This window comes from Stegodyphus dumicola, chromosome 4 (genome assembly GCF_044657685.1).
Source record: "Stegodyphus dumicola isolate Sdum_Otavi_A_Nest chromosome 4, ASM4465768v1".
Taxonomy (NCBI): Eukaryota; Metazoa; Arthropoda; class Arachnida; order Araneae; family Eresidae; genus Stegodyphus; species Stegodyphus dumicola.
This window is the reverse complement of record NC_140771.1, coordinates 218,555,884-218,844,241: the sequence shown is the minus strand read 5'-3', so window position 1 is coordinate 218,844,241 and position 288,358 is coordinate 218,555,884. Positions and strand designations below refer to the sequence as shown.

At 32.5% G+C, this 288,358-nt stretch overlaps 3 protein-coding genes across 11 annotated transcripts in view; all 3 read right to left on the bottom strand.

The window, feature by feature from the left end:
- LOC118181643 (cathepsin L-like) overlaps positions 1 to 427 on the bottom strand; it is a 28,858-nt gene extending 28,431 nt beyond the window's left edge. The window contains exon 1 of one of the 2 annotated variants that reach the window (XR_015040885.1): positions 183 to 427. Coding sequence is in view for 1 of the 2 variants with exons in the window: in XM_035350808.2 (XP_035206699.1) it covers positions 183 to 368 (186 nt within the window). In the remaining variant the exon portion in view is untranslated. The remainder of the gene's footprint in view (positions 1 to 182) is intronic. The other variant, XM_035350808.2, reaches the window with a different exon arrangement.
- Positions 428 to 55,895: 55,468 nt separating this feature from the next.
- LOC118181641 (zinc finger FYVE domain-containing protein 21-like) lies at positions 55,896 to 111,545 on the bottom strand. 2 transcript variants are annotated; one of them, XM_085816000.1, is made up of 7 exons: positions 110,882 to 111,147; positions 98,954 to 99,004; positions 87,844 to 88,012; positions 86,079 to 86,157; positions 85,876 to 85,973; positions 78,988 to 79,118; positions 55,896 to 58,592 (listed from the first exon to the last, which is right to left on the bottom strand). In XM_085816000.1, exons 1-7 carry the CDS (start codon positions 111,014 to 111,016, stop codon positions 58,554 to 58,556), a joined length of 702 nt encoding a protein of 233 aa, XP_085672126.1. In that variant the 5' UTR covers positions 111,017 to 111,147; the 3' UTR covers positions 55,896 to 58,553. The 2 variants fall into 2 exon arrangements, with proteins under 2 accessions (XP_085672126.1, XP_085672127.1); XM_085816001.1 differs by lacking the exon at positions 98,954 to 99,004 and having other exon boundaries at positions 110,882 to 111,545.
- Positions 111,546 to 125,637: 14,092 nt separating this feature from the next.
- Positions 125,638 to 287,932, bottom strand: LOC118196087 (ral GTPase-activating protein subunit beta). Of its 7 annotated transcripts, none has more exons than XM_085815994.1 (30): positions 287,863 to 287,932; positions 279,125 to 279,210; positions 271,918 to 272,122; positions 250,703 to 250,901; positions 249,106 to 249,270; positions 225,927 to 226,160; positions 221,595 to 221,855; positions 215,358 to 215,495; positions 211,687 to 211,965; positions 200,549 to 200,793; positions 200,086 to 200,222; positions 194,472 to 194,575; positions 193,612 to 193,728; positions 191,989 to 192,105; positions 190,859 to 190,975; positions 187,089 to 187,229; positions 179,815 to 180,041; positions 175,569 to 175,679; positions 167,416 to 167,614; positions 163,223 to 163,311; positions 154,497 to 154,621; positions 150,163 to 150,333; positions 150,010 to 150,082; positions 149,742 to 149,912; positions 148,838 to 148,970; positions 148,430 to 148,609; positions 140,604 to 140,843; positions 137,714 to 137,855; positions 134,909 to 135,025; positions 125,638 to 125,922 (listed from the first exon to the last, which is right to left on the bottom strand). In XM_085815994.1, exons 3-30 carry the CDS (start codon positions 272,119 to 272,121, stop codon positions 125,802 to 125,804), a joined length of 4,557 nt encoding a protein of 1,518 aa, XP_085672120.1. In that variant the 5' UTR covers position 272,122; positions 279,125 to 279,210; positions 287,863 to 287,932; the 3' UTR covers positions 125,638 to 125,801. The 7 variants fall into 7 exon arrangements, with proteins under 7 accessions (XP_085672120.1, XP_085672122.1, XP_035223370.2 ...); XM_085815996.1 differs by having other exon boundaries at positions 149,745 to 149,912; positions 287,728 to 287,915; XM_035367479.2 differs by having other exon boundaries at positions 287,728 to 287,914.
- Between the last annotated feature and the right edge of the window lie 426 nt (positions 287,933 to 288,358).

Genomic DNA, 288,358 nt, shown 5'->3' with positions numbered 1-288,358 from the left:
GTTTCTTACACAAAAACTATGGTAATGTATAACAATGAATAACTTTTATATGCAGTCTCACTTTTTAATGCTGCATTTATGCAATGAATTACATAGATAGAGCATTAAAAAGTGAGGTTACATATAAATGCCGTATATTTATGTAATATTTTATGCTGAATATTTTATATTTTAATGCTTACCTGCCTCTCCACTTTATGAACATGAACTAATTTGGAATGATAGGGTGAATTGGTACGCATTGAAATTGATTTAGCTGCGAAGTTTGCTGCGTTAATTGCCCCAACATCGTTCTTTGAGATTTCTTGCCACTGGCCAGAAGCATAAACACATGCTACAAGAGCAAATAAACATATTACGAACTTCATATTGAAAGCGTATTCAACTCGACTTGTCCGGTAAAGAAAACTAATCTCAACCTTTGTTTATATACATTGCTGACAGTTTTCATTACATGTACAGCGCCCTCTAGTGTGGTATTATGAAATGAATATCAACTGATAGAGGCAATGATAAAAGTCTTTGTGCATAGATAGATAGAATAATGAAATAAATTTCATAAATCGCATTTATTTTGTAATCACAGTACAATTTTTAAAACAGTTCACACAATCAGTATTTCAAATACAATTAAAGATCCAAAGGTTAAATGTTTGATCTGAATTATAAACGGAGAAAGAGATAAAGGTTTAGCTTGTGTAATAGCTGTATCTTAAAGATTACATTGGTGATAAGTCAGTTTCGATAAGAAACATTCATCTTGAGTCCAGCTCTCCATCATGTGAGTGAAATGGATCCCGATCAGGGCTTAATTTCTAAAATTAGAAGTGCCGGAGCCCTATAGAAGACCGTCAAGAAAAGGGAACAAGACTAAATAAATAAATAAATAAAATCACTAATCAAATCATTAATAATTAAATAATTAATTATTAAAACAATTAAATAATCAATGATTAAAGCAATTAAAATTAAAATTTAACAAAATGTAAAGAGATAAATTAAAACTTAACAAATGATTTTTTTTATAATTTTGTTACTAAAAATAAAATTTTTCAGATCAAATATCTAACCAAAAGTTTGTTCAGTTACATAAAAGAAGTGCCAGAACCTTCTTATTTTGGGCTCCGGTGCTCTCCAGCTAGAATTAGGATTTATCCCTAAAACTAATAAGAAGTACCGGAACCAGGCTCCGGTGGGCTCCGGATCCCGATGAACAGTATAAACATTTGTCAAAATAAACATTGTAGATCAAGTCGTTTTGAGAAGCTGACGAAATAGACAAGAGTTTTCAGGTCTGCATTTTTCGAAAGAAGTTCAGTGATTAAGTAGAAAACCCTAAAAATTTATCAACAATCCAAAAATCGAAAAAAAATTAATGCTTTTTTAAACCAGCTTACTTTACTAAAGTGATAAACAAGAAAGTGGAGGTATAATTTTTCAAGAAACTGAAATAAATTCTAAGCCGCGCGATTCATAACAACTGGTTTTTATTCCAACAAGATTTTATATGAAATAAAAGCAAAAGCAGTTAAAAACAAAAAATAAACAATTTATTTAAAAAGTAGCTTTATATATTAGATCTCGGTTAGCAGTTTACGAAGAAATATGAAACTCTAAACAGAGAGGTCAGTATTAGATGAACAGTTCGAGTATATTTTGTTAGTTTTACAAGCCTAATAATTGTATTTATTGCACATATTTTAGTAAGAGCTTACTGCACGAGAAAATTTGAACCGTTTGTGACGAAATATGAATATATTATAAAACAAAAATTCATTCTCTTCAGGAAGAGGAATTTTATGAGTTGTAGGCAGTCAGTACCGATCCTAGACCATCGGCTGCCCACGTGCAAATTAAAATTGGCCTCCTTTTTTTTTACAGAAATGTAATATGTTTGATAATCATTTCGCCGCCCTGAAATTTGGCCGTCCTAGTGCTGTGTATTGTCCTGCGCCCGCTAGGATCGGATGTGCCCAGTTATGAGCTGGAGGCTCGTGGGACCTGTGGGAGTCTTTTGTTAATTTGTTTTTCGTTTGGTGAAAGAAAGCAAATGGCTAACCAGCCATAGAAGAGTGCCGCCCTGTTAAGTATAGTGGTTAGCGATGTTGGCTGCTGTATCGTTGGGTTGAGTTCAAATCTTTGAAAAGGCAAGGATATTTGTAAGTATATACTGTCTGTGCAGCACGGGGACATGTAAAATAAGGGCAAGCAGAAAATCCTATCCAGTGCTTTGGAGATAAGGGGAGAAGGGAAGAATTTCGAGGGGCGTTATCCTTCAAAATTCGGGCGGAGCTGTACAGTTAGTGAAGTGAGACTATATGTGTACAAGCCTAAGTGAAATTCTAGTGTGTCGTCCACTTTTTTCCTGTTCTGGCTTGTACAGAATGAACGATGAATACAGTGGCGTATCGAGGGGGGCAAGGGGGAGCATGATTCCCCGGGCGCTGCTCGTAGAGGGGCGCCAAATGGTCTCCAAACAAGATTTTTCGGAAAATTTCAGTTTTTATTTTGATCGATTTCTGGCAAATATATTTAAAATTAATAAGTATTGTAATATAATTAATTATTTATTTTCTTGATTTGCCTGATAAAATGTGTAATAAAATGTTTGCAGTACATCAACCAAAACGTTCTTTCTGACCACTTTATTTCTCCAAAGTAGAGATATATTTGTATTTTTTTAACGAAATGCACGTATATATCCCTTTTTTTATTTTAAAACGATAACACGACCTTGTTCCGAATTTCTCAAACATATCCACTTTCCAAAATCCGATTCCATAATCTGGAAGACATTTTGGGAAAATCCTAACACTTCCGCTACTCTTCTGTAAACGACTTTGACGCCGCGTTTGACTCTTCTGTAAACGACTGATGGCCTTCCTGGCTACCGATTCAACTAAGTCATCTTGCTGAGACATCGTATATTCACTGCTACGAAGCATTCAACGCATGTCAGTTGTTTTTAATCTCTTATTACAAAAGAAATACTGCAGGTCGCTCCTTACTCCTTATCTAAAACGCATAGTTTTCAACGTCACAGACTAAATTTGCATATTCCCAACTTTGTAAACGTTATAATTTTTCTTTTTAATCTCTTCTATTTCCTTTTGTTCAAAAAGGTTATCGATTATATGGTTATTTCATACCGAACCCACAATATCCCCTAATTGTTTTGAGCAGTGAGTGTGACTGCATGGCGTCACTCCGCAGTAGAAAAGAAACGGAACCTAAAACTTCGCTACAGATCTATAGAGAAAATGTTTTTCCAAACCTAAGAGTCGCACTTCAAATACTACTTACTATTTCATTATCCCGTGTAGCCGCAACATTTTTCTGTAGCTAGGGGGGACTTCGCTTCCAGCGGGGCTCTTTTCTCTAGGAATCCTCTCATTTAAACCAGTGGTACCAGAATCTCGCTTTTCAGAAAAGTCCCGTCTAGCAGGGGCTGTAGCCATCGGCGATCGCTGTATAAAATTAAGTTTCGTCGGCAGTAATGTGATTCAACTGCGCATCCAATTGAATGAACCATAACGATGGGTCTCGGCGACAAAAAGGCAGTGGCTTAGCTGCCACTCGCGCCAATTGCGAAGCAGCATCGTTGTCAACCACTTTAGATCAATCAAATATGCACAATAATAATATATATAGAAAAATAATCAATATTTATATAGTGACACAGTTTCTTGGTACTTGAAATCAGAGAAATTAGCGGCTCAAATGCAGCAGACGATACATATATCCGCTGAAATTATGACAGAAATATGTTGACTCACCGGAATGCGGCACAATGCTTGAAATGATAGATGAGATGTTTTACTTGCATCTCATCACACCGGATAACTTACTGCTGCTCAGAATTTTGACATATAAACTCCAATATTCGTGCAACATTGAAGGTTGCTATTCGTAATAAATACGGGTCACCAATTATGGTAGTACAATGTTCTGAGACAGATCCTTAAATAATTATAACAATTGAATAATAAATATTATTTTGTTTTTGGTTGCTATGGGTTACCAGACTGGCAGAGTTGAGTTGTAGTAGGCAAGTTGCCACATATCTATTTTCTATAATGTATATTAAACTTTCAATTGTTTAAAAACTGTACTTTTTAAAAACACTTATATAAATATGTAAAATAAATAACACATTTTTAACTAATTCTAGATCATCGTATGTCTGATTTTTCCGTCGACACAGATGCATTTCCGAATCCAAGGCTAGTGTAGTTAGGTAGTCACTATTCTTAAGTTATCCGACCTCGTACAAAAGACGATTTTCGGACAAAATTTCGATTTTTACTTGATTACATTATCTTAAAGAATACATCTTTAGCTATCAAATACAAGTTTTTGCTTGTTGATATATTAATTAGAACTGAAGTTATAAGCATTTTTCTGTAACGGAATAAACCGGAAGTTCCAATATTCTGGACCGGAAGTGAGCGTTTAAATAGACATACTTATTTAGAAACTTTATTTATCATCAAGATTTTGTAAATTATGAACCATCGTACTAAGTTTAGATATTTTGTAATACATTTTAAGAATCTGGCGGTAGTTTTTTCCCGTAATTTCGTATTTAGGTTTGGCGCAGAAAGTATTCGACGTTGAATGGATGTGTTACTGCTTTGTCGATTAGCGTTGACAGTCTTGATTTGAAAGCTATGTCACATTTTTGCATCATTTGCAACAAACTAAACAAAATGGAATGCAATCTTCAGCACGACATATAGTTCATAATATATATAGCGTAACATAATTATTCTGCAAATTATAAAGAAGCAGCTTCGGGTATGGAAGCAGTTGGTGTTTATTCGCTTTTTGAATGATCTTTTAAATTACGAAAGCTGAAGAACACGGAGTATTATGAGGATGGAGATTCTAAGGGGTTTTTAATTGTGAAAAATATATATGGTAAAGATTCGGTCAAGAAACTGGAATGCATTGGACATGTACAGAAAAGAGTTAGTAGTGCACTACGAAAAATAAAAAACTCCACTCCTGGATTGAAAGAGAAAGGTAAACTGATTGGTTCTTTCATTGATAAACTACAGAATAAGGGATTGCAATTAGAAGTAATGTTGGAAACTTAATTGAGATGCAGCAGGTTGTACTAGCTGCTTGTTCCATTGTAGCTCTTCTTCGAAGCCAATGCCCTCCTCAATCAACAAGTTGGTGCAACTATCAATGTGCGATTGCAGAAAAGAAAAAAATCAGCCCAAAACCTCTGGTATATCAACATATATTTTGAATTTAATTAAACCTACATATATGGAGTTGACTACATAAACCAGAGTTATTAAAAAAGTGCATACATGGCAAAACTCAAAATATCAAAGAACGTTTTAATGGCATTTTATTGCAAATTGTTCCTCGCGAACATTAATGATGGATTTATAGGTTTGCTTGAAGCATTTTCAAGGTTAGCTGTGTGTTCTGAATTTTACACTGAGCAGGGAATTCTAAAACTTGATAAAGTGCAAAATCATGACTCTTGGCGCCATTCCGCAAGTTTTACAAAAGCCCAAAGAAAAAAATTACGCTTTGTTCGAAAGAAAAAGCACAATGTTTCTGAAAATACAAACAAGGTGTCAATTAAAAAGGAAGGGGATTTTAATTATCAGGGATGCATTTTTCACTAAGAAATTGTTTTCTGAAAACTTTAAACTTGTTTTCTGAAAAATCTGTTTTTCAGTAAATATTGCCAATGGTAACAGCCATAACTCACAATTTTATGAATAAAACTAAATGATACTTTCTATGCATGTTTCATATAATCTGATGCATGCTCTGAAGCAGAAGATTTTAGAAATATTAATTAGAAGTTGAATTGTTACTTTTTATTCTTAGATTTTGGATGCAATAATAGGAAAATATGCAGTTAATACTATATATTTTGACATATCTCAAGAACATATGAATATTTCTTAATTATTTTGCTTCATTGCATACAAAATAAGTGTAAACATAAATACAAATTTAAAAAACTGTATATTTATGTATACATTGTTCACCGTGGTTGTTGCCGTAATGACAAAATTTAAGCAAAAATTATCCTCTTTTTCATTATTTTTCAAAATTAATATTACTTAGCATTAATTTTTAAGCTGTTTTCACTCATTAGTGTGTGCTTATCTTCAAATTAATACGTTTATGGTTAAAATAAAAACCATTTATTAAAAAATGGTACCCGAAAGAGGTCGGATACCTTAATATATTTTTGAGTATTTTATTGCAGATTCAGCATTTTATTATTATTTGCATTATTTTCTTATTACGAATATAGTCTATACATTATATTACTGAAAGTTTTTTTGTGGGGAAGGGGGCACCAAAAATGTATTTTGCCCCGGGCGCCAGTTATGCTTGCTACGCCACTGGATGAATAGTTAGAGTCCACTTAAGAGCTACATACCACAAATGCACACTTAATACTCCAGGTAGAAATACCTAAATGAAAAAAAGCCCAAAAAGAAAAACTAGAAAGTCCGAAATTTTACAAATAATTAATAAAATGATTAAATGGGAAGGATCAAATCAGGGTATCCTACTATTTTCGTTAAAACGAAACTTCACTTTTACTTCTTATAGCGCATCAAATTAAGTATACACAAAATTTCTAGCAGTATTAAATAATTTGCAATATAATATTAGTTATTCTCTGGCATGTCTATCTTGGAATCGGAATGCACATACCTATTCACCTTCTTAATCGCAGAAAAATCAACTGTTTTACCATAAACTTGCATGTTTTCTTGGAAAATGAAGAGACACAGTAACACGTTTTTTAGAAATCAAGTGATTCATGTTCGTGCAATATTTTAATACATTTAGAAACTTTCCATATATGTTATAACCTAGAAGAATTTTATCTAGAAGCTTCGAGAGCTTTGTATTAATTATACAAGAGCTATGAAAGTTATACAATGAATTTTTTCCAGAAACTATGGGAGCTATACTTCTAATAACTGGTGAAGTGTTTTTAGAAGTTTACTATAAATCCAAAATTCTAAATTTTTTTATATGGATCTCTTTGCATTTTTTGCATACATATGTTTTGTCAGAGCAGTGCCGAGAATGAGCAAAATAGACACTTACTTAATTAAGAAATAAGAGGAGGAGAAAAATTAAAATACAAGAAATTAACAATTAATGAGAAAAATTATAAACCGAAATATATAGGAGACGCAGTTCTCAGATTTGCGTTTGTTAATCAAGGAAGTTAATTTACGGAGTGCGCTAGGCTAGGCCTTTATCCACATCATCAGAGGTAAAAATAATTACATCAAATGAGGGGTTCATCTAATAAGGGAAAATTTTGAAGCCTAAATTATAAAAAATAAAAGCTTTTCAGATAATGCCTTCCACCTGAGAAAAAGGTAAAAACTCATAGAAGGTCTTTTTAATTCAATTTCGTGTCTAAAAAGGTGCCCCTTCGTTTAGCCACAAATGTTTTTTAAATTTTGGCGATGAAACCTAATTTCTGGTTACCATGATAGCTTTAACTTCCTGGCACCGATCTTGGCGTCAATAAAGAATCGTCAAAAAACAAGGGGCACCCAATTGTAAACTTTTACCAACAATTTTGATAGGGCAGTCCTCATTCATAAAATTTTGAAAAGAATAAAAAAAAGGTGCAATACATTTCCTTGATTCTTGATATCAACAGTAAAATAAAATCCTTAGAACAAGCAGTCCAGATGAAAGGAGAATTCGCAACCACTCGGGGGAGGGGCCCGTCAGGCAGGTTCTAAGAGAAGATCAGAATATACAGCTGATGGATGAGGAGAAATTTTGGAAAAAGTGAGACGTTTAAAAGCCAATCGAGCATTTAATTGATGCTGTGTGCAGTTTCAGCGGCATCATTGTTTTGTTGTATTATTATATTTTATGCATCTGGCATCACTATTATTTTCGTCATTCTAAAAGTTTTATGTAAACAATAAGACGCACGTAAGTTCTCTTTACCTTTTTTTTTTTTTTTTTTTTTGTTAATAAAGTCCAAAACTTCAATTAGCCATCACTTTGCTTGTTAATTTTATAACAGCGTTAAATTGAAATCTGTAATAATGGTTTAAAATATCTGATGTGACGCCATATGACTTCCTTCTGGGGCTTGTAGAGTTCCTCACTTTTATTCTACTAAATTAAATGTCGAGGAACCTAGTGAACTGTTAAGAGAATTATCACTTACTTCAAAGAACAGACATCGTAAACTCAAGAAGGGTTAATTACCCTTTATTTCACTCAAAATAAGATGAACAGTCGGCAACTTTCTTTGGGCTTATAAAAAAAACTCTAAAATAAGAAATAAGAAATAGCTATATCTAACTAAGAGATTTAGTCGATGCTAACACAATTCTAACGTAATTGGCCAGTAATCTAAACTAGGCGGCGAACTATCAAAAGGCACGTAATATACGGCCGAGCTTAACAGTAGTCAGAGAAACTTATCCCAAAGGCCAACCCGCGCTACTTAGGATTCCTAGCTCTCTCTCTCTCGAAGTAAGTTGAACTTTCCTTTAATACTATTTCTTCCTCATTTGCATTCAACGCGATCCTAAACACTCATTCTGATGGGAAGTTGTAAGTTGAAAAGAGGAGCGACAGGAAAGGTTAACCAAATTAAAGTAACTATTATAAAATTAAAATATACCTTACAGGCTTATTAAGTAATACGCATTTATTGCTGCACCGCATTTAAATTTATTTCCACGAATTATTCTAACTTAAATAACCGATCTCTCAAGGCAAGTTGGAAATGATATCAAAAATTGCAAATGTTGAAATAAAATATTCCGGCCAATTTTTGTGTAAAGGGAGTCAAATTTCTTATAATTTTATTTTTTCATAACGGGTATAAAACGTTACGAAATATAAGTATAGGAACCGGTAACGCCGCATTAAAAGTTCGATTTCATTATTTGTCGAAAATCATTTTTTTAAATTTGACATTGCCAAAATATGAATATTTAGAACACTTCTATAATCGGAAGTATACGCCTACGAGCAAAGACTGCGAAAATAAAGGCCGAGTAAAGAGGTGGATATATATATTTATATATACATTTTGTAATGCCGACTGCAATAAAAAGGGAGGTACACCATTAGATGTTGTAGCAGTCCCATATACAATATTGTAACGTTCTGCGCTAATCGTTTTTGAGTTATGCAAGATATATACGTACAGACGTCACGAAAAAAGTCCATTTTGAATCGATTTTAAATCCATTTTACAATTCGTTTTCTGAAAAAGTGTGCTTTAATCTATTTGTACATACGGACATCACGGGAAAAGAAAATCATCCAAATGGATTCGAGAACCGTCGAAATGGTTATTTCCATTGAAATATGATACTCGAAATTTTTCACAATTACAATACTTCTTAAGTAAAAATAATGTTAAGTTTTCCGTTTCAGTATTAATAATCCAAAATAATTATGCCTATGTATGTTACATTCATGAATAAATAGGAAGCGCGATGAATCACAGAAAATAAAACAAATTCTATGGTTCCTCTACAAAAATTCAAAATACACTTACTCGGTAGTGAACATATGATCTTCCCGTACGTTAATTTTAGCTCTATGCGCTGAATCGTTACACCATAAAAAATAGTATTCTTAATTCTTTAAGAATTCATGTACTTTTTCCGTCTTTTTTTCATATTTGTCTTATTTGTTTGTTAGTCTCTAGCTTTATCAGTTAGCTTTTAACTTGTTAAAATTAAGCAGAGGGACCGTTAGATTGCAGCAACTTTCATATAAAATTCTAAACATAAGTTTCTTTAAAATTACTACCAATCTAGCCCCCCCCCCATTCATTGTATAATTCATACGGCGTGCTTTGTTCTAATCTGTAAAAGGGTAACCTCATGGAAAAACTGACTGTGCGAAAGCGAAGTTCATTATGACTGTTTGGTAGCCTGAGCTCAGACTGAACTGGAGACTGAAACCTCAAATTATGCTCTTGTTAAACTTTGTTGACTTCAGACGATTAAAAAAAAATAAATAAATAAATAAAAAAATAAATAAATAAATAAATAAAAATTTAAAAAAATCTGAAATTTTTCAGATTTTAAATTACGCCCAAAGCGGCGTTTTTTTAACGTTTTGAATGTTACCTTTATTTATTAAATATCATGTTCTTTGCACTTAAACCATAAAATTCAGCTCAAGAGCAATATCGCAAAATAATGTTAAATTAAGCATATCTTTAGAATTTCCGATATACACAGTCTCGCGAGCTGGAGATAAAAGTTTTTTTTTTTTTTTTTTTTTTTTTTCTATATAACGTTGCCATTTCTCGCTTTTAAAGCATTGAGTTTGTAAATCAAAAATTCGTTTAAGTTTTACAAAATATAAAATCTATAATAAAACAAATTCCAAATTTGGGATTTCAGATGCCCATATTCGCAGTAGGATTTCGTCATTCAAAATTCGATGGTTCTATGTACCATTGTTTTATCACAATGCGAGAAATAGACAATCATTTATGCAGATTTTTCATTATTTAATTTCTTCAAATATAATGCAGGACTCTAACATTTTGTGGCAACAGTTTAAAAAGTGAACCGACGTTTATGAGTCCGACGCAAAATGCCAAAACGAAAGCAATAGTCCTTCGGGACTGAAATCCCTTTGGACTTAAAAAAAAAAAAAAAAAAAAAAAAAAAAAAGGAGGGATGGAACACTTTACAATTTTTTCAGTAAACAAAAATGCATATTCCATTTGGAGCCCTATAGTATCTTATATTGTTCAATAATAAATCCTGCCTGACCAAAGCTATCATTATGCGAAAACTCGCCAAGGGAATTTTTGAAATTTCTCCTTTTTCATTCTTTCTTTGCAGTGTAATCAGAGCTTAAATTGGTGCTTCTCAGTTTCTGAGATAAATTGTAATGTTCTCCGGCGCTGACCAGGGTTCTAAATAAAAGGACTTCAACACTTCTTTCGTGTAACTGAACCGCAATTTCAGCAGAAAATTTTCCTGATCTCGAAAATGTAATTTTAATATCAATTCTAACTTCTGCATGCTAACTTGTTTTGCCCCGGGAAATAAACCTTTTGATGCAAGTTGTGACTTTTAAGGAAAGAAAAGCACCTACCCATATGTGAAAGATTTATTATCCAATGAATTTACAACACAGTGTAAATTTTTTATACCCGAATGTACTAGAAATGATCACTCAGCGAACATCCGATGATAACAACTTCCCTTTGAAGGGGGCTCCTGCAGTTTGTTTTGGAAAGATGTAACCAAACATCGGGGAATAAAAACTGTCACCTTGTACAGAACTTTTATATTTTTTCTCAGCTTATAGATCTATCCTCGTCTTTGGGGATTTTTCTTTTCCCTCCTGGCACATTGTGCTTAAGAGCTGGAATTATATCGGCAGGGGACAGTGGTCAAAATGTAGTGGCTTTTTCTCTCTGTTTTCGTCCTGCACATCTCCATTAAAATTTCCCTCCATATTCTCATATTGTTTCTAGATTCTTATTAAGGAGACTTTAGGCGATTTACCTTTTATCATTGGCATGCTGGAAAAATAATTCTTTGTTTCTGTCATTCTTTAAAATAGTACAATATTCAGAGCTTAAATTCAGCCGGGCCGGATTTCTTAGTTTTTGAGTAAAATTGCAATTTCAGTCAGAGCACCAAATGAGACCAGATCGGGTATTTTTTATTATTAAATTATTTATCATAAATTGAATAATTTATGAAAGTTTTATTTATAGATTTACTTTTCATTGAATTTTAGTTATAATTATTTAAATTATTAATTAATTAATTTCACTGACATTTCTGGACTACCTTCCATAGAGCTCTGGCATTTCTAATTTTGGAAATTAAGCGTTGAAAGTAGTGTTGTAAATTATGAGAAAGGTGGAGGCCTTTTTTAAGGAATAGAGACCTAAGAATTCTCAATACCACTGTTCATATTTTACTAAGTAATTTGTAATTACAAATTACTAAAACGACAGAATTCTGTTCTTTAAATTCTTTGGGAAAAAAAAATGTGCTTTATAGTACATTCAGTGTTCAGTTAGACTTGTAGAGTCATTAGGATTATTTTGAAGACGAAGACTTGAAAAATGCGTAACGACCTCGCTGGGACTTGAACCACGGATCTCTCGAGACGAGTGTGCTGGCCATTACACCATGAAGGCATGCTAGGAACGCGGGAGAAATACCTTATATACTCTCCTTTTAAAGGGCGACTCTGGGGTTTAGGGGGCCCAATCGCCAAATCCTGATGGTGAAGAATCATCATCTACCAGCTTTTTTAGTTCGGGGGTCACTGTAGAGACATGAGGTTATTTCGAAGCTGGAGACTTGAAAACTGAACAATGCTCTCGGCCAGGACTTGAACCACGGCCCTCTCGATACGCGCCGAGTGTGCTAGCCATTACACCACTAAGGCGGGAGATATATCTTACTGACTGACCGCAAATTAAGAATGCTGAAGTCATTTTCATAGACAGATTTTGTTAGAGTTTCAGTGTGTATGATAAATCTACGAACACAAGTATTTTTTTAAGAATATTCTTGTCATATATGAACTGGATTCCGGAACTGGATATCAAGCCTATATCATTACTTATGTGGATATATATCGACTGTGAGATTTTAGTTCATACAGTTTCTGTCCACGTAATGTCTTTGTTCAGTGTATCCGTGGCATCAAAGTACGTACGTTTTGTAGAGAGAAATTCTGAGAGATTTTTTGAACAAACTATCAAGATAAATAGCAAATTAAGTAAATTTTTAAAGAACAAGCAAGATGACAGTGGTTACAGTGAGTAAACACTGCAATTAAAATTCCGGTCATCCAGCGATCACTAATGGTTGAAAAATCATTTCATGCAAACCAGTAAAGAAAACACCTCGCAGCTCTTCCGTTAGAAAAAAGAGCACTAAAATTCACAAAATTTCAAACTTTTTTTTTTTTTTTTTTTTCAAAAATTTCTTCCTCTAGTCAATAAAAGCGTGAACGGAACAAGAACATTATTTCGCAATTATTCGTAATTATTTTTTCATATACACAATCCATTATGCTCTTCCATTGGGACTGACCAAGTAATTTCACCCCTGCTTTCCTACCCCAAAATATCTGCTGGAAAAGGCTGTATCTATTTTTGACTCGAGAAACTAAATATTATACTAACAAAAACAAAAACAAAAACAAAAAAAACTAACAACTAACAAAAGTAATACTAACAATATATATATGTGTGTGTGTGTGTGTGTATTTTATCAAACATGTAAATACGTAAAAAAGCAAATTTAAAGTTAAAATAATTAAAAAAAATGTGCAAACATATAAGAGATTTAATTTTCGAACTAATCTACAATATCATTTAAATTCAGATAGCATAAGTAAATCAAGTGCAAAACCAAACAATGAAAATAAATTCACCAATTTAGCAAATTAAAATTAATTTAAAAATTTTTTTAAATATGCGTAAGTGAATGACTGTTGAGCAGGCAGGAGACAGACTTATCAAGGGGAAGTTGCCTGCAAACCTAACTCTTCAATCATTCAATTCGTGTTTCGTCATTCATGCACGCAAGGGTAAAAGTCAAAACCAAAAGTAAATACACTGTGAAGAATGTCCAAAAAGAAATACCAATAAAGTGGTACCCTAAGAAATTTGCAATGAAAAATTAAAGGTCTAAAAGGAAAATGCCAATAATGAAGTATTTTGAGAAATAAGCAATGTAAAGTTTAGTAATAAATTAAATTTTTTTTAAAAAAATTAAATTTTCAGAAAAATTAATTTAGAAACCAATGCATTTTAGAAACCCTTGTCTACAGAAACCTCCCCGACACGAATATGCATATCAATCAAAAAGAAACTAAAAAGGAACAAGACATAATTTATATAAACCAATAAGAAACTAAAAAGAACTAATTCATAATTTATAAAAAACAAATATATACTTAAAAATATAATTACATATCTAGAAAATACTTAAATACTACATAAAAAATACTTAAAAGCAAGTAAATAGTAAGTTTTAATTCTAACTTAAGTACCATATTAGCGTTGGGGTCTGCAAAAGTATTTCCTAAGTGATGTAAGTGGGTTCTGCAAATTATATAGATGGCGCTAATGTAAGTAAAGTTGAGTGCCAATCTGCTTTCTTTGTTTTATTAAAAATTTTGTAAACTTTAATATTAAAATATAAATCTAGAAAAATTAAAGAATATCCTATATATTCTGCAGTTGCCACGCTTTTAACTTCCAGAATTCGCTATTGCGTAACGTAAAATGTTTCATTTTCATTTAGATTTACAAAATCTTTACAGAAAATTAAATTGAATTCATTAGCGCGTAATTAATAATAGTGAAATTTCCTATATAACTGTACAAACATAGAATGGGAAAGTCTCGACCTATTCCTTCTATCGCTTTTCTTTTAATAGCAGTCGCCCACATAATCTTAGTCCATATCTTTATGCTCCAAAACTATAAGCACCGTACTTGCAATGAGTGAATAATTGAAATCATTCGCGGGCCTCATCCATTTGAATTATTTATTTGTTGTCAATATCGTGCTTATAGTTTTTTTCGTGCTTTTATTGTGCTTATAGTGACCCATGGGCTGCAAGTTTATGACCACTTTCCTATTGGATACTACCCTAATGTCTTAAATCCTTTAAGCCTTGGAAGCTTAAATTAAAGCTTTCAAAGCTTTAATTTAAGCTTCCAAGGCTTAATGGGTTTTTCTGCCACGCTGAATTTTTTATATGATTTTTAAAATGCATCTCCAAAAGACGAACGTGTTAAACATTTGTTGGTTAACAACTAAAAGTAACAGTTGGTTCCAAACCAAGAAATTTATTGTGGGACGAACTTTTGAGTATCTTTCGCTAAGAAGATGGTGTCCCGGCATTAAGACTTATTTAGGAGGAGAATGTCTAAGAATTGTGTCCCCCAAAGTACTACTTATAGTACTAACTATACCAGTAAGTGCAGCCAGTGTAGGCTATAGTTCCTGTAAACTTGTAGAGACATTAGGTATTTTGAAAGCAGGAGACATGAAAAATGAGCAATGCCCTTGCCGGGACTCGAACCACAGAACTCTCGAATTCCCATCGAGTGTGCTGACCACTACACTACGAAGGCATGATAAGAAGGCGAGAGAAATACCTTATATACTCCTTCTTTTAAAGGGCGACTGGGGTTTTAGGGGATTCAATCGACAAATCCTGGTCGTGAAGAATCATCATTCACCACCTTTTAGTTCGGAGGCCACTGTAGAGACATTAGGTATTTTGTAAGCAGGAGACATGAAAAATGAGCAATGCCCTCGCCAGGAATTAATAGTAAACGCGTGCTGGAATGGTACAGCAATTCCTCTCTTCGTAAGAGGGGGTGGGGGCACCTTGGATAAATTGAAATTAGTCCGTAAATTACGTCTCCTAGAATTCGCGTCAAGTGCACTGAACACTGCACTACGAAGGCATGCTAAGAAGGCGGGAGAAGTACCTTAAAAACTTAAGTTAATAAAAAATTATTTAGGATCGGCCACACCGCAAGCCAAATTCAGTAGACTAGGGACATTTCCAATAGAAAAGTATTTCACGGTTAGCGTTTTTTTCTGTTTAGAAAAATATTTTTTGAATATAAACACCCAGAATCACATTGAAACGGTACTTTGTATATGAAAGTTTGAAGCAAAACTTTTTTATGGTTTGTCTACGTTTCTTTGACTATTCTTTATTCCTTAAAATTAAAACTAAACAGTCAGTAAACCAGCACTTAATGAAGAAATAAATTAGGGAATAAGAAATTCATTACATATTACTCCCGATGAACAATATTTTGACTCTAATATTTTTGTTTATATTCTTTTCTAACTGCAGCTTCTGAGTAATATTGCACGAGCTTCAAGCAGACGTAATCGTTTTCTTTACTCTATAGGTTTTTTTTTATTCATTATATATTCATATGATTATTATCTATGTTTTGTAACAATTTATGTTTCAGAGAATGGCAACATACTATGATGTTGTTCTTTTTAGAGAGTTAAGTGTAACTTTTGTTTTCATCATTTGAGAGTATGAATAAAAGAACTATCTAATTATTGTAGAGTCTTAAATAACTAAAGAGATATAGATAGTTATTTTCGAATAATAAATAGTTCTTGAGGTAACAAATTGGTGAGAATTTTTTGAACACCCGTTCACAACGGCAGGTTCAACGGTTCTTGATTGAAACTGATTCTTCACTTGTCCCGTTCAGATAGCGAAGTAGCAGCTCGAAACTGATGAACTAAGGCTAAAATTTTCTCGACTTTTTCTACCACCGCAAGGACCAGGATGAATGAGAAATTTTGCTCATTTTGCTTTCCATAAGTCCTCCGCGCTAAATATTGTAACGTGGGATTATTGTAATTATTTAGCCTGTGGGGTGGAAACAGCATCACAAAGGTTGTCTTTTTCGGGTTTTATTACAAAGTTAACAGTTAAAATTCACATTAAACCCTTTAGGAACCTTCATAGTATTTTTACTCACAGAAAAATATACACAGAACGCAAGAAAGCGCCTTTTTATTACCAGCTCTTAAAAAATCGCTCCTCCTTATGTTTCCTACTCTTTACACGTGTGTGTGTGATTATGTCAAAGCCTCAAGAGCTATCTGCCTAAGAGGAGGGATGCCTTCGTGGAGGACTTTCTAAGGGAAACTGGCTCGTATACACGTTACACATGGAGAAAACCACGAAAACGCCCATGCAGCCAGCCCGTTCGCGGGATTCGAACCTCGGACCGAACTACCAGTGTTCAGCGACTTTACCGCTCGGCCGCTACTTTTTACACGAGTAAAAAACAACAGGGAAGGTGAAACCAAAATACCCATTTCGGGATTTTTCTCTTCGGGTCAGGAAGAGCAATAGTAATTAATAGTAAGCGCGTGCTGGAATGGTACAGCAATTCCTCCCTACGTAAGGAGGGACATCTTGGAGAAATCGAGATTAGTCCGTAAATTACGTCTCCTAGAATAACATAAATATCAATTAAATGTTGAACAGAAAAACATACATAATTACAAATAAATCTGGGTTAAGCGCTATGATTAAAATAAAATTTTACGTTGAGGCCAGCGTAACACATAGTTCAAATAACCTAAACTCAAACCAATTAGCAAACTGGTAACCAGAAATATTTCTGTACATTTCAAACACTAGTTATTGGTAGGCTTTAAATAAAATAATAACAATAAAAAAAAAATCTGAAATGTTTCAGATTTTAAATTACGTCCAAAGGGGCGTTTTTTAACATTTTGTGTGTTACCTTCCTTTATTAAATATCATGTTCCTCGCACTTAAACCATAAGATCCAGTGCAACAGCAATATCGCAAAATAGTTTTAAAACGAGCATATCTTTAGAATTTCCGATACAGAGACTCACGCGCTGGAGATAAAAATGTTTTTTCTGCACAACGTTGCCATTGCTCGCTTTGAAATCCTTGAGTTTGTTAATCAAAAATTCGTCAAAGTTTTAAAAAATAGGAAATCGATCATAAAACAAATTTCAAATTTCAAATTTGGTCTTCCACATGCTCATATTCGTTGGAGGATTACGTTATTCAAAATTCGATGACTCTATGTACCGTTGTTTTATCACAATACGAGAATTATACATACATTTATGCAGATTTTTCATTATTTAATTTCTTCAAATATAATGCAGGACTCTAACATTTTGTGGCAACAGTTTGAAAAGTGAACCGACATTTATGAGTCCGACGCAAAATGCCAAAACGAAACTAATAGTCCTTCGGGATTCAAGTCCCTTTGGACTAATAATGTAAATACTAATAACGAACTAAATTACTCACAGTAAACATGCAGTTTTACAACTTATGAATATAATAACTGTACAGTACACATTCATAAAATATAATATTGATTTATACATTCCTCCGGGTTCAATGGGTAAGCCTTGTGAACATTTATCGTCAATATTTAGTCATTTCTGTAGCTAATCTCCTTGTGGCGATTCTTACTACCTTCAATGACACCAGAAAAATTAGAAACATTTGAATTCGCATTAACATAGCAAAACACAGTTAAGGATTTTGTATTTAATTTGCTATTTTTAGTAGAATTATGATTAAAACTGTTTTATTCCTCGTGTAATGCAGCGCGGGACAAGTTTTATTAACAGAAAGCTACGCCGAAAAAGTAACACTACAGGAGCAGGCGCCTTTAATAAATAGATATCTCGTAATTTTACTCTTTTGCTCTCCAGAAACGTCAAGAAAATACCAGAATGTTCTGTTGCATGATTAAAAAGCTTATAAAATCCGAAGGAAAACATCTCAGTTCAGTTGTTTAGTGATTATTAGCGAATTCGTGGTGAGATCGGATTAGCTTTCTCTGTGTTTTGAATTGAGTTCTATTTAACGTTTTAGCAGTTTAAAACTGCTAAAAGCTACTGGGAGATATTGTACGAATATCTCTGAGGAAATTTCAGCATTTAGTTTTATTTCTTGAGATAAGAATAAATTTTATTAAATTTTTATCGACTTGTGCATTCAAGCCATTACGAACCCGTACGAATGTGGTTCGAATCGCACTTCTGACACCAAAACGTGTTGCGTGCATACGGGTTCGTAATGGATAAAGCAAAGCATCATATCTGGTATTAACTCAGAAGTCAAACAACAAAAATCAGCGTTAATTTTCAAAATTTTCACAGGACTAGTTTCGATGTTTTTACCGAACCACCATCCTCATTCATATATTTTTATTTTTTATTTTATTTTTTTTTCCGGTTTTGCAGCTGAGGATGGTGGTTCGGTAAAACCATCGAAACTGGTCCTGTGAAAACTTTGAAAATTAAAGCTGATTTTTGTTGTTTGACTTCTGAATTAATACTTATTCGGCGTGTAATTGTGTCTTCATCATCTCTGGGTTTGTTTTAGATCATCATATTACTAAAGAAAACTACAATAGAAAGTGTTAGAATTCTCGTTGTGCTCAAATGTCAATATTTCTTTCTTCCAAAATTTTCGCAGTTGAACGAAAGCATGAAGTTTAGTGATAGTATTGTAGTTTATGAAAGATTTAATTGGCATTTAAAATATATTGTAGCTTTATATAAATTTTTCGAAAAGAATTATTTAGTGACTCAAAGACAACAACCAGAAAACAAAAAACAAAAAAAATCAAAAACAAAAAATATGCATGAGCCTGCATAAAAATGGAAGCCATAATAAAACGAATTTCATATGCTTCATACGTAAGATACAGACTGTTATTGGAACTATGCAATTTTTTGCTTTCGTCTAATACCTGAAGATAGTAAACAGAATTCAAAGCTGTTCCGCAGTCTTATCTAGTATTTCGGCTAAGTAGCAAGGACAATTCTTCGTTTACAGTTAGACTCACCAACGGTCGAGCGGTAAAATCGCTAAACACTGGTAGTTCCGTTCTGGGCTCCATTCCGAGCGAACGGTTTGCCCGCATGGGTGTTTTCGTGATTTTCCAGATGTGTAACATGTATACGAGCCAGCTCCCATTAGGAAGCTCTCTACGAAGGCATCTCCCCTTAGGCAGATAGCCCTTGCGTGGTTTGTTATTGTTGAAGGTTAATTTAAATTTCTAACAATCATTTTAAGTTTAAATATGCTTTACTGTCTATTCTCGTTTCCCATGTACTATTCCTACCAGAATGAGTTAGAAAGAGTATTTAAAGATGGTTCAGCTTACTTCGAAAGAGACAGCTTAGGAGTCCTTAGTGGCGCGTATTTGCCGTCTGGCTACTTCTTTATTAAATCTACTACGCTCAGCCATATTGTACGTGCCTACTGATAATCGCCGGTTAGGTTAAATCAAGGACCAACTAACCTTACGTACAGAGGTTGGGCAAAAATATGGAAACACCTTTCAAAAAACATGATTCTTTGCTTAATATGGTGTAGGAAACCCGTTGGCATCCAAAACAGCTTGCAGTCTTCTCGGAATGGATAAATACAGTTCCTGTATGTTTGCCAAGGGAATATTATACCATTCTTCCTGCAAAACGGTGGCAAGTTCAGATAACGATGTTGGCGGTGGATAACGAGAACGCACTTTCCGTTCCAATGTAGACCACAAAGGTTCGATAATATTCAGGTCTGGTGACTGTGGTGGCCAGGGGAGATGAGACAACTCATCCTCGTGCTCAGAAAACCAGTCCTGGACAATGTGAGCTGTATGAACAGGGGGCTTTGTCGTCTTGGAAGACACCAGCACCATCGGGGAACAAAGTTTGTACCATGGGATGAACTTGATCGGCCAAAATGTTCACATAAGTCTTAGCAGTCATGTGCCCTGACACAGTTATCATGGGGCTAGCAGAGAACCACGATATGGCTGCCCAAACCATAACAGAACCCCCGCCATGTTTCACTCTTGGCAACAAGCAATCTGTATTATAGGCTTGAGATGGCGTTCTCCAGACGTAAACTCGGACAGAAGTGGGAAACAATGTGAAAGAAGACTCGTCAGACCATATTACTTGCTTCCGCTGCTCTATAGTCCAGGCTTTATGACTTAAACACCACCTTTTCCTGTTACGGGCATTAGCATCACTGATGAATGGCTTTTCAATTGCAGCACGGCGATCAATTCCCTGTTTATGAATCTCCCTTCTAATTGTTTTGGTACTCACAGGGTTCGGTAACACAACATTCATTTCAGCAGTAACTTTTGCAGCTGTGGTCTTCTTATTTTTCGTCACAATTGCTCTTAATGATCGTCTGTCACGATCACTCAGGACACACTTTCGTCCGCGCTGTGATTTAGCAGATGATGTTTTTCCGCTTTTCAAATATGCGGAATAAATCTTCGATACAGTACCTCTTGAAACACTAAACACCTCGGCTACCTTGCTTACGGAAGCACCTACCATACGTGCTCTAACAATTTGCCCACGTTCAAAGTATGTTAACTCTGACATAATGCAATGAAACCTCGCATAACAGTACTCCGACAACAACTGAACTGTTTAGCACATTTACGAAGTTGTATAGGTGGCGTCAGTAGTCAAAAACGCCAGCGCCACCTACATATTTCATTAAAATCAATCTTTCTTTTCAAACATGCATTTCACAAGGTGTTTCCATATTTTTGTCCATCCACTGTATTTGTGTTTTATGTATTGTGTAACCTTACGGCTCGGTTTAGTATTTGATTAGTATCTTATTTTCTTATCTTGATTTAAAGCCAGAGTGAAGGCTTTCCTGTAAGTCTGAGAAGGGGCCATTTGTTATTATTTCTTGTAGTGAATAAAAAAGTATTTTAACCCTTCTCTACATTTTGTCGTATAAGGTATTTCTCCCTCCTTCTTAGCATGCCTTCATAGTGTAGTAAGCACATTCGACGAGTATTCGAGAGGTTCGTGGTTCGAGTCCCGGGGAGCGCATTGCTCATTTTTCACATCTCTTGCTTCCACATAACCTAATGACTCTACAACGGCGCCCGAACTAAAAGGGTGGTGGACGATGATTCTCTACCCCCAGAATTTGGCGATTGGGTCCCCTAATCCCCAGTCGAATTTTAAAATAATTTAAAAGGGGAAGTATATAAAGTATTTCTCCTACCTTCTTAGCATACTTTCGTAGTGTAGTGGTCAGTACGCTCGACGCGTATTCGAGAGGTCCGTGGTTCGAGTCCCGGCGAGGACATTACTCATTTTTCACATCTCTTGCTTCCAGATAATCTAATGACTCTACAGTTGTTATACACGTGAACTCGGCGATAAATCGGTCCCCATTTTATTAGGTTCTTCTACATTCGACATAGATCAAGAAGTGAGGAACATTATTCTATAATTAAATAAATCAAACCTAACATTCAAAAGTAGTAGCATTAATGAAATGCAGTTTAAATTGAAGACTCTTACATATTTAATGAAAAAGCAACATTTATTGAAAAAATAATAACGTATAGTGATAAGTATTTGTAACATTTTATCTCTTTGTTTTCAGCTTGATTTTAAAGCTACCTAAAGCTATTTATAATACGAATAGAAAATAAATTGTGCTATCTCTTTTTTCAAGAAAGATCCCCAGATTTATTAAAAATATTTTCTCCAGTCTAAATATTAAGTCTTACAACAATATTCAATATGACTGTTCTATGGATTACTGTCTCATTACCTACGTACTTGCTGTTACATGTTTCGGCTTTCTTTATCTCTGTTCATGATATTACCTCTAAAAAATCTTATTGTAAGAGTGATATTTCAGTATCTAATAGAATCACTGGGTCAACAAATAGATTTTTTTCTTCTTGATTTTTCACTCCAAAATTTTGCTCAGTAGTGATAAGGGCTATCTCATGATGCTTGAAAGTTCTCACTTTTTCTGACAGAAACTTCAGAATAAGGTTTGACTTTGGAAAGGCGAAAATATTCTGCCCGAAATTTGACTGAAACTAAAAATAATCTAAAATATTACACAAACGCCGGCAATAACCCGCGTAGCAAAATTTAAGAAACAGCAGAGAAAACTGAAGACTGTAGTGAGAAAGATAACCGAAGAAAATTCCTTTTTTTTAAGTACGAAATTTTAATCTGAAATAATAGGTACCCGCCAGAGACCGAGCGATGAAATTGCTGAACACTCATGGCCTAGTTTTGATTCCAGGTGAACAGGCCAGGTGCATTGCATTTTTGTGTTTTTCCCAGGCGTAACGTGGGTACGAGCCGGTCCCTTAGAAAGTACTCGACGAAGGCATCCCTACCCTTAGGCAGGTAGAACTAGCCTGCTTTGCCATAATCATATAAACCAATCTAAATATCAGAAACAGGTCTTCCGCCCATCCCTCCTTCTCTTTTAAAGGGAAAATAAAATAAAAAAATAAAATTAAAAAAAGAAAGCAGTTTCAAACTGACAGTTACTCTAATTACAACATAGTGCATAAGTTTCCAGAAGGTAGTTGTAAGAAAGAATGAATACAGTAACTTTCATCTTCGTATTTGTTTTGTAAACAAGAACGATACAATAGATCTATTTCGAAAGCGTTTTAAAAGCATTTATCAGATAAATATTTTTAAAGTCTCTTCGAACAGCATTACTATAAAAAGTATACTTTTTCAAACTAATATATAGTATTATCTCAGTTTGATTAGCAATGTATACTCGGCAGTTCAAATGTCACTGAAAAAAATGGAAACTCGAGTGCTGTGTTGCATACTAGACTTTCAAGTAAAGGTTATCAGGTTTAATATTTCTGATAGGTGGGCTGAAGACTAGAAGATAATTTAAACAAAAATATGATCACGCGTTGTAATGGTGAAATTTTTCTTCTTATCCAAATAAATATGATTAAACAGTAAGAAAAATATATTATCTAGAGTAAACAATGAGCTCAGCCATTTACTATAGATACGGATTAAAAATCAAAAATAATTTCATGATTCAATTTAGATACAGAATTCTAGTTTTTAGTTAATGCTTTAGAAGTTCTTAAACAGTTCGCATTGATAATGAGCAGAAAAGCTTTTTTTAATCCTCTAATTGTAAGCTAAGATGCTTTTAGAAACTTACATATTGTGTAAACCACTTCAGTTTTTCTTATGCCTTTTCAAGAAATACACGATCTGTCACTTGTAAATACCGTATTACAACTACTGAAATAGTTTTAAATACATCCAGGCATGTAACGTAGATATACAAAAACAAAACTTTAATATGTATAACTTGTTCCCAAAACATTTCTGGCTGCCTATTGTGCTAGACATCGGTTATATCTTTCCTTAATGGAAATCTAAGTACTTTTCCTCATCGCAATAATGTTTTTAAAAATAATTTATACCTAAGGATGCTTTCATACTACGACATAATTACAAAACCCAGATTCTTGACTAGGAAAATGACATGGCGTTAGGCAATGATTTGAGGCTCAAGATTCCTGTTATAGGAGTGCAAAATATTGAAATTCGTGCTTCTTGAGCTAAGATTTGGCATGACTTGAGACGAACCAAGTGATGACGATAAAGAAAATGGCGTCACTGCTGGTGAAAACGCGATTGGAACCATACGGTAGTCTTACATATTAAGAAACTTTTATAAAGCTTCTTTTTAGTAGCCTTAGGCAAGGCTAAAGGCAAATTCTTCTTAGTTGTGTTTAAAGCTAGCATTAGTTTCTAAATAAAATTTTGTAGAACTCTGCATAAAATTATTGCATAAACTGAAAGTTTCATTCGAGAAACCTTCCTTAAATTAGAAGTTTCAATGGTGGATGATGCATCAGGAAAGACAGTAAGATCTCAAGCATGCGGGGCCGAATGCTCGAACTGGAACGTTACGAAATTTTTCATAAAATATAAAAGTTTTTTTCAGAAAGCAAAAGTTTTAACAAAGTTAAAAATTTTAGTTACTAAATATTTATCAAAATTTGCGTAAATAATAATAATGATGATACAAAGGGAAGAATTCTAATTTATATCTATTTTCTCTGTAAAACTTAAATTTTGGTAATTACAAGGAATTTCTGTTAGTTACATTTTTAAATGAAAAATATTGATAGCTAAATATTAAATTTCCAAACCGATATTTATTTCAAATAACACTAATATGTTGATTTAACCGTAAAACAAATTACTTTAACTTAATATACTATATATAAGTAAACAAATTTAAAAGCTTTCAGATTTCTATATTATGCCCAAAGGGGTGTTTTTTATGTGTTACCTTTATTTATTAAATATCATGTTCTTCGCACTTGAACCATAAAACTCAATTCAATAGCAATATCGCAAAATAATTTTAAGAAAGCATATCTTTAGAATTTCCGATACATAGTCTTGCGCGCGAAAGATATTTTTTCCCCCATACAGTGCTGCCATTGCTCGTTTTGAAATTGTTGAGTTTCTTAATCAAAAACTCATAAATGCTTTACAAAATATGAAATAAATAATAAAACAAATTCCAAGTTCAATATTATGATGTCCATATTTGGGTGGAGACGTAAGTTACTCAAAATTCGATGTCTCCGTTGTTTTATCAGAGGTACCGTTGTTTTATCATAATGCGAGAAAAATACATAAGTTTATGCAGATTCTTCATTATTTAATTAGTTTAAATATAATACAGGGTGATAATATTTGGTGGCAACCATCTGAAAAGGGATTCAGACTTTTAAAGATTTCGACGCAAAATGCCAAAATGAAATTAATAGCCTTCCTGGGCTAACGCCCTCTGGGATAAAAAATAGATTACAAAAATTTTAAAATGAGATAAAATTATAGCATAAACAATGACAATTATAATTCTTTAATTTAATTGACTTTTGCCCCACGCATACAGAGAAACAAAGTACAGGATGTCCGTAATTTATTCACAGGATAAAAATATGTCTTAAATAATACAAAATAAGAGATAAAGAAAGAAGACTGGCTGAATATTATATAGCACTATAGAAAATTTTATTTTAATACACTTCAATATGAGCACTTTTAGTTCCTCGGAGAATATAAAGTCTACTTTTGATTTCCCTCTAGAGCACGGGCATGCGGCCCAAATATCTTTTTAAAATGCGGCTCAAACACAATTATGAAAGCATTTAAATTTACACATTTTTATTAAAAAAATAAATGTTTGAATTTGATTCATATATAATCGATTCGTTAAGATAAAAATGTAAATAAAAACATCTGAGTATGTCGTGATGTATTAACTGCAAAGAGACATTCAGCTGAAAGAAAATTATGAAAATGTTTCTTTACTGGAGCTTTATAAAGATTACCTACCCCTCGATAAATATCCTAATTTTCACAATCATACTTTATTAATGACTTCAGCTTTCGGCAGTGACTATATTTGTGAACAATTATTTTCAAAAATGAAGCACACAAATAACAAAAATAAGACAACGATCACTGACAAACATCTTGAAAATGCATTAAGAATTGCAACCTCGTCTATTGAACCCTATATCGACTTGCTTGTTCAACAAAAGCAAATTCATCCATCACATTAATTTGAATTTTTTCCATCTTCATGAAATTCAAACTAAATGAAACGAAACTTTTACAAATTAGTAATAAATATGTACCTATACATATCTAATTTAAATTTTAAAAAAGTTAATAATAAAAAGAATTTAGTTTAATAAAACAACAGAGAGCTAATTTTTATTTTAATTTGTTAAAAAATATTGTATGTGTGGCACCGCAATTTTTTTTCCTATGCAATGCGGCCCTCAAACGGTCATAGTTTAGACACCCATGCTCTAGAGTTATTAAGCATTTGCGGAGTCATACTAACTGTTTCGGTTGTGATTCGATTTTTCAATTCTTCGATGCTGCGAATCTCTGCAGCATAAACTTGGTTCTTAAGTCTGAAAAAAAGTCATGTGGTGTGACGTCCAAAGAAAGGGGTAGCCATGAAATTTGTTCACCTCTGGGTTGACCATGAATTTGATCCAAAGACGGGAAATGTTTCATCAAGGAAATCATGCACACGTATTTCCATATCACAGAACAAGGGTCCCATTCTGTCAGAGAAAAAGGTATTGTATTCCTTCTAATTGACCGTACAACAAACAATCTCAGCATATGAAAGTAAACATCTGAATTAATTTATGACTCCGAGAAAAAAAGGGACCAATCACTTTGTAATGACGTAGTGCGCATCAAATGTTAACTTAAGATCTACCTCGCTCAGCTTCCCTTATAAAATGAGGTTTTTCTGAAACCCAGGTCATGCAGTGATGTCGATTAACCTCTCTTCGAAATATGAAATGGAACTTCATTACTGAATACGAATTTCTGAAGAGACTGATCATCATTACTGCTACGGTCAAGAAAGTCTACAGAAAATTCCTTACTAACGACTCTCATTATATTTGATTTGCTGACAAATCTACCATTTATACGCAGTCAGTTTCAATAGTTCATGAACAACTTTATGAACAGTTGACCTGAAAATGCCTGCTCGCAGGCTAGCCCGGCGGACGGATTTGCACACAAACGCATCTCAATTGGCGAAAACATTTTCATCGCTCACGCTTGGCCTACCTCTACTTTCATTATGCAGAACATGTCGGGTCTCTCGAAAATGTTTTAACCATCTTTTAATTGATTATTCCGTTGGTGGAACGTTTATTAAATTCATGTCGGAAAGTGAAAAAATTTTGTTTATATATTGATGCATTCTCAAGTAAAGCAATTATTCTTGTTGAAAAATTCGTAACTAAAGGCATTATTATTTCGATAAGTACAGGAAATGTTAATCAAATTCGTATTGTTACGAATTTTGTAATTACATAGATAATTTTAGCAGAATTATATGTAAAATTGTTTTATTTTTTTGTGTGATGTAGCGCGACGGAAATTTTAAGAGAAAGCTATGGCAGAAAAGTAAGAAGACAGGAACGCATTTCATATTGAGTAAATGGATATCTCGGTAATTTGGTGAGATATCGCTAAGCTCACAACGGTTTTTGGCTACTTATTTTGTCGAAAAATTTGACGAGAAATAGCCAAACTCACTAAACTGGGCAACATTTTGGTCCAGCCTGTATCACCGTAATCCCCCCCCGGGTGTTAACTCAGGAGAATTCTTGGGAGGTACTGGCTAGGATCTGTACTTAGGCAGTCTCAACCAGGGGGATATATAATTTGTCTTCACAGGACTAGAGCCCGAGCTTATTTTCAGGTTGGTTCAGGCTTGGCAGGGATTGTACTGGTACTGTAGTGTCTGTTCCTCTGGCTGTGGTGCAGTTAGATTGTAGATCTCCGACCTTTTTGACGGGGGTTTGGCCTCCAGAGTTCCAGTGGCGGGGACTGACGAAGTAAGGCCAGGTACCTAGACGATTATTCGATGCCGATGGAGTGGTGCCCGGAGGCAAAGATGACCTAGCGAACATTTGAGGCTTATCTGATGTGCTGTACCAAAAAGACAATGAAAACTTCTTAAAATTAATGGATTTGTTTGCAAAGTTCGATCTGTTTATGGAATTTCCCGTTGAGAGAGAGTATTATGACCTAAAGGTAGCAACAGTTCATTATCTACGCAAAGATAGTCAAAATGAAATGCTGCAAATTATTGGCAATAGCGTAAGAGAAAATCTTACTATCTCTTCCAAAAGCCGAATATTATTCTATAATTTTAGATTGTACTCTCGATATTAGCAAAACTGAACAGACGAATATCGTCATACATTTTTGTCTACTGCAGTGATAGAGTGGTAGAAATCAAGGAGCATTCTTAGGCTTTATTAAAGTTGATAATTCTACAGGTAACAGCCTATGTGATACAGTAATGGAAAATATAGAAAACGTGGAATATTTCCCTTGATGATATGAGAGGATAGGAATATGACAACGGCGCAAATATGAAAGGGAAGAAATAGATCTTTAATATCTTAAAAATAAATCCTCGTGCGTTTTATGTTTCTTATAGCTTAAATTTAATGATTAACGATGCAGCAAAGGTGAGTGCAGATACAGTTAGTTTTTTCCGACAATTTAATTTTTTCTTCTCCTAAGCGATGCGTAGTTCTTTTTTTTTAAAAAAATCTGTTTGATTTTAAAGCCCCTCTCAAACACTTGATGGTAAAGCAAAATTGAAGCCATTCGAGCTTTAAGATATCAACTAGGAGCTTTAAGAAATCTATGACGCTCTTTTTGAAATATCCGAAGGTGAATACTTTTCAAAAGAAGTACAACATGAAGCACGAAGTCTGTGTGCTAAAATCAAGGATTATAAATTTATTTGTTTCTTGATACTTTGTCACGATTTTCTTAAAACACAATTATTCCTGTCAGCAAACAATTGCAAGCAAAGGATTTAAGTGGTACACTAAGATAAAAACATTCATTGAAGAATGCAGAAGTGACATCAATTACAAGAGTATTCTCGGGAAAGCCAAAGAACTTAGTGAAGAAGCGGATGGCGAGCCACAGTTTAAAACTGTTGAAGAAGTCCGACGAAAAAAAAGATAATGTCACTTCGATTACGAACATTCTGACGAATCCGCTTAATCTCCAGAAGAGAAGTTTAGTGCGAATGTCTTTTTTGGAATTTTGGATATTGCTTGGGCATCATTAAATGAAAGCAATGAAAAATCACTGAGGTAATTTTAGTTTCCTGGGCAATTTATCAGAAATCGATAATGCAAATTTGAAAATGGAATGCAGTAAATTAGAAAATTTGTTGCAGTGTGGTGACGATAAAGATATTAACCCAGACCTTTATTACGAAATAGTAGCTTCGAAAGACATTTTTACAGCCAGTATGAATGACCCATTTGATATTCTGAACTTAATTGTATCAAATAATTTGTGCTTCCCGAACTTGAAGATGATATTAAGAATACTACTTAGCATTCCTATTAGTGTTCTTAGTATCAAAAGATCATTCTCCAAATTAAAATTGATCAAGACATGTTTACGGTGAAGTATATCGCAAGAAAGACTCATAAACCTAGATTTGATTGCCACTGAAAATGAAATCTGTCAAGAGATAAGATGCAAAAGAAATTATAAAAAAAATTGCAAATATGAAATGCAGAAAAATAATTTATTCTCGATAAATTGTTAAAAAAATTTCAAAAAATGTTTTCTTCAAAACATCGTTCTCCTATACAAAAATTTAAAAAAAGTCTGGGGGAGAAGCAGGACTTCAGCTATTTTGCAGTTGGGCGCCGGATAACCATGCGCAGACGCTGTCTATCCCTAACCCACTCAAAACTTGCTACCAAATTGCCGTGAGGCAAGAAAATGCATTTTAAAATATTTTGCTAGCATGGCTAAATGATTTTCAATCGTTATAGAAACAGCTTTCATATGCTGTTCTTCGGTTTAACAGATTCATCCTCATTTGCAAACATTTCTAGATTTCTTTTCCTTCAAATTTCTGCTCTACAATTCGGTTTTCTAAAAAAAGCATTAACTTTATCCCTTGTTTCCAACATTATGCGTATCTACTTTTTGGAGATGAAGACTCAAAGTATTAAATTTCTCTAATATGTGGGCCAAATAACTCAATTTCATCACAAATAAACCATCTCGAAACTTTACGGGTTCCGGTCGGTTTTCTTCTTCTAAAAGAATGGTGATTTCATCTCTTCATTCATAAACATATTGCAAAAATTTTACACGTGATAACCAATTCTTCGCAATAAAGTAGAAACTCTGAATGTACTATACCTATGTCTTTACAAAATTCAAAATATACTCTGGATTTTAAGGGTCTCATTTTCGTATAATTTACTACGGTAAACATAGCATTCCATATTTGCAAATATTTGATTCTGGTTTTGTCATTGCAACGGATAGGTGTTGCCAAATATTAAGTCTTAATATATTATTGTTGTTATAAGTCTAAATACATTATTGTTGCATACATTAATAATGTATGAGAGATGTGCGTGATAAAAATTATAAATGAACATTGAGTCGCAAATACTGAAAGGTTGAGAAATACTGAGCTAACTGATAAATCTCACAACTGATTCATTACTGAAATCCCTAGCACACCAAACCGTATTTATAACAGGCATGGGCTCTGGAATGTTCTCTGTACCGCTAGGAAAGGCAGTTTTCCTGCAAACTAAAAAAGCAAATGGCTTAATTTTCCAACTAGCGGAAAAACGTCCAGAAGAAGAACGATCTAAACCTTAAGACAGTAATCAGAGACACGGCATAAGAAACAGAAACAACGGAAGCTTGGAGAAAGTCACAAGCAAGAAAAAAAATAATGCAAATACTCATAGATGTGGCTACATTACCATGCGTAATAACACTGAATAACAATTGCTACAAATTGCAAGTAAAATATATATATCAGAGTAAGGGTCAAATAAACAAAAACTATTTTTGCATGCGGTACGGGTTAGTAATAAACTGAATGCACACGGAAACGATGATGGCTTCATCAAATTAATTTTTGCCAAAGAAAAACTTTACAGTTCTGGAAATTTCCACAAAAAATATTCGTACAGCTTTTCTCAGGATAACCGAGTTTAATCAGTAGTTTCACTTCAAACTACTAAGAATATTAAATACACCGCAATGTAAAGTGCATCTGAAGAGCGAAGTTCGCAGGAAGATCCCAATATCCGAAGTTACTCTGAACCGAAAACCTGAGAGCAGATGCCCTCTCCGGTCTTTTGCAATTTTGCCGAGAAATATCTAGTACCTTCCATTTCTTGAAATTACTGGAAGGCATGCGCGGTTAAAGTTTTATGTAAGTGCCGGGTACGGTTACAGTTACATACAGGGATCAATTAGAGTTATTCAGTTACAGTACCACATACAGTTACAAAAGAACCGGATCAAAATGTCGCCAAGTTTGGATACATTTGGCGATTTCTTGCCAAATTTGGAGACTAAATTAATCTCCATAAACATCTCCAGCTTGGCGATACCTCGCTAATTTAGCGAGATAGTTATTTACCTTAATGTTAAATAAATTTGCTCTTGTAATCTTTTTTTCCGCAGAGCTTCGTATCTTCAGACTTTTCGTGTTACATTATACAAAAGATACCCAAATTTCCCATACAATTTCTCTAAAATTATGTACACGTGTACAAAATTCGTAACACAGTACTCTTTCCAAGGACTGCACGTTCCGGGTGGTAAAATATCTGGTTAGGAAACCATACTTACAACTGAGGCTAAGCAGTGCAGTACTAAAACAATGACTTCAATACATAACATACAAGAAATCAAACACTAAATCAATAATTTAAATGCACGAATTTACAAATTTATATACAAATAGGGCCATGGCCTTAGTTTATTATTTACACTAACTACACTAAGAGGACTACGTACTGTGGCCATAGTAAGGGGCTAGCCGTAAGTCATCAAATTTTAAGCGTAAAATCGTACAATTTTTAGATTTAGAATCTGATGACTTACAGATCCGATCTACCACATTGTTCAGCGTATAAGGAAGCATCTTGGGAAGGTCCTATATAAGAACCTTCACAGGATGATTGTAGTTTAGGTGAAAGTCCTTTCCTTCGATTTGGATTCCATAACCATACCTTGTCATCTTTTTTGAATCGATGTCCTGTAGCTCTCCTGCTGTATCGGATTTTCCATCTTCTCCGTCAACAAGCTGACTCGCTCTTGTGCAAAATTATGTATCTCTTCAAACCATGCCTGAAGATTTTGAATGGATTACTCAGGCTATGAAGACGCATCAGGAGGACGACCAAACAACACATCAGAAGACAGACGAGGGTCCCGACCAAAAAGCATTTGGGATGGAGAACAGCCAATAGTCTTGTGAACAGCTCTTCGATATGCCAGTAAGAACAGAGGTAACTTCTGATCCCAGACCTGTTAGTTTCTGGAATTCATTAGGAAGAGGTTCCAGGATATCAAAGGTGATTCATTCAAAAGGCTCTCTAACATTGTAACATTGCAGCTTCCCTCTGCTGGGCCCTTTCGGACCAGCAGAAGCATTGCATGGTTGCCGCCACTTCAGCCCTTCCACTACTCCAGTAGAAGTGCTCTCAAACTCTATGCAAATTATTCATTATACCGAAATGGCTTCCTATAGGGCTTCTATGTATTTTTTTAAGGATGTCTGGGATCCAAGATCTTGAAAGTATCAGCTGCCATAGGAATACCTTTCAATCATCCGTCTCGAATTTCTGGTACAAGACACCGTTTCGAATATGGAATAAGTCACAGGAAGCCCAATATTGTTTGTCTTAGAATTAAAGATCGGAACGTCCTGCCGAGTAGATTTCCTATATGAAGATTCCGTTAAGTCAGTTACGGGTTTAAAGTCGTCGTCTTCCAAATGGTCCTTACTGACTTTGTCACTCCATGACTCCGGAGGTTGACTCAGGAGAATTCCAGGGAAGTACTGGCTAGGATCTGCACTTAGGCAGTCTCAACCACGGGGGTATATAATCAGGCTGAGGATACGTCAGGATTGTCGCAGATGTAAAAGCATGCTTCAGTTTGTTAAATGCGTCCTCACATTCTTTTGTCTACATGAACTTTTGCTTGCTCTCTGTCAGCTTGTGAAGGGGCTTTGCGATGGAGGATAAGTCCTAACTTCTGACCTGCAGATGTCTTTGAGAACGTGAATCTTGAAATGTGTCTAAGAAATTAAAGCAATATAAATCTAGTTATAAAGTACCAGGGGCCTTTTGGCATTAAAATCAAGAAAACACCTCTTTCTCATGGAAGTTTTTGGAAATTTGGGCTTTCTTAGTAAAAATTCCTTCTCCCCATAGAGTTAATCTTTTATAGCATGCGCATAGCACCAGAAAACTTCTCAGCTGATGGATATTTTCGAGCATCTCCAATCTTTACGTGACAACACTTTTTCTGGATCCGTACACGTGACTTCGGCAAAGATTACATGTCTAGGGAAAGTCACTTCCTATCTGAATAATTTATATTTGTCAAGACATAACTTTATAAGGTATTTCTCCCGCTTTCCTAGCGTGCCTTCGTGGTGTAGTGGTTCTGCACGCTGGGCCGGTATTCCAAAGGTCCGTGGTTCGATTCCCGGCGAAGACGTTTGCTAATTTTTCATATTTCCTGCTTCCGGCTTTGACCTAATGTCTCTACAACTTAACACTTGTTTCTTTCAGTTTCTGAAGCACCTTTCTAAGATTTTCCAAATGTCTTCAAACGTTTTCTGACGATGAAGATGTCATCCAGATGTATCAAACTGGCTTCATAGGAAACAGTTCTTAAAACGGTTCTCAATAGGCGTTTGAATGTTGCCGGCGCATTAGACAATGCAAACGGCATCACGCTGAACTGCCGACAGTTGAAATTTGGCCGAATGTAAATAAATAATGTCTTTTCTCGGTAATCAGGGTTATCTGCCAATATCAGAGGCGTAGCTAAGGTTTTCAGCGCCCGTGGACAACTGGAGATTTTGCGCCCCTTTCTGTTTGCCACGAATGGAAAACACTTTATTCTAAAATTTTGTACTATCAGTTTGGCGCCCCCTGGATGCTGCGCCCGGGGACAGATGTCCCCCCTTGCCCCACCCTAGCTACGCCACTGGCCAATATCCACACTGTAAATAAAGTGTTGAAAATCCCTTGTTTCCAGAAAGGGTGTCCAGAATGTCATCATGTTTTTCTTAATATGTAAGGTGAATACGAGCTAATTTCACTTAGAAAGTTTTCCACAAAGGCATCCCTTCTCTTAGGTACGCAGCCGATGTATGTTTTGCCGTATTCAAATAACCTAACCTAAACTAGAAAATATTTTTCTCTAATTAAATCTCTTAATAGGTGAAATTGGGCTACTTTAACAACACAACTAAATATATTATACGTAAAAGTGTGATATAATTTGCGGAAAGAAATGATGTAATATATTTAATTTTAAAATAATATCAGAAATTTCCATAAAGGAAACATGTAGAAAAGTTCAGTGTTTTAAAGTAATACGCCATTTGTAAAGTTATAATAACTGAAAAAACTTATTCTATATAACTAGAACGTGGTTATGGAAGTATGGCATCATTTGTAATGTGGTGCCAAGTACCACGCGTAGAAGTAAGCAATTATTTTGTGAATAATTTCGAAAAATAGCAGAACACGATAAAAGTACTGCAATAAAATGCATAAAAATTTCTTTTTCAGATTATATTTTAACATTAAAAGACAACAAAAAGTGAATTATATCTGCCAAATAAAAGTGACTCTCTAAATAAAACTTCGAAGCAGTGAGATAAGAAATGAGAGTAAACTTTTGATAGTGCCCTTGCTTCCGCAGTCTTTGTAATACAAATATAAGTTAATCAATTCTCAGTTCATTATTTCCTTTTTTGATAGCATTTAAATTACACTTTTATTATTATATATTAATTATTACTGATATCATTCATATCAATATACAATAAACAGCGCTTATCTGAAAATGTAACATTGACAATGTACTCGGTGAACAGAAGGAACAGAATTAAAATATGGTTGCGAAAATCCGAAGACAAACAAACGCTATGCGAACAACAAACTCTTTGGTTACCCTATCTTGATAACACTAGATACGGTAGAATGTGAATTTATTCACCACAGAATATATTTCAATAATTTCTAAGTATCATATCAATAAAAACACGCTATAAACTGTAAATATTTTAATAAAAAAGAAACGACTAAAATTGCAAGCTATTGGCATAAAAATATTTTATTTAGAAAGGTTTATTGAAACACATAACGATGAATCGGGAAGTCAAGGTCAGCGCGCAAGAATACCTCCCATTAAAGAAGAATTACATGAGCAAGATCAAGAAAGGTCAGTGTGGGGAGACTGAGAAATTTCTTGTGGTCACATTAAACGTTAGCTGTGACATCCGTGCGACATTCACATCCACATCACAAGTGACATTTCGGCGACGTTATACCGTGGTCACAAATGTAATGTGAAGAAAATGGAACATTGAGGTTTCACTGCAACGTCATAGCAACTAAGTGTGCTATATGGGTAGCTGAGTCAGAATTGTCTCCTACTGTAATTATAGATTTCATTAAGTGTGTCAACTTTCCGGGCGATAGCAGCAGAAACTTTGTTGTTGGACAGCGGAAACTCTTTCTTCAGTTTCTGAAACTTCATTTTCAGCCATGTCTACTCTGCCTTCCATAGCCGAGAACTTGTTTTCTATTTATGGCAGTAATTTCACGTTTCGTTGCTTCTGGACTTGCGTCAATCTTTCTTGGCCAGCTTTCTGCTTTACTTGAACTGATTTGATGGCCCCTTCCACCTTTTCTGGTGTGCTTTCATCCCTCTTTAATAAACCTTGGTCCGCTTTCATCTCTTTTTTGCAACAAAAGCTGCCACAAACTGTCTCAGTTGCTGCTCCATCCCTCTTGTCATCGGCATTCAAATCCCCTTCCTGAGAACTGTTGCATGCGTACGGGCTTCTAATAGATTGAATGCACACAGAACCGATGATGGCTTGATGAAATTTATTTTTACCAAAGGACCACATTACGGTTCTGGAACTTTTCCCAAAAAATACTTCTACAGCTTTTCTCGGTGCCACAGAGTACAATCAGTAGTGTTACTTCATACTAGTAAGAACTTAAACATAGCAAAGCGCATCTAAACAGCGAAGCTAGCATGAAGATCTCAAATCTTCGATGTCTACTCTGAACTGAAAAACTGAGAATAAATGCTATCTCCGGTCCTATATAATTTTCCCCGACTCCCGAGAAATCTCTAGTAGCTTTCAATTTTCGAAATTACTGGAAGGCATATACGGTTAATGTTACATCTAAGGGCTGGGTACGGTTATAGTTACATACAAGGATCAATTTCAGTTATTCAATTACAGTACCAGTTTCAGCTATACAAGGATGGACAAAAATATCGCAAATGGTCTCCCAGTTTGATGACTTTCGGGGATTTGTCGCCAAATCTGTCGACCTTGCTGATTTCTCACCAAAATCAAAATTTATTCTTGGCGATATCTCACCAGTTTAGCGAGATAGCCATTTCCTCAAGATTAAATAGATTTGCCCCCTGTAACCTTATTTTTCCGGCAAAGCTTCGTCTCTTCAGATTCCTCATAATTCATTATACAAAAGAGACAACAACTATTTCACATTAATTTCAGTAAAATTATGTACACACATATACAAAATTCATAGCACTATATACAGTACCAACAAACAACAGCAACAAAAAAGAAGCTATACATACAATGCAATATCAATATACATACACGTTCAATATCAGTATTTAATACATATATAGACAGAATGTCCATGATAAGTTCATACTGAAGCTAAACATAATGTTCAGTCATTAGGACTATTTCGCTTTAAGATTACGTAATTTTTTCTCTTCTTGGCGCCTTGCATGGCGCAGATGTTCATTACAGCAACCCTGTAAACGCTCGCTTAGTTTTTTATTGCTGTTGTTGTAAGTCATCGTTTGAAAGATGGCACGAATTTGATTAAAGTTGTCGAATAAAATATTTAGTAAAGTCCACTTCTAGTTAATTTGGAATTGTTGCATAACAATTACGCATCGCATGAACGCATCGCATGAACACATAATATATTACAAATACAAAATGATATAGAACTAAGTAAATGTCATTTGCAGCTACGTGCAGTCACTTTGTGTCAATAACTGATGCTGGATAAGGAATAGTTACAATAATTTTTCTGACAGTTGCTATGCTCCTGTTAGTATTCTCCATCCACGCTCCTGAGTAGCTGGAATATCCAATACGCAGATGAGTAGGTACTGTGTATAGACAGCTAAAAATATGATAATCTGGGTCGCCGGTGTAACGCATCGGCAGAGACCATTCCTTTTCATGCTGAAACGACATAAATAGGAGGGAAACAGATTATGGCCTATCAGGAATGAAGAGATTCTAGAAGCTATGCTACTTTCACTCATTGAAACTTTGGGAATAAGCTTATAAGTTTGTAGCGGCAGCGCCAAACAGGCGATACACACTCAAAACCTCTGGAGAAAAGCGCCAATTGGCGAAACAGTAAACCTGCTTGACAACCCTACGGGCTGACGGGAAGAGAAGAATTTTACACGGCAGTCCTGGGTAACGACTTCAGTCTGTGTGTGTGCGTCTGTGAAACAACTCGTTTTGTGCCTTCTACATGATATGTAACTTTGATCTGTGTTGGGACTGTACGCTTCCTTAAGCCGTTATTATGTATCTATATTACTTCTCCTTATTAAATCTCATTCTTAATGTTAAATGCCTATCTCAATTAAGATTGCTATTTTTCTAGGTAAGGTTATCTATACTTTTGTAGGCACGGGTTACTCGAGCGTACCTCGCTGATGACCCTGTCTCTCGCTCCTTCTATTTCAGATTCCTACTGGCTATCCATCTCAATCTTTCTTATAAATGGCTATCCGTCTCAATCTTTCTTATAAAGCTAAAAATATCCCTTATTTTGATGAGCACGCTCTTTTTTCTGAGTGATAACTGCTCCATCCTTTTTATTTTCCTTAATTTCTTTCTCATTTTATGGTACGGATTACACGTGGTTTATCACACTGTTAAGGAGGATTTACAGGTATGTGGTCAAATTTTTTTCCTTGTCTATGATTGATCTTAATGTGCTCTTGTGATATATTTTGCTCTAAAATTATAGTTTTAATTTAAACTTAATTATTCATTGTTTAAAATTGATCTTTGTGTAATATTGGTGCTCGCAGTTTTATTGAGATATTGAATGACTTCATTATTTTATTCTAAACTGATACGTAAGTCCTAAAGCATAGGGCAAAACATTAAGTTAACGATTTAAGATATATTTATAATTGTTAACCATGCCAGGATCGGAAGGCCAAACCAATGAATCGAATGGGGTGGCACAAGAGCCACAAATCTCACACGTGGCGGTTAAAATTTCCCCTTTATGGAAAAATAATGTTAAACTTTGCTTTATTCAAGTTGAAAGTAACTTTGCTCTAGCAAAGATTAGTAACGATATTACGAAATATTGTAAGGATCCTAAGTTTTACTAACGTTTATTTTATTTTAAATCTTTACTATAACTTCTTATTTTCTACTTCCGGCCAGAATTAAAAGCTTTAACTTATTTATGCAAATTTGTCTTACTAACGCCAAGTACTTAAGTTGTGGCTTTTTGCCAAGCAAGAGAGAGGAAGGAGTTATTAGAAGCAGGCCGCTGGCCATAGTAGTTTTTACTCGTTTGCTGGTTGCCTTCAAGGCCAGAGGTTTAATCCTCTTGATAAGTTCAAACGTATCGTAGTTTTAGCAGCTCTCTGTACTACATACGGATTTTGTTAAATAACAGCCAATCTTAAAGTTAGGCACTTGTATATTAATCCAAAGTTAGTTTTAGTTAGAGTTTAGTTAATATTTTTTTATATTCTTACGTTCAGACCACAAGTGGTTGGTCTCTGTATTCCGAAGTTCGGAAATCTCTGTAAAGATAGAAAAATAAAGGGTTTTGTATACCCTTCCTGTGTGTATTGTCTACTTCACAATTTATTGAACATAGCTTGAGTAAGCTCCCTGTTCCGAGTCAGGACAGTTCATGTTTCCAAAGCAAGTAAAGAGGAATACAAGTCCTGATAGTGGCGCCCAACGAAGAAGAATAACAATGGCCGAGTTTCAAGAAGAACCTGTGGTGCCTGCAGAAGCGGATCAGAATCCAGAGATGCCAGCTGCCACCCTGGAAGGATTTGGTTATATCGTCCAGACCATGCGCGCATCGATGAAACCAGAAGCAACATTCAATGAAAACTCACCGGTAACCAGTTTTTTGGAAAAATTGGATGACTACTTCATGCTGTATCCAGTCCATGAGTTCCAGAAAGTCACCTTAGCTACCAGCGCTTTGAGGGGCCAAGCGCTTAATTGGTTCAAATGTATAGGCAGAAGCCTCTTGGGTCAAGCGGGAAGTCCCACCTATACTAACGAAAATTAGACTGCCTTAGTAAAAGCCTTCCCTGTCGTAAGAAATCGTTCCAAATTAGAAGCGGAACTCTTCAGCATATACCAGAAATGAATTGAAAATCTCTCAAGCTTTATTTTAAGAAAAATTCACGTCTTTAAACTCTTGTATGGAAGCCGTCCGGATCCTGAGATAATCCAAGTGATTTTGCCGAGGTTACTTCCCCAAGTACAAGACTTTATTGAATTAAGGAATCCGACTACACTGGAAAAGTTATTTGAGCTAGCAATCCAGTTTGAAAGTAGAAGAACGGCGGACATTGAAAGAAGACGCCAGTATGAGCAACGAAGCCAATTTGGTGCGCCAAGACCACAGCAAAGGCAAGAACACGGCTACGGAAGCAAATCGAATCAGTGGGCAAGGAAACCTGAGCATCCAAAAACAACCGGCGAACGTTGACAGTTCAATAGTAAGCCAGAAAAAAAGTCTGAAGGCCAGCGGAAAAAGAAGGAAGGCATGGAAAGGAAGAAAGAAAATTTAAGCTAAAACGGATTTCTGCTGACGGGAGGGTGCGAAAATCCGAAGGCCAAGAAAACCCCTCTTCCTTCAAGTTAAATACAGTTATTGTGAAAAATTTGACTCTTCCAAAGATTGAAGTTCTGGTGAACAACATCCCAGCCACCGCACTCCTGGATACAGGCGCGCAGTGTTCCTGTGTGGCAGAAGATTTTTTAGGAAGTATTTCCGTACATACCGCGTATATAATTCGGATAATACGACAGTGTTAGCTGCGCAGGGAGAAAGATGCAAATGCATAGGTAAAATACCATTATATATTCGTATCAAGGACTAGCAAGTAAAGATCATGTTTTTTATCGTAAAAAATTTACAAGCACATGTCATTTTAGGGATAGATTTTCTTTCAGAGGCAGAAGCAACGCAGGATTTTAACAAAGCGTCCCTTAAGCTGACGATGAAACCAGTTCGAGAAGAAAAAAGAGAACCACCGACGTTAAACCTCGACCACCTGCCTAAGGGAGAGCAACAAAAAATTCGACAAGTGGTAAGTGAATTTGCTTTGTTATTTAGTGATATTCCCGGATTTACTCAAGTTACTAACCATAGTATCGACACCGGAGATTCACTGCCAGTTCGCCACAAACCATATCGGTATGATAAGAATAAAGAAAAAATTATAGAGTGGCACATTCGAGATATGTTACGTAAAAAGATCATAATGCCCATCTCAAGTAGTTATGCTAGTCCGGTTGTGTTATGTAAGAAAAATAATGACTATCCGGTAACACATCCGAAACGGTGGCGTTTTGCAATTGACTATCGTAAATTAAACTCCATGACTAAATATCCGGTATATCCGTTACCTATTATTGAAGAAATTCTAAGGAACATAACTTCTACCAAATATATGACTACGTTAGACTTAACGACTGGTTATTTTCAAATAGGGCTTAAACTGGAAGATGTGCCTAAGACTGCTTTTATAACCAAGTCTGGCACTTATGCATTCTTACGTATGCCGTTTGGCCTTTCAGGGGCACCGGCAACATTTCAGCGATGTATGGACATTGTGCTAAGGCCTGTTCTAGGAAAGACCACATTTATCTATTTAGACGATATCATTATTACTAGTGATAATCTGGACCAACATGTACAGGATTTAAGACAGGTGTTTTCATTATTAAATGAGGCCGGTCTAAAAGTTAATGTCGAAAAGTGCAAATTTGCAGCCCCTGAATTAAAATACTTAGGTTACAAAATATCTCAGAAAGGAATCGAGACGGACGAATCAAAAATAATCGCTGTGCAAAAGTATCCGCCGCCAAATACGGCGAAGAAGCTCTCTTCTTTTCTAGGACTTTGTTCATATTATAGGTCCTTTATAAAAGATTTTGCAGCTATTGCTGAACCATTGTTAAAATTAAAAAGGAAAAAGGCAAGATTCTCGTGGACGGCCGAAGCCAATAGTGCTTTCGAAAAATTAAAACAAGCATTAACGCAAGCCCCTGTTTGGAAATTTCCTGAAAACGATGAGAATTTAGAAATTTCAGCGGATGCTTCGGATTATGCGGTAGAAGCGGTACTTTCGCAAAATCAGCAGCCCGTGGCATTTTTTAGTCGAACTTTAAATCAAACACAAAGAAATTATTCCGCGACTGAGAGAGAGGCACTTGCAGTTCTGTTTGCAGAGCAAAAGTTCAGAGTCTATTTTGGAAGGGCGCCAATAACAGTGTATTCTGATCATGCGGCGGTAATTAGATTGTACTCAGGGAAAAACTTATCCCCAAGGTTAATAAGATGGGCACTCAAGCTACAAGAATATAATCTGGTAATCAAGCATACCCCCGGAAAGGAAAATATCGTAGCAGATGCCCTATCAAGAATTAAAATAGATGAACAAGGTAATACTGTAAAGGTGGCAATGCTCACAGCATGTACGATACATTACCGAGAAACTGTAATAACCGAACTGGGTAAGGATCCTGAATTTAAAAGTATTTATGATTATTTAAAGGATCCTGAAAACTTTAGCCACCAAGATATTGTAACGATAAGAAATAGGGCGGCCCATTACGAACTAATAGATGGTCTATTATTTTAAAGAAAAACTACGAATTCCAACAAAGAATTTCGACCTGTTATCCCAGCTAGTCTTAGATTAAATATACTTCAGGAGTTACACGACTTCCCTTTAGCTTCTCATGCTGGTATTCGAAAAACCATCCAACGCGTACGCGAAGCAGTTTATTTTCCTGAGCTGCAAAAATTAACAAGGGCGTATGTCCAGTCCTGCCCAACATGTCAAGCAGTTAATTATATTAATTTCCGCCCGACCGGGTTTCTAAATAGCATTAAATCGGAATTTCCAAATGAAATAATTCGCATCGATTTATTGGGCCCTTTCCCAAAAAGTCAGTTAAATAAAAGTCGGTATCTCCTTGTTATGGTTGATCATTTTAGTAAGTGGACCGAAATTGTTCCCTTAAAACGAGCCTCTGCGAAATTAGTTACTGATTCTATTTTAAATAAATATATTTTAAAATACGGGGCGCCCCTAAAAGTTATATCGGATAATGGTCCTCAATTTGTAAGCAATATATTTGAAGACATGTGCCAAAAACTGGGCATACGTCATTTAAAAATGGTCCCGTATCGGCCGCAATCAAATATAGCGGAACGGGTCAATAGAAATATAGTGAAAATTATCCGTAGTTATGTTAAAAATTTTCATAAAAGCTGGGATAACTATGTCAATGAATTAGCTTTCGCCCTTAGGACCGCAAAACATGATACGACGGGCAAAACTCCTGCTGAGTTATTTTTAGGCAGAAAGATTATAACGCCGTTAGATAACTTATTTTATGTTCAACAAAGAGCCCCAGAATTTAAAATGGGTGATATAGAAAAATTAATTAAAGAAGCAAAAAAAGAACACTGAAGTAGCACAAAGAAAACAGAAGCTCTATTACGATATGAAACGACGGGGAGTAACTTATAAAGTAGGGGATGAAGTGTTAAAATTAAGCACTCACTTTCTTCAGCACCAGAAGATAAAACTGCCAAATTTTATCCACAATTTGAAGGACCATATATCATACAAAAAGTAAATCAGGCTGTAGTGGTGTTAAAAGCCAGGAATGGTGAAACCTGCACCGCAAACGTTGACCAGATAAAACCATTTTATAATCGTAATAAAATGCCAATATTTCAAGATCTTTTGTAGGATCCGGCACGGCAGGCACAAGCTCCAGAGGTGGAACAACGACAATCACAAAGGCAAGCCATGAGTAGACAGGAGCAATTGAAAAGAAAGTTCCCCCGTTGGAAAACTGAAGGTAACAAGAAAAAGAAGCCGTTCCACCGACCAGAAAAGAGAGGGCACGACCACCCCCATAATTAAGAAGGGAGAAGTACGACTAATGCAAAGAGAGCCAGGAGAAATGACAGCAACTATAACCCGGCTCCAAAACGGAAGATCTACCCATCGGATAGGAGTCTACGCAGCAAATGTCGACGAATTGATGAAGGAAGACCAGCTGCAGATGCAAAGAAGCAAGAAAAATTTGAACAGCCAGCAACGAGATCCAAGCAGGAACGAGAGAGAGTTGTCCCGGTTCCGCCAAGACCAGCTGCCATCAAACAGCCGAGACCACAGGCAGAGGCTAAAAAGAAGGTCTTCAAGAGTGACCGAATTGGAAGGAAAAGAAAGCTCATGGAGGAAGGAACCGAAGGGCGAACCCGTACAAGACGGAAGATCAACCAGACTGTAGTCTTCGCCACTTTCCAAGCCTGGGCAGAAAAAAGGATGTCTGAACATCACAAAGGTAAGTAAAACTTTATGTTACTTTGCAACCTTAAGTTAATCTTTCATTCTTACTGCAAGTGGCAGAATTCAAGAAGTTTTACCTCATGTGAGGCCTACCTTCATCGCCAAAAAGGCGAGAAATGAGTTGTTACCTATTTTGATATTGTTTTTCAATTACTCGCGAGTAAAACTAAAATTAATGTATAATAGGAATGTGTAAATACTTGAATATTGTAAAAGCATTGATAATCTTTGAGAAAGGTACCTTGAGAAAATTGTAAAAATTATTGAATAAAATTTTATTTAAAAGATTCTGGCAAGAAAGAAGTTTTAGTCTGAAAGACATTTGAAATGTAGTATTTCAATGTAGAAGAAGAATTGGCACTTGCTTGGAAAAGAATAGAAGTTAACAATGTGTTACTAATGTATGTTTTAAAATGCGTAAAATTAAATAAGATTGGCCGTTATAATCTTAAAGTTAGGCACTTGTATATTAATCCAAAGTTAGTTTTAGTTAGAGTTTAGTTAATATTTTTTTATATTCTTACTTTCAGACCACAAGTGGTTGGTCTCTGTATTCCGAAGTCCGGAAATCTCTGTAAAGATAGAAAAATAAAGGGTTTTGTATACCCTTCCTGTGTGTATTGTCTACTTCACAATTTATCGAACATAGCTTGAGTAAGCTCCCTGTTCCGAGTCAGGACAGTTCATGTTTCCAAAGCAAGTAAAGAGGAATACAAGTCCTGATAATATAACCACGTGATTTCTTCCATAGACCCTGAAACTCTTTCTGCAGTATCAGATATTTTATTTAATCCTCCCGCGACGGAAAAATATAATGCACTAAAAGCTAGGTTAATAGCGGAATTTTCGGATTCGGAAAACGAGCAAATACGCAGACTTATTTCTGAATTGCATTTAGGAATTGACAAACCATCTCACTTATTGAGAAAAATGAGAGAATTGGGTGGAAAATGTATAACTGATGAATTTTTAAAATCATTGTGGCTGCAAATGTTACCTTCCGAGGTGCATACCATTTTATCAATAAGTTCTGAATCCTTAGATAATTTAGCAAAAATGGCTGACAAGATAGCTGAAGTGCGCACGCCAACGAGCTTACTATAAATACCCTACTATCTGACATTACTTCAAAGCAAATGTTATTCACATGCTTTCCCTTAAACAAGAGAAGGCCCTTTTTATTGACATCAAGAAAAGAGAAATCACTTCCAAGAATACTTTTTAATTTTTCACAATAGCTGTAAATTTCTAAGTTAGAAAAATTAATTAATTTTAGTGGTACATCTGCTATAGACTCCATTGTAAACAGCGCACGTGCGGAGATTGTTGTCACTAGATCACGGGACCACTTTTTTCCTCTTCTTCTCTTGCGGAATGTATCTCATAGCGTGTTCGCTGTCCAGGCAGCTTCGGCGAGTTCCCCCAGTGATCCGAACGATTCTTGTGGCCCCCTCGAAGAGCTTAAGGCCTTAAGGAGTGAAATTTCTGCCCTAAGTAAACAGGTCGAGCGACTCTCGAGAGAAAAAAAACGAGGAATAAATTCCCTCGGGATCCACATAACAGACCACGTAGTTCTTCACGTGGGCATTCTCGAGAGCGCGTTAGCAATTATTGTTATTTTCACTCGCGATTTGGTAGTAATGCACGAAAATGTCGAGCACCTTGTTCTTTTTCTCAGAATACTACGGCCCAGGAAAACTAGAAGTAGCGGCTGTCGATTGAAACTCGTCGGCAGTCGCGCATTCATGTCTTTTAAATTTTTGATTGATTCGGGTTCGGATGTCTCATGTGTGCTAGCGACTTCTAAGTTTAAGAAAATGTATCCTGATTCATTACAATTATTTGGCGCGAATAATTTCAGAATTTCTACGTATGGAACAAAATTGTTAAATGTGAATTTAAGACTTAGACGAAACTTTTTTGGAAGTTTTTAGTCGCCGATGTACCAGTGCCTATAATAGGAGCCGATTTTTTAAGACATTTTGATCTTTTAATCGATTTAAAACGAGGTAGGCTTATCGATAATACTACGAAATTAACTCGAATTGGTTTTCTTTCCGATTCTGAAAATTATTTTCCGGTAAAGCTAATATCGGGTGATTCACCATATCACAGAATCTTGAAAGATTTTCCGGATTTACTGAAGTTAAAATCTGATTTGGGCAGAGTAAAGCATAGTACGGTTCATTGCATAGAAACAAAGAAACAAACAGCCCTCCCGTGCATAGTAAACCGCGTAGGTTAAGGCCTAAGTTATACGAAGCAGTAAAAAAAGAATTTCAATTTATGATGGATCAAGGTATTTGTAGGCCATCAAAATCGGCATGGTCATGACCTCTCCATGTAGTTTCTAAAAGTTCGTGCGATTAGGAGACTACCGAAAATTAAACGCGTGCACCGAACCCGATAGATATCCTCTTCAGCATTTGCTTGACTTTAATAATACACTTAGCGGAAAGAAAAAAAATTTCAAAAATTGATATTGTTCAGGCATATCATCATATACCAGTTCATCCAGATCATATACCCAAAACTGCAGTTTGCACTCTATTTGGTCTTTTTGAATTTCCGTTTTTAAATTTCGGACTGTGCGGAGCAGCTCAAACCTTTCAAAGGTTTATGAACGAAATTCTTGGAGATCTAAAATTTTCCTATGTCTACTTAGATGATATTTTAATATTTAGTGATACAGAAGATGATCATAAATCTCACTTACGTACTGTTTTTGAAAGATTAACTACATATGGATTGACAATAAACGCTTCGAAATGTGTTTTTGGCGTTCCTGAAATATTATTCTTAGGGCATTTAATTAATAAATATGGTACCAAACTTCAGACGAACAAAGTTGAACCGATACTTAACTACCCACTTCCTAAAACGGTAAAAGATTTGCAGAGATTTTTAGGATTTTTAAATTTTTACCGTCGATTTTTACCCAACGTAGCCCAGAATCAAATACATTTAACTTCGTATTTAAAAGAGGCTAAGAAAAATGATAAGACAACCCTGAATTTGTCTGAGGAAGCGCGTAATGAATTTCAAAAGTGTAAACAGTTAATCGCGAATGCGGTTCTTTTAGCACACCCGAAGAAAGATGCCCAGTTGGTTTTACAGGTTGATGCTTCAGACTTCGCGATAGGCGGAACGCTATCACAAATAGTTGATGGAAACTTACAGCCTCTCGCATTTTTCTCATGAAAGCTTTCGCAAGCAAAAAGAAACTATAGTGCGTATGATCGGGAGCTATTGGCAGCTTATGCTGCTATTAGGCATTTTAAGCATATGTTGGAAGCACGGAACTTTTCTTTAATCACCGATCAAAAACCGCTTACGTATGCATTCCGACAGCGTTTGGATAAGTGTTCACCTCGCCAGGCTAGGCAGTTAGACTTTATCTCACAATTCACCACTGAAATATACCATATAAAAGGTTCGGATAATATCGCAGCGGACGCACTTTCGTGCATAGAAGCGATAAGCATGCCTAACACTATCGACTATGAGGAAATTGCTAAAATGCAACAAATTGACCCAGAATTACAAACTTTGCTTAAAGATTCAAAAGTTCTACAACTCAAAAAAGTTACCTTACCTAATTGTAGTTTACCAATATATTATGATTTGTCAACAAGTACCTCCCGCCCTTACATTCCCCCGGCATTCCGTGAGAAAGTTTTTGCCACATTGCACAATTTGTCTCACCCCGGCATTCGTGCATCAACAAAGGTTTGTTTGGTCTTCCATCCGTAAAGATTGCGCACAATGGGCACGACAGTGCATTCCATGTCAGAAAGCAAAAGTAAGCAGACATACCAGAACCCCGTTAATGAGGTTTCCAGACCAATCACAGAGATTTGATCACGTCCACCTTGACCTCGTTGGTCCGCTACCTCCTTCTCAAAATAATTATTACTGTTTAACTGTGATAGATAGGTTTACTAAATGGCCCGAAGCAGTACCCATACCAGACATAACTGCATGCACAGTAGCACAAGCTTTCTATGACCACTGGATTACACGATTTGTTTGTCCAGCTGTTATTACTACTGACCAAGGGCGACAGTTTGAAAGCGGCTTATTTCGAGCCCTTTCCCAATTTTTGAGAATCAAGAGAATCAGGACGACTCCGTACCATCCACAGGCGAATGGACTTATCGAGGAATTCCACCGTCCTTTGAAAGCTGCCTTAAAAGCTTATGATACCAGTAACTGGGTGGCGGCTCTTCCAACGCTTCTGATGGGTTTCCGCTGCGCTCTCAAGGAGGACATAGGAGCAACCACTTCTGAACTTGATCGTCCGTAGAAAGACGATTCATCTCCCAGGAGAATTTTTCAATTCGACACCTATGGACGCGTCCCCCAAACAGTTTGTGGAGGATTTAAAATCCCATTTTGCCAGTGTCCGCCCGACTACGACTTTTAGCCACGGTCAGCGAACCAGTTTCGTAAAGACGAGATAAAACGTTTGATCTCGAAATAAAAGGGACTAAGCAAACAATCTCCATAGATAGATTGAAACCCGCTTTTGTAACCATGGACTCTTCACAAGTTGTTCCAAAGAGTGTAAAAAAACCTTCGGACATTGGTATCACCCGTTCTGGATGATTAATCCGACCCCTAAGTCGGTATGTCACATTTCGTTGACACTGCGGAGGGAGTATGTAGCGGCAGCGCCAAACAGGCGATAGATGCTCAAAACCTCTGGAGAAAAGCGCCAACTGGCGAAACAGTAAACCTGCTTGACAACCCTACAGGCTGACGGCAAAGAATATGTATTGTTAAGAAGGAAAGCTTCGCAGCAGCAGGAGTGGCTCCCTCCGAACGAAAAGGGACACAACTGCGCATGCATGAAATATCTGTCGCCAAAAAGCGCCAAAGCAAAGAATATGTATTGTTAAGAAGGAAAGCTTCGCAGCAGCAGGAGTGGCTCCCTCCGAACGAAAAGGGACACAACTGCGTATGCGTGAAATATCTGTCGCCAAAAAGCGCCAAAGCTCGAAGCTCATGTCGAAGTTCGAAGGTCACGTTTATCAAGAGTTTAAATCTGCGTAACTCCATTTCCCCCCCTACATATTGACAAATATAAAATCAGACATCAAACTGCGATATAGATAATACAAGTTCAACTAGTAAAGCGAAAAAGCACGAAAATTCGAGTTTAAATTATCGCGAAAAGTCAAAGAACGATTCATCTTAACCCATCTTCCTCAATTTCCTGTATACGTGGCGAAGGTGGAAAATCTCGGCTAGGTACATAACAAAGGGGGAAATTCTCGCCAACAGGTTCCGTCGCCAAATCCCCTGGCGAATTGTCCCTCTTCTTTCTAGCGGCGTACAAGACAAACTGGTTTACATTACGTCTATAGAGCCTTTGCTTCTTTACATAGACCTTCTTTGCTGATGGGAAGAGAATTTTCCCCGGCAGTCCTGGGTAACGACTTCAGTCTATGTGTGTGCGTCTGTGAAACAACTCGTCTTGTGCCTTCTACGTGATATGTAACTTTGATCTGTGTTGGGACTGTACGCTTCCTTAAGCCATTATTATGTATCTATATTACTTCTCCTTATTAAATCTCATTCTTAATGTTAAATGCCTGTCTCAATTAAGATTGCTATTTTTCTAGGTAAGGTTATCTATACTTTTGTAGGCACGCGTTACTCTCGCGTACCTCAAGTTCTTCGACTAAATCACGACCGAGTTTCATCTTTCCTTCCACTTTCCACCAGTTCATAAAATGTGTGTGTCTTCATTTAGGATGCTGGTAATGTTATGCTGTATGAAACAGAATAGAAGTAAGAACGGAAGAGCTTCGAAAATGTGTTTTCGCATATCTTCCAAAAAGTCAGTAAGGTGGTGAGAAATTCTCAAATATTGCTAACTTGGCGACAAAAGTGGTCGTTAAGTAAAGTGACCACACGTCCCGATTTTTGGAGGACTGTCCCGCGTCCCGCCGATTTTTAAAAATGTTCCGCTTTTTAGAAAACATCTGCATTTCTTATTTTAAATATACTGTAAAAATATATTACCTATTATTTATTAATTATTATAGTGAGTATAAAGAAATAAAAAATACGTAAATAAAAAACACATAAAATGCTTGCAGAGTAAACTAAATTAGGCAATGTAACGAGTTAGATTTACTTGGTGGTCTCGCCAAGGAATATGTATTGTTAACGGAGGAACAGCTAGCATTAGTTGAAGGGCTATTTGCTTTCCACACCATAAATCACAATCAAAGTTTCAGATCAATTGATTGTATGCCACAAATGATCAAAACCAAGTACGACAAAAAATATTCATGTGCAGGGACAAAAACCGAAGCAATTATTTGTAATGCTTTTTCACCATAATCGTTTTCACAATTGCAGGAAGAATTAGATTAAATGCACATTTATATCCACATATTAGGATGCTTCCAACCAATTTAAAAATATTTCCCTCAATTGTTAGACTTTTTTATACAGAGATAGGAATATTAGATTTTGTTTCATTGCATGCGGTGAAACTTCACAAATAATTTTTGATTCAATAAGTACTATTTTAAAAAATAATAATTTGAACAACAAAATTATTGCCTATTGTGAGGATAACACTAACGCAAATTTTGGTGGTAAAGCTAGAAGAGGCATCAATAACGTTTTTATGAAACTTAACGAACATTTGAATGAAAAAATTATCAAAGTAGGTTGTGCAGCGTACATTCTACACAATATTATTCAAACAGCATCTGACTTACTTCCAGTGGGTGTTGAAAATATTATTACAAAAAATTTATTCGTATTTTTATATATACTGTGCGTGTTGAAAATTCGAAGGATTTTTGTGAAAGCGCAGAAATCGAATATTAAAGAATTATTGGTTGCAGCACAACACGATGGCTAGCTCTTTTACAGGTTGTAGAAAATATTTTAAAAATATGCGAACCATTAAAATTATACTTTTCATCACAAGATAAATTCCAAGAATATTGCAGCTCTTTTTTGAAAATGACACATCACAAATTTGGCTTCAGTTCATCCACAACCAAGCTATATTATTTCAATATGCTGTGAAAATTACTGAAAGGGACAAAATTTCAATTACGGAAATGTCAAATGAAATCAATAATTTGAAAACAATATTGCGAGAAAGAATTGATAACGATTACTTTTATTTAGCTATTCGAAAGGACATCACTAGGTTGGAAGAACAAGATGTAATTAAACGACCTCAAAGATATTCGAAAGGACATCACTAGGTTGGAAGAACAAGATGTAATTAAACGACCTTCATATATTGCACCAATGACACCTCATCAAAAAGATCATTTTCGCAAATATTATTTTTTCGGAAAATGGTTACTAATATATTAAAAAGATTTTTCTACATTTTCCCATAAAATCTCCTTTTTTAATGTCAAAAAAATTTAACATTAAAAAAGGTGATTTTATGGGAAAATGTAGAAAAATCTTTTTAATATATTAGTAACCATTTTCCGAAAAAATAATATTTGCGAAAATGATCTTTTTGATGAGGTGTCATTGGTCAAAAGATGCGTTACTGATGAAAAAAATTAAATGTTGGTTGTCTGCAAATGTGGAAACAGACAAAAATGGACGGAGTTACTCCTTCATTTTAAACAGAATAATATTCCTTATGAAAATATTTTGAAAACTGAAGAACATGCGCTCTTCCTTCCAGGAAAAAATACAGCAACAGAACGTGTTTTTTCTAGTGTCAGTAAAATATGGATAATTGAAAAAAACGCAGTTGAACATTAAAATTTTAAAATTTGTATTAAGCGTAAAATACAATTTGACCAATTCATGTGAGAACTTATACGACATTTTAATAAATGATCCGAATGTATTACGATGATTCTATCTATTATTATTTAATAAATGATACGAATCACTCAAATAAAAAATATGACCGTGAAAGAAAATCATATTTCTAATAAAATTTTTAATTAATTAAAAAACTTAATATTCAAATTATTCTTTTTTAAAAATACTTTTATAGTTACCAATAGTTAATAATAAATATATTTTTGTATATTTATAGATAAGTATATGAATGTATACAATAAAATATATTTTTTTGATTTATTGGTCTGCTTTCATAACTAAATTACAATTCTCATTTCATTCCATTTGTCTCAATGAAAATGTGGTCACTTTATCGTTAAGATTCATCAGGAACGAAATTGTTTGTATCTCGCGTTCCATTTGAACTATCTTTATGATTTCAACGTTGCTGCACTTAGAATTAAAACGTCTGATGTAATTCTAAGGAACAAATAAACTCTTAAATATGAGATACATGACCACAAATTAGATTAAACACAAAATAAACCCCAAAATTTTCAAAACAATAAATAAATGAAATAAATATATACAGCAATACAAAATACCACAGCAACACTGAAAAACGAAATTCAGTAAGAAAGAATTAAAATGTTTAACAAATATTTATAACAATATTAAGGGGGGGGGGAGGAACCTTGAATTTGTGTAGATTTTAAAAGAAAGTAGATCGAGTTAGAGAGTGGCTGATATGTCTCCTTCTTCAAAAGCAGAAACGTTTGCAACGGGGTCGGACCAAATATCCAAATAAATGGGATTACTGTCTTCTATCAAACACAAATTTAATCAAAAATGAAAACCAATACTAAAAGGTATTACAGTTTTGAAAGTTCTGGGAAATAATAAATTGTACTTAATGACATTACCTGAAGTAGGAAATTGTTTTTAATGTGAAAATCTAATTCATCAGCTTAAATTCTACTGACAGTTTTAGCACAGCTAAAGTTAAAATTATGATTAAGGCTAAACCTATGACATTACACCAGGTAAAATTTATGCGCATCCTTTCTTAAAATTTTCGGTGCTACTGTAGTAGACGGTTGCACGGATTTTGGCAATTTTTCTTTTTTGGCGAGCGATACGACTTATGGTAAACCCATTGCTGGATAAGTTATTTATGGTAACCGATACTTTGTTGTCATTTTATTTAAAAAATAATGCGTTTCATTATGCATAAATTCCGTGTATTAAATATTATTTATGGTTTCTAAATATTAAAAATCAATTTAATTTTGCATTTTTATTTCAAATAAAAATTTTATTTATTCAGTTCTATCATTTTCTGAACATGAGACTCAATTCTATCATGCAGATTAACTTTTAAGAATTCTCATTCACGAAGTTGTAGTTTCACTAGTTTCATGAGCATTTTGCAAAGACACGGTACAGTTTATCTAACGCGATTAAACCCACGTCTACATGTTCGCTGAAACAATCAGCTGAGTGCAATAATGAAAATTCCACTAATTTTGTTATCCTCCGGAATTCTTCTTTTCCGATTTTTTAGATGTTTTATTACCAGCGAAAGTAAAACTTCTTAGCAGCGAGTACGAACATAATGGAGTTGAAACGACCTATTATTTCTATAGTTGACGTTTGAATGTGTCAACTATTCATTCCGGGTCTACTCCGTTGTTGATTTGCAGTTTTAATAATTACTACCAATGAATCATGCATTGGTAAATTGAACATTTTATACAACATGGACCGCATCCATGGAAGGTTTACGCAGCCTTTGTTTTCGAAACTTGATTGTAGACATACATATTCAATCATCCATACATTACATACTTCTCTGAACCCTGTCCAATAACAGAACAGTAACTTTTTCAAAAATGTTTTAAACGAAACAAATATTCAAGTTTTGGCATTTTATTTTTTCAAATGAGTCTAAACTCAACTAATATAATTGCATTTAACAGGGGGTTGTATAAAAAGTTAAGGTTTCGTAATTTTTAGAAAATTACATTTAGAAAATGGCCACAATATTTTCTCTGTTTTGTAATTAGAAGCATACACAGCCAACGTTTTCGAAAATAAAGTGCCGTTATGGACTTTTCTGCAGATGCTGTATATTACTAGATGAGGGAGAAAACTATTAAAGATGAATTTGACTCCTTATTTTGCCTATTGTCTTCTCGTACCTTCAAGGTCTGCTATGACCAAGTTTCCATTAAACACATCTCGTCGATAACTAGGAAACGAGTTGACCCCACGTACACCACACATGGTTATGCCAGATGAACTCTGGCTGTGGAAACAGCAAAGACTGATTTATACCAAGCACACAATCAAAGACTCTTCTTTCAATACTAGGTGTGCCGCAGAACACCCAAATCTAATTTTTAATCATTTCACCCCTTATACCTTACATAATTTGTCCAATAAATATGTCTTTGATCTCTTATTCTTCGTAGCGTCGCATTTTGGATGCTCAGCAGTACATTACACAGCATTAATCAACTTTCTTTTAAAAATCTTGAATGGAACATCCTGCTGAGCAATACGTTACACATTAATCAACTTTCTTTTAAAAATCATGAATGGAACATCCTGGTGATTGCCCGGACATTTTTGTCATAAAGCACATTATTCAGGCAGACAACACATTCGAGGAGACAATTATAGGCAACATTATTCACCTCTATCTCAGCTTTAAAATATCAATAAGATGTCAATTAGATTGTGTATTTAGATGAGACAGTCACGGTTCACAGGTACTTGAGTGAAAGCTTCATCCTGAGTAGAGCAACACACAATCCTAAACCATATCTTTTTCTATGTCTAGCAATTAGAATTCAAATAAGTATATTTACTTTAAAAAAAAAAAAAAGGACAAAAAAAAATTTTCTCCCTTTTTAAATAAATCTGAAGTAACAAATCAATAATAAATTAAAAAAATAGTTCCTGTTATAAGTTAATAGCTTGTTATTTATTTAAGAGATCAGAAATATGTCTTTTAGGTTAGTTATTTTACGTAAATAAACAACTAAACAAGAATGTACATTTAAAAAACTTTTTATTGACAATATTAGCTTTGAAAATAAGAACAGCATATTTAATTTGAAGGTGGCCTATAGGCAACAATGTTAGCTAAGCCTGTCCAGTTTTTGTCTTTATTCTGATGTCTCTACATATATTTATATGAACTTGAATTCAGATGAATATGAATCATATCAGATATGATCAGTTCCTTCTAAATGGGAGTTATCAAACTGGTGCATATATCCGTCTAAAAAAATTTAGACCAGTTGTTCCCAAACATTTTAGGATTTCGACTCCAAATTCTCAGTAATATCTGTTTTATATGTTTGAACTCCTTCTAAGCAGTTTTTCAATAACCTTGCGACTTCAAAAAAATTTTTCATGACCCCTAGTTTAAAGATATCTGGTTTAGATTATGTTGATATGTAGCAGAAAACATCCAAATTAAGATTTTTTTACTTCAAAAATGAGAGAGGTACTTACTGATAACCTAGAACATAATTTAATCCTAAATGCTCGTAGCAGTGCATAATGTTCAATTTGTTAATTTAGCAAAAGTTATTTTGGAACAAGAACTATAATTTATCTATTATTATTATTTAAGTTTTCAACTATCATGTTCTGAACATTTTCATTCTCACATAACTGAACATCTTTATTTAAAATTAGATTAAAAAAAAAAAAAAAAAGCAACCTTTGTTTGGCTTGAATTTTGGATAAAACACTATGGATTTCAAAGGTACAAGCAACACAGCTGCAAGGCTTCCCCCCTTTCTGCCAAACAAAGTTATATATATATATATATAATTCTCAGTTTCACTTTAGCACACTTTTTTTTTTACCATTTGAAGAATATTTTTGCTTGAAATTTTGAATTGAAACAAATTAAAATTGTAAGTGAAAAATTCTAATAATATATTAGTTTCAAAGGGTAGAAAATAAGTTAATTACACTATCCTTCATGGGGAAGAAAAGATAGACTTGTGTATGAAATCACATAAAAATAGTCCTAAGTAGCTGCAGATAAAAATACAAGAATAAAAAACGCTCTCAATTTATCATTTTTAAACATTTTTCCAAGCATTTAGCAATACTTTAATTATTTAACATTACATAGGAGCTCTAAGAAAAAAGGACAGAAAATTAAGCAAAACTCTTAAAAGAACCTACTTACAATACGTTTTTAAGTTTCAGTGTGGCAATGATGCAGTTTGATTGCTTTTATAATCACTGTAATCAACATATTACAATAAAGTATTAAACAGATTATAATGTACAACTAAATAACTAATATTATGCTTGATATTCAACAAAGCATGTATTTTATACAAACTTAATAAAAAAGACAGCAAATTATTAACAAGACTTTATTTTTATAAAATCATTTAGTTACAAATACAAATATGAACCTACAGAAAAATCAACAAATAGTGATTTACAACCACAAATTTAACTGAAATAAACCTCAAAAGATTTATACATGTATAAACCCAAAATATCCCAGAAAAAATTCTGATGGGAAATGCTGATATAATTCAGCAAATACAGGAATCGTTGTTACTAATATTGGCACTCAATAATAGTTTTAAAATATTAGACAAACCAATTTCAGATCAGACATGTTTTAAATATACTAAAATCATATACCAAGTAGATGCAGATCTCAAAAATCAAACATGATATAAATATATATAAAAAAAAAAGTTTTGAGTACAAATAAAGTTTTTGGTGTAAAAGGAAGTAATAAAATAATTTTTTTAATATATTAGCACCACACAATATTCGTTTAGCGGCCATCAGCCCACTGAAGTTTTGTTCATAACGAGTATATCATTTTATTAGAGTTTATATGTAGTCAATTTATTAGAGTTAATACATTACTCTAATGTTTCATATGATTTACCAAAATACTTTTCAAATTTTTACCAATTGGATTCACCAGTAATAATCTAAGAAAACCCAAAGATGTTGCAGGCAGGAAAATGTTTCTGCAGCAAAACAATGTTGGAGTGCAGATACTTGGAGTCTGACAGTAATAATAAATGTTTACAGTCATTTACAGAATTATTACATTTCACAGAAATTCATTTCTATGACATTACTGCTATATTTTGTTTTTACTCAATATTTGCAATAAAGCATAAATCATTTATAAAATGATAATAGAATTTCCAATAAAGATATAAAATATAAAAATACCAGAACTCCTACTTTATGATATGCAGCATCCTTGCAATCAGCCTGAATGCAACTTAAAAAAATCAGTAAATAACTACGTTTTTCATGTTATAAATATCACAAAGGTCACATTTTATTCTACAACAATTAATTTAATAAAGTAATGAATGAAAGAATTAATTATTTAGTTGTGATACTGAAGGGAAAAAAAGAAAAAGAATGCTGCATTAAAAAATCTTACTTCAATTTGAAAAAAAATTTTGCTGTTTCTACAGCCAATACATATTTCACAGAAAAACATACAAAGTTTTCTCCTTCACTTTCTTTATATAAAAAAAACTTTGAAACAAATAAACACAATGTAATTTGATTACCAACATATATTTTGATCTGATTGTCAAAATGGAAGTCCTTGCATTTGTTTAAGCTACAATAAAAATATACTTTACATTAGACACAAATTCTTCAAACTTTTGAAAGCATATGAAAATAAATTTCAAAAACTGATCATGCACTTGCTTCTGAAAATATTAAATCTGTGATATAAATTCTTAAGAGAATGTCTAAAGAATCTTAGCACTACATATTAATCTCGCAGTCATATTTTATGTAAAAAATGCAGAAAATCTATTTCAGTGTTTACAAATGACATAAAAATTATATATAATACACATTAACATTAAATTTTCTGATACTACTACAAATATGAAATTGTGCAAAACACATATATAATAACATTCTAGCACATCATTATATTATATCAACAAACAAATATTATATTATATCAACAACAAATAAAATATATCAACAAGTCCCAAGAAAAAAATATGTAAAATGAAATACACTAAACTATACTAATACTCTAATACAAATCTTTCTTAGTCTCTTAAGGCTAAGATTTTTAAGGCTAACTTAAAAAGAGGTATTTGCATACAGAAATTTGGAAATACTTTGAATTGTAATTTTTTAACACAATTTCTTATATGACAGTCTTACAGTACAGTGATTATATAAAGTGGGTTTGACATTATAGTATAGTGTCATTATGGCGGGGGGCGGGGGGACATTCTCAATTTGCATTTCGGTAAAAGTGCATAAATTTTATTTCAATTTTCAGAATCAAATTTTGCATAGTACCCTCTGCCTCCTACTCTCCTGTGGTTATAATACATTTTTTATTAATCACAACAGCAATAACTGGAAATTTTAAAATATCTTACAGAAAACTCTGATAACAATAAGTAAAATATGGCTTCAAAAATACATTTTTCTTTGTACTGCAACTTTACATAAAAACACTCATCTCCTCATCCCTAATGCTAGAGAATTTAAAGCCGATAAAAGGCAGTGCATGTATATATATATATATACGTAAATCACAATTCTTTTCACCTTCATATGCTTACATTTTTTTGTAGCCTTCTTAACATAACAAATTATAAAGCAAAATAACTGCAGATAAATATAATACAAAAACATCAGCAGCAGAGGTATAAAAAATGAGAAGATTTATAAGATTATAAGAAAGAATAAGATAATGTATTTACACAATTAAAAAAAAAATAAAGGACTAGGTAGAAGCAGTGGGATTGCAAGTTATTCCCCCTTTTCCAAAAAATCAGAAAAAATTAAAAGAGATTTCATTAACAGGAAAAATAATAAATCACTTTGATCACATACATTTCAACATTTATATACAATTAAAATAGAAAATTACATTTGCAAGCTTTTGGCTTGTATTTTGGTTCTGCATACAAAAAATACTTTTTGTTTGTTTGATTCTGCTGTTCTTTAAATCTTTCTAAAATGTCTCAAAGCTCACAAGTGTCACATTTATGGACTTCCAGGATCTGGAGTAACATATTTCAAAGCCTAAAAATGAAAAAAAGAGTAATATAGAAATAAACTGCAGAAGAATTTAACATAAAAATCTAGACATCAAAATGAATATTATCTATGGCTTTAATTTACAAAATATGAGTCTACAAAACATATATTTTAATTTTATACTTTAAATAAGAAATTTTGCTTAACTATTGTATAGGTTTACACGTTTAACGTACAGAAAAAATTGGAAAGCCTAGTTTTTACAAACGATGATATCGTGGTTAAGGGAGCCAACTGTGATACCCAAGGGTTCGGGTTCACATCGTGGAGAACGCATTGATGTAAAATTGTCTGACCCCTCATAGAAGGTAATGGTAGCTGCCTGTTAGTTGCCTCCATAATAAAATGACCACTACTTCTGGCCTTAGTGGGGGGAAAAGCCTAAAAATGGCTAGTGCTCGTCATTTAAAAAAACTTACAAAGTAAATTTTTAAAAGAACAGTTTTTTAAAATATTTTAGTAAATGTTCCAATATGTTATTTTATAATTATTATACTCGCATCAACTTTCTTCTCTTTCAAAGATATTTTTTGGAGTGATATTCCAAGAAAAAATACCATGAAAAGTTAGTATTTTTATTTTTTATTTATTTTTTCAAGCTTTAAGAACTTTTTTAACAGTGCATATTATACCATTGTAAACATAGAGCATCTGAAATATCAACAGATAAATCTTATGAAAAGATAAATATTTATAAAAAAAAAAAAATCTTCATTTTAAATCAATTTTTACATAAATTCAGAAAGTAAACTAATAAAATTAATTCTTATTTAAGATTATATGTTACAGAATTTTCAATTCTTAAATGGAGAATTCTTCATAGAATAATATTAGCCTAAAACACAGTAACAAAAAAATATACTGAATCCCAAATACCAATGCACTGTCTCCCCAAAACATTCTTCTCACACTAGCACTTGAATATGATGAAAAACCATGAATTTCTCGAAGAAAAAAATTCTTTATTTATTAGCAGTTAATATAAATTAAAACCTTACCATTAATTCACAGTTGAGGAAAGCATAATCCTAATATTATACAGCAGGATGGCTTTGCTAATAAAGTTACAGCATTGAAATTAATTCTGGCATGCAAGGGTATACAAACATAAAAGTAAAAATATGCACCAGGGATTTAGATAGAGAAGCACCATAATGATCAGTGTTATATAGTTTTAAAAGATCAAAACCTTTTTGATGCAGAGACTAAAGAGAAACCAGAAACAGATGGGGATGTAGCAAAGATATGGACAAATGACTGAACTTTGTTCAAATTTAATAACATCCTAACTCTTATAGGAATATAGTTGGCAAAAAAGAATACATTACACTTCACCTACGAGAAAAAAAATGAAATTCTATACAAATTTTATGATTGATTAATTGGAGTGAACATATTTTCAAACAGCTGTTAAGTTGATAATTGTTTGAATTGTCTTTTTTAAGTTAAGTTGATATTGTTTGAAGTGATAATTGTCTGTTGAGAAAAGTTATTTTTTTTTATTCTGGGAAAAGTCAAAATTAATCTAATTTAATTCTTTGAATTATTAATGTATTAATATTCTGTTATCTGAATTTTTACATTTTGGAAAAAACAATGTTTCAATGATATTTTTCTTTTTCAACAGGTTTGGTGAAAGAGGGGGGTCCACTTTGGTTCCTTGCCCTCACTAGCTGTGCTTGTGCTGATAGGCTGTTTTGTAATTTGGGTGAAAAAGTGGAAATTTTTGTCTCTAAGGAAGGGGCAAACTTTGGAATTTGTGGTAGCCTGTTTTTTGTGAGAGTGTAGTAAGATTTTGGAGTATAGGTCACTTTTGTTTTCATCATTGAGTAAGTAAGAAGTTGTTCTTTTGAAGGCTGAGATGTAGTAAGTTTGTTCCTCGGTTGCTGCTAGGATAGTTAGCTATAATCACACTCCACGACCATGAATATTTTTTATATCTGGAGAAACTGGACTAGTTGTAGCTACTTTCGCAAATACATGTGTTAGAAGTATATTAAGGGAATAATCTAAGATACTCCAACTTTGGGCTAAAAACGACTTAAAGGTGAGTTGGTTATTCTTTTATGCTCTTTTGACCCTGTTTAGTACTTGAGGCGACATGAGAATGTTTTTCCTATGAAGGTCTTACTGTTCTTTTTCTGGCGACTGCACTAATTTAATGTTCGCTCATCTATGTAACTTCTGTCAGGAGTTCGCTTTTGACTGAAAGATATTGACAGACATTTTTTCCTCATGAGCCATGCTGGATTTGGTCTTCAATTCTGCCAACTGTGTAAGGGTCGCTGGTAACGGTTATGTGAGGTTTGCAACTACCTACAACGATGGTGCTTCTGTATTATTACGCTGTGTGCCCTGAAAGACTGGATTCCATGGCCTCTTACGGAAGGAAGCTGCTCCAGCACTCTGATGGAAGTCCTGTCTTATCCAGTTGCATCTGAGAAGGAAGAGTGGTTAGTACTTCAGCGATAGTTGAAGTGGATTCTCTGCTTATCAATTTGTAGGATGGTATTTTTATGTCAGTGTTCACAGAAGACTTTGAAATCGAGGACTTTTTTAACTGACGTCTGAAAGTTTTGGATAACGAATTTAGGCTTCCTGAGAGAGAGTTTCCTGCTTCGAACAACCAAACGATAAGTACTTTATTTTTTTTATTCTTTATTCATCAATCCATGCTAGAATATCTTCTGTACACTAACTTGTCACTAGCATAGCATTTAAAGGAATGCAAATTTAAAAATAACCAACCGAATCATGAACTCTGACGGCAGAATTTGTTTATTACTGTATTGCCCTGTGTCTTCTTCAATTTTAATTGCAAATGTGTTTGGCTGAATGCTCTATATTGGTATTAAACCTGTTTTATTCATAACCTATCAAAAATGTGTAACCAGGAGGGAAAAAAAAATTTAATTTAGTTTGACCATGTGGTCATAGTAAAGAAAAATAACTGAATTATAATCAGAAAAATAACTGAACCATATTTAGAAAAAGTGTATTGGAACAGAAACTGAATGATAATTAGAAAATTTTGAAAGTAATTATTAATTAAGAATAACAGCCTTGAACTTTAAATAAGTAATAGTGAGATGGATAGAATTATAGATTGTATAAGAAGGAAGCAATAATTGTTAATTGTACTACATTTTTGGCTTCTAGAGAGGAAATAAATTTGCTTATTAATGGTTAATAAGTGTTATGCTTTTCTTGTATATTGTTATGGTCATTTAACAGATCTTTTCTTGAGCATGGTCTCGGTAGATAAAACACAACGTAAAAAGTACTTCTACTAAATTATGATCACAAGTGCTAAATTGGTTAGCAATTATTTTTATGATTTCTTTAGGCTTTGATTTAGTTGAGTCCTTGATCAACTACGTATAGCTGGAGAAACTACTATATTACCTTTCAGTATTATTCATGTTAGATTTATTTCATTACTTAATTAGTTCAGATTAACCAGATTAGTTCAGATGGTGTGTCTGAAAAGGCATAATATTACGAGGCGTATTCGGAAACTAAGTACCGTTTGGAAAAAAAAAAAAAAAAATAGTAAAACAATTTTTTCGAATCCAATTTTATTTTTACATTTTACATGAAAATATATGTCTTAAACTATTTTTCAACATAGTTTCCGCCAATGATCAAACACTTGTCATAGCGGGTGACGAGTTTTTGTATACCATCATCAAAGAAACTTCCCGCCAGTTTCGACAACCACACTCCACGGCATTTTTCGTGTCATCGTCAGGTTCAAAGCGCTTGCCACCAAGCTCACGCTTCATGTGCAGGAACAAGTGATAGTCGGACGGCGGCAAGTTTGGGCTGTACGGCGGGTGATCGAACTGCTCCCAATGAAACTGTCGAATTAACAATTGAGTGACACCAGCAGTATGGGGCCGAGCATTGTCATGGAGCAACACAATTCCTTTACTGAGCATTCCTCTTCGTTTGTTTTGAATGGCACGCCTTAGTTTTGTTAAAGTCTCACAATATCGTGCCGCATTAATGGTTTCACCTCTGGGAAGAAATTCAGTAAGCAAAATGCCTTTCCCGGATACCAGAACCCCCCTCCTCCATTGCTTTCAAATCCCAGCCTGTCAACAAAGAGTTAACAATAGCAAGCGGAGTATTATTTCATCTGTGATTAAGCTAGAAATAATTAAGCGACAAAAACAGTTACACCATCAATTGTTCCTGTCATTCAGAAAACGACACAAGTTTCTAAATTTCGAGAAATTTGGATAACTAGATCAAAAGTTATAATTCTTATCACCAATTTATTGGACCCACACGGGAAGACTTCAGAAAAAAATCCCTAATGTTGCTATTAAGTCGGATTCAAATTAGCATTTTCAGAGTTTTCAATTAATATCTCAGATGATTAAAGTCATACAAAGATGAGAATAGTATCAATGGATTTCGATGAATTTTTGGAGTCAGCGGATATGTGTCTCGAAATTCAACTAAACGCCGTTCCATAGATATTTGTGAAAATATATATTGGTGTGTAGCCAAATCCCTTTAATAGGGAAAAACAAAACAAAGTAAGTGAAAATGTAGAGAAAAAGTATTTTTTAATTAATATCTCGGCTAACAAAGTCGTGCGAAGACATTTTATAGCCTATAACCTTTTCTAATATATCAAAAATATTTCTTGAAAATTTCATGATGATCGCTTAAACAATTAGGGCATGAAAGCATAACAAACAAACAAACTCACGTTCACATTTATAATATTAGTAAGGATTTCCTGTGACCGAAAAGCCCAGATAATCAGGAGTTTAGTGTAAGTTCTGTGATAGTCAAGAAAATTACTATACTTAGGGCACATGGGCACATTAGTCACACAAAAGATTTATACGAATGCAAACATTAACACCTTCAAATTTTATAAACCACGATGGAAGAAATCAAATACACAAATCTGACTTTCTGAATTATGCAGGGAGAAAAGATACAGTCACTGCTCATAACAGCTTAATATACATTATCAATGAAATGTTTTGAGCTTCACATGGAAGAAATAGTACTAGGCAGTTGAAATTTTGAAACACATTCTTCTCTGTTTTATTCAAGTGGAAAATTGAATATCAGAGAACAAAGATATTAAAGGAGCCATGACTGTACCTTTGTTAGAATGGCCTTAATTGCCACAGACATAGCAATGACAGGACATGATACTCATTTCAGGAAATAAATCCAGATCATTTGAAATAGTTAAACAATGGGTCAGGAGAATTAAAATATGGATATGACACCATTTTGAATGGACCAGCCGCCCAGACAGTATAGTGCATAGGGGAGCCAACTGTGATACCAAAGGGCCTGGTTTTGAATCCCGGAGAAAACATAGATGTAAAATTGTCTATCCCTCATAAGAGGTAACAGTGGCTGCCTATTAGGTGCCCCCACAATAAAATAGCCACCACTTAAGGGATTAGGGGTAACCAATGCTGAAAAGGCAAATGCCCGCCATTTGATTTTTTAAAAAAAAAATTTTTTTTTTTTTGAATGGACCGCAAGGCAGATGTCCAATGATAGCAACTAAATGGGATTACATCAAAGCTTTGCTGGTTATGATGATGGACAATCATCAAATGACTGTGAAAAAAGTATCGGACCATTTTCTGACCATGGCCCGGTGGCAGAAAACTTTAGTTAAAACCCAACACAAATTATCACATTTCCTAAACAAAGTTCTGGGATGCCTACTGTATGCTCATTTCCTTATCCTGAAATACAATGAAAAAAATAACTATGAAAGGGCTTCATTGAAAAACGTAATCCGGAAAAGAATGAAGAAAGTCTGATTTCGATCAATTGTTATAGTGACACTAATTATCTCCAACCCACTCTTCATCCGATTCTCCTTTCACACTACAGGCTTTTACCTATCAAACAGGGATAAAGGGAAGATTTGCAGTTACAGCTCATCAATGAAAGATGTCCTTTTTGCTGTCTTCCTGAACAGCATTTAGAATGAATGAAGGAGGGCTCGCCTACCTGCTGCTGCTGTCGTGAGGCAGGATTACATGGGAATTGCACCGGGAAGATTGTGGGATAGTATTTCTGAAGCAACTTGCGATTTCAAATGAAAATTAATTTTTTTACTGGTGATAGTAACATAGAAATCATCAATCTGTGTGCACAAAATCTGGATACTTCAGAGTACATGTATAATTATGCTCATCCTTCTTTGTGTATTAGTGAAATTGGTCTGGCTAATGGTATTCAACATGCTTCATTAAATATCAGCATATAAAGTGAGTCTGGAATGGTAAAGTTAAGGAATTATTAAAAAGTCTGTGTATTCTGCTACAGATCTCTATCAAGCTGAAGTGATTTTGAATATTCTTCTAGACTTTAAAAAAAAAAAAAAAAAAAAAAAAAAAAAAACTATGTATCTTTCCTCAAGCATGGTGAGAGATGATCCTGATATTTTTACAGTGCATATTGAAGGCAAAGTGCTGATGATTGATGAAACCATACAATGACTTCCGAAAGTACTAGTACACAAGAATTTTTAGAAAAAGTTCTGTAGCCAAGAATTGAATTCGAATATAAAGTCCAATATTTTTCATATAATCTCCATGCAATTTTGAATAAATAAAAACAAACTTTTTTTTAATACTGACTTATTTTCTTTTTCTAAAATTGAAAATGAGAAAATTAATCCTGAAGAAAAAACGAGGAACTTAATCCCAAGAACTTGGTTGGAACATTAAAAGCATGGTGGTGTCCTTGTGTGTGGGGGGGAGGGGATGTCAGCATCAGAATTAGATAATTTAGTATTTATTGATGGCATAATTAGTCATGCTCTTTATTTATATTAAAATATAATTTACAATTATCTGCCCAAAATTTGGGTATAGAAAACAATTTTTTTTTAGAATAATTATAAGCAAAAGGCCCTCAAAGTTCACCTTTGGTGTGTCTATAATTGACCACAAGTTCTGGAAACACCACCTCAGTCACCAGATTTAAACCCAATAGAGCAGAGAGGTTAAAGTATGAAGACATAACATTAAAACGAAAACCAAACTATAATGATGGAAGAATGGAGGAACATTGATGCAGATATTTAAAAAAAAAAATAAACTGGCAAACTCTATGCCCAGACGTTTGAAAGCTGTCAAAAATGCTTCAGGATATCTCACAAAATATTAACTGACAGAAATTCTACAATATTTACTAATATGTACAGATTTCTTTAAAGTGTATGAAGACTTTTGTGAGACAACTTTTCTGTTACTACAGTACAAAGTCCGTAATCCGGACTCGTCAGGACTTCAGCGATTCCGGATTACGGATTTTCCTGAATGATAGATCATCAGTTTAAATCTGGTAAAGTTGGCATGCAGAAATTATAGAATTAAAAATATGAAATAAAGAGTAATTATGATCTAAAGGGTATCAAATTAAAAAAAAAGCTTAATATTTATTTGTTTAGTTTATTAAACATTTCTTTCAACGCGCATGCGTAAAGCAAACATTACGCATAGTCGAAATTAGAAAATTGTAACCAAAAAAAGTATTTGATGTGTATTCGTGATATTTATAATGACGAGGAAATTGATTTAAATAATATCAAAGACGGAGGACATCAAGATGAAATACTGCATTTAGTAAGGAATTATAAGCCGAATAAAATAAAAACATCTGCCCTGAAGATGAGGAGACTGCTGAGAGATCAACTTCCAGTTCATTGCATGCCGTGACGTTTTTCCCCCGCAAAGAGCATGGAATTGATAAACAGATTTTGGAATGATTACAGAAACAAATCATTAAGCCAAGCTGTTCTGATTACGCAAGTAATATCGTGCTAAGTAGGAAAAAATGTGATTCATTTAGACTATGTCTGGACTTGTACGACACTTAAAACTCGGTGAATCCCTTTCCGAATACTTAATTGCCATGCATGAAATAGCCAGTCATGGTTCTGTTAATGATTCATCAATTCTTGATTATGTAATCAATGGGATACCGGATCAGAGTAGTAACAAAACTATTTTATATAGGTGTGAAACTATTTCTAAATTCAAAGGGAAATAAAAAATTTATGAGAAAAATCCGTGTTCCAGATACGATGAATAGGGGTTATTCAAGTACTAACACACAAAATAAAGCATGCGCTATACCTAATAAGAGTAAAGAACCAAGGTGTTATGACTGTGGAAGTATAGGGCACGTAATGTATGCGCATTCTTTACGCGCAAGCGTAAAGCATACCAAAAAAAAAAGTTTGTGGCTTTTTTGGTCCGTATTATAGATCATTCTGGATAATGGACATCCGGATTACAAACTTTGTACTGTATTTTATTACTGAATTTCCCCTAAAAAAATTTTACTTTGTTCAAAATTTAGTAGTTTTGCTTAAGTTTAAAGATATTATTAAAAAATTCTCATTCTCAAATATTAATTTTTATTAATGAAGAATATAAAGAATATTTCACTGAAACTTAAGTGTACGAAAACTTTTGGGAGCCACCGTACAAGCCTTGCAAGGTAAGTGGGATTATTTTAGGCTACTTGTTAGCAAAGATGTCTTATTTGCAGATAATTTTATTCATGGTAATTAAAATACTGAAAATGTTCGTAATAATATTCCTAGTAATAACAGCAGTGTAAATTATGCTAATGTATGTAAAAGTTCTCTAAATAATTTTATTAATAGTATTAATAGTGTAAGTTATGCTAACATATGCAAAAGTGTACTGGTTGATGATATTGACACTAATGATAATAATTCTAATGATGCAACCAATTCCACCCAGGGCAGCCTTAAGAAAAAAGGATCCAACAAGGTGGCAACCCCCTCCCCAAAATATGGCAACAAATGATAGTGAATCTGGCTTTGTTTACCTTCAAAATTCAGTGAGACTGACCAAAATGGTAAAGCTGAGTAATGATTTACCGATTCAAAATAAATTTGTCCAATTAGATAATGTTGAGAATATGTATGCAGAAAGGCAGGACTAACCAACTCAGGCCCTTGCTCCCAAAATCGAGCTAATTATGGTTAAACCTAACTTAATTTTCTCGGAGTTTGTTAAAATCTTGAAAAATGGTACAAAAGTAGATTTTCATGGATGCATTAACAATGAATATTGAAAATGCTCACTGCTGCATTACTGCTCATCTTAAGAAAAAAGAAACGTTATTTCAATGACTAAAGATAAACCAGTAAAAGTTGTCATTAAAGGGGTCCCTTCTAACTGCCAACTTGAGGATATAACTCACATCCTGTGGATTTTGTGTCATCAAAATTGCAAACATGCATTAATTTAAAACCAATGCTCCTATTTCAAATTCTGCTTGCAAAAGCCTCTGTGGAAAAGGTTTATGAGATTATACACTTTTCCTATTTCAGAGTATCTACTCACTCCTAAGCACAATGAGATCTGGCTCAATGCCACACCTGTCTATTTTTTTATCATTCTTCCAAAATAAGTAAATTTAATCTTCATAGTGTTAAATGCTTTGGAGCACATAAAATTGTAAACTGTAAATTTAAGATAGTTGATAAACCTAGGTTTACAACTGTTGGGGTCCCAAAATACAAATTATAGAGGGTGCCTTGCACACCCAGCCAGAAAGGAAAATCTAGAAATGAAAATTCCTGTGCTACCCAAATTATTTTAATGATATTTTGATTGTTGGCTTTTTAAGAAAAATTGCCGATTGTATGCAAGAAGTAGATATTCCTAGTAATTCTACTGATAATTTTTTTCCTCTATACTTGAAGATGTTTTAAGCTTTCTAAATATGAATAATGTGTAATAACTCTTTAAATTCCTTGCATATTGTTACATGCAATGAAAATGGTTTATCACATAAGCTTAATAAGTTTCGTGAGTTAGTAAATGAGTACAGTCCTGACTTACTTTTTTACAAGGAACCAAGCTTAGCCCAGGAAATTATACTAGAGTCTGTAACTACAATATTTATGGGACTCGCAGAGTTGTTGTCAATTGTCAGAAAGGTGCTGGTATCACTCTTCTTGTAAAGCACTCTATCCATCATTATCCAATTATAATACAACAACTTTTAGTTATTGAAGCCACAGCTATTAACATTAAATCAAGTATTTCACTTACATATGCTTTTGTCCCTATCCATATGCCTCCCAGTTCAAGGCCACAACATGTTAATTCTGATTTGGCTGTTTTACTTGCACTCAACTGCTGAGTTATCATAGGTGAGGATTTAAATGCAAGATGCCATGGATGGAACTGCTAAAACTCCAACACCATAGGATGCATCTGGTTTGGCACAAGCCTCCAGAATACGAACAGCAGCTCCATCCATCCCAAAACAATATAATGCTCCACTAGAATTATCGATTTCTCACTGCGGAATACCATTTAAAAGCTGGGTATCTCCATATCAGATGAATTGTTCTCAGACTGCAACCCGATCTGAATCAAGAGAGCCTTTACTACAAACTAGCAAACTTTAGCCAAAGTTCTAAACAGGATTCAGTACATATTCCCATCGATACATTAGGGGATGATATTGATAGCTTGATTAGGAAGTTCACTAATGACATCACAACAGCATATGAAAATTCTTCCACTAGGGTTCCAAAGCAAAAACCTATATGGTCTCAGGACCTCATAAAACTTATTCAGCAAAGGAATGCCACAAGGGAGAAATGGCAATGTACAAGGCTGAAGACAAAAATCCTGTCAATAGACTTCACTATGCAATGAGGTCTTTTTCTAACTCACAGGCATAACAATACTGGACAAATTATATCAATTCTCTAACTGAGGATTATGGCTCCATATGTAATGCAATGGTACATCTTACAAACAGAAAATGCTAGTCTACCCCTTAAAGGTACAATGAGAATCTACTACACCAAAACTGAGAAGGCAGTACTTTTAGCATTGCATATGGAGTCTCAGTTTCACACAAACAACATCCTAAATGACCAGACAGAAGACAAAGTTTCAAACACTATGTATCAATTTATAACAAACCTGCATGCAAACAACATTAGTCCAATATTCCCTTCAGAAGTCTGCAGCTATATCAAGAAAATCAAGAAGAAAAGCTCAGGATTGGACCAGATTATGAACAAGATATTAAGAAGTTCCCCTTGAAGACAGTTTTCCTCCTTATCAAAATCATCAGCCTTATCTTAATATAAGCATTTTCCATCCTTCATGGAAATCAGGGGTATTATACCAGTCTTAAAACAAGCCTCTTGCAAGTTATTGTAAAATAAGTCTGCTATTTACAGTAAGAAGATCATCCAGGCTGCAATCCTAGAAAGAATAAACTCTCTTGTCGAAGAAAATAATCTGATAATTCTCCATTAGTTTGGTTTTTGTCACTGCCTTTCCACTACATATCATCTCTCCAAAGCGGTTGAACACAAAGCCAAGGCCTTGAATAGAAATAGTTTAAAGCAGGGCCCTTCCTGCATACAGCCAAAGCTTTCAATAGGGGTCTTGCTGGATGGCCTCATTCACAAATTACTCACCACAGGCTTCTCAGGGGGCATTACAAACATCATTAAATCCTATCTGACTTTGTCATTCAGATCTCAAACACACACTCCTTCCACCATGGTATCCTAACCAGTGTAATCCTCGGACTCCTGGGACCTACAATTTTCGATTTGTATGTGAATGACATTCCATAAAAAAGGCAACACCACACTAGGACTTTATGCTGATAACAATGCAATTCCTTCAAAAAGTGCTCTTCTTTGTCCAGCTTTACAAAAATTAGAAAACCCCATATAGGCTCCTGAGACCTGGATAATTAGATAGAAAGGGGAAATCAATGTAAAAAAAATCTATAACCATTCTCTTCACACAGAAAATGAAGTCTGATGGAAATATAAAACAGCACGATTCTTCCCTGCCCTGGGCTAGGCATGTCACTTATCTCGCCATAATCCTAAAAAAAATCTCATGTGGTCTTCACACATACAATCTAGTTTAACTCCCCTTCTCCTTAATTGCCCCAAACACCTTTTTATCTCTAAACAACAAGTTACACATGCATAAAACCGTATTGTATCCCATGCTCAGTTATGCCCATCCTGTTTGGGCATACTGTTGCAAAACCAACCAGAAGAAACTTCAGTCTGTGCAGAATTGCATTCTCAGACAAATCGCAAGCTGCCTGTGGTTTGTCAGGAATAATGTAATTCATGAAAAATTGGGCAAAGCACAATTCCATGCCTAGTTTCATCACCTAGCACACAATTTCCAACTGAATCTTAGGAACTCAAAAAATATCATTCCTATCTATTGTGACTGCAATTCTCGTAGCTATGTGAAGTGGCCAATGGCAATCTTATGTATTATAATTTGTAAATAATTCATTATGTTTCTGTATTTTGTTTCCTGCATAATATAAATTTCGTAACAATTCTTATTGCTTCGGCATTAATGCATTATGATGAATATTGCTTAAAATTGTTCCACTTCCTTTGTGACTAAGTGCTTTGATTTGTAATGAAAGAATTCCTAGCAGTAGCCTCACATCATCTTACCAGCCTGTCATATGTTACATGTACGACAACGCCCTTATATTTTGTCTAATTCTCAAGTAACTCCATATCTTCAACGATTAAAGTCCAAGCCCTCCGGTGCTAACACCACTTCTCACAAAAGGGTAAGGATGGATCAGGTCAAGCCCAGCCGATCTCAATCCATCACATGGGGAGGACTCTAGGACCATCTCAATATTTACGACAAAAGGTATACAAATATTCAAACACAGAGAAAAATTGGTCTACAAAGCAACCTGCCTGGGGGATTATGATTAAGAATTCAGTTTATGGATAGTATACCCAGTACAAAGATGCACTCACTGGGTACAAATCTCAGTCACTACAATACACGGGCCTGAGATGAGGAAGCAATTTTTAACTACTCACATCGTTTGAAAGATGTGAAACACATTAGTGAAGTAAATTTGGTGAAAAATAAGATTTGTAAGGTTCTTTCAAGGCCTTGCAAAAAATGCAATTACTTGAAGAATGGCCACTTGAAGCACTTGCATAAAAAGACAATCTGAACGTTTACTAACAACAAAGGCTAATGAAAGTTCAAACATATTCCAATGATGCAGCCTTACTAATGCTCATGTGTGTGTGTGATTATGGCAAAGCCTCGAGGGCTATCTGCCTAAAGGAAGGGATGTCTTTCGTGGAGGACTTTCTAAGGGAAACTTGCTCGTATACACGTTACACATGGGGAAAACCACAAAATACTAATGCTCAATTTAATTGATGATAATATTGTTATGAAATGTCAAGGCACCTTCAGCAATCAAAAATAGAATTTGTAAGGTTCTTTCAAGGCCTTGCAAAAAATGCAATTACTTGAAGAATGACCACAGCACTTGTATAAAAAGACAATCTGAACTTTTACTAACAACAGAGACCAATGAAAATTCAAACATATTCCAATGATGTAGCCTCACTAACGCTCAATTTAATTGATGATAATATTGTTATGAAATGTCAAGGCATGGTAAGATAGCTTCCCTGCAAAGCAGTTTTATGGTTGCCATATTTAGCCCAGAATGTTCTCAACACAAGCTAAAAAGTTATATAAACCCTGCTGGTACGCGGAGAGTGAGTTAGTCCGTGCAGAATCCATCGAGTTGATAGTCAGCGAGTGATGAGGTTACTGATTGCCAAGTTCGTCGTTGAGTGCACCGAAAGAGTCTCTTAGTTAATCGCAGTTAGTGCATCATCAAGTTTTATCTTAGAGTGTTTTGAACTTTGGAAATGAATGAACCGAGGAGTCGGGAGCTGTCCTCTAGTGTATCATTGAGTGCATCGCGAGTTTAGCGTAGAGAGTCTCGAGAGTATCTGAAGTTCCGAGAATGACTGAGCAGAGTTGGGAGCTGTACTCTGGTGCTTTGCCGTGAACCTGTCTTCACCGTTATGGCCTGATTGCTGAAGGCTGTGTCGCTGATTGTTACAGCGTGTCTATAATAGTTCTTCGACAACTTTAAAAGTGGTTATTGGAGTTGTCTAGAATAATACTGGCCAATAAAGTGTACTTCATTCTTCGGTACTTCATCGAGTGCTGTTGTCATTATTCACTTCAAATCCGCACAAAACCGTAATGAATGTACAAAAGAAGGATGAAAAAAACGTAACAATAACATGAAAATTTTTATTTTTTGCCATCCATGTGGAAGGCACAATAGAAACTACACAACACTGAAGGTATCAGGAAGTCATTTTAAATTCTTTTAACCCTTTGTGGTGCACTATACGTTAATGTTGGAATTTCAACAAAAAAAGTTGTATGCAGTCTATTTAGGCCTAAAGGAGTATACAGGTAAAATTTTGTAAAAATTGCATTTACCGTTTTAATTCTGTGGGTGTTCCATGAGGTGGAACACTGCGCCACCAGAGCTTTTAAAAGTGCGACTAAGCGAGCAATACAGTGAAGCACGAAAATGAGCAGAAGCGTTTGTATAAGAATGAAAAAACTCTGTACTATAGCTGTATACATGGTTTCCTGGATATACACAATATTCTTGAATATATACGGATAAATGAGATAAATATCTATATACACAAGTTCTATATACAAAAATATTTACAAATTTTCCTATTTCTTAGCTTCGTGAAATTGTTCAAAGCAAGTCACACCTTTTTGATGGAAGCAAAAACCAACTATGATTAAAATAATTAACTATGATTAATATTAACAATAAAGAAAAATAAGCCTATCATATATACATACACTAAAAATATCTACACAATTATTGAAAATAAACGGGAATGAGACTAAAAAGTGACAGCAAAAAATTCGCGCAGGTCTAAGTAAAGATGAGTCCTACTAATAAAATTCCCACCTAAAAACTACTCCCAAAAAATTCGATATGCCAATATTAAGGCTTTCATAATGCAAAACACACCTCACCCCTCAATATTGCTTTGTTTGAATTCACCCCCCCCAAACAATGGAAACCGAAAACGTAAACAACAAATGTTCTCTCCTAAGCACAGATGTTCTGATTCGTAACAGCATAAGATCGCGCAGTCTTCTCGCTAATGGAACACCTGGTTTTATTCAATGATTCTGCATATGGTTTTTGTATGAAGATTTAAAAAAAATATAGAACAAATAATTTGGAGTGCAGCCAGCAAAATTATGCCTAATTTTTTTTCCAAATAAAATTTTTTATATCATTAAAAAAAATAGAGAAAATTACTTAAAAAAAAAGTGGATTTTAATAACATATAATAAATGAAAATTCTGTGTCTCCTTGTGATATGCTATCTATTGTTTAAAAAGAAAAGTTCAAAGTATATTATAAAGGCTTTTTTATCTATTTACGGTTGAATTTAAAGGTTTCCGAAGCGATTCAATTTGGGTGTTCCATGTAGTGGAACACTGAGCCACAAAGGGTTAACAAAAGGGTTATTAATCTTGAAGACCAGAAGGGCTATTAATCTCGAACCCACATTTTGTGTTGAATCACTGAAAGCGATGAATCACTTTTCAAATTGTTGCCACCAAATATTATTGATTTGTATTACATTTAAAGGAATTAAATAACAAAGAATCAGCATAAACTGTATGTATGATTCTTGCACTGTGAAAAAACAACAGAACCTAGAGCTAACAAATTTTGAATAACGTAGTCCTCACTCGAACCTGGAAGCAAGAATTTTCAATTTCAAATATATTTTATTATCTAATACGTATTCTGTAAAAGTTTAACAAATTTGTAATTAAAAAAACTCAACAATTTCAAAGTGAGCAGTGGCAACTTTGTATGGAATAAAACATTTTTATCTCTAATGTACGAAACTGTCTATTGTAAATTCTAAAGAGATGCTGTTTTTAAATATTTTTAGCCCACAGGGGCATCAGCCCAAATACTCTCGAAACATGTATGGAGTTTTGCGTCGAAAACTTATTTTAAATATCCGTTTCACTTTTCAAATTGTTGCCACCAAATATTATCGCCCTGTGTTATATTTAAAGAAATGAAATAATGAAGAATTTACATAAATGTATGTATGTTTCTCACATTGTGGTAAAATAAAGATACCTAGAGCCATCAAATTTTGAATAACGTACGTCTCCACCTGAATGTGGGCATCTGGAAGCCCAAATTTGGAATTTGTTTTATTATCTATTTTATATTTTGTAAAGCATTTATGAGTTTTTGATTAAGAAACTTAATGATCTCAAAGCAAGAAATGGCAACACTGTACGAAAAAAAAATTTTTTTTATCTCCAATGCACAAGACTGTTTATCGGAAATTCTAAAGAAATGCACTTTTGAAATTATTTTGCGATATAGCTGTTGAATTGAATTTTATGTTTAAGTGCAAAGAACATGTTATTTAATAAATAAAGGTAACACACAAAATGTTAAAAAAACACCCCTTTGGAAATAATATATAATATGAAAGTTTCCAGATTTTTTTTAAAGTAATAATGCCATCTAGCAAGCAACAAACAGGAATAGCTTCGACATTATGCACGCCTTCAGGAGAAAAAGTATTCATATCCATATCTGCAACTGAGGAAAGATTTTGCACACTAGGTAAATACAGTTTTTGCCCACAAAGAGGAAAGAAGTATTTATGTCCAACTTCCTTTATTAAGCTTATTCATGTTTGTCTTGTCTCTTGTATTGACAATCAGTTACTTTCTCATTCAGTTCTTCAGTACTGCATTTGAATATGGAATGTAAAGATTCCAATACAAGCTCTGATTCAGTGGCCTATTTTTCTGTCAAGAAGAAGAAAACATGGAGAATCTGTGATGTTATGAACATTTTAAGAGCAATTGCATGTGAGTTAGGATCTGTCATAAGAGGAAACATTTTTAATATTTTTCTTTCATTTGTGATAGAGAAAAACAATTAATTCTCAAAGTTCTTAATTAACTTGGGTATTATAACACCGAAAATCATTATTTTGCCTGTGATGTACCAATCCTCTCATTTGGTAAATGAAGGATATTGGGAAAGAAAGCATTTGGGAAATGAAGGAATGTATCTTATTTTTATAGAGTATGTTGTTTCCAAGATGGGCAATGTAAAGATGGGAAAGTTTGTATAAATGCCTTTGCTTTACTTCATGGCATAACAAAAAATTCAGTTAAAAAAGAGAGAATTTAGCCATCGTTAAAAAGGCACTGGCAGACTGCAGAGGAAAACAGAAATCAAAATCATGCAATTCCTGACAAAACTAAAAAAGTGGCATAACAGCCCTAGTGGGCCAATGGCTGCAGTGTCCCGAAATCTGCTTTCTTGACCGTGGGCCCCGGGGTGCATATGCACTGAACAAGTAGTCAGCTTGTTGCAGGGCCCCCAGTGTTTAGTCTCCAAGTGAACTTGGTACTCATTTTATCAAACCAAAGGATGGAAATCAAGGGATGAAAGGCAGAGTCAACATCGCCCAGCCCGGGGATCGAACCCCGGACCTGCAGTGCTGCTGCGCGAAGCACTAGGCTGAGGAAACTACTTCTAAATAACTGAATTTATTAGCTTCCTCAAGAGGGGAGCATCTCATTATTTCTTTAAAAAAGTAAGAAAATGTACCTGCCATAAGAGTTAAACATCTTAAAATTACATAACATGTACAAAATAAGCAATTAAGTGTCATATGATAAATTCAGATATAATTTCTAATTCTAAGTTTAATAGTAGATTTGGTTACCTGAGAAAGGACACTTGTAATATTTTTGTGATACATTAACCCTCTGACTGCTCAATTTGTGGACCGAAATCGCTTCAAAAATTGAGTAATTTTTTTTTCATATTTTAAATCTATATATATTGGAGAATTGAAAAATACATTTTTTCTTTCTAGAAAATAGATTTTTATCATGAGAAACTAAGTTGCCAGAGAAACCAATTTCAGATGTTATCACCAAAAAAAAATTTTTTTAAAATAAATTTCAGTCGAATTACAGTTAATTTCTATTTATTGCATAATATAAAAAAGTAAAATATATAAAATTTAAGAAAATATAAAGCACTGAGGGAAAAATATCTTAGAAATGCAGTTTAGTATGATAGAGTTCAAAATAGGGTTCAAGGCAAAGTCCAACTTCACAGTCTTTGCACCAGATTCAATAAATCTAATTATTAATCTAATCAATAAATCTAATTAATAATTTAATAATTTAATAAAATAATCAAGATAATCGCAGAATGTTTTCTAGTAGTCATTTCTGTAAGAAAAAAGTGGAGTTTGAGTGGTAATACCATGTACCTTCAAATGCCGCAATTTAGTGGACAATTAACGATATCCATTGGCCAAAGCGTAAACTAAACGTCTAATACTGTGTTTAATTTATTTCAGTAGTTAAACGGGATGGTCTCCTCAATAAAGGAAGAAAAACACATGCCCGCGGAAATTGCGGAATGAGCAGATTTTGCTACATTTGAGTTGCTTGTGGAAATCGCGGGATGAGCAGCCAGAGGGTTAAAAGCAGAAATTGTATGTTTGCTAAAAAACTTGCTGAAGGACAAGAAAAAGCAATTCAAGACCTGAAAATAAATGATGGGAAAAAAATCCATTTGAGGAACAGCCAATTATAATGGTGAAGAAGATTTTGTGTTCCCAAGATTAACAGATGAAACTGGAGGAAAAAATTCAATCAACCGCAAAAAAATGAAAATTTATTTCTTTCCTATTTGGTGTGCATTTGTGTGTGTATATACGTAAGACCATATATATATATATATATTGAACTAATATATATATATATATATATATATATATATATATATATACACACACACAAAATACACCAAATACGAGAAAAACAAATTTTCATTTTTTAGATGACTAAAATCTTAACAGCAAAATCTGGATTATATATCAATATATATATAATAATATATATATTATTATATATATATTGGGAGTATAAATAAGCCTCCACCTTTGATAGAAAATGGTGAAACCAGTAAATTATAGCTAAAATTATCTGATGTAAAAACATCTTATCATAATGGTGGACAGCTGCTCACAACATAACCTTGAAATAATAGCGATTTTGTAGCAGCAGCATTTTTTTTTTTTTTTTTTTTTTTTTGTGAAAATATAAAAGTTTTGAGCTGAATGAGCAGCAGTTGCGAGAACTTTTGATTTACTCATCTAAATTGAAGAAATTTTCAGCTGAGAGACATGGATTCTTACAGAAGCATAAGGTGAAGCTGCCTTAAGTGAGAGAAGTTGTTGTGAATGGTTGCAAAAGTTTAAGAATGGTGAATTCGGCACTGACGACAAATAATATAGCAGAAGGATGAAAGTACATGAAGACGTGGAATTAGAAGCATTATTGGATGATGATTTGTGCCAAATGCAAGCAGAACTTGCACTTTCAAAGGAGTGACTTAAAAGCAATTTCACATTAAAATTATGGGCAAAGATTCAAAAGCAAGGAAATTGGGTTCCATATGAACTGAAGTCAATTTTTTACAGATGAAATGCTATTTGCCAGGGACAAATGAAAGGTTTTTTGCATCTAGCCACAGGTGATGAAAAATGGATCCACTATGATAACCGAAAGAAGAAAAAATAATGGGGACAGCACTGCTATGCTATATCAACAGCGAAGCCAAATATTCATGGGGAAAAAAAAATCATGTTGCGATATGGTGGGATCAACTTGATGTAATGCATTACAAGTTGCTCAAACCAAACGAAACCATTACTGGGGCTCTTTGCCAAACACAATTGATGAAACTGAGCTGAGCACTTAAAAGAAAAATGTGCCCTCTACTAATCCAGACATGTCAAAAATTATTCGTCTGCACAAAAACACTCACCCACATGTTGCGGTATCAGTCAAAACCTACTCAGAAACACTCAAATGAGAAGTCCCTCCCACTGTATTCACCAGATATTGCTCTTTCTGATTAGTACTTGTTTTGATTGATAATGCATGGCCTATCAAAGCAGCATTTCATATGAAGATACTGGATTGATTTGTGGATAGCCTCAACAGATGAAATGTGCTTCCTACACGGAGTCGGTATGCTGCCAGAAAGATGAAAAAAATAATGACTAGCAATGGAACAATACTCTGATTAAAACATAATGTACCATTCTTTCACAATAAATCCCCAATTTCTTACTTAAAAAAAGAAAAGCAGAGACTTATCTGTATTCCCAATATATAATGCAAAATTTGTTAAATAAAGGTTTGTTAGTTAACCAGATAGATTTTAGGCTTTGGTTGATTTAATTCATATTTCCTTTATCACTGAAGTTATACAAACTATAAATTCTTTTTTTCTCAAAATTTCATATCATTGGACATAAATGGTTCTTCCTCTCTGAGTCTCCATATGTATACTATACTGAAAATTAAAATTATATAAAAAAATTAAGTTTTGCATTGTAATTTACCCTTTGCAGAGCATTAATCCAAGATGCAGACTGCTTCCGATTTGGAACATCTGCAACATGCAAACGTAACTCTTGCTCATCTTTTTTAAAATCTAGATATCTAACGCAAGCTCCAGTTATCATCGTTGTTCCTATAAATATTGAAAAGAAAAAAAAAAAAAAAAAAAAAAAAAGGTTAATATCAGACTCATGTTAAAACATATAACTAATAAAAATATTAGTAAATTTATGCTCATGTCCTATGAATTCCAGTGGAATGATACATAATATCATAACACATGAATACAAAGCAAAAAATTTAAGAGCATTGCATGTGATATAAAAAAAGGAGCAAAAAACAGTAAAAATGGTGATATGTCACAAGGAGAGTTCAGGAGGAAACAAAAACAAAAACAAAAACAAAAAAAAAAAAAGAAGATAGATGAGAGAGAGAGAAACTCGGGGGAAAAAAAAATAAGGCTCTTTATTTAACACACCAAGTGATGCTCCCTGACTTGTACACACATATCAAAATGTATTTTCATGCTGGCAATAACAGTATTAACCACAGTTTGGCGAATTAAGTTCAACTCCTCCAACAATGCAGTCTTCAGAGCATTTATACCTCTAGAAGGAGAGTGTCTCCAAACAACTGTTTTTCCAAGGTCTTCCAAGGTTTTTCCATTAATTCTCTATTGGGTCAGGAGATTTTGCTGGCCACACTATTCGTTTAATGTCTTCACTTTAAGGAATTCATTAATGAAGTTTGCTCTCAAAAGTGGATGAGCATTATCACACATAAATGAATAGTTAGATGCACCTCTGAAAAGTCTTACATAAGGCTCTAAGCCTTTCATCTCATTATCTCTGGCTGATCACAAATCCGCTGTTGAAAACATGTAGGAGCTATGTCCATCGATCATTATTCCTTGCCTTTAACATCGCATCTACATTACCAAAATAGTCCCATTCCATAGTATTCAAAAGATTTTGCAATCCTGAATCTCTCCAGATGTAAACACATTTAGAATCAGATGTTAATCTACACCTCATTAACAAAACAAAAAAAAAAAAAAAAAAAAAAAAGGACTATTAATACTCTTTCTAGTTCTGATGTTCTTTGCACTAATTAAAGTAATCTTTCTTTCGTTGTGAAGACAATGCAACATTTAGCCTTGGTTTTCTGGTATAATGGCCTTTTTCATTAAGCTTTCTGTATACAGTTTGCCGTGATGCAGCAATTCCAATGCATAGTTATTGCCAGATATTGATACTGAGAAGCAGTTGCTATGTATTCATGACCTCGTCCAGTCTTCCTTACAACAGTTCTATAGTTCTGGAACTGAAAATAGTGTAGAGACTATTTTGAAATATCCCCATATTTCACTATATCCATAATTGTATGCAATACTTCTTATCAGATGATACGCCCTTCCACAGATTCTTAAAAAGGATACATCAGAGCCATACTAAATCAGTTTGAATCTTTACACATTGAAATCAAATGTTGTATTCCAGAAATTCACTTGGATATTCACTCTGCACAAAGCACTTGATTCACCTTTAGTTGACACAGCACTTCGATATGGATAACAAAACCATTTGATCAGATAATCTTAATTAGGCTTGCCTTTCACATATTCCTTGCAAAAATGAATTACATCGATTGGATATTTCATACAACAACAATTTATTTTTATTTATTTATTTATTGTGGTATTGGATATCAGGATATTACAACAAAGCCTTCATACAGAAAACAATAAAACATTTTTATTAACCTCTGAACAGATTCCTTTTCAGAATTACTCATAAAAAGCTGTAAATTCACATAATTTATTACCTTGATTTGTACAATAATTTACTTTATTTTTTATATAAATTAACTTCTGATTAAATTAATTTTTATATAAATTTTTGAGTAAATTAAGAAAAAAGGTTTCTAAATTTGCAAATAAAATAGTTAGAGCAAATTATTCTAAAAAAAAAAAAAAAAAAAAAACGATGAATAATCAGAGAAAGCAAAAGTCTTAAGAGTCCACAAAAAATGTATTCTTAAACAAAAGATAGTTGTTACTGTTTAAAAAGGAATGTTTAAAATACTACAGAATATCAATTTTTAGCAACCTAGTTTTTTATTAACACCAGTTTTCTATTTTGACCTCTCCATAACTATAAAATAGCTTTAGTAAACTCTCAAATTTGTACAGTTTTTTATTTTAGTGCTCTAATGAGTGGCAAAACTTGGCACATTTTAAACTTTCTGCATAAAAGAAAACTCAATTTTGTTATGCTTTTAAACCTGCTGTAAAAGTTCCAAGAGAGAAAAACTGCGATGAACTTTGAAAAGCGATTTTCATATGAAGTTAGCATGGCAAAATTGAAAGGTACATAGTTATCAAATTTTGGCCATGAGGAAATAAAAAATCACACATTTTCTTATAAATCAGTTATTTAAATTACATTAATACTTAATAAAGTTAAGTATAAGTAAATAATTTATACGTCTAATTAATTTTGTAGGAAAATAATTTAAATTTTGCATTGGTAAAACTCAAATATTTTTTCAGACAATGATGAAAAAAAAACAGATTCGTTTATCTAAAAATATATTAGTTATGAAATATATTTTATTATTTTTTTATTTCAATGAGTACTTTTATTGGTTAAAAATTATATAAATATGTAAAATCATAGATTTAAAATACCATAGTATATTATCAACTGAAAAAATGCATCCTTATATTTGCTAATTTTGTAGTTATAGGATATATTTATCAACTTGTAAAATGAGTACAACAGAAATCAGAACCACAGCAAATTCAGACATTAAGAACAAATAAATAAATAATTTTTAAAAAAGATGACCTTTTTCTTCATTAACAATTAGCGACTAATTATCTAAAGAAAACTTTAAAAAAAATTGCTATTTAACCTGCCAGCTTAACCTGAAAGATCAGCATTACTTGTATGTTTGCAGCGTGAATTCTACAAATGAATAAACTGAATTGTTTAATAATATGACATACTTATTTATAAATGCATATTTTTACAAGGATTAAGTCAAGAAACAGGATACTTATAACAAGTAAACCAAACAAAAATTGCAACGACACCAAGTTCTATGTATGAAAATTTTTAAAAATACAAATAGTGTAAAATCTTACAAATATTTTAATTCTGTCCTTATATATATATATATATATATATATATATATAAGGAATCCCTAATATTGCCATTTAATAAAATCAAATATTTGTGGTTAAATAAAATTCACTGGAAAACATATTTGAACTTCGAAAGCTCAAGTATTAGTTTCTAAATTCCAGTTTTGAATATAAAATTATTAACTATTAATTAAATTATTAATTAAAAAACTATCATAATATAAAAAACAAAACTTAATCCTTACTGTTAGACATACTTAGACGCAGATGATACTATATAAGATACATTATGTTGAACATTATGAAAATAACCTAAAGTATGCTGTACTTTTCAGACAATGGGGTGAAAAATATAGAAAATGGAATTAAAAGAGATGGGAATAAAAACTTGAAAAATATGCACATGGAGCATATTTTTCAAAAATACTGTTAACTATAATTTCATGTTTCAGGGATATCAAAGACTAGATTTTCATGCAAACAGAGAATTTATTTCCTAAAGGGTGAAATGTAGTGAAAGGGAGTCAAAATTTTCACTTTTAAAAGCACACTTGAAATAAGTAAAACACAACTTTATACTGAATGAGAAAAGTATTATCACCAAAGTTAATTATTTTCATGGTACTAAAATCAGGAAGGGGAGGATTTGATATTGCTATAGGATTCAATTCACCCATTGCACCATAACAACCCATGAGAGCTGTAACAACAATACCCTTTCTGTGCTGAAAATGAGAAAAAGGTATCAAAGATATGGTGCACTTTAGGGCCCAAAGTGAGAATCACTTATTAAAGACATCACACATGTAGCACTGTCGAATATGCCTTAATTTAAAATACAGTCACACACATTGTATTTAGGAGATATATCTTTGTGATTGATGCTTTTTGCAGATTTTTTTTAAATTTTGATAATAAATTCCTTGTTTACTTATTTTTTATTTGCCTTATATCGGAGAAAATTATTTTTATCTTTTAAACATTTATATACTTTATTTCAGATAATTTCTAATACATGCACTTCATAAAATAAATAATGCTCCTTGTAACTAAAAATTAGAATTCTCTTAGATATATTAAAAAAGGAGAGAGAGAAAATGGGGGGAACAAGAAAGAAAGGAAAAGAAAAATCTGTTATACAGTCAAAAGTCTTTAATCCGGACGTCCATAATCCGAAATGATCTATAATCCGGGCCTCAAAGCTACAAACATTCTGCGCATGCAGTGTTTACGCATGCTCGTTTAATGTATAACGGACGGCATAAGCTAAGCTAAAATTATCTAATTATCTATTTCAGTTAATGTTGAAGATTGCGTTGTTCCTTAATCTTCTAATTGAATCCGGCTTATTATTTTTTGCAGACTGTTAGAGCAATTTTATAAATGTAAGCTTGAACTTTCGATTATGTCAAATAGAATTTCCGATTCTGGAGCTGCCAAAGGATCTACAAAGCGAAAGCATGTTTCGATGTCCATCGAACAAAAAGTGAAATTGGTGGAAAAAATGGATAAAGGCTATCCTTTGTTTCTCTAACCATTCCGAAATCTGTTTATCAATTTCACATTGCTCTGCGGGAGGGGGAGGAAACGTCGCGGCGCGCAATGAACTTGAAGTTGATCTGTCAGCACTATCCTCATCTTCAGGGCAGATGTTTTTATTTTAATCGGCTTATAATTCCTTACTAAATGTAGTATTTCATCTCGATGTACTCCGTCTTTGATATGATTTAAATCAAATTCCTCGTCATTATAAATATCACGAATACACATCAAATAGTTTTCTGGTTGCAATTTTCTAATTTCGACTATGCATAATGTATGCTTTACGCATGCGCGCATAGAAAGAAATGTTTAATAAAGTAAACAAATAAATATTAAACTTTTTTTGGTAAATTTTGATACCCTTTATATCATAATTGTTCTTTATTTCATAAATTACAGTTTCATATTTTTAATTTTATAACTTCTGCACGCCCTCTTACCAGATTAAAATTGATGATCTATAATCCGGAAAAACCGATATTTCGCAATCGCCGAAGTCCGGATTAAAGACTTTTGACTGTATATCATTAGCAATAGCTTCACACTACTTTGAAATCAATATCATATTTAAAGTCTCATGTTCGCAATTTTAGGAAAAATTTTGTTAGAAGCATATTCCATGCTAATATGGTACCAAAAAAGCAGATACTGAACATACGCAGTCAAGATATTTGATTAAATTTGAAAAATTTAAGAATGTTTAATATACTCGTATATGTGCATCTAATAGTGTTAAAAGACAATACTTAATAACCATGAGTGAGGTGGATTACAGCATTACAGGTTATTTATTGCTAGTATTAACCATGACAGCATCACAAAATAATCTGCCATTCGTATTTAACCCTTAAACCTCGATCACTTCAAATTTTAATCAATCCATCTACCTATTCCTAAAAACAAAACAAACCTATTTCCTAATTCTAATAGATCATTCCTACCACCTTACTTGTAGCACATGCATATTACAAGTATCTGAAATAAAAACAATTTTAGATTGATACAGTTTGTCAAATAGCAGTTAGCTAATTACATTACAAATTTTGTGAAGCATCTGTGTGGCAAGGCATCAAAGCTAAGTCACAATGACTTCAACAACTAGACTATTTCAATGATGGTTTAATGAAGATGAAAGTGATTAAGTGATATAAGCAAGTGTTTCAAAGAATGAATAATGCATAGAAACTGAACATGATTATGAATTGACATTGTTAGAAATATCAAGGATGGTAAAAATAAAAACTTTTAAAATGACAGAAAATACAGTTGAAAGTAAATACAATACAAAGTCTGAAATCCAGACATCCAATATCTGGGATGATCTGATATCCAAACCTCAAAACCATCAAAAAGTTTTTTTTTTTTTTTTTTTTTGTGTGTGTGTGTGTGTGTGTGTGTGTGTGTTTGTTTTGTTTTAAACTTATAAAGTTTAAGAAATGGAGAATATAATACTCAAGAAAATGCAGGCATGCCATAGAAAATTTTTTTTTTTTTTTGTTTGTTTTTGTTTTCCCCCGACTAGCTAAGATTCCTACATGCCACTTTTAAACACCAACTTATTTCTTAAATATAATTTCAATATATTACCATTATTTTAATCAAAAAATTATCAATGTTATAATGTTTTTTAAAAAAATTGTCGAAAATTCCCAGACCTCCGAATTAAAATTAACTGATCTTAAAATAGCCAAAATGTTGATAAGTCATCAAATTTAGAGCCCTTTAATAAAAGAATTCACATTTCCAATAGCTGAGAGTAGTAATTTCAAAATCCTTGTTTCCCTTCTTGCCCAGAAATTCAAATATCCCACTATTTGTATTAGAAATAGGAACAATTTATAACCCACTCAAAAGATTTAGCAATATTTATCAGTGAATTGTACGTACGCACTTTGAACGTATTCCTCCGAAGTGTTAATTCACACTCAAAATGGCAGTCATAAAAACAGACAGAAATTTCCTATAACTAAAATTAAGGAAATTCTGCCGATTTTGGCCGAAACTAAGGACTTTTAAGAACCAAAAATCAACTTCAAAAAACCAACTTCTAGGACTCTTAACTACTATACAAACTCTGCTAATACAGAAGAATTTTAATTTAGGCATATTAAGATTAGCTTAAAAACTAATGTACTTTAGAAAATTATAATATCAGTTTTTAAGTTATTAGAAAAAATTTAGAAAATCAAATGATTATACCAGGACTTCCACTTGATCCTAGCACACGAACTGATACAATTTGAGTAAGATTTATAGGACTATGTTGCCAAGTACTTCCACCATCAAATAATATTGCCCTATAATGAAATAAAATTTCTTAATTAATAATTTGCAAGGGCACATATTTAAGTCTGATCTTAACACAATTCTATTCCTTCCTAAGGGAAAAAAAAAAAAATTACTGATGATCTTTTGACAAGCAGCACCAAATAGCTATTTGAGATCCTGAACCATTTCCTTCATCCAAAGTAAAATTAGCCCCTAAAAATGAGAGAGAGAATTGATAGTTATTACAGACCTAATAAAAGTGTATCCATATAAAATATTAAAAATATGCAACATACAAACTTACTGAAAAGCAATAAACTATTAGTGATAATTTTCAATTATTTGGAAATTTTGCTTTAAAATTTAGTACACAAACATGCACTTTTCCAGCTACTTATTTTATAGATATGCCCAGGTTTAGAGCTATCAAAAAGACCTATACATTATAGTACAACAATGTACAGCATTTTTCAGTTTATTCAAAGATAGCACTGAACTGATCTAACAATGAAATAACAACTGTTTTCTGACAAAAACAAGAAAGTGTGTCAGAGGTAAATGTATAAAATGCAATAGAAACAAGCCAATTTGAGTAGAGTAGACTTTAAGGTACCCCTTGTATTATGGCGAAGTTGTTGTTTGATTTATCACCAAGTTATTGTTTCATTTATGGTAGCCTGAGTAGTTGAAGGTTATGAAAACCCTATTGTGATGTAATCGGGTGCATGATTCTGGGAAATTTTGAATCATGGGATTTTTTGTGGTGTGTGAAGATTTGATTCTTTAGACTGTAGAATGGCCGAATGTAGTAAGATTAATTTGAAGTTTCTGTACGATTTGGAGCGAAAGGGGAAAAGAGCTTTAATTGACTGGTGTGTAAATGAAGGTTTACTTAGTAGCCATGTAAATGAAGGTTTACTTAGTAGCCAAGTGTCCTGTATGTAGGAAGGATATGCGTCTAGTCGAATGTAAAAACCGTTTAGATGGATTTGAATGGGTTTGTAGGAAGAAAGGTTCAAATGGTCACTACGTGAAGCGTTCGATCAGAAAGAGTACATGGTTTGAAAAAAGTCACTTGAGCATGATTGATATTTTGATTTTTTTGTGGCTCTGGGTGTATGAAGCGAACTCGAAAATCATGGTAAGTGAATATTTGCTTTTGGTAGTGCTTAAATGTATAACATGTTTTTCCTTTTTTATGTTTTATTGTTTGGTTTAAAATGTATTTTATTGAGATTACGTATTTTTTGTTTGCCTATTTTGTAAAATTTGGTGCTCCTTTGACTTTTTAAGTGAAAATATATCGATGTGTACATGGACAAGTAAAAGGAATGTGCAATGCACGTTTGAGCAATTCTAGGATTTTTTTTAAGTGAAAATAGGTCGATGTGTACATGGATAAAGTTAAAAGACTGCGCAATGCCATTTTTGTGCAATTTGAGGATTTTTAAGTGAAAATAGGTCGACCGTGTACATGGATAAAGTCAAAGGAGTGCACAATGCCATTTTTGTGCAATTCGGGGATTTTTTTTTTAAGTGAAAATAAGTCAATGTGTACATGGATACCGAGTTCGTGTAATTGTTTGTCTTGTTATTTTGGCTTTGTGTAGCGGCGTAAAAATCGCCACTTCGCAAGCCAAAATAACGAGTCAAAGAATTGCACAAAATCGGTATCCATGTACCGCCAAAAATCGCCAAGTTTTGCCAAGGGGTACCCTAAACTATACTTTTACCACCAATTTCACATGAACGTTCACAAAACCCACACACTTTAAAAAATCTACCTCTGGGCCAAACTTTAAAACATTTTAAGAGCATATAGTTCATGACTGCAAAATTTATACACTCAGCATAAGAATAAAAATTCTACTGATTTCAAAATATTAAAAAATGCCATACCACTTAACAAGACTTTAAGGTGTTTGTCATAAAAATCATTCTCTTTCTTAGTAAGATCCAAGCATTCAGCACACACTCGGACAGGGTCAACAAAACACATTCGCTGTAGAAGAACTTTTTGTTCACAACAGTGACTGCAGAAAACATTTCCACATCGTCTACAGTGGTGCTAAAGAAAATTTATAAAATGAACATGCTAGAGAATTAAAAAATTTGTTATTAATCTAGTGATAAAAAATTTACAGTAGATTTAATAGGTATCATAAAACTGATAAATAATAGTAAAATGAGTTACTGAAAAGAATGGTAAATAAATAGCAGTCTCAACAGATTTCTCATATAAGATATTAATCTTCATCACACATATAATGAAACCCACATTAGACCAGTAGCAGTTGTTCCCATTGTTTACAGCAAGCCAATCAAAAAGGAAGAAGCAATTATGTATTAGAATACAAGGCAAGTATGAATATGCAGAAATACAGAGGGTGTTTACAGAACTTTGATTTTCTCCATAAACTTAAATATTAATTTTAAAATACAAACATGACAGGCATCAAATTGGAATATGGTTTAATTATTGTTTGCAGCATTAAAAATATTCTTACCTTTAAAATGTCACTTAAAAATAAACAATGGATCGGAGGCTATATTTTTGCACTGTCTGAAGAGAAATATTCTTATTCAATTATTTTTTTAAAAATGTGAAAAGCATGGTTTTAATATTTCTAGCATAAAATAAGCGACATAATTAATATGAAAGGAAAGAATCATGAAAGTTTACAGGAAAAAGGCAAAAAATGCATACCCAACAAATGTATATACAGCTCTTATTAAATCTAGGAATGGATTAATATATTAAATCTAGGAATGGAAAACATCTCATGTTTTAAAGGAAAATCAAACCCCCTAAAGAGCTATTGCAAAATCTTTAAATATCTCTGTAGGAACTGTGGACAAAATTATAAAATCTGATTTAAAGCTAATCAAAACAAAAAAACATGATGTTTATCGCCCAACACCCAAACATGTTTCTCAGAATAAGACTATGTGCAGATTGCTGTATGGAAATTATTCGGTAGGTGAAAACTGGAAATATATATTTACAACTGAGGAGGCTTGGATATACTTATCTGATTACAATAGAAAAAGATCGATTTACTACCGAAAAAGAGGAGAAAAAGACTTAATATGTCGGTTTGGAGAAAACAAGGAAAGTTTTTCTAAAGGTTTTATGGTTATTACTGGATTCTCTTATATCAGAAAACTTAAAACAAGGAAACTAGAAAAAATGTCAAAATTAATTTGGATTACTATAAGAAATATGTTCTAACACAGGGCTTAATTTCTAAAATTAGAAGTGCCACAGCCCTATGGAAGATCATCAGGAAAGAGGAACAAGAATAAATAAATGAATAAAATGACAGTAAAAGTATATTTTAGGGTACCCCTTGGCAATTTTTGGCGGTACATGGATACTGAGTGTGTGCAACGCTTTGACTCGTTATTTTGGCCTGCGTAGCGACGATATTTGGCGCAAAAATTGGCACTATGCAAGCCAAAATAACAAGTCAAAGAATTGCACTAATTCGGTATCCATGTACACATCGACCTATTTTCACTTTTAAAAAAATCCCCCAATTGCACAAAAATGGCATTGTGCACTCCCTTGACTTTATCCATGTATACATCAACCTATTTTCACTTAAAAAAAAATCCTCGAATTGCACAAACTATGCTTTATGAACTCCCTTGAGATTTTCCATGTACACATCGATATATTTTCAAGTCACCAATATTTTAAAAGTCACCCAATTCTACAGTAGAAGCAAACAAAAAATACATAATCTCAATAAACAACATTTTAAACCAAACAATAAAATAACATAAAAAAGGAAAAACCTGTTATGCATTTTAGCACTACACAAAGCAAAAATCCCCTTACCTTATTTAGAAATCTGTTCGTCTTCAGTCTGTAGCACACAAAATTCCTTAATAGCATCCAAAAACTTCCTAAAATTATCTGAACTACAATCTGTATATCGGCGTCACCACAGAAATTCACAAAAATAAAGAGTCAAAAATATACTATGTAGTTTCGGACTATGGCTACCAAGTAAACCTCCATTTACACAATTAATTCCCTCAATTAATGTACTTTTCCCCTTTCATTCCAAATTGTACAGAAACTTCAAATTAATCCTACTACATTCAACCACTGTACCGTCTAAACAATGAAACAAGCAATGTACTTCCTAAGCAACACACACCACAAAAGCCTTTGCAAAATATCCCACGATTCAAAATTTCCTAGAATAATGCAAACGATTATGTCATAATAGGGTTTCCATAACATTCAACTACTCAGGTTACCATAAATTGTACAACAACTTGGCGATAAATGAAACAACAATTTCGGGATAATACAAGGGGTACCTTAAAGGCAACTTTAACTAAAATGATTAATAAAATCATGAAGTGAGTGATAATTAATTATTAAAATAATTAATGATTAGAATAATAATACAATTAAAACTAAAATTTAAAAAAATGTAAAGAGAAATAAAAATTTAATAAATTCTTAAATAAATGGTAAATAATTAAATAATAAAATAAAGTATTGGAACTTGACTTATTTGGGGTTCTGGTTAGAATTACAATTTCACACAAAACTATGAAATTGCTCTATAGGTTTCCAGTTGAATTTAATCTCTGAATGTAATATATTACACTCAAACCTGTTTTTGTGAGGTCTTTTAGTACGATTATGTAGTCCCTATGTACTGCATAAAAACAGGTTTGAGTGTAGTTATAAAAAATAGTTTTCACAACACAATTATACGTATACTTTTTATGCGGTGAAGAATGACCGCATAAAAAAAAAAGGTCACACAAAAAAAGGCCGTACGAAAACAAGTTCTGATGTACTTCAATTGATGAGATTAAAATGGCTAAAGTGTCACTAATGAGACTAAAGAGAATGCTATAAACAGAGTACAGTGAAAATTTTAATGGAGGGTATATAGAAATGAAAACAAAGAGAGAACTGTCTAACATTTTCTGACCATGATCTCCTCTCAATATAATTCTAGCTGTCAAGCAAAACATGACTGGGGAACAAATTTTTCTGAATCGGGGGGGGGGGGGTTAGCTAAGGAAAAAGTGACAATTTTCGTCCCTCGTCTTCGGTTACATAATTACAAGTTTGTAGATGCTCTTTTTCACAGGAAGACACTAGCGTTGGAATGAAAATTTTACGTGCTGTCATAAAGTCGTACTTTATGTAGAATAAGCCTTTGACATGAGGGTGGGGATTTTTCTTTCCTTAAAATTCTCTAATTCTATCCAAGGGTGTTTGTTACCAAAGGGGGCTTAATGGCTCATCAACAGTTGTTAGTAAAAGACTGTCAGTCAAACAAAAGGCTTAGAAACTTTTCACAGCCTCCTTCTGGAAAGTATATGAAACTAACCAGTACTTCTTGGAAAAAGAACAAATAAGCACATCAACGGCAATCATTTTTTGTAAGACGATCCCCTCTATAGGAGCTAAAAAATGCTTGGAACAACAGGTGTAGTCATTTTCAGGATGTTTTAATACATAATTTCTAAGAACAGGAAAAAATAAGAAGATAGAACGTAACAAAATTTAAAGTGTCATTTCTTTTACGATTTGTTACTTTTAAGTAAAATGAACTAATGAATACACTATTTTATTGAGCTAACTACAGTCAACAATTTTAATTGATATTCGTTCTTTAATTAGAAAAAGCTTGTATACTGCACAAAAAAAGGGGGGGACAGTTTTATATCTCCCGTTCTACTGGGCCGATTTACGAAATTCAAGTTGCGTTTTTATATCTCGAAAGCATAGCAAGATATATATTGGATTTATATACAGCATTATTCTAACGTAGGTATTTTGACACAAAATTGGACTTTTCTGAAACGACATGCCAGCTGCTTTTTTTTTTTTTTTTTTTTTTTTTTTTTTTTTTTTTTTCATATTTCTATTCTACAACTGAAGTTATGCCAAACTGCCAAGTTTTGTAAAAATCACAAAAGTAGTTTTAAAAAAACTAGTGCTTGAAATTTTAGCTCCTCAATGTTAATTGAATATGATATATATTCATTAATATATCTTTTTTATTAAACTTACTTGATTCCTTCTTCTAGAGTTCAAAATTTAGGCTTAATCCAAATACAATTTGCACATTTTTTATGGTTTATTTTTTAAATTTGTATTTTTAAATATTTTTTTATAAATTTTTCTAAAAACTTTTTGCATTATAACCTATAAATTTTTAACATCCTCTTAAAGTAAATGTATTTCTAGGCACACCTGCAAAAAATTAAGAGTTTTTTATTCAAAATTTTTTAAGATATACATGAAATTATATATGGGCACATTTTGAAATTTGGCATCTTTTTTTTTTTTTTTTTTTTTTTGAGTGATAATAACGTCAGATGTGATTTATGCACTTTGTTAAAATATTTGAAAGTATGAATGATGACTTTCTCCGCTCATCTGCAATGCAAAAAAGTAAAGGAAAATTAGGTTGCTATAAATTAAGAAGTTCGCCAAGTAAATTATTCCTCGCGCAAACTGAAAAAAATATGGCAAGATAAATATTTGAATTTTTCCGTAAATGTCACACCAAATTTTACAAAATTTAATATTTAGGCATAATTTGAGTTGTAGAATTGAAATATGGAAAAAAATTGGCATGTCATTTCAGAAAAAGTCCAATTTTGTGTGAAAATACCTATGTTAGAATAATGCTATATATAAATCTAATGTATATCCTAAGTCGCACTTTTGAGACATGAAGAATGCATTTTGAATTTCATTAATCAGCCTAGTAGTGTGGGAGATATAGAACTGTCCCCCCTTTTTTCTTTTGCACAGTAACTTCTAGATGACCGTGTGCTCATGAGGCCCCTTCGAAGCTCAAGGCCCCTGGCGACCGACAGATTTGTCAGCCGCTTAACCCACCTCTGATTCCATTAATTAATAGCCCATTAAATTTTAGTAGCCATTAATTCAGCTATAATAGCTTCATTAAATAAAAAATTCAACAACTGTCACATTCAAATGTGCAATAAAATATCAGGAAAAAGAAACAGTAAAACAACCAATTTTAATGCTGCCATCTAAAAAATAACTAACTAAAAGTAATAGATTCCATGCTACATCTTTACCCACAACACTTGGATTTCTTAAAATTCTAATCTGTTCTCATTAATATTTTACCAAGAACCACATAATTAAGATTTCTTAGCTATTTGAATAAGAACATGTAATACTTATGTAGTATCTGGAAGTGCGACAAAACCACCAGAGGGCCTCACCGATGCGCCAACAGCGAGGTGAAAGAGGAGTATGACAGAGACTTTCTTCTGCTATCCCACGCGAAGGTAGTGAGATGTCTGTCTGCACGTGAAGGTGTAGAATAAGGAACTGTAGTTTTCCACGCGAAGGTGGTAAATTGAACTGTTTAATACATCAGCAAGTGCGAGTAGGCACTAATCCGTTATGTGATAAGACTGGTAAAACTATACAGAATCCTGTTTGTATCAAACGGCACTTGTATTTAATCTAATTTGTACCTTTTCTGATTATCTTTATTAAATGTTCTGTGGTGTGGAAAACAACGTTGGAATTGTTATTTAGCATCTTCAACTCCCCCACTACAGAAAATCTGGGGGCTCTGACCGTGATATTTGGATACTTGATATTTGAATACTTCAGAGAAGGTACTGTGAAAACTTTGCTTTATTTCTTTCTTGAAGATAGTGATAATTTTGTTTCGTTTTAAAAATGAGTTTCTTAAATAATTTAAAGAAAAGTGATTTAATAATAATTGTGGAACAAATTGGACAGACTGTTCCAGAAAATGCTAAAAAAGCTGACAGAAAAATTATCGAAAATTCTGATGTTTTCAAAACTAACGTTGAATTTGTTCGTGGCGTCGTCAAGTCGATCACAGACGATCGGACGCCTAAAACAAGTAATGAACACTATCTGTTAGAGATCGAACGTCTTAAATTAGCTCAAATTGAGAAGCAGATTGAATTAGAAAGTTTAAAATCACAATCATTATCGAGTGATAGAAGAAACGTGCAGACTAGTGTTGAAGATATTATTAAAAGTGTCAAAAAACTATAGCTGTACCTCAGAAACTGGAAGCTATGCATTTATTTTTTCAGTCACTTGAGAAAGCTTTTACTACTAAAAGTGTACCAGTGGAGTTAAAATCAGAAGTGTTGATTAATTTATTAGGTGATAAATGTAATAATGTTTTAACGTATGTTTCTGAACAAGAAATCGCGGATTATGATAAATTAAAAACTCTAATCTTGAAAGAATTTCAGCCAACACCGCGTGAATGTTTAAACAATTTTAAAAATGCACAGAGACATTCATCTGAATCACATGTTCAGTTCGCGTCTCGACTCAGTGCAACTTTCAATTATTATTGCAAGTTAAGAGAGGTAGAAATTGTGTGATCTCATTGTATCTGATAAGTTGTATGAAACTCTGGATTCTAAAACAAAGGAACATATTAGTGTTCGGGAGGGTCAAAGTTGGTACCCACCTAATCAATTGGGAAGAGAATGTGATTTATTTTATTCATCCAGGGGTAAATCTTTAGTTGATACCAGTAACACACGAATCGAAACTTCAGAAAATAAAAAGCTTAATTTTTCCAAAAACAATCTTAGAAAAGCTCAGAGCAATTTCAAGGATTCAGGGAAGTTTGTAAATCAGGGTAGTAGTAAACCAGAACGTATTTGCTATGTTTGTGGGAGTAAAGGGGAATTATTTCACTTTGCGAGAAATTGTCCCAAACGGTTAGGAAAGGAGGAAAGTTTGTCTCCAAAAAAGGTATCTGGGTTAGAGATTGAATCAGATAATGCAGCTAGAAATAAGTTAGAATTTATTGAACTGTTGATTGATGGTAAGAAAGTAAAATGTTTAATAGATTCTGGAAGTGAATTGATAGTTGTAAAGAAATCCCTTTTTCCGAATAAATTATCAAGTGGATGTATAGAACTCAAAAGTTCGTTTGGTCACGTGGTTACAGCAGAAACGGCTAAATTTATTTTTTCTTTATGCGAAAGCAAAAAACAAAAAGAGACAGATAGAAGCAGCGATAGTTGATGAATTGATAACAGACTGTATTTTCCCCCCTTCCTGTCTAAAAATGATCTGTTGTGACTGTTGTGCGACTGTGATCTGTTGTGTGGTGATGATTACGCAATATGAAAATGATTCCGTCTCTTCGGAAAGGAATTTTTTGTCTTTTATTTCTGCAGCCATTGAGGCAGACAGTGAAACAGATTTATGGCATATTAAAGATGAAGGATTATGCAATACTGTTTCCACTCTTATTAATGAGTATAAACCATTAGAAAAGCCGCGCAATACAGACTTAAAAATGAAAGTAATATTAAAAAATGATATTCAAGTTTCTCAGCATTCGAGAAGAATTCCTTTTGCTGATCAAAAAATTGTTGATAATCAAATAGATGAATGGTTAAAGGATGGGATTATAAAGCCGTCATGTTCAGAATATGCTTCGCCAATTGTTTTGTGTAGAAAAAAATCGGGGAAGACACGGATTTGTGTTGACTTCAGGCAGTTAAATAAAAAAATAGTTAAGGATTCTTTTCCTATGGCACAAGCAGAAGAGGTTTTAGATCGTTTGGGTGAAGCAAAGGTTTTTTCGACATTAGACTTAAAAAATGGTTTTTTTCATGTTCCAGTGGAGGAAAACTGTACTAAATATTTGGCATTTATTACTCATGCAGGCTTGTACGAATTTCTAAAAGCACCTTTTGGTTTGTGCACATCCCCTAGTGTGTTTCAAAGATTTATTTATAATGTGTTTAGAGATTTAATTCGGGATGACACTGTTGTTACTTACATGGACGATTTTATTATTCCAGCACGAAACGAGAACGAAGGTTTAGAAAAGTTGAAACGCGTTTTAGAAGTAGCCAAAGAATATGGTTTGGAGATTAATTTTAAGAAATACCAATTTTTGAAAAGAAAAATAGAATTTCTCGGGTATGTTATTGAGGATGGTACAATTCGCCCCTCTACTGAAAAAACCAGGGCTGTTCAAAATTTCCCGGAACCCAAAAACCTTAAGCAGATTCAAAGTGTCTTGGGCCTTACTGGGTATTTTAGGAAATTTATTGCCAACTATTCAAAAATAGCGAAACCACTAAGTGATCTTCTTTGTAACGGAGCAGAATTCAAATTTGGGCCTGAGCAAAAAGATGCATTTAATAAACTGAAAGAACTTTTATCGACAAGTCCGGTTCTTCATATTTTTAAACAAGGAGCACCATTAGAATTGAATACAGACACAAGCAGTCATGGTTTCGGCGCTGTATTGCTACAAAAGTCAGATGATGGACAGTTACACCCTATTTACTTCATGAGTAAAAAACTAGTCTCCAACAAGAGAATATAGTTATGAGCTTGAAGTTTTAGCTATAGTAGAAGCTCTAAAGAAATTCAGGAATTACCTTTTAGGATCTAAGGTCAGGATAGTTACGGATTGCGATGCTTTCCAGAAGACCAAGTTTAAGAAAGATCTAACCCCTAAAGTCGCGAGATGGGCGTTACTTCTAAAAGAATTTGACTATGAAATTGTTCACAGATCTGGGCAACAAATGAAGCATGTGGATTCATTAAGTAGAAACACTGTTATGATGGTTACTTGTTCTCAGGGAGAAGTTACAGCCAAAATTGCAGCTGCGCAAAGAAGTGATGAGCGTCTCCAGTTGCTAAAATCCTTAGTCGAGCAAGGACTAAAGAAAGATTTTCTAGTGAAAAATGGAGTATTATACAAGTTCGACAGTGGTCGTGAGCTACTTGTGGTACCCGAAGCATTAGAGTTAGAAATCATACGTAGTATCCACAACAAGGCACATTTTGCAGTGTCTAAAACAGAAGATCTGCTAAAAAACTACTTTTATATTCCTAACCTTAGAAAACGAATTGAGCGAGTTATTTCAAATTGCGTAGAATGTATTTTGTGCGACAGAAAAAGAGGTAAGAGCGAAGGATTGCTGAATCCCATACCAAAAGATAGTATCCCTTTGAGCACTTTTCATATCGATTTTATAGGACCATTACCTTCGACAAATAAGAACTACAATCACATCTTAACCGTGGTTGATACATTCACAAAGTTCGTGTGGCTCTATCCAGTAAAGTCTACATCAGCTCAAGAGGCATTGCAGAAGCTGAAACTGCAACAATCAACTTTCGGTAGTCCTTTGAGAATTGTAAGTGATAAAGGTACGGCATTTACCTCTAAAGATTTTGAAGATTACTGTAATCAAGAGAAGATCCAGCACATATTTACAACTACAGGTGTTCCTAGAGGAAATGGACAAGTGGAAAGAATTCATCTTACTCTGATTCCAGTCCTATCTAAATTATCCATAGATGATACAACCAAGTGGTACAAATATGTTGGAGATGTACAAAGGATCTTAAACAGCATTAAGAGTTCTCCATTTGAGCTTCTCACTGGTGTTAAAATGAGAAATCGAGAGGACTTAAAGATTATGGAAATTCTTGAAGAAGAAGAAAGAAATATTATGATGAAAGATCGAGAAAATATGAGAGAGGAAGCAAGAAAAAACATTCTAAAAATTCAGGAAGAGAATAGAAAAACATACAACAAGAAGAGAAAAGAGGCACAAGTATACAATGTGAACGACCTAGTTGCCATACAAAGAACGCAATATGGAGGTGGACTAAAGTTAAGGCCAAAGATCTTCGGCCCATATCGTGTAACAGCGAGGAAAGGCAAAGATCGTTACCAGGTGGAAAAAGTGGGACACCATGAAGGTCCTGGATGTACCACTACAGCAGCTGATCTCATGAAGCCGTGGACTTCTACTATATAGGACTATGTGTGGTTCTTCCACACTTCTTTCTTTCTTTTTTTTTTTTTTTAAATTTATTTTCAGGTGCTGTCTTGATGTTCCAGTGTTGCTGATCCGTGTTTTCGTGGACGAAAAAATGTCAGGACGGCCGAGTTGTAGTATCTGGAAGTGCGACACAACCACCAGAGGGCCTCACCGATGCGCCAACAGCGAGGTGAAAGAGGAGTATGACAGAGACTTTCTTCTGCTATCCCACGCGAAGGTGGTGAGATGTCTGTCTGCATGTGAAGGTGTAGAATAAGGAACTGTAGTTTTCCATGCGAAGGTGGTAAATTGAACTGTTTAATACATCAGCAAGTGCGAGCAGGCACTAATCCATTATGTGATAAGACTGGAAAAATTATACAGAATCCTGTTTGTATCAAACAGCACTTGTATTTAATCTAATTTGTACCTTTTCTGATTATCTTTATTAAATGTTCTGTGGTGTGGAAAACAACGTTGGAATTGTTATTTAGCATCTTCAACTCCCCCACTACACTTATATACTATTATCACCAATAAATTGCCACAATTTGTTGATTTTTTATAGAAGAAAAGGGATGAGGTACACGATGCATTAGAATTGCAGTGCATAATAATATTTATTGCATGTACACTTATCCTACCTTAACTATGTATTTAACCTGAAAATGCAAGCTTTCTTGCCTCTTTTTTTTCGGGGGGGGGGGGGCATGGATAACTTCGTAATAATCGTTTTACAAACAGATTCAAAGCAATTACTCCTTTTAGTAATTTTGCAACAAAATATTGTATTTCTCCAGAAATTTTACTGCAATTTCGTCTACTGCAAGCAAATCTTACAAGAGTGCATATTTTAAAACTAATTTTATGACAAAAAAATAACACAATCTTCCTTAAAGAACTGTTTGAAGTTGTAATGAAACAAAATGAACTCATAAAAGAATGGCAATATAGTTTATTAAATCTGAAGAATTAATATGCACATGGCTTACAGACATTGGCACATTCTGAAAATTTGATGACTTCTAACAAGTTATGTAAATACATAGGCACAGAACATGCATTATGCTATTTTATCTGTTATTAATGTATTCAGATTGTTTCCAAGATAAAGCAGAAGAATTACTAGAGAAAAAATTATTTTAATATTTTAAAAAAACATAGTGTAACATACCCGTCGTGTGAGAAAATCAAATTTTGCTTGGCATTTGGCACAAGTTGGAGACTGAAAACAGAATAAATATTTTAACTCAAAACTGCTTAAAATCTTAATCTAGAAAGCAAAATATAAAAAATAAATAAATAAATAAAACATAAAATAAAATTCAATTAAATTTATATCAAATGTATAGAAATTTATTTTTAAATTTTAGTAAGTGTAATATCGATGAAAAGTTTTCCTTTTAAACATACTTGACTTGAATTAATTCCACAGTAAAATCTCTGTTTATGACAAGCAACATATTCATTTTTATCAAAAAAGTATTGTGAATAAACTAACTTCAGTAGATAAATTAGAAGAAAAGATCTCTAAAATAGATTGATGACAATTTTCCTTATAAAGCATGTCCCTGTAGAAGATTTACTAATTGCACAACCACAGAAGTGGCTTTGAAAATGGACTGTCCGTTGTTACTGTTAAACAGTGGACTGTAACTCATTAACTAATTACATTCTATCATTTTATTTTCTTATCTGTGGAAGACATTAGCATCCAAACACACACATACACTGCAAGAAGAAGCAAACATTCCTTTTTACAGAAGTGATTTTGAAGGGATTTAACACCCTCCCTCAAACTGAAATTACAAAATTTCTAGAAACTATACGAAAACATTCATTCTTAAAACAAAATTAATATACTTGATTACTATATACAAACAAACAACATGAGTTAATATGGCATTACAATGCTAGAAACAAATATGTTTTTCTTTTACAAATGCAAAAACGGAAGTTCAGTTTTCTATCGGAAAGCACTGCGATCTTTGTAATCACCTTTTTTAATTCCCCTGATTTGCTTGCTTTGATTTTAAAAGTTCTTACTTTGTTATCAGATACATGACAGACTTAAACAAAATGCCCTAAAATCCATTTACAAATTGGTAGGTAGTATTTGTCCTTTTCATTTGAGCTTAATGGATAAATGTTATTGTTCTTCTTCCTATTTCTTACCTAAATACTAATCATTCATTTGGATTTGCTTGGAATGGAGATGAAATGGATCTTCAACCTCAATGTGTTGTTTGCGGTAAACTATTATCCAATTAAAGTATGAAACTGTCGTTTCTTAAAAGACATCTTGAATCTAAGCATGCCAATTTAAAGGATAAATCTGAAGAATAGGTTGATCTTTACATTATGGTAACTTGGCGATTTTTTGGCGAAAATTTGGCAACCAACTCTCCTACAGCAACCCTCTATTTTTTTTTCCCCGCCGCCATTTTGTCTTCACAAAGTAAAGACATGTTTCTTTTCTTTTTATCTACTGAACACTTCTTCCAACAATCTACTAGCCGAATTACACTTATGCTAGAAATTTTATCAAACAAAACTGCTTAATCATGACAAATATTCACTGCCAAATTGGGAAAAAGTGCACAATACCATACTCCTTATGCGTTTTTCAAAATAACACATACACATAAACCATGTACACGCCGATTTATTTTTACTTAAAAAAACATCCCAGAATTGCACAAAAATGGCATTGCGCACTCTCTTCACTATATCCATGTACTCTTTTCTCATAAATTAGAAAAATTTCACGAAAATACATGACAATTTTCTCAATCTTTAAACCCGGTAAAAAGAACATATATGAAATTACCTGATCGCGAAAAAGTATTTACCCTTTACAAACATGAACATTTCCACATATAAAATAAATAAAATATCCAAAAACTTTTACCTCTAAATCATCTATTACATTATACACGTCACCAACGAATTCATACCGCAAGCATTACAAATACTTAGTATCAAATATTTAAATTATTTCCATGTACGTTTATTTCAACTTAAACGTATACCAAATTCATACAAACATAAAATTCACAAAATAACTATCATTTAATTAAAATATCACTAAACCATGTACACGTCGACTTATTTTTACTTAAAAAACATCCCAGAATTGCACAAAAATGGCATTGCGCACACTCTTCACTATATCCATGTACACTGCTTTTTTCTCATAAATTAGAAAAATTTCACGAAAATACATGACAATTTTCTCAATCTTTAAACCCGGTAAAAAGAACGTATATGAAATTACCTGATCGTGAAAAAGTATTTACCCTTTACAAATATGAACATTTCAACATATAAAATAAATAAAATATCCAAAAACTTTTACCTCTAAATCATCTATTACATTATACACGTCACCAACGAATGCATACCGCAAGCATTACAAATACTTAGTATCAAATATTTAAATTATTTCCATGCATGTTTATTTCAGCTTAAACGTATACCAAATTCCTACAAACATAAAATTCACAAAATAACTATCATTTAATTAAAATATCACTAAACCATGTACACGTCGACTTATTTTTACTTAAAAAAACATCCCAGAATTGCACAAAAATGGCATTGCGCACACTCTTCACTATATCCATGTACACTGCTTTTTTCTCATAAATTAGAAAAATTTCATGAAAATACATGACAATTTTCTCAATCTTTAAACCCGGTAAAAAGAACATATATGAAATTACCTGATCGCGAAAAAGTATTTACCCTTTCCAAATATGAACATTTCCACATATAAAATAAATAAAATATCCAAAAACTTTTACCTCTAAATCATCTATTATATTATAAATGTCACCAACGAATTCATACCGCAACCATTACAAATACTTAGTGTCAGATATTTAAATTATTTCCATGCATGTTTATTTCAGCTTAAACGTATACCAAATTCCTACAAACATAAAATTCACAAAATAACTATCATTTAATTAAAATATCACTAAACCATGTACACGTCGACTTATTTTTACTTAAAAAAACATCCCAGAATTGCACAAAAATGGCATTGCGCACACTCTTCACTATATCCATGTACACTGCTTTTTTCTCATAAATTAGAAAAATTTCATGAAAATACATGACAATTTTCTCAATCTTTAAACCCGGTAAAAAGAACATATATGAAATTACCTGATCGCGAAAAAGTATTTACCCTTTCCAAATATGAACATTTCCACATATAAAATAAATAAAATATCCAAAAACTTTTACCTCTAAATCATCTATTATATTATAAATGTCACCAACGAATTCATACCGCAACCATTACAAATACTTAGTGTCAGATATTTAAATTATTTCCATGCATGTTTATTTCAGCTTAAACGTATACCAAATTCCTACAAACATAAAATTCACAAAATAACTATCATTTAATTAAAATATCACTAAACCATGTACACGTCGACTTATTTTTACTTAAAAAAACATCCCAGAATTGCACAAAAATGGCATTGCGCACACTCTTCACTATATCCATGTACACTGCTTTTTTCTCATAAATTAGAAAAATTTCATGAAAATACATGACAATTTTCTCAATCTTTAAACCCGGTAAAAAGAACATATATGAAATTACCTGATCGCGAAAAAGTATTTACCCTTTCCAAATATGAACATTTCCACATATAAAATAAATAAAATATCCAAAAACTTTTACCTCTAAATCATCTATTACATTATACACGTCACCAACGAATTCATACCGCAAGCATTACAAATACTTAGTATCAAATATTTAAATTATTTCCATGCATGTTTATTTCAGCTTAAACGTATACCAAATTCCTACAAACATAAAATTCACAAAATAACTATCATTTAATTAAAATATCACTAAACCATGTACACGTCGACTTATTTTTACTTAAAAAAACATCCCAGAATTGCACAAAAATGGCATTGCGCACACTCTTCACTATATCCATGTACACTGCTTTTTTCTCATAAATTAGAAAAATTTCATGAAAATACATGACAATTTTCTCAATCTTTAAACCCGGTAAAAAGAACATATATGAAATTACCTGATCGCGAAAAAGTATTTACCCTTTACAAACATGAACATTTCCACATATAAAATAAATAAAATATCCAAAAACTTTTACCTCTAAATCATCTATTACATTATACACGTCACCAACGAATTCATACCGCAAGCATTACAAATACTTAGTATCAAATATTTAAATTATTTCCATGTACGTTTATTTCAACTTAAACGTATACCAAATTCATACAAACATAAAATTCACAAAATAACTATCATTTAATTAAAATATCACTAAACCATGTACACGTCGACTTATTTTTACTTAAAAAACATCCCAGAATTGCACAAAAATGGCATTGCGCACACTCTTCACTATATCCATGTACACTGCTTTTTTCTCATAAATTAGAAAAATTTCACGAAAATACATGACAATTTTCTCAATCTTTAAACCCGGTAAAAAGAACGTATATGAAATTACCTGATCGTGAAAAAGTATTTACCCTTTACAAATATGAACATTTCAACATATAAAATAAATAAAATATCCAAAAACTTTTACCTCTAAATCATCTATTACATTATACACGTCACCAACGAATTCATACCGCAAGCATTACAAATACTTAGTATCAAATATTTAAATTATTTCCATGCATGTTTATTTCAGCTTAAACGTATACCAAATTCCTACAAACATAAAATTCACAAAATAACTATCATTTAATTAAAATATCACTAAACCATGTACACGTCGACTTATTTTTACTTAAAAAAACATCCCAGAATTGCACAAAAATGGCATTGCGCACACTCTTCACTATATCCATGTACACTGCTTTTTTCTCATAAATTAGAAAAATTTCATGAAAATACATGACAATTTTCTCAATCTTTAAACCCGGTAAAAAGAACATATATGAAATTACCTGATCGCGAAAAAGTATTTACCCTTTCCAAATATGAACATTTCCACATATAAAATAAATAAAATATCCAAAAACTTTTACCTCTAAATCATCTATTATATTATAAATGTCACCAACGAATTCATACCGCAACCATTACAAATACTTAGTGTTAGATATTTAAATTATTTCCATGCATGTTTACTTCAACTAAAACGTATACCAAATTCCTACAAACATAAAATTCACAAAATAACTATCATTTCATTAAAATATAATTAAATTCAAAAACACTACTTAAAATATAAATGAGCACATACATTAAATTAATAAAAATTACCTTACAATCCTAATTACTTTAAACTAAATCATTGCTAATAACAATTTTCCCAATAATACCAAATTCCTTTCCACCTTACATTTAGAACAATGCATAAAAATAATAGGTACTTTTCCGTTTCGCCGGCGCAAATCTCGCCAAGCAGACTTTATTGGCGACAACATACAGTATACACGTAAAAAATATTTAAAAAATGTTAGTTCTAAGAATTCTTTTTAAAAAAGAAGGCATAAAAATTTTAATGTCGCTTAAAATTTTATAAAAAGCCAATAAATAAAGACAACAAATTTGTAAAAAGACATTAAGAATTTACTATGCTTTCATGGTTCAACATCCTGATTCGCCGGTTCATATCACGTGACCCCAAGCGATCTCATCTCACGTAAACTACTCTACAAAAATCTAATGCTCTTAGTAATTATCGACATTAATTTCAAGTTAAATCTTAATTTGGAACACAAGTTTAAATGCAAGAAATATTTCAATTCGTACGAATAGCTTACTCAGAAATTATGTAAAACTGCAGTGCTTTACTTCGCTAATGCATTCTCATTAGAATTGATGAATTTAACCCTTGACTTTACCTTTTCTATATTTTTTGGCTTCGGGTAAGTGCTGTGATTGCATCCTAATTAACTTAATTACCGAAAATTGCCTTAAACATAAAACTGAACTATCTGATAAAAATTATATGTAATGATATGCCATTATTGAAAGAAACAATCAATCTGATAAGAAAAAGCTGTGACTTGTTTTGAAAATGAGGCGTAAAAGGTTACCAGCGAGAATATTTCGTTTGGCATGGGTTGTACCATTATTGGCGACTTTATCGCTTGCGCCGGCAAAATGGAAAAGTACCAAATAATATCCTCAAATAATTAAAAATACTAACTTACCTAATCTTCTTCAGAATCTTGATTACGTGGCGGATACACTTTTCTAATTCATTCAATAAAATTATTGAAAGATTTTTTGTGCGAATTTTTCCTCCATACTTCCTCCGCTAAATAAAAAGCAAACTTCTCTTTATCACAATGCCTAAATACCCATTTCGAATTCACTTTAGTTAGGGCCATGGGATCCAAAAATTAAACAACACTGTTTCACACAACACAGAATAAAGCTAAATACAAAATTTCCACATTTTTTCCCGATTTCCCCCCTTTTCCGATTAAAGAACCGTAATTCGTCCATTAATATCACATGACATATCCCATGATCTCTCATTTCCCTCACACAAAATAACGCGTAATGGGAACTGAGTACTGCTCACATTATTACCAAAGTCCCAGGTAGTAACCTTTATCGCCTCCAAAATGTCACCAAACTACCAGTTACCATATTGTAAAGATCAACCGAAGAATATTTTCAGAGGAAACTATCAGAGTTCGAAACTAGTAGACAAGTAATGAAAGGTTTGAAAAGCAAAAAAGCTTTGGAAGCTAGTTACCTGGTAAGCCTAAGAATTGCTAAGACTGGGCAGGCTTACACTACTGGAGAAAAACCTTATAGTATTACCAGAGCTAAAGATATCATTTTAACATTATTCAATGACAAAATGGCTAATGAACTTAATAATATTCCGTTATCAAATGATCGATAAGTCGACAAATTCATGAAATTGAAGATTCCATAAAAGAGACACTTCTTCAAAAAATAAAACACAGTGGGTATTTTGCATTGCAATTGGAATAAAAGTAATATAAAGAACTTAGTTCAATTTAATAATTGAACTAAGTTCTTTATATTACTTTTATTATACATTTCAAACATTTCATACATTTCAAAGAAGATAAACGAATTGCTGACAAGTATTTATTTTGTGAATCTCTTCATGATAGAGCAACTGCATGTAAAATTTTCAAAGTAATTGACAATTTTATGTCTGAGAATGATATTCCTTGGAATAATTGCATTGCCGTATGCAGTGACGGAGCTCGGGCTTTAACAGCAAAACATCCCAGAGTTGATTTCTCAAGTAATGAAAGTCACACCTGAAACTAAATTTACTCACTGTTCCATACATCATGAAGCTTTAGTAGCCAAAACCGGAAAATCGCTTTAAATCAAGATGTGAAAATTATTAATTTTATTAAAAGCTAAGCTTTAAATTCAAGAATACTTAGGATTTTAGACCAAGAGATGGGCAGTGAGCATAAAATGCTTTTGTTACATTCCAAAGTAATTATTCCAGATGCAAACTTTTAAATCCTCTTTCTGAACTTCAATCAGAAATTCAAATTTTCCTCTGTGATTCGAATAATGTTTATTTAGTGAGTTATGGTTGGCACATTTAGCATATTTAACTGATATTTTTGGAGAGTTAAATAAACTAAATTTAAAAAAATTACTAAGCAATGAATCTTTATTCATTAATTACCTAATTACATTTTATGATTTTATTCTATATTTGTGGCATCCATGCATACCTAGCTTCTCAAAAAGTGATTTCACCCACCCAGTAGCAACAACAGCACCATCTCATTTCAAAGGATTTAACAATGGACTTCAAATGTTAATTTTTTTATGTCATGCTTCATAAAAAGGGAAAACAAGAATTTGTCTTCTGAAGTTCAGTGGAGTATTTAACATGTATTCATGTTTTTGAATGTCAATTAATCAGACACCAAAATCTTCAAATACATCATTGTAATTTTAATTATTTCACAAACAAAAATCAAGCAAAAAAAAAATGTCCTTGTTAATTATTAATCTGTGGGAAAATTTTTGCAAAACAAGAGAATTTGACAGTTGACTTTCAGAAACACCTAGTGCAAATCCATTGGTCTAATACAAGAAACATAGTTGTGATAACAATGTGTAGTTACGAAATTCGCATTCCTGTACAAGACAATTTGAGAGCATATCAGTAACTCATTGTATGATTTAAAAAAAAAAAAAAAAAAAACTACCTTTCTCTGCATGGAAACATCTTAGAAAGAATATCTTCACAGAAACTTTTTAAAACAATCCTTCCCCATGAATTTACAGTTCACAAACAAAAACAAAAAATATAAAGCAGTTATACAGTTTCGTCACTGAAAACTTAAGGTATAACATAAAATGCATGCATGTAATGATATTATTCACTTCACATGAAATTCAGTTTGAGTTCATATTTTTAAAAAAGACGGTACTTTTCCGTTTTGCTGGCACAGGCAATAAAGTCGCCAGTAATGGTACAATTGATGCCAAACAGAATATCCTCGCTGGTACCTTTTACGCCTCACTTCAAAATAAGTCACAGCCATTTCTTATCAGACTCATTGTTTCTTTCAATACAGGCATACAATTACACAGAATTTTTACAAGATAGTTAAATTTTATGGCTTAAGACCATTCGTGGTAATTAAGTGAATTAGAATGCAATCACACCGCTCACCCGAAAATATAGAAAAGGCAAAATCAAAGGTTAAATTTATCAATTCTAATGAGAATGCACTAGCAAAGTAAAGCACTGCGGTTTTACATAATTTCTAAGTAAGCCATTCGTACGAATTCAAATACTTCTTGCATTTAAACTTATATTCCAAATTAAGATTTAACTTGAAATTCATGTAGCTAATTACTGAGAGAATTAGATTTTTGTAGCGTAGTTTACGTGAGATGAGATCACTTGGGGTAACGTGATATGAACCGGCAAATTAGGACGATGAACCATGAGAGCATAGTTAATGTCTTTTTACAAATTTATGGTCTTTATTTATTGGCATTTTACAAAATTTTAAACCATATTAAAATATTTATGCCTTCAAAATAAAAAATCCTTAGAACTAACATTTTTTACGTGTATACTGTATGTCGTCGTCAACAAAGTCTGCTTGGTGAGATTCGCGGCGGCAAAACGGAAAAGTACCAAAAAGACAGTACTATTCCGTTTTGAGGAACGTAAAAAAATTGCAGCAAAAATGTATGTGCAAAAGCGCCCACTTAGTGCGCCAAAGTGCAGAATCACCCACTGCTTGACGTGTTTCTAAGAATTGCACATACGCGGTATCCATGTAAACATCAACCTATTGTCACTTAAAAAAAATTCCAGAATTGCAAAAAAATGGCTCTGTGCACACCCTTGACTTTATCTATGTACACATCGACCCATTTTCACTTAAAAAGTAAAAGAAAATTGACAAAAATCCAATTGTTTTTACCCTTGTAAAAAGCGGCAGACAAATAAGTGAGCGATTCTGCACCTTACCAAGAATTTTTTTCAAAAAAAGTCATCATTCATTATAGAAAATTATGTAACAACCAACGAGATAAAATTATGCTTTAGCGATATAGCCATGCAGGCATCCATTCAGTTATGTTTAGCAATTTTTATATAAATTATAATAATGATCTGAAATAGTTATTTACTCTTATGCTTCCATTCAATCATGTTTAGCCTTTTTTTATATAAATTATAATAATAAAAAAAGTATTATATGAAATTAACTTTTCATCTAAATTAAAACATCAATCTTGGATAGTTATTTACTATTATACAGTCAAAAGTCGTTAATTCGGACACCCATAATCCGGAATGATCTATAATCCGGACCTCAAAGCTACAAACTTTCTGCTCATGCGTTGGGTTGACACATGCGCATAGATGTTTACACGTGCGCGTAAGACCTTTACGGCTACAAATATGCATGTGCACACGCACATAATACATTTACGCATGGGTATTATTATTAGGTAAGCTAAAATTATCTAATTCAGTTAATGTTGCAGATTGCGTTGTTCCTTAATCTTCGAATTGGATCCGCCTTATTCTTTTTTGCAGACTATTAGAGCAATTTTATAAAAGTAAGCTTGAACTTTCGATTATGTCAAATAGAATTTCTGATATATATTTACTAATATGTAAAAAATCTACAAAGCGAAAGTATGTTTCGAAATCCGAAATCAAATAGAATTTCTGATGTATATTTACTAACATGTAAAGGATCTACGAAGCGAAAGTATGTTTCGAAATCCGAAATCTGTTTATCAATTTCACGCTTCAAGAGAAAATATTGTCACATGAAATGAAGCAACTTAAACAACTTACATTAAAAGAAATGTTTAATAAAGTAAACAAATAAATATTAAGCTTTTTTGTTTTGTAAATTTTGATACCCTTTAGATCATAATTGTTCTTTATTTCATAAATTATGGTTTCATATTTTTAATTTTGTAATTTCTGCATGCCATCTTACCATACTTATACTGATGATCTATAATACGGAATCGCCGAAGTCCCGACGAGTCCGGATTAATGACTTTTGACTGTACTTCCTTTCTTGCATTAGGGTTCTCGCAATTATTTTTGGCAGCACTGGCATCAACAATAGTTTGGCGATTTTCAACGGCCCTCAAAACCGAATAGTACCAAAAAGACTTAGCATAATCCAAACAGAAAAATGATCTTTTTATAATCACTTTTACTGCTGCAATGCTAAAACACTTTAATATAAAAACATATTTAATAATATACAGGATGAGAGTAAAAACTTTTCTTGATTAAAAAAAAATGGGGCACTTGCAGAAAATCCAATCGGCTATAAAAAATGGCAAAAATCCAAAAAATCTCATGGCGACTCAAAATCTAAAATTATATGCAAAATAGAAACAAATATGTTTTTCTTTTTGAAGATGACACCAAATTAATTCAGTCATATAAGAATCTGTACAGTGTCACACTATCTTATGAAGTCTTTTATACTACCATTTGATCAAATCCCACAATCACTCACTATTTTGTGTATGTACTTTAGTGATCAGATCTATGAAGTTATACCTATGATTAACTTTGAAATGTTTGAAATTAGCAGCTCTTATTCTTTCACTTTTATAAGCTTTACATGAACCTAAGTATTTTGTAGAACTTTCTTCATTGTTATCTTTTATCACTGCATTAGCATTGCCAATTTCCCATCTGGAACTTTTACCATAAACCATACAACCCATCTCCATGTCTCCATACAACCATTACTCCAGTTATTCTCCCTGGATGGATATTTGCACTTTGAGAAAACGTTCTAATCAGTTTGTGCAATGAGGTTGGCCCCTCGGATTTTTGTTTTGGAAGGGGCCCTGTTAAAAGACTGTGTGTACAAACTTCTCTTAAATAATTATTCCAGTCAATAACTTGTCACTTAACTCTAATGTCTCTTTTACTCACTGAATACTAATTAATTCACTATGGCAGCTGTAAATAAATCTTAGTGCAGTCGCAAATTAAATGGGCGAACACTCGAACCATCTTTCTTTCTGAATAGATATTCGGTTCTTACAAGTCTTTATTGCAACACCACTGAATCTGTGTTTTTAATAAAGTTCCATATCGTGGCCAATAACGCATTTTTTGGGATGACGGTAAGATTCCATACCTTTCAAAATAATTCTATTACCTCTTGTTCTGTAGTTAGTATATTCGGAATTTTAAATGCTGTTTAGAACGCAGAACTATAACAAGATTTAAAACAGTGACAGCTTTACTGTGAGAGGGAGTAAAAAAAAATTTTAAAGCATGGAAAATTAAAGGAAATAAACGTTATGGCATATTTTGGCACATCAGCTAAATAATAAAACATCATTTAATGTATCAAAAAGTGTGATAAAATCAATTATTTTTCAATTTATAAACAGTTCATTACATATCTCGTTCTATGCAACATATATTTTAGAAGTTAACATAAATTATCAGTTTAAATTTGAATAAATCTATGAACATATCAAATAATATAAGAATCACTCAAACCATATATATCATACAGCACACAAAATGAAATTCAGATGTAAAAAAAGTTTTCAACATTTATGAAAGCTTGTACATTTATCATACTTAATTACCTCTTCATCAGGTACCCAAAATGGTTCTCTCAGTTCGAAAGGACTCGTACGTTCGTCATCTAAACTAACAACTCTTAATCCACTACGGCTTCTAACAAGCCGTTTTTTATTATCTAAGCTCTCAGATATAGACATATTTCATATTTTAATCTATACAACATCCGTAACTCCCACACTATCCGACACTAGATTTACATCCAACACACCCCTCTGTTAGGTAAATAAACAAGCTTCGTGGCCTTGGCGGTTACGGTGCATATCAAACTCTATTAAAATTTGGGAAGAAACGGTATGGGCTACATTTAACATCCGTAAGATTTTGTTCTTATTCTGCTCAATTTAAAAGACGGCATAGACAATTTATGTTGCAAAGGTATTCGAAATATTGACAGAGGAAGCATTTTCGCAACTTGTCTCTCAAACGGGTAAGCACTTATAACTTAATAGAGCAAGATTAATTGGAAATTTACCTAGAAACCAAAAATAAGAAGAAAATTCGGGATCCTGTAAAATTAATTTAGTATGTTTATCAATGAGGAACTAAAATACACGAATATTACTTGGAGCAACGTTTTTTCGCAAATTACTACTCAAAAACATACAGATATTACAAATGTTACATATCTACACACATCTACAAAAATAAAATTTAAAAGGGCAAAGTTGAATAAACGAAGGTGCATATTGAATAAATAGATCATATACTAGCAGAAAATACAGAGACACACTGGTCAAAAAAGTACGATCAAACCAATTTCACAAAAATACACGCATCCGGAGGACGACCAAATAAAAGATCACAAGGTCATAGTCGAAGAACATCCGCGATGGGAAATAGTCGGTAGTCTGGCGGATAGCACTGTGATAGGCTAGTAAGAAGAGTGGTAACTTCTGGTGCCAGTTCTCTTGGCTGCTGGAAACTATCAGGGAGAGGTTACTAAGGGTGGTTCGTGTGTACTTAATTATGGCAAAGCATACTAGGGCTATCTGCCTAAGGGGAGGGATGCCTTCGTGGAGGACTTTCTAAGAAGAACTGACTCGTATACACGTTATAAGGATGGTTCGAATTAACCTTTACCATGCCTTGTGACTGGGGATGTAAAGTGTCGTTTGGGTTTTGTCGATGCCGAGTAGCTGGCAGAGTTCCTTAATTACAGGCGAGGTAAAATTTCTCCTTTCATCAGAATGTAACTGAAGAGCCACTCCACTTCTGGAAATGCAATGCTGTATCATTACGTCCGCTACTGTGACAACTTTTTGATCAAGAATAGTATACACTTCCGGTCACTTGGTGAAGTAAATGATGACAACGATTATATATTTGTTGTCATCAACAGTTCGTGACGGAGGTCCCAGGATCTCAAAGGCGATACGTTCAAAAGGCGCACCCACATTGCAGCTTTTCTCGGCTGCCTTTCTACTAAGTTTTCAGATCCGCAGAATCATCGTAGGATTGGCACAACTTTTGCACGTCATCCCTTGCATTACTCCACTAGAAAGGCTCTCGAACTCTATGCAAAGTTTTCATTATTCCGAAATGGCATCCTGTTGTACTGCTATGTAATTTTTTTAACGACGTCCGAGATCAGGAATCTTGAAAGTATCAGCTGGCATCGGAATGCTTTTCCACCATCCGATTCGAACTTAGGGTTCAAACGTCGTTTCGAATATGCAGTGAGTCTCTCAGAGCCCAATTGTTGCATAATCGAGAAAATATTGTTAAGAATTTTATTATTACTATTTTTTATTATTATTGTCTATTTTTCAAAAGTGTGTTTTTGTTTTATTATTGTGTGAAGTTGTAACTATATGTCTTTTCTTGTGTGGCAACAACGCTTCTGTAATTCTTCAATTTGAACTTTTGGATGTGTGCCAAGTTTGATGGCGTAATGCTCTGGAGAGAGCGTCGATTGATTGTGTAGATGAAACATGTTGTTTCAGAACGTTATTTCTTTAAAATATGTAAAATAAATGTTTTGTTTTCTGAACTCGGATTATGCAAACGTTATTTAGTTTCAACATAAAAGTTTGGCGTCCGTTTGACAGGACGTTTGTGTGATTTCGAGTAGTTTTGATTTAGGCGTTTTGTTAAAATGGAGTTGTTAAAAGCAAAACGTAAAAGTGAACGTACTTCGTTTACGTTAACTACGAAGATTGTGGAAGAAGAATTGCCTACTTGTACGGATCCTGAGAGATTGCAAGTGTTGTTGGGGCAACTAATTGACAAATTTGAACGCTTGGACAGTACTCAAAGCAGTGTTTTAGAACAAACCAAGGAAGCGGATTTCGAGAATGAATTTAATACGGCTGAAGGATACAGAGATTCCTTTATAGCTTTAAAGGTGAAACTTCAGAATAAAATTGGACAATTGAATTCGACGAATGTTACTACAGATATTGCTTCAGTTTCGATTTCGGATCCTAAAGAAAATAAAAACAGGAAGTTCAAACTTCCTAAACTTGAACTGAAAAAATTTTCTGGAGATGCAAGAGAATTTTTAGGCTTTTGGAGCCAATTCTCCAAAATTCATGAAGATGCGGATATTGTGCCGGAAGATAAATTTTTGTACTTAGTGCAAAGTGCAGTACCTGGCTCAAAGGCAGCTCAACTTTTGAACAGTTTTCCTGTTACCGCCGCGAATTATCCTAAAGCTATCGAGCAGCTGAAAGAAAGATTTGGTAGAGAAGACCTTCTGGTGCAGATCTATGTAAGAGATTTGCTTGGGCTTGTTACAAAGAATGCTACAACAGGCAGAACGGCGTCGGACTTAGGAGTACTTTATGATAGTATAGAAAGTAAATTACGAGCACTGGAAAGCTTAGGACGCACCAAGGAAAAGTTTGCTGATTTCTTGGGACCTTTAGTGGAGTCGTGCCTACCTGAGAATATTTTACGTGCCTGGGAGCGGAGTCGAACTTCTGAACAAGGACAGGAAAAGAGTTCTGAAAGAACGCTTGAAAAACTAATGTGTTTTTTAAGGCATGAAGTAGAATCGGAAGAAATGATTAGATTAGCACAATCAGGATTTACTCATTCTGTTAAGCGTCTTAATAAATATGTTATTTCAGGTAATTCAGATTTAGCAACAGCTGCCGCGCTGGTAAGTACAAATGAAACCAGTAAAGGTAAGCAAAATGTTTGTATATTTTGTGGTAAGCCTCATATGAGTGCTAAGTGTTTTAAAGCTGAAAATATGAGCTTAAATGAAAAGAGGCAACTTGTACAAAAGAAGGGTGTTTGTTTTTCATGTTTAAGAATTGGCCATTTAAAAAACCAATGTAAAGCCAATATTAAATGCCCCATTTGCAGTTGTGATCATATAAAATTTATGTGTCCTCAGAATGTTAGATCTGTAAAACAAAATGACTCTAAGTTGGATGTTTCCCTTTCTAATAATAGTAAGAGCGAGAAAGTTTATTTGCAAACTTTATGTGTTCTAATTAAAGTTAAAGATCGAGAGAGAAAAATTAGGATTCTCTTGGATTTGGGATCCCAACGATCATACGTTGGGGAGAAAATTATGAAGGCTGATCCTATTCGACAGGAGAAAGTAATTCATGGTTTGTTTGGGGGGAGGGAAACTGCGCCTGTAACCCATTCTGTTTTTGCTATTGACATAAGCAGTTTAGATAACACTTTTAGGTGTTGTTTTGAAGCTTTTTCTGAAAAAAAGATATGTGGATTTGTTCCAACAATCAAGAATGCTCAGATTATAAAGGAATTGAAAAGCAGGAAAATTGAGGTCAGTGACACATTTTGCGAGGAAAGTGAAATTGATTTATTGATAGGTGCAGATGTCATTGGTAAACTGTTAACTGACGAATACCTAGAATTACCCTCTGGTTTAACTGCAGTCAAAACAAAACTGGGTTGGACGGTTATGGGTAAAGAAAATGATACTGTCAGGGATAATGCCCTAATAAGTCTTTCCTTGCATGTAAATAATGCTTCTTTGAAATCTTTATGGGAGCTTGAAGTTTTGGGTATTTCCGACCCGACGGAAAATAGTAAAACGAAAAATCTTCATTGCGACTACGAGATTGATTTTCAGAATAAATTATCTATTCGGCCCGATGGTAGATATGAATTAGAATTACCCTGGAAATGCGAATCTACCAATTTATCAGATAATAAAAGCATTGCTTTGACACGTCATCAAAAAATGATAAAGAGGGCAAAAGAAAATAATTCTTTGAAGGAATATCAAGAAGTGTTTAGAGAGTGGGAAAATTTAAATATTATAGAAAAGGTTCCGGAAAAGGAATTAAACAATAAATGCCACTTTTTACCACACAGACCGGTTATTAAGATGAATAGTGAAAGCACTAAGGTAAGACCCGTTTTTGATGCTTCATCTTGTGAAAAGGGAAAACCATCTTTGAATCAGTGTTTATTGAAAGGACCTAATTTAATAGAATTAGTCCCTGATATTTTAGACAGAATGAGATTTTTTCCTATTGGTCTGAGTGCAGACATAGAGAAAGCATTCTTGCAGTTAGGAATTTCTCCGAAGGATAGAGATTACTTGCGATTTTTCTATCCAAGTGATGAGGGAGAAATAGTGTATAGGCACTGCAGAGTAGTTTTTGGGGTTTCCTGCAGCCCTTATCTACTAGGTGCGTCTATTAAATATCTCTTGAATAATTGTCCATCTGACTTTTTAGATGTGGCTGACAAATTAAAAAATTCGTTCTATGTAGATAATTGTATTACGGGTGTTTACAATATTGAGGAACAAGAGGATTTAATTCAAAAGGCCAAAAGTCTTATGTCGAGAGGCAGATTTAATTTAAGGGGATGGGAGAGCAATGTTGCTTCCAAATATACTACAAAACATTCTGGGGACACACCTCTTTTAGGAATATTGTGGAATTTAGACAATGATACTTTAAGGTGTAATATAAATGTAAATATGATAACTTGTGATACTAAGGCAACTAAGAGACTGATTCTGTCTATAGTACAATCAATTTTTGATCCAATTGGAATACTTGCACCAATAACTTTGCTTCCAAAAATTTTGTTACAAGAAACATGGAAGTTGAAATTTTCTTGGGACGAGGTATTGCCTCATGATTTTGTAAGTAAATTTTTTGTGTGGTTATCTGATATACTTTTGTTGAAAAATGTGGCAATACCCCGATTCATTGGAACCTTTGCAACAGTTGAATTGCATGTATTTGTCGATGCCTGCAAATATGCTTATGCAGGATGTATTTTCGCGAGAAGTATTGATTCATGCAGTGTAAAAATGACTCTCTTAAGAGCAAAATCTAGAGTAGCTCCTATTAAGAATTTGACGATTCCTAGATTGGAATTAATGTCCTGTTGCATTGGATCCCGATTATTATATTCTGTTTGTAAAGCTCTTAATGATTTTGATATAAATGTAACTTTATGGTGTGATTCCACAGTCGCATTATGGTGGATCAGAAATCCTGGTAATTGGTCGAACTTTGTAAGCAATCGTGTTAAAGAAATTACTAAGTTGACAAAACCTGAATCATGGAGGCATGTGCCTGGTAATATGAACCCAGCAGATGTGTTATCTCGAGGTTGCTCTGCTAAACAAATGATTAACTCGGAGTGGTTTAAGGGACCTCTCTGGCTAAGAGAAAGCCCTGAATTTTGGCCTACCAATATTGTTTGTCAGCCGAGCGAAGCTGACTTGGAAAAGAGGAAGGTAAAACTTATTAATGTTATCTTTTCAGAGGATACTACTCCTTGGTATGCAGAAAGAGTTTCTGATTATGAAAAAATGATTCGTGTAACCGGTTGGGTGTTACGTTTTATTTCTAACTGTAGGAAGAAGTCAAATTTGTGTAAAGAATCTAAACTAACTGTTGCTGAAATCATAAATTCCGAAAAAGTTTTGATTCGGTTGGTTCAAAGCTCAAATTTCCCTGACATCGGAGCTCTTAATCCACTTGATGTATTCATTGATAATGAAAAAATTATAAGAGTTAAAACTAGAATATTGGAACGCAAAGACAATTCTGAATTTTTAACACCAATTTTGTTACCGAGTAAATGTATCTTTACTACATTGTTAATTCAGTCAGTTCATAAGAAACATTGTCATGCTGGAACTCAAATGCTTCAATCTATTTTAAGAGAAAGATTCTGGATACTAAAACAACGTAAAACTGTGCGTAATGTGTTAAAAGGGTGTGTAATATGTCAACGATATAAAGCGAAACCGATGTCTTGCGAAGTGACTCCTCTTCCTGAAGATCGCGTAGGAGATTATAGGGCTTTTGAAATTTTGGGAGTAGATTTAGCTGGCCCATTGTTTTTGAAAAACGGTAAGAAGGTTTGGATGGCACTCTTCACATGCGCTGTGTACAGGGCAATCCATCTAGAACTGGTGACTTCGTTATCAACAGAATCTTTTCTTTTGGCTTTAAGACGATTCATAGCCAGACGTGGCAGACCACGAACTATTTATTCTGACAATGGGACTAACTTCCGAGGAACGTATAACGAAATGTCTAAACTTAACTGGGACATAATAGAGAATGAGGCAAAAATAAAGAGAATAGTATGGAAATTCAATCCACCAACAGCCTCCTGGTGGGGAGGTTGGTGGGAACGGCTAGTTCGCATGGTTAAAGAACTTTTAAGACGTTCTTTGGGAAAATCGGTTTTATCTTATGAAGAACTGGAAACCTTAATTTGCGATTGTGAGTCGGTAATTAATTCTCGACCTTTAACATATATTTCGGAGAACTCTGAAGATGCTATCCCTTTAACTCCGTCAATGTTTTTAATTGAAAATTGTACTTCGAATGTAGCAGATATAGATAAAATTGACTCTCAGCATTTTTTTAGAAGAATTAAATACCGCACAAAACTTCTTAAAGATTTAAGGAACCGTTTCCGTAAAGAATATTTGGGGCAATTAATAATGAAACAACCACAAAATAAAGTAACCCGGTTGCCTAAAATTGGGGAGATAGTCTTAATAGGCGATGATTTCAAAAAACGCTTGTATTGGCCTTTGGGTAAAATTATAGAGAAAATTCCTGGTCGGGATGGCAAAGTTCGAACAGTTAAACTAAAAACTCAGAATGGGATTTTCATAAGGCCCGTTCAGCGTATTTATCCACTAGAGATACAACTAAGTGAAAATTATTTAGTTGAAGAGCCTAACGTTAACGACGATAAGAAAAACGATCAGACTGACGTACAGCATATAAAACAGAAATTTACGTCGTCAGGACGGCTTGTTAAGAAGCCTAATGTACTAGACCTTTTTAATAGGATAACATATGTTTTTGAGTCGTTTGCCACTGACTCAAAAAGGGGGGAGGATGTTGCATAATCGAGAAAATATTGTTAAGAATTTTATTATTACTATTTTTTATTATTATTGACTATTTTTCAAAAGTGTGTTTTTGTTTTATTATTGTGTGAAGTTGTAACTATATGTCTTTTCTTGTGTGGCAACAACGCTTCTGTAATTCTTCAATTTGAACTTTTGGATGTGTGCCAAGTTTGATGGCGTAATGCTCTGGAGAGAGCGTCGATTGATTGTGTAGATGAAACATGTTGTTTCAGAACGTTATTTCTTTAAAATATGTAAAATAAATGTTTTGTTTTCTGAACTCGGATTATGCAAACGTTATTTAGTTTCAACACCAATATTGCTTTGTTGCAGAACTATAGATCGAAATCTCATGCCAGGAAAGTTTCTTATTTGAAGAATTCATTGAGTCAATTATGGGTTTAATGTCACCATCTTTGAGCTGGTCTTTCGTAACTTCTTCGTCACTCCATGAGTCTCTGTCAGCCGATGTTAGATTTGTAACTTGTCATGCGACCGGATTGAGCAGCTGATACTTGGCAGCTTTCTGGGCAGGGTCTTGGAGACAGGGCTTCGGTGCTTTCATGTGATGATTCCTTCCAACGACGGATAATGATGTTTATATTTCTGGATCCATCTGGCTATTTGGACTTCGATATTTCTGAAACTTAAAAGCCAGGTAAACAATGCATGATCCGTGAGAAGCAGAAATTTTTCGCCGTATAGATAACGATGGAAATGTTCTACGCTTTTAACTATAGCGAGTCACTCTCTCCTGGTGATATAGTGACTTCTTTTCAGTTTAGAAAGATACATGTTCAATAGGCCATGGCATATTCTTAACTGCTTATTTCTTGGGACAAAACAGCACCAGCACACTCAATGATCGCACCTGTGCCGGGAATAAATGGTTTGTCTAACTGAATATACAAAATGATCGGAGCAAATGTTACAGCTTTCTTCAGGTTGTTAAATGTATCCTCACATTCTTTTGTTCCACAGGAACCTTTGCTTGCTCTCTGTCAGCTTATGAAGTGGGTCTTGCGATGGAAGAAAAGTCCTCCTCAAATCTCCTACAGTAGATGCAAAGCTCAAGGAAACTTCTCAGTTGATGCTCATTTCTGGTGCATCTCCTGGCTTTAATTGCCGACACTATTTCTGAACCTGCACACACACCTTCACCAGCGATGTTATGTCTGATGTAAGTCACTTCCGGCCTGAATAACTTACATTTGGAGGGAGTCAACCTCAAATTGGCTTCTTTCAGTTTCTGAAGTACCTTTCAAAGATTTTCTAAATGTTCTTCAAAATTTTTCTCGACAATGATGTCATCCACGTGAATCAGACAGGCTTCGCAGGAAAGAATTCGCAGCATGGTCTCCATGAGTTGTTCGAATGTTGCAGACGCATTATATAATCCAAACAGCATCACCTTAAACTGCTAAAATCCTTGTCCAGTAGTAAACAACGTCTTTTCTCGATCATCAGGATTTATATCTATCTTCCAATATCGAGTCTTTAAATAAACCATCGAAATACCAGTTTAGCAATCGGTTGAGGTCTTGGATGTTGCTTACTTGGTGGATAATCCCGTGTATCAATTTTATGTTGCGTCAAACTGGTTCGACCTATGTCAAAAGATCAGCAGAAAAAATTCCCAAAATTTTTGTACGACACGTTCGGCAGCACTACTCTCTTCATCGCAATCTGCAGAACTCTGATATTAAGGTCTCCGAAGATACAGAGATTGGTGAATTATTGAGTCGTTACCACTGTGTACTGCACTAACACAGGTCACTTGTGTTAGTGCAGTACATGCTGCAACCATTTCGCCTTTCCTAATGATTTTCCTGATGAGAGTCCTAGATAAGTCGACACAGAACCGATGATAGCTTGATAAATTTTATTTTACTAAAAGAAACACTTTCACAGTTCTGAAATTCTGTACAAATGTGTTAGTACCGTATCAAAAATCAGGGTTCGTACACATTTCTGCACACGGAAATTAAGTACTTTTAAGGACCATTAATGAAAAAAATTAAGGACCTATGAGCAAATGGAAACTGAATAAATTAAATTAAAAATATTATCTATGCCTGAATTTCACTTTTGTAATACCATTCTAAAAATAAAATAGATCCCTAAGTAGTATGCATCATACTAAACATGAATAATTAACATAATTATTAATAAGTCTGAGAATAAAATAAACTTACGCATTTTATCAAGTAGCATTAAATATTTTACACTTATAATAGTTGGACATATTTGAAAGAAGATAAGTGACATTTACGTTTTACGAACAGTTCTAACAGTTAGCTTTATGTTGATTGTTTTTATGCCTCATTATGTCACATACTTGGTTAGTCTACTTGGTTTCGTAAATAGCAAGTAGATTTTGTCAAACGGCATAAGTTAAAATAAGAAGTAAGATCATAATCAGCATGATTCATAACAAAAGACTGAATGTTGTCAACACTGCTGATAATCTAGAGAGAGACCTGCTGATTCAAACAAACCTGAAAGGCCTGATGTAGGCATGATTGGCAAGTGTTGAAAAGTCAGTCAGGCTCTTTTTGACGCAGTTAGTATCATAGCTTCATGTAGAGTTCCAGGGGTTGTAACCCAGTTAATATACTTTAAGGTTCCAATAAGCCATTAAAGCACGAGAGTTGATAAGTTGTTTTGTATTATTTTAAGTCTCACTAGATGCAAAGAATATGTTTTACTTGAATTTTTACATTTTCTTATTTTATCTTGTGACCACAGTGAATTGGATTGGATTGGCTTATTTATGGCAAAGCACATGAGGGCTATCTGCCTAAAGGGAGGGATGCCTTCATGGAGGACTTTCTAAGGGAAACTTGCTTGTATACACGTTACACATGGAGAGATCCACAAAAATGCCCATGCAGCCAGCCTGTTCACGGGATTCGAACCTCGGACCGAACTACCAGTGTTCGCGTCTTTACCACTCGGCCACTGGTGGGCCTGACCGCAGTGAGTATTAATGAAAGGCAATAACTCGCTTTAATATGTAGAGAAAATTTTTAAGTGTAAATAGTTAGTTATCAATAATTAAATTAGGTAGGTTAATAAACTTATTCATTATGGATTTACATGGCCACTATTAAATTTTATTTTTTAACAATATTTGTTAAAAAAGCCCTATCAAAATCAAAATCTAATAAAATTTCACAGTTTAAAATGCATGTAATTTATGACATTGATTCTTAAACGATATTAAGATAATTACACATTAAAAGCTACAAAACATTTATGTTTTGTAACAACAACACTCAACAAAATATTTATCCGTCATTTTTTTAATTTGAAGCCTTCCCAGACATTTTGGCTAGTTTATATCGATTTCCTTCTCTTTAATCATCTTTTCTAACAATGAGAGATTTGTCTCAAGATGCAGAAACCAATGCTCTTGCTAGTTTCCGCCTGCTTTATCTCCTAACCTGTCAACCTCTCCACAATGTACCTATGAGGGTTTATTTGATCTGGTAAAAGTTAAATAGTCCACACCCCTCGACAAACGTGAAGCATATTATCGCTATGTCTGAAAGTAACTGCAATATCAGACAAAGGTTTAAATAAGCCTCTTATTTAAAAAAAACTTAAAACATAAAGGCATGTTCTGATGCTAACAAAATCAATTACAGCACAATGACGTAATTAAACAGGAACAGTCAAATTCAAACTAAAAATGTGGACTAGTGGTCAAAGATTATACAATTTAGTTTTAATTTAACCCTCTAAATGGCAAGGCCATATATATACGACCTAGAATATTTTTGTCATATCTGTAAGAATGTATATATACGTGCATATTAAAATATGCCAAAGAAATTGAGGCAATATATCAAAAGTACACAAATCCAGGTATGTAATACCAAGAGAATTTTTACATTAAAATCAAAAACATAATTTATTCTCATAGTAGTTTTGGGAAATTTGTGCTTTCTTAGCGAAAACACTGGCCGCTCTGAGGGTTGGCTCAGTAACTTTATCATATGAGGAAATAGAAATAGGAAATTATAGTAAAGTCTGAAATCATAAATAATTGGGTAATTTATGTAATAACTGCACATATCTTTGAAGAATAACTTTCTTTATGTATTTAGTTTCTTTCTTCAATACGTTTCCTTTTCATTTTAGAATTTTTTGATTTAATTAAGGATTTCTGTTATTCTAAAAAACACTAAATGCATCTAGAACGTACAGAAAAAGCGGCTAATTTTATTTCTTTAGTAATATGAATATTCAGAAGAAATATGAAATATATATGGTAAAGCCCAGTTACAGAGCTGATATGGCAGAATTTTTAGAATTCAATGACACATCGAACAACAAAATCTATAAATGGCAAAACTTTTAGAATTTAGAGCTGACATTGGATGCATTTAGAAAGGCATTAGGCAACAGAATTTAGGATCCACAGAGATTGCATCAAGTGGGAAAATGCCTAGTGCCAGCTATGAGTATGATGCATTAAGACATATTAAATTAATCTTTTAAATTGCAAGTTTTCAATTTTTTTATTAATAAAAAATCCCTTTCTATAATGCCTGCCCATGTGATAAGATTAGAAGCATTTTCGATATTTTCCATGCTTGTGTCAAGTGAAAAGTAGAGAAAATAAAGGGAAGATTTAACATTCTAGTATTAGAAGTAAAACATTTGCTTTTGCTAAGAGCTGTTTCGTAAATTGTGCTTTATAGTATTATTTTTCAGATTCAAAATATTGTATAATAAGTTGCCAAAATGAAACTTTATAATATGATAGCGAAAAATAAAAAATTTTTAATGTTATTTTTTAAATATAATTTCAATATATTACAATTATTTTAATGAAATTTATCAATGTTACGATGTTTAAAAAAAAAATCGTCGAAAAATTCTCAGATCTCGGAATTAAAAATTTTCTATAGAAGCTGATCTTAAAATCGCCAAAATGTTGATAAGTTGCCAAATTTAGAACCGTTTAATAAAAGAATTCACATCCCCAAAAGCGAAAAGTTGTTTAAGGGCTCTTTATTAGAAAAAAACGAATTTCGAAATGCTTATGTTTCACTTCTTGCTTAGAACCTCGAGTATCCCATCACTCTTATATTAGAAATAGAAACAAATTATAACCCATGAACCCATTCAAATGATACATCAGTGAATCGCCAAAAATATTCCTTCAAAATGCTAATTCACATTCAAAATGGCAGTCGTAAAAACAGACAGAAATTTCAGATGATTAAAATTAAGGACCTTCTGCTGATTTTGGCCAAAATTAAGGACTTTTTAGGACCAAAAATGGATTCCAAAAAAACTAAGGACTTTTAAGGATTCTTAAGGACCGTACGAAATCTGAAAATTACAATAAGTAATTACACTTCAAAACTACTACGAACATTACACACAACACATCTAAAGAGCAAAGCTACAATATACTCCAATATCTCAATACTCCGAATTCAGCTCTGAACTGAGAGCAAATGCTCTCTCCGGTCTTTTACAGTTTTCACCCGACTATTCAGAAATCTAATAAATTACATTTCTTGAAATTACTGGAAGGCATATACAGTTAAAGTTACATCAAAAGCTGGATATGGTTACAGTTACATATAGTGATCCATTACAGTTACACAGGGACCTGGCCAAAATTTTACCAAATGGTTGCCAAGTTTGGTGACAAAAATTAGTCACAAGAACCAGCTTGGCGATATCTCGACAATTTAGCGAGAAAGCCATTTACTCAGTACTAAACAGACTTGGCCTTGTATTCCTATTTTTCTACCAAACTCTTTAGATTTTCATGTTACATTATAGAGTGGGAACTACTGTTTCACGTATAATTTTAATAGAATTATTTACATATGCACAAATGTTTTAACAATATTTTACAGAAATAATAAATATAAAATAAAATGTAAAATAGAAATAACCCTATATTAATAGAAAATATTATGATGAGCTCATTCAGAAAGTAAATAGCACAGTTTGGGTATTAAAACAGGTTAGTAATTCCTTTTCATTTGTATTTTATTACACAAAAATCTACACACCTTAAACTACTTTTCAACATATTCAACATGCGAACTACGGTATGTGCTATATTTTGAAACTAATTGCAACACACCTGCTTCATAGAATTCAGCTGCCTGCAGTTTGAAATAGTTCTTGACATCATCACTTGCAAAGGGCTGATATTTCTTGTGATGAGATAACAAATGGAAGTTGAAAGGGCCAATGTCCAGACTATAAGGAGAATGACAGAATTGTTTGTAGAGAAATGAATCAAGCAGCATCATTGTTATGCATGCAGTATGCAGTGATGTGTTGTCATGCATGAATACAGTACCAGAAGTCCATGTCTTTTGTTCTGTACCACTTGCCACAACTTTTTTCAGTGAATCACAGTATGCTAGTTGAAATGAGGTACAGCACTGATTGCTGTACCTTGTTCTCTAACAACTAGTTCAACTAGTTCTCTATCAAAATTCCTTGACAATCCCAAAACAAAGGGCACATGAATTTTCTTGAAGAAATAGGTGGCTTTGCTTTCTTGGGTTTCGAGGAACTAGTATACTACTATTCTAGTGACTATCGTTTCGATTTAGGTGTCTCATAACAAACCCATGTTTCATCTCTTGTGGCAATCTTTTTCAAAAAATCATTTCCTCCTTTCGCATAATGCTGAAAAAGCTCCAAGGCTGCTCCCATACATTTCTGAATATGAATTAGTATACCACTGAATCTGTATTAGTGTTTTTGTTTTCAATACCCATTGCAAACATAATTTTTTGTAGTGCAAATGTTCAGGCATAATTTTGTGCAATAAATATTGTGAAATGTTTTATAAATGCATTGGTAAATCAGATATTGTGAATCGCCTATCGGAACAAACCTTTTCATTGATGCAGAGCTTCAACTCTTCACTGATTAGCGATGGGTTCTCACTGTCCTTCTCGTTAAGGACATTTCCCTTTCCTTCATTAAATATCCTAATCAGTTTTCTCACAATAGTTTCCCTCATCACATTCTCTCCCTAAGTTTCACTTATCTGACAATAAATTTCACAAAGTCGAACATTTGTTGTATTCAGAGGCTTGATAACAGATTTTATTTCACACCTGCTGGGTTGATACATTGTTTTAACATGATTACCAACAAACAATGATTACAAATGTTAAACATAAACAAACAAAATGGCTAATTTGTTCTTGAATTGAATGTGCGATGTTGCTTTCATGTTGTTAGATGCACATTAGATATGTGCAAACAGACTTACTTTTTGGATCAGCTTAGTATATGAGAATTATAAGCCATATGCGGAAAAAGAAATCTTTATTTTTAATAAAGATACAAATGAGATAATTATTAAAGATTCCATGCAATTAATGATTGCAAGCTTGAAATGTCTGAATCTGTTAAATTACACATTGAAAAGGTGTTTGATAAACAATTTATTATTCATACAAAAACCTCACACATTTCTTGTAATGGAGCATATATACATCATTATATACACAGAAAATTAATTTCAGTGACTAATTACAAATATTACATTATCAATTCCTTGAAATTTATTCCTTTAAAAATTTAAGGTTTTCTTAATTTGTTGATGATGCATGAAATAAAGATGATAAAAATTCAGGTTCTGATAATTTCCTATTGTATTTACTAATTGCATCCTGTATTTTCAATTTGCGTCTAACATGTGGTGGTTGGCAGCTGCAGAAAAAAAAATATACTTACATATAATATAATTAATAAAACATAATAACTTTTTATTACAAAAATAAAGTTTCAAAAACAGTAGATAAATTATGATAAAAAATATTTATGACCTGCACTTCAAGAGAAAAAGTAGGTATTTTCAAGAATTTTTCTTGTGTTTTAAATGTGTACACTGCACAAAAAAAATAATGAGACAATTCTATATCTCCCGTTCTACTCGGCCGATTGATGAAATTCAAACTGCGTTTTTTATGTCTTGAAAGCGCGGCTTAGGATATATAATCTAAGTTGCACCTTCGAGACATGATAAAAGAAATTTGAACTTCATTAATTGGCCCAGTAGAATGGGAGATATAGAACTGTCCCATTTTTTCCCCTCAGAGTGTACATGGAATTAATGTAATGAAAATTTACTGCAGTTAACATATAGAGGTACTTGATAGTTTTATATAAATTACTACAGTTACATATTTCATCTTAAAATTATTGGATATGCTGAAAAATTAAAAATGCTATTATAAGTTTGAAATGAACATATGTGAGTATATATACTATATACACACACACACACACATATATATATATAGTAGTCAAAAGGTGTCTTTAAAAAAAAAAAAAAAAAAAAAAAAAAACCACGAAAGAAATAAAGCACTAATGAGACATAAAATTAGCACTAAAAGCCGCTAAATTTGATATTTGACATGCATACATATATTATACTTAAACCTACGAAAAAATTATTTCTAGCATCAAAAAACAATAAGGAACTTCAGAAGAATACTAATTCTCAAAGCACTTAAAGATATTGATGGAATAAGAACATTTTAATGGTTTTATATTTATGATTTTAGTACGACCTTCAATTCATTACAATAAATAAATAACCCATGAAAGCCTTTCAATAAATTCAAAATTAGGCCAAAAAAGGGGGGGAAGGCTTAATTGGCACAGATTTTAAATAAAATTCTCTTGATTTCAAAGGGAAACAAACATATATCGTACTTCTTTAGAAGGAAACGTATTAAACAATTTCATGCACTTAATTTTCCCTGAATACTAAAATCATTTAATATACTGAAGGTTTTCTTTCTGAACAAATTTTAATCACATTAAGTTATCTGTTAAGTTAAAAAATAATAATAAAAATATTTTAATTCTAAAATCAATCTATCATTATTATTTTAAAATTTGTTTTCATCTAAATTTCAAGTCTTTGCTATCATGTAACAATAACCACTATTTTTACAGGAGTGTTTATTACCTCCCTCTGTTTTGTATTTTACAGTATCATTTTCTCTTCAAGCATTACAATTACACAGAATTTTTACAAGATAGTTAAATTTTATGGCTTAAGACCATTCGTGGTAATTAAGTGAATTAGAATGCAATCACACCGCTCACCCGAAAATATAGAAAAGGCAAAATCAAAGGTTAAATTTATCAATTCTAATGAGAATGCACTAGCAAAGTAAAGCACTGCGGTTTTACATAATTTCTAAGTAAGCCATTCGTACGAATTCAAATACTTCTTGCATTTAAACTTATATTCCAAATTAAGATTTAACTTGAAATTCATGTAGCTAATTACTGAGAGAATTAGATTTTTGTAGCATAGTTTACGTGAGATGAGATCACTTGGGGTAACGTGATATGAACCGGCAAATTAGGACGATGAACCATGAGAGCATAGTTAATGTCTTTTTACAAATTTATGGTCTTTATTTATTGGCATTTTACAAAATTTTAAACCATATTAAAATATTTATGCCTTCAAAATAAAAAATCCTTAGAACTAACATTTTTTACGTGTATACTGTATGTCGTCGTCAACAAAGTCTGCTTGGTGAGATTCGCGGCGGCAAAACGGAAAAGTACCAAAAAGACAGTACTATTCCGTTTTGAGGAACGTAAAAAAATTGCAGCAAAAATGTATGTGCAAAAGCGCCCACTTAGTGCGCCAAAGTGCAGAATCACCCACTGCTTGACGTGTTTTTAAGAATTGCACATACGCGGTATCCATGTAAACATCAACCTATTGTCACTTAAAAAAAATTCCAGAATTGCAAAAAAAATGGCTCTGTGCACACCCTTGACTTTATCTATGTACACATCGACCCATTTTCACTTAAAAAGTAAAAGAAAATTGACAAAAATCCAATTGTTTTTACCCTTGTAAAAAGCGGCAGACAAATAAGTGAGCGATTCTGCACCTTACCAAGAATTTTTTTCAAAAAAAGTCATCATTCATTATAGAAAATTATGTAACAACCAACGAGATAAAATTATGCTTTAGCGATATAGCCATGCAGGCATCCATTCAGTTATGTTTAGCAATTTTTATATAAATTATAATAATGATCTGAAATAGTTATTTACTCTTATGCTTCCATTCAATCATGTTTAGCCTTTTTTTATATAAATTATAATAATAAAAAAAGTATTATATGAAATTAACTTTTCATCTAAATTAAAACATCAATCTTGGATAGTTATTTACTATTATACAGTCAAAAGTCGTTAATTCGGACACCCATAATCCGGACCTCAAAGCTACAAACTTTCTGCTCATGCGTTGGGTTGACACATGCGCATAGATGTTTACACGTGCGCGTAAGACCTTTACGGCTACAAATATGCATGTGCACACGCACATAATACATTTACGCATGGGTATTATTATTAGGTAAGCTAAAATTATCTAATTCAGTTAATGTTGCAGATTGCGTTGTTCCTTAATCTTCGAATTGGATCCGCCTTATTCTTTTTTGCAGACTATTAGAGCAATTTTATAAAAGTAAGCTTGAACTTTCGATTATGTCAAATAGAATTTCTGATATATATTTACTAATATGTAAAAAATCTACAAAGCGAAAGTATGTTTCGAAATCCGAAATCAAATAGAATTTCTGATGTATATTTACTAACATGTAAAGGATCTACGAAGCGAAAGTATGTTTCGAAATCCGAAATCTGTTTATCAATTTCACGCTTCAAGAGAAAATATTGTCACATGAAATGAAGCAACTTAAACAACTTACATTAAAAGAAATGTTTAATAAAGTAAACAAATAAATATTAAGCTTTTTTGTTTTGTAAATTTTGATACCCTTTAGATCATAATTGTTCTTTATTTCATAAATTATGGTTTCATATTTTTAATTTTGTAATTTCTGCATGCCATCTTACCATACTTATACTGATGATCTATAATACGGAATCGCCGAAGTCCCGACGAGTCCGGATTAATGACTTTTGACTGTACTTCCTTTCTTGCATTAGGGTTCTCGCAATTATTTTTGGCAGCACTGGCATCAACAATAGTTTGGCGATTTTCAACGGCCCTCAAAACCGAATAGTACCAAAAAGACTTAGCATAATCCAAACAGAAAAATGATCTTTTTATAATCACTTTTACTGCTGCAATGCTAAAACACTTGCAGAAACACACTGCAATGGGGCACTTGCAGAAAATCCAATTGGCTATAAAAAATGGCAAAAATCCAAAAAATCTCATGGCGACTCAAAATCTAAAATTATATGCAAAATAGAAACAAATATGTCTTTCTTTTTGAAGATGACACCAAATTAATTCAGTCATATAAGAATCTGTACAGTGTCACACTATCTTATGAAGTCTTTTATACTACCATTTGATCAAATCCCACAATCACTCACTATTTTGTGTATGTACTTTAGTGATCAGATCTATGAAGTTATACCTATGATTAACTTTGAAATGTTTGAAATTAGCAGCTCTTATTCTTTCACTTTTATAAGCTTTACATGAACCTAAGTATTTTGTAGAACTTTCTTCATTGTTATCTTTTATCACTGCATTAGCATTGCCAATTTCCCATCTGGAACTTTTTTTCCCTGAATACTAAAATCATTTAATATACTGAAGGTTTTCTTTCTGAACAAATTTTAATCACATTAAGTTATCTGTGAAGTTAAAAAATAATAATAAAAATATTTTAATTCTAAAATCAATCTATCATTATTATTTTAAAATTTGTTTTCATCTAAATTTCAAGTCTTTGCTATCATGTAACAATAACCACTATTTTTACAGGAGTGTTTATTACCTCCCTCTGTTTTGTATTTTATAGTATCATTTTCTCTTCAAGCATGAATTCAGTCTCTGTCTGATCAATACAAATTCAGTCTGATCAAAAGTCTTTAATACTTCCATCAACCATGTTATTCTCAAGAAATTTACCTCTATGAACAGATTTTAATGTTGCTTGTTCTAGTCCTGGGTACAACTTTTTTTTTTCTTTTTTTTTTCTTTTGGAAATCTTTTCCATAATTTAACTTTGCCTCTGATCATTGAATTCTTTTTCAGTTATTGTCTTCATCAATGATCTGCCTTCAACACAACAGGAAGTTGATTAACAACATCATGGAATATAACTTGCTAAACTCAAAAACTATAAAAGCTGAGAGAAGAGCTCTTTAATTAAAATAACAACAGGACTATGATGACCATGTGGACATTACTAAAAATTAAATTTAGAAAAGAAAAGAAAAAAAAAAAAAAAAAAGAGAGAGGGGAGGAAGTCAAGAAAGAGAACACTCAGTATAACTTGGTCCCACAAATGATAATGCCAACACTAATTTTGATATGAAAGGAACTCAAACTAGCAATAAAAGCTACAACAAAAGAGCAGTTATCTTTCTTAAAAATCAATATGAAGTCAGTGTGACTTCAAATAAATATTCTATACCAGGATGGGAAAATTTCTGTTTAAAGATAATATTTTGACTAATGGTAAAAAACCTTATTGTGATGACACTAAAATTTGCACTTGCTGTTACAGCTGCAAAGACTGCTATAACTTCAATTAATGAAAACATTTATCTTCAGCTAATAATCTTTGTGTTCCATTTGAAACTAATACAGTACAATGCTGCATTAGTTCCAAATGCAAAGTTAACACAGTCTGCAATCTGGATGTCCAAGATCTAGAATGATTTAACATTTAGGTATCTCTCAAAAAGTTTAGGAATGGAGAGTATACCGCTCGCCAAAAAGACAACATATGCTGTAAATGCAATATTTTCCACCTGAGATTCTTGCATATCACTATCAAGCAAATACTGACAACTACAGAAAGACGAATGACAATATGGTGATTGACATAGTAATGATATTGGCTCCAAATGCACTTTTGGTCTTTGAGTGGTTGAATTTTTCTGTTAGACCTAAACAATAAATGAAGTTCCTGTGTTGGCATGTCTATGGACAGCCGAGAACAGAATGGTGAATGAGAAGTATACTCACTCAGACTTCTCTGAATTGCTTATTGAATGCTATTTACCATATGCATATAACTACTTATTGTCATATCACCAATATAGATAGCAACAGTCATATGTTCTTTTAGCACATAAGATCTTTTTATCTACAGCAAGGGTGGACAAATACTTTTAACTGGGGGCCAGAAATGTCTTTTTTATTGCAGCTTGGAGACAGGGTCATGATAATCTATCGCGTTGCCCCTATTATTCTAAGGATGTGATGAGGATTAACACTCCCCACAGTAGAATTTTTTTAAAAAAAATTATAATATCTCTACAAATTTACAAATGTGCTCAAAACAGGAAATTTTCCTACTGACCATCAAATTGTTGACCCAAACCTGCTTTATTCTAAAATAAAAATTTAGGGGTGAAATGTTCTTTCCTTAAGCTCCCTTTATTTAATGTCTTTTTATCTAAAAAATATTCATGTTTGTTTGTTTAATTTCTAAATTCAAGCTGTTAGAAATTGTAAAATTATACTCTTCAACCAACGCATATGCATTTCTAAGTGTGTGTGTGTGTGTGTTAGTATATTTAGTGTTTTCCACCATGTTTATCACTAGTGAAGTCACACATACATGAAGGCATACACACATGGATCATGCTGCTGATCTAAGTAGTTTATATACAAAATCAAGTTGGAAAGAGATGAAAATGCCATTGCATAGGATTTCGTAACAGCCCAGATTAAGCAACTATAAGGGCTGCATTCAGCTTGCAGGCTAGCTTTTGCCCACCCCTAATTACCTCCAGACCTCTATTTCAGGTATTGTCAGAGGTATTTATAGATTTCGTTCATGCGTCCATGGAAAGGATATGCATGAATACAGTTTTTAGTGGGGTATCAGCCGGTAGTTTTCCAGCAACAAGGACTTGGACTCAATGATTCAAAACTTGCTCAGGCAATGAAATTTACTGCAAATAACCCAACTGCAGATACTATTTTTAATGAATAAGTAGCTAAGTTTGCTATTAATGAACAAATGACTCTTGATCAACGAAAAAATTGTGATGCGAGTGCTGACATGCAAATTTACTTGTTGCAAATCAAGGCCTGCCTTGATTTGCCAGACTCATGCCAACCTCACAGAACAAGCGAATCTAGATGCACGGAAAGTCTGAAAAGTAAATACTGTGGCCCAGATTAACAAAGAAGATGGAAAAGTGATCAAAACTAAAGGAGAACTCAGGTAAGAAGCAAAAATTTAACCAGGAAGTTAAGAAATTCTCTAAGAAAAACAAGGTCAAAACAGTTTTAAAAACTAGTTACTAAGGAAACAGTTCAGCCACAGAGGTCAGAAAAATTTGAAGCAGAAAATAATTGATCATGCCAAGAAAGACTCACAAGTGCAGCCTAAGTCTGACTCACAAGCACAGCCTAAGTCTTTGGGAAACAATGTAGAACAAAATAAACATATTTAAGCTTTCAATTGAGAAATGAGCAAACTGTGAGAACCACAGCCAATGAAAATGCTAGCATGAGAAAACCTGATCTGACACATGAAAAAATGTTGAAAGTACCACACACTTTCACTTCTTAGGGAAATGTGGAAAAAAAAACTGAGAGCAGAGCTCAAGCCTTTTTGAAAATAAAAAATATTAGGTGATATAAAAGAAGACTCCTTACATATTATGAAGTGGATGACTACTACAAAGTTAATACATATCTAATCAGCAGAGGTATGCCATATCATTTCAACTTGCTGAATGCAGAAAAACCTAATAAAGCAGTTATAAAAAACTGGTTTCCAACACCAACATGACTGACACTGAGGACAGACTAAAACAACACATCACTAAATATAAGATTGGCAGTGTTGTCCCACTACCAATGTTTTTAGTGCAGGTACCCAAAACTCCTGAAGGAAAGCATATTTACCAGCTCAATACCTTTCGTTCTCCGAAAGTTGTAGTTGAAGCGCACTGATCAAAGCCTGGCCCTGTGCAGTGTCACAGGTGCTAGCAGTACGGGCACTTAAAGAATATACTACAATAAATTCCATTGCATTATATGTGCAAATTTTCCCCCAACAAAGAAATGTGACCTCAAAAAGACCGATGGACAAGGAAGTGTGTCCTATGTGGCTCCGATCACATTTCAGTGCACAAGGGTTGTCCACCATGTCTGAATACTAAATACTGTCTCCAAACAGTAAGCAAATGACAGAATTCAAACATAATGAAAAAGACTTTTCACAATTAATTCTACTGAAACCACAGAAATCGGATAGAAGAAATTTAGAGAAAAACCAAAGCAAAACAAAACAAAACAAAACAAAAAAAATTAAAATAAAAAACACTGACATCTCTCTTACGGATTGATCAACTAACCCCAACAAACCATTCAAAAAATACAGACAAACGAAATCATTCATTAACAAAGTTGAGTTAGAGACTCTAACAATCGAAGCTATAACAGCATTAAAAAATAATCGCACCATCTAAACTGTGAGAACCTATAGTTGTAGAGACTTTAATTTTGCTGCACTGTGTATAGTTATTTTTGTTTTTCTTACTTGCTCTACTTCCAATACTTTATATTTTTCATATACACAGGACTTACTATTTCTCATGACCATGAAAATCAATTGAAGACTTTTCAGGTCATGAAAACCATTCATTGATGGAGGGAATTTCCTATTCATATACCTCTCCACCAGTGGATGCTGCCACTTGTCTGAGAAGTTTCAAAATTTCCTTGTACAGACTCTATTTTACCGCCAGCTACAACAGAATTATTTTTCACTGTTCTTTGATGGCTGGCACATTTTGGACTTGTATTAAACTTACAACCAAAGGCCCAAAGCATTCCCAGTTACAGGTCAAAACCAATATGGTTGCATGCCTGCAACACTGACAAATAATGATAACGGCCATGTGTACACTCATCTCACTGCATTTAAACTGATGATCTAAAATCCAGAATTTTCTGAAACCCGGAACCGCCAAAGTTCCGATGATTCTGGATCTCAGAGTTTGTAGTGTACAACTCTCACTCTCCCCAACTGCAGGAGATCTTATTACTACCAAGTTTTCTATGAAAAAAAAAATATGAAAATATTTCAGCTAAGTTTCAAAGTTAAAAACAGTTTGTGCAGAACTTACTGATTCAATTAAAACATTCTTTCTATAGCTTTTAAAATGTTAAAGGAATGCAGAATGGGTTGATTAGAGCTTGTATAATACATTTTCAATCAGAAACTAAGACACAGACACAATGATAAAAATAATGAAAATGATTAAACACTTCAACCTAAGTTGAGTTTATATAATAAATTAATTCAATCAATATTTTAGTAACAATTCTATTATGTCACTGACAGACGATTTGTTGCCATACACTGTAATTTATGGATGTATGCAGTATTTCATGACCAAAAGGATAGATATAAAACAAGCTTAGTTAGTTAAGAGAAGTCACAAATTATCTTAACAAAAATTTTGTGTGTACTAGCAAACATTTGATAAAACTATTGCAATGATTTCTTATTTGCATAATAATTTTTTGTTATAATAATTAATCCTATGAAATATTTTCAAGAACTGAACTGATAAAACAATTAACAAGATTCTTCATTTACAAAATAAACCCTTAATTATATTAAACAATCTTATAAATACTTTTAAGAAATGAAGTTAGATCATTATTGTTCAAACTAATTGAACAAAATTTTACCTATCTGCATCTAATCTTTTCCTGCGCAACATATTTAATGCAGTTTGCCTAACTAGAGTTCCTAGAGTTCGACGACTCACGACCATACCATCAACCAATGGTAAAGCAATAGACATCCTGGATGGAAAAAAGGTAAAATGAGATTATCTTAGAAAATAATGCAACATAATTTCCTTGCACTAAATCACAATTCTTTTCTTCCTTTCACTTTGACAATAAACAAATGATAATTTCTAATGCACTGAATACATAAATAACTAAATTGATTTTTAAAGCAGTTTTATGCATTCAAATATAAATTATCATATACTGTAACATTACACTTTTCAAAATTAAGCTTGCACCTCAATAGCAAATATACATTTTACATGCTCTAATTATCAGAATAACATTTGTTACTTTGTTGAGTTTGTTATTCTTAAATTCTGTTTCTTCAACACAGTGCAATAACGCAGATGTTAAATGACAATCACAGATATTTGGCTCAATGACTGGGATAAAGTGTTTCACAAAGTAATCAAAGCACTTCTACATCCAGAGATGGAATGTGTGTATCTATTGTATGATTGCCGACATTGAGTGTTATTTATTAGACATTCATTTCATGGGTTTAAATCGTGATGATTGGTATTGTATAGATATATTGTGGTAATAAATGCATCAAAACTTGTCCATTAAATTACCAGAACTATAATCTATTATTTTACAACAGGAACTTTATGGTTACTTTCCACTGTCCGATTAGACTCCCAACCATAGAACCGATAGTTATGGAAAAAAGTTGTCACTTAATTTTTCCCCATTTCATTTCTATTTAGCATGTTTTGCTTCATGAAAAGCACACAAATGAAAGGTGACTTGAACTACAGTTTCAAATTATGAGAGAGAAATAAATGCTGTGAAATGCTGATGATACCAGTTACGACTGTAAATGGGGAGGGGGGTGTAAAAGCCTTGAATTTCCTATTTTAAAGTAGTAGACTACTTTATAATAGACATAGTGACTTGCTGCTTTAAGCCAATGACAAACCTGATATAACACTTAAAACATCAGGAATCTTTGATACTATAGTGTGACACATTTTCCACATTCTATGGACCTTTCACCAATAAATTATTTTTTAAGCACTTGGAATATTTCCCGGAAACATTCCGTAAACAACTTTGCAACAACTCAATACAAAGGAATGTGCTTTAATCTTATAATTTTATTTAAAATTAATTAATTTGTTTGTAAAAATTCCTGACTATAAAACAGGGATCAACAATTTACTCAGACTAGTGGTAAGGATATAAAACAGAAGAAATGGAAAAAGGAAGTTACAGGCATTTTAAGGGGAACCACAAATTTAATTTTTTTGATTCAACAACATAAGCTCATACACAAAATGTTGAAAGATTGTGATGCCTTGCTAAGTGGTAGAATAAAAATCAACAAGCAGGCAGATTTTACCATCATCATCAGCAGCATGCTGTAAAAGTTTTGGGGACAAGAAAATGCTTCTGATGGAATATTAAAAGCAATCATTGAAAATGGCAGCTATAATGTTTCATGAGATGTAAACATGAACTTGTGGTAATCCTGGTGCCAGCATGGCATTCCAAAAATGAGGCACCCCATAATAATAAAGTACTCAAAATTTTTCTGCTATAGCATTATTTTAACATAATGAATTCTCAGATCTAAAAATTTTTCTTGTATTCATGTTGTAAATATATTACATATTACCTATATTTTACATTTTTCTAATATCAGTTTGGATATTTTAAAAGTATTTAATAAAATGCAGCAGTCAAAATATTTCAGGGAAATTTATCTACATAATTTTCTGTAATAAAATAGAAAATAAATTTTATTGTTGTTACAGGCTCAGGAATGTAATACCAGTCTCACATTCTGTTTTGGGTAACAGAAGCTTTAAATGGCATAAAATATTAGGGGTTTCAAACATGATCAGAAACACCAGAGTGACTGAAAAAGTGAAGTAACTGCATCCTAGTAAAGCACATTATTCAAAGTCATCTTCTCATGTCACAATACATCATTTCCAGTGGTCTAGAATTTGTTTCTTCCTCTTTTCACAGATAGTAAGTTGGATGCCTGTCTACTGAACTCCTAAGAATAATGGAGACTAAATCTGAACTATAATGGAGATGTAGCAGCACATTTCAACTGCCGCTTTGTCACATACATTGCTCTTTATATTGTCTGTAAAGCCCAATCAACATGTATTAGCTAGAGTTCCATTCCATAGCTAAAAATATACGATAATCCTTACTTCCATTTCCTACTTAGTCATCAACCACACAGCTACTACATGCAACTAACCAGAATGAACTTCTGCAACACAATAGGCAAGATAAAACAGTCAGAATAACCAAGGTTATTTATTGTCTTACAAGAATCAACTTGCGAAAAATCCAGGAATGCAAGTGATATTTAAATGTCCTGTTATAAATTATATTTGTCAAAAATTATCAATTTGTTAAGTTTTTTAATCTATATTAGAGTGAAAAACTAATCTATATTAGAGTGAAAAACAAATTAATATTTAGAATAAAAAAATCTTCAACAGTTTAGATAGAAAACATGATAAAATGTTTTTTTCAGAAGTCCTGAAAATACAATACAATTTTAAAGTAAACTATTTATGAAATTAATGAGGACTTTTACTGAAACCGATTTATACTGAACATTATACATGAATATTATACTGAACAGAACATTCCTAAATACCTACATAAATATAAAAAAATCAGTTACCTTTTAATAATATAAGTTAACATAATATAAATAAAACTTACTTGCCAGCAGGTCCTTGAAGTTTGATCTGAAATAAACCGCTTTCTAATGGATGTACAAAAATTACAAATAAGTCCTTTTCAGATGTACGAGATATAAAATTTGGTGGTTCTAATCCAGTATTCAGCAACGGCACTACATCAGCTGAAATATATATATAATTACAAACATTTTCAGAAGTTAAAATTATTCAGTTACTTTGCACATTTTATTTACATCTAATAATATTCAATACAAATATTAATTTATTCAGCATATAACTTTATAAAAACTTCAAAAATACACACAGCTAACAACGGAAACATACAGCTAACAATTCCCACTTGATGGTTGTTTACAATAATAACGAGAATTTTAAAATTAATATAGTATTGACTAGATTTCTCTGTGAATAAAAAGTATATAAGTTAAAAGGAAGAAATACCAATTAAACAATTAAAACTGTTCACAACAAAAGCACACTGTTCACAACTAAAGTTTATGATACAAGATACTGATAAGTGTAATCAATTTTTGGATCACAGATAAGGTTGTTCAGCAAGAACCAGAAAAGGATCTCAAATATGATAAAAGGTAAAACTGATTTAGTTATGAATGATATATGAAAAATCACAATGCACAGAGTGAACAAAACTGGAAGAAAGAAAGTTCTCTAACTGTTGTTCTAGTTGGCCTATCAAAAAAATTAAGAATTTGTGCCATAAATGCATGATTTAGACCCACCAAAGGCCAAGTGGTCCTGAACACATCTAGTTTGGTCCGAGATTCGAATCCCACAAACAGGCTGGCTGCATGGGTGTTTTTATGATTTTCTCCATGCATAATGTGTTAATACGAGCCAGTTTCCCTTAGAAAGTCCTCCACAAAGGCACCCATCCCTTCCATGTAGTGACTTAAGGTGAACACACAACTGATAATAAATACATGCCTTAACATCATATACATATCTTTTCAGGCAAGATATTTACTCAAAAACATTTTTGGAGAATGGCCAAATTCATTGGTCATTTAGCCATCTTATCGTAAAGAATCTTTCCCAGGGTTTAATGCAGGAAGGCAATACATGGGAAGAGGGAGACACATATACAACTAAATACTGCATGGAAGTTAAGCTCACACTCACAGTTTCAAGCTAGCAGTCAGTCTTGGCAGCTACACCAATTTATATTAAACTTATTCACAGCATTAACGTACATTTTAGCGGAAAATTTCCCTTTTAAAAAATAACCTGTTAATTATTTCTTTCTATAAATATAGTCTACATATAAATACTACATAATGCTTACATATCAAGTTTTATAAAAATTGAATTCAGGATTTCCTGATTATTCATGATTAACTTGAGGGAATAATTTCTGATTTGTATCAAATGTAATTTCATTAGAATAATTTTAATTTTATATTAATACTTACTATTTTTTCCCTTAGTAATTATGAAATTATCTGTATTTAGTGGATTATCACAATTTTTGATCTCCTTAATAATAGTTAAACTATAATATTTGCAGTTTGAGGCTTACAGTTTCAGCAAGCTATATGTCAGTACTGAAAATGTTTATAAAAGATCAAAAAGAGTTTGTAAATATCACTAGTTGATTATACAGTAAATGTAGTTGATTGATTTCTGCCATTAGAATACAAGAAAGATCACAAGCTATATGCAAGAATATTAGAAATCAATAAGAAAACCATTTAGAAATTTTGTTAAAAATGAATATACATCAGAAAGATAAATAATACAACAGTCAGAAACTGCTATAATCACCATTCATTATAGTGACTATTTTCCTATGACAATTAATGCAAGCAATTGATGAAAGTGTTTTCCCATTTATGCTATGTTTTCCCCTCCCCCTCAAACATCTCATTTAATGACCAGCCATGATAATGCATTTTAATATAATTCAGCTCTCCTTTCAATTTACTTCCAAGATCTGGACATATTCTTAAAACATCAATACAATCTTAGGCTTTGTGTATTACTGATTCTGGTACATTACTAACTGAACCCCCCAAAAAAAATCTTCTGCAAAAAACAAACACAATGGGCTTCTTCTTATGCATGAGAATTTCTTAGAATCCAATTTGCAAAAATGAGATATGATGGGGGCTGTAGGGAGTAAAGAATGGATGCTGAATATCATGTAGTGGGATTCATCTTTATTTTGACAGAATGAGAATGATAATATAACTGGGAATTTATCATCCATTTTAGATTTACTTTAAAGAACAGTTTAAATAGAAGTAATAGCAGTTTAAAATCATTTAGCCAAAGGCTACCTTTTCTATAAATCCATTCCTCTGTCAATAAAATACTACAAGAAAAAACAGCCCAAAGCAAGACTTACACGAGCAAGAAGAGAGGAATTAAGAACTACAGACTTCAAACTGTATAAATAACATTGTATTAAATCTATGAAAAGGATGACAGCATCAAGAATTTGGTTAAAAGAAATTCATTTCTTAAAAAGTTCAGAAAACAAGACAAAATTCAGTTAGTTTCTTTCGCTCATGCAAATGGTTACTTTTAACTATATATTTCCTAAATCTATAAATTATCTATCTTGATTTACAGAACTGCATATTTATATGAATGTTTAAAAATAGAAGCATTATCTTATCTCTTAATGATAAGATGTTAAGCTCTACTCCCCCAAAAAGAAGATGCTAAAAATTAATTGAATTTAACAAAACATGTTCCTGAAAGTTAACTTATTTTGTGCAGGTATCATCTGCATTAAGTTACACAATATTTTATTAATATGCTGTACAATAAAAATACTTTAGGAGCCCAGTAGTGTATTATACCCAAAGAGCCATTTTTTGATAGTAAGGTGCATTCTGGTAATAATATGAAAAAATGCATCAAATGCAATTCATTAATAATCATACCTAAAGGAAATGAAATATAATCATCTAAATTTTCTAGCCATGCTACAACAACTTTCATATCACAAGCAATTGCACAACTATGCTGCCTTCCGAACTTCCGACCAGAGCTACGGCCTTGTCCTTGATATATGTCATCTCCAGCATCTAAATTCAAAGACATTGCTCGAGGTACAGATACATCAGATATTGAACCAGAAGGCATAGTTCTTCTATCAGCTTCTCTTGTAAAATCCCTGGATTCTAAAAATATAAAAAATTACTTTATTTTACTTTAAAGTTAATGGCTCACATAAATACAGTAAAACCTCCATTATCTGAGTTTTGATTAACTGAGCTTCTACAATATCTGATCCCAATACAATAAATAATAATTTAAAAAAGTCATTAAAATTGCCTCATTCAAAAGGTAAATAATCTGTAGATTTCGGTTTTAGCAATAATTCAAACTGTTAAGATATGGGACTTCCTTCTTTATGCTCAGGAGTCTCAATTCTAGGGCATTTTGATAAAAATGAGTTAGCTTTTAGTTTTCAAACTGGAGCCAATGTATGTTCATAGATTACCAGTGACGTATGAAGCAGCAGCATTCTATTGAATGTTTGGCATTTTTAGGAGAGTAAGAAATATGAGAATTATTATATACTTTCCCCAGGCATTGTATATAATACCTAGGCATTCTATAGAATAACAAATGCTATTTAGGCAAAATATGAAGAAAGGTCATGATAAGGCTTTTATTTATAAGACATGCATTTCTCAAAAATACAAATGTTATTTTGAAAAAATTATGAGAGAGTCCCATCAAACAACTTTTATTCCAAATTTGTAAAAAAAAAGAATGAAAGTTGTACAGAGCAAAATTTATGCCTTTCTTATTAAAGAAAATAATGTATAAAATATACATAAATTTATGCAACGAATGTATTAAATATAAGTATATTCAAGATGAATTGCATATATATTTCATACTTTGCTGGTTTGGTTTCATACTTTGCTGGTTGGCATTCTAGAGAACAGTGTTATACAACTGGTTTTGCCTTATGAGCTACTTTTAAATTTCTGCCATAACTTGTGGACACCTGGTATTTTATGTTTGCAAAATGAGAATTTGATAAAAATATGTGTTTACTGGATGATTTTGCATTTACAAATAATAAGGCAAAATAATAGGAATCTAGAAAAAACTGGAGAAAATTCACTAATAAAATGCAAACGCAGTGCAGATATATATATATATATTACTGGCATATACAAAGAGCGTTTTTTAAGTAAGGTCCATTTGAAAATAAAAACCAAACGACAGAAAATTTTCAAAAACTGAATTTATTTTCAGATTCTACATACACAATATTTGTCTACATAGTTGCCAAGTTTGTTTAAACACTTATCATACCTTAGAAATAGATTTTGAATACCCTCTTCATAGAAACTTGCCACTGGCTCTGATAACCAAGAGGTCACAGCTGTTTCCACATCCTAGACTGGACACTTCAGAAAATTCATTTGAAAGAGTCCTTAAGTGTCTGTTCTCAAGAATTTTTGCTTCAATTGAAGCCTCCATATCATCTGTGATCACAGATGGGCAACCAGAGTGGGACTTACTATGGATGCTGTCATGTCTGGCTTTGAAGTCTCTGGCCCACTTACGTACTTTGCCTTCACTTATAGCAGTAGCTCTGTAAATTGCACAAATCTGTCAGTGAATGTCTGCAGTGACAGGTTTCTGGCCGACAAAAAAGTATCACTGTCCATACCTTGAATGGGGTGGGCAATTCAATAATCTCAAACATTTTAAAGACATAGAACAGACTGTACAGGTTACCTACACAACTGCAACTGAGCACAATTATTTGCAAGGAATGCTGGGACATGACACATGCACTCGTTGCCACCCACGCAACACGTATTAGTGTATACAACAAAACAGCCCTTTAAAAACATGCTACATATTTATATTCAAATGCTAACTTACTACTTGATATCAATTAATCAATAATACAAATTTCTCCTGGAAGAATAAAAATATCTTAAAGGTGATTAAACAAGGATACATGATTGTCCACTTTCTTCCAAATCAGTGAATAAATAAAAACAGCATTAAAGAAATCAAATTCAATATATTTTGGAAAACTGAAACTATTGATTCTGCTTTCCATGAAATGATTTAAGGAAATGACTGAGATTTTGATTCATTGCATGCAACTTAAAGACATCTTAAACATAAATATAAAATTTGATTCTAATACATTTCATTACTTTCAAAAAACCACCATTTAGCTACAATTTACATTTTTATTACATAGATTTGTTATCTATGTAATAAAAATGTAAATCATGTTTACAGTCTATATCTTGTTTGTAAGAAGTAATTTCAGTGCTCAGACACTGAAGTACTTGAAACCCAGTTGATAAAGAAATGCAATTTTACTCAATTGCTTAAGTTTCTGATCAAAATAAGATCATAGTTTAATAAATTTTATCAAATTATGAGAAACATGTACAAGAAGCCTTAGATATCCTAACAAGTTTTTTTTTTTAAAAAAAGACACTTGACATGTATGAGAGGATTTCTTTTATAATTTACTTTAAAAAAAAAAAAAAAAAAAAAAAAAGAGGAAAAATTTGCATCATTTAATTCAATTCAAGCCAGCAAAAAAGGAAGAAACGCAACTATATGTTAACATTCTGGTTCTATTGCAACAAGATAAAAAATGCTTTTTTAATAAAGATAACATAACACAGTAGTTAGAATTCTATAAAATCTCATGCTATGCAAAACTGATATATAACCACAAAATACTAAATAATAGTATAAAAAATGGAAGCAGATTTCAAAATTTACCAAAAATGCATCATTTCATTTTTATAATTATGCTCTTTCCCAAAACATAAGTAACATACATTTCATTATAAATAAAAGCAAACCTATTTTATTGTAGGTTTACAAAGTAAGTTTCTGCAAATAAACAAGATCACATACTGAAAAGTATAAAAGCCATATATTTATATGTTATACATTACTTCAATATTTTTAGCCAAGAATCTGTATTTTTAGAAAAATTAATAGTAATAAATAAACAATCAAATATGGTTTTAAGAATGTTCAATGGGAAAATTTATCTAATAATGCATATAATACCTTCCAACTAAAATGCATATTTGATAGTAACAATTTATGCTCTCAAACGTACTTCTGATTGTTTGTTGTAGCAGTAATACTCATACCTGTAGAAACAACAGTCAGAGACTTTAAAGAATACTTGATGGGTAATGTGATCTGCAGTTAATTACCCTCATACGTCCTAAACATGCTCTGAACTTTTTTCCCTAAGAGATTCAAGTCTAATGAGATTGGATGCCATTGCATATATAGAACTATTTTATACTCTGGTTATGGCAAGCTTCATCAAATCATGTTTACAGTCTATAAATACCAAATTAGTACCTATTGCAGCAATAAATTAACAACTCAGTTACAGAACTACCAACAAAAACACGAAGATCAGGATGAGTTTCATTGCCATTCTTATCCGCACTAATGAATTACCTTCTCGTGATAGTCGTTTTGTGATATTTATTGCTTGGTATTTGTTGCCCCGTGTTTTCTCAACATTAAAATCACTGCAGAGGCTAAATCAAGATTTATAAAAATACTTGATTTTGCTCATCTTTGTTTTACCCTAGGAGATTTCACAGATACTCTGACACTGGATAATAAAGGCAGAGAAAACAGTTCTATACCTTCATCAGATGTAGATTTATTGTATTTCAGATATAGTAATAGCAGGAAATCCCAAAATCATAATTTTTTTTTCAATTAATAACAATTTTGAAATTTCCATCTTCACAAATCATTCACTTCATGTCATTCTATCTTCACAAATCCTTTATTTACCCACATGAACCATATAAGATTTACTTTGTTGAGGTATGGTCCTTTTTTAGATTAGCAAAGAGACCCAAAGCCATTGTCATGTTATTAGTACTTAGTGCCAGAGTATAATGTCTTGTACTCTGGCACAAAAAATCTCCATCACAGAATGTTCTAAATGCCAATATAAATTTAATAAACAGTTCAGATTCAAATTCTCTACATACACTTCAGATTAGATTATGCTAGTTGATTAATGCAAAACAACTCAAAGGTTATTCCCTACAGGTCGAGATGCCTTCAAGAAAGAGTCTGAAGTATTCCATTTTAAATAATTTTGCTTTGACTTCAGAATTGCATTTTATCCAAATTTTGAAATTAGTACAGTAAACTTTGCAAAACATATAAAATTGAGGTCTTGTAATAAATAATATATTTGATACAGCTTTTTCTTTCTTTTCCTTCTCTTCTTCATCCTTTTTTGGGGAGAAGGAGGTCACATTTTTTTCTTAGCTTTAGACCTGGCCTGCTGATTTAAGCTGGAGGTCTGTAGCATTATTTCTTATGGAGAACCTGTTCTCTAAATCTTTTCATTGTAATAGCTAACACTCATGCATATGACAATAGTTATTTTACGAAATAACTTAATAATTGATTATTTTTTAATTTAAAGATAAAGAAACTGCATTTTACTTTTCCGCATTTTTATTTATATAATTTCAGTCCATTATAGGTTGCATAAAATAAACACATATTTTAAACCAGGGTCTACCCCCTCTTTCTTTTTCTCAGTTTATAAACCCTTATATTCGTGTGACACCTTGAGCTTCAAATGTGGCAATTATACAGAAGTTAACTCTGAAAGTTAGTTCTAGTTTTTAAACTAAGACTTCAATAATTGATTTCAGTCCTAAATGACAGCTTAAGGCAGTAGGCGAATGTCTGATTTTTTGGGTAAAAAAGGGCATAAAAAGATAAAATAAAGTTTTAGGATTTGTCTCTACTACTAATTTTACATTTTAAAAACCTATAACTAAAAATACATATATTTAAAACTTTACATTTTAAAAACATTACAGAAAGATTTGGAAAACCTCCTTAGAATGCAGACCCAGATCACGTGTGCCATTTTCCCTTGCATAAATCACAAACTGAGATATATATAATTAGATAGCATAAATTCTTTTTTATCCTTTACATTACTAGTGCAAATAACGAAATGAAATAATTTTCCCTCCATAACACAGTATTTATATTTTCAGAAATCATTTTTTTAACATAATTCAAATTTGCATGTTCCTAATGTGGATTAATTTTCTTCTCTAGAAGCTAAATATTTTTTAACTATGGTTCCTTTCACCTGAAGGATCTACACTTAATATGCTCCTATCAAAATTTGAAATGGTTTGTTTAACTTCAGTGCCATGAATTCATGTTGCATGGTATTTCTCTTCTTCTGATCCTGTCAAATCAAAATTAACTGTACTTACAAACAAATTATGCTTATATGAACTCCAATGGAAGATTTGTGCTCTTAGAATACATATTAATTTTTTAATAATTATATAGTATACATTTTTCACTTAAAATATCTTTTTAAGATAACATACTTTTAATGTTATAAGAAGTTTCCTATTTTGACATACATTTCTGTAACTGCAAAAATATTTCAACCATTATCAAATAAATATATTGCTTTTTCCAAATATAAAATTATTGAATCATTTGACAAAACACTTTTTTTTTTTCATTTCCCTAATTTGAATTGAAATGTTGAAAAAAAAAGTACAATAATAATAATAATAATAATAAAAAGTGTGATTAATTTAATAATCTGAAAACTAATTTTGTACCTCAGCCATAACTGAAAAAAAATCAAACAGCTATTTATCAATTATCAATTTTGGCTGAAATCACAACTTATTTTTTCTAATATAATTATGAAGTAAAAAAAAGGAAACAAAGGATTTATTTACAGGCTGAATAATAAATTTCCAAAACATAAAAGCCTCGCTTTTAAAAGATTTTTCAAGCAAAATTTTTGAAAATATGACCAATCTGATTTTAAAGTAAGAGATTTTGCTTCAAACAATAAGCATATTTCATACAAGGTTATGTATATGTTTGTATGTATACATAAAAATGTTAAGCACTAAATACATCTTTCATCTTACTTATTAGATGTTTTTAGCCCAAAGGGCTATTAATTTTATTTTGGCATTTTACCTCAATTCACATTCTGCCTTGATTCACTTTTCAAACTGTTGCCACCAACTATTACAGCCCTATATTATATTTACAGAAATTAAATAATGAAGAATTTACATAAATGTATGTATGTTTCACACATTGTGATAAAACAATGGTATGTAGATCCATCAAATTTTGAATAACACAATCCTCCAGCGAATATGGGCATCTGGAAGCCCTAATTTAGAATTTTTTTTATTATCTATTTCATATTTTGTCAAACATTAAAGAATTTTTGATTAAGAAACTCAACAATTTCAAAGCAAAGAATGGCAACATTATGCAATTAAAAAAAAAAAAAAAAAAAAAAAAAAAAAATCCCTAAAGCATGCGAGTGCATTGGAAATTCTAAAGATATGCTCATTTTAAAATTATTCTGTGATATTGCTGTTGAACTGAATTTTATCGTTTAAGTGTGAAGAACATGATATTTAAAAAATAAAGGAATAACATGATATTTAAAAAACAAAACATTAAGAAAGTTTTCTGCCAAAAAATGGTTTTAATAAAGTTGGGAGGGGGGGAACCATGAATGCAGTACTTTTAGTGCGGGTAGTGATCACTACCAAAATCTATGCTTTTCTGCCAACGTTTTGGTAGTAAAGCCTTCAGCCCAGAAACTTGTTGGCCACGAGTCCAAAGGGTGTGGCAAAAGATCCAATTTGAATCTGCACAGAGTCCACCCAGTGAATGTAGACACATGTGGTCTTGCATTATCTTTATGGAACATTAACTTTTTGTACTGGAATTCAGTTCGATGTTTTTCCTTGATGGCAGTGTCAATACAGACTAGCATCTTGCTGTACACCTTACGACCATACTGTCGAATGCTTAATCTTTTCCCACATTATCTTTGTGGATACCACAGCAATACCACTACACCCAAAGCATGATCTTTTTTGTTAGTCAAATTGCACTTTGCGACATTGCTGATGGGCTCACCCGACAGAGACCAAACCCTTTTCAGCCTGTGTTGTTGAAGTAATTCCACTTTTCTTCAAAAGTGATAATCTGGTCCAGAATTTTGTTCTTGCATTGATAGAGAAGATTAGTACAGGCCCAAGCATATCCGTCCTTATCTGCTTGAGTCAGCTCATGCGGAGCCCAGCTATTGAACTTGCACGTCAAGTTTATGTGATGCATAGCATGACTAATGGACAGCACTAATTTCTAATTCCTTAGCAAGCTCTCGAGTGGTTGCATCCTGATCTTCTTCCACAAGTTCCCACAGGCATGCCTCATCGACATCATTAGGTCAGCCAGAGCAATTTGCTTCTTGAATATCCTTGTTTTTGAACTTTTGGTACCAAACCCTCACAGTGTCATATGATGCAATATTTGTACCTAAAGCTGTATGCATGATTTGGTATGCATGTATGACAGCTGTAGCTGACTTTTTGTAACAGAACTGGAAGTAAGTGATGGTTCTAATCTGGTAGCACGATAGTTCCACTTCAGACACCTTGTACATAATGATAACAATATTTTTCTTACAAATTTCACCGCACAGTGTTCTAAAGCAAGTCTCATTTTTTTCAAATTCTAAAAATCGTTTGACAAAATATGATTAAACACGCCATGCAAACTGTTTGTGCAGACTATATTTGAGGCAGTGGGAAACTTCCACTAAAACCTGATAAAAACAAGATAAGTAAGCAAACTAGGCAATAATTTTGAAAGACAAATATGATTAATAATAACTCACCTTTATTTCGAAGAGTTACATTGTCACCGAAGTCATGTACTTTTGTTTCTTTCCTAAAACTTCTCTCCTGAGAAACAGGGCTTGGAACAACAAAAGCCAGTTCAGAAGAAACATCAGACCAATATAACACTTTATGCTTACCATTATAAACGCTAACTGTCTCTTGTTCAGGGATGGAATCTTATAAAATGAAAAGAAAATGATTAAAGATTTATGAGTTTTTTACAAACACAAATATAGAAAATTATGTCAGTGTTTAAAAATTACACCTAATTTTTTTAATTACTAATATAATTTTTCAGAATAAATTTTTAGTAACTTTAAACAATATTAGCCAATATACAATTCTAAATTGGAAAAGTATCCATGCCAAAAGAAACTGAAACATGAAGTCATCAGAAATCATACCCAAGTCATCATTTGGAAGAATCTTCCATGCAGTAGAAATGTGGCCCGTCCACCCAGCATGTTTTTTTACATCTACAGGCCAACCTAGAGACCTTAAAAATTCCAAGAAATGAGGATGGATATTTTCAGAAGTCTGAAAAATGAAAAATAATTTATTAAATATAGTAGAAAGTAGCTGTCAAAATTTAATATATATATATATATATATATATATATTTAACAATTATAAAATGAAGAAATCAAACAGCGATTTTTACCTATTTAAACTTCTAACAAAGTTTATATGTTAATTTGTTAGCATATCAAAATTAATTACTTTTAGTAAACAGCCCATTTATTTCTTTGCATAAAAATTAGTACATCAAATTAATGATAATGATTGCTTCTCTCGACTGTTTTATAAATTTTTAATTAAGCAGTAGCTCATGATTATAAATCATTAACATAAAAGTTCACATAGATTAACTCTTTAAGTCACTTATAAATAATTTTATGAAATTTTTTTGTTTTCTCTTTGTGTATGACTTAAATATACTCTATTATAACCAAAGGTAAGAGTAGAGCTATGCATGGAATATTAAGTCATCAGTTTTATGTACATACATACATTCATACGATTATTTTATTACATTTAGTTAGAAATGTGATTGGCTTATGTGTCTAATTTTACTTTGACCATTTCTCCTGTAATTACTAAAGGGTTAGGAGTTGCATTTTGATTATCTTTTTTCCAATAGGTGGATCAATTCTGAATATATATTTATTTGCAATTACATTTTTCAAAATCTCATTCAGAAACTATACAGGGAATTAAATTAACAATTTATTAAAAATTACTTTTACATTATACACTACTTTAATAAAAATCATTTTAACAGAAATATTATATATAGAAAATACTAACTACATTTTGCAAAAAGCTATCAACAGAAGTCTGCCCACTTTGAACATAGAGTATGAAAACAGTGTCAGCCGTTCTACTTGGTGTGCTGTCAATTTCTTCCAATTTATTAGGAAAATTGTCTGCAAGTTGATCTAGTACAACCAAAGATGGTAAAGGCTGAGTCAAAGATTCCTATAACAATTAATAAATATTCACTTTCTAAGTATATATGCAAAACACACATTCACAAATGTACTTAAACAGTTATATATGAAAACCAATAACATGCCTTTAATGCTTCTGAATTCAAAAAACCAAGATGGGAAAGAAACAAGCGAGAAGTCTGGAATTCCTGGCAAAGACTTAGAAATACAACAATTATAGCAAATTGCAATAGAAAAAAAAATTATAATCAGATCTATCTAAAAAGTTTTTGTGTTACCTGGGAGCTTTACATTCAGTTTCAGGATTTGGATACTCGTTATATTGAGAATCCTCCGCTTTTTTCACTGAAGCTTCAAAGTTGATCTGGTTTTCAATAAGTTTCACAAGCTTTTCATGCTCTTCAGCACTAACTCGAGAAATATTTTCTAATGAAGGTATGCTTTTATCTCTGCAAACATTTAGGGATTTCACCAAGTATAATTTTTCACGCATCATTTATTTAAAAAGCACTATAAAGTTATTTTAGGTTTCATGCATAAATATTTCTAGATATTTTTAGCAGCTGTACACATACACACAGAATAACAGCATTTAGATTTATTTTCATGCAAATGATTCCTAAATTCTAAATTTGGAAAACAGTAAGATAAAACAACGTTCAATACAGGTATAATAATTTTTTAACTCGTATTATGAAGAGACATATTTTTGATTATCATATTTCCTGGCCCATAAGACATACTGTAAACAAGGAATGCATTGTGATTTATTAGGGTAGAATTTATGAAAAATATTTAGATCAAACAGAAAAGAATCAAAGTACTTATTTTAATGACAACACTTATACACAATAAAAATGGAACTGTTATATTAAAAAGTTAAGAAAGTTAAGGGTTAATCTTTGGATTATGGTAACTTAGCAATTTTTTGGTGAAAATTTGGTGACCAACCCTGTTACAGCAACCTGCTAGTTTTGTTTTGAACACCATTTCGTTTTCATGAAGTAAAGGCATTTTTTTTACACTCAACATTTTTTCCTACAATCTGCTAGCCAAATTACGCTTATACTAGAACTTTTATGGAAAAAAAATGCTTAATCATGATGAAGATTAGGTGTGAAATTGGGAGAAAGTGCAGAATCGCAAACTGCTTGCCGCGTTTTTAAGAATTGCACATACACGGTATCCATGTACACGTCGACCTATTTTCACTTAAAAAAAATATCCCAGAATTGCACAAAAATGGCATTGCGCACAGTCTTGACTTTATCCATGTACACTGCCAAAGTCTTAGCTAGTAACCTTTATCGCCTTACCAAAATGTCGCCAAACTACCTGTTACCATATTCCAAAGATTAGTCAAGTTAAGAACTATATCAGTGTTTATTCATCACAGAATTACAGAAATTCATCATCGCTGGTGGTGATATCATATATGCAATTATTTTCACATTGGTGGTCACTGTTACTGGATTTGTCACTTTCTTTATACACAATATCATCTTCACTTCTATCTAGCACACTGCTAATTCCACATTTTTTAAAGGATTTCATGACAGTCTCACTTTTAATTTTCTGCCAGGACGTTTTCACCCAATCACAAACACTACAAATTGACCAAGGGTTCATTCTTCCCATCAGAGTAACATCATGAGTTGGAGTCTCAATCCACTTTATCCACTTGTCATGTATAAATCTCTTGAAGGTTTATTGATTGAAACAGCCAGAGGCTGTAGGTGAGAAGTCATTCCACCAGGAATCATAGCAAGATGAATCTTCAGTTCAGTAGCAAAGATTTTTGCTGACTCTGTTACATAGGCCTTAAACTAATTGTGCACTAATAAAAATGATTTCTTCAGAAGTGCACCTGGATGGCTGTACCCCATCTTCTATAACAACTACTTCATATCCTCTACACCTCCATTTCATCAGTAGGTTAGACATGAATATAAGTTCTATGTTAGGCAGCATTTTTTCTTTAAAGATTAACAAAGGACAGAGTTTCAAACCATCAACACAACAAGCAAGAACAGCAGTATAGTGTGTCTTCTTGTTGCCAGAAGTTTTCATCATTACTGCCTTAGCACTTTTAATGTCCACTGTTCTATTTTATGGCATGTCAACATCAAGAATACCTCATCTATGTTTCCTATTTGTCCTATCTCAGGTATTTTCCCCCTCAGTTTAATGATATATTTGTAGAATTCTAAAAAGTCTTTTTTTTTTTTTTTTCAGATTCAAGTGGCAGTTTTTGTGCTATTGTAGTTTTGGTAAACATGCACAAACTATTTCCCTTTATGAATATCTCGCATTATGACATGCCCCAGAAATATCAGCAATAGACATATCTATCTATAATTTTCTCACTTCAATAAAAATAATTTTCATTGAAAGAATAATCTTATTCTTCCTGTGATTTACAGTCCAGTTCTTAATACATTTCTCAAGCTTTGGCCATTTAGGAGCACATGAACGTAAAGTTCTTTTATAATTTGCATTTACTAAATCCATTTCTGCTTCCTCCATTCTCCAATCATCTAAACAAAACATAGCATTTCTTTTTACAGCAAAGAGTAGTAATTGAAGGGAATATCTTCATTCATTCCATTTGCCGCATTTTGCAGTTATTGTGTTTTGGAGCAATATCATTTTTTCTATCACATTTGTTCACATCGTGTCTTTTTATGACAATTTTGGTAATTTCCAATCATTGTTATTAGTGTTTAAGTATACTAGAGGAATATTTCATAGATCCCTGTACAAAAAGAACAAGAACAAATAAACTCCAAGACCAGAGCTGTAACTAAGTTTTTTAGCACCCAGGGACAATGGAAGATCTCATGCCCTTCCTGTTTCCCAAGAGTAAAAAACATTTCATTGTGAAAATTCCTAACATCCAACTTGGAACCCACTGGATGCTGCATCCAGGGACAAATGTCCCCCCCTTGACCCCTCTAGCTATGCCCATGTGCAAGACCAATAAGTGGAAATGCCCCATTATTTCTTTTTTTACAAGTGCCAGTACATGAGTTCAATTCTAAAACTGAACACTGCATTCTACAGAAGCTTACAGAAAATATGGTACACACTTGCCTAAAGACAAAAAACCCAGTCATCATGGTTTCCCGGTAGAAAATATTCCTTAGCTTTTTGCTTGTATTTATAGTCAAGGGATCATAATATATAATGATTCATATCTCAATCCTGAAAAGGGATTTAGAATGTCATTATAGCGAATGAAATTTTATGCAAGACTATATTCTTGATAAAGCATGTGGCATGTATAATAATTTTCAAAGCTTTACTCGGAAGGACCTAGAGTACTTTCCTAAAAGTTTTTTACGTGTACAAAAAATTGGTGTTATCAAAGAAAGATATAAATGTCATTTCATGTTTAGGGTGAGGCTGAAATCTATACCCTACAAGTGAATATATAAACATTATAGCTTTCGAAGAAAAAAAAGAGACTACATATTAGTGTTAACATATGTATATTCAGCAAATAGCATATAAAGCATTTTCTAGATTTTTGAACTAATTGTATAATCAGGATATTAACTTGGAGTTGAAAATGACAAAAAGAATGCTGTAGATGTCATGCTAAAACCACCTTTAAATGATAGTGAATTAGGAGCTTTTGCAGATGACCCATCTGCTTCATCAGCTGGAACTCATGATCAATGTCCAGATGTATGATAGATTAAAAAGAGTATCTCTGTTGTAACAGTTTAGGATCTAACTAGTTTTCTAGTGCTTCTCTGATTTTGAGGCTGATTATATGCCAAGATTTGTTGGTGATTATTAACCTGAACTTGTATGAAAGCTATTTATTTACAGCTTTAAAGCATGCATGATTATACTAACAAAAATTATTATGAAGTAAACAGATTAAATAATAGTACTGTGAACAGCTTTAGTATTCTGTCACTAATATTGTACTTATTAAATTGTGAAAAAGTAGTTATAAAATTTTAACTGTTAAAATTTTTAATCTTATGAATTTCTCTCACCCCATAACATTACAATTACATTACTTCTATAAATGCCATAAAATACATAAATTCCAGTTTTTGCAAATATTTTTATCTTTTATTACTATTATACTAAAAATAGTGATTAACCCTGGAAAGAAGCAAACAAATTGTGTGCCTCTGATAAATTAACACTTAGAAAACCTTAATAACAGATAGCTACCCTGAACAAGAAAACAAACAGAAAACTAGATTTTTTGCATGAAACAGTTAAGTTATGAATACAAAGAAAATTTAAAATGCTTTTCAGCAAATAATAATGATTACACAAAAGAGCCATGCTGCATTCCGGTTTAAGAATGCATAATGTAATAATAACTTTTATAAGAACTAGATTAAAAAAATTCTTATTTTATTGCCACATTAAATTTATTGTAGCAGAGAGGAACTAAACCCACAATATCTTGAAACATACCTGTAAATTAAAAAAAAAAATAATTTATTGCACTAAGTTGTCCATAGTATTCAATCACATTTTTTCTCATTTACATATTTTAAAAGAATTTATTTATGCAAACACAATACACAGGGAAATAACTAGCATGAAATTTCAATGCAAAGAACATAAAGATAATACTCACGCTTGACATGCTGGGATCTTATCTACAGCCTCAGGAAAATACCTTTGCTTAATGTTGTGTACAAGTCCAACATCATTCATTGGCAGAGGCCTACCAGGATTCAAAGCATAATATTTGCTGCCAGACTAAAAAAGAACACATAAGCTTTTTTAAGAAATACAGAAAATACACCTAAATATGCCACACACACACACACATATATATATATATAATTAAAAAAAAAAAAAAAAAAAAAAACCCAAACTATGAAAATGTGCTAACAATCATCGAATACTGAATTGTTTAAATTATTATAAGTAATATATTTATTGCGAAAACTTATTCTCATTAGCGATGGATTTTCTTATAAGTATTGGCAATAATAAATCTGTTAACTTACTCAATTATTTGATTTTACACTTTTCCTTAAACACAGATTATTTATTCATTTAGTACTTTATAAGTTTATAAGTTATTATAAGTGTTTGTGTTGAAAATGCTTTTGTTTAAATACAAAATGAACTAGCAATTGTGTCATTATTTATTCAAAAAATTAAACAGAAAAAGAAAAGGAGCAAAATAAATTTTAAGACAAGCTTTTAAAGACTTTTATACTAGATTAACTAAATTTAATAGATAGATGGATTTTATGAAAATATAATTTACAAATAGAAATTTTTTATTTATTTATTTAATTTTACTAAAAATAGAATTTAAAAATGATCAACAATGATTAAATGAGGAAATATTCATTAATGTTTTGATCATCAAGGGCTGAGCAGATAAAAAATGTCAAACACTAGCAATCCACGAAGAATTTTCTCAAAGTGTAACATGAGTATAAACAAATTTATCTGGAAAGATCCTCCATGAAGACATCCCTTCAAAAGCAGATACCTTTACTGTAAAATTACCTACACTAACCTATAATTTTATTTATATTTTTTATTTCTGTGAATTAAAATTAATAATTTTTAACTTGAAAATACAAGACACATTTTTCAATGTTCACTTTCATAAGTGTTCAATGACCAGAATTCTTTCTTTTAAAGTTCTTAACAGTTTGAAGATTACAAACATCACCAATAAAAAGCATTTCTCTCTTCTCAGTCTTTTCCCTCCCTCCTCTTTCTAAGTTCTTAAGAATTCAAATCTAATGTAGAATCCTTAAACACATGCATGAATATTATTAACAGAAGAGCTGGAAGATGAATTTATAGACAATCAGGAATTTTGTAAGCAATGGGAAAAGAAAACATGAAACATATATATTATTGCGATTCTTTTAAAAGAAAAATGCTATTTATAATAGCAAGAAGAAAAGTTTTATCTATAACAAAAGAAGAGAAACACATGTTGATAAAAGTAGATATTAAATTTTTGATCAAAAGCAGATAGCAAAAGGCTAATGTTAATGGCATAAATGTTCATTCGCAGTCTGCTATATCTTGAAACAGAAGTTTCCCTCCTTTTGTAATTAATAATGAGGGAAAAACTTTATGTCATTAACTTTCCTGTTAAAAAACAGTTGCAATATTTCCCTAGAACGTCACACTTTTATTAATTCGCAAAACTGCTGCCTGGATTCTTTCTTAACCCAACTTTGAAGTTATTATTATTTTTTTTCCCTTTCAAGATTTAAGATTCACCTATCTTAAGATATGCATTCTTGGCAATTTATAACAATACTTATCAGTAGGGTTTAATAGATGCTTATAAAACTATTGGGGTTTTGATATTTTGCTCTAGAGAATATGAATTTCATGTCAAAAATGGGAGCATTAAAAAAATCTCCTATAATTAATCAATATTAGTCTATTGATAATTTTTCTTCAACTAAAATTATAATAAATAGCTATTTATTTTATTTACTATGGCATAGCTAATAATAATAATAATAATAATAATAATAATAATAATAATAATAATAATAAAAACAGCCATATATCTTAGGAGAAATTTTAAGAAATAAAGAAGTATATGAATGTAAAATATAAAAAATAGGACATTTTTGGTTTGGTTTATTTAATTATGGCAAAGCACATGAGGGCTATCTGCCTAAAGGGAGGGATGCCTTCATGGAGGACTTTCTAAGGGAAACTGGCTCGTATACACGTTACACATGGAGAAAACCACAAAAGCGCCCATGCAGCCAGCACGTTTGCGGGATTTGAACCTTGGACCAAACTACCAGTGTTCAGCAAATTTACCGCTTAGGCACAGGTGAGCTAAAAAAATAAGACGGCTTTGCTCTATGCGAATCAGCAACCTTTAATTAACTTTCTGCAATTCAGGATCTTTACCTTAGACCAGTACTTCCCAGAGCATTCTAGCTATTATGTAACCGCTAGTATAAATAACAAATGCATGCCCTTTTGTGAACAGAAGCTCACCTCTCCTCCTATGCTATACATCTCGTTGCTGCTTAACCTATCTTTCTCCTTTGTTAGAAATAATGATGATGCAACTTGAAATTCAATCATACTTAGTTTAAACCACTATTGAATATGTAATTTGGAGAATTTCATATGAAGTAAAGCAGTGAAGTAAAGCATGATCTACAGTGGAAATTGAATTAAAGCTATGAAATAAAGATGTGCGCTTAAAAGCTAAATCATCTTGTCTCGTCATTTGGATTTGCCTTACCACTCTGAAAAAGAAATGCCTGAACTTTGATGCCAAGCTTCATCACGACTTCTGGAAATTATTGCATGAATATTTAATGACAGTAAAGTTGAGATTAAAATTCATTTGTTTCTGATGAGAATGCAAAGTAAATATTTAACTGAATATAATATTTTACTATGGTATGAAAAGAGAAATCTCAAAAAATCAATGATACATTTGTTTTTATGCTCACAAGTAACCAGTATAGTGAATGCAGATCTAAACTAATATTATTTAACTAGACTGTGTGGTTTATTTAATATTTAAACCAGCATAATTATTCAGTACAGTATGATAATTAAACTCCTTCCCCTTATTCTGCCACTTTATTTGTTAAAAACCCGATTAGAAGATGCTTCAAAGTTTAAGAGCAAAAATATAAAAAGGGGGTACATTTTTGATTAAATACAGTAATTACTAATATATCCTATCTCATCATTTCAAAAATAGACAATTAACTGATTAAAGCAAAGCATATGCAGTTCATTTGCCTATGAAAAAAATGCCTTCATAGATAGCTTTCTAAGAGAAATGCACTCTAACTTACTTTATTTATGGAATCAAACTACCAATGTTAGCCTTTTTTCTACAATCTAACTGCTAGGTGCAAAATTTATTAAAATCCCAATCCCCCTTTTCAGCTTTGATCCACAGATTGTCCTATACCTGTTTATTTTGTATACACATATGAAATACTGAATAATTCAAATAAATGATACAAAAGGAAATATACCTGTGATTGCTGTAATGAATTTTATGTTACAAATTCAGATATATGAAAATGTAACTTCTTAGTTTTCATTTGGTAAGAATGAAATGCACAGTAAAGGCACTAATATTCAAAATGGCAGCATTAACAAGAGAAAAGGCTCATTGTGTGCTAGAATATGCAAAATCGATATTGTCGACCAGAGTTCAGAGATATTTACAGATTAAATTTATTACAAAAGCACATTTCCACCATAACATCACAAGGTGAGTGAAACAGTTTGTGTAGCTGAGCTCCATATACAAGAGAAAAAGTATAAACAGTGACTCATTAACAATGGAATGGAGGAAAATATTTGTATGACTTGCTTATAAAGCCCAAGTTAATGTATCGTGCTGCAGAAAATATGTTTATGAATTCTAGAATATAACAAATTTTTACTTTAGCTGATGCTACCATTTTGGATATTATCACCTCCCATGAACACTTCAAAAACAAACTTTTTTTATTGCTGTCAAATGAAGATTGGGAAGTTACATTTTCTTCTTATATACACACTTGTGAAATAAATTAATTACTGCAGTCCCAGGTACATTTCCTTTTTGCGCTATTTATTTTGAATTAACCTGTATAGCTGAACCCGGTAGAACATGGCTTTTTTTCATTAATCCAGTCAATTGCCTATAAGGTATCATCTCCATCCTTTCCACATGTCTTCGTGGTGTAATTGGAAGCATACTCAACACTCAACACATATTCAAGAGATACAGGGTTTGAGTCCCAGTGATGGCACTGCAAATTTTTCACATCTCCTGCTTTAAAAAAAAACTCTACAAGTGGAACCCAAACTCAAAGGTGGTGAACGATAACTCATCACTACCAGGATTTGACAATTTCCTAATCCCTAGTTTCCCTTTAAAAGGGGCAGTAAATTAGAACTTTTCTCAATCTTTTCTGCATGCCTTCATAGTGTAATTGGAAGCATACTTGACACATATTCAAGAAGTTCAGGATTCACGTGCCGGTAAGGGCAGTGCATATTTTTCATGTCTCCTGCTTCCCCCCCACAAAAAAAATTAATGCCTCTACAGCCAAATGTGCACTAAAGCAACAAATGCGGTAGCTTAGTTATATCATGTCATGAACACCCATGCAGTGATGGATATATATATATATATATATATATATAATGTTTAATATGCACAATGCTAAATTAATAAAATTCTCTGATTTTTTTAAGTGAAAATAGATTATTGTGCACACAGAGAGAACAACAGTTTTCATTCTTCCCATGTACATAGTGAAGTTTTTGCTTTAAAAAAATCAGAAAATTGTATAAATTCGACATCACACATACACTTATCCTTGCATACATTACACATTATACATAAAATAGTTACTCTTTTCATGAAACTTTGTATATCACTACAGTTGCTGCCATGGAGGTAGATTTAATGCCAACATTATATTTCACTGTTAACAGAAAAGTACCTAAATTAGTTTTTAACAATTGATTAAAACACCTGAATCAGATTGTTTAACACTACATGCAGCATTTCTCTGAAATTATTAATATTGAGAGAATTTTTTCTACACGTAAGATTATTTTATTTGCTGTACATACTGCCTACATTAGGAATATAATAAAAATGCTCAAGACAATTAATTATGATTAAAATCTGTAGTGCAGAGACAGTAAAAACGATCATTATTGTTAGAGAGTGGCTAATATAATCATGTTTTATAACTTGTTTTTCATACTGAGAAATATGACAACTGATTTTGAAGAAACTGCCATTCAAGATATATTTGATTACTTTTATTTAAATAACTGAAGTTAATTATGACCATCATTAAGATCTGCCATCTTATTAAAGTCTGAGTGTGGTAAAAGATCAACTAACCAGACAGCTTAAGTAACTGGATTATTTTAAAATTTTAGATTATTTTTTTATCAAAAATTTAGCAGTTGAGAGGAAAGCCATTATATAGCAAGTACAACACTACAACTCAGAATCCTGCTTATAACATCTCAAATGCGAATACAATTAGATGACTCTCTGATGTTGATTATCTCCCACCGTCACTCTTATATCAATCACAGAATTCATTCTTGGAAGTGTGATGGATATAATAATTCCAAGAATTTATCATAGGAACTGAATACTCTTCTTAGAAAGAGAAGTGAGGAGTTATTATGGCATGGGAACATATGAGAGATTTAAGTGTTCATGCACGGGAACATATGAGAGATGTTCAATTTGCCTATTAAAAGAATTATGCTTAATGCAATGCGGTAAGCTTAACTAGACAGTATGCTGATCATTTCTAACACACAACACACAGATACTGTGATCAGACAGTGTGATTTGGCCCCAGTAATCTATAAAAGTACTGTCACAATACAATAATAAAATCTTTCCTTTGGTTTTATCAAAAACCTAAATAATTTTTGATACGCCAATTTAGTTTTTGTAAGAGAGAATATAAGTTAACTGCTACTTTGTTGTTTTTCCCTCACATTTTGAAAAAATAATTAAAACTTGGGACCTGCTTCAATGGAATGATATGCATTAATGGGTACAATATGTGACCTTAACTGCTAATGGATAAACAATGGCAATGCAACATGAAAATTACTCAAGCATATGATACAAAGTCTGAAATCCAAATGTTCAATATCCAGATCTTCAGACCACCAACCAAAATAAATAAATAAGTAAAATAATAAAAAAGTCCTCTCTTACGAAAACTACAAAAGGATAATAACAAAACAAGGCAGGTGTGCTATAAAAGTGATTTATTTTCTACAGAGTAACTGAGATTCCCGCATGTTACTTTTAAAAACCCACTGGCTAAACAGTCCCACAATGGCCATAACAATGCAACAGTTGATGTCCAGAATCACACATTAGGTCCTTGAGTGGTTGCTATAGAGGGCAGGGCTGGCATTACACATTTGGTGGCCTGGTGCAATTATGGTGAATCCTAATTTTGCTTCTTGATACCTCTCTCTAAAAATTTTCCAGCCGCTACATTCTATTGCTCAGTACCTTTCCTAAATTCAAACAATTCAACCACCCCTGATTGTTGTTGCTTGGTGCTCTTCTAAATTCTAAAATTTTTGCCATCTCTAAATTCTGACACCTTTTTGCATCACACCAGCTGTATCTGCTCTGGCCCTGTATTAAGTAGAATTAGCATTTTTTTATATGACCTAAACAGTAAGTGAAGTCTGAATGTTGATATGTCTACATATCATCTTAGTAGATTTAAACTGATGATCTAAAATCTGGTAATTTCCAAAAATCCAGAATTGCTGTCCCGATGAGTCTGGATCTCAAGCATTACAACGTGTAATTAAATAATGAGCGATTAATTTCTCCAAATTTCTGCTGGAATGATTAGTGAAATTTTGATGGGATTTCTGCTAACTTTCATGATTCAGGGATTTCATAATCAGATAACATGTTTTACTTTCATACCTTTAAAGCTTCTTCAGGATGTTAAGAAAATACATCAGCTTTTATATCTGAAATGACTTCTTTTTAAACTTACATAATGTTAAATGCAGGCTTTTAATATCCAAACTGATAACAAATAAGATGACTGTTTTTATAATTATAGAGCAGAAATTTCTTTTTCCATTCATTTGACTTTTCTCCTATAACCTGCATTTTTTATATGCTAACAATTGGAATTTTGACATACTTGGAATTTCCTATTTCCCAAGCTTTCCAAAGAGTCAAGCTTTTATTGTACTTTTCATTAAAATTCTGAATGCTTACACGTATATAATAATATTACGATATCATATACACATAACATTATATGTATGAAATCAGTATTTCTGAAATTCTAATATGATAAAGACTATGCTACTTATGAGTTACATACTACAGAATTTATAAGAATTTTGCTTGTAATTTTCAATTAAATATTGAAATTACAAAACAGAACTAATCTAAAATAAAAACAGTTAATGGTATTCTCCCAGTACATGAATTACCTTACTTAACTGTGTAGTTACCTTATGGATTGACAGGTGGCACCACTAAAACTATTGTTTTTACACATTTTTTTCTTCCACCATTTTATTCAAATCTGCATGATCAGATTTATTATTTTTTAATATTAATAATTTTTTATGTTTTGCAAAATATTTATTTATATTGCTGTGTTTTATGCTGCATGTAAGAAAACTTTCAGTGTGCAAATAAAAGGATCAAATACTTTTTTAAAAAAAATTAGATTAACTGGTTTAAATATTTCAATGAATTACTTGATATTACTATAACTAAAAGTGAGCTCTTTAAATGTTACGGATATACATTATATCAAGAATTTTGTGCATACAGTGAATGAAACAGATAAGAGGTAAAACAAAATACACCCAATTTTGTACTGCTATAGTTAGCTGTTTGAAAACATACTTACAAACAATTTGCTGTAATATGATTAATTTGAGTATTCAAAACGGGAGATAGTGAATTTAAGAGAGATAAACACTGTTGCCTTCATTTGCTTCTTATTTCAATTCTTAGTAATGTAACCATGAAAAATATAAATTTGTATTTAAGAGTAAATTCATAACAAAGATTCAAAGACGACATTTTAAAAACTCCATGTGAGCTTTGTTCTTTGCAAATTCAACAGAAAAATTGCATGTGTAAGAAATACTAAGCATAAACATTGCTTTTATAAACAAAATAGCCCAAAAAAGATGTGGTGCCATCTAGTATAAAACTGATTAATTAACTAACAAAATCTGGTAGATTGCCAGTTAAGACAATACCCAGTTAATATTGAAAAACTGAGCACCATGTTTTAAAAATGAATTGAACTTTGTTTTCGATAACTTCAAGAAAATAAAACACTTGTAAAGACTACAAATGTGGTATGTCATAGCTGTGATTTTATAATCTTTTTATGGTTTTATTATAACTTCAAAATGAAGTTACATGAGTGGTTTATTATATTATTGCTAAATATTATGCAGATGCTATACAGCTCATCTTTCTTGGATATTTTACTGTGGTCCTACAGATAAATATCAAAAAGAAATTACAAGACAATTAAAACAAAAAAAAAAAATTATGGTTACGTTACTTTCTGGTATCATGAACACTAACAAAATTTTTTAAAAAATGATAATAACAAAGAAATTATAAAAATACAAAGCTGACTGCTATTAATTTGCATTAAAAAAAAGCAGTGCAAGGGCTGTTAATGACACAACAACTTAAAAACAAAAATGAAGCTTTTAAAATAACAAATAAGAAATAAAATTATTTAAATTTATAAAACAAATACAACAGTATTAAAAAATAGCTTTAAACCAGTCTACAAAATGTTCAATACTTAAACTTACTTTATAATGAGGTAAATGGCGAAGTTGAACACACCATGCGTGTCGTCCAAATGGACCTCTGATAAGAGATGTCAAAGTTGGTTGAGGATCTATACACAAAAAAATTGCATCAATTCCAAGCAAAATTAAATAACTTTAGACCATTCACATAAAATACTGTTACGAATTTTATATATATGTAAATAATTTTAGTGAAATGACATGTAAAATTGCAATATCGCTTTTATAATCTAGCATGAAATGCTTTGAGAATGTGGAGCTCCACCAGAAAAATAAGAATACATGTCAAGTCCACTTAACATTAAGGTAAATGTCTATCTTGCGAAATTGGCCTGATAGCAGCAACCTGGCAATGGTTTTGGTGAATAATTTAAGCTCCTAATTGGCAATAAATCACCAAAAGTAGCCAAACAGTGACATTTTGGTCTGATCCCTGTATAATGGTAATTGGTCTTAACTGTAACTGCACCTGGCCCTATATATAACTGTATATCTGCCTTCCAGTAACTTTGAGAAATTGAAAGTACTGGAAATATCTCAGCAGTCAGGGAGAAACTGCATAAGACCAAACAGCATCAGTTGTCAGATTAGTTTTTAGTTCAGAGTACTGAGTGATCTGCATGTGAGCTTTGTTCTTTCAGATATATTTGTAATACTGAATTCTTGTATTTATGATGATGACTTTATTATAGGAAAAGACAGTGTATAGAAGGCTCTAAGCTTATCACACAAAGTTAAACAAATTATGATTGAAGCAAATATGAATTTGCGTAAACGGGTATCTAATGTTCCTGAGCTGATGAAAAGACAGGAAGAAGAAGGGTTTGAAATCCATCCACATAAAAATCAGTGACTCATACGAGACACTTAAGATCTTAGGAATGTTCTGGGATACTAATGAAGACAGTCGGATTATAGACACAACTAGTTTGATAGAATTTCTTAAACATAAGCATAATATGAAAAGTATCATCTTAAAACCTGCAGGGAAGATTTTTGATCCTTTTGGGTTAAAAATTTAATTCATTGTTAGATTAAAATTCTTACTACAAGAATATTGGGTTCAAAAATTAACAAGGGATGATGAATTACCTATGGATATATCTCAAGAGTGGGCAAAGTGGTGGTGTGAGTGTCATTATCTAAGTAAGATTAAAGTTCCTAGATTATGAATCCCAAAGCTGATTCTATAGAGATCCATTGCTTTTAAGATTCCAGTCAGAGGGCATATGGTCCTGTTGTTTACATAAGACTGTGTAAAAAAGAGCAAATTTCTGTGAGTTTTGTTGCTTTAAAATGTCATGTTGCACCTGTAAAAAGAGTTACATTGCCTCTTCTTGAGTAGAGTTACTCGGAGCATTATTACGAGTAGTAGAACCTTTAGGTTCTGAGGTGAAAATGTTGTTTGACCAAGAGAAATCCTCAACAATATTTTATTGGACATACGCCAAAATAGTGCTATGCTGGAATAAAGGTACCAGCACCAAATGGAAATCTTTCATGAACAACAAAGTTAACTAGATAAGAAAGTTACCACAGCTGAGAGACTGGTTCTATAGTACAAGGGAAGACAACTCAGCAAATATTTTGACCCGTGATGTTCAAACTGACTTTCTTGTGAACAGTTCCAAGTGGTGGTCATGCTGTGACTTTCTAACACATCCAGAGATTCCTCATCAGGACTTATAAACTGAGCTTGCTCAAGAAGTGTGTCCAAACGAACTTAAAAAGAATAATGAAGTGCATAGCGAATCTAACTTAGTTTTAATTGCATTTAGTGAACAAAACCTTTTTAATGATATTCTTAATTTGTCTGTTAATTATACTAAATTTGTTCATGTTGTAAGTTTCATTTTCAGGTTTACCAATATTTGTAAGAATCCCAAAGTAAAGAGATATTACTTTACAAGAGATAAAATGTGCTGAGGCATAGATTTTATTAGAAGCAAAAAAAAAAAAAAAAAAAAAGTGAGTTTGTAGGAATAAATCAACTAAGAAGGGGTCAGTGTGTTCATCCCAAAATTAAACTAGCATCCCTGAATATCTTTCTTGATAATATAGGACTAATTAGAGTGAGTGGGCAATTGTCCCATTGATTCTTAACTAATTTAACAGAAATTGAGGGAGTATTGAACTCAAGACCTCTCTCCAATTTCAGCTGATTGCAACAATTTTGAAGCTTTGACCCTAGGTCACTTTTTGGTCAGTAGACCTCTCACAATTCTTGCTAAATTAGATTAACCCAACACAAATGAAAATAGACTTTCTAAATGGCAAAGAATTACTAAGTTCATACAAAAAGTCTGGAAATTATGGAAACATAATTCTCTTAATAACTTATAAGAGCGTCACAAGTGGAAATTTTTAGAAGATATTCTGTTTCGAACCTTTATATTAATAAAAATGAAACTTTACCTTCACCCAAATAGTTAGTGGGGAGAATAGCTGAGGTTTTTCATGGTAGGGATAACAGAGTAATAGTAGTAACTGTAAGATTGCTTAATCCAGTCTTGTTAAAACGAAATGTTTGAGATATTTGTCTACTTTTTGTAGAATGATTTCGTAGATCTCCGTTATAAAAACTTATTTATTCCTAAAGTTTGAATAGCTGTTAACAGGTAACAGCTAAAAACATTTGCTGTAATGATTTAAATGTATATTTTTAGTATTATAATTTGTTATTGTTAGTATTTTATTATAGAACCTTTATATTTACATTCCTTTTGTAATAGCAGTTTTGAAATTGTTAGTTTAAACAGCAGGAGTTTCATGAAATAGCAAAAAAATACTGTTGTTAGTCTATCTCAGACGGGGAAGATCTTTTAGGAACAGCGCATGCATGTCAATTGTAACTAATGCTGATCGTCTTTAAAAATTGTTCTTTTTCTTTGTATTTGCTTTAATTTCTGTTATACTTCATTTTAGTTTTATTATAGTATTTCAGCAGAATACGAGGCAATGATTAGATAATTCAACAGTGATATATTTGAGTATCCATTCTTTTCTTTAATGGGATTGAGATATAACTTTGTTCAGCGAAACTAATGCCCGAGTGTTGTTATAGTAAATAAACATACTAAATTTCAAAAAGTGATTGCATTATTTCTATTATGTATTTATGTATATATCTATCAAAGGAATCAATTCAATCAGGTGTCTTTTACATTGCATTGTGCTTAACAGGTAACAGCTAAAACGTTCTTCATAGTTTGATGTGGTAACTACTGACTGTGTTTTGTCATAACAAGAAGAGCTGTATGAGTACTTTTGTGAGAAGTTCCAGAGATGTAAAGTGTTTCTATAGGGAAAATAACTTTTATAAAGTTATCAGTGGTTCTGTGTGCATTAATTTCATTACAAACCTGTATGCATATAATAATAAAATTAACTGAAATTAATTTGAAATGGAAAAAGCACATTAGATGACTTTAAACATACAATGAAACCTTTTATAGTCATCCACATTCTGAAATTATAACTATTTCTTAAAACATAAGTAAGCATTAAATATTATGTTTCCTAGGTGATAATTTCCACAAAAGATCAAAATAATCTGGTACTGTGAGTGATCATCACAGAAAGTTTCATTCGATTTGTTGTTTATTATTAAACTATAAGCAGTTTAGTGATCTGACATATTAAGACACTTTCAATACAATGGTTCTGAAATGCATACTAAAGGTATTTGCATTCATGACAATTATTTCATTACAGTTTTGGTACTCATGGCAATTTGGGCAATTATTATCCATATGATGAGGCAAACTATATAAAAACAAACTAGAAGTCTGTAATAAATGACTCAGACTATGAAAACATACAAGTCATAGTTAATGGCATTTATATAAATTAGACATCCACATTAATACTGTTATAATTAATTATTAGTGTTCCTTAATTTCTAAAAGTTAATTCTGAAGTTTAATCCAGGATTAACCACTATCTCAATCACTTATTATAAAATATACGTAACACTGATATAAAGTATTTTAAGTGAAAATCATAATTGAAAAATAAGTCTGCATAATTAAAACATAATATGATGCATAATCATTAATTTTAACTTTTCAAAAGATGAGTTTCACATAAGTGCAAAAATATGATTAAACAGTTAACTGCAAATATATTTCTATTTTAAAATAAAACAACATAAGATAGTAAAAAATACAAAGAATATACAATATGATACAAACTTTCACCTTGCTCATTTCCCAAATGCTGTTCAAGAAGAGCCAAAATAATAGAATTGTCCAACGCAAAGTATCGAAAATGCTTTACAACTTCTTCTTTTGTGAGTTCATCATCATTTAAATTTTTACATTGTTGAAGTAATGCTTTCTCATCCAAAAGTGAAGACAAATTTTGTGGACCACATGGAGGAGGAAAATAACCCTAGAGAAAAAAGCAAGAACACATTTTTATTAAAGGAAATTTATTGTTGTTTAAGACAGGTGACTCAAACTGGTTGCCAACAGGCCCCATGTGGCCTCTGAAGCAATTTTATGCAGCTTAACAATACATTTCAGTTATGTATTTCTTTTCATATAGTAGTTGTAGATTTCGATATAGCATATATTCATTGGGCAGTGGATCACAATGTAGTGTTTGTTAAGAAAACAAAAAAGCACTAGCAAACGTTAAAGCAGTCATTGCATTCCAAATGAGTTTCAAGCAGGTGATGGCACAAAGCTTAATGCATATACAGGTATAATAGTCCTTTGACAGACCCAAAAAAGAAGCTAAGGGGAGAAAAAGACATTAATCATCATATCACAGGAAATGAAAATTTAAAATATATCTGGTTGTAATGAAAACTTTCCATCAAAAAACATTTGTAATAAAGTTAGAAAAAAAAACATGAAAACAGTATCTTTAGTGTGGGTAGTAATCAGCACTCAAATCTATGATTTTCTGCCAATATTTTGGTAGTTTCTCAAGGCCTTCAGCCTGGAAACTTGGTGGCTGTGAGTCCAAAAACAGATCAGCCTCATTTTGGACGTCGTATGGAAAATGAAAAATAGCATTGGTGGAAAGGCAACTCCAGATCAATAGCTCTATAGAGATCACAAGTGAATAGTTGTACCCAACTCTTATTTCCATCCCTTAAGTGTAGAGGACCAGCTAAATCCACTCCAGTTACTTAAAAAACTAATGAGTCTCGAACTCTGTCTTCCGGTAGTGGAGTTGGTTCAGTTTCGATTTTCTACAAAGAATACCTTTCACGCCAAAAACATTTTGTGATAACTGTTCCTTACTACCCTAACTCTTTTCGTTCTGCTCAAAACCCCAAAACACTAATGAATGGCAGCTAGAACAACTTGCACTCCTCCATGCCACAGTTTCAGGTGAATATTCATAATTTTTTTTTTTTTACAAAGTCATGATCTAAAGGCAAAACAATAGCAGTTACAAAGACTTCTTCATCTTCTCTTTGAATAATTTTTGTTTTTAACCTAAGCAATCCATCATCATCTAAAGAAACATTACATGTTTCTAATTTGTCACGTATAAACTTTTCATTGAAAGCTTCCTTTTGAAAAATTTTCACATGTATCTTTTCTGAATTTTTCTTGTACAGACAACTCTCCCTTCAGTATATTTTGAAAATTTTTACAGTTATTGTAGAATAGCAATATTCAGGCTATTAGTCACAATATCTGTGAATATTTGGAAAATCGTTTTAAATATCATCGCTTATCCGACATGGAAGTGTTATCTAAAATAGTTACTCCCCTTTTCCGCTATTAGTAAACTTCTTCACTATTGGTTTGAATCAGAGATTTGGGACAGTTGTTTTTGGACTACTTTTAGCCACTCTTATCCCCCCCACCATTTCAATGTAAGAAGAGCAACATTTTGGAGAACAACCTCTGGATGGGAAGTCTGCCAGATTATGACTACCAGGAATATGCTTCCATGTATCCAAAGAAATGATACTTCAAATTTCTTTAACGAAAGTACCCCAATTATCTTCATTCTTAATCCAAAAACAAAGTGGTTGAAGAATTCGTTGAACATATGGTTGGGACTTCTGTCAAATTCATTTTGCTTCTAATGTTATATGTAATTCATATTTCTATACTACAGGCTAATAATTCTAATCTGGGAATCGTTATTTTTATCAAGGAAACAACTCTGCTCTTAACTTGAAGTAAATTAACTTTGACTACATCACTGTTTTCTTTATGAAGAAATACAACTGTGCTGTAAGCAACTTAGCTAGCATCTACAAAGATATGAGACTTAATCCTTCTCGGAAACTGTCAAAATCAACGTAGCTTGGAATTTTAATTCTTGATAATAAATGAAGGGCTTCTGTTCACAGTGAATATCTTTTACAAACATTTTCAGGACATACCTCATCTCAGCCTAATTTGAGAGTCCAGCTTTCTTGTAATTAATATCTTCATGCAGATAGTTACTTTGACAACACTCCGAGGAGGTCAAAAAAACTGTGGACAGCTAAAAGAATATTTCTTCTTTCTACAGGTTCTTTCTTAAGGAAAATATTTTTCTAAGTTACAAAAAAGGACATCTTTATTTTTATTACACAATAATCCAAGAACAGAAGAATTCTTTTCCCTTTTATCTCCTGTTAAAGCGATATATTCCCGTCCATGTAAGTCAAAACATAATGAAGCTACAATTTGTTTAGCCTCATGTGCAAATTGCAGTATTTCCTTTTCATCAGATTCAGATATTACAAAGTTAACTACATAAAAAGCATTTTTTAACTTTCGCACAGTTTCTGGAAAATCAACACTACATTCCTTCAGATGAAAATTAATCACTGCAGCTAAGAGGAATGAATTGCATGTGAGTCCAAAGACTACCCTTTTATGACGATAAATTTTCAATTTTCTTTTCTTAGAATCTTCCCACTTTAAAAATCTCAAATAGTCTTGATCTTCTTCAGAAATAGAAATCTGTAAGTATGCTTTTCATAAATCCAAAATGACGCAACTTTTCCCAAAACCTCAATAAGTGGAAGAATTTTCTCTAAGAGGTCCTTTCTCTAGAACAGCGGTGCCCAACCTTAGGCCTATCGTGAGCACATTTTGGCCTATTACAAGCACATTTAAGAAACATCAACATTTTTGTTAAACTGCTTTATTGACAAAAGAAGTTCTACAAATCGTTTAAGTACTTTTCTCCTGCTGAGCCATCTAACATCGGAATGAAGCAATAAGATTCCATGTTCGCTATCAAGTTCATCAGCCAGCAATCAATTGTTTTATAACGTCTTGCAAGATATCTCTTATGACTATAAATGCTTACCATATTTTAACAATTAAGAAATATGAATGAAAGGTTATTTTAAAAATATTTTTTGTTCATAGTACCTAATCAGGCTGGCGAGCACATACAAAACGATCGGCGAGCACACTTGTGCTCCCGAGCATAAGGTTGGGCACCGCTGCTCTAGAACATCATCGAGTGATGGAGAATGACTGGACCTACAAAAAGCACCGAAAACAAGTTGAATACTAGAGATGGTGTTTTTCTTGAAAACACCTCAATGGGGATAAATAATAGCATGGAGTTTCTATCGAGGTGAGTGCAAAAGTTCTACCCGTTTTTGGATATGCAAATCTGTAATGGAATTAACGTAACACTAACATTGCAATGATGAAAATTGTCAGTCAATCGAACGTGTGGATGCCTCACATATAAATACATCATGTCTTGCATAGTTAACCATCTCAAAAAAATTTCTCAGAAGGTAAAACATGGAAAGCGAGAAGGAGAATATAAGACACTGTTTATTATATGAGTTCGATAAAAAGAGTACGGCAGCCGCAGCATGTTGCATGTTTGTCAAGTTTATGGGGAGGATGCAGTAGGCAAAAGCACATGTCATCGATGGTTTCGTAAATTTAGGGAAGGAGACAGAAGCTGCCAAGATCAGGCTAGGAGTGGATGGCCATCACAATATTGGAGAAGACAATATTGACTAAGCCATAAGGAACAACCCGAACCCAATCGTGCAAGAATTAGTGGAGAACTTCAATGTACACTGGACAATGGTCGAGAGACGGCTGTCTAAGTTTGGTTTTACAAGAAAGTTGGATCGTTAGATTGCACATAACCTGACAACTAGTCAACGGGATGACCAAGGGATGACCAAATCGCAACCCGTGTTTCCTTGCTTTCCCGGTACAGAAACGACCCATTCTTTACATGAATTGTGACAGGAGATGAGAAGTGGGTTATGTACCGTAACATAAAGCATCATAGGACTGTGTGTCGCCCTTCTGACCTGCCTGCATTGACTTCAAAAGTTGAACTTCATCTCAAGAAGGTGTTATTGAGTGCATGGTGAGACATGCAGGGAATAATTCGTTGGGAGGTCCTGCCACTCAACCAAACCACCACTGCTGCCTTCTACTGTCTACAGTTAGACAGACTACATTAAAATTTGGTAGCAAAGCGGCCAGGTATCATCAATCGTCGTGGTGTTATCCTTGATCATGATAACACCAGATCACATGCTGCTATCATCACTTGCCAACAGTTACTCAGCTTCGATTGGGAGGTATTACCCCATCCTCCCTATTCCCTTGACTTGGCACCAACTGATAATCAAATATTTCGCGCATTGAACAATTCCTTCAGTCAGAAAATCTTTGATGATCTTGATGCTGTGAAAACTGCCATCCAAGATTTTTTGATTCGAAACCATCGGAATTTTACTCTCGTGGGATTCATCTCCTACAGAAAGATGGCAAGAGGTCATAGATAACAATAAAGATTATGCACAATAATAGGTACTGTTCATTTTGTGTTTTATGGTAATAAAAATGGGTAAAACTTTTACACTTACCCAATAGTTCTTTCTACCTCTTCAATAATATTCTCTGCTAACCATTCCTAGAAAACTGCATCATAATCTGCATATCCGCCTTCTTTAATAAGTTTCCCCCACAGTTGCCTCACAGCTGCACTTTGCAACCAATCTATTTTCCATCAAAATCTCCTGTTCTTCTAACCAAGGCAGGTTTATGAAGTATCAACATTCTTTATCTCGTTCTTACCATTCGCTGGAACTGCTACATAACTAATTGATCTGTCTCTTCTTGAACTTTCGATTATGTCAAAAAGAGTTTACGATTCTGGAGCTGCCAAAGGATCTACAAAGCGAAAGCATTTTTCGATGTCCATCAAACAAAAAGTGGAATTGCTGCAAAAAATGGATAAAGGCATATCCTTTGTTTCTCTAACCATTCCAAAATCTGTTTATCAATTTCCCGCAGCTCTGCAAGGGGGTCGGAAACATCGCGGAGCACAATGAACTGGAAGTAGATCTGTCAGTACTATCCTCATCTTCAGGACAGATGTTTTTATTTTATTCGGCTTATAATTCCTTACTAAGTGTAGTATTTCATCTCAATGTACTCCGTCTTTGATATGATTTAAATCAAACTCCTCATCATTATAAATATCACGAATACACATCAAATAGTTTTCTGGTTGCAATTTCCTAATTTTGATTATGCGTAATGTATGCTTTACGCATGCACGTTGAAAGAAATGCTTAATAAAGTAAAGAAATAAATATTAAGCTTTTTTTTTTTTTTTTTTTTTTTAAATTTTGATACCCTTTAGATCATAATTGCTCTTTATTCCATAAATTACGGTTTCATATTTTTAATTTTAGAATTTCTGCATGCCATCTTAACAGATTTAAACTGATGATCTATAATCCGGATTCGGCGAAGTCCCGATGAGTCCTGATTAAAGATTTTGTACTGTGCATATATATATAAGTATCTCCTATTCACAAAATAAACAAGCCTATGTTTTGTTTTCGCTTTTCAAGAACTCCAGAAAATAAGTCTACAATAAAAGTAAGAAATAAAGTAAGAAAATGAGTTTTAGTAAAATTGGCTATAACAGATGAGTGTTTTTTTACTAACAATTCCATGTTTAAAAGTTTAGCAATATTTACCTTTAAAAATCCAATGAAATGATGCCTTAGTTACTCATTAATGTTGCGTTGAATCTACCTGAATATTATTTCATTCAGATGTTCTCACCTTTAAATTAATTCTGAATTCATTCAATAATTTGTAATAATAAAATAAAATAACATTTAAAATAAACAATGTATTTTCTCACTATAGAAAAAATCCAAAACCTTTAGTCCATATGCCTTGTTACACTTAACCCTTAAATGAATGTAGTTGCCATTTGACAACATTCATATTTTAGACCACAAAAGCCTCCCTTCCCTTACGCAGATAACCCTCAAGTACTTTGCCATTATGAACAAAAAAACAAAAAACAAAAACAAAAACAAAAAAAAAAAAAAAAAAACCTTTGGTGGTTTTTGCACGAGAATACAGCATTGGTATAGTTTGTTTTGCAACTACCTTATTTTGACACAGATTTTGTATGCTACAGGAAATGAAATTTTCCAATTAATGGAATTGTGAAGAACTTATAATAAATGATGATAATATAACAGAAGTTTTCCACTTTTGCTAATCTTGAAATCTTAAAAAACTGAGAGATTTTTGTGAGAAAACAGGGAAAAACAAGAATCTTTCATGCTGCATAGTTATACTATTTCAAAGGAACTCCAAACTCCCTTTAGTTCACTCTATAATACATGGTACAGGTTATTGAACAATTCGTAATTCAATTCTGATATAAAATATATTAGCATTTAATTGCATATTCTAAATTTTATGTTCTTTGGCTAAATTTATTTTTTAATTTTCTTATCTTTTATAGCGAAAAAATCCCTAGTAGTGAATGAAAACTTACTTATCAAAGTACTTTTAACTTTGGGTAAAATAAACCGAACAGTTCATGTACACACTATTTGTATGGATAAACTTACTAACGTACCATATATTGAAGTAATCAAAATTAAATACAAATATTAACTGATTAAATACTGATTGAATCTTCAAATAAAAGTCAACAAATGTCTACAATAGATGATCAGTAAAATGTAATTAAAGATAAAATTCAGATGAAATAAAATTTGATATAAAAATTACTCAAAAAATCATTAGAGGTAGGGAAAAGGAATTTGCCTAATTTAAGTTTAATTCAATAAATTTCATTCATTGCTGAAAAACATTTTCCTTAGTAAAGGCTAAATACTATTGGTAAAACTGGGAGATGTGATGAAAACCGGGATTATCCCAGTAAAATCAGCAGAGCTGGCAGCTAAGCTATTGCAAAGGCAATGCCCCAATCAAATAGTGGACAGTGAAATCTGTAGTATGGTTTTAAATCCAGTGAAAGGACAAAGAGATTTTTGGGAATGAAAAAATTTTGACTGATAGTTTAGTGGAAATTTTTAACCTAGTAATTACAGGATTTCAACAATGGAACTTTTAACTGAACAAAAGATCGTGTCTATCTATAAAATTAAAGTACCAGTAGAAGAAAAAAGAAAAGAAACAAATGATTTATACAAAAAAAAAAAAAAAAAATGTTTAATAAAACAAACAAATAATTAAATACTGAGCTTTTTTTGTAAATCTGGATTCCCTTAGAGTTCTAAATGCTTCATAATTCTATAAATCACTGTTTAATATTTTTAATTTTATAATTTCTACATTTCATCTTAACAGATTTAAACTAATGTTCTAAAATCCAGAATCACTGAAATCCTAATAAGTCCAGGTTTTGGACTCTGTACTGTATTTGGTCCATTTCATAATGCAAACTATAGCAATGCTTTAAGTACTTTAATTAATTAAACATATTGTAAGGTTTACAATTTCCTACGAGAATATGTTTTTAGAATTGCGTTTAATGCAAATGAGTAAGAGTAGTATTTAAGTGGAAGTTCCACTGACTTCAAGAGAGAGCATCAGAGTTTCTGACTAGTGCGCCTTTGCCTTTTGGCTAAGTCTCTAAGCTGTTACTATGCTTGGCAGTATTACAGGCCCTCGATAGCTTCGCTAGCTTATTTGATATTTAGGGGCCAAGTACTTAGAATTTTGAGAGCTTCGGCTAAATCTCTTTATTTAACCATTAGTTAAGCCTTATCTCTTAGTATTTTGATTTCAAGTCCAAATGGTGGTTTTGCTGTATGCCCTGAAAAAGAAATCATCTGTTTATTCAAATCTTATTTTGAGCAATAAAGGGTATTTAAACCCTTCTACAGTTTACATCTCTGCTTCTGAACTAAAGCGATTATTCACTTAGTTGTTCACTAGGTTCCTTCACATTTAGTTGTTAGATAAAAGGGTGGAACCCCACAATACAGATTTCAGTATTTCTGAAAGCAATTAAATACTGCTCAAGTTAAGAAAAATATTTCATAAAAACTTATTTCTAAACTAGCATTTTTATATAAAACAAGAAATGTAACAGAACTTACAACATGATCCAGCATGCATGCTAATACAGCCTCAGCAGCATCCCTTACGCGCATAGATGCTGGTTTCAAATCTTTATCGCCTTTATACTTAGGTGGATCACTCCTTTTAGGCTACATAAAAAAAAAAAAAAAAAAAAAAAAAAAAAAATGAAATAAATGATAAATTAATAAATAGATTTTTTTTTTTTTTTTTACCTTATGCAATTGCATACTATTTCATGTAAGCAGACAGATGCAAGGCAGGTTTTATCTAAACACTTTAATTATCATAAAAGGAAAACCTTCTGGTAAAATACCATAAATAAGTGCCCATTAAAGCTTACAATTAAAAATTTTTCAGATGAATCACAATCAATATTACTCAGAAATATTCATTTTCATTTTCAAAGATAACTTTAATATCTAAATTTAGTTTATAAAAATTATTAGTTTCTTTTTCTTTTAACTTGTACTGCCTTCAAATAAGAAGTGCGAGTAAAAAAATAATTTACTTTTAATATGCAATGGAATATTATAAATAAATTATTTCCTTTTCCAATTTCAATTTCTACATACATTTAATTAAAAACGATTTAATTTGTTTGAAAATCAAAGAGTATGGCTTTTAATCACAATAAACGTATGCATGCATATAATTAAACAAACTGCACCAATAATTATACACTTTCTAAAATCAAAATGTTACAATTTTTTTTTATTTATCTTTATGCTCTCTCTCTGCCTATGTATGTGAGCACATATATATTTTCATATGCATAATACACTTACATGATGTTTCAATAAGAAATTTGCACAGATACATATCTCTTGAATGGTTGATCATAGATCCCTGTCTCCAGTTTAAGAAATAAATCAAATCAGGCAGGTCTCAGGCCATGATAATTTGGTCGTGTGATACTTTTTAGTAAAAATATAGCAAATTTTAACTTTGTACAGTCAAAAGTCTTTAATCCGGACGTGCATAATCCGGACCTCAAAGCTACAAACTTTCTGCGCATGCATAAAAGCATTATGCATTTATGCATGCGCATATGCGTTTACATGTGCGCATAATACGTTTACGCATGCATGTTTAATGTACAACAGACCTTATAAGCTAAGGTAAAATTATCTAATTATCTATTTCAGTTAATGTTGCAGATTGCATTGTTGCTTAATCTTCTAATTGGATTTGGCTTATTATTTTTTTCAGACTGTTAGAGTAATATTATAAAAGTAAGCTTGAACTTTCGATTATGTCAAAAAAAATTTCTAATTCTGAAGCTCCCAAAGGATCTACAAAGCGAAAGCATGTTTCGATGTCCATGAAACAAAAAGTGAAATTGCTGCAAAAAATGGATAAAGGCATATCCTTTGTTTTTCTAACCATTCAAAAATCTGTTTATCAATTTCACACTGCTGCGGTTTTGCAGCTGAGGATGGTGGTTTGGTAAAACCATTGAAACTAGACCTGTGAAAATTTTGAAAATATAATGCTGATTTTTGTTGTTTGACTTCTGAATTAGTATTTGTTTGGCATGTTATTGTGTCTTAATAAATACTATAGCTTAAAATTTAGCATTCGAAAACCTAACAATTATGTTTACTTAGTCTCAAGCAATATATACAGTCAAAAGTCGTTAATCCGGACTCGTCGGGACTTCGGCGATTCCGGATTATAGATCATCAGTTTAAATCTGTTAAGATGGCATGCAAAAATTACAAAATTAAAAATGTGAAACCGTAATTTATGAAATAAAGAACAATTATGATCTAAAGCGTATCAAAATTTACAAAAAGAAAAAGCTTAATATTTATTTGTTTACTTTATTAAACATTTCCTTCAATGTAAGTTGCTTCGTTTCATGTGATAATACTTTCTCTTTAATTCCATTAAACAGACATAATTTCTTGTTTAGTTACAAAGTTCCGCTGTTCAAGTCCTATAATTGCTGTGTTGAGAATACCCACTAATTTGTCAATCGAAATGTTTTCGTTTTCAATAACCTCTGGGTCACTTTCTTCACTATCGGAAGCGAATTATAATGACAAGGAACTTGATTTAAATCATATCAAAGACGGAGTACATCGAGACGAAATACTAAACTTAGTACGGAATTATAATCCAAATAAAATAAAAACATCTGCTTTGAAGATAAGGATAGTGTTGACAGATCAACTTCCAATCCCTGGCGTGAAATTCATAAACAGATTTCGGATTTCAAAACATACTTTCGCTTTGTAGATACAAATTACATATTAGTAAATGTATATTGGAAATTCTATTTGACATAATCTTTCTAATCTATCATAATCTAATAATGACGTTTCTGCCCCCCCCCTTCTGCCGCAGAGCAGCGTGAAATTGATAAACAGATTTCGGATTTCAAAACATACTTTCGCTTTGTATATATCGGAAATTCTATTTGACATAATCGAAAGTTCAAGCTTAATTTTATAAAATTGCTCTAACAGTCTGCAAAAAATAATAAGCCGGATCCAATTCGAAGATTAAGGAACAACGCCATCTGCAACATTAACTGAATTAGATAACTTTAGCTTAGCGTATAACTCCGTTACACATTAAACGCGCATGCGTACAAACATATTCGCAGCCGTAAGGGTCTTACGCGCTCTCGTAAACGCCTGTGCGCATGCGTGAACGCGAAGCATGCGCAGAAAGTTTGTAGCTTTGAGGTCCGGATTATAGATCATTCCGGATTATGGGTGTCCGAATTAACGACTTTTGACTGTATATTAATTCCCTAAAATTTTCATTAAAGCTATCTTGGCTAATTTTATTCAGATAAGCCTTCCCATACATACACATGCTTTGGCTTTGAGTAGTTTTATTCAGACACCCCCCCTACCCATACATACACATACTTTGGCTATGTACGGATTTGTTCCCTCAAAAACTTAAGTTTTGCATATTTTTACTAAAAGAGGTATTATGTAACTAATACAGTCATACAGTAAAAGAGATCATCTTATTTAATCTTTTTATCAAATTAGAATCATAAATCTGCAACCAATTATTCAAGACAGATTTAATCATACAATCTTTTTTTTAATCTATATTAAAAAAAAACTATATATATATATATATATAATAATTTATTTCCTAAACAGTATTGATTAATTGATTATATTATCTCCTAAGTTTAATTAAAGTAGAATTATTTTAAAAGTGTGCATCCATACTGGTAAGTTATATTTTGAAAGATGTTTTAAAGTAATTTGAAAGCAAAATGTTAATAATGTTTTAACGGGGACTGGAGTTAAATCATCACGAAGAATAATATTACAATTGTAAAAGTAAAAATTAAAACATGTAATTATTGTCATTGATCGGAAATTAGTTGACTTTTCAAGGGGAACAAACCAACTCCCGTTCAATGATCAATAATTGATAGAAATACGTAAATATGAAAGTGTTTCGTCTTTACTCGAGTTATAAATTAAAGCCAAACCGGCAATTCTAGTCAGGCCAAATATTTCCGCGAATAGTTGTTACTCAAAGAACTGATTCTCATGAAGCATTTTAGTCAATTCAATTTGGAGTAAAAATCAATTACTGTAGAGAAATCTTGTAAAACTCGAGTAATCGTCCCCGACACTATCATCTTTATGTATTTGAGTACTATATTATTTGTAGAAATTAAACATTGGAAATTGTCATTATGAAATCGAAATCAAAGTAAAGTTGAAATAAACATAGAAGATTATAAAAAAGATAAATAATGCAAACTTTGCAAAAACAAATCAAAGAGAACATAAAAATAATATAAAAATAAAATAGAAAATAATATAAATAAGATCAGTGAATGTACATGAAGATATAAAGGCCAGAAAGGTATTAAGTAACTTACATTCTTTCTAGTGGGGGAGTTGGCAGTGTGTTCTCTTCGCACTAAATGGATTTAAGTTCATACAACATTATATATATATATGTGTGTGCCAACTCTGCATACAACACTAGAAAATTTTTATTAATATTTTGAAAAGGATATGTTTTTTAAAGAAAATATAAACTACACTTTGCACATTTACATCTGCTTTAATTAATATTAAGGATATACATTAACTATTTGTTTCCAAAAGAAAAATAAGTTAGGGCCTTGAATATTAATATACATATTTTGTCAGCTGATACTCCAAGGTGCACATTGCAATTTCACTGCTTATGTCACAAGGATTTTTGAATACTATTTTACTAATTTCACTAACATTATCTATAATATGAGTAAAAAGGTATTAAACTGACTTGAGATTTAGATCCGGATATTCCGAGTTCAACAACTTCAAGAACAGTGTGAACAGTCTCTTTATCATTCAGAAGATCAGGATGTTCAACAAGCCAAGTTGTAACACATTGATATGCTGCAACAATTGTTGAGTGTAAATCTTTCGAATGTGCAGGAGGTGGTCTTGAACACTGAAAGACTATATAATCACATATCCACTTCACAGCCCTCTTGCCCTCAAGGGAATCTGTTAAAAGGAAATAATTTTGAGTTTCTCAATGAAGCTATCTACACTGAATTCATGTCCTAAAACAATATTTCCCTACCCATGAAGTTTTGATACATTAGTACATCATTAAGCCCCAAAAGATGTATAACAAAATTTTCAAATTTAAATATGTATTCAATACCTTTCAGTAAGACTTAACATAAAATTTTATTAATAGACATTGAATTGTTTTATAATGAAACCAACTGCATCAACTAAGCATGTTTAGTTGACCTCTTCTGCAAACTGATGAAGAAAAAAAAAAACTATCAGAGCAGGAACAATTATCTTTACTTTCATTATTTATAAACAAATACAGCAATTCAGTCTGCTAAAATGACACACACAGAAAGGGTAATTGATCTCACAGAATTTTATTCTTCGTGGAAATTATATGATGAGTAGTTGCCTTCAGTCAGGTTTATACTAATCAGTTTCAATTCAAACTCAGCAAACCATATATTGATTACACATTAATAAAATACATGTATTAATAACTCAAATTCAACTTACTGAGTCGCAAAACTGTTTTCAGTTAAAAGCATCACTAGCTTCCAATGTGGACACCACGACTTCCATGTATGGCGTATTAAATTATACAAATTTTTTGCTACATTTCATTTAAACTTATTTCCTCAAATTTTATTGGGGATATATTTTTCATTCAATTAATTCAGTTCTCACTTTAGCAAAAATGCATAAAAACTCAAAATATCTTCCTTAAAAATTGAAAAATATGAAAAAACATAAAATGGCAAATACAGGTATAAAAAAAAAAAAAAAAAAAAAAAAAAAAAAAAAAAAAACACAATTTTTTTACAAATAAAATGAGAGTTTCTACGTAAAAGCAAGCAATTTGCCCAGCGGGCAAGAATGCAGATTTTATGGTGAACAAAACTGAAAGTTTACTTTTGGTCCCACTCAGAAAAAAGACACCGAAGGTTCAGAAACTGGCTTAATTCACTGTTCTGAAAAGTTTCAACATATATGGCTGCTCCGTTGGGCTTAGCTGCACCTCTGATAAATTTTTAATAATTCTACAACTATTGCAGGCAGAGCAATAGCTTTATGCTAAATTCATAAAAACCTTAACTGGAACATAAGAAAAATATGATTCAATCACTTTAAAGCAAAAAATGCACAATTTAGCAACATATAAGAATTAATAAAAACAAACCTGAGCTCGTCGAGCTGAGTAACAGAACGAATATATATATTTATATACTTTTGGTGCAGCCAATGATAAAAAAAGAGAGGTGCACAGCTACATGTTACAGCAGTCCTATATACAAAATTCAACATTCTGAGGCTACTCAGTTTTGAGTTATACGAGATACATACATACATACGCACATAAGTATTTATGCATGAAAAAATATCTTCTGAATCTATTTTAAATGCATTTTACAATCCGTTTTGGGAAAAAGAGACCTTTATTCTGTCCTTAGATTCAGATGTCACTCAAAAACATTGTTAAATTACATTCAATAGCAATCAAAATGGATATTTTCATTGAAATATGATACCCAAAATTTTTTGTTATTACAATACTTCCTTTACTTCGTACAAGGAAGTAAAAAAGGTTAGAAATAACTGTGATGAATTAATAAATAAACAGATATCTTCATGATATTTACAAATTTATAAACATAAATGCACGTAAGAAAAGGTACTGTTACAATAAACTGTCTTTAACATAACAAGCTTACAGATATATTTGTTAAAGATATAGTCCAAACCTGCTATAGTGAACCTTAAAAAGAACAAACTTTTTGATCCCATCCAGTTTCCTATAAACTTAACTCTCTCAGTGTCATGGATGTAAAAATAATTATAGAATGGTGGTTTTTGTATTCATTGCACATTAAACAAAAGCCTACATGACACAGTTGTAGCACTCAGTTCCTGGAAAACCAGAACACACAATAAACATACCCTATAAGATTCTATTAAGCCTAAGAATCGCTAATCAATAGAGACAAGAAACTTAATTCGATTCTTTGACTCCATTTAAATTCCTCAATTAAGCTATCAGACAGCCTCTAATAAAGCTGAGGTTTATTTATAATTCTGAATGTATATTTTAGATGGAAATGTACAGGTGAAGGGAAGGGTCTGAACCCTGAGTTTTGCTAAGAAATTTTTATGTAACATTATCAATACACTGCGAAACTGAAAATCAATGAAAAAGAAATTTAATAACTGCACATAATAATAACAGTAATTCATTTTTTTAAAATTAAAATTACTACTGATATTTTTTGGAAGATGTGACATTACTAATCACTCTTTAAATGTGATTTATCAATCAATTTTCGCATTATGATATGATCCATTTTTTCTTACTAGATCATTCATAATAAACTACCAGATACAATGAACTAAATTTTCAGTCCCCTGAAGTTTGTTACAATGGAATTCAACTGTAGTTGCAACTATTGGACTGAAGATTGTTGGAAATACATTATATACAATAGTAAATCATGCTTTATCATTTAGTAGCCTGGAGATGAATCTGAGTTTAGTGAACACAAAGGAAAATGTTACCTGTCCTTAACATTGAGCCAGCTGTGATGTTTGCTCAAGAATGCATAACAATATAAGATTATTCTCATATTTTAAGCCTGCTCTCATAATTCTTGAGAACTGATATGTGTGCTTAGAGCTTTTATGTCAATACTTAAAAGTTATGTAGTTGATTTATGACAACAGTTCACACAGGATTCTTGATCAACATAATTAATCCTCTCATTCACGAAATGAAGTGTAAGCAAGACTAGTTTCATGAGATGAGTAATGAAGAACTTGACAGTCCTCACTGAACAAATATATCCTAAATTAGAAACCTGATGTTATGTTAACTTTCTTAAAATTATGACGAGTAACTTATGAAGCAAAAACTCAGAACACTGTAGAAAATCTTCAAGAAGAGTCCAAACTGTTACAGAAGAAATGGATCAAATTCATATTAATACCTATCATAATATTTGGTTATTAAAAAAACAGAAGGCCATATAATATTTTGACCATATAATGCATTATCACATGAGTCAAAAGTCTTTAATCCGGACGTCCATAATCCGGAATGATCTATAATCCGGACTTCAAAGCTACAAACTTTCTGCGCATGCATAAACACATTATGCACTTATGCATATGCATAATACCTTTACGCCGTTCTAGGAAAAAAGCCCACAGGAATAATGCTCACAGGTATAAATGCTCACAGGAAAAAAGCCCACACAAAAATATGCCCACATAGAAAAAAGCTCACATGGAAAAATGCTCACTTAGAAATATACTCACACGGAAAAAAGCTCACACAGAAGTATCCTCACATGGAAATGAGCCCACTGATAAATAATTCACATAGAAAGATCCCTACATTAATGAATCGGTAATTAATCGATTTGAACATCATACACCTACTTGAATTTTCTAAAGAAAAATTATTTAAATTACCAAAACATCTATGGTATATATTTCAAAAACTTTATAACTTATCTGTAGATTCAGTTGCTACATAAGATTAACAAATGGGCCGTTTTGAATTAAAAGGAGAGGAGAAAGGAAGTAAACACGAAACAGAATTATACAGTAAAAATTATTATAATTTTAATTGTTAAAAAAATAAAAAATAATAAATATAAGTTACGCATTTTTTAATATAAACATTTAGAAGAATAATGAATAATGAATGATAATTTAGAATGATTATTTTATTTAAATTACTTAAAATATTTAATTTTATCATCGATTTCATCATAGTTTCTTACATGATTCACAATTACTAAATGTAAGTTTTTCATGTTTTATTTATTTATTTATTTATTTTTTTTACTTCGCAGTACATCCTGTATTTACATTACCTAATAAAAAACGCTGAGAGGCTAAATCTTTTTTCAGTTCGTCAAATAAAAACCACATACTTGGATGGCTACAATTAAATAATGAATTTAGTGCATTATGAGAACTGCAACAATTTGTGGTTTTAGGAGATTTTTCGAAGGCTGCTTCATAATGTTCAACTAAGAGGCATCATCAAAGTGCCTAAAAATGTTAATTTTATTTCTAAAATTTTAAATTTCTGCAGAAATTTTACAACTTTTTTGGCTCAAAACTTGAAGAACTAGAACTTGAAGATAGATACATATCAAAAATATGCAAAAATAGAGCAAAGAAACAAAAATTAATTATTAGCAGTTACAGGAAAAGAATGTCGTACAGGGCAGTGGTATAAAATATTACAGTACATGCAAAATTTTACTACAGTTTTCATGCTTATATTTATCGTCCCTGAAAAGGTTAATGTGAGCATTTGTCCATGTGAACATATTTCATGTGAGCTTTTTTCCGTGTGAGCATTTTTCCATGTGAGCTTTTTTCTATGTGAGCATATCTCCTTGTGGGCTTTTTTCCTGTGAGCTTTTATACCTGTGAGCATTATTCTGTGAGCATTTTTTCTGTGGGCTTTTTTCCTGCGAGCATTTTTCCAGTCACCCCTTTACACGTGCGCATATGCGTTTATGCATGCGTGTTTAATGTATAACAGACGGTATAAGCTAAGCTAAAATTATCTAATTATCTATTTCAGTTAATGTTGCAGATTGTGTTGTTCCTTAATTTTCTAATTGGATCCGGCTTATTACTTTTTGCAGACTGTTAGAGCAATATTATAAAAGTAAGTTTGAACTTTCGATTATGTCAAAAAGAACTTCCGATTCTGGAGCTGCCAAAGGATCTACAAAGTGAAAGCATGTTTTGAGGTCCATCAAACAAAAAGTGGAATTGCTGCAAAAAATGGATAAAGGCATATCCTTTGTTTCTCTAACCATTCTGAAATCTGTTTATCAATTTCACGCTGCTCTGCGGGGGGAGGGGGGATGTTGCAGCACGCAATGAACTGGAAGTTGATCTGTCAGCACTATCCTTATCTTCAGGGCAGATGTTTTTATTTTATTCAGCTTATAATTCCTTACTAAATGTAGTATATCATCTCGATGTATTCCGTCTTTGATATGATTTAAATCAAATTCCCCGTCATTATAAATATCACAAATACACATCAAATAGTTTTTTGATTGCAATTTTCTAATTTCGACTATACGCAATGTATGCTTTACGCATGCGCACATTGAAAGAAATGTTTAATAAAGTAAACAAATAAATATTAAGCTTTTTTTTTTTTGTAAATTTTGATACCCTTTAGATCATAATTGCCCTTTATTTCATAAATTATGGTTTCATAGTTTTAATTTTATAATTTCTGCATGCCATCTTACCAGATTTAAACTGATGATCTATAATCTGGAAAAACCGATAATCTGGAATTGCCAAAGTCCCGACGTGTCCGGATTAAAGACTTTTGACTGTAAATGATACTTTCAAAATATGATTAACTAAGGTTCAATTGAAAACATAACATCTTAACATTAAACTTTTTCAATACTTCATGTACCTAAAAAATGATGGAAATCTGAAAAAAAAAAAAAAAAAAAACTATGATGACTGAAATTTATAACAAAATAAAAACAGTTTTTATAGAAGGTAATGAAAATTTATTAACCTTTGGCAAATAACATGAAATATTAAATTTTACCTCACTGTAACTGAATGACAGATTATTCAAATTATTAAAATAAAATGTATAAATTTATTTTAATACACGTGAAAAATAATACAGTTGCATGCTGCTATGAAAATCAGTAATTCACCTGAAAAAATCAACTCCTACTCTTACTCTTTTTTACAGTTCACAAGCGAAACATACTTCTTTTCCAGTAATAACAGAGTAGCAAACAATGGTCATAAATTTATACTAATTCCATGGGATAATTTCTTCATAAAAAAGCATTTACACCCAGTTTTTCACATTTTAATAGAAAAAACTAACTAGTCTGATTATTTTAAAACAATGAAACTGAAAGATATGTCTACATTATTTTGAGAATGCAGGTACTTTATCTTATGAAAACATTTTAAAATACCTACTAATGACAAATTATTATCCAGTAAAATCAGATGAATATTTATTCTCTAAAATTCTTAATATCACAAAGGGCACTTTTAAGTTGAATTCTGAAATTTAAAAATTCCCCAAAATGTCATATTTGATGTACGAGGCATGAAAATTATAATATTTTCATTTGGAAAATATTTGTCAATTCAAAACATACAATTTTAGATTGTGCTGATGAAAAATAACTTCTTAACTTCATAATATATTATTTAACATTAAATATAAAATCAATAGCAATAAAGTAACTATGCTTATGTTTGTTAATATATATAATAGGCAATATCAAAATCTAATTCAATGCCTAATTGTAAGCAATCACTCAAATCCCTATAAAAACCACTTTGTTTCTGATATTGACCGCAAAAGTCAATGATTTATGGAAATCAAGTAAAATATTTTAAAATAATGTTAATGTTTAAAATCAAAGAATTATTTTCCTGGAGTGAATGCCAAGAGAACAGGAATGCAACTACTACTTTTGAGTGTTTTACTCAGTCTGTTACTGATGGAATAAAAATTAATAAATTAATATTTACAAACCAAAATGCTTTATCAGCTTTTAATCTTGATTTAAATATTGAATTCATCATGTAGCATTAAAAAACTCTGTCGTTTTCACGACAAGATTTGACACTTAAAATCCAGCTTCATGTTTTACAGTAGATTCTATAATGTTATTTAATCTAGAATCAAATCTTTTACTCAGTGGAAGCTGGAACAGTGCTATATCAATACTTAAATGGATTTCTAAATAGTAAATATTTTGGCTGATTAAATAATCAACCTTGGTCAAATCCATGAGTAAGCAAGATTTATGATTTAAATATATTATTATTCAATGTTGGCAAACAGTCCATGGTAAAGAGAAAATATATTTTCATACTTACCAGCAGCAATTTTTACTGTACAGCAGTAATAAAAAAAATATTTTTATATAAGAAATATCATACTGATATGAAAAAATATCATGAATGCTCTAAGAAGCTAAATTATAAAAATGTAAATACCAGCTTGAGGTAGATGTATGCGAGCTAAACCAGACAAAACTTCCAGAGCAGCTAAAGATACATTAAGGTCAGTTTTCCAAGACGATATTAAACGATGGCAAATGAGATATGTAGCTCGCAAGAACAGAGCATGTGTTGAATCTATACCAAGGAAAATAATTAATATAATTAACAGATGATCAAATCAGATCTTCAAGTTAAAATACACTTCAATATCAAATTATTTAACTTCTTTTAAATTCACTACAATGAAAGTTTGTCTTCATTAATTATTAATCTAACATATATTCAATTACTTGTAATATTTGACAATGCACTAAACAGCTGAGCTGGTGTAAATTAAAATAACACAATGCAAGTTTCTTTCATGTATGAGTTTATCCTTTTAATTTGTATTTTAAAACAATTACTGTTATGAAAAACAAAGTATAATATAACTGTAGACTGATTCCTTAAATTTTGGAAATGCTTTTGCAGACTCTTTTCCCATTCATACAACTATGATAATTTACCATACCACTTAAGCTTCTTTATACAATAATAGTGAAAAAAGTTTACAGTTTTATACACTCTCAGTGATGATTTTTGTTCTCACACTGCAGCTAATAAACACAGCATGAGCGATTTTACTTCTCTTTATTAAGCATCACTTTGCATTGTTCATAGCTTCAATACTACAAATAGATTCTGAAATAAAACTTTGCATTCACTTTATTTAAACATAAACAATGCTTATTTTCATTCTGATTCACTATTTCATGTTTCTGTCATACATAGCTTAGAACTGTAACTTAATTACACATACACTATTTAACACAATAGAATATCTTTAGCAGGTTAAGTAAGGAACATATAAGTATTATTTTATGGATAAAGTTTTAAATGCACATATTTTATTCTTTAACCCCTTCGAGCCGGGCAGCGAAAATGTGCGCTTATCGCCGAGGCCAGCAGTGTCTTCCGCGAGCATCTCTCCAGGGCCAGGGGCTTTTTTGCTGCTAAGTCTAAATCCATGAAATTTCCGAAGTATCAATGCATTGTTTAATAATGTTCTATAGAGTATTTAAACGGCTTATGCTTTATAAATATTTTTATATATATACTTTAATTACCTTATTTCTTGTTTAAATGCATATTTTACACATTTTATTTTAATTACTCACATGATTTTATGACTTTCAACATTATACATCTGAAAACTAAATATATTACTTAAAATTCTCTTTTCGTATGAAAAATTTTAAAACAGGGATCTACACACAGTCCTACGTTACATTCCTTGAACTCGTAATAACTCATTTGCCATTTTGGAGGATTTTTCCGGTAATGTGAACAAACGAAGCATCGTCGTCTCATTTTCTTATCAGTCTCTTCTGAACAAAGTTTTGGAAAATGTCTTTCAGTTAATCTTTCAGAATCAATATCAGAATATCAGAATTTCAGAATCAATATCTGAAATATTTTGCATCATTTCTGCTATTTCATGCTCTGTTAACATTTTCGACGCTTCGACATTCAAACGGTAAAAACAGAAAGAATTCACGTCTAACAAGATCTAATTATTTTCTAAAAACTGAGCTGTAAACCAAAATACTCAACGCTTTAGCGCATATAAAACTTCTACTTACAATAAACAACTACCATGTGCGAATAAAGTGCGATTTAAAGAGACGTCATAAATCACGCCATTCGGAAACATTTAGTTCCCCGTTTGTTTATATAATCAAAAACACGTGTATGTGAGTCATGCTTCTCTCATTTCGAGTAGAAGGTCTAATGTACATGTATCTGAAACCATATGGGCATACAGTGCCATCTTGTGGCAGAAATTATAGTTTGAAAAACGTTCCAAGGTACTGGCACAAATACGTGACAGTTGGTAGAAAACGCAACAATGCTCTGGCACGCCTGCGTGTCGGCCAGTAGATAAGTGTGTTCGTTGCTGGCACGTATACGTGACAGTCGGCGCGAAGGGGTTAAGCAAATAATTAAATTTTAGTTTCAAGAAAAAGCTCAATTTTTTCTAGTTTTATGGCCTATTTTTCAAAACTGCTTTAGAGAAAAACTTACATGTGAAAAAAATAAAATACCAATTTTCTGTCAATAAAAAAATTTTAAAACTTTTGCAATCTGCAATAATTTTATTTATATTGTTTATATTTACTAAGCTAAATTATCAAAAGCATTTTCCTGCTTAAATTATTAAATTCTTCCATTTTACAACAATAAATAAATAATTTTCTATATTTTATATTGTAAATACTCTCACAATGAACAAAAGCATCTATTATTTTACTTTTTATCAGTATAATTATCATAATCTATTAAAAAACTGGTCACAAAATCAAGCTTTTTTAATGCATAATAATTTATATTTTTAAAGGACACAAATAAGTAGAAATTCCCTAACTGCAAATTTGTTATAAATATAATTACAGGCTGAATACTTATTGAATTTCTATTAAAATATTCTGGTATCCTAATGTTTTAATAATATATCATAGTTATGTACTAAAATGCAAGAATGTACTCAGCAAATTTATTTACCAGAAAAATGCTGTTTAAATAGAATAAGCATTACTTATGTATGATATATTCAACAACTAGTGTTGTCTGAAACTTGCAATATGATTTAAAAAACTAACAATACTAATGAAGAAAATACATTCTATATAAATTATACAGATTTTGCTGAAAGGTTATATTAAAATATATACAATATTGCCATGACATGTAATTCATTACTGATTCTCAACACTTAGAGAGAGCTATGCATTTGATTTTAAATTGCATACTTATTAGCAGTTATAAAACTATCACCTAGCTTAAACACTGTGAGCATTTAAATAGGTTTTTCCCCCATTTTTCTTAAAGGAAGAAGTCCAATATAATATAATGGAGTGTATAAATGGTTGCAGTTTACTACTAAAAAATATTCAGCATCTGTATCAAAAGAAAAAAAAAAAGTAAAGCACATTAAAAGCAAAATAATCTTTGAAAGTATAATTACAAACATTTTGTACTGAAAGGTTCTACAATAAAATTTTCAAAATACTTGTTATTTGAAGTCCATGACTTAATATCTGATATATTTTAGAATACTTGAAAAACAACCGCTTCAACAAGATTATGCAGAATTTAATAATAGTTAAAATATTTAGCATATCACAAGATAAGGAGATTTAACTAACATACATATATGAGCTTAATGACCTTAAAAAAGGTTTTTTTCAAGCAAATGCTTCTAATGTTTAGTACAATTAAAAAGCTCATTTAATATATTCATAAAACAATTTATATTGCTGCATGATTATATTGCATACCATAACAGATAATTGACTTAATGTTCTTTGATTTTATTCAGTATTTTCATACGATATCAGAATTTAATATATTTCACATATGTATAGAAAGGTAACCTAGTTTTTGTTTTTTTGCATGCCTTATAATTAATAGCAGTGCTTCACATGAAATTGCGCAAATGAAGAATAATACGTGGAAAAGATACAAAACACTATTACTAGATTAATTCACCAAAATACCATAAATTATGAGTTTCTAAAGACTTAACAGAAAAGGGAAAAAATAACTACATCACAAAACTAAAAACAGACACTTTTACAGAAATAAAAAATAACTAAAAAGTGAGAACAGTAACAGCCATCACCAAAGACAGAAACTGGTTAGTAGTGAAGAGAAAATAAAAGGTCCATATATCCAAATTTGGAGAAAAGAGGTTTGTTTTATATTTATAAGTGATCTAATTTTACCATCCACTAGGAGGGGAAAATCTGTCCGAAGAAGATTGTCAAGATCAGGACCCAAACTGCTACATTCAGATGAACTTAAGGAGTCACAACAGCTTTCGGCTACTTCTGGCTGCAGGTCTGAAGAAAGGGGCCCGGTGCATCCAAAATATAATAATATTGTAAGCAAAGCAATGGTAATTTAAAAAGGGCCATGCTTACCTTCATTATTATTAATAAAAGTGTAACAACCAATATTATTAAATAACATAAATATTCTGATTTCCAGAAAAGCACACCAAAATTTTTACAGTAATTAAGAAAATAAGCTTATTATATTTATATATATATGTATATGTTATGAGATATTTTGAATAATTGAAATTGGAAGTAACAGTTGTTCCAAATGTTTGATCATACTTTTCCAAATTATAGCTAGTTTTTAATTTCAACATTCCATTTTATTCTTTTACTGACTTTTTGAGTAATAGATAAATAACAAAAACTTTCAGTTAGCCTTCCAAAAGTTAGCTTATGTGTTTTAAATTTTTTTTTTCTTTTAAAAAAGTTCTGTTTTAAGTAATCTAAATACCAGAAACACAGATTTTACTTAATGCTAAAATAAATTATTCTCCATGATTCACATAGGAAATTGTTTTATATATAAAATCAAATATGCAGTAAAATAACTGAAGGTACAATGTTTCACTTTGTGCTATAAATGTTCAAAATATTTTAAAACTTATTTCCTCTTCTTGTAACATTTCGATTTTTAATAATACTTTCACCTCTGGAAACGTATCTAACTTTTGAAATTACTTTAAAAAATAGTCTGAAAATGCTTCTTAGATGCAAGAATAGAAAATTTTAAAATAAGCAAACAAAAGAAAAACATGTAAAATAAACTTTTTGACTAAAAATAACTACACAAGTTCATAGCTTATTTATGTAACAAAATAATGAAATTCATTTTTATACTAAATAATAAATAATCTTAAATCATGGTAATAATTGGGATGAAGAATAAAAAAAGTATTGAATTATTGAATGAATTATAAAAGAATACTAAAATATTAAGTAATTAACACAGTAATTTACTTTAGTACATCAAAAGTTTTAAATTGACAAAAACTAATATATTTTGATACACATACCAGAACACAACAGACTGGTGACAGATTCAACACTAACAATGTCTGCTGAAGAAGGTTGAGTAATCTGTTCAACTTCCTCACTTGCAGCGGAATCTTGTATATAAAATAAGAGACCACCTGTATAATTAAAAACAGAAATGAAGGATCAAAACATTTAATTTATGTACACACAGTGCATCTACAAAGTTTTTAAGACTATCTTTTAAACAAATCTCAGCAAACCTGACAAATTAAAATTGGCAACATTTATTACTATGTTATCTCAATTTGTTTCTCCAAAAATAGTGTCTGTTTACATACATAATTTTCTATGAAGTTTATGTTTTGTTTCAATAAAGATCTGTTGTTATTGATCCAAAAACTGAGGAAACAAATTGTGCAAAGCAGGAAAAACAAAAATGGTGACATTCAAAATGTTGTGAAAAGCATACTGGGATCATGCATTAAAATGATTCAAAGTTTTTCATTGGTAAAGAAGATTCTGTGATGGATAAAAAGATAGTGATGATGAGTCACTTAACTAAGTTCAACAAATAAGCTGAAAAAACATCACTTGACTCTTTGAATGATAACTAATGAACATCAATAAATGTTATGGAAGATCTTGAAAAAAGAAAAAAATATTTTCATTTTGTCCACATGCACTGAATGCAGAAGAGAAAAATCAAATAGAAGAAAGATCAAATTAATCCTCATTTTATTTCAAACAAATTTTGATAAAAGAAAAAAAACATGGTGCTTGATTATGATCCTGAAATAAAATCGCAATTATCTGTACAAGTTAAATTCCCCAAAGCCACAGAAACCTTTAGTAATCTTGATCTTGATGGTGACTTTTTTTAGTGAAAAGGGATAATTCATACAGAATTTATTCCTGGGGAAAAGACAGAGAAATTAATATTTTATAGACATAATGGATAAATTTTTAAACAGAATTTAACATGTTAAGCCTGAAAAAGTTTAGTTGAAAAAATGGTTTTGATTACATGACCATCCACAGAACTGGAACAGAATTTTAGTCAAGAAAATTGTGACAGTACCAATCTTAATCACTGGTTTTGTTACCTGCAGACTACTCTTCCTAAAGTGAAGTCTTAACTTAAAGGTCACTATTTGAATATTTCTGAAAAGGTTCAGAAAACTGTAACCAGAGCATTCGAACAATAAAATTCAAGACAACTGTATAAGCATGTCAAAAATTGTACCATATGTTAAAGGCTAAGAAGTAAGAATGTTGTTTTTATGATTTTATATTTTGTTTCAAATAAGTCCTAAATTTTTGTAAATGCAATATATACATTCAACAGTTTTCAAATAAAGTACACCTAAATTTAATAAAAAAGAAATCTTTATTGCATATTATTTATAAGTACTTTCAATTTAACATTTTAATTATTTAGAGATGGTTAAGCATATCACAATTATTTCACATACTCAAAATTTTAATCATTATTATGTATTTCAGACTTAATGACTAAAAAGATATGCATTCAAATTGTAAACGTTAGAAACTATGGCACTCTTTTAAACATATCAAATGCTTGAAAGTATTACAAATTTACATGGCAGCACATTTTAATAAAATGTTATCTGTGATAAACAGAAAAATTTAGAAACTATTACCTAATAACATATGGGTGTTTGTGCTTTCAGTTTCAACTTGCAAAGCATTTATCAGGAGATTTACCAACCTAATTTTAAGAGACTGAAAAGTAAGGGTAGACTTTTCTCCTGAAATAGCTAAGAAGGAAGAAAAATAATGAGTTAAAGATTTGAGAAAAATTAAAATAAAAGCATAAAACTAATATAAAAAACAATTAAAATAGTTAAATACGAAATCTGCACAACATAAAATGCTAAATATAAAGGAAAGACACTTTTTTAAAAGGTTCTCCAAATTAAATAATGTTTCAGTCAGAAAAAGGAAAAGATCTGAGAACTACATATACAGTACAAAGTCCGTAATCCGGACTCGTTGGGACTTTGGTGATTTCAGATTATAGATCCTCAATTTAAATCTGGTAAGATGGCATGCAGAAATTATACAATTAAAAATATGAAACCGTAATTTATGAAATAAAGGGCAATTATGATCTAAAGGGTATCAAAATTTACAAAAAAAAGCTTAATATTTATTTGTTTACTTTATTAAACATTTTTTTCAATGTAAATTGTTTAAGTTGCTTCTTCATTTTTTGTGCTAAACGCGCATGCATGCATAAACACATTATGCACATGCGTAAAGCATACAAAAAAAAAGTTTGCGGCTTTGAAGACCGGATTATAGATCATTCCGGATAATGGACGTCCGGATTACAGACTTTGCACTATATATGTTTATACATGCCAGCTTGAACTGGTTTCAGTATAAAAGATAAATCATTTCTGATAAATATTTTTTATCATGAAAATCATATTCTTCAATCATATTTCCAATTAAAATATTTCTTGTTAAAGCTAATTAAACATAATGAGAACTATACCTTTGATAGGTAGATTGAAATAATGAAGTGGTAGAGGCAGCATTGACAGCAATAAATGAATAGCAGAATGCCTAAGTTCAGCATGGGCAACCAATGGACTAGGCCTGTTATAATAATAATAATAATAATAACTTCAGATTTGTTTAAAAAATAACATTATAAAGAAATCAAATCAAATTAGTTTTGCCAGTCAAAAAATGCATCAACATGATTTCATTATAAAGTTTAAATTAGGAGGATAAAGTTTTTTAAATTGTTTCCGTTAAAATACAATGATATCCATACACATACTATGTTTAGTAGCTCCTTACCACTTTTTTGCTACATTTTTGTACAAAAATTTTCTAGAATCTTCTTAAATTCTACTAGGACAGTGATCCAAAGCATTCTATATACAATGTTAGACTCTGGGTGTTATATTAGTGTCCACAAGTAATTAAGGCACCACCCTAATCGTCAGATCTTAATCCTATTGAACATATTTGGCAGGAACTAGAATTGAAAATTTGAAAACAGAGCATATCTTAGCGGCAGCAACTGAAAGCAGTGATTCAAGAGGAATGACATAAAGTAAGTCCAAAAATAACAAAAACACTTGTAGTGTCAATGCCCAAAAGATTAAATGAAGTTATCAAGTGTAAAGGTAATCCCACAAGATATTAAGAAGCAAAAACAACGTTAAGTTTTTGGCTGTTACTAAAAGTGTCTGATTACTTTTGTGAGAATATTTTTCCTCACAAAATAAATGATATTGATTTCTGAATATAATTTTCATCTTTTCAAAAATGCATTTATTATAAAAAAAGGTTGAACTTATATATAATCAAAATAAAAGCCTTTATTTTTGTTTTAATTTAATTTAGTTTTTATGTTCATTAAAAAGTACAAAAATTCAAAGTGTCCGAACATTTTTGTTAGTCACTGTAAAGTTTCATATTTGTATACAGTTTATTAACTCATTTTGCAAGCACTCCCCTGCTGTTATTGTTTTGTTTTTTATATTCAGAATATGGCTTGCAGGAAATGTTCAGTTGAGAGACAGAACATATGTTTTGATGACATTTCTGATACTAGCAATAGTGACACAGATTGTTATTTCTTAAACTCATCTCCAGATAGTGAAATCATCCAAAATGTTAAACACTGGTACAAAATAAATATGAAAAACATTCCACCAACTTTTGCGTCATCCCCCCTTTTTTTTTTCAATCTGGGAATAACAGCGAAAATGATGAGCTTCTGGAGTTTCGAATGCAAATGATTGAGCAAAGTATCTAAAAGTATTCAAATGGAGATACATGTGGTACACCTGGAAGACTTAGACCCTTTGAGATATACAGCTCATCATTTCTGCATGCCACATACCTCCTAATCCCATAAAAAGGAGCCTTGTAGCCAGTGTGCTGTCTGTTGCTTAAAAAAAAAAAAAAAAAAAAAAAAAAAAAAAAACTGAAAACACGAATTGCAAAGAATGTATCGCACATAATGAAAGAAGTAGAATGTGCAGAAGACACTGTTGCCGCATGTGACTCTCAGTCTCATGCGGCAACTTGAGAGATTTGATGTGGTTACTCGACAGGCAACTCTCAATCACTGCTCAGTTTGATTTGATAATTCACGTGGTAATGATGCTTATTAAGGTTTAGGCAATATCAATTCATGAATGTGTGCAAAAATACATGTATATAAAACAATTCATCAATTCATGAGTGTATTCAACAATACATGCATTTAAAACAACAGCCAATCTTTAATCTTAGATACATTTTTTTTAGATTTATTGTTATACATGCATCTCCAACATCAATTCGAACTTGGCAGATGTGGCACTAGGAATATTATTTTGAAAGTTATGGAGGTCAATAACGTTGGAATATGATGAATAAATCAGTTGAAGTGAAGATGAGTTTGATATTTCATTGAAGAAAAGAGAAATTACGTCTATGCAGAGATTATTTGACGATAGAGAGGAGGAAAGCAGTGATGTAAGAAGGCAAAAAATCAAGGCAATAGATAGTGAATGTGAAAGTGATTCTGCAGAAAAGAAAAAAAAATTCAGAATTGACAATGTGCACAGTATCTGATATCACAAAGAATACTGTTTGTAGCAGACGAAATGGCTGCAGGGGTGCAAGTATCCTCAAACATAAAGGAACCATTAGATTTCTTTAAATTGTGAGTGAAATCATTTTCAGTTGGCCATAAGAAACTTACCAAATATGAAAAAAAATCATCTGAGGTTGCTGGTTTGCCTGAATGAAAAAGACCTCAAAGGCAAAAGGTTAATTAATTACTTCTTACATGTTCCTTTTTGTAATCAATGAATTCTATTTCTTGTTTAATATCATCCTTATTGTTGCTGTTGCCATCCCTGTTGTAAATCAAATAACATTATTAATGTTTAACTAAAAGGTAACCAAAAACTTTCTTTCTATTTTGGCATCCTGTTTGATAAAGCACTCACAGAGAGGTAAAAGTGACTTCCAGACTTCTTCCTCGGAAAAGAGATAAATGGTTCATGCAGCCATTATTTACACTAATTCAGGAATGCTGCATACACACAACAATTACAGCTTATCCTGTGTTGAAGAATAAAGGAGGCAACAAAGCAGCTGTTTACTGTATGATTTTAAAATGGCATTTAGGGAGGATGTTATGAATGAATCCACTGCCAAGCACTGTTTTCAGAAGAGCTGGACTATCTGCTCCAGAACTGACTCAAAGAGCCAATTCACCTTAGTGAATTTGTTCCGATTCCAGACAACGGAATAGTAGTTCTTTGACAGTTAATAAAAAGCTCTTTTGGAAGCATGTCAAGAATAGAGCCTCATTAACCACTCTTCATTCTCCCATTTTTCCTGATCTTTTTCATCAAGGTTATTGTTGGTGAGCAGTAAGTCTTAAAAAGGAACCAGTTTATTTCAGTGAGCAAACCTTTCTGATCCAATCCCATAAAAGAGTAGTTTTGCCCATCTCTAGTTTCCAGAAGTTCAGGATGGAAGATCTAAGCCTTTATGAAAAGCTCCGCAATGTGCAGGTGTGATGATGGGGCCCTGTAGGCAGTGAAATAGAAGGATGCCAGTCAGACATAGGATGAACACTTCCAAGGGAACAAGTGGTCAGCAACCGACAAGGAACAACAAATGACAACTTGTTTGCCATTGCAACCATAGCACTGCAACGCAGCCATATTTGGTCAAGTGCTCATGAGTGATGAACAGAGGGTCCACTAATGAAATTTCTAAGTGTACCAGACATTGTTGTCACCCCAGGATATTTTGCTTCCCACCTCAAGAGAATCTCTGCACCCACGCAAGACCATGCTCTGTGCCTGGTGGACTAGTCATTTTAAGTGGTACATTACGAGTTACTACCATCAGGTCACATCATCACTGAAAACCTGTACTCGCAGCATTTACAATAGCTGCAATATGCATTGCAGCAGAAGTAGCCAATATTGGTTAATTGCAAGGGCGTGCTATACTTCCATAACAATGTAAGGCCACACGGGGAAGCACGACCAGGCATATCATTCAGTAACTTAGTTCGAACCTTTCACAATGAGGTAGACCTGTGGGATGCACTCACAGATTTCTTTGCGTCCAAAACCTTCAGCTTTATTGGCCCCCACACTGCAAAATAGAATGAATGTTAGCAAAGGGTGCTGGATGCTGATGGAAATTACTCTGAGATGCAACATTGAATATCATGTGCTGCATGTCTGTCTGTTTCCAAGAATCATCAACAACATGAACATTTTTGGTTACCTTCTACTATTTTAGGGACATCTACTTTGGTCATTTCAGATTTTAGAAGCATAAAAAATGAAATGTCTTCTATAGTTTTAAATATTAAGAAAAATTCATTTTCAAGCTTAAATTTATCAAGCAACTTTTTTAAAATTTAAGTTGGTTTATTTCAAACATAAATACTATTTGTTATATTGTATAAACAGTACAAATTTTTAGGAGATGCAAGTAATACAAATGATTAAAGAACCCTTTAAGAAAGGTAAAGTATTCTGGTTTACATTCAGAATGGGATCCTAACAACCATGAAAGTATGAGGAAGAAATGATTTATAAATATAAATGAAAAACAATTTACAATAGTATCTTACAGTTACAAATTGTAATGTGCTCAAAATAAATAAGAAATGCTATAACTAGGAGTTCTAATACAGATCTATTTCCCACTAATATGTAGTAGAAGCAAGCTTTGAGGCGTTGTAGTTATGAAAGAACTTTTTCCCATATTCATTAGAGCTAATCATTACAGCACAGGCATTCGATACTTAAAATATCCGAGGAACAACACCAGCAAAGAGAGCTCTGTATCCATTGGACTGATATAATGTTTCCAAAAGTAAATATGTGGAAGCAGAAAGCTGATGTGCTAAGGATTCCATTTCTCCAAGTTTTATTTGGTGATGATTTTAGAAGCATATCAATTTTAGAAATTATTCAATTTTCCCACAAATATTTTACTGCCTTATTTTTGTTTTAGCACTCTAATACACAGTCACTATGCACCTTTAGACACTAAAGAACAATTTATCTCTAACTGATAAGTTAGAAGGGGAAAAATATATATATACCAGAATTTTGAACAGAAAAAAGCATTTTTTCAAATATGTTTTATACATCATAGATCCAATACATATAAGATGCAAAATATATAAAATATGAATTCTAAATTAACAATGGCTCCTTAATGTTTAATTTGGTCTTTCCCCTCTGTAACATAAAAATAGTAATATTTTTCCTCACTGCATCATTTCTACACTTGATATATGACTCTTCCATAACACTGGTGATGCAAATGGAACTAAAATCAAATAGCCAATAATAATTTACAGTGGTATTAATTATCCAATCAAATGAACTGAGAACCAAACCTGATTCTGAACACAGCCGCACTTGCTTTCAACAGTTTGGCCTAGCTGAACTGCTGCTCTCGTCTTACTGCAAATGTAAACATTTTGAAATAGGCATAAGTAGTGTGCCACGTTGTTTTTGGACACAACATGTTTTTTTTAAAATAAAGATGAATATTTAATCTGTTTCGGCTGCCCAATTTGCTCTTCATTACAGATCAACATTCTGTGCAATCAAAATTCCTTCTGTTGATTACTTCTAAATCTGCATTGTCACAATGAATGAAATGCAATATTTCTTCATTTATGTTATCAACAGTTTCTACAACATTATAACATGAGTCTGTTTTATTACATATAAATAAAAGCATCTTATTTGAATCCCATTTTCCTCTTAATTTCTGAAATAAATGATACTGTAGGAAGCAGTTGAGATCAACTATTCAATTATATATTATTTTATTCAATTATGTAATGTATTAAAAGCTATATTACATCTGCACAGTAATGTAGCTTTTAATACATTACATAACAGAATAAAATAATGCATAATTTGAACAACATACATGCAACATTTTAAATCATGAAACATATAAAAAGTTGTTTTATTTTATAGCTTTTAAAAGTAAAACAATTCCACGAATCTATAGATAATCAAAGTATAAAGACTGAATATCAATCAAACAGAAAAAAAAAAAAAAAAAAAAATGTATGTAATTTATTAAAATTGAATAACTACCTCATTTTCATTTCAGCTGGTAGTACTAATTCCAGAGCTTGAAGAAATTGGGGAACTAAGACCATTACTCCATCTAAGTCCTTTCGGAGTAAATCACTTGAATTCAATAAAATACTTGCTAACATTTGCTCCCTTGCCTAAATTTAAAGTAAACTAGTTAGTTAAATATTTTGATTCATATTTTCAGGAAAACGAAAAGAAAGCAAATTTCTAAAAGTTAATCAGTCATTTTTTTAATGTTTTGATAAAAGTGTTTGTTAAGTTATATCTAATGCTATGAAAGCAATCGAAAATCATTTTAAATTTCAAACAGATTGAAATGAATGTCCAATATATAAAAATAAACAAATCACTTTTTAAATGCTATGATTTTAAAAACTGAAATTATGGATATATTTATTATAGTGATTTTAAAAATGTATAAATAATAAAATTAGTCGTGAAAAATTATGAAATATCTTACCAAACCTCCAGACAGCCCATACTGTAAAGCTAAATAGAATCTTGCAAGATAAACAGGCAGAATTTCTTCACCAGTGCGTTTAGCACAATATATACGACATAGAGAACCAACAGCTTCTGCCTGACCAGCTTCAAAGTTTTCCAGAGTTAAATTTGATGGTATTTCAAAAGACTCTAACATAGGAGCTGAACTCTGCCTGCTATCTAATACAAGTGAGCTTGGCCTTCTTAAACTACTGTCATTTTCTGCAAATAAATAAATAAATAAATATATATATATATATATATATATATAATTAAACAGTTTCTTATACACTCAATAATAAAATAAAATTCAAGTTAAGGAGATGTTTATTCCCAAAATTATATCTCACAATTATAAAAAAATAAATACTTAATCATTTTGTAACTAATAGAAGAAATATAAAATTTCATTTTTTTTTTTAGAATTTAACATGCAATAAGAGAAATTGCTATTATAAATACTCCAAACTAGATAAACTATTTAAAAAATTCCAAGTTTTTGTGAAATTTATTCAACCCTAAAACCCTTAATTATTTGAATTCCTTTGAAGTGAGATAGCATTGCCATCGCTGTTAACAAAAAAATGTTTTTTTTTTTTTTTTTTTTTTAAATTCAATAGCGAAGTGGAGTGTGTGTGGCTGCCCGGGTGTCTTTCACAAATGAGTAAAATAGAATGTTGAAATATAATGTTTCAGATTGTTAAGTAGTTAGTTTAATCAGAGTTACAGTCTATTTTAGTAATTAGCTAACAGTTTGAGCAGTCCAAAACGAGTCGGAGTGAAATTAGCTAAGTAAATAACGTTAATAAATAAGCTAATTGTAGAACAGGGTATTTGCCATTTCGTTACTGAAGAATTTATGTCTGTGTATTACAGCCATATGCTGAAAGAAAAGGGTAAGTAATGAAACTCCATTCATTATTAACTGTTGCATTTAGTAAATTCTGAATTAAGTTTGTGTGATAATTTGTTATTATTGATAAGCGTAGCAAAATGGCTATAAAACTGAAAGATGTTTTCACTTAAAATAGATGTTCTCACTCATCTATCTTATCGAAACTGCAAAAGAAACTTTCTGAGCCAGATTTTCTGAGCTGTTAGTGACTTAAAATTATTAAAAACTAAATTTAACAGTCTTCAAAATGAATTTGATAATATTTTTGATTTAATTATTAATTTAAGTGCTAAAGAAACTATTGAAAAAAATCTTCAGTGAGTAAGATGAAATCAATAGTAGTCTTACTGATATAGAATTTGAAATAAATAATAGATTGTCAAAAAATGTTAAAGGGACTAAATTGGAAAATACAGTAATTTCTGAAAATTCTATTGTGCATTCACCTAAGATTTTGTTACCCACATTTTCAGGAGAAATGCATTCTTGGCTTTCCTTTAAGGATATTTTTAAAGCGAGTATTGAACAGAACCCAAATTTATCAGACGCTGTAAAATTGCAATATTGAGAATCAGCACTGAAAGGAGATGCCTTTAGAATAATCCAAATGATAGCTATAATGGATTCTAATTAAACGTTAGCATGGTCTCTCCTTCAGGAAAGATACTTAAACCCTACAGAACAACAATATGCACATCTCAAAAGATTTATGAGCATTCCCATTATTCAAAACGAGTCAGTTTCCGTGATTCTAAATTTAATTGATGTTACAAGTATAGCTGTAAGATAGTTAGAATGGTTACAACAAAAATTAGATGGGGTTTCATCCACTATATTTGCCTTTATTCTTAGCCAGAAAATTGATCACAATACTAAATTATGTTGGAAAAGAAATTTAAAGAAAGAAAAAATACCAAACATCACAGATTCATTAGAATTTCTAAAAAAAATCACCCGAGGACTTTAAACACTTCTAGGATTCCAGTAATGTCTAAACAAAGTCAACTGCAGGTTTTTTTCGGTGGTTTCCTGTATGACCGAGAAACACGCATATATTTGTAAACTGCATATTGTGGAACACAAATTATTTAAATGTCCTAAATTTCAAAAATTCAGCTTGAAAGATTGAGTTCAATATGTCAAAAAGCACAATTTATGTTTCTGCTGTTTCGGAAATAATGAAGTGAGAAATTGCCCTTCAAATTACGCGTGTTGGCTATGCAGAAAAAAGTACAATTTGTTATTATGTTCTAAGTGAGAAAAAGTTTTGATTCCACAAAATAAAAACAGTGAAATCATGTCTCCTTTGGATCCAAAGTCAGGTGCTAGTCTATCTACGGAAACCCGGAAACTCAACATTTACCTGGAGCCATTCATAAACAAGGATAATGAATGTTTTATGACAGCTACTAAATAGGGTCGTATTATAAACAGCAATTGTGTACATCAAGGGAAATGAAGGAAAAATATTTCCAGCCAGAATTTTGCTTGACAATGGAAATATGATTCATCTTTATTCATTGGAATTAGCTGAAAAGCTTCATTTGCAAAAGAAAATGTAAACATAGCAGTAGGATGTTTATCAGGAATTTCAACAACAGTGAAATCAAAAATGAGTGCGGTTATTTTTAATACAGAAAAAATGTATAGTTGTAACCATGCTTTTTTTGCAATTCTGAAAATTCCTTATGCATTCTAGACAAATTGATGTCTGTAATATTGTGATTCCACAAAGAGTTATGTTAGCTGATCCAGACTTTCACAAATTGGGCACAATTCAGTAACTTCTAGGATCTGAAATATTTTTTGATTAATAAGATCTGGGTAAATTTATATACCCAAAAATTCCAATTTGTAGTAACTCCAATTTCCTCTAGTTTCCAATTTGTAAAACTCGGAACAGGCAGAATTTCTTCACCAGAGCATTTAGCACAACATATACAACATAGAGCCCCAACAGCTTCTACCTCACCAGCTGGTTATTTGGTGATCAGAAGCATTGAAAATTTACCATAAGAGAAACAATTAATCCATCGTGGGTTAATTTGTGACAATGCCCAGACACAGTTGAAAAAGTTTTCTGATTTGGAACCAATTGGTATTAGACATGATCTCGAGTCTTATGATAAAGCATTAGAGATATTCAATAAAACCGTAAGTTTCAAAGACAGTCGTTTTGTTGTTAGCCTGCCCTGGAATAAAAATTGGAAACATTTAGGCAACAGTTTTGGTGTCTCAGAAAAAAGAATAAAAATTCTGATGAGAAAAATGCAGCATGATAATGCATCATACTTAAAATACAAAGAAACTTTAAAAGAGTATCTAAATCAAGGGATAATAGAAAGAGTATTAGATACTACAAAACCAGTAAACAAGCTGTTCTTTTATATGCTGCATCAGGCAGTTTACAGAGAAGAAAGCAATACTACAAAAATGCGTATTGTATTTGATGCAAACTCACATGAAATAGGTAGTTTGTCCCTAAATGATTACTTGTGGTCTGGTATTTATTTGAATCAAAATATATTTCACATGCTAACATATTTTAGACATAATACATTTGCAATCATCTTAGGAGATATCGAAGAGACATTTTTACAGATCATTTTAGGTGAGAAAGATCAAGATGTAGTTAGATTTTTATTAAGAATATTAGTATGCCTTTGCAGAATATACTTTTGTGTTAATTCTAGTCCTTTTTTGTTGGCTTCAACTACAAAGCTGCATACCTAAAAGTATAGACATGTGTATCCTGACACCTTTCAGAATTTTGATACATGTATGTATGTTGGTGATCTTGTTACACAAGCAGATGATGTATCAGAATCCTTAAAAATTTCAAGGCAAGCAATGGAAATTATGCGTGGAGCTGCAACAAGCTGCCCACTTGCCCACAGCATATGCTCATGCACCCTGGGGCCCATAGTCAGGAAAGCAGATATTGGGACACTGCAGGACATAGCCCACTAAGACTGTCGCACCACTGAGTTTATTTATTGTAACAGTTGTAATTATAATAATAGCATTATGTTGTTTATAAGTATATTAATTTTGATTTAAGAGTATTTTTCTACAATAATATATAATAATAATAGCATTATGTTGTTTATAAGTATATTAATTTTGATTTAAGATTATTTTTCTACAATTTCTTGAAATTTTGTTATTTCAAGCCGGGGGAGTGTTACAATCCTTTTGAAGAGAGATGGTGCTGCCATCTCTACTGTTAACAAAAGATTTTTTTTTGGGGGGGAGGGGCACTTCAATGGCAAAGTATCTACAGTACAAAGTCTGAAATCCAGACATCCAATATCTGGAATTATCTAAAATCCGGACCTCAAAACCACCAACAATATTTTTCTAGTAGGCTTTACGCATGCACATTTTATTCACCCCTCTGCACATAATAAAACATCTGGAGAGTCATGATTCTTAATTTCACGTTGACACTAAATAAAATACCTTGTTATTGAAGAAACAAACATTTTAGCATAGTTCAGTAATTTGGCTCCTTTGCTGCGTATCTGCTTGGCACACATCATTTCACACGAAGCATTTCACATAGATATATCATTGATCTTACACCAACCTGGTGAATCATGATTTACTAAACTTTCCTTTCATCACTGTTTATCAAAACATGGCAACTTCAGTAATCACTCATGTAGCGATGCCCAAACAATTTTTTTTTTATGTTAGTAATTGAATAATAAGGGAGTATGGTAACCTTTTATGCTGACATTACACTTGGCGATGATTACACATTTAAGTTAAATGCGATAAAAAATGTTGACGAGGAAAAATTTACCAAAAATTTCTTTCCATATGCTCAAAATATATTTTGTTCATGATACTTATAGACACAAAGATTACATTTAGGGCTATTTGAATTAAGAATAACTGATTTGTTATTTACATAAACTCAGAAGCAGCGCCAGGGCTCGTATGGCTGTACCGGGTCACAGGATTTAGCACCCACAGAGACTGCATCAGGCGGTAAGATATCTAGCACCAGTACTCAATAAGGCTTAAGTATATATGGGAATCTATTTATTCAGAACTCTGATAAGCCTTAAGAATTAAAAGTATAATAAATAATTAAACTAATATAATTCAGGCTTAACTGTCTCAGTGTGCGATAGAAGCAAGATAAAATTTAACGGAACAACTTGTCATTAGACATCAAGATCATGATGCAGAGCCAAATATGTATAGTGAACGATAGCTGCGAATATTAAAGGTTTCCGGATGTCGCAAAACAAAGGTAAAATTTTAGAATTAACGAATTTTGTAAAGAAATGTGGAGAAGTGGTAATAAATGAAGATGATATAAAAGAAGTTTTTCATTGTGATAACAATGTTTCTCAATCATCAATCAATTAATGAATGGTGAAATCTGTAGTATGGTTCTAAATCTGGAAAATATCACTACCGACAGTGAAGAAAGTGACAGAGAAGTTACTGAAAATGAAAAACTTTCAATTGACAAGTTAGTCGGAATTCTCGACACAGCAGTTACAGGACTTCAACAATGTAACTAAACAAGAGATTATGTCTGTCTACAGAATTAAAGAGAAAGTATTAGCATAAAAAACAAAGCAACTTAAACAACTTATATTAAAAGAAATGTTTAATAAGGTAAACAAATTAATATTAAGCTTTTTTTTTGTAAATTTTGATACCCTTTAGATCATAAATACTTAATTAGTTCATATATCATGATTTCATATTTTTAATTCTATAATTTCTACATGCCATCTTACCAGATTTAAAGTGATGATCTAATATCCGGAAAAATCACCAATCCGAAATCGCCGAAGTCCCAACAAGTCCAGATTTAGAACTTTGTACTGTAGTATTAAATAATGCACAATCTGTTTGTATGTATGTTAGTATGTTCCTTGCACAGTGGAAAAATTATGGCACCTAGAGTCACCAGATTTTGAATACACATAGTCCTTAACATGTGCACCTTAACGACAGAATTTTGAATTTATTTCATATTTTGTACTAATTTAAGAAATTTTTGATTAACAAATTTAAAAACAGGAAAGTGAGACATGGCAACCCATTTAAAATGGTAATTTTTTATCTCTGGCATACCAGACTGTTGCTTTCAGCAAAATTAAAGATCAGATCTTTCTGTTTTAACCAGCAAACACAACTATTTAAAACCAATGCCTTGCCACTTCCTGAAACAAATATTTTTATCTTATAGGCACCAGCATACTGCCATTAACTGTAAGGTATTTAATGTTCAAAATTAATCTGTCTGTTACTGATTAACAAGCCAAGCAATTTAAAAGCAATAAATGCAATTCTTGCAAGCATTTGTTCTACTTTTCAGTTTGATTGATTTAAATAAAATTGCATTGAAATCAGGAGATGTATAAATAGAAATATTAAATATATTTATGAAATATGAAACTACTTTAATTGGATTCATTAAAACCATTATTTATTTTATGATAACTTTTTTAAGCAGCTGCCCACAAAAGCTGCTAGTATTGTATATATAAAGGGTGTTTCATTCTTTTTTGTAATGGTTTTGCAAAGATTTATATGTAAACAAACCTTAGAATTTTATTTTCTAATATGTTCAATCTGATAGCACTTTTGTTGATTGTTCATTTTGATTTCCAAGACAAAATCCTTTTCTTAAAACATCAAGGTTGATTTTATTCCACTCCTCCTTCACAATCTTCCAGAGTCCATCTGATGTTTTGGGATACCGCTTATAAGGAGCTTGTTTTAAAAGTCTAACTGGCACAGTAACTCATAGCAGACACATCAGGGGACTTGGATGGGATACATTTAAAGGGAATAGCTTCAATTCCGGTTTCATTTCTCATTTCTTCAAAAAAAAAAAAAAAAAAAACAGTGAAGATTGTTTGGAAAAACAGATGGAATTTCTTTTTTAAAAATAAGTGTTAAAACATATTTCTGATAGTAATCCAAATTAATTTTGACTTTTTTTTTCTTTCCTTATTTTAAGTTTTCCATTATAAGAGAAACCAGTAATGACCATAAAACCTTTAGAAAAACCTTTATCATTGTTTTTCTCAGAATTAAGTCTTTTTCTCCACTTTTTCAGTAGTAAATCGATCTTTTTCTATTGTAATCAGATTAGTATATCCAAGCCTAATCAAATGTAAATGTATATTTCCATTTTTTACCTAACAAATAATTTTTATACAGCAATCTGCATATAGTCTTATGCTGAGAAACATGCTTTGGCATTAGGCAATGAACATCATGTGGTTTATTATTATTATTATTATTATTATTAGCTTATACTGAGCATGCCTTCACAGTGTAGTGGTCAGCATGCTCGATGCGTATTCGAGAGGTCTGTGGTTCAAGTCCCGGCAAGGGCATTGCTCATTTTTCATTTTTTCTGCCTCAAAATAACCTAATGTCTCTACAAGCTTTAAATAAGATTTTATAACTTTGTTCACAGTTCCTACAGGATATTTAAAGAGTTTGAAAAGTCCTTTTGAGAGCCTGGAACAAGAGATACGACTTCAGATTTAATAAGGACCTTTGTTGGGTATGTGTTTTTTGCCTTTTTCCCAGTCAGATGTTAACTTTGATATTTCTTTCCTTTCATATAAATTGTGTCACTTATTTTAAGTGTAGAAATATTAAAACCATGCTTTTCACACCTTTTTTAAATAATTGAATGGGAGTATTTCTCCAAAAACAGCGCAAAAATATAGCCTTTGATCCGTTGTTTATTTTTCAGTGACATTTTAAGGAAAAGAATATTTTTAATGATGCAGGCAGTAATTAAATCTTATTCCAATTTGATGCCAGTTACATTTGTTTTTTAAAATCAATATTTAAATTCATGGAGAAAATCAAAATCATTATAAAAATATGTCAACATCCTCTGTATATACATATATATAATATATATAAATATGTATAATATATATATATAATTATAACATACATAGATATAATATAATATATATAATATATATAAAATACATAAACAATATTTTGTAACCTATATATACAGTACAAAGTCCGTAATCCGGAATGATCTATAATCCGAACCTCAAAGCCACAAACTTTTTTTTTGTATGCTTTATGCATGCGCGTAATATATAACAGACGGTATAAGCTAGGTTAAAATTATCTTTACTGATTCTAAGGCATTTCAGTTAATGTTGCAGATTGCACTGTTCCTTAATCTTCTAATTGGATCCGGCTTATTATTTTTTACAGACTGTTAGAGCAATTTTATAAAAATTAAGTTTGAACTTTCGATTATGTTCCAATTCTGGAGCTGCCATACCACTTCCGATAGTGAAGAAAGTGACAGAGAGGTTATTGAAAATGAAAAAATTTCGAATGACAAGTTAGTCGGTATTCTCGACACAGCAATTACATGACTTGAATAGTGGAACTTAAAGAGAAAGTATTGGCACAAAAAAAAAAAAAAAAAAAAAAAACTTAAACAACTTACATTGAAAGAAATGTTTAATAAAATAAACAAATAAATATTAAGATTTTTTTTTTTTTTTTTTTTTTTTTGTAAATTTTGATACCCTTTAGATCGCAATTGCTCTTTATTTCATAAATTATGGTTTCATATTTTTAATTGTATAATTTCTGCATGCCATCTTACCAGATTTAAATTGATGATCTATAATCTGGAAGAAACTCTAATCCAGAATCGCCGAAGTCCCGATGAAACTGGATTATGAACTTTGTACTGTATATATAGGTTGCAAAATATTGTTCATAGGTATTGGAAGCATTTCTTTGCCATACATTAATTCCTACTTGAGTCATAGAAATTAGGATGTTATGGCAAATGCCCCCACCAAGTCTCAAGATAAAAAGGGACGTGGGAAAACACATGTTGATAATCTATAAAGAGCAAAAAATTCTTAACTTCATATAGAACCAATAGTGACTGTTTAAATTTCCCCACATAATAACATTACAGTCCAATAATTTTAAAAAAGTAACTAATTTACTCAAAAATTGGGCATCTTATGCACCTTACAGCAAATAATTGACAGATACAGGGTGACAATTATTGAACTATATGAAATAAAACCGTCATAACTTTTGAACGGTTTGCGTGAACTTTGTGGTTGTTCAAACTTTGTGGTTGGCTGCAGGAAATGATAGGAACTACTATGCGCAAGTGCTTGCAACTTGTTACTGTTGGCCATTTTTAAGTGAAAATATCAAGGTACAGCATGCTTGAGCGTATAGATCTTGTGAAGGCCTATTATGCAAGCAATAACAGTCCGAGTGCGGCTCAAAGGGAGTTTGCGACTGAGTACAAACTGAAGAGAACTGGTCCAAGTGTGCTAACAAACAAGAATTTGATTTACAAGTTTGAGAGAACTGGTAGTGTTTGTGATGACAGTGTTGACAATATTGGTTGAAAAACAAGTGTGAAAACACTGAGAAGACACACTGTGTTTCAAACCAGCCCAAGGAAACTGATCAGACAAGCTGCACAACTGGTGGGAATCAACTTGGAGACCCTGCAACAAATTGTTTTTGAAGAACTGCTTTTCTTCCCATACAAAATTCAAATTCGTCAGCCATTAGGCACCTGACAATGGAACAGAGGTTGTGTTTCACAAACACCTGTCAAGAGAACTGACGAACAGGAATTTGATGTGAATATGGTTAGGTTTAGCAACAAAACCCACTTTCATTTGAATGGGTTCATCAATATGCAAAATCGGTGCATTTGGAGGACTGAGAATCCGCTTTCATGAACATAAACTATCTCCACTCTCAACGGGTGACTGTATGTTGTGCAATGTCCAGTCACAGAATAATTTGTGTGATATTCGTTGATGGCATGGAGCCTATTGAACGATTCATGAAGGTTTTTTTAAAATGATTTCATCCCCATCATCCAAAATGCCCCTGATTTCGACAAGATGTGGTTCATGTAAGCCGGAGCTTGACCCCCATCGGAGCAAGATAATGTTTGATGTCCTGGCGGAGCATTTAGACTGCGTTCTGACTGTGGAGCACCCAGAAGTCACTGGAATGGGGCTTGCTTGGTCGCCATATTCTCTGGATCTGTAAACGTGTGACTCATTTTTATGGGGCTATATTAAAGACAGTATGCACAGAAATAACCCCAAATCCATTGCTGATCTGAAAACTGCCATTCAAGAGGTTATCGACAGCATCGAAGTTCCGACACTTAAGCAGATCATGCAGAAATTTGCACTACATCATAGCCAAAGATGGCAGGTATATCGAACATATCATAACGTAAATCCGAATATCTGTAGCGAAGTTTACATGTTGATTAAAGTTTGTGCAGTCAGTAGTTTTTAAGTAATTTACATTTTATTTCATATAGTTCAATAATTGTCACCCTGTACATGCATTTAAAGACATACTACAAGCTAGTTTGAAAACTTCTATTAAGATTGAAAAATTAAAATTTAAATTTAAATGTTAAATTTTCATCAAATATTACCAATTTTTAAAAAATGGCATTAAAATTATCAAGAATTTAAATTATCAGTATTGATTTCCTAAGAATATTGCATAAAATGTGAATACATATAATATAAACTGCAAAAGGTTCTGCATAAAATGTCAAAATGTAAAAGCTTACTGAACACTCCATTGGCTTACTAGACACAGCACAGCGATACAGAGCTTACTGTGTAAGCAACTAAAAGCTACTTGAAAATAAGATAATAATGAAGTATTCTTTTTGAAAAAAGCATATTATTGTAAATTGCAATTGGTAGCTTTCAACTACATGCTGAGAAGGGGAAAGAATTTTTTATTTTACACAATCACAACTTACATAAAAAATAATGAGCAAATGGTTAAACAAATTTTAAAGACTCTTCACTTTACTGAAAAAAAGTAAAATAAGATTAAGTATATCAATAGAGTAATGATAAAATAAAATGCCTTTTTACAAAATTAAAGATCTGAAATTCAATTTCTGGAAAACAGATTTAAAAATTTTTAGAAAAAAGCAAAACCTACCTAATTTAAATAAAAGAATTCTCTTCTGGCATTGCAAATAAATTCACATATTTTCCAGTTAAAAGAAATATGGGGTCAAAAGACCCTGTATGTTAAAGGATAAAAATCTAGTGGCTGAATAGTACACATGTTAAAAAACTGAGCTGTGTGTTTAAGAAAATATATTAGATTTTTAATAGCTTAATTTTATAAGCAACAGAAAAAATGCCGAAACTTACGTTCAGAGCTTGATGTAAATGATGACATATCAGATCCTACAAGGGCAGCTTCAAACAACCATGTTCCAAACAAATGCAATACTGAATTACATTTGGGTCGTGATGGTGATAGTGGTGGACGTAAAAGCGGAGCAGAAGAAGTTGTAGGTGTAGATATAGGAGATTGCTGAGGTGTTTGCTGATTCAATAATTGCTGCTGTGATTGACCAAGATGTGTTGGTTGGTTTGGATTAGACTTTGAAGAAGTTAAACCAGATATCAGACTTGTTTTTTGCACACCTGTTAAGTAATGATATACATGTAATGAAAATTATTCAAAAATAATCAGCATTTTTAGATGTATTGTTACCATAAATTCTAAAATCCAAAACAACCTTATATAAGATAAAGTAAATAATAAGTACATGCAACAAAACTGAAAAATTAACTCTTACAGCAAAGCAAAAGCATCACTACCCTATGTGTACAGATTTTTTTAAAACAACATATATATACATATATACATATATATATATACAGGCTATATATATATATATATTAGATATGGAAAGGTAGCTACAGGCTTTACTTACTTACATAATGATCCTAAGCCATATTTTTTTAATATTTCCTTTCAAATTTCTTAAAGCAAAGTACAGGATTTTATGAAAATAATTTTATCAATAATGGTAGAAGTTTCTGTTAATATTAAATCTACCTTAATCTTCTTCAAAAACTTTAAATACTTCATTTCTAACAAAATTTATCCAGCATTAAGTATAGCCTTTAAGTCATATTTTACCATCCAGTGCTAACTACATATATTTTCACAAAAAGCAAGAAAAGATCTTAAGCACTATAACTGAAATTTTTGTCTGTTTTATTTGATTTTCAAAATGGGAATTCTAATTTCTTCAGCATACCATTAAAGAAGCTGCATATATTTGGAATTAACTACTTTCTTTCTTATTAACAAACTCTACTTCTGCAGCCATACAACAGTTAAGTTGAAGTTAAACGTGTTAACAGGGATTAAGTAGGAACCCCTATAACTGATGATTCAAATAACTTAAATTACATGCAACTTTTAGAGATTAAAAATATATGCAATAGACAAGATGTTATAAATAAAGTACTACAGTCAAAAGTCGTTAATCCGGACTCGTCGGGACTTCGGCGATTCCGGATTATCGATTTTTCCGGATTATAGATCATCAGTTTAAATCTGGTAAGATGGCATGCAAAAATTACAAAATTAAAAATGTGAAACCGTAATTTATGAAATAAAGAACAATTATGATCTAAAGGGTATCAAAATTTACAAAAAGAAAAAGCTTAATATTTATTTGTTTACTTTATTAAACATTTCCTTCAATGTAAGTTGCTTCGTTTCATGTGATAATACTTTCTCTTTAATTCCATTAAACAGACATAATTTCTTGTTTAGTTACAAAGTTCGGCTGTTCAAGTCCTATAATTGCTGTGTTGAGAATACCGACTAATTTGTCAATCGAAATGTTTTCGTTTTCAATAACCTCTGGGTCACTTTCTTCACTATCCGAAGCGAATTATAATGACGAGGAACTTGATTTAAATCATATCAAAGACGGACGAAATACTAAACTTAGTACGGAATTATAATCCAAATAAAATAAAAACATCTGCTCTGAAGATAAGGATAGTGTTGACAGATCAACTTCCAATCCCTGGCGTGAAATTCATAAACAGATTTCGGATTTCAAAACATACTTTCGCTTTGTAGATACAAATTACATATTAGTAAATATATATTGGAAATTCTATTTGACATAATCTTTCTAATCTATCATAATCTAATAATGACGTTTCTGCCCCCCCCTTCTGCCGCAGAGCAGCGTGAAATTGATAAACAGATTTCGGATTTCAAAACATACTTTCGCTTTGTATATATCGGAAATTCTATTTGACATAATCGAAAGTTCAAGCTTAATTTTATAAAATTGCTCTAACAGTCTGCAAAAAATAATAAGCCGGATCCAATTCGAAGATTAAGGAACAACGCAATCTGCAACATTAACTGAATTAGATAACTTTAGCTTAGCGTATAACTCCGTTACACATTAAACGCGCATGCGTACAAACATATTCGCAGCCGTAAGGGTCTTACGCGCTCTCGTAAATGCCTGTGCGCATGCGTGAACGCGAAGCATGCGCAGAAAGTTTGTAGCTTTGAGGTCCGGATTATAGATCATTCCGGATTATGGGTGTCCGAATTAACGACTTTTGACTGTACTGAGAAAGTAAGACTGTTACAAACAATCATAGTTAGTAAAAATTGGAAGCTGATGTAACACATAGAATACTACTGTTGACAGTAGCTATGATCAAAATAATGCCAGTTATTGAACTGTGATTTTCATGAATATACTTATTTAAATTTCTCATTTATAATGAAAACTATCAACTAATACAAAAAATGGGATATAATACCAATGTTAAATAAAAAAAGGATTTAAAAAAGTAAACAATAATTTCATTATTGGATTATTAAAAAACAGTTTCCAATCAGGACAGAATCAAGAATGATACAAATGTAAGAAATGCTGCAGGTGGGCATTATTACCACTAATATTAAAAATAATGAAATCTTCACATGTTTAAATGGCTCCTGAATCATAATATAACGTTGAAGGTATTGATTCCTACTATAGCTTCCATTGTATGTGAAAGTGAATATTTAACAGCAGCTACCATAAAAATTGATTAGAGATCAATATTTGATATACAGAAAGGAATGACAATGTTTATGACATAATTTCAAAGCTGTGCCTCAACATGATAAGAAAAAAGGTAACACTTTGTTCAGGTTTTATATCTTTTATTAAAGATCTGATAAAACGATAATAGTGCCCAGTTTTCAGACAAAAATTTAAACAACTATTAGGAACAATGTAATGTATCTACATCATTTTCTTTGTGAAAATTAATATTTCAAATTATTTACTTTATTTTTTATATATTAATATAATGTTTCAAAATTATATGATTATATATTTTAATAAGTTTCCTTTCTTCCAAATTTCCAAAACTACATTTAGTAGAATAGCTCTTATAGGCCTTTTCACACTTTGCAGGTTAAATCATAAGCAGCAACAACTCAATGTACTCAATAACTAAAATACACTGCAGTGCAAAAATATGATAATCAAAGCATCAAACAATGTTGGTTCTCACAGGAGAGCCTCAGAAACAAAACTAGATTTTAATATAATTAGATACATTAGAAATCCAGCACATTAGCTGGATTAGAAAGCTGTGAATTCAAAAAAGATTAAAAATTGCTGTTTTAAGTCATCACGTATAAAGTAAAATTTTTATTCATAATAACAAAAGCTCTGATTAAAACAATTATGTCTGCAATTAAAGAAAACCACTGAATGTTTGGGATTGGATGATTCATATAAAAAGCAGCCAACTGCTATCAAGAAAAAATAAACTTTATAAAAATATTCAATTTAATATCCAAAGAAACTGCATAAGTAAAATTTTATTGAAAAAATAATGCATTTAATTTACATTAATAACATTTAAATATATATATATATATATTTTTATGTTTTTCTGTTACAGTTGCATGTTTAAGAAATTAGCACAGATATTGTTAAAAAGATAAACAAAAACACAAATTTAAAATTAAATATATTTTCTTTTACTTTTAGTAGCACTGTCTTTTGGTACATTCTTTGAAAATACTCTTCGACTATAAGGAGGAGTAGATGATGAAGATGAAATTGTGTGAGAGTAAGTTCTTGGAATATGAGTACTATCTTCGGAATCAAGCTGAGCAATACCTGTAAAAAATTTCCACTTCAGTCCATGTCTATTGCAAAAATAAATCAAAGGTAAAGGTTTATAGTATATGCTGTTTATGCAGATGCATATTTTCTTGGAGATATTTTTTTTTTTTTGGCAACAAAACATCTGAAATGACATTTTAGTAATCCTTCTTTGTTTTCTACTTCCAGTGTTTCATTTGGCTAAAAGACACATGCCCAATGTACATTTGTATTTTTGATTCTGGTCTTTCAGCACATATATGTCACTAGTTACTTTTTATTCACTTTAGCAGCCAGCCATTTAATTTATAATGAAAAGCAAGTATAGCATACAAAATTTGCCACAAAGGGAATCAGAAGCTACTTAATTCATAATGACAAGAAAGAATAATTAAGATAAAAAAACATGCCAAACAAGTATAATTTAGATATCAAATAACAAAAATCAGCATTATATTTGCAAATTTTCACAGGACTAGTTTTGACGGTTTTACCAAACATCATCCTCAGCTGCCAAAGCGCAAATAAATTTGCAAAAATAATGCTGATTTTTGTTGTTTGACTTCTAAATTAATTAAGTAAGAATAACTTACAGAATTTACCACAGGGAAAGCAGAACCTGCAACTGTCCTTCAAGGGTTTGATAGGATTACAAAAATATTACTGCAGATGTTTTTCCCCAAAAAATGTATTCCCAAGAAAATGTGAGCCGGGATAACTGATGAAAATTGGGATTACTTTTCTTCACATTTACAAGTTAACAAAATATTATACATAATAGTTCATTACAGAAAATGATTTTTTTATTATTCATAGAGAATTTTTACAGACGCTTCATCCTGACATTATACTTAGATTTGTTATAATCAAAACATTTTGTTCATAGGCATTTAACCCTGCAATGGAGGGGCCAGCGTACAGAGTACGCCAATGCCATCTTTTGGGCTGTAATTTTTAGACAAACTCTTCCTGAGCTTCCTCCCTTCCTCTACCCTCCTAGAAACATTCCATGAGTGCAATGCACCTGGTATTTCTGGTCAGTCTGGTTTTCGTTTTCCTTCCGAAAGCAGTTATTGTGAACATGTTGCGTAAGCGAACGCAGTACGCCGCTCCTCCAAGTATGTACAGAAAGAATAGTGTACCTCCTGAAGATTATTTGCGCATTTTAGAAGAAGTCTCGGTTGATGAAGACTCCGACAATTTGGATAACGCATCTGATGTCAATGAATCAGAAGTCAACGGACATTCTGATCATGAAATTGACTCAGAAATTGAGGGAAATGTTTCTAAACATCCTCATTTTCCTTCCTCAAATGATGTTTCCCCAACAAATGACGATTTTAGTGATACTGAAAATGACATGAGTGATTTAAAATATGAGGACTTTTTTGTGAAAACAATTTACAAAAAGAAGAAAGTTTCTGAAAGAAGAAAAGGAAACTTATAAGTGGAACAAACTTTCCCTCAAGAGCAAATTCGCCAGAAGGCCTCGGAAAAATTTGATGAAAAAAATATGCTTAAGTGCCAAAACTTGTGACGATATAAATGATGAGCTTTCTGCTTTTCAGAAAATAACAAATACAAATATGATTGATGCTATCGTACTATACACAAATATTTATCTCAAATGTAACAGGACTGCAGATGATCTCCAAAACATCTCAAAGAGATGCATATATGATACTAATAGAGCAGAAATGTTGGCCTTTTTAGGAATTTTATTCTTATTAGGATGCAAAAAACTGTCAAAACTCAATTTGGAGGAAGCATGGGCAAAACACAGTACTGGAATTGAAATTTTGCAAGGAGTCATGGGTCTCAAGCGATTCAGAAACCTGTGTGCTGCTGTTAGATTCGATGATAAAGGCACAAGGTATGTGCGAAGGAAAACTGAGACTTTTTTGGATCTTTCAATCAGAACTGTCAAAACGTTTATACACCAGGTGACGAACTCGCAATCGACGAGAAGTTGGAACCCTTTCACGGGAGGTGCTCTTTTATTCAATTCATCCCCAACAAGTCCGCGAAGTATGGTCTGAAAATTTTGCAGTTGTTGACTCACAAACATTTTATACATTGAAGCTTGAAATTTACTGTGGCAATCAACCCCCAGGACCTTACGAGGCTTCTAATTCAAGTATTGACATTGTCAAAAGGCTAATTGGTGCGTACGAAGGTTCCAACCGTAACCTGACGACCGATAATTGGTATACAAGCTATCCGCTAACTCAATATCTTTTTACCAAAGGTATAACACTTGTGGGCATGCTGAAAAAAATAAAAAGGAAATTCCAAATGAATTCCAGCCATCAAAAACCAGAGAAGTCGGCAGTTCACTGTTTGGTTTTCAAAAGGATATGACAAGTGTTTCATATGCAATGAAAAAAAATAAGTGTGTAATACTGCTCAGTACTTTACACGATGATGACAAAATTGACCAGGAAACGATAAACCTCAAATAATCCTGGATTATAACAAATGTAAAGGCAGAGTTGATACCGTAGACCAACTCTGTAGTAATTTCACTGTCGCCCGAAAAACCAAGAGATTGGCAATGGCAATATTTTTGCACTGCTAAACGTAGCGGGCATAAATTCACAAGTGCTCTTGAACTTCTCCAAACCTGATGCAACCATCAAGTTTAGAAGATATTTTTTTGAAAACTCTAGCTACATCTTTGATGAAACCACATCTTCAGAATCGTCTGAAAATGCCATTTCTCCTGTCGCATTCCAAAGCTATTACTAGAAGGCTGGTAACAACAGAAGCGGACAATACGGCCGAAAGGGACGAGGAACCACCTGGAAAAAAGATCAAAGGACGCTGCGCTGAGTGCGGTAGAATGAAGAATAACTACACTACCATAAAATATTCTGAGTGTTCTACGTTTACCTGCAAAAATCATCTGGGCAAGACAGTACAACTTTGCAAACCCTGCTGCAGTGAACAGGGACAATCAGACAATTAAAATAGCAAAAGGTTTTAATTTTTTTTCATTTGTGAAATTTATTACTTACCGAACTTTTCTTTATGGAATATTTATAATTTGTAAATTTGATTTATGTTCTTATAATTTTCATACAGAAAATAATGCAGAATACTATTTAACTTTAAATTGTATTTCCAGTGCATCCACTTTTTGAATTAATTAAATATTCATAGTTTCCATTTTTACTGTTTTTTTTCTCTTATTCTTTTTCTTATATCATTTTTACTATGACGAATCACCTTATTAATGCCATGTATAGTTTCAAACACGAAGCAGAGGCTCGAAAAATGACCTGGCGTACTTCATACGCCGACCCTCTAAAATTTTACCATATGCCAACCCCTCCAACTGAGGGTTAAGGAAATATAGACAGTGTTTATATTAGTATTTTTAAATACAGTGAACTCACCATTTTATGAACTTCCAATTTATAAACAGCGTAATTTTACAAACTATTACATTAGTTCCAAAATGTTCATGGTCTTTATAAATGACATTCACATTTACAAGGCTTTTAATTTTGTTAAAAAATTTTTTATCCATACAAGTTCATAAAATTAAGAGCCCATTATATAAACATAGAAAATTTATTCATTTTTTCTGAATATGGAATAGATGTAAACGTTTAGCAAAGCAATAAAAAGCTTAAGGAATAAATGCACATTTACTTAAACAATAGGCTATAATTTTCTATATTTTTAAATAAAAATGTTTACTAAGACTAGTTATTATTAAATGTTACTGTTGCTATTAAATGTTTCATCTTCAAAAGGAAATATGACAGAACATCTTAATGTTATTATGCCACCATTTAACACCTTAATGCTCTTTTTATTTCAAGATAAAAAATAATCTTTTTTTTTTTTTTTTTTTCAAATTATAATTAAAATTTGACGAATTTCTTTCTTTGAAAATTAAAATTTGAATATTTCTTGTTTTGGCAATCTTGATAAGTTTATGAAAACATTTAGCAGGTGCCTAACATGCATACTTTAGCAGCACAAAATTTTAGAGTTGCCAAAGGTGCCTAAGCAATTTTTTCCTATTATTCATATACGAAGTTTAACAATGTAATAAGTTGATTTGCAGGATGAACAAGAGCTGTTTTAAGAACCAAGAACTCATTTTTTTTTAATTCTTGAAATTTAAATGTCATAAATAATTCAAATATTTGGCAGCAAACAAGCCAATAATCAAATTTATAGAAAATCAATCATCAGTTCACCAAAATGAAATCTGACATAATATCATTTAAAAGGAAACTGTGATAAAGCACAAAAAAGCTATAGTAATAAAATAATAGAATCATAAAATCAGAGATAAAATAAAATCAAAGTAAATCAGAGATGCGATGTGTAAGATAAAATGATGAATTTTACAAATAAGTGAGAAACGACCTGAAAGTTAAAATTTTTGGAGATCTGGACAATTTTATAATTGACAGAAAGTTCAGATGTCAATAAGGTTAGTGTGGTTATTTTTAATAGCAGGCTGATAATGGCAAGATGAATAACTTTTTAAAGGCATTATCAGTAACAATCATTGGTACTACTTTTGAATGTCTTTCATAATGGCAAGATGAAACATTTTTAAAGGTTTATTAATAACAAGCTTCAGTCAATGGTACTGCTTTTAATATAAATGATACCATTGATCAAAAATAATTTAAGTTTCTGAGGAAGAAAAAAATTTGACAAGTATGATTTACATAATGGTAAAACGAAGTCTTTTTTGTTGTAGTTGTTTAGAGGCTGACATTAATGTTAATACAGTCAAAAATCGCTAATTCGGACACCCATAATTCGGAATGATCTATAATCCGGACCTCAAAGCTAAAAACTTTCTGCGCATGCTCCGCGTTGACACATGCGCATAGGCGTTTACGCATGCGCGTAAGACCTCTTACGACTGCGCATTTGCGTGTGCGCAAGCGCAGAATACGTTTTCACGTGTGCGTTTTATGTATAACGGATGGTGTAAGCTAAAATTATATAATTATCTATTTCAGTTAATGTTGATGATTGCGTTGTTCCTTAATTTTCGAATTGGATCCGGCTTATTATTTTTTGCAGATTGTAAGAGCAATACTAAAAAAGTAAACTTGAACTTTCGATTATGTCAAATAGAATTTTTGATTCTGGAGCTCCCAAAGGATCGTACAAAACGAAAGTATGTTTCAATGTCCATCAAACAAAAAGTGTAATTGCTGCAAAAAATGGATAAAGACATGAAAAATGTGACAGAGAGGTTAGTGAAAACGAAAAAATTTCGATTGACAAGTTAGTCGGTATTCTCGGCACAGCAATTAACGGGACTTGAACAGCGGAACTTTGTAAGTGAACAAAAAATTATGTCTGTTTATAGAATTAAAGAGAAAGTATTATCACATAAAACGAAACAACTTACATTGAAAGAAATGTTTAATAAAGTAAACAAATAAATATTAAGCTTTTTTTTGTAAATTTTGATACCCTTTAGATCATAATTCTTCCTTATTTCATAAATTACGGTTTCATATTTTTAATTTTAGAATTTCTGCATGCCATCCTACGCGATTTAAACTGATGATCTATAATCCGGAAAAATCGATAATCCGGAATCGCCGAAGTCCCGACGAGTTCGGATTAACGACTTTTGACTGTATAAACCATATTTTGTTTCCTTGACACATGGGGAGACAAGGAAACAAAATATGGTTTACGTTAACATTAGTGCTGAAATCAAATTTACTGTGAATAGATGAAATGTGAAAAAAGGAAGGGAGTTGCCCGATTTATTTTCAAAAGTGAATTGAATGGTTGGGTCAATTAAATCCACAATGGATAAAATCTTTATGAAATCTTCTTTACTGTAATAAAAAATATGAAAATGTCATTAACAGAGTGAATTTAATGAATGGGGAGATTCAATTTACATGCACTATTTTGAGGTCAAATAATTTGAATTCAGAATAATGTAAGTGAATATAAAAAGTTTTATTCAAAACCTATGCTAATCTTTTCCAACAGACTTGTTCACCAAATTGCTAATTTAGCTATGCAATATATATATATATATATATATATATATATATAAATTAATATTATAATATATATATATATATATATATTACAGAATAAACTCACCTAAAAACACATCCACAAGGTTAGAAATACCTTTCATTGCTTTATAAAATATCTGAGGTAAAACAGCAAGACAAGGGTGCTGGCATGGATCAATAACCATTTCACTGCTCAAGGCAAAATGATAGAATTTAGGAGTCTGGCTGATAACCTCAGGCCGACAAAGATCAACAGGATTTCCAAGAGTATGCAATAATCTAAACCATGCTTGAGCAATACTCTCATTACTCATGTCGGCAGGTACTAGATGCATATCATCATCAGCTAAGAAGTATTTTGAAAAAAAAAAAAATGTATAAATTAAAAGTTAACAATATGAAAATATACTCAAATATTCATCATACAATATACAAAAATTGGTGTAAGAAGATTTCACATAAGTATAGATATATACAAAATTACTTGCTAATGGTTAACTGTATAAAACATGCATTCATTTTTTGAATCCCTATATTTTTAAATTTTTTTTCTTAATTTGTAGTTGGTAATTTTTTTGCACGGGGTTTGCACGTAATTAGAAAGTAGCAAATTTTGCACAGCTGCACTATTGTTTTCAATGACTGCTGTAATTAGGGAAGAGAATCCACCATATTAATGACATTGATCTTCATCTTCTAATTCCATTCACACACTTATGCCTGACTTATAAACCAAGTAATGTACTGTACTGTAATCTGAAAATGAACCTGCTTCATTCAGCTCACTTCTTTGCAGATAAAATTTGAAAATACAACACTGCCCTTGCTCAAGTACTGCTGAAATGTCGCACTGAGCTGTATCACATGTTTCTGTCCAAGTTTTAACCATGCTTACATTGTTTATTGGTAGCTCTCTTTGCTTAATATTGCAAAGACAGTTTATCAGTTGTATTAGCAAACTTTAATATAACTTTTCTGATTTTCCCTTGAATGGCTTAATATAAATATAATACATAATATCACAAATTTTTACTTTTAATTATGCTGAAATTTCTACTAGCACTTACAATTTCTATTTAAATATCACTGAAATTTTGATTCTTTTTATTTCTGCAAATGATAAAGATGCAAATTCAGGCAACTGCTTAATAATAAACATATAAATACAGCAAGAAAACTACAGAGTTTCTTGAACTGGTACAATCTAACTCTCAGTTTAAACATTTAATTTAGTAATTTTTCCAGTATTTATTTTGTATACTGTAGCAAATTATAAAAAAAAAAAAAAAAAAAAAAAAAAAAAACCCACTTCTGTGATCTCAAACTGGGAAACATTTTCCTCTTTGAAATAATTTTTCTTTAATTTGCATTTTATCAGTTTATTTTGTTACACAGAGAAAATTAGTAGAATTTTAGTTGAATAAAATAACTTATAAGTACTTATAAGCACCCTTGAAAAGTCAAACAATTTTCGATCAGTGACGATAATTGCTTGATTTGTTGATTACTTTTTTAGTTTTTAAAAGTTTCCATTTTCAATTTTTTTTATGATTCATAATTGATGTTTCATTTTAAAGATATTTGCAAGATTAATTTATAAATGCTTTTAAGTTACTCCATTCAATTAAAATTCTACTACTTTTCTTAAAGGAGATAACATACTCAATAATCCATTAGTAAATGAATTATTATTTTATTACTTTGCAGTTTTTTCACAAGTATTAGGCACTTTATTATGATTAATTCATATATTTATGTCAATCATATATATATTATTATTTCTTAACGCTAGGCAAAAAAAATTACAAAGAACTAATATCTTATAAACAAAGGTTATAAACAACAGAACTAAGAACAAAAAGACAGAAGTCATTGCTTAAGCAGCGTTCTTGCCTCCCAGTATTGTGACTCTTCTGCAAGACCCCAAAGAACTCTACATCGAAGCAGGTGGTCCCTGTCCATTTGTTTTCCAGAATTAAAAAAGTGGGCAAATAAGATCACTTGAAATGCCTAGATGATGCAGGTGTGAGGCAAGCCAATCATGTCCTGTAGACAGATGGAAAAGCGCAACTTCATTGTGTCTTGGACTATTAGGAATAAGAGAAGGATTTACCATTTTCCAACTTTTTAAGGCTGTACGAGTCTGAAAATCTTGTAAGATATTAGACGTAAATAATTTAAAAAAAAAATAGTTTAATCCACCAATAAGAAATGGCTGTATTGGGATGTTGTAGTAAGCTGGTACCTCTTTTTGCAAGGAAGTCCACTTGTTCATTGCCCCAAAGGCCACAATGGCTAGGGACCCTCTGGAGAATGATCCGTTTCCTCTTTAAAGTGAGAGTTCTCAGCAATTCTTGACATTGCAAAATTTCAGGTGTTAATGGGTGTTAAACAGAGTTAATTAATTGAATGGCTGCATGAGAATCAGAAAAAAATTACAGCCTTTTATGAACTTGTAATGGATAGCTAATAATTGCTTTAGGGCTATACATATGGCTACTCCTTCACCATCAAAGGCGGTATCAATAGATCTTGCAGGGGTGTAAAAAGAAAAAAAAAATTCGGAAACACACCAGCCCCAACTTTAAAATGACAGTCAAACCATCAGTAAAAATATGCAACCACTGAATAGGTGGATATCTAGCCACAATGGTCTCCAAAGCTAGACATTTCAAAACACTTGGCACAACATCTCTCTTTCTATGGATGGTTTCCACTAGATCTACCCTTACTTTCACATTAATCACCTCCACAGGTCTTGTTGTCAGGAGAGGTTGTATATTTTCTGGAATCTCAAGATCTTTTTTCATGTCCAAGACTTTTTGAATAAAATCCATTTTGGATTTTTAATTTCCTAGGCTTGGCTACATAGTTCCTTCAGTAGGGATCCTCCATCCACAGTAGCTTTTCATAGAGAACCAAAGTCTTCATGTTCATAACATCCCAGAGGGGTTTATTTCCTGTCAACAATAACATCACATTGATAGGTGTGGACTTCATAACTCCTGTAATCAAGCGAAGAGCTTAGTTTTGCATCACTTCAAGTTAATTAATCACCAATTGTGGGGCAGTGGTGAGAGATTCACAACAATACGTTATTAAAAACAAGATATAAGTATTAAATGCATTATTAAGAGTGGACCGAAAGCAACCCCAGATTCATGCTGTTAAATGCTTAACCCTATGTCTATTTGAAACACACTCAGTAAATTGCTAAACATGAAGCTTCCAACTTAATTTATTATCAAAAGTTCACTCCCAATTAAGAAGTTGTTTGTGTTGGTAACCAAAGTATCTTGGTACTTTAAAATGTGAGAAAAATTTCATGGGTAGAAAAAGACCACGAAGCTGTTTTTTCCAAATTTAGAATCATATTATTTTCTTCACACCAATTTAAGAGCACCTTTAGGACCTTATTTAATCAGCTTTCAATAAAGTTTTTTGCACCATGTTTTTGGAGCCTTGGTCCAAATTACCAAATCATCAGCAAATAGAAGACAATTAAAATCAGGTGTTGATTTAAGAGAAGAAACTAAATCACTGATATATACAGGGTGTTTCATAGATCATGGGGCAAACTTGGAGGGGTGGTGGAGTGCACTAAAACATGCATTTTTTGTATAGGAGTGTAGGGTCTTAAGTGACGAGTTAAGGCAGAAAGGAAGAAAAAAAAAAGAAAAAAAGACATGAGAGGAAAATGTGTTTATGTACAAAATCAGAGCAAAGTGCTTCTTTGCAGCAATACAATATTCACAATAAATGTTAAAAAAGGCAACACTAACAGTAATAGGAACTACAGCTGTGATTGGCTGGCAATGCTGCGGTAGAGGGCAGTAGTTAGCCGGACAAACCCCGATCCGATTAACCTACATTACACATTATACATACTGATATAAAAATACAAAAAATCTGATTATACATTGCCAAGATCAAAATTTTTAATAGCGTGATGTTTCTGATATCACACATCATAACAAAAGAGTTTCAATAATAGAATACAATCATTTTTTTGTTAAAAAAACACTTTAATATCTTAGAGAACTAAATTGCTTTAAAAATATAAACAACTTGTCTATTATTTTTAATAATTCTATATAAACTTATAATAAAAAAAATAATTTTTCTCTTATTCAAATAATAAAACAGTTAGCTAAAAGTACTGAACTTCAGTTAGAAAGTGAACAATGAATATTTCATTTTAAATTTCTGAAATATAAAATGATGGAAATAGATAGAGAGAGAGAAAAGAAAACTTGCATAGAGTTTTAATTTGCAATATCTATCACTAAATATTTATTACTTCAAAATTATGGAAATTTACTCTCAAGCACAATTTATATTTAAATTCATATGTAACTGATGTAAAATTTAACATATACTTACTTTAAAAGCATAGAAAAAATAAGTATATACTTACATAGTTTAATATTTGGAAAGTGTGAAGCATACATAAATTGCAAAACACGAGATGTAAGAGCTAAATTCACTCTGTTCCACTGATCAACCAAAGCTATACGATGACGCCAACTACAAGCTAACTCTCGAAATGTTTTCCAAAGTGAAGGTGAAGGGAAAGATCGATGACAAGCCAATAACCATACTTCAATCAATACTCCAAGAATTCTTTCACAAAGATGACTTCCAATATCATCTTTAAAAAAAAAAACTGTTAAAAAAACAAGACTAACACTTTTTCTTTTCTTTTCTTCTCTTTTTACAAACATTTTTCATAGTGAAATGAAAGAAGTTTTTAAAGAAATAATTATATCTTTCATACATTTCTCAACATTAAAAAGAATTAACATACTATGTCTTAAAAATCCATTAGTATTTTATTAATGGATAAAATATGTAATTTTAAAAATATGCAATATTTGTTACTTCACTTACTTTCAAACAAATTTCTTCCCCCCACCTTAGATCCAGCATAGTAAAAGGCATGTTTCACTTTAAAACTGCTTGCTTAATAGTGATTTTCATTAACTGACAAGCTAACATTCAAAGATTCATGTTTCCCCCCTCCTTTGTTTATACCAATCTAATAACAACAGTGTTCAAATAAAGAACACAGGCTTTCCTATTTTGAACAAAGTTAAGACTCCAGAAACGCTTAAACTCAGTTTATAAATAAAATAAATGTGAAAATAAAAAATATTTACTTCAAAAAGCTTTAAATTATTTTCCTTATATATATACCATGCCAAATCTTTTAAGAAGAATGAGTAGAAAATACTTATAAACCAGTCATAGATTGATAAGCATCTATGACTAGTGACAATAAATCATTCCCTACCTGACCAAAAATAGATAGTATGTTTTCTCCTGCTACTAGCTATACAAAAGGATTCTCCTGTTACTAACTATACAAAAGGACTACTATGGAAGCAATATAAAAGGGCTAAAAAATCGATTTGAACCCATTTTCAGCCTTTTGGTACACATTTTATTCCTGGAGGAAAAAAAAAAAATTCCGGAGTACTTATTTTTCAATTGAAGATAATTAAATCTTGAATATTTCTTGATTTGAAAACAAGTAGGTATCCATGATTTGTGAGAAGTTTAGCCGCAGGCAAATCTAGCAACTACCTGCACCAGAGTGTCATCTATTAATGAGTGCTAAGATGTTAATCTTTACACGGCTGAAGCATCAGGTGCTTAATGTTTGAGTGAAGCAGACATAACAATTGCAAACATCCAAGACAACACTTTACACATTATCTAAACCCAGACAAACCGATATAATAGTTGTCACTATTAATCTTTGCTGCATTCTCTAGATGCTGATAATAATAAAATTTAATTAATGATATGGAACACGGTGTGCTTTCCCACTAGAAGCTATCCCTTAATCTATTACATTATGATATTTCCAAGACTGATGGAAACAAATTTTCCTGCCTGTTTTTAAATCTGGTCCATATTTGGCAATAATATTAATATTTTAGCATTATTCCATTTGTAAAAAAGCTACTATGTCTTTGTTAACATTTATGTACAATTTCTACAGATTATTTTGTCCTATAAATAAATAGTTTCTATTAATTTTGAATATTAGTGTAACATTTATTAATCATAACTTATTTTTAATTTGTGACCACAAAGTATTAATTAAAAATTCTTATATACACCAATCTGCAGCAATAATCCAAACACTATTTCTAAACTTCTTACACTTAAATGATAAGCAACAAATCCACATTCCAACTAAATGCCAGTTGTTTATGACCATAGAAATAGAAGATTAAAAAATTCAACTATTTAAATTATTTTAGCTTGTAATATTCTTATATAATGAATTTTTTAAGTTCTACTTAAAAATTTTCAATTTAAACCACTAAACTGGCAATAAAAAACTACATACTGAAACAACTTTTTGACATTTTTTAATAATTTAGGAATAATTCTAAGTTCTGATTTCTTTATGTAAGTATGTGTGAAAACTTTTTCAAAAAGTAATATTTTTGCTTATTGTCTATAATATTTATTAAAAAGAGATCTTTCAGTTTCATCAAATTCACAAACTTTAATTACAGACACAACTAGTATTAGTGGAAAGAAAAAAACTAAAGAACAGAACAAGAACTGAGAACTCTATTTGGAAAAAATCTTGAAGAGCTGGTTCGATACTTAAAATAAAGTTATGCTATAAGATATTTTCTTCCTCCTTTCCACATGCCTTTGTGGTGTAACAGGAAGCACACTCGACACATATTCGAGAAGTCCAGGGTTCAAGTCCCGTCAAGGGCATACCACATTTTTCACATCTCCTGCTTCTTCAAAAATAAACCTAATTCATCATGACCTGGATTTGGCAATTGGGTCCCCTCATCCCCAGTCACCCTTTATGGCAAATATATAAGGCACTTTCTCCCTTCTTTCCACATGCTTTTGTAGTGTAACTGGAAGCACACTCAATGCATATTCGAAAGGTCCAGAGTTCGAGGCAAAGGCACTGCACATTTTTCATGTATCGCGCTTCAAAATAACCTAATGACTCCACAATGCATACTTAAAATTAATATGTACATAAAAAAGCTAATTAATATACTGAATGCCATATTAAAAAGTTAGATGCACAACTTTTCTTTTTCACTATGGTATGTTCAAATTATTTCTCTATTCAAAATTAAGCAAACTAAGATCCAGCAGCTAAATTATCAAACACTCATTTCTCACTTCTAGTTTCGATGCTTGATTGAGCCAATTAGATGAGGTTATAGTATTGTTGTGTGCATATGGGTTCATAATAGATTTAATGCACACAGCTCCGATGAAAAGTTGGTAAGTTTTATTTCATCAAATGAGACACTTCAGAGATCTGGAACTTTCCATGAAGATAGTCATAAAACTCTTCATAATATCACAGAGTAGTACAATCAGCCATTACACTTCAAACTACTATGAATGTTAAATACAATGCAATGCAAAGTGCAGCTAAAGAGAAAGCTACCCAGAGATACCTCAGTACTCTGATCTCAGGCTGAGCTTACCAGCCTTACACAGTTTTTACCTGGCCTCCGAGATATTTCTAGTACTTTCTGCTTCTCGATATTAATGAAAGGCAATATGAGGGTGGAATTATAGTTACAGCTAATTTAGTGATAAATTACAATACCCACTATGGAGATACAGGGATTGGACCAAAATGTTGCCAATGGTGACCAAATGTGGCAACAAAAATTACTCTCCGAAACCGTTGCCAGCTTGGCGATATCTTACCAAATTAACGAGACTACTCATCTCAATGTTAAACAGAACTTGCCCCTGTATTGTTACTTTTCCAGTATTGCTTTTCTCTATTGATTTTTCATGTTACATTACACAAAAAAAAAAAAAAAAAAAAAAAAACAGAACAATTTCATATATACCTTCACTAAAATCACCTATCTATGAATAAAATTCGTAACACTAACCCCCTCCCAAGGACTGCACGTCTCGGGTAGTACAATCCCTGGACAGGAAGCCTTACTTACAACTATGGTACTTACTACTACTTACCTACTTACACTACAGCATTAATTCAATAAATGAAACATAAAACAAATCAAATGCTAACCATTAAACAAATTCATAAATTTACAAATTCATATACCAATATGATGATTGTTTTTAGCATACTATTTACATTACATACACTATAAGCACTACGTACTATGGCCATAGTAAGGTGCTAGGCTTGTCGCAATAAACAACTTTAGGCTTAGAATTCAGTGACTTATTATCATTCATTCAGCCTGTTTAGGACTGTGTATGGACTATCATTTCATTAACTATGATTTCATTCAGCCTGTTTAGGACTGTGTATGGACAATCACAAGGTGACTGTAATTCAGGAGAGTGTCCTTTCTATCGAATTGGATTCCACAACCACACCTTGTCACCTTTGTTGAATCGATGCCCGGTAGCTCATGTGTCGTACTGGATCTTCATCTTCTCTCAAGTTCTCATCAAGTTGACTCACTCTCATGCAAAACTGTGCATCATTTCAAACTGTGCTAGGAGATGTTAGTTGTACTCCTCAAGAAATGGAAGCACATATAGAGGGGACTAAACAAGAGAGCATAAGGCAGACGAAGGTCACGACCCAAGACCACCTGCGATGGGAAGGAGCCAGTAATCTCATGGACAGCAGTAAACTAGGCCTGTAAGAACAGTGGTAACTTCTTATCCCAGTCCTTTTGATGCATGGAAACCACCAGTGAAATGTTACTAGGAATGGTTTAATTAAACCACTCTACCATACCATTTGACTGGGGATGTAAAGGTGTGATTTGAGTTTTATCATACCTTGCAGAGTTCCTTAATTACAGCCAAGATAAAATTTCTTCCTTCAAGATAAAATTTTCAGATCATGCATCGTTAAGCTGGCTATTAAATTTCCTAACTAATACAGTACAAAGTCTGTAATCCGGAAGTCCATTATCCGGAATGATCTATAATCTGGAACTCAAAGCCACAAACTTTTTTTGGTATGCTTTCCGCATGTGTGTAATGCGTTTACGCATGCACGTTAATGTGCATTTAAGCATGTGCATGCACATTGGGAGGATATGTCTCCAGATATGTTAAAAAATGCTTGGCATAATTTATGGCCAGCTGCCATATTTCATTGTGAGGATGATGAAGATGATAGCCGCGAATTTGAAGGTTTTCAGACATTGCAAATTAAAGGTGAAATTTTCCAGTTATTGGATTTGGTAAAGAAATGTAGAGAAGTGGTAATAAATGAAGATTATATAACAGAAGTTTTTCAAAGCGACGACCATGCCCCAATCATCAATCAATTAACGGATGGCGAAATCTGTAGTATGCTTCTAGATTCAGAAAATAATGCTTCCGGTAGGTGGAACTTTGTAACTGAACAAGAAATTATGTCTGTTTATAGAATTAATGAGAAAGTATTAGCACAAAAAACGAAGCAACTTAAACAACTTACATTGAAAGAAATGTTTAATAAAGTAAACAAATAAAGTGGTGTTTTTTTTTTTTTTTTTTTTTTTTTGTAAATTTTGATACCCTTTAGATCATAATTGCTCTTTATTTCATAAATTATGATTTCATATTTTTAACTGTATAATTTTGCATGCCATCTTACAATATTTAAATTGATGATCTATAATCCTGAAAAACACCAAATCCGGAATCGCTGAAGTCCCGATGAGTCCGGATTACGGACTTTGTACTGTATATTAGTTCCTTGATCGAAATGTAACTGAAGGAGCATTCCAAATCTGGAAATCCAATGCTGCATCATTACCTCTGCTAATGTGACAGCCTCTTGATCAGGAATAAGATACACTTCAGGCCGAATAGCAGATTCAGGTGAAGTAATCAATAACAGTGTGGATGTATATGTTGGCATCAACAGTTCATGGCAGAGATTCCAGGATGCCAAAAGCAATGTGTTCAGAAGGTGCTCTTACACTGTAGTGTTCCAGCTTTTCTCAGCTGTGTTTCTTCTGTGCTTTCTGACCTGCTCAGGCATCGCAAGATTGGCACCACTTTTGCACATCACCCCTTGCATTACTCTGGTAGAAGCATTCTTCAAATCTATGCAAAGTGTTCATTATTCAGAAGTGGCCTCCTTCTGGATTGCTGTGTAATTCTTTCAGGACATCCGCAATCTTGGAAGTACAAGCTGCCAATGGAATGGCTTTCCATCATAAATTTGAACTTCCAGTACAAGGCACTGTTTCGCGTATGGGGCGTGTCCCAGAGAGCTCAGTATTATTTTGTCATAAGACTATAGATTGAAATGTTCTGCCTGGTAGGTTTCTTGTTTGAAAATTCCATTTATTCAATTATGGGTTTAATATCACCATCTTGCAACTGATCTTTCCTTACTTTTTCATCACTCTATTATGGGTATCGATCAGCCAATGTTAAAGTTGTAAAGTTGCTATGCAAATAGACTCAACAGACCACATTTCATTTTAACCCTGGAACAATATTGGCAGCTTTCTGGGCAAGGTGTTCTAGAGAGGGTGTCCACATTTCCATGTGATGATCCCTTCCAATGGCAGATAGTTATGTAATATTTCTGGAGTTTCTGTGTCCACCTGCCTATTTGACTTTTTGGATTCTTGAAGTTTAATAGCCAGGTTAACGATGCATGATCTGTACAGAACAAGAATTTTCTGTTGTAGAGGTAATAGTGAAAATGTTCTACATTTTTAACTATGGTGAACACCTCTTTCCTGGTGACACAGTAATTCTCCTCTTCAGATAGACACTTGCTGCAATCTGCCTTCACGCGTTCTTGATTGTTTATTTCTTGAGACAAGAACAGCATGACAAGACAGTACTGACACTCACATTCCTCACATCCATGTCGAGAATAAATGGTTTGTGTACCTGAGGATACATCAGGATTGGAACAGATGTTAAAGCCTCTTTCAATTTGTTAAATGCATCTTCACATTATTCTTTTGTCAACAAGAACTTTTGCTTGCTCTCTGTCAGCTTCTGAAGGGGTCTTGCGATGGAAGAAAAGTCTTTCACAAATCTCCTATGGTAGATGCAAAACTCCGAGAAACTTCTCAGATGATGGACATTTTTGGGGCATCTCCAATCTTTAACTGCTGACACTTTTTCTGGATCCACACACACACATCTTAGACAGAGATGACATGTCCAAGCTAAGTCAGTTCCAGTCTGAACAATTTACAGATGATGGGACTTATCTTTAGATTTCCTTCCTTCAATTTCTGAAGCACATTTCTAATATTTTCTAAATGTTCTTCAAAATTCTTCTCAACGATGATATCATCCAGGTATATCATACAGGGTTTGTAAGAAACCTTCACAACACAATCTCCTAGGAGCTCAAATATTCCCACGTATTGAGTAACCCAAACAGCATCATCTTGAACTACCAAAATCCTTGCCTGCTTGTAAACGCTGTCTTTTCCCGGTCATCAGGGTGTATCTACCTGCCTGTCATCAGGGTGTATCTACCTGATGTATCTACATCAGGGTGTATCCACTCTTTAAATCAAGTGTAGAAAACCACTTGCTTCAGAAGGACTGTCCAGAATATCATCAATTCTAGGAAGAAGGTAGCTGTCTTCCTTCCTAACCTCATTCAACCGGCGATAGCAAATGCAAAATCTAATTGAACTATTTTTCTTTCTGAGTAGGACAATGGGAGATGCCCATGGACTTGCTGAAGGCTCGATGATGAAACTTTCTTGCACATTCTTTCGAAGTTTTCTTACTTCTTCCCATTTAGTAATCGGCAAACATCTTGGATGTTGTTTGAATGGTGGATGATCCATGGTATCTATTCTATGCTATATCAAACTGGTTCAACCCATGTCAGAAGACAAGCTGTAGAGTCTTCTATTGTGTTTCTGGATCATCAACTGGTAAGACTCTACTGAAAGACTAGGCAGCGAATTCTCGCCAGGTCTTGAAAGAGCAGATAACTGCAGAAGAAGGTTATAATAACTTTTGTATTTTAATTAAACAAACTCACTCACTTGGTGTTCACAATTTAACCACTACTTGTGGCTAAGTAACTTAAACAGAAAAATAAGATGTACAATCAAAATAAAATAAGACTGGTTACATGACTTACACCTTCTTTATCTAAACTGTTAAAATCGGCTGCACACCGCAAAGCCGAACCTAGAATATCAATATACTCTAAAAAAAAGTGGCTAACACTAACTATGCAACTACAAGTTTGCTAAATCAATCACGCGACATAAATTCAGAACTAACTCTTAAAGAACTCTTAAAACTGCTGCTAAGTACTGTTCAGATTTGCATAGATGTCATTAAATTTACATTCTGACAGAAACTGAAATTAGAAGGGAAAAAACAGTTTCTTTAAACTAAAAACTTAGGCTTGAGAGGTTAAACTAGAGTCCTAATGGGTTGGAATATGAGATTATAGTCATAGTAAAGATAAAAATAAATACACAAAATACAAATAGAGATAGAAAGATATGCAACTATATGCAATATATACAAATACAGAAATGCATGTGTAGAGTTTACGTTTGAAAATTTAAATCTTTTAGTATATGTAAAGCATAAGGATGTATTGTAACAAGTTTAAAATTCATGAGATGGTTATAAGTAGTAGTTTTTTTGTGGAAATTTTTATTGATTTTGTTGAGGAACTTATCAATAGTTTCAATATTGAGTTCCTCAAGCAATCTGTCAAATTTACACAATCTACAGTTTGTAATTTTAATATTGCAACCTGATGTAGCAAAAATTTCAAAACTTAATGAAACATTTATAGCATATTCGGTTAAAAATTTTGAAACTCGGTTACTTACGATGCTAAAGTACTTAAGGATGATAAATGCTTTCTAAACTACTAGTGAAATGGGTGATTTAAAATAGGTCCATTTACCCATCGACTGCTTTTTGAGATGGAGTGTCTTGAATTGGATTTGAGATTTGTCTAAGTTGCTGGGTTAATAATGTGAGTCCAGTCTTTTAGTGTGACTAATGTAGTTACATTTTGAAAGACTCGTTTAGCTTCTTTAAGAACTTTAAGTCCAGTGGAGAGAATTTCAGTGGAGAGAATTCAAGTCCAGTGGAGAGAGCTTGGGTGTATGCTTTATTAACTACAACATAATCAGAATACAGTTTCGGTTTAGGAAGCTTTTCACATCCTCAGAAACTTTAACTGTATTTTTGTCCACAATTCATGCATGTAGGCATGAAATCTTTACTTTTATTTGTACAGTCAGAAAAGAGATGATTTTGCCTACACCTTACACATATGGGATCATAATTGCACCCTTTCTATGGAACCCCTGACGACGAAAACATTGCAGGCATCGTCCACAAAACACAATCTAATACATCCACAATATATTTAAAAATCAAAATGATTTAGTTCAATAACATTGTAGCATTTCAACTATGTGAGCGAGAGATGTAATGCATCAGCCAATCAGCAGGAGGCTCACATCAATGTGTTGTGCTTTATGTCACAACTTCTCTCTCACCTCAGAGTCTCTTATGGCGGGTGCTGCTGGGAGGAGAAAAGACTGGTACAGAACACTCCTGACACGAATTTTGTTTCCGCGAGTGAAATAAATTATATTTTTATACTTAATGCTGTTCTATCCTGCTCCATTCAAATACGGAGTCAGATCGACCAACATCATCTTTAATGGTGACTTTTGGACAAGAAATATTTTACACTACAATTTTGGTTTTGATTCTTCGTGCTGGCACGCGTTCCACCTAAACAATGGCTGATTCCGAAACTTCCATTGTAGCGATTCCACCTTTTATTCAAGTTGATCCACCCCTTTGGTTTCACATGTTGGAATCGATGTTCAAATTAGCAATTCCTAAGCCGATATCAGAGTAAAAGACAAAATTCAACTACTTTGTGGCTCACTAAGATATTTGAGATACGGCGGCCCTTAATGAGGGGTAGGAGTTAATTTTTTTATTTGGGATATGGTACAATTTTTTAGGGTAGCCCCAAGAAAGTGGGGGCCCTACGCTATAGCTTGTGCAGCCTGACTGCTATTTATGATGTCATCATTAGCCTGATGAAGTAACCCATATGAGGCTCTGAAATAAAAAATTATCAAAAGATGTTCCAAATCAGACTGAAAAAAAGAAGAAATTTGTCGGCTGCTAGCAGGTGAAAGCCTCAATCATTGAAAGCACAGCGAACTCCTTAGCATTATGAAGCACTGAGCAGAGCATCACAATATCAATGACTCACTCTTGTTTAAACTATTTAATCAAGTGATGCCTGTTCCTGTGCAGATTATATGAGCTTCCCTCTCTCCTATTACTTTGGATAAAGCGGCAGAAGTAACTGATCAAATTTTGGCTATAAACAACACGAACATTTTCGCTACTGGCCCTAACAATGACCCTTCTTTAGAAAGTGCCAGCTGTTCCTCTCAGGCTCTACTTTGTAAGGAAATTAAAGATGTTCAGAAGGAAGTTTCCGAACTTCATCATTCCAGGAGTTCATCTTGTGCCAGTTTTTCTGGCCACAAATGTTCCAATTTACATGACAACAAGTTGTGCTGGTATCATAAAAAATTCAAGGACTATGCAAAAACATGTGTTTCACCAGTTCCTACAAGAGAACCTGATGAAGGAAGAGTGGAGGTGACCGATTCTTCCCATCCAAGCATTTAATTAATTCTACAAAAAATTTTAAAATACCTGCCAAATTAAATAAATACCTGTAAAACTTCTTCTGTAAACTCCTCTTATTTACATAATAATTATTTGGTAAACTATCGTTACAATATCCTGAAATTACTAAATTACCGGATCCTAATCAACTTGTGAAACACAATACTGTGCATTACATAAACATTACAGGTCCTCTAATTGCTACTGAACTTAGACTGTTAGCTCCTGACTGCCGCAAAATTGCTAAAGCTGAATTCCAGTGCATGATTAAACTTGGTCATATGAGACCTTCAAAAAGCTCCTATTCTTCGCCTTTGCACATGGTGCCCAAGAGAGAGTCTGTTGAATGGAATCCTGTTGGCGAATATCGACCTCTTAATGCACATACTTTCAAAGAAAAGTATTCTATTCTGTGCACAGCTGATTTTACCTCAGATGAAACAGATATATGTACTCCCTTTGGTCTGTTTGAAAGTTTGAGGATGCTGTTTTTCTTTGTAATGCTTTCTCAATCTTTCAATGGTTTATCTATGAGGTCAATAGAGACTAGCCATTTGTTTAGGCACTTACTGATAATTTACTTGTAGCTTCTAATAATGAACAAGAACACTTACAGCATTCAAACCTGCTATTTTCTAAGCTTCATATGGTTTGTGTATATATGTCGAGAAATGCAACTTTAATTAATCTACCATACACCTCCTAGGATTTAAATTATCAGGTGAAGGAACTAAATCCCTCTCTGATCATGTAATGTGTCCTAGATTTTCTTCAACTGCAGACCTCAAATAATTATGATTCTTAGGTTTATTTAATTTTTATAGATGCTACGTTCCTAAAGCTGCTTACATTCTAGCACACTCAGTCAAATTCCATGAAGGCCATACTAAAAAAAAGGTACATCTTCATTCCAAAGCTTCTACCAAGCGATTATAATGGGATGATGAAGCAACACTCTCCTTCAAAGCTTCTAAGGAAGCTATTGCTAAAGCAACAATATACTAAAGACTTCGATAATATTGTCGTTGATGCACTATCCTGAATTGAGATAGATGAAATTTCATCTATTGGTGCTCGATTTTCAAGAATTCGCTGCAGCAAATCAAGCAATGGGAAGAACTTCAACAACTTGTAGCATCTAATACCTCCTCTTTAAAATCAGAGAAACATTATTTCCCTCTTGAGAATATTCATCTATATTGTGACATCTCCCAAAACCATCCCCATTCTTTTGTTTCCCAGTGTATGAGATTAGCAGCTTTCAAAACCGTACATTTTTGCTCTCATTCGGGTATCTCAGCTTCCCACGATTTAATTGCTAAACATTTTGTAAGGTCAGGCATGCGAAAACAGATAAAATCTTTTTTGTATGCAGCTGTGATCAAAGTCAATGAGCTAAAATCACTAAACGTAAAAAATCTTCTCGTATTGGCACATTTTCTGAACCTGATGTTCATTTTGCCCACATAGATATAAATTTTATAGGCCACCTCCCCAGTAGAACGGTGTTTGAGACACCAGGGTGCCTAGGCCGAAGGCCTTACCCCTTGTAGAACATTTGGTAGCTTCGAAAGATGTGAGATGAGGTAACCAGTTATTTTCTAGAACAAAAGTGTGAAAACAACAAAAGTCATAGAAAACATATCAACAGTAGTTACATAAATTTTGGTTCTGGAAAGCTGAAAGATAGAAAATGTAGCATAAGAAGATGATAAACTGCTACTAGCGGCTAAAGCCGTCGAGCTGGTGCGAACAAAGTCCTTTTGTTAGATTCTAACTGCTCATTCGTCAGAGCCAGTCACATGGGAGGTCACCCTCCCTGAAACTGACCTCAATCGATGCTGCTTGAAAACCAGAAAACTGGAACTTAGAATAAGTGTAGAAATGTGAAGAAAATGATAGTAAAGTGTAATATTACTGCATCTCTTTTGATGTAAGATCCTTAAAAGTCTTCATCAGCAATCTTCACAAGGTACATTACAGCTTTAAATCCACATGAAAGTTTCTCCACAGTAGTTTTTGCTCTCTTGATGTTTTCGATGAAGTATATGATTTTTCCCAGAAATTCTTGAACCTTATCGTCTCGTACTCAAGTGAAAGCTTTGCTAGTGTCTGCAGGGACTTGGTTCAGTTTATTCTTTAATTTTTCGCCATACAGGGTTTTCTGAGGTAATGGAAACTTCCTTCAGGATTTGTAGTAGGGCGTGGAAATTCATCATTTTTGAAAGTAGATTTTGTCGTCTTGCGGGGGGCTGGTTTTCTATCAAATTTTTTTTGTACACTTCGCAGCCGCGATAACTGGATACATGATTTTTCCCACAAAATAAACATGTGGGTGGTGGTGGTGGTAGTTGAGTTAATGGTGCATAACCAGAAAGGTTATATGCGCCAAACACATGGTAGTTTATAAAAAGATGGATAAACTTTGTAAAACAACAATTAGCTAAGTCATAAAATCTACATGAAATAATAAAATGGTGAACATTAAAAGGAGTAGGTATTAAAACTCAGCAAATGATATGTAACAAGCGATGAAACACATTAAAATTACACTATAATAAAAGCTAAATTAAATTAAATAATAGAAACCTGTTTCTTTCAAGTATAGAAATAAATTATTATTGGCCTCTTTCCCGATTAAACGGTCGAGAGGCAAGTCACACTCTTTAAAATGCTTTAGTCTTAGTCTGTTAAAATTCGGACACTCTATTAAAAAATGACGAACAGATAAAATGCTGTCACAGTAGGGACAAATTGGCTCACTCTCTGCTTTGAGAAGATAATTGTGCGTGATTCTGGAGTGGCCGATTCGAATACAAGTCAAAAATACTTCTTCCCTTCGGTTTCGAGTACGTTTCCAAAGTTGCACTCTAGGCTTCACACTTCTTAGCTTATTATTTAATTGTGCATCCCAAATTTCTTGCCATTTATCTAAAATTTTCATCTTGATGGTTTGGCTGATATCTCTGAGAGGAATGAGTTGACTAGATTCCTCGACAGCAGCTTTGGCTGTGATATCTGCCAACTCATTACCTTTTATTCCTACGTGTCCAGGAATCCAGCAGTAAAGAATTTTGAATCCACGATTACTTAGGATTTTATTCAACTTTAAAATTTCAACTATAAGCAGATTCTGTGTATCAGAGAATGTTTCTAAAGCCTTCAGAGCACTGAATGAGTCAGAGTAGATAATAAACCTTCTCCGATAACGTCTAGATATAGATAAAAGGGCATGATAAATTGCAGTCAGTTCAGATGTCAGGACTGAGCAATTAAGATTAAGTCGTTTTCCCACCATATGATTTTCAATCACGAATGACATTCCAACATGACCGATTGCTTTCGACCCATCTGTATATACAGGAATATAATTAATGTAAATTTGTCTATGTTCTGAGAAAAGTTGTGGATATATGATCTCATTAGTACTTTTTTTAACCAGATAGACGAAAATATCAAGAAAGCGAATTTGTACATTTTTCCCAAGGTGGTATTTCAAAATGTTTCACTGGCTGGATGTTTAAATCGGATGTGGAATATTTCTCAATTAATGAACAAACTCGTAAAGAGAAGGTAAGAATACAGGAGGGTCGTGCTTCAAATAAGAGGTCACTGACATCAAGCAGAATTTTACAAGGATGGTTCAGTTGTGATAAGATTGTGAAATAATAATGAAGGGACAATTGCTCGTGTCTTAGCTGGAGTGGTGGTTCATAACAGTCAACATAAAGGCTTTGAACTGGAGATGTTCTGAAGGCTCCAGAACAAATCCACAAGGCCTGGTGGTGCACAGGATCTAGTTTCCGTAAAGTGGAAGCCCGTGCCAAGCTATATACAACCGAGCCATAGTCCAGTCTAGAGCGTACAAGAGCTCTATAAATGTGAAGCACTGATTCCCGCTCGGCACCCCAGGAGGTGTTCGCCAAGACTTTTAAAATATTCAGTGTTTTGAAAGACTTCTTCCTCAAGCAAAGGACATGGGGAATGAAGGTCAACTTTCCGTCAAACATCATTCCTAAAAACTTGACTTCTGGTACGACAGGAATCAAAGAATCTTGAAAGTGAAGCTCTGGCTCGGGATGCATATTTCGCTTTTGGCAAAAGTGCATGCAGTCATCCACATATAATGACCCTGACACAGTAGGGGGGAGTTCCTTTAAAATAGTATTTATTTTTAAACTAAATAAAGTAACACTTAGAACGCAGCCTTGAGGCACACCCTTTTCTTGTTCGAATACATCTGAGAAAACAGAGCCAGTCCTGACCTAAAAAGTACTAGCGCTCAAAAAATTTTGTATGAAAATCAGTAAATTGCCACGAAAGCCGCAAGAGTGAAGTTCTCATAAAATGCCATACCTCCAGGTCTTGTCATAAGCTTTCTCCATGTCAAAGAACACAGACACAAGGTGATTTTTCCTGACAAAAGCTTTACAAATGGAGGTCTCCAACATGAGAATATTGTCAGTCGTAGATCTACCTTTATGGAAACCACTCTGGTATGGTGAGATTACATTGTTTTTCTCAAGGTAGTAGACTAAGCGACAATTTACCATTTTTTCAAACAACTTACAGATGCAACTAGTTAATGCGATAGGCCGATAATCAGAATAATTCTTCAGGTCTTTGCCTGGTTTAGCTATGGGAATGACAACAGCTTTTTTCCACAAACTGGGAAAACAGTGCTCCTTCCACACTTGATTGTAGAGAGAGAGAAGAGCAACAATGCCATAGAGGAAAGATGCTTCAGCATTTCATAGCTGACACCATCTGGACCCGGACTGGACCTATGAGTCTGAAGCAGGGCTCTCTTTAGCTCAAGCATAGTGAAATCTTTATTATGAGGCTCTGAGTTACTAGAGTTTAAGGATACATGAGTTCTCTCTGAGTATTTCTTCACAGAAAGAAATGCTGGCGGATAGTTGCTGCCGCTAGAAACAGCCGCAAAGGTCTCACCAATAATATTTGCAATTTCTTCTGTAGTACTAATTACTCGACCATCTTTTTCCAAGATGGAAAGTGCGTGATCATTATACATACCGCATCCTTTCCTAACTCTCTCCCATACCTTTTTACTCGGAGTAGAGGATGTTATTGATGACACATAGTGTATCCACGAATCCCTCTGGCTCTTTCGTCGTACTTTCCTTGCATTTGCTTTTGCTTTTTTGAAGGCTAGGAGATTTGACAAAGTGGGGTACCTACAAAAAATTCCCAAGGCTTTTCTCTGTTCTCTAAGGGTTTCTTGACACTCATGGTTCCACCATGGCTTTGAATATTTTCGTATCATTCCTGATGTCATCAGTATAGAGGTTTTAGCTGCCTGCATTATTTTATCAGTAACAGCTTTCACTGCATCATCGATTTCCACACCTTCCACCATCTCTTCTGTGAGCTCTGCAAGAGATGAGAAGAGCTGCCAGTCTGCCTTCTCAAGTATAAATTGAGATCTTGACATGGGATTTGCACATTCTCGTGCGATAGAAACTAAAAGAGGAAAATGATCACTATTACGGAGATCATTCCCTACGTCAAAAGTGCAAAAGGGCAAAAGAGATAGTGAACAGATGGCAAGGTCAAGAGCACAAAAGTCTTTGTAGGCTCATGGAAGTAGGTAACTTTTCCATTGTTTAGGAGACAAAGAGAATGATCTTCAATCATTGTCTCGATTTGTCTACCTCAAGGATTAGTATCCTTGTTCCCCCAAAGCAAACTATGGTCGTTAAAGTTGCGTGTGTGTGTGATTATGGCAAAGCCTCGAGGGCTATCTGCCTAAGAGGAGGGATGCCTTCGTGGAGGACTTTCTAAGGGAAACTGGCTCGTATACACGTTACACATGGGGAAAACCACGAAAACGCCCATGCAGCCAGCCCGTTCGCGGGATTCGAACCTCGGACCGAACTACCAGTGTTCAGCGACTTTACCGCTCGGCCGCTGGTGGGCGCCGTTAAAGTTGCCTATTATGACAAAAGGTTCAGGCAGTTGCTCTATTAGACTATCCAAATCCCTTTGATCAATGTGAACATTTGGAGGCAAATAAACAGAACAAACTGAAACCAGGGTCCTTAAACTTATTTGGATGGCAACAGCTTGAAGGCTTGTAATTAAACAGGGTTCATAGCCACATTTTAGTTAAAAAAATAAGCACCTATAAGCACTTTTCAAGCACATTTTACGGAAAAAAATAAGCACCTGTCTAATTACATTATACACAACTGCATAACCTTAAAAATTAGACTCGTAATTTAAAATATGAGAAATGCAGTATTTATTAAGAGAGAATAAGCATTAGCTCAACCATGGAAAATAATTACTTTTTTTAAATTTTAAATAACAGTTCAATTTACAGAACTAGTTTACAATGAGAGAAAAAAAAAAACTATGCAGAACTAAACTATATTACAAGATTTAATGATGAAATTTCAGTTCAAAATAGAGGAAATAAATAATAATAAGGCATATTTATTCTATTCGCTTGGAACTTAATAATAAATACAATTTATTTTTTCACTCATATTGATATTTAACTAATTTAAATCTAAATTCTGAACATTTTCTAAATTTTCATCATATATCAGTTTTCTCTTAACAGATATTGCAAGCAAAGTAATTTAATTAAAAAAGAAGAACATTTCTGAAATCAGAAGACAGAAATTTGCTTCATGCAGTCATCCTTTAACAGTAAAAGCTTAACTACCCACATACTTGGAAATTGGCGAATATTGGACAGTCGAGCGTAACTTGAAAAAGAGGAGCGGAGGAGGGGGTAGACTTTAGCCGCTCTTTAGATTTTCCCACTAAATAAATGCTTTTGATATTTCAATATGTGCATCATATAAAACATATATGTGCATCATATAAATGGAACTAAAAAATATTCTGCTTAGCAAGCACAGTAAAACTCTTTTAAGTGTTCATAAACAAATTTCGGACTGAACATCAAAATTAATTATCTCTGCAGAATATCGCAAACATTATTGCGCAATATGTGAGCCGTGAATTACGTGATATTACGCATTCGGAATCAAGAGCTACCGGTATTGGGAGAATAAAGAACTAAATAATTGGGGTGTTTTTCATTTTAATTTTCAACAGATGGCGTTAAATTTCCAGAATAGAATCATTCTTCGCTTGAGTTGGTAGACTGCAGAACTTTTAGTCCCATTCAATTCAGATTGGAAAGTGACAGAAAAAAAAAAAAAAAAAAAAAGGTCCGTTGCTTGTTTTGCAGTGAACTGTAACAGTTTCATTATTCGAGATTTTGCGGAGAAAGGGGAGAACCCCCCAACCTTCGTACTGTATAATGTATTGGCCAAAAAAAAATGAAATTATTTTGACTATTCGATTACTTTCCCTTTATTTAAGCCATTCTGAATATTATTCCTTACAAAGCTAATCTGTGTTAAAACACAACCATTTTTGGAAGTTTACTATAGTTCAGCAGTTACTGCAACTATGTTATTATAAACATTCATACATATACTCATAATATAAGCATAACGATCATAATAAACACGAATATGAACTGACCAAGCGGAACTAAAATGCAAATTATTAAGATCTTAATAGAAATTCAAACGTGTGTAGTATTTGGGTGGGAGGAAAAGAATGCTGAATGTACCGGAATTTTCTACTGCTTTCGCAATTCTTTGGCCAACAAAACAACGGGCACCTGTCTGTACTCTCCGTGCACACCAAAGGTTATGTTAATGCAGAGAAAGGGGGAAAAGCTATTTCCGGGAGTATGATTCATGTTCTGACATTCCATATTAGGAAGAAAAGTTGTTTATTTAGTTTCGGCTTTGGTACGGAGAAAAATTGCGCGTTCATTTTAAAAAAAAGCACTAAAAACAAAAAAATAAGGGTTTCAAAGAAAAAGTAAGCACCTATAAGGGCCTTTATATTTTATTTTCAAATATAAGGACTTATAAGGACCGCTACGAACCCTGTTAAAGGAAGTGAATTGCTTGGGTAGTCTAGTGAGGCAAGGAGACTTACACCTCCACTGGCACGTTCACCTACAATATTGTCTTTTCTAAAAATTGCGAACCTTCGAAGTTTAGTTTGCTTTCCTGGTTTCAGTAGAGTTTCCTGTAATGCCAAAACCACAGGATGATGCAAATTGATCAAGTCTTTGATGTTATCAAGATGTTGATGGAAACCGCGACAATTCCAAGAAACAAGGGTGGCCATTATTCATTATTTTTGGTCTTTCCTATGCTGCGTTTTGGTTTTACGTGGAAGTAGTTTCCTCGGAATGTTTAAGCCCTCTTCTACCTCCATCTCTGAGTCAAGATGCTCTAGTCTGACACTTATTTTTCTATCAGGCTTTGATGTTTTCAGTATTTCTTTGCTTCTCATAAGGTTTTCTTTCACTTTATTATATTTTATTGTTATTATTGAATGCTTCAGTTTTGCTGGTGTATTTTGTTGAGGATTTTGGACTGGTTGTTTATTTGGTGTGTGGATTGTCTGGGTGCCTATGGATTTGACCGATTTTACTGCGCTTGCATATAATATTTTTCGAGACTGAGAATCTGCTACTAGTTTTCTCGCTTCTGCATAAGGAATATTTCTAGTTATTTTCATATTTTGCACCTCCATCGCAGACTGCCATTTTGGGCAAAGTCGAGAGAATGCCGTGTGCTCCCCTTTGCAATTTGCACATAGTGGGCCGGCACTACAATTTTTACTGTCATGGCCTTCCACAGAGCAACGTGCACATGTGAGTTTGCCATGACAGGACATTTTTGAGTGGCCAAATCGCTGGCATTGAAAACATCGTAAGGGGTTAGGTATGTAAGGTCTTACGGGGCAGTGCAAATACCCGGCCTTAATACTTTTCGGCAGATCAGGTGAATTGAAAATCAGGATTATATGTTTCGTATTGACCAGCTGACCTTCTTTGCGCATCTTGATCCACCTTGCAGCACTGACATTCTGATTGGACAGTTCTGACACAATTTCTTCTTCTGAGACAAAGATGAGGTCAGTCTCAGATATAATGCCCCAGCTGTAATTCAAGGATTTGTGTTTTGTCACATTAACTTCGACTTGCCCAAGTTTTTCAAGTTTGAGGAGGGTAGCAGATTGAGCTGGGGAAACTGTTTCTATAAGAGGGTCTCCTGAGCGCAGTCGTTTTATTGTCTTTGGCTCACCAATAGTCGCTTATATATGTTTTTGTATCAGGAATGGTGACATTTTTAGAAGTTCGCCTTTTGAGTTAGTTATTACAAGGAATTTAGGTAGAGTTTCTTTAGAATTTGCATTCACATTCGTTTTTACTTTTTTTGATGGAAGACAAGTTTCGTATTTTTCATTTGAAGAGGCCATATTGAAGATCAAGTATGATTCGGACCCAGCAGCCCCACCCACCACAGAGCCCAACAAGGGGATGCAGATTCCTGCGCCAGGGCTAACCAGGTCTATACACAAACTGAAGCCCCACAGTTGGCTCTCCTGAAAACAGGTACACCCGAGAGCTTATCCCCAAGCCACTGACACAAGGACTAGTGACCAGCCGATTGACACCCGTGAGGACGACTAAGGTGCCTCCCGTTTAGCTGAAGCAGAGGCCAAAGCAGTGTGTTGGGGACAGTACCTCGCCCCTCAACTACCAGGACCCTCCTTTCGAGCGACACGGGTCTCCACGCACAGCAAGAACGTGGGCAGTTTTCTTGCCACTCGAAAACTAGAGACAAGGGCAACTCCAGTTTCTCATGACGAGCCCCAAACTCCGAAGAGAGAAACCAAAAGGTAGAAGGGAAGGGAAAAAGTTCCAGCCAAGAGGAGAGGAGATGGAAAAGAAGATAGATCACTGGGGCTCCAGGATCGTGACACCCGTCTCACCAAGAAGATGATTCCCTGAAGGGCTAGGGTACCTCAAGATTGCCACACCTGTACTCACAAAAGTGAGCCCCCTGAGGGGATAATCCTGTGGGAGTTCCGTCCTGTTTCTTGGGGCAAGTATTGTTGTGGTGATTTTTTCCACATTTACAGCATCTTATTTTGTTAGTACACAGGTGTTGGAAGTGCCCCCACTCCTGACATCGAAAACACTGCGTTGGTCGCTTCTTGGGGCTGTATTTTTCAATCTTTATGTTCACATTGAACATATAGTTCAGCTGATGTATTGCATGGCCTTCGTCATTTCTTTTTAGTTCAACAAGCCATATTGGCAATTTTTCCGAATTATATTTTTTGCTCCAGCAGAACTGTTTGACCTTAAGGATTGGAAACTTTCTTCTTGCGAGATCGTCGTAGATTACTTCTTCAGTAACTTTAGCCGGGAGATTTTTCAAGATGACCTTGAGTGGTTTTTCATTTTCAGTTAAATAAGTATGAAAAGGTATTTCACTGAATTTAAGGAATTTCATTGCATTTTGATAATCCTCCATCTTTTTAGTGTTTACGTAAATTAATTTCACCTTCATACTGGCTTCAATGTCCTCTGTACATATTTCTCTTAAATCACGTTCAACTATCAGCCAGTCTACCAGCTCTTGTTTGAAGACAATGACCTCATCATTTTTAGTAACATCCGGTTCAGACGATAGCTTTACCTTCTTTTTCTTGCTTTTACTTCTAGGCGATTTCACAAAATCCTCTCTCCGAAGTGGGAATTGCATGGATTTACTTGACATCATAGACCGGTCCAATTCCATATCATCATCCGTAGATTCTTCATGTGTTCTAAAGAAGGACATTTTGTTGTACTCAGGGGTACCTGCAATAGCTCAGAAATACGCAGTAAAACCTAATCAAAAACTTAACTGTCCACCTACCGGACTGGACAGTTCACAGTGAGAAAAATCAGGAGAGCTCAGCAGAGTGTCCTACACGCTCGGCAGCCACAGCTTGAAAATGTATTTTATTATATTTAATTTATTTTTCTTTCTCTTAATATGATGGAAAAGAGTTCTGCATGTCTATCATAGACCAGTTCACAAGATGGCCAAAATTATTCCAACAACCGACATGACTACAACATGTCGCTTGTGCAGCTGCTTGTGCCTTAATACATGCCTGGATATCCAGATTTGGATGCCCAGTCACACTTATATCTGACCAGGGTAAAAATTTTGAATCTAATCTTTTAGAGAACTTATTCATACACTTGGGTGAAACATAATTCAAACCTCTACATATCACCCTCAGTCTAATGGAATTATCGAATGCTTCCATCAGCATCTTTAAACAGCCCTTAAAGCTCATGATACAGCCCAATGGACAAAAACTCTCGCACTTGCTCTCTTAGGCATACATTCAGCCATTAAGGAGGATGTCAAAGCAACTTCTCCTTAACTTGATTATGACACAACATTAAGATTACCTCCCAATCTAGTAAACAATGATGCCATAAACTAAACCTTACATTCACACAAGTACATAATTTACTTCAAACAATGAGATTTTTAAATCCTGTTTCTACTGCTCTATATGTTAGTTCTAAAATGTTCATCAATCTGTCATTAAAAACTTGTTCTTATATTTTTAAGATCCAACAAAGTTTATTCCCCACTAACCCACTAACACCATCTTATACTAGACCTCATTTAGCGGTAGACAGAAATGATAAGAACCTTATTATTGATGCACACGGAAAACATACTGCAGTTTCAATTGATTGAATAAAACCTGCTTTACCTCCCAGAAGACATTACTCATATGCAGTCTTTACCTCTTTCAGTTTCAGCTCCCTCGCCATGATCTTTAATCAAACATCTACCACTAAAAGTGGGTATAAGGTCTGATTTCCCAAGCATTTAGTCACAGACTACATTCCTTGAGCACAAATTTATACTATATTTAACGTTTACTACTATGCATATGTTTCTACTGCATCTATGACCATGTACATATCTCTCTTACAAGCATTTTCTGTACTTCCCTACTTTAGCATTATATCATCATTTTCTTTTATGCCCACCAGTGGCTGAGCGGTAAAGTTGCTGAACACTGGTAGTTCGGTCCGAGGTTCGAATCCCGCGAACGGGCTGGCTGCATGAGTGTTTTCATGGTTTTCCCCATGTGTAACGTGTATACGAGCCAGCTTCCCTTAGAAAGTCCTCCATGAGGGCATCCCTCCCCTTAGGCAGATAGCCCTCGAGGCTTTGCTGTAATTAAATAACCTAACCTAATCATTTTCTTTTATATCATAAATATTAACTATAGTTTGTAATCGTGACTTTATCTCTGGGGGCATACTCTGTAGCATTTCATTTATGCGAGTGAGAGGTGCACTGTATCAGCCAATCAGCAAGCGGCACACATGCCGTGTTATGTTTTATGTCACAACTTCTCTCTTGCCTCAAATTTCCTTTTGGCAGGTGCTGCTGGGAGGAAAAAAGCTGCTACAGAATTCTCCTGGTACGAATTTCGTTTCTGTGTGTGAAATAAATATTTTTATACTTAATATTATTCCATGCTGCTTCATTCAAATACAGGAGTCAGATCAACTAATGTCACCTTTAATGCCATAGAAACTGTCTTTTCCGTTGATTTCAACATTTAACAACAGGATGCTATTTAACATGTTAAATAACTGTCAACTTACTAGAAAAAGTTTAATATTGGAAAAAGTTAAATATATTTGAGAAGCTTTATATGATTATATTTTATTTATATTTTTATTGTATTTAATTTGACAGATTCAAAGGTACATGAAATTGAACTGTAAAGAAGGATGGCTTAAAAATGAAAAGATAAAATATAATATGAATAGACAACTTACAATAACTTACATGCAATAAAAAACAGTAAATTCACTGTTTAATATTATGAAAAAATAAATATATAAATTGTTTTAACAAGCTATATGTTATATTTTTTAAATCTTTATATTTTTACTATACTTGTATAGCTAAATTTTAAAATACAAAGTCTTTTGTATACAAACAGATTAAAAATAAATAAATAAACAAAAGATAAACTATCTCATTTCAGAAGCAAAATTTGCATACCAGGAACAGATGGTGGTGCTAGAAGTGTGTCATTAATAGCTAGCAGAAAAAGGAGAAGAGCATCCCAAGTTTCTCGCTCAATAATAACTGATTCTTGAGCTACAGCTTCAATTGTACGAAGAACCCTATGGCAAAGTACAGCTTGCCTATTGATAATATCAGCACCTAAAAAGATAATAAAATAGATTACTTTATAACATAAAGTTCAAAAATATACATCTAAGGTGCTAACTAAATTAATTGTTGTAAATCCAACTGTTGTAAATTTTGATATTATAAGTTGTGACGTTTACATTATTTTTACTAATAGTTATTTTAATTTAACTTTTCTGTCATTTCTTGTTTCTCTTACATTTCCTCGCCAGGATGTAAATGAGTTAGGATGAATAGGAGTGAAACTGAAATATTAGTCACAGGCTGTTTTGCTATTGAGAGTGCACATTGTTGTTTCTACCAGCTGTCTAAATTTCTGAGTCAACCTGCTACATTAAATTAATTTATGTAGTCTTGAACTACTAGTTTATCTTTAAATTTAGTTCAGTGTACCATTATCTTTAGTTTTATCTTTATGAAGGTGGATTTGGAAGCACAAAGACAGTGCTATTTGCATATAACCGAGTTCAATAAAAGGGTCTTTTACACCCTTCCCCTCTTGTATTCATCTTCTAGTCTTAGTGATAAGTCACAAACAGATTTTCAAGTAGGTACAGCAGCAGTGTACATTAGCCAAGAATAGTAATAACTACAAAGTAATACTCACAATTAAAAAAGTGCCAAATGATAGATCTAAAAGTATAAAAATACGATGAATAATAAAATGATAAAAGTTACAAAAATGGACTTTAATTTATTTTATAATAATTAAAGTAAATATTCATCAGTATTTTGCAAATAATAGAGATAATACTGATAAATAATATGACTGGCAGAATCACAGAATTAAGTCCTAAAAGAGTACCTTATGAACGAAAAAAAATTAATTTACAATATTTCTTACTTAATTAACACGCTAATGCTTTACATTTAATCTCATTAAATTACTGTAATTATTTCAATGCATTTTCAGTTACAAAAGTCCCCTATTTACGATACTCAAATTATGCAGCCTCTCTGATAAGCTGCTAAAATATACTCTAAATAATTTCTAAATTTTGCTTTTGTTACACATTAATTTCAAGTGAAATAGCTTAGTTAATTTTGAGAGAGAAGCAACATAAGTCTCCTTCTTTAAGGAACAATTATTCTAACTTGGCAAAAATTATTTCTAAAGAATAAAAATCATACTGCTTTTCTCTTTACTTTCTAACCTCCTTAAGGTAAATTAAAAAAAAAAAAAAAAAATTCAACTGGTATGCATATTTCTCGCAGCCATCAAACTGTACTCATATAAATTATAAAATTTATGGTAAAGACACATCATCTCATTTTTCTTTTAATTTTTTGAAAAATATTATAATAATTCAGCTTGATGATCTAGAGCAAAACAGAAGGAAAGTGAAGAGAATGCTAGAGTTTTCTGCAACTTAAACATAATAATAATAGAATACTTTTTCCAAAATTAAATACAATAAAAAAAATAAATGCTTAAAGATCTTACTATTGTCATTTCTTGGAAGGAATAGATTGTACAGATGATGTAACATTTTCCTGGTGTACGTATTGGAATCATCAGTTATACATTTAGGTACACATATCTTGGGTTTTGTCAAAGCTAACATCCATTCACAATATACATTTACACAATCTCGAATGGCTTCGTGTTCTGATAATGGTAAGCCAAGTCCAAAACAGATAACCTATAATATATTCAAAGGGGGAATGCTTTTTTATAACAGAATATTATAAAAATGTCTCATTTTTACTAATTTTGTACAACTAAAAAATTATGCAATAAAAACTGTTTTAGTATTTGTATATTAAATGATACCCAGAATTCTAGTTGGTATAACTGGTACCAAATGACAATAACTTACTGATCAATATTTGTTTCTCTGCTACATTTACACCTTCAAATGTTCTTAACAATATGCTTTACAATGTTTTCTTAGTTTTGACCTATTTCATCCTTTTCACTTTCTTCATAGGCCCTTGAGATTTGTCAAATAATAAAATGGGAGCTTATACAGAATCATAAAACATTACTGCTGAAAATCAAAAATGCCCCATTTTCTATACAATGAAATCATATATCACTGCAGAAAACTTGCTGTGAAAGTAAAACATTGCAAAGTACACATACACAATTACAAAACTAAAAAACATATTTGATGAAAACTGATCCATAAATAAAAATCCATACAATTTATTGATTTTCGTTGCATAGAGTTAATGTTAGTCAAATGCTGCCAACGATCAAAACAACTGTTATCAGTCAATCACATAAGAATTTCACATGATGGATAAACTTGTCTCAGAAAGGAACAGTTACCTTATAAGGTATTTTATGTTAATTGACTAATTATTATGACATAAATCTTTACTATAACTTCCCCTCTCCAAAATCCTCACCAGAATGTAAATACATTGTTTTGTGTATTTAAGCTGAGGGTATTGAATTCTTAGATCTGAGCTTCTGGCAGCCATGTCTAGCTGTTACTCACCAGCTCTCTCAGTTGGATTCCAGCTTTAGTGTCTTACTAGCCAACATTTCAACATATGTGCCATTTAACTATCTGAGTAAGCTTAAGTAGTCTATTTTATGAGTAATCTCAGACCCTTTATCTACATTCGAAATTTAACTTTTGGTTATGTTAATTTAGATACCCACAAGTTACAGACATTCATCTGTCACACAAGTAGTGCCTTTCTTTTTATTTAAGAGATTATTTTATACAAAAGATTATTTTAACATTCTCACAACTTTGTCATTTGTCTCAGAATATACAAGGTCTGCAGGATTTTGATACAAGCTTCTAGATACAGTAAATTATACATTTGGGCCCCAATTAAATCACAAACCATGTTGCAAGACAAAGCCATTTTTAGCCTGCTTCTTCAAAACTCCAATTTCCTACAGCACCAGCAAGACCAGTGGAAGGATTTGGCTTTATTATGTGGGCAACAATAAAATCATCTAATAGTTTTGAAAGTAAAAGTTCAGTCCCAACTCTTTAGAAAGTTTAGAAATTCACTTTTTACTATATTCTGTTAGAGAACTGCAACTACTGTGGGTCAAGGTCAAGCCCTATAGTGGTACAAAGGTAATGGAAAATATTTACTAGGTGAACCATGGAGTAAGTTTTATATATTTAAAACTACACTTCTGAGAGCGTTCCCTGTGGTTAAAGATAGGATTACATTAGAATCTGAACTTTATGGTAAATACCAGACTAAGGCAGATGAGTTAATGGATTTTATTCTAAGAAAAGTACAGTGGTGATAAGCTATATGGGAAAAATCCAACACAGATGTTATTGAGTTACTATTACCCAGGCTGTTGCTGCATATCCAAGATTTTCTGGTACTAAGAAACCTGGTATGCTACAGCAGCTTTTCAAGTTAGCAATGAATTTGAAAGTCTACGCATTACAGTAAATAAAAATTTTATTAAAGATTTTTGGAAGCCTGTAGACAGAAGAAAAAGTAAATTTGACAGTACAAGATAAATTTCAACACAGAAAAGTGGTGGATAATAAGCAGAAGCCTTTAAATTAGATAAGAATACTATGGGGTAAGAGAGGTTATTCCCTCCGGATGAAAGAAAAAGCATCTCACATCCAAATAAAACAGCACTAATTAAAAATTTGTCACTCCTAGTTATTCAAATTGCTTTATATGGCATTCCTGCATATGCTTTATTGGACATAGGAATAAAAAAAAAATTTGGGAAGAAAAAAATTTTTACAAAAAACTTTAGAAAATATAGACTATCTGATTTGGTGAGAATTAAGGTGATAAAAGCACAGGGAAAACATTGTGAATGCACGCACAGGAAGCATGCTTTTTAATGTACAAGTTAAAAATAACCAGCAGAAACTGGTTTTTTCTTGTGAAAAAACTTATAGGCAAATATAATATTGGGGTTGGATTTCTTAAATTCTGCACAGGCACAAATTAATTTTCAGGAGGATACCATCCAGTTGGATATGAACAAGCTGACTGAGAAAAAGTAGAGCTGCAAGTTTTGTACCCCAAAGAACTGCATTTGGAAGAAAAAATAAAGGTGGAGCGACTGGTCAGAAAATTTTCACATTAGTTTGATGATACCACCGTCTGCTACAATAAAGAGGCCAATCACAGGAAGCCATAATGTAGACATGCAAAAAAAAAAAAAAAAATATATATATATATATATATATATATATATAATCTCCATAAGCTCCTATACTATATATACTCCTATACTAAAACAGTATAATAAAATATCTAGTTTACTCCTTACCACTAACTGAGAAAAAAATATGCAAAATTAAATCTACAAAGACCATGCTAGATCTCATGTCTGGATATTTTCAAATATGTGTGAAGCTGGAGATATGCCAAAAACTGCATTTTTTACCAACTCAGATGTTTACACCTTCCTTACAATACCATTTATTCTATGTGGGGCTTTTGCTATATTTCAAAAGGCTATGGACATAATCTTAATAATAATCTTATAAGGCCCTACTCAATAAATCAACATTCATGTACATAATGGTCACAAGCAACCCAACTGATGACCACATTTAGGATTTGCACCAAGATTTTCACTTTTAAAGGATGCAGGTTTAAAAGTGAATGTGGCAAAATATAAGTTCACTGCCAAAGAAACATTGATACCTGAGTTATAAGATATCTCAGCAAGGATCAGAAACTGAATATTAAAAAATCATAGCTATCAAAAATTATCCATCACCTAACATGGCAAAACATAGTGGCTAGTGGCCTGCACTTGTTGCCTCCATTCTGCACAAGCCACTTCTACATCCATTCTGCAGCATATTCAAGTTGCCCTGGATGTTCTCATATCGACCAGAACTATTTGCTGTCAATTGGTGGCTACTGGCCTGCACTCGTGGCATTCATTAAGAAGGGTTGTCATTGACCCTACATTCATAGATGCCAACATCTCCAATAGTGCCATGCTCGAGCGATGTGGATGATGGAATGGCACAGGGTGGTATTCTCAGATGAGTCAGGCTTCTGTTTCTCTAATGATAGTCATCACGTACAAGTATGGCATCGATGTGGAGATAGGTCTGAACCAGCAGCAATTGTGAAAAGCCCCACTGCGTGGCAAAGCAGCATTATGGTTTGGGGCACAATTGCCTATCATTCCAGGTCACCTCTAATTCGTATTCAGGCGTGGCCTTCGAGAACAAGGCCTTACAGCTCAGTGACATAGAGCGCATGACGTCAGTACAGAGAGTTCACCTTTCTTTGGGTTTGAGGGCAGCGTTCGGTCAAAGGTTATTGTTAGAATGAAGTGCTTTTGCAAGGGACGTCCGGTATCCTATATTATCATTGCACTTTCCTGATAAAATATAGGCTCTACCACGCGCGCTTCGGTAACGAGATGTGGGAACCTAGGCTAACTACCTTGCATATTTTAAAATTTAAAACATAATTCTGCAGTGTGTTCCTTTCAAAATGTTGTCTATTAAATTTTCAGAGAATTATTATTTTTTCCCCTTCACAATTGCTTAAGGATACACATAAGTGATCCAAAAAATCAAAACTCACACATAGTTACAGGCACAACTTTTGATCTAGAGAGCTACGAAATTAACTATTATGATCATAAACTCTAACGTGGACATATCAAGATTTCGGTAAAGAATAATATAGAATAGTAAGAATTCATATCGCAATTAAAAAAGTGTTTGATAAAGACAGTCAGCAAAATTAAAGTAAAATGATTTTCTGTGACAGATTAAAAATAGATCTTTGGTTTTTATTCTGTAAGAATCTGGATCACTGCAAGTTTCATAATTATTTTAATAATAACAATAACACCATTGGACAGTTTAAAACAATGTTGACATTAAAAATTATCATTAAAAATAAATTTTAATGTATTTATATCGATAAATAAATGATGAAATATTCCTTTTTAATATTTAGTTTATTATAAAAGATCTACATTAAAATTTGTTTAAAAAATAAATGTAATAACCAAAAATGCTAGTTCTTTCATTTTATCGCCATACTGAAGAAAATTAAATATTATTTTAAAAAGTCTGTAAGAAAAAGTTGTTTCTGGCAAAATGCTCTTTTTATTCATATTTTTCATGTTTACATATGAACGAAAAATAATGTGCAAGTTTCGTTTGCAGTTCGAAAGCTTAACATTTTCACGTTATGAAGTGTTGGAAAGTTTATCCAATCTATAGAAAATAAAATGAGACTAATATAAATAATTATTGAGGATCCAAGTGAAAATTTTTATCAAGTAATAAGAAAAATAAGTTCAGATATCTGAAGTCTAAAAGCATGATATATAATTAAATGTTAAGATAGTATCATTTATTTAATAATCTCCTATTTACATCAGAATAACATAAAATTAGCTTCTCTGATAAATTAGCATGATGTAGGTTCACTCGCTTTGAATGCAGGAGAGAGATTTCCTTGCACTCCTCATCGTGACATCACGAGAGAACTGGACGGCCTTGTTTCTCGAAGGTTACGATTCAGGGCACTATGACTGCCCAATGATACTGGATGATGTGCTGCTGTTGGTGACACTTCCCTACCTTCAAGGAGTGCTCGATGTCTTTTATCAGCGCCCACCACACATTGCTTGCATCATCCAACATGCTCTTCAAGGTGTTACCATTCTCTCCTGATCTCTCACCAGTCCAACACTTTTGGGATGTGATTGGACACCATTTGCAGACCCTGCCATTATTGCATTCAGAAGACAAACTGTGGCAAATGGTTGACAGGGAATGGAGAGCCATTCCTTGGAACACGATCTATCTCATTGATTCTGTTATCAGTCTCATTGACTCTATACCTAAACATGTTGCTTCATGTATTGCCATTCAAGATAACTACTGAGCTGTAACCTACTGAGCCGACCCTGTTCTTGCTCTGTATTATACATATCATTTCGAAAAGGCTCCAATAAAAATAATCTCAAGTAATGGTAAGCAATCTGCAAGTCAAACTTTTGAGAAAATCTGCTCAGGTCTTGACACAAAACATTTTAATATGGCTCTTTATCAACTGCAGTCAAATATTGCAGAGTCATTGAAAAGAAATAGAGTTCAAATTATCGAGAGCTATGTAAGAATAACAACCAATGCTGGGATAGATGTATTGATGAATTAGCCTATGCACTAAGATTCTCAATACATGGTAGAATGCACAAAACTTTCTTTTCTTTTTGAAATTATTCTTTGGTAAGAAGTTGATTACACTCCTTGATAAACAGCTTTTTGTTGAAAAAAAAATAAGAAGAATTTAAGTTGGCAGACATTCAGAAATTAGTGGTTGAGGCAATAGGTACCTTGGATATGCTCCATGCAAAAACCAAAATTTTGCTATGAAAAAAGAAGCATGATATCGATTTTAAGGTGGGAGATAAGGGTTTGAATATAAAGCATTCTCTTTCTTTTGCACCAGAAGGAAAGGTGGAGAAATTTTGTAATAAGTTTGAAGGCCCCTTTTAATCAAGAGAATAAAGTAGGAGAAAATAATGGGGAATTCAAATGAGTGAATGTAGATCAGATGAAAAAGAATATATACATCACAGGTGATTATGTTATCAAGAGATTCAACTGACCCAGCAACAGCCTCCATATCACAAAGGAAAAGATTCCAGAATGAAAAAGGAAAATAAAGGTCCAGGTTGGATGATACTTCAAAAAGAAATGCTACCGAGGATAAAGGTTGAAGAAAAAGAAAAGAACAAGAAATATGTCAAAGGTTCAAGGAAAAGTTAAAAAATCCCTAAGATGTCCACACCAACCAAGTAACAAACAATCGCAAAAAGGAAAGAGTCCCAGTGAACAAGATCAACAAGGAACTTGCACTGATGGGAAAATGATGGGTCGGTAAAGGCAAAATCTAAGATATAAATGACCACCGGAAGAGGAACCAACATGACAGAAAGTCAAAAGAAACAGGAAGGAAACGCACAGATGAGTGGTAGACCATGTACAGGAAGGAAATATGTCATGACAGCAACTGGCTCCATCTGAATAATCTGAAGGGCTAAGGAAGCTGATGAGAATAAAGGACCAAGTCCAGATGCAGAAAAGACCAGATGCTAATCAGCCTTAGATGATGACTGCTATATTAGAGTCAACAGAATTATGGCTTATCTCACCTGGAGACAAATCTAGAAAAGTAAAAAAGTGAAAATTCACCTTGAGTTTATTTTATGTATGTGCACAGAGTTCCTAATATACTTTTATTTTTACCTCAAGCAAGGCTATCTAAATTTAATACAGCACAAAAGGTTTCCTGTTAATGTATTCATCTGTTTTTTAAAATGTTCAGTTTCTGTGTTTAAAATGGTTATGTCACACTAGTCCAAAAGATTGTAATGAACATAAATTTTGGCACAAAAGACAAATCAAGTAGATTGCTATGAAAAGTTTGTAAGGTATACTTTAATTTTATAACAGTTATTTGAATTTGGAAAACATTTCCTATCAATTCTTGTTTCCACTTACAACCCCCTACCAGAATGAGATTTTAGAATCACGTTGAATGCAAATTAGTTCAAAGAAGTATTTAAGGAAGGTTCGACTTATTTCGTAAAAGAGTGCTAGGAATCCTTAGTAGCACGTGTTTGCCTTCAGGCTAAGTCACACTTGAAGCTGTTACGCTCGGCCGTATTTTACATGCCATTTGATATTCGACGGGTAGTTTAAATTAAGGGGCTAAGCTTCAGCTAAGTCTCCATTAGTTAGTTATAGTTTAGTTTCTTATTTTTTATTCTGAGTTAAAGTCCAAGTAGAGGCTTCCTGTAAGCCCGAGAAGGGGCCGACTGTTATTCTTATTTGAGTGAATAAAAAGGTATTTTAACCCTTCCTGAGTCTACGTTTTAGCTGTTTTAACTCAAAAATTAAGTCACTACACAATTCACTAGGTTCCTCGAGACACAAACAGTGAGGAACCCTACAAGTTAAAACTAAGTAAAGTAATCTTTTGAACTGTAATATGTAGATTTATATTTAATATCTTGAATGCATGAATATATATGTTATCATAAAAGGAAAATATGTTCTTGTTAATGTGTATTATAGATGAAAACTAAAAATTAGCACATCGTTAATGACTTAATTTAAAGTTAGGTTCTCCAGTCAATATTTCTAGATTTAAATGAAGTTTAAGTCTACAAGTATTGACTGGATTTCTAAATTTAAATGATAATTTAAGTATTGAACACTAGGTATAGATTTTGAAATAGGGTGTCATTGAGGTCTGTTGTGCCTAATGCTATGTAGGAATTCAGTTAAGTAGGTTGAAATATTGCACATTTACAAACTTGTTCATGCAACACAATGTTGGAAAGAGGTGTGGAAAACAAAAGAGTTTAGAGAAAAAAATGCAAATTGTAAAACATTATTCTTCAACCTCAATAATCTATAGCTTAAATATGTCTATAACTAAACCTTTTTCTTTCAGGTTCCTGAAAGGAGATATGATATGTGAGACACAGGATATACAGGAGAATCCTTCAACCTTTAAGAACCTTGCACTACCAAAATAGATGGAGAACAAAAATCCTTGGTATGCAAATTATAAGCAGCAGCTAGTATTTAAATAATTGTCAAAATTTTCTTAGCACAAACTAAAACTGCCAGCACCACTTTATATATTTATATACAAATAGTATCACTTAATATGCACTGCAAATTATATTATTAATAAAAAAATTAATGGTAGGAAATAGTGTGGAACTTTGATGGATCAAATACAAAAATGTTACATGAAGTTTTGTAGAACGTAAATTTAAATTTAAGAACTTAACTGGGTGTTTGTAAGGGCTAGCTCATGTTCTTAGATTTTAGAATTTTATGCAAGGTCATTAAAACCTTTGTCTGTATCCATTCTAAGGAGGAATAGTATAAGGTAATTTATGTTAATTAACCAATTATTATGATTTAAATCTTTAATGTAACTTCTCCTTTTACATAGAATACCTCCTTTACACCAGAATGTAAATGAATTATTTTGTGTATTTAAGCTGATGATTTTGAATTTTTACATTACAGCTTCTCACAGCTATATTTTGCTGCTACTTGCTATCACCAGTTCTGCCTAAATAATATTCTGGCTTTAGCATCTTGCTAGTTGGCATTTTAAAATATGTATCATAAACTCTCTGAACCAGCTTAAGTAGTCTATTTTATGTGTAATCTCAGACTCCATTATCTACATTTAACTTTCTTTTGTTTTAATTTAAATACTAACAAGTCACAGAGGTTCATCTGTTGAACAAGCTGTACCTTTCTATTTTTTTTTAAGAATTAAATAAAAGGAAGTTATTTTAACCTTCTCATGACTTTGTGATTTGTTTCAAACTAAGTGATTATTAGATATATCAGTTTAGTAAGACTGCAGACTTTGGCACAAGTTTCTAGATACAGGAGAATCCTTCAACCTTTAAGAAACCTTGCACTACCAAAATAGATGGAGAACAAAAATCCTTGGTATGCAAATCGTAAGCAGGAGCTAGTATTTAAATCATTGCCAAAATTTTCTTATCACAAACTAAAACTGCCAGCACCACTTCATATACAAATAGTATCACTTAATATGCACTGCAAATTATATTATTAATAAAAAAATTAATGGTAGGAAATAGTGTTTTGCAAAAGAATGTTACACAAATGCATTTATGTATATTCAAGCACAGATGTTAATCTTTGTATTAAATAGGAAAAGACTTTTGATGATTTAGAATTTGCATTTCCTCATTCAATATTCACTGATAATAATTAAATAATTTTCCAGTTAAAACTAGAAAATTATTTAGCACCTGTTTCATAAAAATTTATATCTTTAAATTTTTAAAAGACAATCTTTAAATTGGTAAATTAGTTCCACATTAAATTTCGCTTTGATAAATAATTTAATTTTAGAAATAAAAGACTTTTTTTTTTTTAATATACAATGAAACATTAACACATACAGAACATACAGAAAACATACATACAGAAACATTAAAACATACAGAAGCATTAAAAGCATGAAAGGGTAAAAGGAAAGATATCTTAATGAATAGGCATTAAGAAATGTAGGAAGCCACACATCATGATCTTTAATTAACTACTATTTTAGTAGTAATGAAAAGATTTATTTTTTTCAGCTAGTCTAGCAAGCCAGATAATTGAACTTTAACACAACACTTGAAGTGAACCTTGTACATCACAATTATATTTCTCAGAAATCATGTTGACTGCACCAGTAACCTGATCGGCAGGTTATGATTGAACTGAACTAAATGTAATACTAAAACTAATATAACTACTATTTTAATAGTAATGAAAAGATTTATTTTTTTCAGCTAGTCTAGAAAGCCAGATAATTGAACTTTAACACAACACTTGAAGTGAACCTTGTACATCACAATTATATTTCTCAGAAATCATGTTGACTGCACCAGTAACCTGATCGGCAGGTTATGATTGAACTGAACTAAATGTAATACTAAAACTAATATAACATCTACAGCTTGTGCTAGCAGATGCAAAAAATGGTAAAAAGTAGATTACTATGATTTCATTGTGTTCTGATGAAATCAAAGTCATCATTAAATTTTATGTCCATAATGATCAATCATTGTACCAAATGTTTTTACTTTATTATTTATTATAAATTTTCATTTATAATCAATACTAAAATAAAGAAAGAAATTACTTCTACCTAAAAATTATTTTAGAAATTTCCATTCTTCTCAACATATTCCGAATCCAATTAATTAACCATCAGTAAATCATTATAAAATATTTTTTCATATTGTTAAGCAAATTTTTAATTTCAAACTGCAAATCAAAGCTGTTCTTTAAAAGCTTTTTTTTTTTTTTTTTTACTAAAATAGCACCAAAAATAAAATAGAGAAAGATTTAAATTACTTAAAAAAGGGAAGGAAAAGAAAAAAGAGAAAACAACTTACTTTTATGTAAAACATAAAATAGTTATTATGTTGAATGAAAAGTAAGGAAGAATTTCACTCGCCAAAATTCAGGTGCATGTGAGCTGGTAAGAAAATATTTTGAGACTGGTCTGTAACATGCTAACAAATGACAAAACATGTCACAGGGAAAACAGATCTTTATAAGTCAGTGTTCTAAGAAACATTGAGTACGGATAGCCAAGCAATTTGTGCTTGTGATCCCATGCATTACCTCTTTTGCGATTCCAACATGAACAAACAGCAAATGTTAAATTTTGTGTGAAACTTGGCAAATCTGCCACCAAGACATTTCAAATGATGCAGCAAGTTTATGATGACGCCACCATGTATGGTTATGATGTACCACCATATCCATGAATGTAAGTTTAGTTATATCATATGTATTTATGCTAGTTTATGATGTACCACCATATGTATTTATGTAAGTAAGATGTTCTTCATAGCATACAAGTGACATCAAGAGTAGAATATCACTGGAAGATGACAGTGAAGTTCAAGAAGACCTTCAACAAGATCAGCATCAGCAAATGTCCACGTCAATGAATCCTATAACCATTCGCTCTTCACACGAGATTCTGGCAAGACACAGCATGACCTCACTTGCACATGAGCTATTACCTCCAAATTTGGCTCCTTTGGATTTCAATCTCTTCTCATTGAAAATCCAAGGGCATCATTTTGGCAACATTATGGAGTTCTAGCATGAAATGCAGAAGGTACTTACTATGTTTCAAGAAGTGAACTTCCAGGGTACATTTCAGAAGTGGCAAGAAGGTCAGGAACACTCTATCGCTGTGCAAAAGTGATAGTGACTTTGACAGTATCTTTGAACATAACAGCCTAAGCACATAGATAAAAATAATTTCTTGTCAACAAAGCTAGTCCCAAAATTTTATAAGCCATCCTGTATACCAGGGATGTCAAACTCGCGGCCCACAACGAATATTTTTGTGGCCCGGCCAATATGTCGGCAAATAATAATATATAATAATAAAATAACATATAGACGAAGAAAAAAATGAAATGTTTACTGCTAAGTAATTAACGATAATTTATTCAGTGTTGTTAGATTACTCACAGTGAGCTGACACACACACTACTTAAATTACAAATGCGTGTGAGTAGCTTGCGTTCAGCTACCTTCGGCTTTTGGGGGACACGTGCACTCAGAACTTGTACGCATCCCCCGATAGCCGAATGTGGCCGAACTCATGGTCTCAGTTTTCCAATCATAGTTGTGTACGATATATTGATGCATGCATGTGCATGCACTTTGCTTTATTATTAATTATTACTTAATTCATATTGTTACGGATTTCATAGTTGTTTATTTATTTAGTTTTTTTTTTTTTATTTTGAATTGTAATTAGATTTGATTCATGTTTCCTTAGCAACACAGATGATTTTTGAAAAGACAGCTGTGTTGGAAGATTAAAAATAGAACAGTGCGTGCATTTACCTAATATATACCTAATAAATAAATATCTCGTAATTGCTGTTGCGATCCGAAAAATCCAGATATTTATAGATGTTTCCAGTATATTCGAGAAATTAATTATAAAGCTTATAAAAGCCGAGAACAAAAAACTCATCTCAGTAGTAGCTGTAGTTCTAGCGAACTGTTTGTTTACTTAATGCTGTGATTGATTTGTAGCGATTTCGCTGTGAGATAGAATTAGTTTCTCTGTTTTGAATTGATTTTTGCTAAACGTTTGACATTTTGTGATACTGTTAGAATATTTTTGAAGAAATATTTCAGCATTTTGATTTATCTCTTGTGGAAAGAATACATTTTTGTTAACTTTTTAACGTTAACCGTGTTTATTCCAGCCCTTTGTATTCAGTATGTCTATATCAAAACCAAGTGGTAGTAAAATTAAACAAAAAATTGCTGACGAACATAGAATATTCCAAGTAAAATGGGAATTAGAATATTTTTGCTGTGAAATAAAAGATAAAATAATCTGCTTGATATGTAATAATACTATTAATGTACCAAAGTTATATAATATTAAACGCCATTACGAACAACACAAATCGAAATATAACAATTACGAAGGATTAATGAGAGAAGAAAAGTTGAAAGAGCTCAAGTTAGGAGTGAAAAAGCAACAGTCCATGTTTAGTAAAGTATTGCAAGAAAGTGAAGCGGCGGTACATGCAAGCTACATCTTCTCCGAGTTGATAGCTAAACATTCAAAGCCTTTTACTGACGGTGATTTCATCAAGGAATGCCTAATGAAAGCTGGAGAAATTGTTTGTCCTGGAAATGTGAAGGCTTTTCAATCAATTTCATTGTCTCGAAATACAGTTGCGGAAAGAGTTACTGATTTAGCCACGAATTTAAGTGATCAGATCAAAGCAAAATCATCTAGTTTCGAAAGTTTCTCCATTGCCTGTGACGAGAGCACGGACATTAGTGGCAAAGCTCAATTAGTAGTGTTTCTTCGTTCTTGTGACAAGAATTTTAACATTTTTGAGGAATTACTGGAACTAATACTGATGCCTGGTACTACCACAGGAGAAGATATATTTACTTGTGTTTTTGGACTTCTGCAGAAATACAATTTACCTTTAGCAAAATTAAATTGTGTAGCTACAGATGGCACTCCATCAATGACCGGGAAAAACAAGGGCTTCATAGCATTACTAAGAAAAAACTTAGTGAAAATCACAGTTCAAACATTCATCATATGCATTGTATTATACATCAAGAAGTTCTATGCACGAAAGTAATAAATATGGAGAATGTTTTGTCATATATAAAAAAAAGTTATAAATTTTATTAGATCTCGAGGTTTAAATCAGCGTCAATTCACTGCTTTCTTAAGTGAGTTAGATAGTGAATATTCGGGTTTGTCCTACTATACCGAGGTACGTTGGTTATCTTGCTCCAAGATTCTCAAAAAATTCTGGGATTTGAAAGAAGAAATATGTCAGTTTTTAAAAACGAAAAATCAAGACGTAAGTTTGTTTTACAATCCAATATGGATACAAGATTTATCTTTCTTGGTTGATAAAACCAAACACTTAACCGATTTAAATTTATCGTTACAAGGAAAAGATCATATCATTACGAACATGTTTGACATAATTAAAGCATTCAAATGTCAACTAGTTCTTTGGGAAAAACAACTTAAAAATGAAGATTTGACGCACTTCCCGACGTGCAGTATGAACAAATCAAGTTTAGATGATACTTGTTCGTATCAAAAAAACGCAGAAAAAATTGCAAATTTAACAACTGAATTTGAAACGAGGTTTAATGATTTTAGTTCCCTCAAAGACAAATTTTTTTTTGTTTTCTTCGATTTTCTCAATAAGTATTGACTCAGTACCCAGCCATATGCAAATGGAGGTGATCGATATTCAATGCAACTCAAATTTGAAAGCAAAATTCATTGAAGTGGGCGTGCCTGAATTTTACAAATATTTACCAGCCAGGTTTGAAAATACTCGAAAATTCACATATGAAATTATTTCCATGTTTGGTAGCACTTATCGGTGCAAGCAGTTATTTTCAGTCATGAAAGGTAATAAGTCTCCTATTAGAAACCGTATTAATAATGCTCACCTTGGGTCAATGTTGAAAGTTATCACTGCAAACAAAATTTCTCCCGAAATAGGAAAGATAATAGCAGAGAAGAGATGTCAAGTATCAGGGTGTAAACATTAAATTTTTCTTGTTCTTTTCTATATAAAGATATATATATGTTTATTATTGCATTATTCAAAATAAATCTACATTTCTATGGATATTGATTTTTTTTTTTTTTTTTCCCCCGGCCCACCTAAAGTTAAACCTTGTTTGTTTGGCCCAAGTGTACCTATGAGTTTGACATCCCTGCTGTACACGAATACTAAAGAGATTCTGCAATTAAAGTTTTACAGATCACTTTAATTTTGATACTCTGCCCTTTCCAAACTTCCTTCAACTATCATTTCATTAACATTACAGTACAGGTGATATCATACACTGTCAAAAATAAAAAAAGTATTCCAGTGTACAGATAAGTATACTTGTCCATGCCAGACAATAAGGTTGTTATATGAGAATTTTAATCTTTACATCAAGCCTAATAGTTAAAAACAAGAGATGTAGAAAATTGTGAACTGAAGACACTGATGAGACAAATTCATGCATCACTAGTTAAAAAATAATGAAGAAGATTCACTATGGACCATGAAGTCACAGATCACAATAAATAAACAGGAAAGCTTTCTCATGCTGGTGTTTGTGTTTTTGTTACACTCAGATTAACCATCCAACTTTGAGAAGAATCACTGGGCCATATTCTGTGTTGCCAAAATAAGCAACCCAGAATTTTACAAAAAAGGCATTTAACTGGCAACTCACAAATGATTGTGTGCATTACACCAGCACTGAATTCGGCTTTTGACATTTGACAATCACCTTTGCAGCTGCTGCTTGTCAACTGTTTGTAGATAACTGTGATAATAGCTTTTTCTGAATTTGTGAAATTATCTTATGTTTAAGTAAAACAAATCAATGTGTACATAGGAAAAGAGCAGGAAAGTAGTTTATCGTTTGCTGTTAGGTGATTGTGATAACAGCATTTTCCAAATTTGCAGAATTATTGGGACTTTTTTTTAAGTTAAAACAAGTGGATGCATACAAGAAAGAAAAGTGGGGAAAAAAGGTAAAAATTTTATTATAGATGTTTCTTGCACTTTTAATTTAGTTAATTTGTTGCTGTTTTATACAATTTTCAGTGTTTCATTATGGATGCTTCTCTTGTGTAATTTTCAGTGTATCATTATGCATGTTTCTTGCATTTTTAATTTTATTAGTTTGCTACTGTTTTATGCAACTTTCAGAGTGTTGTCATTTTTTAAAATGGCTTTTTCACATCTGAGGTTAGCAAAAAATTAGTCACCAGTACTTGGTGACTTTGCTTAAGGGTTGGGCAGATAATGAGACAGTACCATGTTTCTCATGAGCTTCTGGATGAAAACCATCAACAACGAGTATTGATTCACATTTCTCTGTTTACAAAAAAATAATTTTTAGCCTTTAAAGTGTTTGAGGATGGAACTGAAAAACAGCTTCTTTAATGCTACTTGATTAAAAAAAGTGAACTACTTGAAGAAAGACAGCAGATGAGCATAAAAGAGAAACCATGTGCCACAGGAATGCCACACCTGCATCCAAGGCAGGTTTTGTTCTGAATACAATGAGATATAGAAGACGTAGTTAATACTGACTGTTAGAAAATAACCAAACCTTAATGTAGATGTATACTGCCATCTTAGACAGTTTGAAATGATCTTTACCAATCAAGAGACTTGCATTAATCAACAGACCTGATATGATTAAGACACAATAACACGCCGAATAAATACTAATTCAGAAGTCAAACAACAAAAATCAGCGTTATATTTACCAAATTTTCACAGGACTAGTTTCGATGGTTTTACCGAACCACCATCTTCAGCTGCAAAATTGCAAATTAACCAGATAGGAAATAATGATTAGATAAGATAAGAAAGCCTGGACCAGAATAAGCAAGTGGCGCCATCTGTTGGTGAAACCAGAACTAAAACATAATTTCTTTAAAGGCCGAAGGCAAATTTGGATTGGAATTAGGATCGTTAACTAGAACAGAAAGATTTTTATGAATGTGAAATGCCTCTAGAAAATCCAGTTCTCCAATGGAAGATGTTTTTTGAATAATTTTGGCAGCAGAAAAACTGAAAGTGTGGTTTTCGGACCAACAATGTTGAGCAACAGAAGACTTCTGTGTTTCCTTTTTTCTAACATATGCCTCATGTTCCTTGACGCGAAATTTTAAGGCTCTCTTAGTTTGGCCAATGTAAATTAAACCACACTGGCAAGGAATCCTATAAATACCCCAGGAATTCATATCCGGAATGGGGTCCTTGAGTATGGAACTCGGAATTTTATTGATGGGAGAATAAACAACCCGAAAGTTAAATTTCTGCAAAATATGTGCAACTTTATAGCTAATTGATGGAAAGAAGGGAATGACAATAGAATTTTTATAATCTCCTAAAACAAGAGTGTGCCTTTTAGTGTGTTGAGATGAGAATTTTTTAACTGCTTGATTAATAATGTTGGGTGGAAAGCCTCTGTCAACAGCTATTGCTTTTAAATAATTTAGTTCTTCATCAAGGGCTAGTTTGGAGGAGCAAACTTGAAGAGCACGGAAAACATAGGAATAAAATGAAGCTAACTTTTGTTTAGTCGGATGACATGATTTAAAGTGTGGTGGAAGGCAAACCAATGAAGGTTTACGGTAAACCGTAGTACTGAAGTTGGATGTGTTACGTGTGACCAGAATGTCGAGAAACGGAAGAGAATTGCAAGTCTCAAGTTCAAAAGTGAACTGAATAGCAGGATCAATAGAATTCATTGTTGAAAGAACTTTATTTAAATCATCTTTATTACCTTCAAACAGAGTAAAAGTATCGTCTACGTAGCGGAACCATGCCGGGAAGTTTAAAGTTTCAAACAATTTTGATTCATAATAATGCATGTAGATATCAGCCAGGATGGGACTGAGGGGGCTTCCCATGGCTAATCCCTCAGTTTGCTTGTAATATTTATTTTGGAAAACAAAATGTGTTTGTTTCAAACAGAGTTGAGTGAGAGAAATTAGCTCATCAATTTCGATGCAAGAGAAATGAAATTCGCGAAGTCTGGTTTCTAGACATCTTAATGCACCCTCCACTGGGACATTGGTGAATAATGATTTTACATCAAAAGAAACCATGAGTAAATTACTAGGAGAAATGTTTTTAACTTTTTTTACAAACTCTATTGAATTTTTTATGGTGTAAATGTTATTGTCTAATAGAGTTGAAAATCTAGAACTAAAACATAATTTCTTTAAAGGCCGAAGGCAAATTTGGCAAATTTCGCGTCAAGGAACATGAGGCATATGTTAGAAAAAAGGAAACACAGAAGTCTTCTGTTGCTCAACATTGTTGGTCCGAAAACCACACTTTCAGTTTTTCTGCTGCCAAAATTATTCAAAAAACATCTTCCATTGGAGAACTTAATTTTCTAGAGGCATTTCACATTCATAAAAATCTTTCTGTTCTAGTTAACGATCCTAATTCCAATCCAAATTTGCCTTCGGCCTTTAAAGAAATTATGTTTTAGTTCTAGTTTCACCAATAGATGGCGCCACTTGCTTATTCTGGTCCAGGCTTTCTTATCTTATCTAATCATTATTTCCTATCTGGTTCATTTGCGATTTTGCAGCTGAAGATGGTGGTTCGGTAAAACCATCGAAACTAGTCCTGTGAAAATTTGGTAAATATAACGCTGATTTTTGTTGTTTGACTTCTGAATAAGTATTTATTCGGCATGTTATTGTGTCTTAATTATAGAAGCCCCAAACAGGCTTATTTTTTGCTTTCTTTTTTGCACGTGGTGTGGCCGCCATTTTGTGATTGCATGAGTTTCGGTAAGTACTTTTTGCAATTTTCAAGTTATGTTTATATTTTGTATATTTGGATATTGTGCTTTGCTTGTCTGATTTCACGAATTTTGCTTACGTTTTGTTTTCTATTAATTTCAGTGAGGGATTTTTCTGCTGTTTTGTGTGTGCTTTATTATTGTTTAGTTAATTTGGTTTGATTTTCTGTATTGTTTATCATGCCTTCATCCGTTAATCGTTTCACTAAATTACGCCTGAAACGGCAAAAATTCCTGAATCATCTTGACTTTTTACTTAAATGTAAATGTAAAAAATTGATCCCAAATTTTATTCAAATCAAATCTAATCAAAAACCTTCGAGTCGCGTTTCAAGAATTCTGTTAAATTGCAAGCTTGCCTTACTTCGGTCCGTCATAAGGGATACATGTCAACAATTGTCCAAAATTGAACGTGAACTCTATAAGCTTCATCTGGAACTCGCTAAATCATATCCAAAATTCACTGCCCTTGAACAAAAGTCTTGATCTAGAACGGAGAATGCAGTTAACCGTCATAAAAACACCCTTGCAGTTAAATTCGAAAAACTTCTTTTACAATCTTCCAGTTCAAGTAGTTCAAATAATCTTCCCATTGTAAACATCAAGCCAATAGTTAATATTTCTAATGTTAGTCTTTCAGAAGAACAAGAGAGTATTCTAAAATATAATTTTAACTTCTCACAAACCTGTAAACCCTCGATTCAAAGATTTTGGCTCCTATCGAAAAAGCTTTCAAGTTCAGTAAAGTTTCAGATTCACAGAAAGAAATGATTAGGCATCTTATCGCTCATAATGCGAAATTCAATAATAAACCTTTGAAACCAAATCTAACTGCGAGAGAAAGAGCTACATTGCGTGAAATTCATTCTAACCCAGATATTATTATTTCAAAGGCCGACAAAGGTGGCCAGATAGTCATCATGGATAGGAACACTTACATCGATGGTGTCACTAAACTCTTAAACGAAGGACCATATAATCCGATCCCTAAAGATCCTTCACCTTCGGACTTGTCAAAAATAAAAACTGCGATCAAATCTTCGCAAATCATTTCAGGCAACTTAAAACATTCACTTATCCCATCTGTTGCGAATTGTGCCAGATTATATGCTCTTCCCAAAATTCATAAAAGTGGTATTCCTTTCCGCCCTACTGTATCAAATTTATGTACTGCTTCGTATCCATTAGCTAAATATTTAGTTTCTAGATTTCCAACTCTATTAGACAATAACATTTACACCATAAAAAATTCAATAGAGTTTGTAAAAAAAGTTAAAAACATTTCTCCTAGTAATTTACTCATGGTTTCTTTTGATGTAAAATCATTATTCACCAATGTCCCAGTGGAGGGTGCATTAAGATGTCTAGAAACCAGACTTCGCGAATTTCATTTCTCTTGCATCGAAATTGATGAGCTAATTTCTCTCACTCAACTCTGTTTGAAACAAACACATTTTGTTTTCCAAAATAAATATTACAAGCAAACTGACGGATTAGCCATGGGAAGCCCCCTCAGTCCCATCCTGGCTGATATCTACATGCATTATTATGAATCAAAATTGTTTGAAACTTTAAACTTCCCGGCATGGTTCCGCTACGTAGACGATACTTTTACTCTGTTTGAAGGTAATAAAGATGATTTAAATAAAGTTCTTTCAACAATGAATTCTATTGATCCTGCTATTCAGTTCACTTTTGAACTTGAGACTTGCAATTCTCTTCCGTTTCTCGACATTTTGGTTACACGTAACACATCCAACTTCAGTACTACGGTTTACCGTAAACCTTCATCGGTTTGCCTTCCACCACACTTTAAATCATGTCATCCGACTAAACAAATGTTAGCTTCATTCTATTCCTATGTTTTCCGTGCTCTTCAAGTCTGCTCCTCCAAACTAGCCTTCGATGAAGAACTAAATTATTTAAAAGCAATAGCTATTGACAGAGGCTTTCCACCCAACATTATTAATCAAGCAGTTAAAAAATTCTCATCTCAACACACTAAAAGGCACACTCTTGTTTTAGGAGATTATAAAAATTCTATTGTCATTCCCTTCTTTCCATCAATTAGCTATAAAGTTGCACATATTTTGCAGAAATTTAACTTTCGGGTTGTTTATTCTCCCATCAATAAAATTCCGAGTTCCATACTCAAGGACCCCATTCCGGATATGAATTCCTGGGGTATTTATAGGATTCCTTGCCAGTGTGGTTTAATTTACATTGGCCAAACTAAGAGAGCCTTAAAATTTCGCGTCAAGGAATATGAGGCATATGTTAGAAAAAAGGAAACACAGAAGTCTTCTGTTGCTCAACATTGTTGGTCCGAAAACCACACTTTCAGTTTTTCTGCTGCCAAAATTATTCAAAAAACATCTTCCATTGGAGAACTGGATTTTCTAGAGGCATTTCACATTCATAAAAATCTTTCTGTTCTAGTTAACGATCCTAATTCCAATCCAAATTTGCCTTCGGCCTTTAAAGAAATTATGTTTTAGTTCTGGTTTCACCAACAGATGGCGCAACTTGCTTATTCTTGTCCAGGCTTTCTTATCTTATCTAATCATTATTTCCTATCTGGTTCATTTGCGGTTTTGCAGCTGAAGATGGTGGTTCGGTAAAACCATCGAAACTAGTCCTGTGAAAATTTGGTAAATATAACGCTGATTTTTGTTGTTTGACTTCTGAATTAGACCTGATATGATTCATCGATAGGTTAATTGCAAATTACGTACTGTAAGAAAGATTCAACATAGACTTTACAATGGGAAACTCTTATTCATTTGCCTAAGAGTTCAGTTATTGCTTCTCAAAGTTTTTATCAGTTTAAATCATTGCAGCATTTCTTGTCAGCAAGGACTTTCATAGTAAACAGGAAGATAAAAAAGATAATAAATGAAGGTAAATCAATGAATACTCTACTGCAATATCAAAAGAATTCTTCAAAACAAAGACTTGAAAAATTACCTGAAAGATAAGCAGAAGCCATAAAAAATTATGGATATTATATTAATAATTAAATTTTGATAATAATATTTTCTCAAATTTGAAGTTGCTTACCTCAGCTCTGCATTATTTTCAATAATTATATTACGATATTTTGAAGTAAAAATATTTTTTATTCTTTAAAATAATTGTCGGTTTTACTACATCACATAACACTTCAGCATATTTGATTGTGTACTAGAAATCTGAGGCTACAAAGAAGACATTATTATTAAATTTTGAGCAACTTTCTGTAAGGAATAATTTAAAAAAAAAAAATTACCTCCATACACCAGTGTACTTCTTTATCTGACACTAGTATACTAGGATCACATGACGGTGTACTAATACCTAGATTACTAGCTAGTGGTTTAATAACAGCAATGACTACATCTCGGCCCGCAGTTCCTGGTAGAGTATGCAGAACACTCCATCTTTTATCTTCTGCATTCCTAGTTGCTGGAACTGATATCCATTCAGAATACATACTGCATTAAAAATTAAAAAATAATTTTATGATAGAAAATAAATTAAAGAACAAGAGACCATCTGTTTACTGAATGAAAGTATTTATTACACAATTTATAACAGACAAAATATAAACATAGATGATAACGTTATGATCCTACAGCAGACCTTTTTACTTTACTTTCAGAGCTTAATATTGATTATTCTACTCATTATAAAACTGAAATACAAATGTTCTTGAAAGTATTTAAATGTTTCTAAAGAAATGAACTCAAAATAATGGATTTTCATGTTGAAGTCAAATGCTGCTTACGATTTTAATATGCATTCAGCTTTAATTACTATTTGAGTTTTTTATTGCTTAATTTTGAAGCTGGCACAATGCAGAATGACAAATATATGTTTTTCAGAATTTCTTTGACTTTGAGGACATTTCACATGCTAACTAAAATAATAGTCCTCAATCTCAAACTGGACACTTTGAGAATATTTTATATACTTTAAAAAAAAAAAAAAAGTTTGAGTAATATAAAAACTGAAAATTCATTTTCCCCTCATTATGTTAAACATTTACATGTTATAACAGTTACTATGTTGAACATTTACACAATAAGAGCATGGACAAGTGATGCATTAGCTCCTTACAAACTTTATGATAAATTTTACCAATATTGTTAATTGACTTAAGAGTTTTAACTGTATATTCATTCAATGTACGTTTTCCTTTTATAGCACTGAAAATTGTTATTTTGCAAATTAAACTTGCTCTGATTTTGTGTAATAATATTTTTCTTAGATTAAAGGGAAAAGGTGAATATATTATCACATATAAAATTCAATTATATATATTACTAATATTTTACAGCAATTAATTTCAAAACACATATTCTTATTTTAGATGCCCATATCTTTATAAAAAGATAATAAGAGTGATTAAGTTTCCAATAAAAAAATTCTTACAAAACAAATGCCAATGACTTCTTAAGAAAAATCATCCTATTTTAAATTAAATTAGAACTAAAATCTTTAAAAGAAAAAAAAAAAAAAAACTATTTGGGAATGAAAAACTTAAGAACTCAGATTTTTTTTAATTAACCCCTTATTTGCTGGGTAAAGAATATCTCAGAACAAGTTATGTATTATATCTTTCTACGTACAATTTAGGTTTTACAAAAGTCTCAATTAATTGCATGAATATTTTCTTTAAAATCTTCCTGGCTGCAATTTTACAAATTTGGCACAAATTGTAAATACAGTTTTTAAAAATGAGAAAACTTCAAAATTTTTTTTAAATTAACGATGGATTGTTTTTATTCAGCAAGTTTATGTACAGTCTAATTTTGAAAATTTTGTCTTTTTTACGAAATTCTGTGTTGCTATTTACATAAAAATAAATTTTGATATTTCATATGGTTGTCTTGACATAACATTTCTAATAGCTAAAAATGCTGTATCATTGTTTAAATAGCTATAAATTGTCCCTTGAGATAATGTGTCATAGCTTGCAAGCAAATGGGCAAATATAAAATGAATACTTGGGTGTGCTAATAAATTATTATGCCTGTTATTACTCGAACATAAATATTTGACTGATTAGCTGTCACATGGTGCCATCTTGTGATAAGAGAGGTAATTCTGCTAACCACTGATACGTGATCTTGAAAATGAGATCTGCAGCATATGAATTGCCCTCTATATCTGCAAGCTCAAAGAACACTGTTGGTTTCTGAGATAATATATTAATCTGTTTTTTAGTGAAAAACAGATCAACAGTTTTTTAACTGGCCACTTACAGCATTTGTAACTAGAATTTGTAATTCTGTACTAGAGGACATAACTTGATATTGGCCAAAAGACCACAGAGCAATTTGAGAACATGACTAGTCATCATAATTAAAACAATGCATTGTAAGCATCGTAATGTCATTAATCTTTGCATTGACAGGTTAATGTGAATGGTGAAGTGTAAGCATGCCTCCACTGCAACGGTAAATACTGCTGCATGCTAGTATTATTCATCTCTTTCCACAAGTATGTGGAACTGCACATCCTTACCATATCTGTGGTTATCAATTTGGGGGGACCCAGCTTTGTTCATTTATTGTTGCTGCCTGGTGGCATCATTTTGTAGTGAAGGAGGTAATTGTGACAAGCAGAACCATATTTTGTACATTTAAATTTCAAAGACAGTTTCACAGTTTTCTTTACTTAGGTTTTAGTGCTTCTGTTCACATTTTCCATTATTATATGCCGTTACTTTTACTCGTACAGTACAAAGTCCGAGATCTGATCATCCAACATCCGGAATGATCTAAAATCTGAACCTCAAAACCACCAACAACTTTTCTTTTTGTATCCTTCCCACATGCACATTTGATTTTTCACCCCATAATAAAACACGTGGAGAGAATTTCACTTCAATAAATACCTCATTGCTGAAAAAACAATAATTTAGTATAAATTTGTGTGATCAATAATTTGGCTCCGTAGTCGCATATCTGCTGCGAATACATCTCAAACCGAAACATTCTACAACCCTCATTGATTTTACACTTACTAATATTTTATATCCTTGGCAGCAACCAGGCAAATCATTATTTATTATATTTTGCTTTCATCATCGCATGTTTATGAACACATGACAACTTGAGTAATGACTCGTGCAATGATGCCCAAACATTTTTTTTTTTTTTTATTAGTAATTTAGTAACAAAGTGTATGATAACCTTTTATGTTGACATTACGCTTGGCGATGATTACAGATAATGATAGTTAAATGAGCTAAGACATGCTGACGAGGAAATATTTAACAAGCATTTCTTTCCATATGCTACAAATAGGTTTTGTTAATGATACTCAGGCCAAAAGATTGCATTTAGTGCTATTTGAATCATTGAGCAACAAAATAAAGGAATGAAAAAATTTTGAATTTACGGAAATCAATGGGATCCAAAATTTAGGGATGGTAAAAATTTAGAACTTTGGAAGGCGCTTGGTAGCAGAATTTAGGGCTCACAGAGACTGCCTCAAGCGGTATGATATCTAGCGATGGCCTTTGGTAAGCTTTAAGTATATGTAGGAATTTATTTGTTCAGGACTTAGATAAGCCTTAAGTATGTGGAAAAAAATAGATATAACAAATAATTAAACTAGTAATGCAATTCAGGCTTAATTGTCTCTGCGATAGAAGCAAGACAAAATTTAGCGGAACAACTTGTCTTTCATCGCCAATCTCACGACACATAGCCAATAATGTTCAGCGGACGCTGTTAATCTAGGCTAAAATTATACTTACTGATTCCAAGGAATTTCAGTCAATATAGCAATTTGCGCTATTCCATGACTTTCTGATTTCATTCAGCTTATTATTTTTTGTAGGCTGTTTTTATTATGGCAATTTTATGAAAATTAAAGTTTAATCTTTTGATCAAGTCAGAAAGAGTTTCTAATTCTGGAGCTGCAACAGGATCTACAAAGCGAAAGCCTGTTTCATCCATCAAACAAAGCATGCCCAATAAACAAAAAGTGGAATTGCTACAAAAAATGGATAAAGGTACATCCGTCTCAAAACTGTGAGGGAGTATGGATAGAAAGTCAACTGCATATGACATAAAAAAACAGTAAAGCGAACCTTTTGTATTTTTTGTGGATTCCAAAACCCTACCTGCAATGAAAAACAGAAAAATTACTCGATATGCTAAAAGCGAAGATCATGACAAAGTGATGACTGAATAAGTCAGACAGCATCGCAGCGAGGTCATGTCATTGACGGATCCAATGCTAATGACTCAAGCCAAAATATTTCACTAAGAAATGAACTTAAAAAAATGAGTGCACATATTCAACATGTTGGTTAATCAAATTTAAAAATAGCCATGGAATTTCAGGTGAAAAAACTTCAGCTGATATTGAAGCTGCTGAACTATTTGCAAATGAATTCATTAATAGTGAAAAGTTATATCTACAACAAATTTACAATGCTAATAAAACTGGTCTTTTTTGGCAATATGTACCACAAAATATTTAGGCAACCTCTACAGAAAGGCTCTAACTTGTGTCAAAGATTCCAAAACGAGACTAACAATTTTAGCATGCGCAAACCCTGCAGGAGAGCACAAGTGTAAACATTTCATAATCGGAAAAAATATGCGACCTCGAGCATTTCAAAGGAGTACCGTTATATATTGTTTAAATAAAAGAGCATGGATAACACAAGTGTCAGTGAATGATTGGTTTGAAAATCATTTCATACCCGATGCTCAGCAGAATTCAGTTGGTTTACCTGATGATGCAAAAATTGCCCTGACTGTAGACAGCTGTTCGGCTCATACTTAAAATTTTAGTGAAAGATCATGTATCCATATTATTTTTCCCTCCAAATTATACATCCATCATTCAGCCTATGTATATCAGAATAGTGTATGCTCTGAAATGCAAATATAAAATAGAATTTTTTAAATCCATGTTAAATTTCTTGAATAATGGCAAGACTTTTTTTTTTTTCTTTTAATTTTTTTATTTGAAAACATACAGACTCCCCAATGCACCACAGATGTACAACACGGGGCTTACAGAAGTAAGTTAACTAAAACATTAAAAGTTACTTGCATAAATAAAATGAACATAAGCAGAGAACAGCAGTGTGGACTTCTCTAAAACAAATAAGTTCACTGGCCAAGGTCACTCTGAACATTTTCAAATCATTCTGCAAGCATAATCTAGGGCCATCAAACGTAGGGCATGAGAAAATCAAATGTTCTACAGCCTGAGGTACCCTTTTTGAAAATTCACATAAATTGTTTGATCTTAGATTGTAATGAAACAGGTAACTTGCAAATTTACCGGGACCAGAAAAAACTGAGAAACTTTGGTGACCTCAGCATTACAACATAAAATATATTCCTCATTCCACTTAGCTAAAAGCTTCTTATAGTGCAAGGACTTTCAATAGCTCTTTGGAATGCTAATGTTGATATCAATGGGTAAATTTAAGGCATCTTTAGCTAAGAAATCAGCTCTTTCATTTCCAGAGAAACCATGATTAGCACGCACATAAGCAAAGCGGATATCAATCCATCTCTTTTTAAGCGAACTGACAGTTAATAGGGTTTCAATAACTAATTTGTTGCAGCTGGTAATACTGTTCAAAAGATGAAGAGAAGAAAGAGAATCAGAACAAATAAAGTACCTTGAGAATTCAAGAATTTTTGAAATATTTTAGCATAAAATCTGCTTGTGAAACATCGCAAGATCATGGGAGGATGTGTCTCCAAATACTTTAAAAATTGCTTGGCATACTTTATGGTCAGCTACCCTATTTCATGGTGGGGATGATGAATATCATAGCCGCGAATGTGAAGGTTTTGCGGATATCACAAACCAAAAGTGAAATTTTGCAATTAATGGATTTTGTAAAGAAATGTAGAGAAGCGGTAATGACTGAAGATGATATAACAGCAGTTCTTCATATCAAGACAATGCCCCAATCATCAATCAATTAACGAACGGTGAAATCTGTAGTGTTGCTCTAGATCCAGAAAATACTGCTACCGATAGTGAAGAAAGTGAGCAAGAGGTTATTGAAAATGAAAAAATTTTGATTGACATGCTAGTCGGAATTCTCAACTCAGCAGTTACAGGACCTGAACAATGGAGCTTTGTAACTGAATAAGAAATTAAGTCTGTCTATAGAATTAACGAGAAAGTTTTAGAACAAAAAAAGCAACTTAAAACAACTTCCATTGAGAGAAATGTTTAATAAAATAAACAAATAAATATTAAGCTTTTCTTTTGTAAATTTTGTTACCCTTTAGATCATAAATGCTTCATTATTTCATAAATCAGGCTTTCACATTTTTGATACTATAATTTCTACATGCCATCTTACCAGATTTCAACCGATGATCTAATATCTGGAAAAATCCTAAATCCGGAATCACCGAAGTCCCAACGAGTCCAGATCTTGGACTTTGTACTGTACATGCGAAAACTTCAAATTGACCAGCTTACTTTTCTATAAATCATTGGTTGTCACTATAAGATCATTATTACCATCTTCTTTATATCTTTTATCAACTTTTTTCATTGCCTCGAAGAGAGAGAATGATAAAATTAGGTTTTCAGCACCACAGGCTTTTCATCAAAGCAAGAATTTTATTTAAAGGTGTTTTTATTTATTTATTTATTATTAATTAGCTAATTTTTATTACAGTTTTATGAAGTAAATGTGTAACTTCCCAATCAAATATTAAAAAATAAAATTTTGTAATTACGTAGTATAAAGTATTATAGCCACATAAGCAAATATTACTGAATAAATGGTATTATTAGAAAAATTATACTGATGTTACAATTAAAATATGCACATTAATTTGAAAATAATCTTTCTGGTTACATTTTTTATTGATTTATTATACTGAACAAAATATTTGGCACTAAATTATTCATGTGGGAAAAATATTAAGAAAGAAATTTGGATGATGTGCACAAATGACATTTTCTACATTGTTTTTTGGACAAAGTTGCAAAACTCCAATACATTAGATCACTGTTTAGAAAAACAACAAAAATCAGGCTACATGAGAATGAAAATCATGTAATGAAAAAAATTAAAACATATATAACAATATTAAACATATGTATCATAATAATAAAGAACAAGGTGCTACCTATGTACATTTAAAAAAAAAGAAAAAAGACTTTAAAAAGCACACACACACACACACACACACCAAAAAAAGTGCATTTTCAGTGTTATAAATCTGATAAAAAATCATACTTTAAAACATATATTTCTAATTCAATTATTACACATTGTAAAACTACTAAATGGTAAAAGCTCTAAAATTTTTTAATTTACATGGAATTTTATCAGGTATCATGCACACAAAGCTTTGACAGGAAATGAAATAATATGAAACAAAGTCAAACTTCAGGTTGATAAAGTATATGAAAATGAAATATGTTTAATTTAAAAGTCCTCATATTAGCTAAAGGTTTAATATATTTAATGGAATATTTACATCTTAATCTTTTTTTCCAGAAGAATCCAAACCTAAGTTTCAAGTATCACTATTCATTCATAACTGATGAAAACATTTTCTGCTACCTGTAATGAATGAAAAATATATGATTTATTTAATATTTATATTTGTGGCATTGAAAACTTATTTTTTTTAGTCATTTATTAGAATTAATTTATAAAAATTTTCACATTTCATAAAATCATGATACAAAATGCTAAATAGCTGAAATCCATTAGTCTAGATGTAAAAAGTTATGCATGCTTTTACAACTGATAAGCATATAGAAAGAACTATCATTGTAATCAAATGACTGTCTCCTATGGATATTTAGAATTCACTGAAAAATTTAAATCTGATAACAGGCTAAAATATTTAGAACACTGCACCCAAAAGAGCCATGACTGTTTAACTGGCTGGTACAACTGCTGCACTTAGAAAAACTAAACAAATAATGCTGCTACAAATTGTTTCACTATATAATTTAAATATGCAAAGATTCACAAGATTACCAACCATAAGTATAATTACAAATGAGATTATATGTATGTATCAAAATTTCCAATGATTCTCCTTTTAAACACAATTCTTATCAAATATGAGGAACTCCAAATTTGGAGATAAGATATAAAGTCAATTTATAAATCATAGTAAAAAATTATAATAATCAAATAAGTTCCATATATGGATACAATGCATCAAGAATTTAATATACAAAAATACAGTAGCAGCAGGGCTTAATTTTTAAAAGCAGAAGGGCTAGAGCCCTTTGTACATGCCTTTGGAAGGCATGCACACATATTTCATAAAATGTGTAAATTACATACATATTTATATATTTTATGTAAGTAGGTGCGCCTGCATATACGAACATATATGCATGCACACATGAACACATTCATCCATACATATATTTCTGAATCTGGTACTGATAATAGAAGAGTACTAGGTTAGTCTATATTTTAGGGTACACCTTGGATTATTGCTAAGTTGTTGTTTCATTTTGGGAAACCATATTATAATGTGACTGGTTGTAATGCAGTGAATTTGACTCATGGGAGAATATTTGTAAGGGCTTATTTATGTTTTAGATGTTGGTTAGGAAGTATGTTGCTTTTTTTGTGCTTTACACCATAAAATGCCTGCTGGTAATACGACTAACCTGAAGTTTCTGCACACTTTAAAATGATCAGGAAAGAAAACATTGATCGACTGTTGTATAAATGAGGATTTAAATGACTTATCAACATTATGGAAAGTATGTGGGATGTAATAGAAAGGGATTTTGAAAGAAATGCCATCGAAAGTCTGACAGTACAGAGAATATTTTTCATTTTTACTTTCTGTGAATTTATGTGATGACTGCAGTCTACAGATTCTAGTTTAGATAATTTTAAATAGTTTTTGGATGCTGTTAAGGAATTCTGTGTGTCTCACATACTGAAGAAACAGAAATTTTTAAATACGGTAAGTCAATATTTCCTTTCTGTACTGTGTAGATTAGATAACATGTATTTTCATTCTTATTTCCTTGTTTGATTTAAAATGCAGTTCATTGAGATTATATATTTTTTGTTTTAATTATGTTTTATTGCATTATGTTTTGGATGTCATTTTACTGGGGAGGACACTGGATATAAACAGGAATGGCATAAAAAATCGCCAATTTTCGCCAAGTGGTACCCTGAAATATATTTTTACCGAGTACTAAATAGCAGGTGTCCCAAAATTAACCTCTTTCTCCCTTCTTCGGTCATTGACCCTTTGTCCCGCTCTCCGACTATCACCAAGTCTCTTAGCTATACGCTTGGATTCAATACCTTACCTTACCCGAGGACAGGTTCTCCTTCAACTGTGCCTCACTCTATCAGCTGATCTGTCTCCATAGCAACCATTCACGCTTTTCGCATCCAGGTTGCTCTCTCTTTGTACCTGAGTTACAAGAAGTTGATTCACCACAGGGGGCTAAACGCCTTCCAATTGTGATAAACTCTTGTACTCTCCTCCTGTGTCCTAACAATGAGGACCCTAAGCGACTTTTGACTTTAGCTTAACTGCTCTTTCCTTTACTTTAGCGACTGCTTCTCTCTTATTTATTTCAATTTTATGAACGATGATGTGGAAGTAATTGCAATTAATTGCAAAGGCCTTGGTCTCTTGGTCCCAAATTAATGCAAGATTTGAATTTGGTGCCATTTTTGCATTCAGTTGTTGGAAACCCTGAAAAAAGAATAGTTTGAAAGCCGAGAGTTTACGGTTAGTGAAAATGGAGCGTTATACGATACAACGTGTCTTCATTATTGAACAATATTTTTTAAATAATGAAAGTTTGGCAGCCGCAGTTCGAAAATTATCTTTATCTTGTTCTTACCGTTCACTGGAACTGCTACATAACTAATTGATCTTTCTCTTCTTAAACTTTCGATTATATCAAAAAGAGTTTACGATTCTGGAGTTGCCAAAGGATCTACAAAGTGAAAGCATGTTTCGAGGTCCATCAAACAAAAGGTGGAATTGCTGCAAAAAATGGATAAAGGCATATCCTTTGCTTCTCTAACCATTCCGAAATCTGTTTATCAATTTCACAAGGGGGGGCGTCGCGGCGCGTAATGAATTGGAAGTTGATCTGTCAGCACTATCCTTATCTTCAGGGCAGATGTTTTTATTTTATTTGGCTTATAATTCCTTACTAAATGTAGTATTTCATCTCTATGTACTACGTCTTTGATATGATTTAAATCAAATTCCTTGTCATTATAATTCACTTCCGATAGTGAAGAGAGTGACACAGCGGTTATTGAAAACGAAAAAATGTTGATTGACAAATTAGTCGGCATTTTCGACACAGCAATTATAGTACTTGAACAGCGGAACTTTGTAACTGAACAAGAAATTATGTCTGTTTACAGAACTAAAGAGAAAATATTATGACATAAAATGAAGCAACTTAAACAAATTACATTGAAAGAAATGTTTAATAAAGTAAACAAATAAATATTAAGCTTTTTTTTTTTTTTTTTTTTTTTTTTTGTAAATTTTGATACCCTTTAAATCATAATTGCTCTTTATTTCATAAATTACGTTTCATATTTTTAATTTTATAATTTCTGCATGCCATCTTACTAGATTTAAACTGATGATCTATAATCCGGAAAAAATCGATAATCCGGACACATCTACCTTTATAAATTCTGCATTAATTAAAACATACAAATATGTTTATGTGTTTTGAACATTTGTTTTAAAATCAGTTATTCAGAGTTTTAATTGTGCCAGAACTCACTGGAGCGTGGTTCCAGTACTCCTCAGTTGTTGGTTGGAAAGTCCCGACGAGTCTGGATTAACGACTTTTGACTGTATTTATTTTTAAAAGAAAATTTGTCTACTGAAACTGAGTTTCACTTACATAAAAGTAGTAAAGAAACCCTTTTATTTAGGGCTATGGTGAACTCTGGATAAAATTACGATTTATCTCAGAAACTGAGGAATACTGGAACCACACTCCAGTGAGCTCTGGCACAATTAAAACTCTGAATAACTGATTTTAAAACCAATGTTCAAAACACATAAACATATTTGTATGTTTTAATTAATGCAGAATTTATAAAGGTAGATGCAGGAAATTTACTGCAAAGAAGGTAGATGCAGCGTTTTTCATACTTACATTTCTTTTTAGAAATAGTTTACAAGACTGAAACAAGATACAAATAGAACTATCAGTGCCGCACAGCTAAGATAAAAAGGAAAATAACACAGAAATGAATCTTATCACTATTTATCCTGAAATATTTAAAACAACATTGTTGGAAATAACGAATCTGACACATTCTATCTATAGTAATGACACTGCTTTGAAAACCAATGTCATTTGACAACTAATATAAACTTTTTTTTTTTAAAAAAAAAGGTTTTTTTCCCCCCTTTGAGAAAACACAAAATAAAATAGATATTATATTCTAATATTACCTTCAAATTTAGTTAAATTTCCCAACAGTTTTAAGACTTTTTTCCATCACCTACGACACATGCCGAAACAATTTCTATTTAAATATACATGCATTATTGTCTACGGGCTATGCTAAACTGAATATGTTGTTCGTATCTCGTAACTATATTAGATATAATTAATAGAAATTTTTTATGTAATTTATGTAAGTGTCATTCGATTTTGTTCTTAAGTTTTTTAAATAACTAATCTAATGTTATCTACGAGATATAATTTTTTTTTTATGTTCAGAAAAAGTTTACCACAGTCGAAATAAGCTGATGACGAACGTTTTCTCATAGAAGATTGAAATTAGAGCACATACCTTCCTGCAGAAAATTGTTTAAAAAGAGTTGCTCTCTATCAAAAAGCTCCATTTATAAAAGAAATTTAATTCCTCACAATTATTATTATATATATATTTTCATATGCATGAAATCTGCCTTTTATGTAATTCTAGGAATATGATTCATTGATGCAAAATACATCTTACTAATTACAACTTCATTTATTATTTAACACTAGAACGGTAGTAGGATTTGGACCCCTGAACACTTTTGACTGTTTATTACTTTTGTTTTATTGGAAGAAATCGTTTGGAATTTTTTTACTTTTCCTAAATAGGTAACAAATATTTGTAAAAAAAAATTCAGCATTCTAGATTTGTTAGTTTTTGAAATAATGGCATGTAATCCTAGAACGGCGGAAGGGGTCATTTTGACCCCTATACTTTTATCCCTCTTTCTGCTTGAGGCATTGTCAAATAACCGATGTAAAACATTCACTAATAAGGATTTTTCGATTGCATTCATATTATCTCCCAGAGGGATAAAAATCTGGATGGTCTCACTACTTTGTAATGTCTACATAAGTTGTTCCTTTGTTTGCAATTATCTATTCGTTTGAAGAAAATACTGCAAGGAAGGTAGATGCATGGTTTTTCATACTTACATTTCTTTTTAGAAATAGTTTATTTTACAGATGTATTTTACTTACTGCAGATAACAGTTAGGACAGATGTTTTCTTGGTAATCCCATATCATTTCAGTACATATGAATTCTGCCGTCAAGTTCATTATCACGTTTCCTTTACGCTGTGAGAATCATATGCTAAAATATATTCCCTATCATTTTCTAATAGTCTAATATTTTTCTACTTTTTCAGCTTTTACAAAACATGTCTAATAAGCGAAAAAGAGGTCTTATGGATGAAGAAATTAAAAAATTGTTGCAGGAGCTATCTGAAAATGAGTCTGACTGACGTGAAATTGATAATTATTCTGTAGAAACTGAAGATGAATTCCAGACACAAACTATTAGTGAATCCAAGGACAGTGAAGTAAACGAAGAAGAACTCAGCAGAGATAAACGGACAAAAACGGATCAGGGTATTTGCAAAACTGTTTTTACAGCTTCTGATAACACTATATGGAATGAAATAAATTCCAAAAATTCAGTCTGCAGCCGTGTTCCTGCTTATATTGTTCTAAAAGAAACAGCAGGACTAATATCTTTTGCAAAGAGTCGTGTTTCTGAGGACAAAGTGTCTAGCGATTTCAAGCTTTTTATTGACGATGATATCTTGCTGCATAGTAAGAAATATGCAGAATCCAAAGCTCAACATCAACTTGGAAGTTATCTCTGACTGAGTTAGATGCTTTTGTCGCTGTATTGTATGTTCGAGGAATAATAGGAGCAAAGGGCTTAGATTTGTATTCCTTATGGTCCGTAGCATGGGGAATACCATTTAAAAAAAAAAACTATGGCTAATCTTTGGAATATGGTAACAGATAGTTTGGCAACATTTTGGTAAGGCGATAAAGGTTACTAGCTAGGACTTTAGCAGTCTACATGGATAAAGTCAAGAGTGTGTGCAATGCCATTTTTTTGTGCAATTCTGGGATGTTTTTTTAAGTGAAAATAGGTCGACGTGTACATGGATGATACCTTGCATGTGCAATTCTTAAAAACGCGGCAAGCAGTGGGTGATTCTGCACTTTCTCCCAATTTCGCACCTAATCTTCATCATGATTAAGCATTTTTGCTCCATAAAAGTTCTAAGTTCTAGTATAAGCGTAATTCGGCTAGCAGATTGTTGGAAAAAATTTTGAATAAAAAAAAAAAAAAAAAAAAATGCCTTTATTTCATGAAAACAAAACTAGCAGGTTGCTGTAGCAGGGTTGGTCGCCAAATTTTTGCCAAAAAACCGCCAAGTTACCATTCCAAAGATTAAACAAAACTATATGAAGAGACAGATTCAAAGAAATAAAACGATTTTTAAGGTTTGATGAAAAGACAACAAGATCTGCTCGATTACAGACTGATAACTTTGCTCTTGCATCAGACATGTGGAACAAATTGCAAAACGTGCTACCAGCCAGGACAAAATATTACAGTTGATGAACAATTATTCCCATCTAAAGCTACATGTAGATTTACACAATACAGTCAAAAGTCGTTAATTCGGACACCCATAATCTGGAATAATCTATAATCCGGACCTCAAAGCTAAAAACTTTCTGCGCATGCGCCGCTTGACACATGAGCATAGGCATTTACGCATACGCGTAAGACTTTACGACTGCGCATATGCCTGTGCACATTTAATGTATAACGGACGGTATAAGCTAAAATTATCTAATTATCTATTTCAGTTAATGTTGATGATTGCGTTGTTCCTTAATCTTCGAACTGGATCCGGCTTATTACTTTTTTCAGACTGTAAGAGCAATTTTATAAAAGTAAACTTGAACTTTCGATTATGTCAAATAGAATTTCCGATGCTGGAGCTCCCAAAGGATCTAGAAAACGAAAGTATGTTTCGATGTCCATCAAACAAAAAGTGGAATTGCTGCAAAAAATGGATACAGACATGAAGAATGTGACAGAGAGGTTAGTGAAAGAAAACAAACATTGAAAAAATTTCGATTGACAAGTTAGTCGGTATTCTCGGCACAGCAATTACGGGACTTGAACAGCGGAACTTTGTAACTGAACAAGAAATTATGTCTGTTTATAGAATTAAAGAGAAAGTATTATCACATAAAACGAAGCAACTTAAACAACTTACCTTGAAAGAAATGTTTAATAAAGTAAACAAATAAATATTAAGCTTTTTTTTTTTTTTTTTTTTGTAAATTTTGATACCCTTTAGATCATAATTGTTCTTTATTTCATAAATTATAGTTTCATATTTTTAATTTTAGAATTTCTGCATGCCATCTTACGAGATTTAAACTGATAATCTGGAAAAATCGATAATCCGGAATCGCGGAAGTCCCAACGAGTCCGGATTAACGACTTTTGACTGTATATGTTTAATAAACCTGACAAATTTGGAATAAAATTTTGGTTATCTGTCGACATTAGTACTAAATACCTCTTGAACGGATTTCCTTATCTAAGAAAAGATGAAACAGTAAATCCTCAATTACGTTTGTCTGAAAATGTCATAAAATTAACAGAGCGACATCTAAACAAAGGGAGGAATATTACCACGGATAGCTATTTCATAAGCATTAAATTAGCAGAAATGCTAAAATAAAATTTTTAAAAAAATACAACTATGGTCAGCACAATGAAAAAAAAACAGAAAAGAAATTCCTATATCTTTGAAAAATATGCGTAGTAATCTTTATTCATCGACAATAGTGGAAGATGATAATATCACACTTACCATTTATGAAGGCAAAAGAAACAAAAGCGTTTTTCTACTGAGCTCATTACATTCAACTGTAAAAACTGAAGACAGTCTCAAGAAGTTACCTGATTCAATAGCATTGCACAACGCAACAAAGTACGGCATGGATCTTTGTGATCAAATGTGCCAAAAATATTCAGTTAAATAAGCTTCTAGACGATGGCCTATACATAACTTTTTCAATATTTTGGACGACACAGCTTTGAATGCCTGGATAATTTATAAAAGTGTAACAAGAAACACCATTAACAGGAGAGATTTTCTACTGAAATTAGGAGGAGTTAAGAGTGGTACATATGGCTTTAAAACTCCCAAAGATCCTTCCTAAGTCTTTAGAAAAAACACATGAAAAGAAAATGGCTATAAAGAGAAAAAAGTGTCAAGTACAGAGATGCCATGGAAACAAATTTCAAGAATATTGTGCATCTTACTCCCAAGTTTTGTGGGGAAAATGCACTGGAAAAATTGTTAAAAATTATTTTTGTATCAACTGCATTAATTCTTAATACGTATGTGTAATCTCTAATATTTTGAACATTAAATAGAATTGAAACGAAATTATTGACATATTCCATTCAGCTACACATATAATGATTTAACTGAAACATCAGAGAACATTTCTCATTTCTGGATTTAGAGCCGAATCATCCTCCGAGTAAGTACATAAAAAATATTATTATATCAATTGTGTTTTATTTTAGTTAACATTAGTTTTAATTTGTGAAACCATTTACTTGAAATCAATTCTTATATCAAATTACTGAGTTATTTGAGTAATTGTAGTACGATCGCCATGTACTCGATATATTTACAGTATTTTAAAATTTCAATAAATCATCCTGTGATATTAAATATAAATTATGATATACATATAAAGTACGTATTTGTACCAATGTATGGCATTTAAAATTGTTTTACCGTTGTTATTTCAATACTTTCATCGAAGGGTCAAATTGACCCCTTACCGCCGTTCCAGTAGGTAAGATTTTCCCGCCGTTCTAGTGTTAATTATAATCTACCATTTCATAAAATTATATTTGTAATAAAATATACCGTTTATTATAAACATTCTTACAACCCTTTAATATACAGACATGTAAACAAAACAGTAAATACTCCCCTGGTAAGCTGTTGCCACTTACAAGGAAAAACTTAACTGTTTGTATTATGGGAAAAATTCCGACCACCTAAGGCAGACAAACGAGATATCTTGCATCGAATGTTTGGGAAAGTGGATTAAGCACTCCGTTAACCTTAAATGAAAAATTATTAAAGTAAATTATCAGCTAATCTTCTGACTTTGGAAGCCGACTTTTCATCCATGCAAAAACATGCCTATATTTCAAGGCCAACTAGATATCTAGTTGGCCTTGCTATATTTTCTCGGTAGGAACAATGCAAGAATGTTCGAAGGTCATAAACCCTTGCTATGACCATATATCAACATACAAAGTTGACGCAATTTACTAATTTAAACATAGCCATTGACATATGTTTAAGTATAATCGTGAAAAATAAAATACGTATATAAAGAACAGATTAAGTAATT

Excerpts from the sequence above, each read along its gene's own strand:
- LOC118181641 (XM_085816000.1), bottom strand. The coding sequence starts at position 111,016 with ATGTCTATATCTGAGAGCTTAGATAATAAAAAACGGCTTGTTAGAAGC. Across the intron at positions 88,013-98,953 it reads TTGATTTTCTCACACGACGG|CACCACTGTAGACGATGTGG; the intron begins GTATGTTACACT and ends AATTTTCTTTAG. Across the intron at positions 58,593-78,987 it reads GGATTAATGCTCTGCAAAGG|GCTTTGAAATATGTTACTCC; the intron begins GTAAATTACAAT and ends TTTCATTTTTAG.
- LOC118196087 (XM_085815994.1), bottom strand. The coding sequence starts at position 272,121 with ATGTATTCTGAATGGATATCAGTTCCAGCAACTAGGAATGCAGAAGAT. Across the intron at positions 226,161-249,105 it reads AGCACCACCATCTGTTCCTG|ATGATATTGGAAGTCATCTT; the intron begins GTATGCAAATTT and ends TTTTTTTTAAAG. Across the intron at positions 137,856-140,603 it reads TTATATTTCATTTCCTTTAG|CTGATGTAGTGCCGTTGCTG; the intron begins GTATGATTATTA and ends TATATATTTCAG.